The sequence below is a fragment of the Vanessa cardui genome, chromosome 16 (genome assembly GCF_905220365.1).
Source record: "Vanessa cardui chromosome 16, ilVanCard2.1, whole genome shotgun sequence".
Classification (NCBI taxonomy): domain Eukaryota; kingdom Metazoa; phylum Arthropoda; class Insecta; order Lepidoptera; family Nymphalidae; genus Vanessa; species Vanessa cardui.
This window is the reverse complement of record NC_061138.1, coordinates 6,844,469-7,132,826: the sequence shown is the minus strand read 5'-3', so window position 1 is coordinate 7,132,826 and position 288,358 is coordinate 6,844,469. Positions and strand designations below refer to the sequence as shown.

The 288,358-nt window shown below is 32.7% G+C and overlaps 32 protein-coding genes and 2 long non-coding RNA genes across 37 annotated transcripts; 17 read left to right on the top strand and 17 right to left on the bottom strand.

The window, feature by feature from the left end:
- Nucleotides 1-8,847: 8,847 nt before the first annotated feature.
- Nucleotides 8,848-9,776, top strand: LOC124536276. Its single transcript, XR_006966869.1, has 2 exons — nt 8,848-9,002; nt 9,452-9,776. It is a non-coding gene; the product is annotated as an uncharacterized LOC124536276 (long non-coding RNA).
- Nucleotides 9,777-17,559: 7,783 nt separating this feature from the next.
- On the top strand, nt 17,560-19,304 carry LOC124536487. The gene is made up of 2 exons (XR_006966876.1): nt 17,560-17,916; nt 18,958-19,304. It is a non-coding gene; the product is annotated as an uncharacterized LOC124536487 (long non-coding RNA).
- Nucleotides 19,305-19,805: 501 nt separating this feature from the next.
- LOC124536486 lies at nt 19,806-21,189 on the bottom strand. Its single transcript, XM_047113041.1, has 2 exons — nt 20,926-21,189; nt 19,806-20,223 (listed from the first exon to the last, which is right to left on the bottom strand). Exons 1-2 carry the CDS (start codon nt 20,938-20,940, stop codon nt 19,870-19,872), a joined length of 369 nt encoding a protein of 122 aa, XP_046968997.1. The 5' UTR covers nt 20,941-21,189; the 3' UTR covers nt 19,806-19,869.
- Nucleotides 21,190-25,544: 4,355 nt separating this feature from the next.
- Nucleotides 25,545-31,305, bottom strand: LOC124536381 (vitelline membrane protein Vm26Ab-like). The gene is made up of 3 exons (XM_047112912.1): nt 31,144-31,305; nt 30,743-31,039; nt 25,545-25,851 (listed from the first exon to the last, which is right to left on the bottom strand). Exons 1-3 carry the CDS (start codon nt 31,153-31,155, stop codon nt 25,660-25,662), a joined length of 501 nt encoding a protein of 166 aa, XP_046968868.1. The 5' UTR covers nt 31,156-31,305; the 3' UTR covers nt 25,545-25,659.
- A 7,431-nt stretch (nt 31,306-38,736) lies between these two features.
- Nucleotides 38,737-39,315, bottom strand: LOC124536351 (cuticle protein 18.6-like). The gene is made up of 2 exons (XM_047112879.1): nt 39,225-39,315; nt 38,737-39,044 (listed from the first exon to the last, which is right to left on the bottom strand). Exons 1-2 carry the CDS (start codon nt 39,234-39,236, stop codon nt 38,823-38,825), a joined length of 234 nt encoding a protein of 77 aa, XP_046968835.1. The 5' UTR covers nt 39,237-39,315; the 3' UTR covers nt 38,737-38,822.
- Nucleotides 39,316-42,339: 3,024 nt separating this feature from the next.
- LOC124536347 (vitelline membrane protein Vm26Ab-like) lies at nt 42,340-42,902 on the bottom strand. Its single transcript, XM_047112876.1, has 2 exons — nt 42,763-42,902; nt 42,340-42,629 (listed from the first exon to the last, which is right to left on the bottom strand). The coding sequence occupies exons 1-2, from the start codon at nt 42,772-42,774 to the stop codon at nt 42,387-42,389; spliced, it is 255 nt and encodes an 84-aa protein (XP_046968832.1). The 5' UTR covers nt 42,775-42,902; the 3' UTR covers nt 42,340-42,386.
- Nucleotides 42,903-46,298: 3,396 nt separating this feature from the next.
- LOC124536346 (vitelline membrane protein Vm26Ab-like) lies at nt 46,299-47,225 on the bottom strand. The gene is made up of 2 exons (XM_047112875.1): nt 47,164-47,225; nt 46,299-46,750 (listed from the first exon to the last, which is right to left on the bottom strand). The coding sequence occupies exons 1-2, from the start codon at nt 47,173-47,175 to the stop codon at nt 46,484-46,486; spliced, it is 279 nt and encodes a 92-aa protein (XP_046968831.1). The 5' UTR covers nt 47,176-47,225; the 3' UTR covers nt 46,299-46,483.
- Nucleotides 47,226-51,272: 4,047 nt separating this feature from the next.
- Nucleotides 51,273-51,740, bottom strand: LOC124536349 (vitelline membrane protein Vm26Ab-like). Its single transcript, XM_047112878.1, has 2 exons — nt 51,674-51,740; nt 51,273-51,529 (listed from the first exon to the last, which is right to left on the bottom strand). Exons 1-2 carry the CDS (start codon nt 51,683-51,685, stop codon nt 51,287-51,289), a joined length of 255 nt encoding a protein of 84 aa, XP_046968834.1. The 5' UTR covers nt 51,686-51,740; the 3' UTR covers nt 51,273-51,286.
- Nucleotides 51,741-54,466: 2,726 nt separating this feature from the next.
- Nucleotides 54,467-55,018, bottom strand: LOC124536352 (pupal cuticle protein C1B-like). Its single transcript, XM_047112880.1, has 2 exons — nt 54,870-55,018; nt 54,467-54,728 (listed from the first exon to the last, which is right to left on the bottom strand). Exons 1-2 carry the CDS (start codon nt 54,879-54,881, stop codon nt 54,510-54,512), a joined length of 231 nt encoding a protein of 76 aa, XP_046968836.1. The 5' UTR covers nt 54,882-55,018; the 3' UTR covers nt 54,467-54,509.
- A 3,918-nt stretch (nt 55,019-58,936) lies between these two features.
- Nucleotides 58,937-59,565, bottom strand: LOC124536348 (vitelline membrane protein Vm26Ab-like). The gene is made up of 2 exons (XM_047112877.1): nt 59,435-59,565; nt 58,937-59,256 (listed from the first exon to the last, which is right to left on the bottom strand). Exons 1-2 carry the CDS (start codon nt 59,444-59,446, stop codon nt 59,014-59,016), a joined length of 255 nt encoding a protein of 84 aa, XP_046968833.1. The 5' UTR covers nt 59,447-59,565; the 3' UTR covers nt 58,937-59,013.
- Nucleotides 59,566-62,000: 2,435 nt separating this feature from the next.
- On the top strand, nt 62,001-64,748 carry LOC124536380 (zinc finger MYM-type protein 1-like). Its single transcript, XM_047112911.1, has 3 exons — nt 62,001-62,295; nt 63,181-64,607; nt 64,698-64,748. The coding sequence occupies exons 1-3, from the start codon at nt 62,001-62,003 to the stop codon at nt 64,746-64,748; spliced, it is 1,773 nt and encodes a 590-aa protein (XP_046968867.1).
- A 9,084-nt stretch (nt 64,749-73,832) lies between these two features.
- On the top strand, nt 73,833-74,451 carry LOC124536095 (cuticle protein 16.5-like). Its single transcript, XM_047112531.1, has 2 exons — nt 73,833-74,027; nt 74,113-74,451. Exons 1-2 carry the CDS (start codon nt 74,016-74,018, stop codon nt 74,383-74,385), a joined length of 285 nt encoding a protein of 94 aa, XP_046968487.1. The 5' UTR covers nt 73,833-74,015; the 3' UTR covers nt 74,386-74,451.
- A 3,207-nt stretch (nt 74,452-77,658) lies between these two features.
- Nucleotides 77,659-78,974, top strand: LOC124536082 (vegetative cell wall protein gp1-like). Its single transcript, XM_047112517.1, has 2 exons — nt 77,659-77,704; nt 77,819-78,974. The coding sequence occupies exons 1-2, from the start codon at nt 77,693-77,695 to the stop codon at nt 78,869-78,871; spliced, it is 1,065 nt and encodes a 354-aa protein (XP_046968473.1). The 5' UTR covers nt 77,659-77,692; the 3' UTR covers nt 78,872-78,974.
- A 2,448-nt stretch (nt 78,975-81,422) lies between these two features.
- LOC124536092 (cuticle protein 16.5-like) lies at nt 81,423-82,316 on the top strand. Its single transcript, XM_047112527.1, has 2 exons — nt 81,423-81,556; nt 81,944-82,316. Exons 1-2 carry the CDS (start codon nt 81,545-81,547, stop codon nt 82,271-82,273), a joined length of 342 nt encoding a protein of 113 aa, XP_046968483.1. The 5' UTR covers nt 81,423-81,544; the 3' UTR covers nt 82,274-82,316.
- A 3,084-nt stretch (nt 82,317-85,400) lies between these two features.
- Nucleotides 85,401-86,327, top strand: LOC124536088 (vegetative cell wall protein gp1-like). Its single transcript, XM_047112524.1, has 2 exons — nt 85,401-85,532; nt 85,616-86,327. Exons 1-2 carry the CDS (start codon nt 85,515-85,517, stop codon nt 86,249-86,251), a joined length of 654 nt encoding a protein of 217 aa, XP_046968480.1. The 5' UTR covers nt 85,401-85,514; the 3' UTR covers nt 86,252-86,327.
- An 884-nt stretch (nt 86,328-87,211) lies between these two features.
- Nucleotides 87,212-87,893, bottom strand: LOC124536091 (cuticle protein 10.6-like). Its single transcript, XM_047112526.1, has 2 exons — nt 87,796-87,893; nt 87,212-87,705 (listed from the first exon to the last, which is right to left on the bottom strand). The coding sequence occupies exons 1-2, from the start codon at nt 87,811-87,813 to the stop codon at nt 87,274-87,276; spliced, it is 450 nt and encodes a 149-aa protein (XP_046968482.1). The 5' UTR covers nt 87,814-87,893; the 3' UTR covers nt 87,212-87,273.
- Nucleotides 87,894-88,605: 712 nt separating this feature from the next.
- LOC124536093 (cuticle protein 16.5-like) lies at nt 88,606-89,313 on the top strand. Its single transcript, XM_047112528.1, has 2 exons — nt 88,606-88,759; nt 88,872-89,313. The coding sequence occupies exons 1-2, from the start codon at nt 88,742-88,744 to the stop codon at nt 89,178-89,180; spliced, it is 327 nt and encodes a 108-aa protein (XP_046968484.1). The 5' UTR covers nt 88,606-88,741; the 3' UTR covers nt 89,181-89,313.
- Nucleotides 89,314-95,775: 6,462 nt separating this feature from the next.
- Nucleotides 95,776-101,902, top strand: LOC124536094 (cuticle protein 70, isoforms A and B-like). The gene is made up of 3 exons (XM_047112530.1): nt 95,776-95,912; nt 100,581-100,760; nt 101,662-101,902. Exons 1-3 carry the CDS (start codon nt 95,901-95,903, stop codon nt 101,764-101,766), a joined length of 297 nt encoding a protein of 98 aa, XP_046968486.1. The 5' UTR covers nt 95,776-95,900; the 3' UTR covers nt 101,767-101,902.
- Nucleotides 101,903-104,766: 2,864 nt separating this feature from the next.
- Nucleotides 104,767-105,844, top strand: LOC124536083 (cuticle protein 16.5-like). The gene has a single exon (XM_047112519.1). It carries the CDS (start codon nt 104,923-104,925, stop codon nt 105,745-105,747), a length of 825 nt encoding a protein of 274 aa, XP_046968475.1. The 5' UTR covers nt 104,767-104,922; the 3' UTR covers nt 105,748-105,844.
- Nucleotides 105,845-109,879: 4,035 nt separating this feature from the next.
- On the top strand, nt 109,880-110,636 carry LOC124536089 (vitelline membrane protein Vm26Ab-like). Its single transcript, XM_047112525.1, has one exon. It carries the CDS (start codon nt 110,041-110,043, stop codon nt 110,551-110,553), a length of 513 nt encoding a protein of 170 aa, XP_046968481.1. The 5' UTR covers nt 109,880-110,040; the 3' UTR covers nt 110,554-110,636.
- Nucleotides 110,637-113,071: 2,435 nt separating this feature from the next.
- Nucleotides 113,072-113,965, bottom strand: LOC124536084 (pupal cuticle protein G1A-like). Its single transcript, XM_047112520.1, has one exon. The coding sequence runs from the start codon at nt 113,914-113,916 to the stop codon at nt 113,191-113,193; it is 726 nt and encodes a 241-aa protein (XP_046968476.1). The 5' UTR covers nt 113,917-113,965; the 3' UTR covers nt 113,072-113,190.
- Nucleotides 113,966-120,479: 6,514 nt separating this feature from the next.
- On the top strand, nt 120,480-121,250 carry LOC124536087. Its single transcript, XM_047112523.1, has one exon. It carries the CDS (start codon nt 120,533-120,535, stop codon nt 121,187-121,189), a length of 657 nt encoding a protein of 218 aa, XP_046968479.1. The 5' UTR covers nt 120,480-120,532; the 3' UTR covers nt 121,190-121,250.
- A 3,632-nt stretch (nt 121,251-124,882) lies between these two features.
- On the top strand, nt 124,883-125,672 carry LOC124536085. Its single transcript, XM_047112521.1, has one exon. It carries the CDS (start codon nt 124,911-124,913, stop codon nt 125,622-125,624), a length of 714 nt encoding a protein of 237 aa, XP_046968477.1. The 5' UTR covers nt 124,883-124,910; the 3' UTR covers nt 125,625-125,672.
- A 3,990-nt stretch (nt 125,673-129,662) lies between these two features.
- LOC124536086 lies at nt 129,663-130,457 on the top strand. Its single transcript, XM_047112522.1, has one exon. The coding sequence runs from the start codon at nt 129,716-129,718 to the stop codon at nt 130,397-130,399; it is 684 nt and encodes a 227-aa protein (XP_046968478.1). The 5' UTR covers nt 129,663-129,715; the 3' UTR covers nt 130,400-130,457.
- Nucleotides 130,458-133,570: 3,113 nt separating this feature from the next.
- Nucleotides 133,571-134,210, bottom strand: LOC124536535. The gene has a single exon (XM_047113096.1). It carries the CDS (start codon nt 134,163-134,165, stop codon nt 133,632-133,634), a length of 534 nt encoding a protein of 177 aa, XP_046969052.1. The 5' UTR covers nt 134,166-134,210; the 3' UTR covers nt 133,571-133,631.
- A 10,727-nt stretch (nt 134,211-144,937) lies between these two features.
- Nucleotides 144,938-145,525, bottom strand: LOC124536521. Its single transcript, XM_047113076.1, has one exon. The coding sequence runs from the start codon at nt 145,508-145,510 to the stop codon at nt 144,995-144,997; it is 516 nt and encodes a 171-aa protein (XP_046969032.1). The 5' UTR covers nt 145,511-145,525; the 3' UTR covers nt 144,938-144,994.
- A 25,656-nt stretch (nt 145,526-171,181) lies between these two features.
- Nucleotides 171,182-172,177, top strand: LOC124536512 (cuticle protein 19.8-like). The gene has a single exon (XM_047113067.1). It carries the CDS (start codon nt 171,263-171,265, stop codon nt 172,085-172,087), a length of 825 nt encoding a protein of 274 aa, XP_046969023.1. The 5' UTR covers nt 171,182-171,262; the 3' UTR covers nt 172,088-172,177.
- A 2,904-nt stretch (nt 172,178-175,081) lies between these two features.
- On the bottom strand, nt 175,082-176,404 carry LOC124536506 (cuticle protein LPCP-23-like). The gene has a single exon (XM_047113062.1). The coding sequence runs from the start codon at nt 176,318-176,320 to the stop codon at nt 175,163-175,165; it is 1,158 nt and encodes a 385-aa protein (XP_046969018.1). The 5' UTR covers nt 176,321-176,404; the 3' UTR covers nt 175,082-175,162.
- Nucleotides 176,405-178,547: 2,143 nt separating this feature from the next.
- LOC124536274 (signaling mucin HKR1-like) lies at nt 178,548-179,439 on the bottom strand. Its single transcript, XM_047112785.1, has one exon. It carries the CDS (start codon nt 179,389-179,391, stop codon nt 178,642-178,644), a length of 750 nt encoding a protein of 249 aa, XP_046968741.1. The 5' UTR covers nt 179,392-179,439; the 3' UTR covers nt 178,548-178,641.
- Nucleotides 179,440-187,808: 8,369 nt separating this feature from the next.
- LOC124536225 lies at nt 187,809-193,045 on the top strand. 2 transcript variants are annotated; one of them, XM_047112715.1, is made up of 6 exons: nt 187,809-187,948; nt 189,075-189,425; nt 189,503-190,687; nt 190,953-191,753; nt 191,842-192,134; nt 192,261-193,045. In XM_047112715.1, the coding sequence occupies exons 2-6, from the start codon at nt 189,078-189,080 to the stop codon at nt 192,868-192,870; spliced, it is 3,237 nt and encodes a 1,078-aa protein (XP_046968671.1). In that variant the 5' UTR covers nt 187,809-187,948; nt 189,075-189,077; the 3' UTR covers nt 192,871-193,045. The 2 variants fall into 2 exon arrangements, with proteins under 2 accessions (XP_046968671.1, XP_046968672.1); XM_047112716.1 differs by lacking the exon at nt 190,953-191,753.
- Nucleotides 193,046-193,828: 783 nt separating this feature from the next.
- Nucleotides 193,829-198,252, top strand: LOC124536379. The gene is made up of 5 exons (XM_047112910.1): nt 193,829-194,147; nt 195,253-195,392; nt 196,116-196,210; nt 196,567-196,696; nt 198,160-198,252. The coding sequence occupies exons 1-5, from the start codon at nt 193,892-193,894 to the stop codon at nt 198,250-198,252; spliced, it is 714 nt and encodes a 237-aa protein (XP_046968866.1). The 5' UTR covers nt 193,829-193,891.
- Nucleotides 198,253-198,278: 26 nt separating this feature from the next.
- LOC124536226 lies at nt 198,279-202,055 on the bottom strand. Its single transcript, XM_047112718.1, has 3 exons — nt 201,733-202,055; nt 201,112-201,360; nt 198,279-198,522 (listed from the first exon to the last, which is right to left on the bottom strand). Exons 1-3 carry the CDS (start codon nt 201,913-201,915, stop codon nt 198,367-198,369), a joined length of 588 nt encoding a protein of 195 aa, XP_046968674.1. The 5' UTR covers nt 201,916-202,055; the 3' UTR covers nt 198,279-198,366.
- Nucleotides 202,056-207,252: 5,197 nt separating this feature from the next.
- Nucleotides 207,253-276,005, bottom strand: LOC124536484 (3-phosphoinositide-dependent protein kinase 1). 2 transcript variants are annotated; one of them, XM_047113037.1, is made up of 6 exons: nt 275,783-276,005; nt 274,506-274,599; nt 211,036-211,294; nt 209,787-210,707; nt 209,028-209,305; nt 207,253-208,918 (listed from the first exon to the last, which is right to left on the bottom strand). In XM_047113037.1, the coding sequence occupies exons 3-6, from the start codon at nt 211,217-211,219 to the stop codon at nt 208,814-208,816; spliced, it is 1,488 nt and encodes a 495-aa protein (XP_046968993.1). In that variant the 5' UTR covers nt 211,220-211,294; nt 274,506-274,599; nt 275,783-276,005; the 3' UTR covers nt 207,253-208,813. The 2 variants fall into 2 exon arrangements, with proteins under 2 accessions (XP_046968993.1, XP_046968992.1); XM_047113036.1 differs by lacking the exons at nt 274,506-274,599; nt 275,783-276,005 and adding an exon at nt 213,599-214,097.
- Nucleotides 276,006-277,772: 1,767 nt separating this feature from the next.
- LOC124536200 (ATP-dependent RNA helicase dbp2-like) lies at nt 277,773-287,652 on the bottom strand. 2 transcript variants are annotated; one of them, XM_047112681.1, is made up of 8 exons: nt 287,514-287,652; nt 287,324-287,428; nt 282,620-284,060; nt 282,297-282,525; nt 281,916-282,074; nt 281,458-281,823; nt 281,190-281,345; nt 277,773-281,051 (listed from the first exon to the last, which is right to left on the bottom strand). In XM_047112681.1, exons 2-8 carry the CDS (start codon nt 287,356-287,358, stop codon nt 280,921-280,923), a joined length of 2,517 nt encoding a protein of 838 aa, XP_046968637.1. In that variant the 5' UTR covers nt 287,359-287,428; nt 287,514-287,652; the 3' UTR covers nt 277,773-280,920. The 2 variants fall into 2 exon arrangements, with proteins under 2 accessions (XP_046968637.1, XP_046968638.1); XM_047112682.1 differs by having other exon boundaries at nt 281,470-281,823.
- Between the last annotated feature and the right edge of the window lie 706 nt (nt 287,653-288,358).

Sequence of the window (288,358 nt, the reverse complement as noted above, 5' to 3'; positions counted from 1 at the left end):
TTATCCATCATACTTATTTATATAATCAAAATGTACCTACATTTTGATTCCAACAGTGCTTGAATAATATCAATTGGGTTAATATGAGTTTATTTTAATTGAATATTTTAAAACTAATCATAGTACTATATTAATAACTCGAATATTTTATAATATTCATGTAAGCTTGTACACCAACATTCCTTTCAATAAATAAGTGGACTTCTTTTCTTTTCACCTTTCCTTTGTCCTAAACTATTTTAGGCCAGCGCAGCACGTGTTTATCTTTCGTCTCCGTCTTTTCTTCGACGTTTATCTTATAATAGATTAAGAATTAGTCAATAAAAATAACGTAAGCGGCAAAAGATCCCTCTTAAGAATAAGGATTTTAGCTCTGAGAATACACTGAGTAAAAGTAAAGTAAAGAAACAGCCTGTAAATTACCCACTACTGTCCAGTAGTGGGTAATCTACAGCCTTCTCTCCCATTAAGGATAGGGTTTGGAACATATTCCACCACCAATGCGGGTTGGTGGAATGCACATGTGGCAGTATTTCGATGAAATTTGTCACATGCAAGTTTCGTTACCGCCGAGCACAAGAGCCCAGAGGTTAGAAAGTGTGCATCTTAACCGATGATATCGGGTTCAAACCCAGGTAAGCACCACTATATGTGGTACACTGAGTACATGGCAGAATTTTATCAGGTGAATCCTATTTTCTTCTAAATTATTAAGTGAACAAGCAAAAATCACGTAAATATAAATTCGATAGCATTTCGAACCCGCATTCTTCGATTAAGGACCAAGAACTCAATCAACTGAAACGTCTTATTATCATTCAAAAATTGTTTAATAAAGATAAAGATCATTTATTGTACAGCAATACAATCTCATGACGGAATTGTGGTGGTCGCATCATTATTCCGAACAGCGCTACGGGACTGAGTCTGCACGCATTGTTTGCAATACTTGGCCTAAAAACTGGTCAGTTTCGAGCATATAGATTAATGTTGCTAAATTACCTATTATTATATTTATATAAGGTACTTTACATTATACAAAAATTACGCTGTGACTTATCACAAACTTATTTTGATTGATCATTATTTTGATTTAAGTCATTTCTTCATACCCCAGTTTATACACATTTTTCTTAAAAATTGGCTACTAAATACATTTCTATTAAATCGTAACTTGTTGAAACAACTAATGTTGATTCTTTTGTCATTATTATTAACATTACTATGTACGGGCATCACTATACATTTAAAATTATGTCATGGTTCCCAAAAATAAAAAAATATAAAAACAGTTTTCACTAAAACTGTTTTTATATTTCAAAATCTTTTAAAAATAAGTATACATATATATTTACTTCAAAATTATTAGTTTTTATTTCATTCTCCTTTAGAGACTAGTAATTAAAAATTACATTATAAAATAATTTATAAAAAAATAACAAAGAATAAAATTTATTGTTTGTATTAAAAACACTAGTGGTCGGTCACATAACTTCGCGTTTATTAAAGAGGTTTATATAGGAATTCCAAAAGCTATTTAACTTCATTGTAAACTGCAAGTAGAATTGGCAACAAAATAATGGAACCTTTTTTAAATTTTAAATGTCAATTAGTATACATTAGTTCAGATAGAGTTTGTCGATATCAATATACTTTAATTTTGTTAACGTTTTTTTTCACTTATCGAGTTGTATCCCCGCTGTCTAAGCAGCGTGTATTTTTTTCTACCCCTTAAAATTAATTATTTGTTAAATTGTAACAATTTATTGAAGAGCAATCAACGATCCTCTTTAATTTTTTAGACATCTATGGCTGGAAGATGGCTGGCTGGATAGCTCTTAAAAATGAGACCACATTCGATTTTTACGTGTAGCAATTGTCTCATTATATTATTGACATTTTTTATATTGTATCGATTGTGTATGCGTGAGTGATGTGTTTGTCAAATGTCTCAAAGATAACAAATCAAGGAAGCATCTTTTTCCCGTGTAGGCGTATAAAAAACTGTTACAATAGAATACATAACACAAACATAACAATGATAATTAGAGCAGGATGTTGTATAGAGCAACGCCATATTAGGATAGCGACATACAATGATCAATATTTAAACTTAGAACATATTATGAAAGAGCCTACGCATACTGTTTATAAATATTTCAGTAGGTTAAATAATATTATTACATGTATATTATACATGACATTAGGTAATACTACAATTTTACTCATTAATATTTAAGATTTAATGACTATTTTTTTCATTTATTTGGCGTTTTACTTTAGCCGATAGTAACGAAGATGATAGTGATAAATATATGAGGTTCAAAACCATTAAATTTTAGAGTGAGCTAGAGGCAAGGAGGTCTCATACATCCCTTAATTGACAGGTCACTTCCTTGTTAGAAGTGCTTTATATTTTCACAGTCCTAGTGCCTTTAGCAAAGCGCTAGAGATGCGGTCCAGATATACCCTAGCTAAAAATAAACTTATAATGATAGATTCTAATATCGATTGAAATTATAAGTGGTTACTTTTTTAAATTGAACTAGCCTACACAGTATGTTCTAGCCTTTATGAGTCTCAGCTTCCAAACCAAGTTAGGACTTGTATGAATGATATGGCGATTCTTTGCTCATATGTCAGCCTTGCTGCTTTTGAAGTTCAAGGATATATTTTTGGTATATATATTAGTGGCCTAAAGCAATTCGTCAATATTCTCGTACAAGAAACAAACACCAACCATGTTCTACAAACTGGTAAGATTTATTTTAATTATTTGAAACTTCCGAACGACGCTTATGAAACGTTCTCACAAAACGTGAACGTTGTCGTACTTTCTCTTAGTCTAAAATTAAATTCGGATAATTTTTTCTTCGAAAAAGTTTCTTAAAATCAAGTTAAAGTATGTTAATAATAATTTGTGCGTTTCATAAATCTATTTTTAAATATTGTATACAATTTTTTTTTCTTAAATTAGAAAATACGTTTACGTTTTACCGGTCGGTGATAGTGCATTGTATATGCATGTTTACCAAAAAGGGCGTATACGGGCGTTACTCGGTAGTAGGGTTTTATGCAAAACCAATCGGTAGGTACCACCTACTTATTAAATATTCCACTGATAAGCAGCAATTCTATTCAATAATTGTTCTGATCCAGTTTGAAGGGTTAATGAGTGTTTCTACGCACAAGAGAACATCTCATTTCCAATGTTGGTGTCAAATTGGCGCTATAAGGAATATTAAAAAGTTTGCATGTTTAATGATACGCCAGTAACATTTTTCAGGGTAAAATACGAATCAGTTGGAATTATTTAAACACAGTGTAATTTTTACACAAAAATGAAACAAACAAGTAGACGTTTATTTATTTATGTACAATTTCTTTAGGCACGACTAAAATAAATTAACGTCGAATTTAAGTCCAACGTAAGCATGTTATGATTGAATAAATTTTTTCTGACGTAAAAAAAAGTTTTGTGCCACTGTCACGTGTACTGCGTGCACGCGCTTTAATTTAGTTAATTCTGGCTACTAGTGGGCGGTATTTTAACCGAATTCGTTTATTTAATTACTAAGAAATACTCGTGTATTTACAGTTTGCCCTGTTTGCTGTCCTGGCTGTGGCTTTCGCAGCACCGCAGCCAAATCCAGCGCCCCAGTTGCTGGCTTATACGTCGGACTATTTGTACCCAGCGTCCGCCGGCGTGCCGTCCTACGTGTCTCCGTACTCAGCTCCATTCACTCCTCTGACTTACTCAGCTTATCCTTACGCAGCGAACACTGTATTTGTGAAATAATTTCGAAGCTCATTCATCAACTTCAATTCTGTTTAATAATTAATCAAATCAACGCTCGGCTATTCTTTTTGGACAAATAAATAATCCTATTATAAATGAAATGTTTTATTTCTTACGATTTTTTTTAAGTTTCATCAGTACGATATATATGGTATTCATATTGTATAGTATGTTTTTAAATACAGTTTATTTTTATTCCGACACTATCTCAAGACTAGATAATTACACTAATCTCACTAGATTGTTATAATTACTCAAAAGTAATAAGCTATTGTTACTTATAGATAACATTACTTAGAAATAAATATATTTTAGTATGAGGTGATTGGTTACTTAACGCTGTCTCATTCTTTCAAATGTTAACAAAACGAGAGGATATAATATTTAAAAACAAATTCAAAATTCACCGAAGAACACAAGCGTAAAATGGCAATTTAATTAATATTTATATAATTTATAAGATATATGTCTTAATGTGGCCGATCGCCATAAATCAGTTATCAACATTTTACTAGAGAATTCTTATAGAATCGCTCTGCGGTTCATGTTTATAGGCAAAGCAAAAAATATGTTTCTTAAGTAACAGTTACCTTTTTCCTTACCTAATGTTATGAACGCTGTCATCGGAGCAGAAACAAATGGGTTACAAGGCTAATTCTTAATTACTTGACATGTTTGACATGAGTTTGTATCAAAATTACTTGTATAATTTGCTAAAGTTATTAAGAAATATTCTAATTTTCTAAGATACAAATGCTTATCAGACTGGAAATTATGAGAATCCTATTTAAGAGACTAATTTATTACTTTATATGTTTCAGGTGTTTTTTGATATTTGTATTTAAAATCTGTTTCAATATGAAATGTATTACAAATTTCGCTATTGTATTTCAAACGAGATTTAACTTAGAGTAACTTCAAAGATTTTGTAGAAGTAAAAGTTCTAAGTAAGTTTTAGTTCTAGTTCTAAGTAATGTAGTAAACACGTTTTTTCTATTGTTTGTTATCAAAGTAGAGTGGATAATTTCTTTTTTTGTATCAGCTGAAATAGACATTTTAATGAGTTGATCAAAGGATTATGATACCTCAGGTCAAAAATAGCGCAATTCGCTGAAAGGCCGGAATCATCGCCGACACACAAAAACCCGCTCTCCTAAAATAGAGGCAGGACGGATCTAAGCCGGACTCAAACCCAGGCAACTATTTTTCATGTCCCTAATTTGTTTTTATAATTCATCTCGTGCGTGGCGGTAAAAGAAAACATCGTGAGGAAACCTGCTTGTGTCTAATTTCAAATGTCTTGTGTCAAATTCTGCGATGTATATCCATTAACCCGCGTTGGAGTACCGTGTTGGAATAAGCTGCAAACCTTTTTGGAGAAAAGGTCTAAGCCTAGTGGGACAGTTACAGGCTGTTACTAGTACATGTCTGTCAAAACTACAACCAACTGAATGAGGAGTGTATGTGTGCATAGTCACACGTCTCGACGGTTCTCGATGAAATCGGCGAGATGAGCTGAACTCATACTAGTTGTAGATTTACTTTACATTGGTCGTCTATCGAATGTTGCAAATAATAGATAATTGTATTCACTAACATCATTTTAAAATTAGAATCTGCGCAATAACGGTATATTTATTGTGCATAAATAAAATATAAGAAGGCAATTCATCGTCTTTAGAACATATTTAATAATATATATTTTTAAATCTGTGTTACTTATCTAGAACACACGGACAAGCACGTGCAAATATTTTTATGTGACTTATTTGTGTTTATAATTCTTTATCTGTTCATATAAAATTCTCATCTCGTATTCAGATTTGAAGGAATTATCGTAATGAAACTGCATGTGTTGGATGATTCTGGAATCATCACGCATATAATCAGCGTGGTGGTATTAGTTTTCAACCGACTTCCAAAAGGAGGAGGTTATCAATTCGTCTGTATTTTTTTTTTTTTTTTTTTTTTTTTTTTTTTTTTTTATGTTTGTTACCTCATAACTTTTTACTGGGTGGACCGATTTTGATAATTTTTTTTTTTGTTTGAAAGGTAGTGCTTCCCGTGGGGTCCCATTTTTTTTATTTTTTTTTCCGATGATGGTATCCATGTGAAAACGACATAAGTCTTAAATTTGCATTATGTATATGCGCGACAAATAGGTGAATAACTGAAATTCACGTTAACCAATTTTGATAATTCTTTTTTTATTATAAAATATATACTTCAAGGGTAATTTGGTGAAAGTTTGGTAAGATTCTGAGCACAGGATCCATGACAAAGTAACGGAACGGAAGGGAATGGAACAATTCTGAGGAGCACGTTAGCGATACTCGGTCGAATCTTTTATTTATAGGTTATTTGGATATTTGAGTCACCTTCCGTAATGTGGTTATGTTTATGTAATTATCATAGTCGAATATTATAATCAACTAGCTACCCACCCCGGCTTCGCACGGGTGCACTACTGATACTAAATATACTACAGAATTTGTTTATATACGACATCACATCGCAAACTTCTAAAATTATCAGTGTTTCTTTACTATATTGTTCATGTATTATATACACAAACTTTCCCCTTGAATCACACTATCTTTTAAAAAAAACCGCATCAAAATCCGTTGCGTAGATTTAAAGATATAGGGACAGAGAAAGCGACTTTGTTTTATACTATGTAGTGATGGAACTCCTATACGGCTCGCAGTTAGGGTGCGATATGGGGCAGAATTTCTTACTATCTAATCAAATTTTGTGTATGTGATGTGATGTCATATGATGTACGAAATATAGTTGGTCTTTTTCAAAGTTTTTTTGCTGAGTTCGATTACAGCTCTTTCGAGGGATCCTTGTAGTTTACGCCGCGTGACGTATTAAATCCGCATTTTCGAAAGTCTATTTTTGCTTTATTCGCAAGTTTCCTTTGAAATTGTCCTCGAAGTAGTTTCTGACTCATATAAACGGAACGCTTAATCTATCCATATTAAAAAAAATTAGTTAGTCAACATCAGCTTCACTTAAAATCAAAAAATAAATAAAATTTTAACAAAAAGAAAAACCGACTTCAAACAAAACACTATTTTAAAACAAATGAATATGCACGAAAAAGTAATAAAAATAATTGCGTATTCAACATATTTTTTAGAGTCTTCCTAAGTTAAATGAAATGAAAAAAATTAGACTACTTAAAAGTCGATTAACGATTATATCATGTAGTTATAATTATTGTTATATTTGGAGTCGGTGTCAGCCAATAAAACCCTACAGTATATCTATCAAAATACAATACGAGAATACTTTAACAAATATGTTTTTTACAAATTACCTTTTATACAATAATATACTGGATCAATCAAGGGGCTCGTATCGCTTCTTTCTTTTGATTGTTGGGGCAAGGGCACCGTGGCTGACACCGGCTCCAAATATACCAATAACTATAACTACATGATATAATCGTTAATCGACTTTTAAGTAGTCTTTTTTTTTTCATTTCATTTAACTTAGGAAGACTCTAAAAAATATGTTGAATACGCAATTATTTTTATTACTTTTTCGTGCATATTCATTTGTTTTAAAATAGTGTTTTGTTTGAAGTCGGTTTTTCTTTTTGTTAAAATTTTATTTATAAATATTCTCTTGCAAGGGAGAGAAGAGTCTTCAGCTAACATTATCAAACTGTTATTTAATCATGAACATAAATAAATTACTTAAAAAAAAAGCATTTATGACTTTGGATATTTTATGACTCTGATGAACTATTTCGACAATGTATGTGATATTTGATTTAAATTTCTGCAAGTAATCTGATAATACTAGAATAACTAGTAACATTTATTATTTGTAAGAACGTTTAAAAAGATAAACACAGTTAGATAATAACGTACGCGACAAGGAAAAATATATCAAGTAATAGAAATCGCAGACGTCACAACCAAAACACGAGAGTTGAGTACGGCGTGTTGGTCACGTGATAAAGACGAAGCTGGCAGTTAAAAAGAAAAGAAAATCGTAATACAAGTCGGGCCGAATCGGTGCATAGAACGGAGTGGGGGATGATTTTTTACAAGTTAAAGGGTCTTGGCACGTGACTCGCGGAAAACATTGAAGTGGCCCGGCAGACGTAGTTTTTACCAACGTCACATAATTCCTGGCCCTATTCATTATATAATGTTACGTTATTAAATGAGCGATTAGAATGAGAATAATTTAAACGATTATCTGAAACATTTGCAACGGAAGCAATTTATTATTACCTTCAAGATATTATGATCAATGCCTGCATGACAAACATAAATCATATTATGGATATGGACTTTAATAAAAACTCTATGAAGTAATACGTGCTTAGGGATTTAAGTACTACAGAACGGAATGATATTTTAATCAGTCGTGTTATTTGTTTACTGTTGTTGAAAGACGCACCTCACTTACAGTTCAAAGACCTCCTTTGGAAGCAATTTATGCTGTCATCCTCAAACAAAACAGGAAAATGCTTATGTCACCGTAACGTAATGTATTAAAATATGAAGATAAGAAGTCTTCGAATATATCAAAAGAAAAATGTTGAAAGAAATATGATACAGCAAAAATCACACAATATAAAAATATTTACAAACATTCCCAAACATCGATATACGAATTAAAATTCAGACACTATTGTGGTGTGTCACAATCTTTTATTTGTACTATAATATACCATAGTTTTACATTTACTTTTTACACATTTTCAGAGCCAAGAGCTAATTTTAGTAATAGAAGAAGCGGTATCAGGAATAATTGAAACGGTTTTGTTTTAAAAACTTTGTATAGATTGTACAATAAGGCATTGGTTTTTGTCAAACTACCTACCTACGAGCTACGACTGTGTTATTGCAATAAAAATAAATAATACCTTAACCATATGCGGCTCATGTTCTCGACGACGTTTGAGTAACACAAAGAGGACCTAATTGTTGATGTACTGCTCGTCTGCAATATGTTTTTTCTGTATTCTAATTTACATAGTGTCCAAGTTATTCTTTGTGTTGTTTTCCGCCATGTTCCAAGACCTCAAGGACAAACTAAATGTATAAATATTAACGAAATAAAAAAAACTGTATCAGTGCGATTGCTCAATCAAAGGGAGGTAGAAGTATCTCAACCTTCAATACTATTCTACATTACCATAACAGTTTTGGTTAAATATAAAATGTTTGCTAAGTTTGTGAGTATTTTTTAACTTACGAGTAGGGGTAGTATCGTCATCCATTTTAATTACCGGTAATATATACCGGTTTTCAATATATTTTGTATATTATATTCGCTGTAAGTAGTGAATAGTGCTGTATCGTTTTAATTTTTACTGCTCGCTTTTACTGATCCTTCATTATATCAATAAATGTCCCACCTACAGCTGTTTTGTGGCAAGAAAGATGGAAGCAAACCAGTGTTATAACAACTAAGCAAATGTGACATAGCGTTTTAGTTCATTGTTTAATGATTTTGATGAAAATCCGTCATCATCAAAATATGATGCTTATTGCATCATAGGATCTATATTAGTTCAAAACTAAAAAAGCCTATAAGCTTTAATGAATGTATAATATACGAGTATATCATGTTTATTATATACTCTTCATAATTCAATTGATTGAATTGTTATTTTTATTTCAGATTATTATCTTCGCTATTTTTGCCCTGGCTATGGCTCGGCCGCAGCTGTACTCCGGCTACGGCTATAACAATTACCCGGCAAGCTATCCAGGATATGCTGGCTATTCCGGATATGGCAATCCGATAGCTTACTCTGGAGGATACGGAGGATATGGAGGATATTCGGGTTACCCTTACAATTACGGCTATGGGTATTATTGATCGAAAACTTATAATTACTCTTTATGTAATTTCAATTCAACTGTTACCTTTATGTTAAAAAGCGGCATTTTCTTTTTTGTTTTCCTATAATTTTTAAGAATTAAATAAATATGTATTTAATGAATTTGTGCTGTTTTATTAAACATACTTCATGATTACATATACTGTGAAAAACAAAAACACGAATACACGCTTTTCACGACAATAGTCTAAATTGAAAGCGTGTAAAACGGCAAATACAGCTACTTATATAATAAAACCTTCTCTGAAACGCGCCGTGCGAACTTCTAGTTTAAGTTTGTGTATTGGACTGTATATTATATTGAATGTATATTACGATCCAAAAGAATGAAAGTCAAAAGTTGAAATTGATTCTGATCATAGTATATTTTTAAGATAGGCATAATATAACACGTCTTCGCATTTTTCTCGTTTCGGATCTCGTCGTTATTTTATTCTCTAGAAGCTAATAGTAATTCTATGGACTTTGCATGATTAGGGTTTTTTTCTAAACACATATATATATATATATATATATATATATATATGTGAAAAAATTTGCAAACAGCTTCATTATGATATTTATATGTTATTTGTACGTAACATCTCACTTGCTTTTTATAATTAAACGAGTTTTCACCCGCGGATTCGTTCCCGATTTATGAGTTTGGTTGTCAAGTTTTGGTTTATGTGTTTGTTTTTCGCAAAAGCCTTACTATTGTTAAATTTCGTGAACATCGATTCAGTCGTTTATGTGAGAGGGAGAGAGGGATAAACATTCATAAAAATAACCTTTCACTTTTATTGTTTAAGTAAGGATTATCTTTTTATTCAATACATCGGTGTATCTGTTTTATTACTAGTGAAGTTAGAGAATTGATACAGTGTTGTATATTCAATTTTTAATAGGCTGTAGGGCTTTGTGCAGGCTCTTTGTATATGTACCTACCACTTACTCATCCGATATTCTTCCGTCCAATAGCAGTACATAGAAATGTTTTTTTTTATTGTGAATGAGCCAGTGTAACTAAATGCATCGAGGATATAGCACCTTTGTTTCCATTGTAAGGGACGTGCTAGCAACGCCAAGAATGGGCAATATTTCTTAAAGCACCAATGTCTATGGGCGCTGGTGACCACTTTTCGTCAGGTGGACTACCATATCCAATTCACAAAAAAGGACGTTTTTGAGTTTTATATTTATTATAAATAACAAATAGGTATCATACAATCATAAATGCCTATTATGAAAATATGAGTCAATATCTGGGTAAATTATCTACGAAGAAAATTAAAAAACTTTACCTCTTTATCTAGTTTAAGTGAATAAAGTCGAAGTTAAATAAATGTTATATGTAAAAGCAATGAGTTTGTTCCATTATTATAGTTTCTATAGCTTCTTAGCAGTCTAGAGAGCGTTGTCTCTGACTTATTCGGTCGGTCGGTGATCACTGTTGAATATTTAATATTATTCAATATAATTTAATCCTATTTATTAACTATTAACTTATAAAACTAGGATAAGCTTGTTATTTATTCATATTTCATTTATAGTAATAATACTTATACGCTCCTATAGAAGGAAAAGCATAATAAAATTAGAATGTTATAAAAGTTTGAAAATTCATTAATTATTGTTTATTATATGATATTTAACTAAATTATGTTATTAATCTCTCGCTTATTTGGTATATGTTTCGCCGGGCTTTGGTGTTTTGAATTTACTAAACGTATTTTTTTAAATCGTTACAGAAGGTTGTGATGGCCCATTGGTCATCATGTGAAACTCAATAGCGGATTACCAATTTGAACTCAGGGTAAATGCATTGTATTTTCGTATTATTAGTTTATGTTCATCGCGTTTCTGTGGTGATGACGTCTGATTTTTATCGTCTAAACTCCATTGAAGCAACGAGTGCTATACTTTAAATCTTTTTCTACAATAAGAGGAAAATTTTGTCAAGCAGTGGAACATTTAAGTATACACTATTATTTGACATTATTTTAATTATATCAAAATAAAATAGCAACCCCACCATCAAGAGGGAAAAAGTAATATTAAAAGAGTTTCTAGAGCCTAAGGTTTACGACTACTATACATTTCATTTATATAGTCACACTATCGACCCACCCTGGCTTCGCACGGAAACTTAATGTATCGTTATATTATGACCAAATTACATAAAATCATTACTACTTGTTATTGTGATGTATAATCTATATGACTGTAAAATTTCATCTAAAACAGTTCAGTAGTTTTTTCGTGAAAGTGTAACAAATATCAGAAGTCCATCCTCACAAATATTTGCATTTATAATGTGGTGTTTGTGGTATTGTCGTACTTCTGATTTTCCAAAACACAAGTGCTTTAGCTACTTACATTGGTATCAGAGTAATGTATGTGATGTGGTCTCATATTTATAATATTTATTTATTTATAATAGGTATTTGTAGGATTATGTTTAAAGGAAATTATGTGTTTTAAAGTATTTTGCTAAATCTTTATGATTGGTTTAGCATGATCTCTTTGTATGACGTATACCAACAACTAACTTGCAGGTTAATATTATGCAATACTTTATAAGAAGCCTTGCAATACCGCCCGAGCAAGTCAATTAATAAGAAATTTAACTTGCAATATCAGAAGTTACTATTACATGACGTTGATACAACAAATAAGGTATACATCACAGTTAGATCAGAATGAGAAAATCACGTCCTTTAAAAATGATGAAAAATTGTTCTCAAATTTGCGAACAATAATTATATTGACCTACTAGCAAATGTGTCATCGGTATTGTAAGAAACATTATTTCATACATTGCCAATGCGACACCAACTTTGGCGTGTTGGTGGTATGCGCCCTTGTGCCTGTACTCTGGCTCATCCAAACTTCAAACTGACAAACCAATACTAATTAAACGGTTTTATTATTAAACGGTTTTATTTAGCTCGACCCGCACGGTGTTTATTTGTTTGGGTCAAAATTAGAAATCGAAATTTACGTACCTTCCTGTTGTCAGATTGACCTGAAATTTGGTACACATCCTTAATTCCGATGACAATACAATAAAGTAATATCAATAACATTGCAAATCTAAGATGGCTGCCGGTACAAAATGGCGGATTACATATTTTTCCACAACCCCCTCAATATGGGTAACAAATGAAAGGGCTACACAAGTAGAATACTGTGATTATGACAAAATTTAAAATCAAAGATCGACATCGTTACAAAACGGCGTATTAGGTGAGGGCATGAGTAGTCATGTCCAGTACAGTTTTGTCCGAATTGTGTGACGTTAGAAAGACAGATAAAAAAAAATAGGTGATTAGGTGCCTACGTAGTTAGCAGTAGCTTTAACACCCAAGTTAAGGTAATAGGTTAAAACGTGCTGAGGACTGTATGGCATTAGGGTGGATAAAAATGTTATGTCGTAAGCGTTTTCCCTCAAGATTGGGCGCATCTTGTTGCATATTATAGCCTTGCCCCTCTACTGGACCTCTGGGGGGTCGACCGTTAAAATGTCAATTACTCGTGGGAACAACATGGTAACAATAAATAAAAAATCAAACAAAAATACAAACGAAACTGCTACGCAACGAAAAAGAAGGCTCGAAAAGGAGAAAGAAAAGTATAGAACGAAACGTACAAAAGAAAGTAAAAATGAAACCCATAGTCGATTACAGAAACGAAGAGAACGGTTAGCAACTGAAACACCTGAGCAACATGATGCCAGGTTAATAGCACAACGTGGGAGACAAAGGCAGCTGGTAGAGTCAAAACACCTGAGCGTCATGAGTCTAGGCTAGCATCACAACGCGAGAGACAAAGAGAGCTAATAGCGTCAAAACACCTGAGCGTCATGAGTCTAGGCTAGCATCACAACGCGAGAGACAAAGAGAGCTAATAGCGTCAAAACACCTGAGCGTCATGAGTCTAGGCTAGCATCACAACGCGAGAGACAAAGAGAGCTAATAGCGTCAAAACACCTGAGCGTCATGAGTCTAGGCTAGCATCACAACGCGAGAGACAAAGAGAGCTAATAGCGTCAAAACACCTGAGCGTCATGAGTCTAGGCTAGCATCACAACGCGAGAGACAAAGAGAGCTAATAGCGTCAGAAACACCTGAGCAACATGAGGCCAAAACCCAAGTGATGAGTTTGCAACAGACATAGCGTTAAGGGTATACCCCACTAATCAACAAGTAAACAATCACAACGCTGCAGTTTTAAATCTGTTCCGGAATAAGGGATCTCAAATTTATATCATTAAAGCACAGGACCAACTAATTGATGCCACACGAAAGACAGATAATTTAAATTTAGCAAATATACAAACCAACCAACAGATATAAATAAGACTGGAGGCTTACCATCAGTACTTGAAGTATTTGTGGGAGCAAAAGTAATGTTGCGGTCCAACATTGACGTTACAAAGGGATTGGTAAATGGTGCTATAGGCCACATTACAGATATTGGCCTCAGTTCCGTCGAACCCAAATGTACGAAACAGATGTACCATCAGTTCGGATTGACTTTAGTAGAGCCGGCATGCGCGTTATTCAATCTAAACCCATAAAGTTTCCAGCAAAATTCAATGATGGTACGGCTGAAAGAAGGATGTTGCCTTTAATTTTGTCATGGGCATCCACCGTCCATAAAATGCAGGGCAGCACAGTCGACCAAGCAGTAGTGTATTTGGGCTCAAAATTGTTTGAGGAAGGGATGCTTGCCCTTGTGGCTCTAACTCGAGTCAAGTCTCTGGAAGGGCTATGTATTGAGGAATTAGATTGTAATAAATTATCAGGTAAGAAACCATGTAATAATTATGCACTAAATGAATTAAATAGAATGAGGAATATTCGGTAGGCATTTCATTAAATACTAAAAACTAGAAAATTAAAAATCGGTAAAAAAACTTTTAAGTTAAACGGTTTTATCTTATGTGGACTAAAAACTAGAAAATAAATAAATAGTTACTTACCTATCAGCCTACGTAGGTGGTCCCGGTAATTATTCACCGATGATGGTAGTGGTCGTCATAAAATGAACCATGTCATCGGCGGAATGGCGGTTCATGAAAGAACACTAACACCAGGGTTTGCTTGGTAGGTAAACTAAGCAGCTCACACCATAACAATTAGGTATTTTGAACTTCTAGTTCAGAAATATTTTAGTACTAGGCAGAATGGCTTTTAGGCATATTAGACTAAAATAAAAACGTGGGGCTCATTAATTATTGCAGTAATACTTTCTTCTATACTAAGTGTGGATTGCATCGACTTACTATAATCGTAACTGCAGATTTTGGCAATCAATAACTAGCCGTGGCGGCTACACCAGCGGACGCCGAGCTCATGATCTACCAAATTATAAAGATATGCTTTGCCATGGGTAGGATTTCAGAGGGGCCCCACGTTTTTATTTTAGTCTAATATGCTGGTGATAGAATATGTGTCGATTTGGTACCACACCTAACTTATAATGGACTAGCACAAAAGCCTACAATCCGAAAGAAAAATATTTTAAATGAACTAATAATAAACCAAGCTATTAAGCTTGGAAACAACATGGGTACACGGTTGTACTCAAGCTGTATGAATAATTGCTTCTACAATACAATTATTTGTACCACTTTAAATTTACAACTAACATCTAAAATTGAGCTTAAAAAAGTGTTACTATTACAATACACTTCAATACAAATAAAAAAAATGCTACATTGCGCACCAAAAATATAAAATAACAGGAAACTAAAAAATAATTAGTTGAAGTCATTTGTTATATATTAAATAATATATTAAATTCTTGCATATATAGATTAATCGTTATTATGTTAGAACATAAATATTTTTATATTTACCTATATAACCTTCAGAAGTATGCTGTTGTTGTAATTACCTTTTCTAATTATTCTTTGTATATCCATATTCGCTGGATAGGAGTTATTATTTTAATAATGTATGTATGTTAATAGGAGCTAGTTTCCAATACAACAAAGTAATAATTATGGTAAAACATTGGCCATGATAATAACTAATATGACATCGTCACTTTATATAATATATAAAATGAACGATATAAAATTAAAACAATATTAATGGTGCAAGCAATTTGATACTTGATGATGAATGGTAGATTACCAATCGATACGACATGGGAACCTTCAAGAAAAGAGCGTACTCCTTCCTCAATGGTAACGTACCTGTTAGCCCCCTGGTGCTGCAGATATTAATGGGCGGTGGTAGTCACGTTCCATCAGATGAGCCTCCAGCTCGTTTACCACCTATCCCATAAAAAAATCTATTTTTTTTAATTGACATTTATTTCAAAAAGTGTTTAAGGATAAATGCCTTTTAGAATATTTACATCTAATACTGCGGTCATTGAATACATTTGGAAAGGGAGACAGTTATTTTTGGATATAAATATTTGGTAGGTTAAAAATGAATAGGACTCAAATAACAAAAATGCCGCTGCCTCTATATATTTAGGCTGGGCTAAGGTCTTCTCAACCTTCGAGAAGGTTTGAAGTTTATTAGACGATGCTTTTCGAATGCAGGTTGGTTGGAATTTCAGTTAAATTAGACACATGTATCATTCTTCATGATATGTTTTCCTGTTGAGCTCGAGACGAATTATAAACACAAATTAAACTTATAAACATTTCGTGATAACAATCGTAAATAATATCGTAATAATCCAATTCTAAATATCTACTCTTCGTTGATTTGTATTGGAGTAGGGTTATGTTAATAAGGGTTGGTGTTATTTAAATCTCATTAATTATAAATCTATTTGGGTTGAAATCCTTACTAAAACCAGTTTATAGTTAGTTTAGATTCGTCATAATGAGCAAATAATAAAATAAATTGTAAATATACTAATTGTTATATTAAGCCGAAATTCCTGTTTAATTGGAGAGAAATATGTCCTAACAGAATAAATTCATTTATTACCTCTGAGTGAACGTAGACTTGTTTGTTACTATTAAACCAAAAATTTCCGATAGTAACTACGATAGCCTCTATACGTCCATTGTTTATAATGCATAGGAATGTTGTAACAGTCAAAACAATTATCGGCGACAAACTCTAATGTGTTAAAAGTATTTTTAAATTTTATTCTAATTTTTTAACTAATATTTAATTTTTTTAACTAATATTTTATTTAAGTCTTCAGAAATAGTTGGGCCCTATACGTCTTTGTCTAGACTGTCACTGAGAGAGAAAATGGTACTGTTTTCCACGCCAATTTCACGTCGACACGACTGTTCAGTGGGAGTATGTTCCGTGCAAATTTGTGGTCCAGGATCACAGACTTACCTATACCGATACCGATTTAATTTAAGCAGGAGAAAATATTTTCAATAATTTTATAAGTTAATTTCTTGTTAGTAACATTTACAATTAAAATAAAGCTGGAACATGACGATGCAAAAGTGCTTTTATGAGTCTACTGAATAAAGAATATTTTGATTATGGTATTACCGAAAATTGAGAAAAATCATAAACACCATAGACTAATTTCAGTTAAATTATAAAGATAGTTATAGCACAAGGTATTACTCACTACTAAAATTTCGATCTCGCTGTCGTAATTATAGGATAACGATGCTTACAATCATCCGGTGAAAGATATGTATGTACATAACATTTTGGTTCCGTGTTTTTATTAATATTTTATAACAATTATATATAATATTATTCTTCACTACCTAAATAAGGTAGGTAAGAAGACTTTAAAGTAGCATACGAAAGCGGTCCTGAGGCGCCCGAGAAGAGCCGAGGAGGGTACCGCTGGTTTTTTAATGGGTATTCCAGTGTATACTAGTCGTTCAGGTCATCGAAGAATCCTACATACACTCCCTCCACTTCACGTGAGAATAACGTGTAATGCGTTTTTCAGCGAAAACAAAATCCAAAAATAAAATGGTACGTAAGGTTGTTACATTTTTTGTTATCAGTTCAATTGATATTATGGTTTTTAAAGTTTTACAGCGCAATCCTAAGATGCAAACAGATGTTAGTTACGAGTACCTAACACGGATGTCAATAATTCACATACTGATAGGCAAGTTATAGTAAGTACATTGAATACATTATTACTTTGAAGATCAAGGACGGTTTTTATCAAGGCATAGCAAGACAGGTAATCGAGGCGTGGTCGGAGATATTGTATATAAATCAGAGCAAATGCTCAACAGATATCACTTGTGAAAACTCTTCCAAGCAACTCCATAACAATGTTCTTCAAACTGGTGAGTTAAATGTGATTTCTATAATAATCGCAATAATATATATTAACTTTTAAATATAAAAGAAAGCAAAAATAAACTGACATCGACTGTATTTATTTATACAAAAGGAAAAACGTTTTTACCTTTTGTATAAATATTTTTTAGATTAATGTTAATAGTTTAAAGTTTTATTGTTATGATAAATAATAACGCTTCAAATAGATATTAATTATATTCAAGAAAGTATAATCCAAAAAAATAAATAATAATTTTGAAGTTATTTCACCATTACTCTACAAAGCTATTGAAGTTTAACGCAATGGTGAAAAATGTAACTGTTTTGGGTATTGTTTAACAATTCAACTCGATAATTTTGTTTTTATTTACGTAATATATATTTGATGTATTATACGATGTTATGATGTAAGGTTTCGTGATTTTCCAAGAAAATATACATTACAATATAAGAATTTGCGGTCTTTAACCCTTTGTGAAATGGAAACCGCCATTTATAACTTTAGCCTATACAATTGGTGTTTTTGGTCCATTGTCCGCTAAGCTTTTTGTAAAAATACGGTTTTATCTTATATTTATTAATGTTGTGTACAACTTTTTCTTTTCTTTCGAATATCAACTTAATAATGAGAGAAATAGTATTTTATTAACACCAAGTTAATATATTTTTATTTAAAATATAACCGTTTATTTACTACTTATTAGCATGTAAATATCACAGTGTTTTTCTATTCTTTTTACTAAGCTACTCTTCGATACAATTTACACTAAATATTATTTGTGACTTACACGTTTACCTATTGTCATGGTGATCGATCTAGCGACATCGAAGTCTATTATTTCCATAAATAGTGGTACCAACATCAACTTTTACATAAGTGTTTTCAGGAATTTGAGAAAAAATATTTTAATAAATTGACTTATGTACATTCATACACATAGTAATTAAAATTTTAATTTGTATTGATTGTTTTTTTTTTCAAGGAATCTATTTGTGTTCATGGTGTTAATTAAAATGTCACTAATATTTTATTTTATTTGTTTCAGTTCACTTTGTTTGCCCTCGTGGCTGTGGCTTTCGCCAACCCCAAGCCCGAGCCTCAGGTAGTAGCCTACGGCGCCGGACTCTTACCCACTTACCCCTACTATTCATCTGGTATCTACGCCGCTGCCGCTCCTTACAATACTCTACCCTATGCCTACAACGGATACTTTCTTCGCTAAGATTAAACTATGAGGTCACCTGATCGCGAAGCAGTTTAAAATTTCTTAAAATAAATAAAACACCTTTGCTTTAAGACATTTTCTATGCTCAAGTTATGGTGACCTTAGCCGACTTCTCGCTAGATCAATGAATTCGAAATGCCTAACGTTTAAATAAATTTTTATGCATATTTATTTTGTTTTATTCCTAAATAATTACTTATAAATATCTGTTTCTGAATACATATAATATGTATTAATACGTTTTAAAAACACATTTTTTTTAATCAACAGTAAAACTTAGTACAACGCAAAGAAATTGGTTATGTCGTGGAGATTATCGATAAAAGAATATATTATAGCGTAAAGATATGTTATTAAAAATATAAATCCTAAAGATTTGTTTGCACAGCCATAATTGTACTTTTAAAAAACGCGATCAATTATTTATTTTACAAATCGATAATCTTTTTCTATCACATTAGTAAAAGGATATAAACGAGAATTAATGACTACAAAAAGTAAAACATATGAGTATTTTTTAAACAATTTAATAACACTCCAATAAAATATAATATAACAAACTGTAATCGAAAGTAAGAAACATATTATATAAAATTATCAAAAATAATAATAAGTAACTTACTGATACAGTGTTGCAACATTTGCAATTTTCTTGTTTTTTTTTTTGAAAAAAAAAATACAAATCAAATGAGAAAGGGCTTGTTCATCGTATCCACTTCTTTTACACCAAAATTATTTGCGATAGTACCAGTCGGCGGCATAAGCGTAAGGTAGGCTGTAAGGTAGAGAAAAGGCTGAGTTGACAACCGGGTAGTAGTCTTGGTAACTGACACTGGAACCATACGCATATTTATAATCTGAGAAGGCCACTGGGGCAACTTGAGCTGCCGGGGCAACGGGCGCTACTGAGGCCACGGATGAATAAGCCAGTGGAGAAAAGGATGCAACCGGAGTTGCTGGGGCTACTACTGGTGCCGCTGGTTGCGCAACAAGTGCTGCTGATGTGAAGGATGGAGATATTAAACCTCCACTTAGTAATATGGCTGGGTCACCCGATGCAGCGGCAATCAGGGCCAACACAGTTATCTGTAAATAAAAATAAAACACATTTATTTTATAATATTTAAAGAAACGCTTCCTAATATATACCTAGTCATTACCAAATTTCAATTAACAATTCAATTAATCCTATTAAATTTGTATTATATTATACATAAGGAATTATTTTCAACCTAACCTAACCCAACTACGTTTTGAAGATGGTAAAAATAGTTTTGAAAATTTCCCAAAAACAGACAAATAGACAGGTTCATACAAAAGTAAAAAATTAAAGTAAAGTAACAGCCCGTAAATTTCCCACTGCTAGGATGAGGCCTTCTCTTCCATTAAGGTCAGGGTTTGGAACATATTCCACCACGCTGTTCCAATGCGGGTTCCATACATACGTGGTTTTTATAAATTACAAATAAATCAAGTTAATTTACCTAAATCAGAAGAATGTTACACCAAAACAAAGGTGAGTGAGTTAAGATTAGAATAGGAGGCTTCAGTCTTGCAGTGGTACAGCAAATCAACTATTTTTATTAACATAAGAATTAATAACATTAAATGCTTATATATACAAATATGAACTAAAACTTTCGTTACAGCAAAGTGGGAAAACATTTACAGAATGTCATTTTACTTTTCAGAAGATTTTAATATATATTTTATTTATTAATATGAGAATTACCAATAAAAACACGTGATCAATTACAATTAATGCCAAAAGAAAATCCCAAATCTTACCAATAATAAATGCATGTTGCCGAAAGAAGGTGTGCACTTGTTTTCTATTGCCGAATTGATGTATGACTGAATAATACTGAAATGTCCAAGCGTATTTATTTGAAGTTCACAAAATCGTAACAAATGACCAACAGATTTATGTACGTGTGACAGAATCGCTGCTTTGAAACTTGTCAAGGCTCTTTTGAATGGTTTCCCCCAAAACAAAAGAATGTATAATATTAAAAGAATGTAGATGGAAGATGTAACATACGTATATATAATTTTTCTAATACGGCCTTGTCACTGGTTTACATCCTTGAAAAACAATTGAAATGAGCTATATTGCGAGACAATGTCCCGGAACTCTATATATACCGGTATGTATATATATGATACTAGAGTGACGTGCATTAACATCATTACATATTCGTTCAAACGTCAAAAGTAATGCGATCATTCCTTTTTTTTGTTCGAATGTATTTGAATTTCGAATCCATAATTTTTTGTTGTTAAGCTGAGCTTCACAGACATTTTAACTGCCTCGTTAGTGTAATGGACAGCCTATAAGTATGTAGGGCTCGAGGACACATGTTCCACTTCTTTGTCAGGCGAATAAAAGAGATACTGAGTTTTCTGTCAAAGAATTCTCTGTAGTAACTTAGAGTTAAGTTGACATTGAAATGAATAGCCAAAAGATAGACGGTAAATTATTATTATGACATACGATATCTCTGTCTTAAGGCAAAATGTTATTCTTATGTAATATATTATCGGACAGCAGGGCGTACTTTCAGATACACACAATACTGACCACTTTACCTCTGGCTGCTAATAATAATTCTAGGCAGAAAAAACCAGTTCCGTGTAACCCATCCGATTTAAGAAAGTTTATCATGCAATTAAATAGATAGGTGTACTCCCAACTACAAACCAAAAGTTATTGGAATGGTTTTAAAAAACTATAACTTGAAATTCGACAAAACATAAACTGTTATGTTAATATGTTTAATACGTATAACATAGTTACATAGTCTCTTAAGGTATTAATACCTTTTGATCGGTTTATTTCTACTATCAAAATGTCCGCGGTTTAAAAACCAAAATACAGGAATTAAGACTTATATAGCTGCAAATGAAACTTGGCTGGATGACTCAAAAGATGACAATGAAATATTTAATAATAATTATACGATATACAGGAGAGATCGATGCACAACTTCATTAAAGGAAAGAAGGGTGGCGGCGTTTAATTTGTTGTATCCAATAGTCTGCATTCAAAACGAGTAAGACATCTTGAGATTGACAATGAAGATTTATGGCTTTCTGTTCGTTTAAGTGAAAGTGGTATAATCAGAAATATTTTGTTTTGTGTAGTGTAAATGTCTCCAACAGTTGCGTCTAACGTACTGGATAATATCTTCAATAATATAAATGCTGTTATAGATAGCAACTATGTGAAACTATAATTATCGGTGATTTTAATTTGGATTTCATAGACTAGAAACCTGGTCATAGACTAGATTACTTACCAGACAACAATACCATAAATTTAGGTTATATTTTAGAAGATTTATTAAATTAAATTTGTATTAAATAAGTTTTAATTTTTACATTAAATAATTTTTCAGAATACAATAATGTTAAGAATAGCAATAATAGAACTCTAGACTTAGTTTTCGGAAATTTCTCATGTATTACGGTTACGCCCACATATACTAACAAGGGTTGACCCGCACCATCAACCTTTTGAAATTAAATTAATTTTTTTCGAATCTTATATGTAAACTGAAAAACCTTTTGCTGCTCCTAATTTTAAAAAAGCTAATTATGAATTAGTAAATACGAAACCCAAAGCTATTAGTTGGGAATCGGAATTTCAACTGCCGACAATGTGGAGGATATGGTGTCAATTTTCTACAGTCTAATAAAATTAATTATCAACAATAATGTACCTCAAACTAAACTTAGAAATTGAAAATATCCAGCTTGGTACTCCTTTGCTTCATTGAAGATCATAGCCGAAAAAGAGACAACTAGATTAAAATTTAAAAAGTATGGTAATCCTAGAGACGCTTTACAACTCCAAATGTTAAATTCCAGTATCACAATAGTTGCAAGTAGTTGTTATACTGGTTAAAGGGAAGGTTTTGAGGGAACCGTTACGAAAAAACCGAAAAAAATTTGGTCCTTTATTAAGACTACTCGTCTACTACTAATACTCCAAAACTACTTCTAATATTCCAAAAGAAATAGAGGAAGTCTGATTGCAAAAATATAAAACTGGCGAAGAAATATGCAATCTTTTTAAATTAAAATTTGAATCAATTTTTAATCAAGATAAGAGTGTCAAAAATACCAACATATTTTCTTCACATAATCCCCAGTTTTCTCTAAACTCTGTATATTTTAGTAAACGTTCCATTCATAAAATTTTAAAATCAAACGATCTTAGTAGAGGAGCTGGCCCTGATGGAATACCTTCCATATTCATTAAAAAACTTACAACAATCTAACTTTGCCACTAAAATTAATTTTTTGAAAGTTCGTTTACTTTCATACTGACGGAAATACCCCGGATTTTCGTCAGTATGGAAAATAGCCTTATGTCATTCCTATTTATAATACAAGACTTAAACACTTTAAACTTGCCACATTAGAGAAACGTAGGTGTAATCACGACTTAATGTTTCTACATAAATTAATCCATGGTTTGAACCATAGACTCCCAAAAGTTACTTTCTTAAATCTGTATAAAGGTACCAAGAACGATTCTGCGTCACCCAATATAAAACACCTTCGCTATTCCCAGATTCCGTACAAATGTAGGAAAGTTTTCGCCTGTGATCCGATATATGAGTCGTTACAATAATATCTATCATGAAATTGATATATTTAGCCATAACAGCAAGTTTTAAGAAAAAAATAGACTCTTTGTTCAATTAGTGTCAAGATTTTTTATTTTATTATTTTTTGCTTCTATTTCTTTTTAATTTGGAGTAATTCATTATTGTTTTTTTTGTTCCTTCATATTTTTGTTGCTATTTTAAAGATTTATTAAAGTAGGAGTGTAATGTTTTATTGTTTTTTTATTCTTTGTAATGTAAAATGTAAACGCCTGTAGTGGTTTATCACACCGTACATGAATGTATTTTATACTTTTTCATAATATTTTGTGAATATCCAATGGTGTTTCGAAAACTATAAATAAATAAATTTCTAACATACAATGATGTATATTTAATTAGTATTTATAAAAATAAAATTTAGTAAAAAGAATAGAAAACGAGATAGAAATTAAGAAAAAGGTATTTACTTGAGAGAGTTGCAAGTTCTTCTGGATGGATATAAAATTCTACCTTTTTTTATTCTTTGGAAACGTAATAGAGCTAGCTATAGTGTAACGGTGTAAAAAGTTTTCCTTTGCAGACTTATGATAGTCTTATTTGATTTGACATTTTATTGAAATATGTATGTTGTTAATAATGAACATTCCATTACATATTTCCTATAAATATTAATAACGTGCTATAGGTGTGTAATTATTATGAATTCCTTGGGTAAGTAGCGGTTTTATACATTGTTGCATTAATTTATGATAATTGTCATTTAACTCCAAACATAGACCAACTGCAGGTAGTGCGAACACATTGATATAGAGGACGTCTACATTTCAAAACCGGTTAATTAAAGCATTTTCTAAGCTAATTTCCCTTGCATTTGTTACCAATTGCATAATTTTTGTAATGAATTATGTATTTGTAGTAATTTATTGCTTTTAATATTGTGATTTTTCTATATTGTATACACGTGTAAAATAAGGGAATATTGTAAACGCGTAAGCTATGTTTTGCAAGCAACTATGCTTAAGTGAATAAGTTTCTTTATTATTGTTGGGCATATTTTTGTACTTGTAAGCTAATTGTCTCAAAAGCCGGTTAAACAGATAAAAGTTCTCACGTTGCATTAAATATTTTTCTTTCAACGATTTTCACAACTCGTTATGTACCTGTAAGTTATAGGCGGCTAACTAAATTACCCATTTAATTAGCAGTCTGTTATTTTTACTACTGCACCGTTTGGTCAGCAGTATTATTTAATTTAGAAAAAAAAGGTTTGACCAAATAATTATGTCCGTTTCGTAAAATAGCTTGTTATTGAAATGTTAATTAAAGATGTCGGCTGCGACATACACACTGACAGTACAATGACTGCTGGATTTTTGTGACGAAATAACGAAATAATATTAAATACAATATTTGTATAATATGTTACTAAAAGCATCACGCTGAGATTCTTTCGCCGGTTCTTCTCAGGCGTTTTTCATTTATGGCATTTATTTCCGATAGATAGATCCGTTGATATATTTTTGACTATCAATAAGTGTAACACTGCTATATTTAGTAAGAATTTTTGACGCGCGCGATTATTATCAACGCGACCATATTTGTACTGTTAAAATTATATCTCATTTACAGTAACGAAATGATCATTAATTAATTTAAGTAATAATATTCTGTGTATACCAATAAAAATAGGTATGCGAATGTTTGGTAATTAGTCTGTAATGTATTCCTCATTTAGCAGGATATGTATTTATTTCATAAATAAAAAATATTAACTTGGAATAATAAAAACAGTTAAGTTATATAGTTGATTTATTGTACTGAAATTTCAAGTAATAAATAAATCGGTCGCCATTGTGAACACAATTTTTAACAATTGATAACAGTCGTCGTTTATACTCAAGATATCTTAAAGGTAGTATGAGTAAGGTGAGGCATAAGTGTAGGCGGAGTATGCGACCGGCGAATAGGCGCTGTACGCTGAGTACGCTACTGGAGCCGTGTACGCTGCGGCAACTGGTGCAGTGTACGCTGCAGCGAACGGCGCAGTGTACACGAGAGGCTTGGCACAGGCGAAAGCCAGGAGAGCGAAGAAGATCACCTGTTAACATACAGCATTTTAAATATGAAAAAAATAATTGTGATATTAAATATGACTTACGAAATATTTTATTATAATATGACATATAATTTTATTTAAAAAGTGACATGAGTCTTCTTAACAAAACGAAAAAGAACGGAAATATTTTCAAATTAAAATTGCAAGCAATTGGGATTTTAACTGAAACGAAAATAATAGCTACGAAATACTTTAATATAATATGACATATTATCTTATTTAAAAAGTGACATAAGTCTTCTTAACAAAACGAAAAAAAAAACAGAAATATTTTTAAACTAAAATTGCAAGCAATTGGGATTTTAACTGAAACGAAAATAATAAAACATTTCTGTAACATATCTTCAAACGACAATTGCAAACAATTAGTAAATTAACTGAAACGAAAACAATAACACGTGTAGTTATCATTGGTTTTTGTTTTTAAGTTATTCGCAAACGGACGTGTAAATGGGTCACCTGATGGTTAGCGGTCACCACCATACCGGTAATGGATGATACCAATCTTGGGAATAAGATGTTATGTCACTTGTGTCTGTTTTGTTTAGTCAATGTTGCAATTCTGACAATATGACGCATTGGTATCTTTTAAAGATATTTCAATATGAATAATTTATGCGGGCGAGTCTGTAACAATAACTTTGACTACAATAGCATGGAGTTTTATTTATACGTATGACAAAAACAAACATACTAATTGAAATAATTAATTAACAAAATACACATACACAAATTCAATATTTACAAATTTTCTAAGTTTTTTTTACTGTATCGCATAAAGTACATAAATGTATTTATAACTAGCTGAGCCTGCGACTTTATGCATTTGAATTTAACACAGAAGTTATGTAACCTAAGTTACTCTGTATTACATCAGCTTTCTGTTTGTCTCGTCAAAATTAGTCCAGCTAATCCAGAGACTAGCCAGAACAATCAGATGGACGCGGAAACGAAAATTGTAAAACACGTTAGATTGCTTTATATATAAAAACAGTTATTTTAAAATTACCAACATTTACTATTACCATCATATATTTGTTTTCCATTATAAGCATCAACAAATTGAAAATATATGTAATTTAAATCACATTAAATTGATAAAATTCAACAAATATACAGTTCAAACTTATTTTAAGGTCTGTATACTATTTTAACTTACTTTCAGAGTAACTAACTAAAATTTAAAAATATGTGAGTACATATATAAAATGGTGCTGAATAAACGATTCACTTTTGCTATCCTTATTTACTTCACACGTAAGAAAGAGAGAGTGGAACTAGTATACCACTACCTATACCACTGTCCTATTTATCCAACAATTATACATAGCAATAGCATGTATATTTAATATTACAATTATAATTATTAATAATTATTGTTTATAGAGGAAAATAATAATATCATTTTAATGTTAATATTAAATGGAAATCAAAAGGTAATTTGTGGGCTTATAGGCTTATTAAATGTATATAATTAGATATAAATAATATAAAAATAATTAATTAATTCTAATTAATAATAAAAGTACTTACAAACTTGAACATTTTGATTGTTTTGGTTGTCCGTTGAACACTGACTGCTGTGGTTTATCCCGCTAATATATAAGGGACAGTGGTGACCCCATGTTGGCATCGTTTCGGCGCCTGCGCACCTCGCAAGGACATGAGACATCAGGACAAGCACGCGACTTGAATTCACATACATTGCACATTAGATTATACAGCGTGTTACATTAACAAACTACAATAATAGTTACAAATTATATAAATACAGATTATAAGAATTATATTACTTAGGTACATATTTAGAATATTTTGTAAGGATTAAATTAATTCAAATATAATTTAAATTTATTTACTGATTTAATAATTAATATCATTTATTTTTTATATAAATATATTCAAATCAAGCTATTAACTTAGGTCAAAAACAATCCTCTCATTACTTTTATTATTATTTTTGTCCAAAGAATAAGTTTACAATACCCAATATTTTCCTTTTTTTCATTCATATTTTATTACTTAGTGATACGACAAATATTTGAAGTGCCGTGTAACACTATTATCTTACCAACTTTGGGATACTGCTGATGATCTATTGACAATTTACCTTTTTTGCCCCGGGATTTGAACCCACGATGTCGATATACAGCAGGGTATAAGATGTATAAAAATAGACGATATATCTTGAAAGCATAAGATTGTTATAATATTTAACTATGTATTAAACCACAATCACCTTATAATATTCGTTAAAATTCCATAATTATTGTCCAGAAACTACATCAGCCTGTATAATGTAAATTACAATTGAATTGTATAAAGATCTAATGCTTGTAGAACATTCGATGTAAATGTACTTGTCGCATTTGAATCATTTGGACATCCTTAATCAGCGGGGGACGGGGAAGGACACCTGAGCAACCTTGAACTTGAATATCAAGGCTTCGCGAATGTTATTGCTGCAGACAAGAAGGTCTTATGTAATGTAATAAACTATTATATTCTGAAACTAAATCTAGTTTAGACCGGTTATAATTAGATAGAGAATCCGTCTCTTCAAGTGCGTGCTGTAAGAATTGGCTTAGATTTTATAGTATTCATAATTATATTAGCTTAACGCATCGATTAAATTGATCAGTAAAACCAGAGCAAGTAAAACCAGATCCCCATCAAAAACCGATTCAGAAGTCCCGTACAGTGTGTGAGCGTGTCTTAAGCATGTCGAGATGGCCCAGTGGTTGCACGCGTGCATCTTAACCGATGATTGCGGGTTCAAACCCAGGCAAATACCGCTGATTCATGTGCTTAATTTGTCTTTATAATTCATCTCGTGCTCAGCGGTGAAGGAAAACATCGTGAGGAAACCTGCATGTGACAAATTTCATAGAAATTTTGCCACATGTGTATTCTACCAACCCGCATTGGAACAGCGTGGTGGAATATGTTCCAAACCTTCTCCTTAAAGGGACAGGAGGCTTAGTCCAGCAGTGGGAATTTACAGGCTGTTGTTGTTATAATTTAATTAGCTTAACGCATCTATTAAATAGAGCACGAATGTAAAACCACACCACCATCAAAAGCCAATTCAGAAGTGCCGTAAAATGTGTGTGCGTGTCTTAAGCATACACTAAAATAAATCCTTTATTAAGCTACTAGATAGAACAATTTTTAAAATACCTTTTATTTCGTCTTATTTTCTTATAAGTGGGTACGACTACTTTTATGGAGCAATTGACTTCGTGGAAACAAGTTGACGCTTACAATTACTATTTAACGTTTAATTTTAAACTCTCAATCAATATACGGTATCTTAATTTTGAAAATGAAAAGTAAAATTGGTCTGGTACATCTTTGGTCAATAGCCATAAGGAACAAAATCCATGATTCAAAATTATTATCATAAAACTGCACACAAATAATATAAGCAAACTCCTTTGAAACAGGTGTAATGTTTAAGTAAGACTGGCCATTTTATATAAAAAATTTTTATCACTTTAGTCAAAAAAAAAATCTCATGTATAATTTCTTTAAGTACCAATATGAAAGCAAGTAAAGGGCGGATGACATCACAATCATACCTTCGCCCGACAGTTTCCCATACACATAACATCGTGTGATGTCATATAGGTCTCACATATTGTCCTATTGTCAGATGCTTAAAATAGCACCTGCCAAATACTATTAATGTTGTGATTACATTATAACATTATAGATACGATACTGCCTTCATTTAATGTCAAGAACATGTATCTATATTCTATTTCGGAAGTATAACATTGTGTATCCATCAGTTTGATGATTGAATTTATAATTTGTATTTTCAACATAAATTATTACATTGTAATGATATATTGTTGTTGATATAAGCAAATAATAATAGCTCTTATTTAGACTAGATGTACCCAATGGGATTTACTATAGTCAGCAATAAAGTAAGAAAAAGTATTTTTGCTAAAATGCTGTTGTTTTGGGTACCTATACTTTCATTTGTATCTTATGGCAACGAGAAATTAGTTCCGCGTAAACAAATAAACTTAAAAAGATAATCAAAACCGTTGTAAGATTTGTCTTATTTTTAAAAATAGAATACAAAACAACCATTTTTAAATATCAGGACCTACTGGCCTTTTTTATTTTGATGAACAAAATATAGAAACTATCGTTTTAAGATATAATAACGGCCAAAATAATTAATTCGTCAGCATCATTCGACATTATCTCATCTCACAACATTCTTTTATTCGTCTAATATGTATAAGATCTACTTAGTACTACTACTACCTTTCATTTATGAGATATTGTTTTCTTTATACATAAATTAACAGTCGCAACCGACAATATTACCCTATTTGTAAAAGTTAATATTCATTGGTAATTAGAATTATATGTTATTTGTATTTACTTTACACAATATAAACTACATAAAATATATGGAATTTTCTAATGATGTCCTTTACTGACAAGCATAATGTTCTATATAGAATTTAACATATGAAACATTAATATATGCAAATTTATGTGAGTCATCTCATCTCAGTCAGCTTAACAAGGAGTTTTGAAAAGTTTGGTTTTTCTAATATTAGGTACACATTAAATAAATGCATTATATCATTTTACTAATAAAATCAATTTTATAACCGAATTGAAATAATCAATTGTTTTTTCTTTACTGAATTATATTAAATAAATTATTAAAGGCTTGGCATTTTGAATTGTATGTTCATATTTATTCATGTTTATAAATTGTATAAATGTATAATTATTTTGATAAAAAATAATGGGAATCTTAAAAAAAAGATTAAAAGTTATCGTACATATCACAATCGTTTATTTATATACTTTAACAGAATTGCATCAATTATCCATTTCATTTGAAGAAGACGGGAGCTTTGTACGCTGCGGCAACAAGGGGTGAGGAGTACGCTACTGGAGCTGTGTACGCTGCAGCATAGGGTGCGTACGCTGCGGCAACTGGAGCAGTGTATGCTGCAGCCACGGGGGCGGTGTAAGCTGCCGCCACAGGAGCTGTGTAAGCGGCGGCCACAGGAGCGGTGTAAGCTGCAGCCACAGGAGCGGTGTAAGCAGCGGCGACATAGGGCGCTGGGTAGGCTACAGAATGGATGCCGGGCTTAGCGGCCACGACGGCGAGGAGAGCAGCGAAGATCACCTGTAGATAAACCACCAAATAGTATACAAAAGAAATACAATTATAAGTGTTTGACGTACTTTATATACGAAGATAATACTATATGTAATTGTTTTACAAATTACCTGTTTGAACATTTTTAAAGTTTTTGTTTTGGTTTGTTCTCGGCAAGGGAAGAGATGTGAATGATGTTGGAAAAGCAATCTCCCCAGTTTAAATACTTTAAGGGGAAGATATTATTCTCGACATGATTTGGATGGTTTGCTAACGTGGAGCGACTACCCTGCTCCGAATTCATGACAAACATCTTGAAGCTTGTTAAGCGAAACAGACCCAATATTTTTGTCACGTCATTTAATGTTTTATGATTCGTTGTAACATTTATTAACATAAATTATTTATTGTTATTATTATATATATTATAATAGGAGACAATTTTTATTATTAATAATTAATTAAATCTGACAGGTGACTACGATAAATTAAGATTCATAAAAATAATAATATTAAAAATATTTGAAATTCATAAAATCTATATTAATATTATAAACGTAACTCTGTCTGTCTGTCGATCTTTCACTACCAAATCACTGAACCGAATTTGATGAAATTTGATATTAAGCCAAATAATTATATTATTATAAATTAAAAATTTTAACTCCACGGAAGGATATGGAGGTTACTTTTTTGCCTAATAAAACGTGAGGGAAACCGCGGATAACGACAAGTTGAAAAATAAAAAATACTGTATGACATTACATAACTTACAAATTATGTAATTGGCACATTACTTGTTAAAATGCTACTAACGTAATGTATTATTATTTGGTGATATGATTTTTGTGTAAGGCTGTCTCAGTAGGCACCAACACTCATGAGATGATCTATCGCCAATCAGCAATATTACTAAGTTTCGGTTGGAAAGGAACATAACATCTTAGCTCCCAACATTGGCGGCGAAGTTAATATTTCTTACAGCGCCAACGTTTAGGAGTGGTAGTGACCACGGTGACCTATACACCTGTTCGCCTACGTGTTCATTAAAAAAATGTAACGCAGCTACGTAACTTTTTTTTTCTAATCTAAGTAAAATCTAAGTCTTAACACTCTATGCTAACTTTTTTGCCGGTACTTAAGCCCATAACCTCGGCGTATTTGATTTATATCAATCTGACTACCACATATGTTTTAATATTTAAAATATGACACACATATTATAATAATAAAATGTAATAGTATTTTAATTTCATTATGATATAAATATTAACTATTTAAATTTAAAGAAAATAATCTTTTGGCGGCCCTCTCGCATGTATTGTCCGTTTCAGAATGCGATGCTCGTTCGCACGTTGCGTCAGAGGTCAGTGCGCGCGTGTCTGGGCTAAGCTTACTATTGTAGTTGCAACAACTGTTGGAGGTCAATGTGCCTATTTAATGTGGATCTATACGGGTCATTCATGGTTTTTTCCTGATCTTACTATTTGATAGCCATTTTTCGTTCTGATTTGTATGTTGATAAATGATACTTATATTTGGAAATCGTAGTAAAAGTTACACTGTAACTTACAGGTTATTAATATCAATTTAGATAACCTAAAAATAAAAATGTCGTCATAAAAATATTATGATTTTTTTAAAGTTCTAATTTATGTTATATTATGGTCTTATTCAAATTCTTTGATTCTTCTTAGATAAAACTTTATCTACTACTCAACCAGTTTTTACAATTGTAAATTAAAGATCATTTTACAATAGGCTATTTGACAATGCGAAAAATAAATCGTGAATTATTGTAATCAGTGTATATTATGAGTTTAAAAATCGTTATTTACTAACGAAACTTGAAAATAATACTCAATTTATTCAAAAATCAATAAATAAAAATGCATTTTTTCAAACGTTTGTCACGTGACACAAAACGCTCCTGATTGGCCGGGCTTATGACGAAGTCACATTCTTGTAAACTTTGCTTTTACTGGGTCTAGGTTAAAAATCGACTTTTACTGGGTCCCTTACATTTACTAAATAATATAAAATGGATTTTAAAAACCAGTCAAATAGCCTATTGGAAATTGTAACTTAAGTAAGATCAAGCCCTCAACCAATGATATCGCTATCAATTTGTTGTTGAATGTTTTTTATTTTTTCTGTTATTTTTGGAAAAGAGTTTTTATATTTATATTTTGTAAAATTAATAAAACTCATCACTACTGATATAGCATTCTCATTACATGGTGTATATTGTACACTTTCATGGAAAAAGTTTAATGTAAAGTAACAATTTAAGTCTTTACTCTATATTTAGCGATCGCTGTATTAAATTTCACAAATGTCGTCTGCCCTTCGTAAGGACACATATTTAAGGTTATTGTCAGGTCCTTATTCTTATTATCTGTTATTAAAAATGTTCTTTAAATTTAATCATAGAAAATAGTTTTTAAGGCTTTCAAAAGTGGTTTATTTTGAATAATAGAACAGGTTCAGTTATCTAATAATACATACAATAAAGAAAATAAATATACGAAAACACTATTGTGGCTTACTTGACCTCTTCACTTCGCAAATTTAATCCAAACCCAATTGGTATAATAATATACTTCAGAGTTTTCCATATTTAGCCAAAGCAAGATATGGTAAATCAATTGATATGATATCGAAATCGTATATAATTTTATTTTATTTTTTATAAATATTGGACAACATCACATACATTACTCTGATCCCAATGTTAGTAGCTAAAGCATTTGTGCTATTAAATAAAATCAAAATTAACGAGGGTACTAGAAACACCCAGACCCAAGAAAACATAGAAAACTAATGATTAAATTATCATTAGTCTATCATCGACTCGGCCGGGAATCGAACCCGGGATCTCAGAGTGGTCTACCCATGAAAACCGGTGTACGCACTACTCGACCACGGAGGTCGTCAATATATAGCTTGGCGTACCATTAAAAATAAAATGTCGATCAAGCCCATTTTTGAAATCTTTAATGTTTTCAGTAAATGCTTAATTACCAAGTTACCTTTAGAACAAACTATACAGTATGCCTTATTAACATAGTCACTACAATAGGAAGACATATATTAAATTATTACTTTCCAAGCGATATAGACCTTCGCAACATCAGTATAAAACTAGAAACAAACAGCTATACGATATTCTTCAGTTACGAGCTAATTGATAATAAGCAAGATGTTCAAAGTGGTTAGTATATTGTAAACATATTAAATTATAACAAATATTTTGACGAGTCGAGATGGCCCCGTGGTTAGAACGCGTGCATCTTAACCGATGATTGCGGGTTCAAAACCAGGCAAGCACCGCTGATTCATTTGCTTAATTTGTCCTTATAATTCATCTCGTGCTCAGCGGTGAGGGAAAGCATCGTGAGGAAACCTCCATGTGACAAATTTCGTAGAAATTCTGCCACATGTGTATTCCACCAAACCGTATTGGAACAGCGTGGTGGAATATGTTCCAAAACTTCTCCTCAAAGGGAGAGGAGGCCTTTAGGCCAGCAGTGGGAATTTACAGGCTGTTGTTATTTATTCATGTTAAATATTTTGATAAATACTCAATGTACTAAGTAGGAATATATATCTCGTATTACTTAGTAATTTATACAATATTTTATGATCAAAAACCACCACTTGTACTCGTATATATTCTACTGTATTGTTCCAATTGCTCGACGGAAGGATACGCATTGTGACCAGATTTTATTTATGCTGTACTGACTGATTACTGTTTTTTTTTCTGTCTTGCAGTTGATGTTTGTTTGTTTCCTGGCTTTGGTTGCCGCCAAGCCTTTCGTTCCGGTTGCGTACACAGCGCCCGTAGCCGCGGCGTACACATCACCCTTTGCTGCTGCGTACACGGCACCTGTAGCGTACTCTGCCTACACCGCTCCTGTTGCTGCGTACTCCGCATACAGCTATACCTCCCCTTACGCCGCTTACTACTTACGTTGAAACATACATACTGGAAACGATGAATGATAAAAATAATTAAATAAAGTATTTATCTCATAAAGTTATCTCGTTATTGATTTCAATGATCCACTTATAGTTTATTTATTTTGGTATATACTTGAATTTTATACATTTTTCACATTAAATAAGAAACTGTTTCTTAATATTCACTATTATGTATACCAATTAACGAATAATTATATAACACAGATATTTACACAACAATAACCTGTTAATTAGTTACAGTTTCTTTATTGTAATTTCTACATTATATGACCACAAAGTGTCACATTCGATGTAAGCAAATATTAAAATTTTTGGTAAGGACATGACAGATTTGCCATGATTTTGGTATTAATACTCGTAATCTCTGATAAGAATTGTCACATTAAAAACTTATCATAAACTCAAACTCATTGGATTTTAAAATGTTCCAGCCGAAAACGGATTTAACAGAAGGTCTGCTGAACTGTTTTTCTGGTATTGTATTCTTTATACTATATTTATATATATTTCTTATTTATAAACTTCGTTGCTATTCGCTGCCATTCGAATCAAACGTTGATATAAATTTTAAAATCAAGTCTTCTTTTGTTTATACATAATTAAATTTTGCGTAACCTATAGAAGAATAAGAGAACATTTTTAGGACACGTTAACTTTTTAATAAAATATATTTAACAAAGTCGTCTCACGCAAACTTAGACATCCTGTAAGTACTAGTGCAACTCAATCATTACTAATACACGTCGATTATAATAATTTAATGTGTGAAGCGCGACTTTGAGAGTGTATATATCCATACTAACTTTGGCTTGTAACTTTAGTATTAGAAGTAGTAGTAATACACTACAGCGTGAAGTAGTTAAGCATTTCTACAACATTACAATATCGGATACCTGTAGTATCTGTCGTACCAATCCAAATTTTGTAACTGAATATGAAAAAATATACTTATTAATTTAATAGGTATATCTGTAAAAGTTTTTATTTTAATTGTTTGCTTTTTTACGAATTCAATTGACACTCAGGCAATTCATTTCAATTAACTCATTAGTAACGCACATTAAAATAAATATTAAAAATATGTTCGTAAATAAAAATTGGTGTTTGTACGTTGTATTTTGAAGGTTATATAAATAGCATTAAAATTGAAAAAATAATCACGCATGATAATAATCGTGGAGTGCTCAATATAAGCACAGTACAAGTTGACAAATATATCTTGGTCCATTTATGTATATAGAGGTTTGAAAAAAGAACTCGAAACTCACCGAAGAACACGAGCGCGATATGTCATGGTGTGAATTTGTCGTCATACTCGTCCAACTAACAGGAACGTCCAGTTAGTTGGACGAGTATATGGTATAAAAATAATGTAATATGAAAGTAACAAGTTTTTGATATAAGAGCCGAGATGGCCCAGTGGCTAGTATGCAACTTAACCGATGATTGCGGGTTCAAACCCGCTTTTTAATATTATATTTTCGAATTAAGTAATGAATTTGCAGAATTAAATTTTAATAAATTAAATGTTAATTTTACATGGAGGATAAATAAAAGTAATCAATGGTGACTGATGATTTCCAAAAAAATACATGATATTTCTGATGTCGAATGAATGATTAATCGAATTAGCCTACATTTTTCACCTAAAAAGGAAAGTATACCAATCAAATTAAACACAGGCAGTAAATACACAAATTCTGATTTGGAAGTTGCAAATTTATTTGAAATATTTTTTGATAACATACCTAATAAAATAACATCTCATTTAAAATCATCTACATTAGATGCAGCTAGATTATTAAATAAACATGTTTCTAAATGCATTATTGATTTTTCTTTTGAAACAGTTTCTGCAATAGATGTTATAAAAGTATTTAAAACACTCAATATTAAAAAAACTAACGACGTATGGGGCATTTCGGTAAAATTCATAAATAACATCATACACGATATTGCTCCGTATATAGCAGTAATTTTTAACAAGAGTTTGGACACGGGTTCATTTCCTGACTTGTTAAAATGTAGTAAAGTCTTACCACTTTTTAAGAATGGAAATAGGAGCGATCCCAGTAATTACAGGCCTATTTCAATACTCCCATCTTTAAGTAAAATTTTCGAAAAAATTATTTTAAATCAACTTCTTATCCATTTTGGTACAAATAAAATTTTTGATTGTGTAGAACACGAGACGCTTCTTTATAAGCTCAAATATTACGGCGTTAAAAGTAGGGCTCTTGATCTCATTGCTTCATACTTAAGTCAAAGAATCCAGCAAGTTTTCATTAATGGAATAAAGTCTACTGGATCTACGCTAAAAATGGGTGTTCCACAAGGTTCAATTTTGGGTCCCTTTCTATTCCTAGGATATATAAATGACCTTCCTTTCTTTGTTAAAGGTATTTGTGATATAGTATCGTTTGCTGACGATACTTCACTGATTTTTAAGGTTGACAGGAAAAAAACTGACTATGACGATGTGAACGGTGCCTTATCGCAGATACAAGATTGGTTTAATGTAAATAATTTGGTTTTGAATATTCAAAAAACAAAATGTGTAGTTTTTACCCTAGCCAATGTTAGAAAGCAAAATTATAATATATCTTTAAGCGGTGGCCCGCTTGATGTAGCCGATACTACCGAGTTCTTGGGAATAGAATTGGATTCCAGACTTCAGTGGAGTCATTTGTCGTCCCTAACAGGGAGACTCAGCTCCGCAGCATACGCGGTTAGAAAAGTTAGACAACTAACTGATATTGATACCGCACGTTTAGTTTATTTTGGTTATTTTCACAGTATTATGTCATATGGCATATTACTTTGGGGTAACGCTGCAGACATTGAATCTGTCTTTATTTTACAAAAGAGAGCAATTCGGTTTATTTATAACAGAGTAGGAATACTCACTGTTGCGTCGCAATATATTTACAACAATATCATGTATATTCACAGTAACATTGATAACTTTGATAAAATCAGTGATAATCATTGTATATGCACTAGAAGTAAGGATAAGCTTATAACGCCAAGTTTCCGACTCCGCAAAGTCAATAAATCTTTCTTGGGGCAAGGTATCCATTTCTATAATAAAATTCCACAGACATTTTTAACTTTGCCGTCTCGTAAATTCAAATCGTTTATAAAAAATACATTGGTGAAAAAGGCGTATTATTCGATACAAGATTTTGTAGATGATAAAAAAGCGTGGAATTAATACCTGTTGACTTCCAGGCAGGATATATTAATTTAATAATTGTATTAACTTAAAAATTAACTATCATGACTGTATTTTTTTAAATGTTGAAAAAGAGTAACTACTGAGTTTCTTGCCGGTTCTTCTCGGTAGAATCTACTTTCCGAACCGGTGGTAGCTTCACTTAATTGTTAAATGACGATTCAAAAGTGCTTGTAAAAGCCCACTTGAATAAAGTATACTTTGATTTTGATTTTGATTTTGATGATTGCGGGTTCAAACCTAGGCAAGCACCACTATATATCATCTCGTGCTCGGTGGTGAAGGAAAACATCGTGAGGAAACCTGCACGTGTCTAATTTCATCGAAATTCTGCCACATGTGCATTCCACCAACCCGCATTGGAACAGCTTGGTGGAATATGTTTCAAACCCTCTACTTAATGGAAGAGGAGGCCTTATCCCAGCAGTGGGAATTTACAGGCTGTTACTTTACTTTACTTTTACTTTTTTTTAATGCTTTAGAGGAGAAAAAAAATCTAATATAACTTCAACAATATTTATTTGCATGTAATATATATTTTTCTATTTTTCCATTGAAAGCGAAGGTAATCTTTTTCGGACTTCATTTTCAGCGCAAGTAGTAAGCAGAGTACGGGGCAGCATACGGGTAGGCTGAGTAAGCAGCATATGGGGCATATGCCGAGTAAGCCACGGGTGCGGTGTATGCCGCTGCTACCGGAGCGGTATATGCAGCTGCCACTGGAGCGGTGTAGGCAGCTAGCGGTGCCGTGTATGCCACTGAGACCAGAGGTTTGGCAGCAGCCAGAGCCAGGAAGCAGGCGAATATGAACTATAAATAATTAAAAATGGTTAAACACATATGTAATGCGTAAAATTGTATTAATCGTAATAGATATTTATCCAATTTAAAATATTATTAAATACATTTTCTATTAAGTTCTTCCTTATTTTCTTTAAATAATTTCACTGTTACATAAAAAAACTTTTTTTGGGTTGCATTGACACTTACCAGTTTGAACATTTTGGTTGATTGTCAATTGCTTCTGCTGAGCTAATGATGTCAAATTGTTGTCCGTAGTGAATTTTATACTAAAGGTGCGAAGGCCGGAATGCGCAATGATTCTCGTGAGTGTCAACGTCTACTTTGAATTATGATTAGCCTCGGAAATAGGGAAGGAAATACATACAGTCAACATGGAGTACAATACTAGTATAAAAACCAATGTATTATTTTAGAAAAACTATCGAATATTACACAAATAAGATAATGTGATGCTATGAAAGAAATAAGTCTTCAATGTAGGTATATTTTTAATTTTAATATTTACTTAATTTACTCAAAATTTATGACGAAGTATGAAGTAGTTTTATCTATTTCCTTTACGTTGATGTAATCTCATCTCAAAATAGTAGTTGTGATCGAGATCATCGCCGATAACCATAGAGGTCAATGTCATCTAATATACCAAATACCCGAACTTCATTGACTTCATTTCAAAGTTAAGTATAATTTAGACGCCTATTACTGCGGTAATTATAAATTTAGGATTTCATATTATCTGGAATTTACATTAATAAATAATAATTTGTTTCTACTTAAATGTATTCACAATAAAATACATTTGAATAATATTTATTTAAAGGTATAATTCAATAACCTTAGAAGACCAATAATAATTCCAAGCTATTAATGATTTGTTTATTAAAAGTATTTAAATATTTAAATAAACATTTTTCGACACTTAGACTACGTGTTTTTCCTGACATGCGTTGTAATCCTTCTATTATGATTCAAATAAATCAAAACCAAAATTTTCTTTATTCAAGTAGGTTCATAGAAGGCCTTATAATGGTCACGTTACCTTATCACTTTTACTATGCCAAGTTACTTATAACTGTGGAATCTTATTATAGAAATGCATACGTTCCCATAATTTGCATATGCCTATCATTCGAAAACTACATGGTATTAGTTTATCTTTCCTTCTCATGTCTGTTCAATAATTGCCAATGTATATTTCGAAAAGATCTACATTATTGTAAATATACATTATATTCTTCTAAAATTATAGTAAGCAACTGTATGTATACCCATTGAGTGAAAACATCTCCAAGAAGGTCTTGATTTCAATGATTATATTAAGTCTTATTTGTACGATCAAAAGAGTTTCTAAATCTATAGTGTCACCCCAAAAACAAAATTTCTTAAGAAACAGTACTGAAAGTAACCAAAATATTCTAATCGAGCAGTATTATACAGTTATTTAACTTTTCTAACCGTGCATGCTGCGGAACTGAGTCTTCCTGTGAGGGACGATAAATGAAGATTACACTAAAGCTTTAAGTCTAAAGTGATTCATACTATATTGCGCTTTATACTATTACTAATGTCGCCGGGGGCTTTGCTCACATTTCAGGGTATTGGTAGACATGTGTCAGGAAAAAAGTAGCCTATGTCCATTCTTAGAGTTTAAATTTACTTTATAACAAATTTCATCAAATTCAGTTCAGCTGTTTGGTCGTCACAGAGCGGCATGCAGAGTTACTTTTAAATTTATAATATTAATAAATAGGCGCTCTTTCCAAAATCTTTAGTAATTGTTATTTTTTTTTATTTTCGTATACAACAACAACAACAACAACAACAACAACAACAACAACAACAACAACAACAGCAGCTTGTAAATTCCTACTGCTGGGCAAAGGCCTCCTCTCCCTTTGAGGAGAAGGTTTCGTATATTTCATAATATTTTCGTAACAATAAAATCACTAAGAAAGGCTTTAATATAAGTATCATCGGAAAATTTATTTGTAATACGCATTTATATTATACTAAAATATACAATAAGATATTAAAATAGATCTCATTGTGATATGTTTATGTAAATTCATTCACACTTTATTCTTTTGAAACGATTGTTACAAGATATATAATTAAATGATTACTGTGTATAATTTGTGATTTTAAGTGATTTTAAACTGAAATCTGAAAAGATTTATTCCGGTGTATTTTGTATATTTCATAATCAAATATATAAATATATAATAAAGTCCAATAATATCTTAATTAAAATAACCATTCGTAAAAAGTCTTGTTTAATTTATATAATTATCTGAACTGATATATAGTATCTATGTAAATATATATTTTATATTCAATTTATAAGTGTAGGTATAGAAAAAACTGCACGTAAGGATATAATATATTAGTTTGTCATTAAAAATGATAATTTACGTATAACGTTCGAATTTTCTTTTTTTCCAAATATTATAGTTTATTTTATTAAAAGTTATTAAATCCAGTATGAGCCAATATTATATCAGTCAACAATCTAATTCCACTTTGGAAAACAAATTATAATGAAATGAAACCTCATAAAGTATTCATGTCATTCATGAAACCACATATCTAATTTTTGGAAGCGGTAAAATAAATTTGTAATATTGTGATGACATTTAATATATAATTTGGAACGCCCTTGAACTATATATTTGAAGCTGCCTGTTCCCGTCCCGGTTCAGTACGGATGAATATATATTTTTTCAGGATCCAGGGACTCATTCAAACACTAAAATAAACGGCCGTCTAGGATTGAGGTCTCAATAGATTAAGAAACGAATTGACAAAATAACGTTCTATGATAAAATATAATAAGTATTTTCAATATATAATAAAAAATAATAATCGTATCGTTTTATATCCGCCGGTAGGTTTTTGTGCAAAATTTATTTATTAAATTAATATTGGACTAATATGATATATTGTTGGTTGAAATCTTAAATTTAGTCATGATAGACTTTTAGGTAGGGTTGTGTATCTATTTTGGCTAAGGGCAAATGATTTTTTAGATGATTGGTAAAACCATCATTAAAGTAATTGTAAAAGTGGAAGATAATTTTAAAAGAATTAATAAAAGGTATTTTACTAATAACAAAACTAGTCGGATTTAATCTGTAATTCTGAATGGAATAAAATCCTCGTTAACTCGGTCATTCCTTTTGGTGTTATATTGTAATTAATATAACTTAATAGCTATAGTATTCTGCAGACAACTATTTTATTTTTTAAAATATTTCATTAAGCGTAAACCACTTAATTAAATCAAATTAATAAAACTTACAAATTATTTCAAATTATTTATTCGTCAGTTCACTAAATCAAATCACAAAATCAACGGCGCAGGTAGTAGGCGGAGTAAGGAGACGCGTAAGTGTAGGCGGAGTAAGCGGCCACTGGGGCGGTGTAAGCCGAGTACGCCGAGTAGGCGACTGGAGCGGTGTACGCCGCAGCCACGGGGGTTGTGTACGCTGCCGCCACGGGGGCTGTGTACGCTGCCGCGAAGGGAGCGGTGTATGCCAGCGGTAAGACACCGGGCTTGGCGGCGGCGACGGCGAGGAAGCAGGCGAAGATGAACTGTAAATAAATTGAAAATCATAAAATAAACAATACACTATTAAAATAAAATGTAACACATATATTAGCATCGAGAGCTAATAATAACACTATAAATGTATACCGATATGTAATGTGGCGGTAATTTACTTACTAGTTTGAACATTTTGATTGTGGTGATTATTTGACAAGTGGACAAATGAAGTCGAGAACTATGTGTGGTACTGAACGTGTGACAGCGAGCCGTTTTATACTCTCTTGTCTTTAGTTTTCCTATGAAGAAACAACCTTGTGGGACGCGCGTGGAATATCGAAAACTTAATGCACTGATAATTTGATTCTTCTCATCCAATACTTTATATCTATATGTTTGTTGATCGATTGTAAGTGTTTTATATATTAGTTGATTAAAATAGATCTCGATGGAATATCAAATAGTAAACCAGAAAAAGTCTTTATATGTTTTTTAACTACATAATATAAAACAAAGTAGCTTTCCGCTGTCTGTCCGTTCCAAATAATAGGTTAGTTCTTTAAAGCTACGCAGCGGATTTTAATACGTTTTTTTTCTACTAGATAGAGTGATTCAAGTGGAAGTTTTATATATTGTACGCACAATATAGTAGAGAAACACGGATAATTTTAGAGGTTTCTAATGTAATGTAGTAAATAATCACATTTTTGCGCTTCTTTTGAAAACGCTGACTGAATCTGTAAAGATAGATCAAAGTAATGTACTACATAATAATGTAAATGTCACATTATATACTATATACTCTTTATACAATATGCTAAATTTTTTGACATAATTGAAAACTAATATTTTATATGAGTCAACTGCTTATCCTAAGTGGGTTATTATAATAACCTGTGTAAGGAAAACAGCCCACCCCCTAGCGAGAGACCAAAGAGAACAATAATGTTACACAGTATAAAGATTTATAGCACTTGTTATCTATATAAAGACTGTGTGTGTGTGTGTGCTTGTGCGTGTGCGTGTATGTGTGCGTTTGTGTGCGTGTGTGTGTGCGTGTGTGTGTGCGAGTGCGTGTGCATGTGCGTGTGCGTGTGCGCGTGTGTGTGCGTGTGCGTGTGCGTGTGTGTGCGTGAGCGTGTGCGTGTGTGTGTGAGTGTGTGTGTGTGTGTGTGTGTGTGTGTGTGTGTGTGTTATTTACTGATAGTAATGTAATATTCTGTTTCTTCATAATTTTTCTTTAAAAGGAACATTATTATTTGCTCTTTACACTTGTTGTGTGGGAAGATGTAAATATATATATCGGAATTTATTTTATTATATAAAAATGGCCCTAGGAAGTAAAAGTATTTTCAAAGATATTACATAGAGATTTAAAATGTAGGACCTAATATTAATATTTAAGTATTTAGAAAAATGTTGTCGTTCTTTAATTTTGAAATATGTTCGAAATAACACAAAATTCTAACATAATTAGTATGGATTAAAGCAATAAACTTATTATAAATTTACTAAAATTATTTTAATCCGCCCCTTAGGTTAGCAACTCAAGCGAAATTCGTAGTAACATAAGCTTAGTTATAAATCTATTTCTTATAAAAAATAAAGCAAGTACAGGAGTATTATACGATTTCATTTCAAGATATTTTATCAGTAATCTAAAAAAAACTGATTCTAAATAGTAATTCAAGGAACACAAGTGATTCATATTTGATATTAACAAAAATATCCCGAAGTACTTATGAAGATTTATATAAACATATCAATAATACATATTAAAACAAATTTATTCAAAATGTACCTTGGATATATTTCCCTGAACCAATTACGATACTAGAATTTAGTAGATTTCTATACTATAACAATGCTCTTAAGCATAATAATGTTTTTAGGAAGAAGAAATAAATCGTATATTGTGTATAGTTATTTTATTGTTACAAAACTTAAAGAGCTTGAAATAATTACACTTTCTCACATTTTCTATATTATGACACGCATAAATTTTCGTAAGCTTACTTAATTATTAGTTTTTATTTATTATAAAATACAGTTAAAAAAAATTATATATAAATAACTTACTTCTGAGATCCTGTTTGATCATATTATTGTACTCGTTCGATAATTAAAGCTTTATTATGTGTGTTAATACCTCATTATTGCTATTTATAATATATTATTTAAGCTACGGCTTTATTTATAATTGAGTTTAAATTTCTATTATAAAATATAATATTTTGTCCATATTTGAGCGCCAGGTTGGGTTTGTTATGTTATTGGGGCTTTGAGTGGAAAAAAATCTTAGCAGTAAGTTGAGTTGCAGTCTGGTAGTTGAAAGTGTGTACGATTGGAAAGCACGTAAGCTGTTGGTCTTGGGCCCATACTATCTTCAGTCATTTCAGCTTCGCCTTACCATTGATCTCCAATGAACATATTCTTATGATAGTATCCTATCCTGATCGAATTTGGCTTCAAATAGTCCAGATTTTTTTTTAAAAAAAGACGCGACTTCTGAATCGGTATTAAGCACGAATTTACAAAAACTATATAACTCTAGTTTCAGGGACCTGAGGATAATGATAAGGATATAATTCTGCACTATGCACTGTAGAATTTGGTGTGTGTGCTGTGCTTTGTTACAGAGAGTTTTTCGATTTCGCTTATTAATATTTTTACGAGGCTATATTTCAGAATGTCTTTCTTAAAATTTAGCTGCTGAATACTACTACTACTTTCTGGTCATTTTATTTCGGTTGCTTTGAAATAAATTCCTAGTTTTTATATATTTTTGGAAAGCTAAGAAAACGGTTATGTTTCTAAAATAATCTGCGGGACAAGTTTCATAAAGATTTTTTTGTTTTTAAGGAATTTTTGAGGAAAAAAGTTTATAAAATATTGAAATGAAATCGTTTTCCGTCTAGCATTTTTAAATTTTGACCAATAATTATTGTTAAATTTTGTTTTTATAAATAAGTAGAAAAAATATATTTTAATTGATACATTTATTTGATATATTTTTTTGAAGTTGCATTTTTGACAAATTTTAACGTTGTAACTTAAAAATGGTTCGCTTTTGCTCCACGCATATTGGGGTTAAAATTATTGCAAATAGTCACCCTTATCAGCTCCTAACGGGAATACGTCCACTAACCTTGTAACATTGTACGAGTATATGCAATGTAATATGTCATGCTTATTCACTCTGCCTAGAAATGGTTGCAGTGGTCGAACATCATTATCATCATTATATATTTAGAATATTTAGGGTGACGGTTTAATTAAAATTATTATGCACTTTTCCATAGCGAAATATAATAATATAATATAGGCTAATAGTTCAATAACGAATTATTCCAGTAAAGATAACTTTGCTACTAAGTTAAGGGGTTACTAATTCATCTCGTGCTCCGCGGTCAAGTTAATCAAAATTCTGCCACATGTGTATTCCAACAACCCACATTGGAAAAACGGGGTGGAATATGTTCCAAGCCTTCTGCTCAAAAAAGAGGAGGCCTTAGTCCAGCTTGTTTTAACTTGTGTTATAGAAGCAGTGTTATAATATAACTTCTTAAAATGTTTAATTTTTATTTTTATTACATCTTATGTTATGTTCACTATGATTTACAATTATTTTTAACTTTATTGTTTTATAATATTTAATCTGTAAAGATGTATTTTATAATTTTGTTTTAAATACTTATTATTTTATATAGCTTCATAGAAACTGATTCTATAGCCAGGTATCACATGCATTTTTATTAGATTTACAATTATGTTAAAGCGGTCGTAATTTCTTTAAGGCGGCTGTTTTTTTAATTTAATTTTTAGTCCATGTCAGATGCATTAAAGTAGACAACAATTTTTTTTAATATATTTTTATTCATTTATCAATCAGTGTTCAAAATCAACGGCGCAGGTAGTAGGCGGAGTAAGGAGACGCGTAAGTGTAGGCGGAGTAAGCGGCCACTGGGGCGGTGTAAGCCGAGTACGCCGAGTAGGCGACTGGAGCGGTGTACGCCGCAGCCACGGGGGCTGTGTACGCTGCCGCCACGGGGGCTGTGTACGCTGCCGCCACGGGGGCTGTGTACGCTGCCGCGAAGGGAGCGGTGTACGCCAGCGGTAAGACACCGGGCTTGGCCGCGGCGACGGCGAGGAAGCAGGCGAAGATGAACTGTAAATATAAGAGATTTTAGTATTGTCCTGGTAAATTAAGGGAATAAATGTAGATGATGCAAAGATATTATAATTAATTTAGAGTAGAGACATACTATTCTTATGAGTATTCTCTCATTGTGAGAGAATAATATTGATAACTTTTTAACCGCAGATTACTATCGAGAATTTATTGTAAAATAAATTCTATAACATTTACTGATATGCCCAGGATTCTAAACCAGCATTACAAAATCCGCCGTTATTTAAATAGTCTTTTAAACCAGCCAGGCCATTAAAGTACAAAAATATATATTTAATCTTCAAAATATTTTTTTAAATCAAATCTTACATTGAGTGTATTTATCGTAATTTTTTGGAACAATGCATGCAATATGGCTGATGATGATAATATTTTATTTAAATACTTACAAGTTTGAACATTTTGATTGTTGGATTTTTTTTACAAGTGAACGAATGAACTCAAGTTATGTATGTGGTAGTGAATGTTCGATACCAGAGCATTATATACCCTCTCGTCTTTTCCTATGAAGAAACAGTCACGCGGAACGCGTTTGGAATATCAATAACGCTATACGACGAGAATGTAATTCATCTCGTACAATACTTTTTATTTATATATTTAATTTACATTATAGCACACATGTAATTAATACTAAATTACATTTTAGTCGGTGTTTGAAACACGTGAATCTTAATCGAACCTAAATTTAAGTTGCGTTTCGAATAAGCCCCGCCCTGTACTTAATAGAATATTTAAAGTAACTATTTTAGCAATAATTTTGTCTCTAAAGTTTTCATATTCAAATTAAGTGATGTAGATTTGTACTTTTCATTATGTTTATTTTTAATTAGTCCCTAAAATACAATATTTATTGTATAAACCGTTGACTTTGGTAGAGGATGTACTTTTCGAGGTACATGTCAGTATTCACTTTAAAACCTATTTCGTCCTTGGAATGTTCCCCTATTTACTTGGGAATACTTAAAAGTCATACAATATGTGTGACTATTTGAAATTTATCTAAATGAAAAATTATCATCAAAATCGATTAACGTTCGGCTGATAGGGATAATGTATTCGAATAAAAATGAATCGAAGGTTTAAGCCTCAATCATACGATAGAGGATAATACAATATGAACTATTCGTTTGTGGAACTCGACCGAAGGACAATGACGTTTCGGTTAAAAAAAAACAGTACCTTACTGTCTTGTTTTGTATCCTTACTAATATTTAAATACGTCAAAATGAAAATCTGGGGGCACGGTAGTGTCCCAACCAAGTCTCGAGCAAAACGGTATACTTTACTAGCGACCCACCCCGGCTTTGCACGGGTGCAATGATATGATAGCACAGTGTAAACTTCTAAAATTATCAGTGTTTCTTCACTAAATTGTCTATGTTTTATATATAAAAACCTGCCTCTCGAAACACTCTATCTATTAAAAAAATTCATCAAAATCCGTTTTAAAAATTTAAGCATACATAGGGATAAAGGGACAGAAAAACGACTTTGTTTTATACTATATAGTCATTCGAGTATGTTTTTACAGAAATTTTATAGTAAAGTAAAGTAACAGACTGTTGCTTTCCCACTGCTGAGCTAAGGCCCCCTCTCCATTCGAGAAGTTTTGGAACATATTCCACCACGCTGTTTCAATGCGGGTTGTTGGAATACACATGTGGCAGAATTTCTATGAAATTAGACACATGCAGGTTTCCACACGATGTTTTCCTTCACCGCCGAGCACGAGTTGAATTATAAATACAAATTAAGCTTATGAATATTCAGTGGCGCTTGTCTGGGATTGAATCCTCTATCCTCAGTTAAGATGTACGCGTTCTCACCACTGGGCCATCTCAGCTTAACCATATTTCACGTGATCAAAGCCGCGGGCAACAGCTAGTATTACATACATATATACATTACAGTATATATAAATGTGTCTCAACGTCTTCTTTTATCTTAATTAACGTTACCTGAGACAGTTCTCATAGAGATAATGCTGTATTCATATTTCATGTATAAATTTCAGGAGTCAAAAAAACTTTATTAATGTATTAATGGCATTTTAAATAATTCTTAAAGTATTTGATCGTCAAGCAATAACAATAATTATTTATTGGATACGTCCCGTCATTTATTTATATTCAGAGCGAAATTATTACAGAAACTCGTGTGTGTGTAATAGTTATCTTTGGTAATTTTAATTTTCTTCTTGCGACTTACTACTACTACTACAAATTCATATAGAATTCAATAACATAGAAGTTGCATAACTTACGGCGATATTGTCATCGTTCATAATAATAAAACTATATTTGTCAAACATTCCAAAGATCTCACAGTTTAATATCTTTTATCTATGCATATAATAAAATTGAAGTGTCTGTTTGTAATATTAAAATAGCCCTTTTTTACTTAATGCATATGTTTGTATAAACGGCACGTATACCAAAATACAATTTTTTAAAAAAAGATCGGTCGGCCTGTCTGTCTATCTGTCTGTTTGTTCCGGCTAATCTCTGGAACGGCTGGACCGCTTTTAACGAGACTTTCACTGGCAGATAACTGATATAATAAGGAGTACCTAGGCTAAAATATTTTTTGTTTATTAAATTGAAACGCGTACAAGATCGCGGGCGCAGCTAGTATTAATATATTATAAATAACAAAAGTAACATATTTAAGTTTCAATGTCAATAATGTTTTCACCGTTAAAAACGTATAACTTGGAGTGTTTTCTGTATCACTGGTTAATTTTAAGTGTTTAGTTATGTTGATGGTGTAACTAATTAAATTAAAAAAAAAAAGTTGACGTACTTATCAAATCCCTCCTCTCCCTAACCTCCTCACTAAGAAAATGTTACGATAAAAATATATATTCTTTAGAATTCATTCATCAGTTCCTGATATTACAACCTACATTCTAATAAACGAATTATATTTCATTATAGTATTAGTATTTATTGACAATTGTACACTTAAATAAATATCCGATGTAGTTTTTCTTTGGGCACATGTAACGATCACGTGTGTGTTCAATAAGTACGAGAAATATAGAGTTACCAAGAGTGTAAACGAAACACTGTTGTGAAACTTGTTACAGGCTGCAAATGTAAATTAACAGGAATCTCAAAGCTGGGACCTTCTTTTCAACCGACTTCCAAAAGGAGGAGGTTATCAATTCGTCTGTATTTTTTTTCCGATGATGGTATCCATATGAAAACGACATAAGTCTTAAATTTGCATTATGTATATGCGCGACAAATAGGTGAATAACTGAAAATCACGTTAACCAATTTTGATAATTCTTATTTTATTATAAAATATATAGATCAATTTGGTGAAAGTTTGGTAAGGTTCTGAGCACAGGATCCATGACAAAGTAACGGAACGGAAGGGAACGGAACAATTCGGAGGAGCACGTTAGCGATACTCAGTCGAATCTTTTATTTATAGGTTATTTGGATATTTGAGTCACCTTACGTAATGTGGTTATGTTTATGTAATTATCATAGTCGAATATTATAATCAACTAGCTACCCACCCCGGCTTCGCACGGGTGCAATACTGATACTAAATATACTAAAGAATTTGTTTATTTACGACATCACATCGCAAACTTCTAAAATTATCAGTGTTTCTTTACTATATTGTTCATGTATTATATACACAAACCTTCCCCTTGAATCACACTATCTTTTAAAAAAAACCGCATCAAAATCCGTTGCGTAGATTTAAAGATATAGGGACTGAGAAAGCGACTTTGTTTTATACTATGTAGTGATGGAACTCCTATACGGCTCACAGGTAAGGTGCGATATGGAGCAGAAGTCAGCTAATAAAACCCTACAGTATATCTATCAAAAAACAATACGAGAATACTTTAACAAATATGTTTTTTACAAATTACCTTTTACACAATAATATACTGGATCAATCAAGGGGCTCGTATCGCTTCTTTCTTTTGATTGTTGGGGCAAGGGCACCGTGGCTGACACCGGCTCCAAATATACCAATAACTATAACTACATGATATAATCGTTAATCGACTTTTAAGTCGTCTAATATTTTTCATTTCATTTAACTTAGGAGGACTCTAAAAAATATGTTGAATACGCATTTATTTTTATTACTTTTTCGTGCATATTCATTTGTTTTAAAATAGTGTTTTGTTTGAAGTCGGTTTTTCTTTTTGTTAAAATTTTTATTTTTAAATAGTAGTCAAATTATCATTGTAGGTTGGATATAAGATTTGCAGAATTTTAGCCAGCAAAGTTTTATTACTATGTTTTTCTTAAGCGTCGAGCACGATATGCATTTTAAGATTTTAAAATTAAGTAGAGTAGTGGTTTTGTGAATTTGAATCCATATTCGTTCTGACAGATTATCTAAAACCAGCAATAACAAAATATAAAGTTTGAAAAATGTGACAAAATATGATAAATATAATTGTATTAAAATATGATACTCAAATTTTTTTTAAATTATTTATTCATTAGTTCACTTAATATAATTCTATTAAAATCAACGGCGTAGGTAGTAGGCGGAGTAAGGAGACGCGTAAGTGTAGGCGGAGTAAGCGGCCACTGGGGCGGTGTAAGCCGAGTACGCAGAGTAGGCGACTGGAGCGGTGTACGCCGCAGCCACGGGGGTTGTGTACGCTGCCGCCACGGGGGCTGTGTACGCTGCCGCGAAGGGCGCGGTGTATGCCAGCGGTAAGACACCGGGCTTGGCGGCGGCGACGGCGAGGAAGCAGGCGAAGATGAACTGTAAAAACAATTGAAAATCATAAAAATTTTATATAAACAATACACTATTAAAATAAAATATAAACAAATATATTAACATCGAGAGCTAATAATACCACTATAAATGTATACTGCTGTATAATAGTAGCGGTAATTTACTTACAAGTTTGAACATTTTGATTGTGGTGATTATTTGACAAGTGGTCAAATACAGTCAAAAACTGTGTGTGGTACTGAACGTGTGACAGCGAGCCGTTTTATACTCTCTGGTCTTTAGTTTTCCTATGAAGAAACAACCTTGTGGGACGCGCGTGGAATATCGATAATTTGTTTCATCTCACCCAATACTTTAAATCGATATTAAGTTTGTTGAACGATTATTGATAAGTGTTTTATATATTAGCGGATTAAAATCAAATCATAATATTTACTAAAAGTAAACCTAGATTAATAATAAAACAGTAAATTGAAGAAAATATGTGTAAGATTTCATTTTTATATAACTACTATATAATAATAATAATATGATATCTGTAGAATATAATAATTATCACACATCCTCACATGATTTATAATTTTATTCGTATAATCGCATTCTTATTATTAGAGTACAGTTGACAAACCCTTGTTTGTTATATTTATTATCAATAGGCCTCATTTATATTTTTCTTATATTTAGTTCTATTTATAAATTTTATTAGCATACAAAAAGGGCATTAGTATTCTATTGAGTTTGAATAGTACGATAAGTGATAACCGTATCACTTTAGAAAACTTTCAAAAGTTTTGATAAAAAAACCTGTAAGTTGTTTGTTTAAAACATTTTACATTTAAGGAATCTACTTAAATGGTTTTATTGCATATCAATGTAGATCAAAGTTGAAAAGGTCTCAATTCTAGGCAAAGTTTATGCACCGCACTGCTTAAGTGCCTGATTAGTTAAACAAATGTCCTTAATAAAATAATGGCTGTTCTTACCTGATCTTATGACGTGTGGCTTATTGGGAAGGAAACATTTAGTATGGTATATTTGAGCGTTTATATACGTGTGTTTTAGATACCCTTAGATGGCGTATTATATTTTCTATATAATTGAATATATAGCGACGTCCTAATTGGTATGATTGGCCTCAAAAAGTACATACGATTAATGTATTTTATTTTTAACGCAAATATAGCTTTTTTAAGTAATAATCAATTATGTATTTTTTATTTTATCTGTATAAACCAACGTTGTTTAACATAACCTAATTCTATGCAAATAATACACTCATTTGCATAGAATTAGAATTAGAAAGTTTAATTCAGATCTATATTTAAGAAAATACCTATATTAACCTATATATATATTATTAACGTTTATTCTTAGCAAATAAAGATATTCAAATTAATTTAGAACATGTAGCCTCTTTTCCAAATATGTCTAATGCTATAAGTATATATATTTTCATTGCAATATCATTACAGTTTGAGATAAATTATATATATATAATATGTGCTGATAAATAGATGTGCGTATTTTGCGATAAAATAAGTTGTTATTCACTTTTTTATATGTGCGTGCCATACGACTTCAATTATATTAAATTAAAGGAATAGTTAAAATATCTTTAGCAAAAATAAAACTTTATGCTGCAAAAAGGAGGGAGGACGGAATATCAACAACAACAAACAACAACAACAGCTTGTAAATTCCCACTGCTGCGCTAAAGGCCTCCTCTCCCTTTGAAGAGAAGGCTTGGATCATATTCCACCACGCTGTTCCAATGGGGGTTGGTGGAATACACATGTGGCAGAATTTGTCACATGCAGGTTTCCTCACGATGTTTTCCTTTACCGCTAAGCACGAGATGAATTATAAAGACAAAATAAGCACACGAATCAGCGGTATTTGCCTGGGTTTGAACCCGCAATCATCGGTTAAGATGCACGCGTTCTAACCACTGGGCAATCTCGGCTCAAACGACGGACGGAATATCATTAAAGTGATATTGTCTGAAATTATTAATCTTACATTTATATCTTACTAGTAGTTACCCGCGGTTACGCTCGTGTTTTTGGGTGTTGGTTGTCATACTTTAGGCAAAAAACGTAGCCATGACCTTTTTTGAAGTTGAATTTTTCTTCATACCAAATTCATCAAATTTGATACAGCGGTTTGGTCATGAAAGAGACAGACAATAGACAGAAAGACAGACAGAGTTACTCGCACATTAATAGTATTAATATAGATTATTATTATTATCTCGTACACAGGTATTTCTACGGAAAAATAATTGTTAACCAAAATGGTGGTTTGGAGGTCGTTAAATAGTCCTCTTAACCGAAACTGAAATTTTAAGTTATAATTTAAATACTTTTTAAATTTGTTTTCGATATATGACTTTCGAAATATATTATGGTCACTACTTTCATCTTCATTTAAATCCATTACGGCACATGTACGTAGTATAGTGTATATCCAGCCAATTTATAAAACTAGAGATGACTATCAGAAATATCACTATACTAGAAATGTAACAGTGAATGTGACAGTAGTCTCCTTCTCGTTGTCTCTGATTAGTCTCAAGTTTCGAAACATATTTAACTTTTTGTTACTTTATCATTAGTATATTATTAAATGTATGTTATATGTATATATTTATAATATATATTTATGTAAGTGTGTGTATGTTTATATATATATGCGTATATATATGTATGTAAGTGTGTATTTGTATAATGTAATTCGATATAAGGATGGCTTTATGCATCTACTGTACGCTCTTTCTTGCACGTGCTAAGGTTGGCTGGTAGATAAGGCTATGTAGCTTTAAGCCCGCCTTTTGCTCAATTTATTTTGTGTTAAATAGTTGTGCAATAAAGTGAATAAATAAATAAATAAATATTTTTTATATCTGGCTCCGATAGACATATTTTCACAAGAGGCGAGATTGTTATAAATAATAAGCAAAGATAGTTTTAAATTATTTATTCATTAGTTCACTAGATATCACAAATCAACGGCGTAGGTAGTAGGCGGAGTAGGGAGACGCGTAAGTGTAGGCGGAGTAAGCGGCCACTGGGGCGGTGTAAGCCGAGTACGCAGAGTAGGCCACTGGAGCGGTGTACGCCGCAGCCACGGGGGCTGTGTACGCTGCCGCGAAGGGAGCGGTGTACGCCAGCGGTAAGACACCGGGCTTGGCGGCGGCGACGGCGAGGAAGCAGGCGAAGATGAACTGTAAAAACAATGAATTTAATTATAATTGAATAAATATGTATCTTTAATTTATATAAACTAAAAATCTCTATAAGTGCTAAGAACATCATCAGAATTCATCACCATGAAAAAAGTAATTTTTTGTTTTTCGTATACTTACAAGTTTGAACATTTTGATTGTGGAGTTAATTTGACAAGCGAACAAATGCAGTCAAGAAGTGTGTGTGGTACTGAACGTGTGACAGCGGCCGTTTTATACTCTCTTGTCTTTAGTTTTCCTATGAAGAAACAACCTTGTGGGACGCGCATCGAATATCAAAAACATTATGTAGTGTTAATTTGATTCATCTCACCTAATTCTTTAAATCGATATGTTTGTTGCTTGTTTAATCGATAGATAAGAGTTCTGTGTATGAGTATATTCAAGTAAAATTATACTTTTTCTTCAAACTGATCCTAGATTAAAAATAAAACAGTAAATTGGCATAAAAATGTGTGTGAGATTTCATTTTTTTGTTCTTGTTTTGTTGATGTTTTACATTACAACAAAGCTTCATTCTATTTTTCTAATAGTATAAACAAATTGATTATATTACATTATTGTACTAACGATGAAACATAATATGGTCATTAATAAAATAATGGTAACTTTTAATTGTTGACACATAAACACTATGCTGAATATGAAAGTGTCATATTCAGCATAGTGTCATGTATTAACGCGCATAAACACTATGCTGAATATGAAAGTGTCATATTCAGCATAGTGTTTATGCGCGTTAATACATGTGCTTTAGACGTCCTTAGATTATTATAATTATTTATATAACTTAATATAGAGGTATAATATATCGTAAAATATAATAATAAATTACATTACATCATAAAATTTTCGCGTATATATTGCATCCTTACAGTAATAACCAGCCTGTAAATTTTTTACTGCTGAAGGTCTTTTTCTCAATTTTCTTTTGAGGAGAAGGCTTGAAGCCTATTCAACCACCACGCTGCTCTAATGTGGGTTGGTGGATTTACATATGGTAGAATTTCATTATGGTAGAAGTTGAAATTATAGTCGTGCAGGTTTCCTCATCATGTTTTTCTTTCACCGCCGAGCACTAGATTAATTATAAACACAAATTAAGCACATGAACACCCGTAATCATCAGTTAAGATGAACGCGTTTTAACCGGTGGGCCATCTCGCCTCTCAAATATTATTTAATTATGTCAACATATAGAAGCGTCAATAGCTGACCCCTTGGTCTATTTAATTGTCCTCCCCAGATCTATAACACACATGATAACCTTAAAAGGAGGGGGCATAATATGTATATTATTAATTCCTCAATTCATTTGGGGAATTGCTACTATTATTATTTTTTAAATGTATTTTTTGATTTAATTCACCTGTACAGAACGAGTGTTGTTTCACTTTAAAATCAAATAGATAATTCATATTATGGGCATAGATTGTTTAGAATTATGATTAAAACTTTAAATTATGTCTATGTATGTATCAGAAATTATTTCATTTTTCATTTATTTTCAACGATTCTAATAATTTATTCTAAGCAAACAGACAAGCTGTTTTTAAAATTAATTTGGGCTTGTGTTCATATTTGTTTAAATATTAGACATGTAACAAAATAAATATAATAGACCTATTGCTACATTATTAAAATTTTAGAATTTTTAAAATTAGGCATATTAAATTGTCTTATGATTTGATGTAATAATGTATGTAATAAGTACTATATAATACATGTATGTAATATATCAAAATGATACGATACTGATTGCGATACAAGTAGCTGCAGTATTTTTAATATACATGAATATAATTTTTATATACGTGACATAGTAGGCTCATTGGAGATACACCATTAAAAAAGTCTCTGAATCTCCTTCGACAAAGAGTAAAACAATTATGGCATTAAATTAGGTTAATTTTGACTTTGACAACATCAATCTTATGTATAATTTTGAACATAAACATTTTCACTTAACTACATTATATAATCGTAAATCCACTTTTTAGTAGTCTAATATTTTTCATTTTATTTTACTTAGGAGAACTCTAAAAAATATTTTGAATTCGTAATTATTTTTTACTTTTTAGTGCATATTCATTTTTTTATATAGTGTTTTGTTTGGAGTCGGTATTTATTTTTGTTAAAATTTTTATTTATGATTTTAAGTACTCTTTTACCGACACCTGGAAATCGACTTTTGAACATTAGGATTGACATATATATGTATACTAAGATATTTTTATCTTTCATGTGCTTAATTTGGGAGAATAAAATTCGTCTTGTGCTCAGTGCTGAAGGAAAATATATCAAGGAAGGAAGAAGGAAGGAAGTCTACTAGGGTCTAATTTCAATGAAATTGGAGTTATTTCCAAACCTTCTCCGCAAACGGAGAGGAGGCCTTAATCCAGTGGAACATTTATAGGTGGTTGCTTTAGAATAAAGATTTTAGAATAGGTACAGATTATTCTTATATTAATCATATATGTATATGCAAAGATATTTTATTTATAAACACTAAAATATAACTTATATATAATTAGTTATATGTATATTAAAATTAAACTATGTTTATATTATCCCTGATTAGTTTTAGACTGTTAAAGTATTTTTTAAAATATTTAATAAATCATGTCTAATTACTATATTTAGCACAGTTATTTCAAAGTATACTTTATTCAAGTGGGCTTTTACAAGCAAGTGCAAGTGAAGCTACCACCGGTTCGGAAAGTAGATTCTACCGATAAGAACCGGCAAGAAACTCAGTAGTTACTCTTTTTCAACATTTAAAAAAATACAGTCATGTTAGTTAATACAATTATTTAAATTAATATATCCTGCCTGGAAGTCAACAGGTATTAAACTCCACGCTTTTTTATCATCTACAAAATCTTGTATAGAATAATACGCCTTTTTCACCAATGTATTTTTTATAAACGATTTGAATTTACGAGACGGTAAAGTTAAAAATGTCTGCGGAATTTTATTATAAAAATGGATACCTTGCCCCAAGAAAGATTTATTGACTTTGCGGAGTCGGAAACTTGGCGTTATAAGCTTATCCTTACTTCTAGTGCATATACAATGATTATCATTGATTTTATCAAAGTGATCAATGTTACTGTGAAAATACATGATATTGTTGTAAATATATTGCGACGCAACAGTGAGTATTCCTACTCTGTTAAAAACATCCCGAAGAGAGTTTATCTCCAAGATTATAAATAAACCGAATTGTAAAATAAAGACAGATTCAATGTCTGCAGCGTTACCCCAAAGTAATATGCCATATGACATAATACTGTGAAAATAACCAAAATAAACGAAACGAGCGGTATCAATATCAGTTAGTTGTCTAACTTTTCTAACCGCGTATGCTGCGGAGCTGAGTCTACCTGTTAGGGACGACAAATGGGGACTCCACTGAAGTCTGGAATCCAATTCTATTCCCAAGAACACCGTAGTATCGGCTACATCAAGCGGGCCACCGCTTAAAGATATATTATAATTTTGCTTTCTAACATTGGGTAGGGTAAAAACTACACATTTTGTTTTTTGAGTATTCAAAACCAAATTATTTACTTTAAAACAATCTTGTATCTGTGATAAGGCACCGTTCACATCGTCATAGTCAGTTTTTTTCCTGTCAACCTTAAAAATCAGTGAAGTATCGTCAGCAAACAATACTATATCACAAATACCTTTAACAAAGAAAGGAAGGTCATTTATGTATACTAGAAATAGAAAGGGACCCAAAATTGAACCTTGTGGAACACCCATTTTTAGCGTAGATCCAGTAGACTTTATTCCATTAATGAAAACTTGCTGGATTCTTTGACTTAATTATGAAGCAATGAGATCAAGAGCCCTACCTTTAACACCGTAATATTTGAGCTTATAAAGAAGCGTCTCGTGTTCTACACAATCAAATGCTTTAGATAAATTACAGAATACTCCAATAGCATTCTGTGATTTCTCCCAAGCATCGTAAATATGCTTAAGAAGCGCAATTCCCGCATCAGTTGTTGATCGACCTCTTGTAAAACCAAATTGCTCACTATGAAAAATGGTATTTGTACCAGTTATTGATTTTTAAAAGATTATTTGGCTGCTTTTTCTATATTTTCACAAAGATCGGGTTTATTTAAATATTTTTAGGCGTAATAAAATATGAAAATATAAGTAATACATAAAAATAGTTTGAAATTATTTATTCATCTGTTCACTTAACACAGTACATATTGTATCGTTCCAGTCAATCATTCTGGTAATATTAACGGCGCAGGTAGTAGGCGGAGTAAGGAGACGCGTAAGTGTAGGCGGAGTAAGCGGCCACTGGGGCGGTGTAAGCCGAGTACGCAGAGTAGGCCACTGGAGCGGTGTACGCCGCAGCCACTGGAGCGGTGTACGCTGCCGCCACGGGGGCTGTGTACGCTGCCGTGAAGGGAGCGGTGTATGCCAGCGGTAAGACACCGGGCTTGGCGGCGGCGACGGCGAGGAAGCAGGCGAAGATGAACTGCAAATAAATTATGTTATTTTAATAAATTTAGTCAAATAGAAACATTAAATATAGTACACCTTTGGAATTTTATTTGTGTGTAAATAGCTGTTTTATTCACAATTTGTATTGTAAATTAATTTATTACCACTATTTGTGCCATAAATAAATAGGTTGTTTTGTTTCGTATACTTACGAGTTTGAACATGTTGATTGTTGAAATTATTTGTCCGGTGAACAAATGAAAACAAGAAATGTATGTGGTACTACATCTCTGACACCGGGCCGTTTTATACTTGTCTTCATTTTGCCTCCTATGAAGAAACAACCTTGAGCGATGCGCTTTGAATATAAATAAGATTAAACGGTCAAATTTTATATATCTCATCTGTTTCATAGCAAAATAATTAAAAAAAGAACTTTTGTATTTTAAAAATAATATTATTATATATATCCACTTCGAATAAAAAAAATATTTTACTTGATATGAATTCTTACTTATAATTTCGGCTGTTTCTTATAATTTAATTTAATGTAGGTTTTTAAGTAACTTTCAATAGGTACATGACAATGCAATTTAAATTTGAAATTACTATCAGAAGTGCGATTCTGTTAGAATTCACTTTGGATCTCACTCGTGAAATAATACCAAATAATTTACGGGGATAAGCCTTTTTTTATATAAATTTTAAAATTAGTATATCAAAGTTACATATCACCTTCTGCTATATGCAGAAGTTCGGTGGTGAGTTTCGAGACACAAAAAGCTCTATAAGTTGAAAGATGTATTTTAATCGAGACTTAGCTTGCACCAGTTAAGCCAATATGTAAGTACAAATTTTTAAAATTTATCTTCCTATATATTTTAACTGTATGCTGATTTTAACCGACTTCTATAAAAGGAGGTTCGCAGTTCGATTGTTTGTATGTATGTACGTATGTATGTTTGTCCGCAGTGCCGGATTAGCCACGTAGCAAGAGTAGCAAATGCTACGGGCCCCGCGAATTGGAGGGCCCCGCGCTCAAATAGGTATTTCGTAATTACACCACTTCAACTGCAAGACTTATGAAGAAAATGTTTTGTTTACAAAACTACTACCAAACTACAAGTAATTTTGATTTTTTTCTTAATGAAATAAACGAAAAAAGACAAATAGATGGTATTTTGTATGTGTAAGAAAAAAAAAAGCGAGTATTTGTCCGCTCGGTTGGTGCCATTGGCGGGCGAACCGAGCCGACCCGAACTGCGCGCATAGCTATTTCCGCCTCACCTCTAGGTATAATATCTATCACGAAAAACGTTGGTATCAAAATCAACAACAATAATTTGAAATTGTACCACATTTTTTAAATTGAGCGCTAGCCACACACAAGTTATGTGTTGTACTACTTGCACTGCACTAAACGCAATTTGGCAACACTGCAAAACTATTTGGGGAATTCCCTGATATTGTCATCGATCGAGCTAGTCGTAACTCGAACAAATAAAATAGGATTCTATTGACTATCAAACAATAAGAAATTGATATACACTTTCCTTTGGCTCAATATAAAAAACTAATGAAAGCACTTTAAATGTGAGTATTGTGAGAAAAGTTGTCTTGACATTGCATGTGCAAGTGCAAATCAAAAATATCAACGAGAATAACTTCACTTAAGGTAAGATATTTTACTATACCTTGTAAAATGTAGCTTGATTCGCGAGACAGCTGTCGTCGAAATGACGCGCATGAAGTTCGAGATTATTGTTATACGCCCATTCCAAATTCAAAAAAGTTCATATTTTATTGTTTGTCACCCACAGAGAGGGATGTTCAATGCGTCATTACAACCATCGATTAAAATAAATCATCAATGAAAATATGAATAATCAAAAGATTTTTTTTTGGTTCGATTAAAACTTACGTTGAACTTATTATTTGATAAACGGATTTAATCATAATCATAATCATAATATTTATTTGCATTTAAAGTAAATATCAAAATTACTTTTGAACTATAAAGTTGAATATAGATAGACACGCTTCTTTAAAGTACCTAAGTGGCTTTTAAGTCGCGGACTTAGCTCAGACGGAGAGACAGACAAAAAATTAAATATTATTTGATATATTTATTATGTACCTATCTAAGGTTATAACTTTTCATATACAATTAGTATGAAACTTTTATTTTCACATTTTACCAGATACAATTTTATAATAAATGTAGTAGGTACATTTTATCAGATACTTTAATTTTATATTATGTAGATGTTTTTTCTTAGACATATAAGTAACATTGTGTGATCAAATTTTGATTCAATATCGCCCGATAATCGATTTTTTTAAACCACATCTCTACCCTAGTAATATCACACAGACAGCTGTCCCGCGAATCATCCTAGTTTTTACAAACTATAGGTAGGTATGTTTTTTATTAAATCGCATTTGACATGTTGATTTTTTTAATACAAGACGTTTTTTTGTTAGATTGATTTCGGCAACACTAGTTGTCCTACAAAAAGACGGACGTTGGCGATCGCTCTTAGACTTGAATCAATAAATGAAAGTTGGTAAAAGGTCATGACATGACTTATCATTATCAATGAAAGTAGTAAAGTAGTTTATGCTTCCTCGCAGTAATTATAGGATCAATGTTGTAAAATAAAGAAATATCACAATGAAAGTGATAAAAACAAGAAAAAATATTTAAAAATTATTAACAAATTTACGCATTTTAAAAAACAATTAATTTAAAAAAAAAATTCTCTAACCGTAGGTAACATGAGCAGCAGATCTAGAGATACTGGTCGGCACTACGCTTCTGGAAGTGCTAAGCGTAAAGCAAAAGATGAAAAGAAAAAAAAGAACGAAGCTGTTGTATCAAAAACACGTAAGCTGGCCGAGTATTTTAATGTTCAGAGTGATGTTGCTGAATCTATAGAAAGTAAATCAGAAAATACAGAGGTTGCATCTCATTGTACATATTATGATAGTGGTACTACTAACGTTTCTGATGAAGCTACATTTTCTATAAGTGATGCTGTAGTTGAAGAGACAGCAATTCCTCTTAATTTAGGTATATCATTTTCTAGCCAAAGAGAAGTTATAAGCACAGCCAGTCCTCTCGATCTAGAGTCGTCGTGTTCTAATCAAAAAGTTGACTCTAATGTCACTACAGTTTCAGTCCAAAAACAAAACGAAAGTAAAATATACTCCAACGATATTGGGGAATGGCCGAGCAACTTTGATAGAGATTATTGGATTGAAAAAGGAAGCAGCGTACTGCAAAAAATGAATGGAGATTTTTTGTCTTCAAAGAAAATTTATGAAAACGAAAATAAACCACGTTTCTGCCATAAGTCATTTTTCACCTATAAACATAAACTAACGAATAAAACTCACGTCAGAGACTGGTTGTGTTATTCAGAAACCAAAGGACGACTTTTCTGTTTTGTTTGTAAAATTACGAATTGAGATAGTTCACCACGGTTTACGAAAGACGGATTAAATGACTGGAAGAATGCGCACAATTTGTTGACAAGACATAGACAAGCCATAATTTCGCTGTTAAACCTCAAAAACAAGAATACGCGTGTTGATTCTCAACTTGTGAGCCAAATTGAGACTGAGCAAAAGTATTGGAGGCTACTCTTAAAACGAATCATTGCAGTAATAAAGTTTTTAGCAGAACGAGGTCTTGCGTTTCGGGGTAGTGACGAAATTATTGGTTCACCTCACAATGGAAATTATTTAGGCTTGTTAGAATTAATAGCCCAATTTGACGCTTTTATGGCTCAACATATTCAAAGTCATGCTAATAAGGGAAAGGGACATACGTCATATTTATCTAAAACAACTTGTGAGGAATTTATTCATCTAATTGCATCAAGCATACTGGATCAAATTATTTGCGAAATTAAGATATGCAAATACTACTCAGTTTCATTGGATTCTACTCCAGATATATCGCATGCAGACCAACTGACTCTGACAGTACGCTATGTTCTGCCATCTGGACCAGTGGAAAGATTTGTTAAGTTCTTGGACATGGAAGGTCATACTGCTGAACAACTCGCTCAAAGTTTACTAGATTTCTTGAGTGAGAGTGGCATTGATATCAAAGATTGTCGTGGGCAAAGCTACGATAATGCCAGCAACATGAGTGGGAAATACACCGGTTTACAGGCCCGAATTAAGGAAATAAATAAGTACGCAGAATACATTCCCTGCCTTGCACATTCATTAAATTTGGTTGCTAAGTGCGCTGCAGACTGCTGTACAGAAGCATTACTTTTCTTCGATTTCATTGAAAGCCTCTATACATTTTTTTCCGCTTCTACCTACCGATGGGGTCGTCTTACGAATGCACTTAAAGATTCCGCTTCGAAAATTCCGATTTTGAAACGGTTATCAGACACTAGGTGGTCAGCCCGAGCTGATGCTACGAAGGCACTTTTATGTGGTTTTACCACTATTAAGCAAGTATTGGAAGACATTTTCAATAACGTGGATCAGAAAGCGGAGTGCCGTAATAAAGCTTATGGACTAGTTTCAACGATGAATAAGTTAGAAACAGGAATAATGACAATTACTTGGAACGGAATCCTAGAACGCTTGCAAGCGACTAGTGCTTCGCTACAATCGTCTGATCAAGATCTTAATACGGGATACGCCCTTTATGAATCATTATATGGCTACGTCCAAGCAATGCGATCCACATTTTCAGATATTGAGGCAAGAGCCAAAGATTTGACTAACTGTGAAGAATACCAGCAACAGACATCACGACGAATCAAGCGAAATACAAAGTACGACCATTTCAGCGGCTCTACTTCACTCGACGACTTTGTTGAAAATCAAACACCTGGACAACGTTTCGAATTTGAGGTGTTTATTGTCATAATTGATAACGTACTGTCTGCTTTAACTAAACGTATGAAAGCATATCATAAAATTACTAGTGTTTTTGAAGTATTTCGACAGATAAAATCTCTTACAACAGATAAGATTTTGGAAAAATCGTCAAGGATGGTCAGTGCTTACGAAGATGATTTGGAGAACAGCCTAGGCGGCGAATTAGTGCAGTTCGCAGAGCTGCTGAAAACAGATGTGGCTACTGTAATTGACAGCAAGAAACAGGAGCCTCTGGAACTGCAATTTTATAAACTTTTATTAAATAATTCTTTAGAATCGTGTTTCCCAAACTTAGAAATTGCCTTGCGCATTTACTTATCTCTCATGATCACTAACTGCAGTGGCGAACGTTCTTTTTCAACGTTGAAACGAATTAAAAATGAATTAAGGAACACTATGGGCCAAGAACGTCTTAATCATCTCACGTTGTTGAATATAGAGCATGACTTGCTTAAAGAAGTCGATATTGAAAGTGTAATCGCTAAATTTGCCCATAATAAATCCAGAAAAGTTTATTTGTAACAGTTTTGTTTTATTTAATACCCTAAATTTGTGAACCCACAGCAAACCAAGGGCCCCTTGACAGAATTTGCTACAGGCCCCGCGCTGGCTTAATCCGGCACTGTTTGTCCGCGATTATCTCGCGTTTAGCTAAATCTAAACGGATGGATTGGATGCGGTTTTCAAAAAAGTATTTGGTACACTCAGGTGAAGGTTTTTGTGCTTTAATTGACTCGAAAAAAAGGAGGCTCTTAGTTTGACCAATAATTGTACATATTTTTAAATAGAAAATGTGTTGAGTCATTTAATTAAATCCGTATACAAAGTAATTTAAGCGATCTATTCTGTCATATGTATTTTTGATCCGTTATATATATTCACTAGACACAATATTATAAAATATGGTAAGTGTTAGTAGTTTTATATTTGTTTAGTATCAATTATGTCAAACATCATATAAATTAATTAAAGTTATAGGACGTAAAGTTTTTTAATGATTTTATTCTTATTATTGTCTGACTCAAAAGTTAATATAAATTATATAAGGTAAAGCAAAATTGTATCATATCAACTATAAATGTCGTAAAATGTAACTAAAGGATTTTGTGGTCTATTAATAAAACCCTTAACCCTTGCTTTATTAAATGTATTTACTATTAGAAAAGGATCGGTTTCGCAAGTAGGTAGAAGTATAAGTTAACGACAAATCTTTTTAAAGCAATACAATTAACACACTAGGCCGCCCTCGAACAAATAGGGTAAATATAAATTAATTATGAGCGATCACACTCTTTGATAAAAGTACATGTTTGGTCTGTTGTTGATTTATAAAGCTAAGTTGAAGCCACAAGTGTGTATGTGATATTTTGTAATTAATGTAAATCTGTTCAGGCGAGCATTAATGCGCATTTTAATCGAATCTGTATATATATTTTTTCTTTTTAGTCTTGTGTCAGTCATCTCACGTACACTAAGACGTGTTGTAAGCAAGGAGTCACTAATACGAATGCACGCATAAAGTGGAAGGGCGAGCCTTCGTGCGTAAATAGATCTATGCACGCGGTTACATAGTTTCAGAATATGAATTTTTTATACTTTACTTTGTGAAATCGGAAGCTTGGTGATGCCTACTATTAACCACTTCTCATGTTTTATATACTTAAAATATATTTTGCGTTTTAAATGCGTGTTTCAATATAATTAATGACAAAACTGTGTATACTTTACAACAAAAATATTCTATAATAAGAAGTAATACTTCTTCGTAATAAATAATAATACATAATATTTAAAATTTAAACATGATTTTGTTATTGATAGGGCTGTGTGCAAGCCTGTCTAGTTAGGAACCACCTACACACATGATATTAGACAAACCGCAGCACTTAAAATCGTGTGAGTGAGCCAGTGAGAGTATAGAAATAAGGGACGTAACATCTCAGCTCCCAGAATTGGTGGCACATTAGTGTGATTTAAGGAATGGTTATTATCTTTTTACAGCGACATTGGCTATGGTGGTGAACTGTCAACTTAATACATAAAAAAGGTTAATATTTTCATACACATAATGAAAATAAAAAAAAGACTTAAATAATTTTAAATCCGTATATTCTTCTGAATTATTTTCAAAAGTATGTATCTAAGTTTTACATCATAAAATATATTTTTTTGTTATTCAGGCACGACATATATCTCTGCACATATCTTGAAACAGCTCGAAATATGATCATGACTTGGTAATAAAAATATTAACATTCAGTTACAACTACCGTCCGTTGTACTCGACAATCTTTACTAGCCTTGTTAGGAGCGATCAAGAGACAGATAAAGCACAGTGAAGTTGCGACCGTTTTACTTTCATGCAAGAATAAAATAACTCGTTCGTAATCCAAATTTAGGCGGTGTATCCTTGACCTTATGTCACACTTGCCGGATTCCTACGAGGTTCTCCGTGACAATAATTTCAAATTAGATTGATAAGGATGTTCGGTTATTTATCCGCCTCACAGCGCACATAATGCATCAAGTTCCTATATAAATAGAGGAACAAATGATTGATTTCATAGTACGATATTTGCTACCAAATTCAACTATACAATCACTCATCACCACGATGTTCAAATACGTAAGTAATGTTTCTTATTATACGATATCAATAAAACGAAAAAAGTGTAACCCTTTCATTTATAATATTTAGTTCGGTTTTTTTTTGTGTTATGTGAAAGTACTACACTAAATACTGAATAACATTTGAGTTCTTTATATCGATTATATTTTTAAAGAAAATATTAAACTCGGATAATATGGAATGGATGTCCAATACTATGACTGTTATTATTTTTATCGTGTTTTTGTTGATGTGTTCTCATTTTAAACATTGCTTATTTTTCTGATTTAAAGTCATACGTTTTACGTTAGATACATACGTTTTATGATAATAATATCTACAAAAAATAATAATTTCCATAGATACAGAAATAGTCATAGATACGACAAAAATGAAAAAAATAATAATATGTACATATAATGTATTGAAAGTTGAACTTGCTGTTTTTCTTTCTAGATATTTTTCGCTGCTCTTTTAGCTTTCGTCTCAGCAAAGCCATTAGTTGTGGAGTATGAGTACCCGGTAGCGGCTGTAGCCTCGTATTCAACGCCAGTAGCTGTGGATTATACTGCACCGTATTACTACCCAGGCTACGCAAGTGCATATGATTATGCACCATACACCTACCCCTACAGTTATTTTGTACGTTAAAAAACTTTAATTAGTATTTAAGATTCAAATAAAATGTATTTATTCCATTATAAATTACTTTTATTGTTATATACCTTGTAAGTATCCTAAATATAGTTTTAAATCATCTCGTATTACCGACCCATTGGATTATGGTAATGAAATAATAGTAACAGTAAGTGCGTCTATGTATGTTTATGCACACACTTGAATATAATAATGTGTCGACACAGCTATTCACCGTTTTGCAACCAAAATCGAACAGTAGGACACTATCGTCGTCCATAAATACTTACTTCTTCATATATGTGCTGTCTAATACTACCATATACCTAGAAGTTCATTGTTTCATGGCATCATCATTATCCTCTTGTCCATATCCCAATTTTACTTGGGGTCAACGTAGCATATTTTTTTCTATAATCCCTTCTCGGGCGTCATCTCACATGTAACATTCTTTCCAGCCATATCGTTTTTCACACAATCCATTCATTAATTTTTGGTCGTCCCATTCCTTTATATCCTAAGACATGATGCTATACCATGATAGCCGGAATTAAATTCACTTGTTTATGTACCTAATTATTCAAAAAACACAAGATGCCTGTTACATGAAATTTATTGTAATCGAAAAAAACGCAATAACTCGTTCCCGATTCAAACGTGATTGCTGATTTCTCGTTTCTCGTTATTAATTGTAATATTAAATTCATTGTACATATTTTCACGTTTTCGTTTCTAACTCGCCGCGTACTTTTGAGACTTCTTCTGTTACCTATGTTATGTATTCATTAAATAAATTAAAATTATAGACTATGCTTGTTATAGAACATACAAAAGGTTACATGTGACTTATGGAGTAGGTGTTTAGCTTCGAACAAATAATTGGAAACTAGAGCTTGGTTCTAGAAATATATTAAAGTTGTATGTTTTATAACTAAAAATATATATTCGAAATAATATTTACCTGACTAAGGATTTAGATACTTTTAGAAGCGTGGTAGAAGCGCGTAAATCTGCCATATTGGATTACAAACCAGTTCTATTTGCGGTTATGCATTGATTTTAAAATTGTGTGTAATTTAAAACACGTCTCAGATGATCGTTTAAGTTCTAAACGTAATAGAAAGTCTCGTTTTCTGTAGTTTTATATAATTTATATTTACTATCACAATTCCGTGATATAGTGTAGGTATAAGATATAAACTTGTTTGATAAACTGAGTGACTTGCTACTAGTTTACAATGAAATGAATATGAAACAAAACTTGTCATAGTATTCGAAATTCCTAAAAATATTTTGAATAAACGCGAAGTTACGAGGGAGACTCGTTAGTTTTATAATTAATTGAAAATTAAAATAATTACATTGAAATAATTATGAGAGTTATTTTAACTCCAGGTTCATTATAAGAAACTTCAAGAACTTAAACATTACTTTAAAATTATGAATAATCGCCGAATAAGGGTAAATGCGCTAAAATGTCCTATTATATGTATGTACGCATAATACATCGACCTACACGTATCTTTGCACACTTTGGAAAAAAAAACAATGAAGTAAGTACTCGGACGTTAGTAAATACTATTCTTCATTGGCCTAGTTTTTCATCTGACTCATTGAGTCGCCATTATGTTGTGTCAAAAATATTTGTATCATATAATTTTTTTCACTATGTATTATAGCTATTTAAGAAATATTATAGGTAGCCGATATATGTATATAGATCACTTAACTTTTTAATTAAGATCATAACTTAAATTCTCTCGGCAAGTAAGACGTAAGGGAACGAAAACATCGTGGAACCTTCAACATGTTTATGTTTCTTTACGTATTGATGTCTTAACACTATAATAGGTAACAAATCAGAATTCTATTTGCAATTAAGACTACATATCGTTGCGTTATTCTCAAAACCCTAATTTGCTATTCAAGATTTGCAATCCGCTCGACGGCGTGTCGAAAGTTCAACCTTATACGCATGTCCGTGAATACGTACGAGTATTCCTATATTTGAAAATTTGCTTCGTTCGATTTCGTTAGTTTACCCCTGACATAACAAGTCGTCGCAAACAGCACGTGTCATTCGTCACGTGAATCTAGCGACATTTTCTTCAACAGACGCCTTAATTAACGTTTGCAGTGTACTTTATAGCTGTACAATGATAAATGATTAATGGTATTAAGTCCATAATATTTTTTGTTATATATTGGTATAAATATGTATATTAAAAATACAGATGTATGATATTCGCCATTTGAAAAAAAAACGTGAATGTTGCCAGTCTAAAAAAAAAAGTGTTTTAAAAACGATATGGTTATAATAGCATAATATTAGATAGAAATCTTAAAGATAATTATCTATTTCACCAAACAAATGAAAGGGCGTTTTCATCAATCGTGTCAGTGATTTGGGTTGCGAATACAAATGTTTGCCCTATTGGCACAGATAAAAGCCAAAAAAATTCTCGTATTATTATTTAACTACTTTAGATGGTTTTCTCTTTGTTTTTTTTTTTTTGTATAAAAATATTTATATCATATTAATACTAATTAAATGAATCTTAGGTCTGAAGAGTTTATTTTCGAACGTACTGTATTTTTTTCAATCACTTAGTGTATTGTGTGTTCTATAATTAGATAAAGATTTATATCTTTAGTCTTTACTTCGGTTACAAAATAACCTTTGTTCCAAATTTCAGCGTTCTAGGTAGTTTTCTTTGTGAGTTTATAGTGACATTATTAATTCCTATTTTATATCGATCATTTAGGATTTACTCCTTGAGAGAAGCCTTACCCTACTTGTCAAAGAAAATTGGTTCTAAACGTAATAATATTCATAGTTGGTAAAGTCTAGATAATATATGCAAAATTTAAGATTAAATTATTTAAGTTTTTTTATGGAATAGCTTGGCGGACGAGCATATGGGCCACCTGATGGTAAGTGGTCACCATCACCCATAGACAATGACGCTGTAAGAAATATTAACTATTCCTTACATCGTCAATGCGCCACCAACCTTGGGAACTAAGATGCTATGTCCCTTATGCCTGTAGTTACACTGGCTTACTCACCCTTCAAACCGGAACACAACAATACTGCGTACTGTTATTTAGCGGTAGAATATCTGATAAATAAGTGGTATCTAGCCAGGCGGACTTGCACAAAGCCCTACCATAATATAAAACTGTATTGTATTTAAATAAATACGTACAACAATATATATATATATATATATATATATATATATATACACAAATAAAAGAAAACGCTCAAATATCGATTAAACGTTAAACAACGTTTAAAAGGAATACAACTATAACACAATATTTTAATTAAATAATTGCAACAGTAAAATTTTTAATCCCTTTGAATTTGATCGCCGATTGATTGTGAAATATTAAAGAAATCACAGCTTGAATTATTAAGCGAAAAATATTTAATCACAATTATTAAAAAAAAAGTAAATAGCACATAACAGCAAAAGTGAAATATAATTAGAAACTGAAATTTAAATATAACTTTACAATACATAGAAAAAATATTTTACATTTTAACACCATCTGCGAACATATAATCAAATAGATTTATTATAACAATATATTTTTTTAATTAATCGTTCCTAGCTATTTTAATACAATTAACGATATAACTTTAGGGTATAAATTACTGAATAGTTTATTTAGTTATAGTTTTTTATAAAAATTTAATATCGGCTGTAAGAGAGCTGAGATGGCCCAGTGGTAACAACGCGTGAATTTTAAACGATGATTTCGGGTTCAAACTCAGGCAAGCACCACTATATATAAGTGCTTAATTTGTGTTTATAATTCATCTTGTGCTCGGCGGTGAAGGAAATCATCGTGAGGAAACCTGGATGTGTCTAATTTCATCGAAATTCTGCCACATGAGCATTGCACCAACCTGCATTGGAACAGCGTGGTGGAATATGTTCCAGACCCTCTCCTTAATAGAAGAGGATTCCTTAGCCCAGCAGTGGGGAATTCACGGGCTGTTACTTTACTTACTTTTATAAGAGTAATTAATGTAAGAGTTTTCCATATGCTATATTAAAATCTTAATTAAATTATAAGTCGCGTGGAAATTGAAATGTACACACAATAAAGATACGCCTTAATGTGAATCACATCTTAAATTAGCTACAAAATTAATCCAAATCACGTGTTATTTCTTAAAAGGCACGTTTAGACATACTTACATTGATAAATGTTTTTCAAACTCGCTGTGCCCGCGACCTAGTACGTAGTAACAAAAAAAAAATTGTAGCCTAAGTTACTACTTATTATATCAGTTTTCTGCCAGTGAAAGTCTCGTCAAAATCGGTCCAGCCGTTCCTGAGATTAGCCGGAACAAACAGAGAGACAGACAAAAATACTAAAAAATGTTATTTTGATATATATATACATGGAGAAAAAAAGAGCGATTTTAATATTACAAACAGACACTCCAATTTTACTATATGTATGGAAGATATACAATACACCAATACACTTGTTGAGCTATTGTTGTAGATTTTGTGTATCTTTTATAGCTTGGCCTGGATAGATACCACTCGATCATAATTTAAATTATGATCCAACGCCTTTTGAGTTCCTGTTTTAAATTTGAAAGATATATTTCTTTAAGTTGAATAATTAATGAAGTATTAAAAATACAATTTAAATAAAATAAATTTCTCGATATATTAATAAACAAAACTGTAACTACAGGCACAAGGAATCGTTAACATCTTACAGTGCAAACGTCTTTGGGTGATGGTACCTTCAGTGTCCGTCCGCTTAGGGATAATAAAGAAATATACCCATTTAATTTTAAACGACTTTATTGTTTACCTAATACAAAACTAATAATAATTTGTACAATGAATTTGTAATCTCGTCTTAGTACAGGCCAGGTTATTATTAAACATACAATAATATGTATACATGTATAAAATGTAATGTATGTTGTTATTGCATAACAGGATTCGGAGCTAAATAGTCGCGAGTGACAATGTATTGTCCAGCGCAGACGTCGACAACACTCCCCCAGTTATTACATAAACACCTGTTCATGATATTAATTTTATGCGTTTTATGTACAAAACCAAAACAAATCGTATCAAATTACTCATATAGTCTTTTAAAATGAATTTTATATCGTAATAATAAAATCTAAATTTATTTAAAATAGCGTAGTGTAAATCCAAGGAAATTATTTATTTTCATATTTTTTTTATATCAATGAAGATCGAAATATAATTTTTTTTAAATATTTGTTTTTTATTTATTAATTTCGTTAGTCATTATTGAGTTAAAAATGTCTGCGGAATGTTCGTATAGATACGAATGCTTCAGGACAACTGTGTTGACTGTTTGGAGTCAGAATCATGGTGTTTATTCTGCAGTAAAGTTTAAGGTTATGCAAGTTTTTATGATTTAGAAATTACATAGATCTTTTAATTCTTTATTTATAAAATAAATAATACAATTCTGCATTTTATGGCTGGTCATGTTATAATTAGAATGATCAATATTAGTGTCTCTACGTCATAATCCCTTCAACCTTCATTTGAACGTGGCGACACTTTACTTTAGTGAGTTATTCACCGTAAGCCTGCGAAGGTTTTGGCCGTAAGACAAGTTATTCCCCAGGTTTGCCCTTCAGTAGAACCATTTAATGTAGAACCTTATTGTACCTGTGCCAAGGCTTATTATGTAAATAAGTATATATTCGTCCAAAAATCATTTTTAATGAAACACGTTTGTGAGATATTGATCTCATAAACCGGTCGTAAGGGCTGATATTGATCAGCTTTGTATTTCAATTTAAGTTCTTGAGAAGTATTTTATTTGTAAAGTTACTTTAGGACAAATTAGCTTTCACTACAGTTATATTTAAATTTAATGTATTAAGGAATTGGATGTTCGGAATATTTAATGAATAAATGCATCTTAGCATGCAGAATACGAGTACATATATTTGAAAGTAATGTTGGTAAAATACCTTAATATTTTACTTAAAATGAAAACGAATATATTCTTAAGACAATTTTTGTATCAAGGTTAATAATTAACTGGGCTTAGTTTTGTTTGTTTGTTAAACGATCACGGATTTGTATGAATTAAATGATAATAGTAAAAGCGACGTGCTCTTCGCTGAAATGTTGATAAAAACATAACACTAAAGTTTGACCTTGCAATATTATCCTTAAAATCGCATCTAAAAAACTTTCCCATAAAAAATCAAGCAATAAAATATTCTTATATAACATTTAACGATACTTTGAAAATGGTAAATAAAATTAATAACGAAAATATCTCTTAGAATTAATAGCTGTACATTCATGAAATTATTAATATAAGAAATATTTTGAATGGTGAAATGAAATCGATAAATAGTATAATTTGTTTAAAATACGAGCATAAAAGAAAAAGTGCAATTGAATGATTTATCCCTCTCGGTGGCGAAACGGCGCTTGAATTTGATTCAGCTCACGCGTGGTCCAATGCCAGAGACGATACTCTGTTTGGAACGCGTTGCGCCACTTCTCCGCTGCCTACTATAAAACGTCCACTGAAGTCGGCAATGAGCATCACTTACCCTCTTGCAGTAGCATCAAAAACACACAAACCAAATCACAATGATGAAAATTGTAAGTAAATAAAAATCACTGTTCTTTTTTTAAATTTATAGTGACGTCATAATAAGTTATTAATATATTGTATTTATTTCAACAGATCGTCCTCATCTCTGCGCTGGTCGCCATTGCTGCCGCCAAACCAGCTCTAGTCAGCGCCCCCCTCATCGCCGCTCCCGCACCCGTAGTGACTGCGACCAGCTCTCAATACTACCACCGCATCAACAACGGTTTAGCTGCCTACTACGCTGCTCCTGCTGCATACGTCGCTGCCGCTGCACCTTACGTAGCGTCTCCTTATGTAGCTGCAGCCTCCCCATATGTAGCTGCCGCTTCTCCTTACGTCGCTGCCCCAGCGGTCGTTGCCTATTAAATATCTTTTCCTATTTCGGCCCCGATATTGTGATATTATGAAATAAATTGATCTACTGCATTGAAATCACTTTTTTTACTACTACACTTACACTAAAAAAACACAAAATAATAATACATTATATACATATGTATACAAAATATTAACTAAGTTAACTAACTTTTGTTTGGCAATTGTTTACTATTTCTGCTATATGATAAACTTATAAGTAATTAATCTATTAATTTTGATTTCGAAATTCAACTACTTTTATTTTTGCATCTTCGTAAAATTATACTTATGCATAATGTATGTACATCATGCTCTTCCATCGTTTAAATAATCTTGTTAATCAAATATAAAACTTATAAAAAATACAGTTAAATATAATATGCAATGCACAATTTCATTATACAATTTCAAACGCTGCCTAAAGAAAGATATACTAACTGTGAATTCGAAAGTTTTCGTTACTTGTCGTGTTCATAAAATGCAACGTTTCTATTAATATAAAGATCCATAAGATGAACATTCTTATTTCTTTACGAAATGTCACACACACACACACGAACATAACGAAGGGAGACTCCTAAGATCTCAGATGACAAATAATTTAATGTGTGTGTGTCATAACCAAGAAAACTAATATCGTCAGTATCATTATCATAGACTTCTCCAATCGAGTCGTACTAATTTATTTGACAGCTCTTCAACTACCCATAAAACTACTACTTCTACTAATAAACTAAATTACTGTGGTAATAGGAAGAATGTCATTATTTGTAAGGAGTTTAGAAATAATGCTGGTTCACTGAGTAGACTTCTTGACAGAAGTGTTTATGTGCAAAATGATTGTGGAATACTCCTTTAATGAAGGTGTCTCAAAGAATGAGTCATTTTACCAGATACAAAAGTACCATATTATACTGCAGGCATCACACCAGCATATAGGCATTCTTTGAAATCTATACCAAGAGACCAAATAGCCTGATGTGATTCAGACATTCGTCTGAATAGCTAAACGGTATAATGCTATTTGGTGTTATGGCTTTGTTCAAATTCCGTCTGGGCAAGCCATCAGATATTCTACCATCAATCAGTAATTTGATTATGATTAATATTTCACCCAGCGCCATTGTCTATAGACAGTGATGACTACTTACTATAGATGGCCCATTTGCTGGTCCGCCACCTACATGTATAATAGAAAAAAAACAAATTTGTTTAATAACTTGCACTTCTAGTTCTAAGTAGTTCTTTTTACATTCTTATATGTCATGCAAGCATAGGTGTAACTTCCGTGCTTGTCAAGTCGTCTTTGTGCGCTTAGTATGACATTATAATACATATATGATCTACCAAAGACCACAATTTAAACATTAGTATGAATACTTTTGCTATTGAAGTGCAGTTTGATAAAATTTACATAAATTCAATCAAACAAATGATTTAATTGTTATTGAAATAAATATTTGCCAGTTTTTAATATTATCCAAACAACACCATATACATTTTAGCGGAAACATGAACGTTTTTTATGTTTCATTCAAATTTATATCAGGTAAACCTTACTACTAAAATAACGCCTTATGAAACAAACATAGTAATATCGGAAATGTTAGTTATTGCTATTTTTAATGACTTTAAGACGGTGAATTTTAAACTTTTTAAAACTTCTCCTTTAAAAGGTTACAATAAGAAAAAGTTATATTTATATTAAATTAGATTATACATTCATTGTTGTGAATACTTTAATAAATTTAGACAAGCTTAAGCATAATATGACTGAATTATAGCCCACCAGGTCGTTATAAGAAAATGTTATTTACTAGTAATACTAGTATTATAAGAAAAGAAACTTCTGCTAGCTTTACCTTTGACCTACTGATTTATTAATCCACTCAAATTAAATTTTATGTCATAAACTTATAAACTCTTCTTCGACACACACAAAAATATTAGTTCTGAATTTTAGTATTCATGTTTATAAAATATGTAATTGCTTTTATTGTAAAAATAAATTACGTAAACTTTATAATTATTATAACATACTAGTCTCTATAATATTAGTTCACACCTATAATTTTAGTTTGAATCGTTATTTATAAAAAGTTTTTTACCGTTTAATTGGCATAGATTAATTCTTTAATTAGCTTATTGGTAAACTGTTATTTTTTTATGTTCCTAATATTATATAACACAACAATACTTGCATATTGTAAATGTAACTTCCACGTGTTAAAAATATATTCGATAATAGCGCCTACACTATTTTAATTGCAAAAGTGTGGTTAGAAAAAAAATATTAATTAAAAATTTCAAGCTTCACATTGCACGTGCCTCTTGATTGAATTTATATTATCTAATTTTTATGAAAAAAAAATGGTGGTATTTTTTTCGTAACGCCGGTTGATAGACTTTTGATGGGGTCCACCTGATTATATGTGGTCACCACAGTCCACAGTCCTATCCCGTTCTTGTCATCACAAAAATGCCACAAATCTCGGAAACTAGGATACTATATCCTTGTGCCTGTAGTAATGAGTGTAACAACTAAGTATTCCTGCAAAACTATTAGTTTTCATAATTTCCTTTTAATGGTTTCCCTTTTGTCTCTATAGCAAGTAATTGGCAGCTTGCACGCGTCGGACTAATCTTGTTGTAAATCTCAGCCTTTTTGTTATTCAGAACTCGTCCCATCACATTAGACGAGAAGACAATTGGACGAAATCATGAGGATATCATTTGTCCATTAACTTACAATGAAGAAACACTACAGGTGTAGATAAGAATAAATACAGGTATTTATTATTTTTTATTTAAAGCTAAATATATTTATAGAACAATTTACTAAATAAATATTTTTTTTATTTAAAAATGACATAAGTGTAATGATATACTCCTGTGTGATATCATTACTGTTTATTTTATATCTGTCGATTTATTTCTGGATCCTTAAAATAAATTCAGAAGCTTTTTCGATTTTAGTAATATTTTGAAAATTTCACTTGGATCATTCGATATTCAAAAACGTTGAAGTAATAGGAACAAAACAATATTTATTGAATATGCACATGAATAGTGACAATAACTGGTACTTTCGCGTTGACCACATCTAGTTATTATTATTCTTACGTCGTAATTTCAATACGATTTTTGTAGCCATCAAGGCTCATGTCCTTACCCATTGCAACATTAGGTATTCCGCTACACGGGCTACATTGCCACACCACGATGCAAAATTTGTTACACCTATATATAAGCCCACACCCCATTTTCTATGGCTCGCATTTCAATTCAATAATTGTCTCGTTGGAGACGCTCCACCATGCTTGTGACGGTATAATTTCATAACTTATATTTATTTAACATATAACAATTATTGTATTTGTTACACATATAATACAGTTCTAAGATGTAATATGTATAATAATAATATTTCTTTCTGTTTTAGGTTATATTATTATCGATAACATGCGGTATAGTCAAAAGCTCTGGATTTCATCCGGTCGCTCCAGCTGGTACAGCGCCGGTAGTCACAGCTGCAAGTTCGCAGTATTTCGAAAGGACATTTAATCGCCTCGTTGCAGCACCAGTACAGCCATTTATTCCTGTAGCACCAGCGCCACCAATTCCAGTAGCACCCGCACCTCAACCTATTATACCAGTTTTACCTCTGCCACCCGCTCGACCAGTGATTGTAGATGCATCTAGGACCACACCTGCGGGTAATCCAACAAATCAGTTACCACCTCAAAGTGCTCCTTCGGATCCTAATGTGGCTATCGCAGTTGCAACCGCTCATGCTGCCGCTCCTGTCGCCACTATACTTCTGCCACCATATCCATTTGGATTACCACCCTCATTTGGATTTATACCACAATCACCACAGGCTCCACCACAACCGACAGACAATCCCAAAGTCAATAGGGAATCAACGACAAGAAGAACAACTTCAACACAAGTAACAACAACCGAAAGTGTGCAAGAAGCTACAACACCCGTACCATCAAATATAGACAATAGTTTTGCGCAGGCTCTACCTTCGGACCAGAATGTTAATTTCAAACAATATTTAGCACCAGCACCTGCACAAAGACCTGCACCGAGACCTGCACCTGTACCGATTCCGAGACCTCAAAAGGTCAAAACTAATGTAGAAGTGGTGCCTGTTCCATTAGCATATATTGCTCCACCACCGCTTGATCTACATCACCATCATCATCACCAGCATCACCATCATCACCATCAACATCAAGCGCTTAAAGTAGTTCCACATATTCATACGTTCATACCTAAAACAAGAATAATAATTAGGCCTGTCACTTCGCCTTTGCGGATAAGGACAGTTACAACGCCGGCAGGATTTGCTACATATGGACCACCTAGGTTGGTGAAAAGAGTGGTGAAGAGGTATCCTCAAAATATTAAATCCAGATCACGAGACACTGAACCTACTACGTTCCGTCCCGTGAATCTGCCTTTTACCAAGCCACCCAGGGTATAAATTTATAGACATTTAGCGATTTTTTTTATATTAGTGGATAATGTAGTCAATATATACACTTGTTAAAATGGACACTGTAAATACAATATATTTATATTTTTTATCCCTTTGGTTTTATTCCTTCAGTCTGTAATACATTATTTTTTAACGAAAGTAAAATAGAGTATAGTAATATAATAGAACATAATAGTTGGAATTTATTAAAATAGGAGTTGGTATATTTAAAATTCAGCATTTAAAAAACTAAACAACCATTTACCATTCAAATATATATATTTTTTAATTACATAGTTGATAATGAACACTGACATAATCCTATAGGTTCTATTTTGTCTATTTTGTCGTCATAATTATAATATTAAAATTACAGTTTTTTTATATCGCTACTTAATACTATCACAATAATAAAAAATGGTTAATGGAACCTTGTTTTATAATATAGAGATAAATTTTTAATAAGTTAGCTGACCTACAACTGACATTGAATCATGTAAAATCATTTTTTCTTTATTGTTATGATATTTCTTCCTTCCTAGTTCCTTCCCTTTTGGTAGATATATGTAACGAATGTTGTATGTGAAAGTAGTTAACGTCCGCCATGCGTTTCAGTGTGTAATTTCAATATGAAGTATATATTTATACGAATGAAATATATATTTATATTATCAATTTTCATGTATGACATAATCATTACGCATCTTATGTATAAATCTCGTAAGCCGAGTTTTGTCCCAGTGTTTTTGGGGCGATATCTGCACGTCGAAGATCGATTATGGTCTTATTTTAAAGAGTGTCAGCTGTAGATTTGCAGGAAATTAAAAATGATTTGTAATAGCAATTTACTTATTTATTACGAGTTAACAAAGATTAATTTTAGAAAGCAAAAAAAAATAACAGGCTGTGTATTTATATATATGTATATAAAAAAAAAAAAAACTTAAATCGTGCGACCGAAAAATATTGTCAGTATTAGTAATAACAATAATATAAATAAAAACAATGTCTAGGAAATTTGAAAAATATCCCTACCATTTTTTACGTTCAGAATGTAGTAATGAATATTAACAAATATTTATTTTGTTATTCTCAAATCAATTAAAAGGGTAACGAGTACCTTGTAGATCATCGTCCACCATCATCAACGATTTCCTGTTTTTACACTTTTCAGTTTATATATTTCTTCAGTTTGTATTTTCTACACTTTTCAGTTTATAAATTTCTTCTTATTCGTCAAATATAATCTAATAATATATCTTTAATTAGGTTTATTTTAATGACATTTCCCTAACAGCGACTTCAATATATGCAATTAAATCAACAATATAAAATCAGAATTATATTTTTTTATAGCTATATAATATATAATTAGAAGAAATTTATCTTTATTGAGTGGTGTATATATTGAGAACACTCATTTGTATATCTTCCTTCAGTTCTAAAATTATAAAAAACTGTAATTTTTCTGTCAGTATCTTGCAGCTTCGTATAGGTTCATTACTGATATAAATTTTTTTTATGGTATAGATTGGTGGACGAGCATATGGGCCACCTGATGGTAAGTGGTCACCATCGCCCATAGACAATGAAGCTGTAAGAAATATTAAGTATTCCTTATATTGTCCATGTGCCACCAACCTTAGGAACTAAGATGTTATATCCCTTGTGCCTGTAGTTACACTGGCTAAGTCACCCTTCAAACCGGAACAAAACAATACCGAATACTGTTATTTGGCGGTAGAATAACTGATGAGTGGGTGGTACCTAAAGCCCTACCACCAAGAAAATATACTACAGAATTTTATTATATCGGCAATATTTTAGAATTCATTTAAACTACATTTTGTAAAGGGCCATATTGATCTTTATGAAATACACAAAGTATTTAAGGTACTTAATTGGATAATGACGTATTCCTTAAAATCGTTTCGTAATTACCTAAGACATCAAGCATTATAATACTATGTGTTGAAGCTTATTCAAGATGACCTTATACTAGTTATATTTGAATATATGATATTGAGGATTATTTCTTAATAAAGATACAGTAAAATTATTATTTAATCTTAAGCTTTCAAACTTTTCTTGTCATTTCATATTTTACCGATATTTATCTTGTACTTATTGCAGCATATAAAACTTACGATTTCATTAGTCTTGTGCAATAAGTAAATAATGTGCAAGTGATTGCACATTATAAGAGACATTATTTAAATTAGGTTAAGTTGACCTACTTCTAAGGTTTTTTTTTTTAATTTTGATATTAGAATATTTGTTTATACCAGTGACAAATACGTACTATTAAAATAAAAACAAGACAACAGCAAACTTAGTAACGATGCTATCAACATGAATACATTAATTAGTAACATGTGGACAATACTTTATGACTTGTAAACGATACCTTTACAAAAGCGTAGCATCGTATGCACCTGACATTCAAACTGCGCGTAACTCCATTTATTCGTTATCAGTCCAGCCTTGCTTTTGTAATCGTATACGACGAGCACGCGTCCCGAATGCTTGCTGAGCGACGATTTAAACCCGTGCAATACCAATGACGAAACCCGCAAGGTGAATCTTACTCTCTTTGTATAAAAGGTACGTCCTATCACCGAACATTATACATCACATCGAGATCTTTCGATCAACACAACAACACCAAAAACAAACAACATGTTCGGAAAGGTAGTGATTGATTTTTATTTATAAACAAATCTTCTAAATCACGGTTTATAATCTTAGCTATATATTGATACTAAGTTTACAAATAACTATTCAATATGACGACCTCCGTGGTCGAGTGGTATGTACACCGGTTTTCATGGGTACGCCACTCTGAGGTCCCGGGTTCGATTCCCGGCCGAGTCGATGTAGATTACCATTAGTTTTCTATGTTGTCTTGGGTGTGGGTGTTTGTGGTACCGTCGTTACTTCTGATTTCCATAACACAAGTGCTTCAGCTACTTACATTGGTATCAGAGTGATGTATGTGATGTTGTCTCATATTTATTATATATATTATATTATTATATATTTTACAGAAAGGGATTCAAATGTGTTTATTTTTTTCAGATCATCTTCCTTGCCACCATCGCTGTAGCGATTGCCAAACCTAGCCTGGCACCAGCTGCTTTAGTGGCGCCTGCGCCGTTAGTTGCCGCAGCCGCTCCTTTGGTTGCTGCGCCTGCTCCTGTGGTCACCGCGACTAGTTCTCAATACATTTCAAGAAATTACAATGGCTTTGCCGCTCCATTGGTCGCCTCCGCACCTGTGGTTACATCACCATACGCATTCGCTGCTCCTTACTACGCACCCGCAGCCAGATTTGTAGCTCCTGCAGCGCCTTATGTAGCAGCATCACCATACTACGCTGCTTCTGCCCCTTTGGTTGCCCTTAAGTGAAAAAAATGTTGCCATTACTAAAAGATGAATTTATGTTGTATTAAAAAAAATATAAATTATAATTTTGTATTATTTATTTTCACATAATAAGTTCATTGAGATTGATTGACATTTTGATAACCCAAATACCCAATTAAAAGGCTAGTGCTAAGGCTACTTAATAACAATGCTAAACAACACCATGCCAAAAAATGAAACGAAAATGCTTTACAAAATTCTGAAGAAATAATAAAAATTTCAACATACACAAAGATTAAAATAAATGTGTATGATATTTCCTACAAATCTCTAGAAAAACGTTCTCACATTCACGGTAATAAGGAAGCCGAAAGTCCTTGACAAAAGTAAATATCAGTACAGCATTCTATTTCGTTATGTACTGAAGCCAATGAACAAAAGAAACAATTGAACGTTTTTCAGTTTATTTATGCCTTCGATATTAATATAAATAGATATCTATTTTAAATTAGCTTATTTCAAGTATCGTAAATTCAACAAAATATACCTATTATAAAAATGTATGAGTCTATAAAATTAAAATAATATTTTTTAATATTATATTCAATTTTAATATTTTTATATGATGTTCTTTTAGTTTCGATTAGTAAGACGTATCATGTCTACATGTGTAACGGACACCATAAAAATGTAAGGACTGTTGGTTAATTTCGTAGTTGGTTGGCTAATTTAAATTAACAGCACAGGAACATTAAATTTACAGCTTGTAATCTTTTAGGCTGGGTGAATGTGTTTATAACAATGATCCTCTAAATTATGCGGTAAAATATATATAACAACAACAACAGCCTGTAAATTCCCACTGCTGGGCTAAAGGCCTCCTCTCCCTTTGAGGAGAAGTTTGGGAACATATTCCACCACACTGTTCCAATGCGGGTTAGTGGAATACACATGTGGCAGAATTTCTATGAAATTTGTCACATGCAGGTTTCCTCACGATGTTTTCCTTCATCGCTAAAAATGAGATGAATTATAAAGACAAGTTAAGCACATGAAACAGCGGTGCTTGCCTGGGTTTGAACCCGCAATCAGCGGTTAAGATACACGCGTTCTAACCACTGGGCCATCTCGACTTTAAAAAGGGAGAGGTATTTAATTGGTGAATTACTATTATTACTTTGAAAAAGATGAAAGGATCCAGGTGACATTTTTGTTTAAATAAATTAATTTTATTTGAACGTGAATATAAATAAATAAATAATCATAAGGATGAAATAAAAGAAGGATGTCAGGAGCGCTCTTTTATATGGGTTGCGGTGACCACTCCCCATCAGGTGATATACAATAGCATTATTAAATATCATTGAACTATTAACAAAAGCCGAAAGTATTATTTCCCAAGAAACTACCTCTATTACCACATATTCATACAGTTGAAAATCTTTTACGATTTTGAACAGCTACAAAAAGGTTGTACCACATTTACTTAACTTATAAAAAAGTATATATCTTATAAAATAATCGTATGAATAAAAAGTATTACGCATAAACTTCCTTAAAATTCCTTATTTAAATAAGACTATGATTTATTTATAGCAAATCCATCCGATAGCGTTTTTTGACTGACTTATAACAACATCGTCGATGCATACAAAGTTTAACCTACACACGCACGAGTTTCATTAGTTATTCAACTCAAACATGGCAATTGTATGAACATGCATGTACTTTGCTCGATATTTAGTGGCGTACGTCCCTGATCTAAATATTAGAAATGTTAAAAATTTAAAATATAGGCCATTTCGTAATACTTTAAAAATTATACTTTCCTTTAACAGTGCCTACGTAGTATAAATACATGAATGAGGTGATCTATAACGGTTTGACCTTGTAACCTGTATATTTAACGATATATACTAATATATTAAAATGCATAAGAATGTCGCTAAAAGCTAACAAAAGTATAGCAACTCGCCTTATTTACTGCACTGGTTACAGAAGGGCTGGTTAGTTTTTTTGCTCAGAGGATCGGAATTGCGATTCAACGGGGAAATGCTTCTAACATTCTTGAGGTTCCACGCGGTCATGATTTGTAATGTAACTATTTTTTATTCTTCATTTTACACAACGAAGGACCTAATTTCAATAATTCCTATGTAAGTAGAGTGTTGTAATTAATTGTAAATGTTTGTTTCTATAAAGTTCAGTCGATCTTTGATTTAACTATTGAAACTTTAAGGACTATAGTAAAACTGATATTCGATTTAGTCGGTTTGTATTTTATAGGAATAAAGAAATTAAATATCATAAATAAATTGAATAATAATAATCATGAAGTACTTAACACTACGAATATAAATATAATGTTTTTAAATTTAAATAACCATTTTAGAATTATTATGATATTCATAAAATAAACTCATTGAAATATGCGAAGTGAGTTTTAAAGATGCATTAGCACAGCACCGCTGAACAATTATATTTCATTATTTAAAAAATATCACCACATTAATTCCTTATTTTGACCGTATGAATTCAAGACAGACAGCTAGTATAATATATATCAATATACAGTCAAAAAACTAAAGTATTTGTAATTAAATTTGTAAAATTTATCACAAATCGAAGTCACAGTATACTTTATTCAAATAAACTTTCTCAAGCATTTTTGAATTGTCATTTTATATAGCTATAATAAGTGAAACCACTACTAGTTCGAAAGGTGGATCCCACCGGGAAGAACAGGTAAAAACTCAGTCGTTACTCTCTTTCAACAATACAAATACAAAATTAAATTAGTTAAATATATGTATAAATATAATAAATAGTCTGAAGGCAAAAAATACTAGCCTTCGTACTTTTTTATCAATATAAAAAAATATTAATATAGATATATTATTTTGTGATGAATAAGGAATATGCTTTCTTATTAATGTATTTTTATACAAATAATTAATCAGTCAAGTGAAAAATCAAAGTAAAATTGTCCTAAGGACTAACTTGGGCACTTGTATGGTATTACGATTACAAAATAACGTAATATTGTTTGATTACATAAGGCAACCTTTGATGGTCAAGTGAGTGATATATTCGGTTATCGATAATGTCCGCATTGACACCTAATTGAGAATGCGAATGTCCCGACGATGAAAAGTGAAACCGATACCGACGAATATAGACGTAATGCTTGCAACAGTATGAAGTATATAACGACCCGTGACACATACATTAATATACTTCTACATACCCCTTCGACTAATCAAGTCGTCACGCATCCAAAAATATGTCTTTCCTCAGATTAGTAAGTATGAAATTATATTTAATATATTTAAATAAATTTTATTTAAATATTGATGAAAATATCTAATTCGTTGCTTTTTTCAGGTCATTTCCGCTATTGCAATAATAGCAAGCTGTGAAGCTAGCGGGTTTGGACACTACGTACCGGCTGTAAAATCAATATCAGTAGTGCGTTATGCTCCGTTTTATAGTTTTCCACAAGGAGTCCGCTCAATACACGCAGTTGCTCCAGTAGTACGAGCCTTTGCTCCCGCAGTTCCCGTAGCACCAGCGCCAGTTTTACCAGCTCCTGCGCCTGTACTTCCAGCACCAGCACCAATATTTCCAGCAGCTCATGCTTTCCCGGCACCAACGCCTGTATTCCGAGCTCCAGCTCCTGTATTCCCAGCTCCAGCGCCGATTTTTAGAGCGCCACTATATCCTGCTCCTTTACCAGCACCGGTATTAGCACCTGCGCCAGCGATTGCCCCCGCGCCTGTTTATCCCGCATACCCACGTTTTGCACCTGTTCCCGCTTTACCTGCAGCTCCTGTATTCCCCAGAGTCTTACCTGCGCTACCATCAGTACCTTTCTCACCTATTGTTAGACCTGTAGCTCCAGCAGTAGTACAAGCACCAGCTCCAATTTTCGCCCAACCACCTTATGCTTTTGCAAAAGCTTATCCAGTTCCGGCTCATTTACACCCAGCTCCATTAGAAAAACATCTGGCATGGAAATGATTCTAGTCTGATATTTAGTGCTTAGATTGTTATCGCTTTAAATGTAGAAGTATGTTGTTATTGTTTTAGTATTCTAAGTCATTTTGTACTTGTCAAAATAAAATATGTGAAACTGAACTATTTATGTCTTTTAACGCCCACATTCTGACCCCTATAATAATTATTTGTTAATTTCAATTATATTCTGACGTTATTGCGACATTTTTAAAATAAACAAGATAGATGTGGCTATTTTAGGATTTCAATATATGTATTAAAATAATATAATATAGTAAGAGAAACAGATATAAATAGTATAAATTTACCAAATTAATCAGTTTTATTCTGTCGTTTTGGATAAAAATGTTTGTTTTTTTGTTATCTTATTGTAAATTCTTAGCTTCAAAACTTAAAGGCCTGCTTTTTTAAATACCATTTCTTATCTTTCATTTAGGCCATATTCAATGTTCGTATGATTTTTATGGCTTATAATTGTTTTATATTTTGTACGACATATATATTTGTAATCACATTTGTTTACAAAAATTATAAAATGTAGTAATGTATGTAGTGTAGAACATATTTTAGTTTCTTCTAATTTCCTTTTATATATCTAATGGCATAGTTATTAATGAACTTTGTCTTAAAAAAGATTTTAAGCTTATCTTTCTTTATCCTTTATTATTATTAATCAAATACATAATTTATTTTTCATTTTCGAAATGACAACTCGAAAACATTTTTCTGCAGACTAATTAGAATCATTTATCTAGTATGTGAAAAAGTCAAAAATTTATCATTATAGTAATAAAAATATCATATAACTTTGCTGATAAATTACAGTAAATAAGTTTTTTTAAACATACATTAATAAATGGAAGTGAAAATCTTGCCTTTATTATGTAAAATAATTTTAGGGTAATTTTAGAAGTTATAATGAAATAAATTATTTATTTTAAATTTTTTATTTAAAAGTAGTAAAAAACTTAATCTATTTACAAAAGTCTTTTTTAGAAGGAAGGTCTATTAGTTTTACTCTAAATCTATCGAACAAACGCTGGTGCGTATCCGTAAGGAGCGCGCAGTAGGGGCGCTGGAGCTGCACCGTATGGGTAAGCAGCAGGGGCAGCGTATGCGGCAGGAGCAGCATAAGCAGCGGGACCAGCATAAGCAGTAGGATACCCATATGGAGCAGCGGCGTATGCCGATGGATACACAGGCGATGAGGCAAGGTATGGTCCAGCTGCAAGAGGAGCCGCCACTGCTGGCGCCAATCTCGCGGCGAAGGGTGACGCAACTATTGGGCTTACTGCTCTATTGACCACACTGATTTGGGATGCATATGGTGGTATATTTTGAGGTACAGCATGAGCGTATCCCACGTGAGCTGGTGCTGCTACTAAAGGAGCAGCTGGAACTGCTGGAACAACAGCACTGCATTCAGCCCCCACGAATACTGCAGCAATGAGTACGATCTGTAAAATAAATGAATTAAGTATAGATTAGTATAATGTAAAGTCATAATTGATTTAATTAAAATAATAATAAGAAAAAGCAATGCTTACAGATTTCAAGGAAAACATATTGCTTGTTTTTAGAAGTGGACCTTCCTTATTGAAAAGAGGATGAGAAGTGTGTCTAACATCAAAATGTTAAAGGCTTTTATACTTTGTTTATTGTGATTCAGATAACGTTCGACAAAATAAACATTTGACGGATTGCGGTCGGTCGATTTGGATTCGCGATGGATCGCGTGGAGAAATGGATCACATTGGGAAACTTTTTTCATTGTATTTATTTTTTCGTCGATGCAAGTTGCAATAAGACCTGCATACTTATGTGTTTCATACACACAAATATACTATTGACAAATACATTTTGTAATTTCTGTTACAAATAGAAACTAAATGGACCTGAATATTGATATGATAAACTACTTGAATAAAATTAAAGTAAATAAGCAATAATAATACAAAAAAAAAGATTATAATTATTCTGGTACAAGATAAAACATAATAAGTCTACTGTAAAATAGTAGATTAAGAAATGTGTAAGTATTGTCGTCTACCATGGATGGACAAAAGAAGGATGAAATTAAGCAATCATTTAATTGCCGTTTAAACCGACTGTAGGACTTTATTCTTAACGTTTTTAAAGATTATGTTAACAGTTAACCTAATTACAGATAATACTAGTTTTATTCTAGTCAAATAGTGGTGTATTTGCTAGTAACCTAGGAAGTACTTTTCCCTTTCGGCCGTTATATAACCTACAGTGAAATTGATGTACACAAAGTTTAAATTAGAATGCATTGCCCGTCAGCCGAGTCTGGGTCAAAAATCGTGGTGCCAACAGCGATGTCCTGCGCATTAGTTAGCTACGTATTCGTCGTACGTACCATTGCTCAATGAAATGAGCATTTGGTATAAAATGTGATGGTACCTTCGAGACGACACAGTCCATCGAATCCTTTAGTGAACTAACAAGTGAGCAGTCACCAAATCAAGCAAAATGATCGCCAAATTTGTTGTAAGTATTTTTATATTTTGATAATATATCGAATAAAAGAAAAAAATAATTTGTATAATACTCTTTTATTCAACATTTTATGAATATATATTAATGTTGTTATATTTTAAAGGTAATCTTCTCCCTCGCCGTCGCCGCCGCCAATGCCGGAGTGCTGCCGCTCGCTGCTGCACCAGCCGCGCTTGTGGCTCCCGCAGTAGCGCCCGCGGCATACGCTGTGGCTCCCTACGCTAGTTCATACTCCGCACACTCAGTCAACCACGCTGTTGCTGCCCCAGTCGTCGCCTCCGCTCCCTACGTTGCAGCAGCCCCTGCCCCTTACGTCGCTGCCGCTTCCCCTTACGTCGCAGCCGCCTCTCCTTACCTCGCCAACCCATACGTAGCTGCAGCTAGATACGTCTCCGCCCCCTACTACTTATAAGCAAATTTTGGTGTTATCATTGCCCAGTGACTTGCTCAAAAAAGCTGTGTTATATTGTTATATATGTAGGTATATGTATATATTATATTATATGAATAAATAATTATATATTAAATAATTGTTCCATAAAAAACATCCTTTTATTTGTTCTTAAGTATGCGTAATTAATACCATATACAAAATATACAGCTAAGTTTATAGTGTATGTTGTTTTTTAACGTTGCACTTAAATATTTTATTGTGAATAATAACATAAATAAAAAGATTTTAGTCGTATTCATAAAGCTCATTAAGATAATAAAACAGGATCAAATATTTTGATAGAAATGAGTGTTATACTATTACTCATTAAAAATAAAATAATGAATGCCTGTGTCGTGATATGAAATGATAACAAGCTGACCACCGATTAGTGTCATTGAAACGGCCTGCCCTCGTTTAGCTAACGTAACGAGATAGGTATAAACTAGAGCCATAGACTAATTCATAATATCTATTAAACTCTTTGTTTTAAGATATTCGTTCAATTAATATTTAAAACATTCTATATGATAAACAATCAAAAATACTCAACAACTATTTTATAGACAGCCATAACTACATTGTTAATCAAACTGGTGATGATGGACCTATTATTATCTGTTTATTAATAAAATTATGGTATTAAACCTGAATTTAGTAACTTATTAAAATTATCTATTTTACAGTGTAGTATCGGTAACTTCGATATAAACATATAACACCTCGAACCACAGTCTTAATCAAATAAGATAATTAATTAATAACATAAGTAGTAATGTAATTGATCGATACCTGTTAATACCTCTTGACTTCCAAGCATGATAAATTAATTGAAATAATTGTATTTAACTAACATGACTTTGTATTTTTTAAATGTTAAAAAAGAGTAACAACTGAGTTTCTTGCTGGTTCTTCTCGGTAGAATCTACTTTCCGAACCGGTGGTAGCTTCATTTAATTGTAAAATGACGATTCAAAAGTGTTTGTAAAAGCCTTCTTGAATATAGTTTATTTTGATTTTATACACAAACATTCACTAAAGTCACGAACATACAGATAAGGTTGCTAGAAAATTTTCTTATTGGTCAGTATACATGAGACATTCTACCGTCAAAAAATAATACTTAGTATTGTTGTTCAGTACAAGGGAAATGGCGTATAAATTTCTAACGACAATAATGTTAATGGACGGTGACAAAAATTTAACATCTGGTATTCTATTTGTTTGCTAAGTAATGAATTAAAGTAAAATAAAAATTAGTGTTTCGTTTTTATTTTGTACAAAAAAAAATAATCTTTTAAAGTGTTAATATATGATTTACTAGTAGTTGGTTGCGGGTCTGCTCAAGTATTAGGGCGTTGGTTGTCATGTGTTAGGCAAATAAATAGCCTTTCTTGGAGTTCAAGTTTGCTTCATACCAAATTTCATTGAATTGGGTTCAGCGGTTTGTTCGTGAAAGAGCGACAAACAGGTAGACAGACAGAGTGGACATCCACATTTATAATATTCATATAATAATAAAATAGATAATAAAGATTTATAATAATAAACCTTTTTACAGGTTCTGGTTCTAATTGTTAAATACTCTGCAAAATACTCGTATATCTATTGCTCTAAAAGTGTCATGTGTTACAAACAAGCAATTTTCATAAAGGCAAAGATAAATAAATTTTATTTACTTTACTCATAGCCAGGAAAGTATGTCTTAGGTGGATCAAATAGTTTTGATATTCATGTGATTTATATACAAACAATTACTAAATAACGAATACTTTATCTTTAAAATAAAGTTATAAATATCAAAACTTTACTTATATAAAATATTAAATAAAATACTACATCTGATTCTTAAAAAATATCGCCTATGATAATGTTTTAACTATTTTATAATAGTTATTTCTAGTTAATTATTTATTTTATTTTGATTTATTTAATCATTCACTTGATATTCTTTGATGATTTTTCTTAGTGTTCGTATTGTAAATATCAAAGTTCTTTCATCGCCGTATATTGTATGCATGGAATGAGTGGAATTAAAAATAAGTTCAACAGTAGAACCAAGTGGTCGATGTACGGTTAGCAAAAACATTATCAGGTTATTTTAGAGTATTCTAATGATTATTATTTCTTGTTTCAGTATACAATATACATTTTTATTCAACGTAACTTTGAATTTTTAGTCAGTGAATATAAGTCAGTAAAGTTTTGTAGAGTCCTTTAAAATTTCTCTTTCAAGAGACAATTGAAAATATTTTATATAATTCCTTCTTGAATTAAATAAATTTAAATAAAAAATATCGTTATTTGATAAAATCTATATTATAATATTATAAATAAAAGCAAAGCAAGCTCTGTCTGTATGTCGCTCTTTCACGATTAAGCCGCTGAACCGAATTTGATGAAATTTGGTATGGAGCAAACTAAAACTCCAAGAAAGGATATAGGAATATTTTGCATAACAAATTAAAACGGACACCGTAACACGCGAGGAAAGTTTAAAATAAAACTTACAACATCACTAAGGCTATCACTGATTTAAATAACTTCTATCAATTTCAATATGGCCACTTCATTAATTATTCCATGTTTATTATAATTGAATTATAAAGATAAAAACAAAACAACAAGCAAAAAGTTTTACCTTGAATTTATATCATAAAACAAAATAACAGAACATTCGAATGCCAATGATGTAATAATTATGTATTGTTACAATGTTTTGATAAATTCAACACAGTTTTAATTGATATTTAGAAACGTATTTAGTGTTAATGTACTGCAATTAAAGCGTAGACATTTCTTTGTTTTTACGAATGAATGAACGAATGAAATCGTTCACGTTAGAAAACATTATTTTATTTTACGTATGGCTATACACAAATTTATCTCTTACGTAGATGTATACAACAACAACAACAGCCTGTAAATTCCCACTGCTAGGCTAACGGTAGGATGTAAGGGGGCGCAAATTACATCTAAGCGCCCCAAGCCAACCTCACCTGCCCGTGGTGCATCCTGCCAACTAGCAAACGAGGCTTTGGCGACCGAATGATGGCGGTATAACCATCAAAATAAACGTAGCTAAATACCACAGGCCGATGACGGGCAGCAGCGTCACCGGTGCGAGTAGCTACGTTCTGCGATCGCCAACACGCCTGCCCAGCGTGGCGATTATGGGCAATATCCTCTATATGCAGCACTCACACAAGCCACGGCCCCCAGTTCCCGGCAGCCCCGCTATTCCTCGTCATGGTGGTGATGATGGTAACGTCGGGACAGGGGGTGCTAAGAATCACCGGGCTACGGGAGGCCACCACAACCGACTGACCCTTGCGACGTACAACGGACGCATGCTACGGCTTGACTCGCATCTGGCGCAACTTGAGGTAGAACTTGGGAAAATTAGGTGGCACATATTAGGGTTATGTGAAATCCGGAGAGAGGGAGAGGACACCGTAACCCTCGATTCGGGCCACCTAATGTACTTCCGAGAGGGAGACCAACAATCCCAAGGTGGCGTTGGGTTTCTGGTAAATAAGTCCCTAGCTGACAACGTTGTGGAAATCTCCAGTGTGTCGAACAGGGTTGCGTACCTCGTAATAAAGCTCACCGAGAGGTACAGCCTCAAGGTGGTGCAAGCGTACGCACCGACCTCGACACACTCGGACGATGAAGTGGAAGAATTATTCGATGATATATCGAGGGCCCTCCACTTCACCACGAAAACCCACTACAACGTTGTCATGGGGGACTTTAACGCTAAAGTGGGAGTACAGAATTGCAGCGAATCGGTAGTAGGACCCCATGGATTTTGAAGTAGGAATCATAGGGGGCAAATGCTTGTCAACTTCCTCGAACGGGAGGGGCTCTTCTTGATGAACTCCTTCTTCAAGAAACAGCCCCAAAGGAAGTGGACGTGGCAAAGCCCCGACACTATGACCAAAAATGAGATAGACTTCATCATGACAGACAAGAGGCACATATTCAGAGACGTCTCTGTGATCAACAGGTTCAACACCGGTAGTGATCACCGACTTGTCCGAGGCTCTCTGAATATCGATTTTAGGGCAGAGCGCGTCCGTCTGATGAAGTCCACGCTCCGACCAAATCTGCTCCAACCCATTGCGGGATCTGAAACGTTCCAGTCAAACCTGGAGAACCGATTCGCTGCCGTGAAAACCACAACAGACGTAAACCAGACCCTAGAAAATGTAGTTCGAATTCTCAGGGAAGAAGGTACAAGATTTTGTGGCATGCAGCGTAAGGGCAGGAAGTCCAAACTTTCAGAAGAGACCTTAGGGCTAATGAAGAAACGACGTGAAAACCCACCTGTCACTTCGTCAGAGAAGCGGCAACTAAACCGAGAGATCAGCAAGCGCGTACGACACGACCTTCGGTGCTCCAATACTCTTACGATTGAAAGAGCAATCGAGCAGAATCGGGGGTCTAAGGTGTTCGTACAATCTCTTGGAAGGAGCCACCTGACGGAGTTGACCACATCAAGTGGAGAAGTCGTTTCTTCCAAGACGGCAGTTCTTTCGGAAGTAGAGGACTTCTACGGCCAATTATACGCATCGCATGCACCTCGACCTGATCCCGAAAATGAGGATTCTAGAGCTACATTAACACGCCATTTCTCAGAAGACCTGCCTGAAGTCAGTGTTGGCGAAATTGAGATTGCTCTTAAACAGCTTAAAAATGGAAAAGCCCCTGGAGAGGACGGTATTACTATAGAGTTATTAAAAGCAGGAGGTAATCCGGTACTCAAGGAACTCCAAAAGCTTTTTAACTCTGTCCTCTTCGAAGGGAGAACTCCGGAGGCGTGGAGTAGGAGTGTGGTCGTCCTGTTCTTCAAAAAGGGAGACAAAACCCTGCTGAAGAACTATCGTCCCATATCCCTACTGAGTCACGTCTATAAGCTGTTTTCAAGAGTGATCACGAACCGTCTTGCGCGAAGATTCGACGAATTCCAACCCCCAGAACAGGCCGGGTTTCGGACCGGATACGCCACCATAGACCACATCCACACAGTGCGGCAGATTATACAGAAGTCCCAAGAGTATAATCGGCCCCTGTGTCTTGCATTCGTGGACTATGAGAAGGCCTTTGACTCGGTTGAAATCTGGGCTGTTCTGGAGTCCCTGCAGCGTTGCCAAGTTGATTGGCGATATAACCAAGTGATGAGATGTCTCTACGAAGCCGCCACCATGTCCGTCCGAGTACAGAATCAGCAAACAAATCCCATACCATTGCATCGAGGAGTGAGACAAGGGGACGTTATTTCCCCCAAATTGTTCACTAATGCAATGGAGGATATGTTCAAGACACTGAACTGGAAAGGACGTGGCATCAACATCAATGGCGAATACATCTCTCACTTGAGATTTGCGGACGACATCGTCATCGTAGCAGAAACGCTGCAGGACCTACAACAAATGCTGAACGATCTGGCTGAGTCTTCTATGCGTATCGGCCTACGGATGAACTTGGATAAAACAAAGGTCATGTTCAGTGAACATGTTCTACCGGAACCGATTGCGATACACGGTACCGTCCTCGAAGTTGTTCAAAAATATGTCTACCTTGGGCAGACTCTGCGATTTGGTAGAAACAACCTTGAGGACGAGGTGAATAGAAGAATTCAGCTAGGTTGGGCAGCGTTTGGAAAATTACGTCGAATCTTTACATCGTCGATCCCACAGTGCCTTAAGACGAAAGTCTTCAACCAGTGCGTCCTACCCGTCATGACATACGGAGCCGAAACGTGGACACTCACGGCAAGGCTGGTCCACCAGTTTAAAGTCGCTCAGCGTGCTATGGAAAGGGCTATGCTCGGCGTTTCTCTGCGGGATCGCATCAGAAATGAGGCGATCCGCCAGAGAACCAAAGTCATCGACATAGCCCACCGGATTAGTAAGCTGAAGTGGCAGTGGGCTGGCCATATTTGCCGCAGAACCGATAACCGTTAGGGGAAACGTGTTCTAGAGTGGAGACCACGTCTCGGCAAACGTAGTGTAGGACGTCCTCGGGCACGGTGGAGTGACGACTTACGCAAGACGGCTGGCAGGAGCTGGATGCGAGTAGCCCAAGAACGATCTCAGTGGCGTGCAATTGGAGAGGCCTATGTCCAGCAGTGGACGGAAATGGGCTGATGGATTGGATTGGATTGGAGGCTAACGGTCTCCTCTCCCTTTGAGGAGAATGTTTGGTACATATTCCACCACGCTGTTCCAATGCGGGTTGGTGGAATACACATGTGACAGAATTTCTATGAAATTTGTCACATGCAGGTTTCCTCACGATGATTTCCTTCACCGCTGAGCACGAGATGAATTATAAAGGCAAATTAAGCACATAAATGAGCGGTGCTTGCCTGGGTTTGAACCCGCAATCATCGGTTAAGATGCACGCGTTCTAACCACTGGGCCATCTCGACTTTTACGCAGATGTATATGATTGCTTTTTGTTTTTTAAGTAATTAATTTTTATTTTTATATTGATTTATTTTTCTATCTGTACCGAGATATCAGATTAAAATTGATATCGATGACCTAGGCCCAGCTGGTAGGGTTAGACAGATTTGGCCGAGTTATGTCTCTAAGCCCTATAAAAGCTCGGTAGTTCTAGGCCCTTTGCACATTCGTACCTACTCCCTTCTTCTTCGGTTCTAAGTAATCCTTTCACCAAACCCCCATCAAAATGTACAAGCTGGTAAGAAATAACAAAAACATTTTATATAATAATGTGCTTCAACTTATATTACAGAATAATTAACATCATAATAATGAAATATTTATTATAATTTAGACAATAAGTTAAACAAAACTCAATAAAAAAAAACATAAAAAGAGGTTTAACATCATACATCTGTGTTACATACAGAACAGTATTTATATGTTTATATTTTATAATATACTATATAATTATAATATATTTGCCAATATCGATTACTACTATATATTTATTAATACAAAATTAATTATTAATATATAATCCCGCTTCGCTTATCGCGGAATACTTGAAACGTTTTGGGAAGACTACAGTTACCATCATAGAGTATCACGTTTTAGTTCTCAGTCAGCGTGATAACATTTCGAAGAATGTTCGTCATGTTTTCAAAATTTCGAAACAGCGTATGTTAAACCTTTATTATATAATAACAGTTCTATTAATCCCACAATTTAAATTATTCGTCTAATATTTCATCATAATATTATACTATTAACATGTTCCCATTATTTATTACCTCGACCTCCGTGGTCGAGTAGTGTGTACACCGATTTCATGGGTCCCGGGTTCGATTCCCGGCCGAGTCGATGTAGATTTACCATTAGTTTTCTATGTTGTCTTGGGTCTGGGTGTTTGTGGTACCGTCGTTATTTCTGATTTCCATAACACAAGTGCTTTAGCTACTTACATTGGGATCAGAGTAATGTATGTGATGTTGTCTCATATTTATTTATTTATTTTGGTTACTATTATTTTTAATAAAATTCGTTATATATTTTTTTAAATCTAAACATACACGACGCGAGCTTACATAGATGAGTTTGTAAACAATTTAAACTGAAATAGTCATTGTTTTGAATAAATAGACCAGATATTTACGTCCGTGATGTCGGTAGGCCGTGAAAGTGATCAAGTTTTTACAATATCATTTCGTGTTTTTATTGACTTGAACTTGACATTCTCGTTAACGGCAACGACCTGTCGAGGCCAAACTTCTTATAAGGTATAAAAAGTGTAACATTAGTCGTTACGCGTAAATAGATGCCGAAAATTGAAGCTCTCGATATTTACTACCTTCAACACTCAACTTCGTCCTCGTATATAATAAGAGATTATATGGCCACGTTTTTATATGGAGGTCAATTTTTTTTTTAATTTTTTCGTACAATGATATCGATTTAAATTCGACTACTGAAATAATAGCGCCATCTATTATTCATTAATGTTAAGTCAGAAAACAACGCGTACTGTCAGCAACTATATTCTTTAACGTTCCCAGTCAGTCAGGTCAAAGATTAACAAAAGCGCATAAACGAAATAAAACATACGTATTAATTTTAATATATTTAAATGAGAGATAATGTTTTATAGTAAACTTAATTTAAAAACAAAATTTAATGAAAAGTTAGGTAAACTGTATAATTTTTACATTTCGACAATTGTATGCCTGTGTTTTCTTCATTAATTTTATTTAATATACATCACTTAAATTAAATAATAATGTAAAACTCGCTCCGCTGGCACTTATAAGTTTATCATTGTGGTGAATGTTATTAAGCACCACTTCAAAATATAATTTATTTATAAACTTTATTGCATACAATTACACAAATGGTTGGATAAGGTAAACAATGTGATAAAAGCTTGCGAAGGCGACCTTATTGCTTATTGTAACATTTCCAGGTAACCTTTGAGATAGAATTATTGGAATTACACAATATAATTGAAATAATAGGGTAGTGGAAGACCTGACATAAAGACTAATGTCATTTTCCTTAGTTTTAGAAATATATATAACCTATTTGGTTACAGTTTTTTCGAATATGTAAATAATTTGCTTTATTTAAATTTGTCTAATATAAATTGAAGTGTAGAATTGAAATTGATATAATATGTTGAAATTAATATAACTTGGAGATCTCAAGTATCGTAAGGTCATTAAATAAAATAATTATCATAAGTCATAAAATTTGATGTAGCCTGATATTTGTCGATTGATGAGTTTAATTCCATTCCTTATTGGGGTTTTAATGTAACTTTCATTAGAAAATGTTAAACTACCCGTGGAATTATTTTCTAGAAACGAATGACAAAAACCTTGCTGCAAAAAATATATATATTGATTTTGCCAAGAGGCATTTGTTGATAAAAGATTTATCTCTTCGGCGCTTGAAGGGTAATTTAAATAATAATACAGATATTGACAACTCGTTTCTTGGTATATCTGTACATTTGAAACGAGCTTTATTCTGTTCGCCGACTAAATTGGAATGTAATTAGTTAGTTTAATTACTGGCTACTACCATATTATTCACCTTCAATTATTTAAACGTTTTCATCATAATTGGCGCTTATTTGAAAAATGTATTTGTTTTGGAAATGTAAACGTTCCAAATAATAACTTGAATGTTATATATTTCACAAGTCCATAAGACACTAATGGATAAAATGTTTATAAGTATTTCAAAATCATATTAAGTATATATCTGATACTAGAAGGGCTTTGTGTAAAACCGTCTAGATCTGGGTGGGTACTTGCTTTATTTATCACTTAGCCATTCTACTACCAGATCAATAGCTCGTTTTGTTGTGACTCATTTGGAGTATCAGAGCGCTACTGTAATTAGCCACAAATAATAAATAGCACCTCTTATACTATGAAATTAAGAAATCTACCATATTATGTATGTTGCAATAATTTTATAACATTATTTGGACATATATTTATCCCGGTAATATCAAATATTACCAATATATTTTAACCAAATATCAGGCAAACAGGGTTGCGATATCATATTGTATAGATTAAGTATTAATGCGCATGCGTCTATGTCGTGACTCGTGATTGTCCGAGGCAGCCTTGTTAGAAAGGATTTAATACCCACATATTTAGATCAATAAACCTACGCTACCTTTGATTCAAAGTTTGTTAAATAACATTGACATTTACGCAAACGAAAATCTTATCCGTATTTAGTGCTTAAAAAAACATCGACTTTGAAAAATTATCTTTGAAATACTATATCGAATTAAAAAATTAAATTTAAAATATCTTGTGGAAAAAGTTAAATTAAATTTGTCATATTAATATTAAATATACGAAGGCATTTTTTTGTTGCTTTTTATTATAACGATGAAAATATCATTAGCGCATGCAATTTATTTTTTCTCATGCGTACAGAATATATTAATAATAAATTAAACATTTCAATAAACTAGATTTGGTGGTAGGGCTTTGTGCAAGCCTGTCTGGGTAGGTACCACCCACTCATCAGTTATTCTACCGCCAAAAAACAGTACTCAGTATTGTTGTGTTCCGGTTTGAAGGGTGAGTGAGCCAGTGTAACTACAGGCACAAGGGACATAACATCTTAGTTCCCAAGGTTGGTGGCATATTGATTTGAAAAGTAGCCTAGGTGGAATAGTTAATATTTCTTACAGCGTCATTGTCTATGGGCGATGGTGACCACTTACCATCAGGTGGCCCAAATGCTCGTCCGCCAACCTTTACCATAAAAAAAGGATTATTTTTAAATAACATTCTTATCATGTTTATTTTCGCATAACTAACTAAAAATACCTTAGAAATACGGCATAAAAACGACTATCAGGTTCTAGTAACTTGTAATGATTGTTTTGTTGCATTCACTTCAAAGGACACAGTATGATCGATGCCTTACATATTAACATAGCTTTGTAATCACTATATTTAAAGCACACTTTGAAAATAATATTTCTAGCGTTAAAGACTTGTTCTGACATAAATCAATTGCACTTTGGACTAACATTTTGCTTCAATAATACTTTGATTACTCACAACATACATTTTTCACCTCAGTTTTAACTAGATAGATGAGCGAAAGTGTTTTAAAGGCCAATTGATAGAAATCAAGTACGAGTATAACTTGCCTTATTTGACATTGGGAATGTAATAAATAAAAACTTTTTCTGTTACCATTATATAATGCGACACCAACTGTAGGTAGACACCTTCAGTACTTCTGAAATCATATAATTGAAATCAAATTTAAGATCGGATACACAGATAGCTTAACTGATGCCTAGACGCTAGATTATACTGATATGATATAATATAGTTATTATTATATCAGTTATTAGTTTGCATCAATACCAATTTAAAAAAGCCAGCATAATAAAATCTTATTTTTAATATTAATCAGAAACATTTTGAAAAGCATATAATGTGTTTTATTGAATTCGAGTCTATGTATATAAATGATTTTTCGACGTTTATCAAATGTGATAATTGGTGATGGACTATTTTAATTTACATATCCTGTGTCTCGAGGGATAATTTTATGCATACTCTTTACGTTTATTTTACGAGAAACACAATTAACATCAATGCTCAATATTGAGAACAAATTTTCTTTATATGTTTTGAATAGTCATATTGAATGATTTTTACATTTAATAACGTTCAATTTTGCAATTAGATTTTTAAAATTTTTATCATTACCTGCTTTTGCAAAACTCATTTCTTAAAATCGATCATTCGAAATTCTTGGTAATTTTTTGAACATATCATTAACTAGCCCTATGCTTAATTATATTATATAAGATATGAAACATAAACTATTAGACAAATAATAGACTCTGTACACTACTGTAACTTTTTTTTTCTTCCAGGTCGCATTCGCCGCCCTCCTGGCTGTTGTAGTCGCATCCCCCGGTCTAGTTGCTCCCATCGCATCTCCTTGGGGACACGGTCTCGTTGGCGGCCACGCTGTGGTCGGTGCGCCCATTATTAGCGCCCCCATCGTCAAACAAGCCGTCCCAGTAGCCACCTCATACGCTAACACAGTCAGGGTAAATATAATTTACTAGTAAGCGCCCGTGGCTTCACTCGCGTTTAGGCTGTTGGTTAGGCAAAAAAGTAGCCTAGCCTGTACTTTTTTGGAGTTCAAGTTTGCTGATCCAAATTTCATGAAATTTGATTCAGCAATTTGATCGTGGAAGAGCGACAGCCAGACAGAGTTGCTTTCAGTTAAATTTATCATACACAATTTAAATTATTTAAAGTCATCGTCGGAATGATAGAATATTTAGAACATTTTGTCAATTTATATTTTTTGTGACTAGTTTTTGTGTAGACTACGGGACAGATGTGGACCGGATTTTAGAATTAAATTCTTCAATATACACAAAAACTCCTTTGCCTAATCTATTCATACTATAAATAATACTACCATCAATGCATTGCGATTTAAATTGCTTTAAATGTTAGGTATTAGGTAAGAAAGCGTGTGTTTTAATAGTATATACGTTTGTCAGATATTAATATAGATAACATATATTTATAGGTAATGTATAATATAGAGGCTAACTTCCTCAACTGGCTAACTGAATAGTTGGTCTTGTGGCTAGTTTTTAAAACAGATACAGTGGTCCATAAGATCAGAATCTATGCTCAGTAAGAAGTTATTGGGTTTTTAAATAAACATGCGGCCTCGCACGGGTGCAATACTGATACTAAATATACTACAAAATTTGTTTACGACTTCAAATTATAAACTTCTAAAATAATCAATGTTTCTTTACTATAGTGTCCACAATTTATATACAAACACCTTCCTCTCGAATATGTATATCTATTAAAAAAAAATCATCAATATCCGTTGCGTAATTTTAAAGATCTAATCTTACATAGGGACAGACGGTAAGTGATTTTGTTTTATACTATGTAATGATGTAAAATATTTCTCCGCAGATCGCGACTCCTGCTGTTGCTGTAGCTGCGCATGCGCCGATTGTTGCCGCTCATGCTCCCGTTCTAGCTGCTCCTCTCGGTCATGGCTTAGCCCACGGCTGGTAAGCATATAGCCTACTAAGCCTCACATTAACCCGGCTTCGGTCAAGACACGCAACAGTCAAATTTATTTAATTCATAAGTTAAGCTCATTTGGAAAATTTGTTTGGATGTACGAAATAAATTAAATATTTATTTATAACATACTTGTTTTATTCCAATCATTATTTATGTAATTTTAACACAAATATCACCCACATGAGTGCGGTTATTTCGTTATTTTTAGTAACAAAACATAAATTAATTTTCTTTTATGTAGGTCAAAATGTATTTATTTTTAGGATGAAATAAAAACCAGTTTTGATTGTATATACGACTACATCTTGCTGTCTGGCTATAGAGTAATTAATGTTATAGCAAACAATAGTGGATAAACCTATGCCCATTTATGGTGCACTTATTCCGCATACCATTTAATGCGGCCAGTATTTGTCGCTGTTCTATATAAACTAGGAGCTGTCATTTTATAAAGAAACATTTGAGTATCGACATCTATTTTATACTCTGCTAATCGCAAGTAGCTTCGCGTTTTAGGAGTTGATTGTTAGAATTTTAGGCATAAAAAATGAACCGATAGCCTTTCTTTTAATACCATCTTGCTTTCTACCAAAGTTAATTGAAAACGGTTCAGTGACAGAGACAAACAGAAAGAGTTACTTTCGTTTTTATAATTTTAATACAATTTATTGACATAAATTGATTATCAGAAACACAATGCCTAATAGATTTTTTTTAAATATTCTGTTTACATAAAATTATAGTAAAATTTTAGGTGCAATATTTGTGAACGTAATGTTCAATCATAATGTTTCTGACGTATGTAATGTTTCACTTAATTTCCATTGCGATTTTATGTTATCAAAACATAAACTAAAAATATATATTTATTATATTTTTAAAACGACATTAATCAAAACAACAAATTATTTTAAATATTTAAATAATAAGCAACGTAAAATAGCAGCTCTATACAGATAGTAGAGCAAAACTCCGCCCATCAGTCCGGTGGCAAGGAACGAAAGCTCGCTCAAGGCCGCACAGTAAACCTTAACATTTCGCTTTATAGAATAATAACAAAAAGAAATAATCACCATACTTTAAACAAGTCAACGGGCTTAAATTACTGTACTAGCCCGACTTGTTCGACATTTACTATATATTTATAACAGTCTTTAAAACTTGATTTAATAAGAAGTTTTATTTATTGTTCTTCGACGTTAAAAACGGAGGACGATTAATTGAAATATTTTAAGTTCTTAACATCATTGTAAATTTTAAAAGAAACGTACGGCATCTTTGTTTATTATCATTACACGAATGAATGGCTTTTTTTATTTTAGTCGGTAAACAATAGTAACAATAAATCTGAATATATGTATAGATAAGCTAGTGGCTGGAATACGTAACCATAAATAAGGGTTCAAAGCCTAGGTTTATTTTTTTTTATAATTCATGTCGTATTCGAAGGTGAAGGGATGCATAAGTCAGTGTGCAAATATCAATTTATGCGTTTGTTGTAGTCTGAAATAAAATTTTACTCGAAATATTTAGATGTAAACAAATTGGCACATTGCGTATTACAAATAGCTGTATCGGTTTACGCAACGTACGCCAAATTGCCAGGGGCCCAAGGCCCTTTCTTCAGGCACGTTCAAAAATCACCTTAATATTTTACCTAATTACATAAAACCTTGATTAACTATATACTTTTAATACTATTGATGGCAATTGTATGAAAACCCATTCGGTAGTTTTTGAGTTTATCGTGTTAGTCTGACAGCCGAGGTATTTTATAAAAAATAGTGATCACAATAACTGATCATATAACTAAGCCATTTGAAACAATTATAAAATGCAATAATTTTATATTTATATTTTATATTTCATAAACGTGCCTGTTTTATTTAACCAAAAACAATATTTCTTTGTTCAAGTAGGCTTATAACAGTATTTTTGATTCGTGTTAACAGTGTTGAATTAAATGAAAAGCTACCTACTGAAAAGTACCGTCAAGAAACCCAGAAGCACCTTTTTTCCGCCATTTTTATTACAGAGTATGTCAATCAAGTATAATTAACTTTTAAGAATGCTGCCTATTAATCAATATATACTCTATGTCCACGCTTTTAATCATAATTATAATCCCGTATTGAGCAACCGTCGTTCTGTTAAGTAAAACGTAAAGTCAACTAAAAACATATTTTCAATAATTATTAATAAAATTTATGTGTGTCGTATACGTACACGTATTAGAAGTCTACTAACACAAATAAAGTTATCGTGTATTAGACATACGCGTGCAAAGCGATCGAGCTGAAAAAAAAATCTCTGATTACTTTAAAATAAGTTAAATGTAACAAAATCACAACATACTACATGATCGATGTCTATTCTGAAATATAAATGAATTTTAATATGAAAAGTTCATATCATTGATATTATAATTGATATGTGCGTGTACACATGCTTAGCAATGTAATCTAGCTGAAAATTGTGTAATTTCGTAATTTTAATATATGTTCTGATGGTATTCTGTTTGTGTACCTATAAATGAATAAATAAATATAAAATTCGATTTTTATTTTTGCGTGAATCAAATAGTAATTAGCTTAATTATTTACATAATTATTCTAGTATTATTTCTATAGTTTCCGTCCTCTCGTAGTTATGAGTATATACAAAACTATGTTAGACTCCATAAAGCTATTCATTATTATTGTTGCTTTACGTCAAAATAAATATATTATTTATAAGGATAAAAATAAAAATACTTATCAGATCAGAAAAAAATGTCATACAAGTATTTTTCATTTAACTTTAAAACAAGAAAATATTTATATAAACTATTTTAATAAAATGATTATTTGCGAGTTAAAAGAAATCTACATAAAAAAGTATATTAAATAAATTAATATTTTTTCAGACCTGTAGTTATATGTATAAAATTGTAAGTATGTATTTTTGTATAATTTATTGGTAACTTAACGCTACCAATAAGAGCTTTCGGAGCCACATGTTAATGTCATACGATGAGTAAACGTACCTTCTCATGAACTTGATTTTTGATGCATTTGCATCTCGAGTATAAATACGTTCGACGCCCTAAAGAAAGCATCAGTGTATATTCCCTAGTCGATCACTTCTGAACTAACACAGACCACGATGAATACGCTGGTGGTGTTACTTTCCTTGATGGCCCTGGCCTCTGCCAAGCCTGGTGAACTCAAATCTGGTATAGTGAGCTATGCTGCTCCCGCCGTTTTAGTTGCTCCAGCAGCGATTTCACACCAGTCCCGAGTAGATGTCAAATCATCACCAGCCATAGTTGCAACTCAATCAGAACCACTGACACGTGCCGCTATCGCTGAACCTGCAATTATTGCTGCTCCCGCGTTCGCAGCACCCATTGCATACGCTTCACCTGCTGCATTAGCTGTACCAGCCGCTTTTGCAGCACCGGCTGCGTATACAGCTCCATTGGTTGGCGCTCCCGCTGCCGTATCATCTCAGTCTCGTGTCGACATCAAATCGTCTCCAGCTATTATCGACACTTTTGCTGCTGCACCTGTTTTCAACTCAATTAGTGGCATTCCAATAGCATACAGCGCCCCTATTGCTGCTACGTACGCCTCATCGATCTACTCTCCAGCTATCGCTCCCGCCGTGCCAGTTGTTAAAGCTGCTAACATCGAGCCTTTACCATCTGTTGATGCTGCCGCTTTACCCGTAGCTCCTACTGAAACACCTGAAGTTGCTGCAGCTCGCGCAGCTCACCTGGAAGCAAAGGCCCTCGAGGAGCATAAAATCCAGAAACGATCTGCTGCATTCCTAGCCGGGCCGCAAGTGGTGTCCTCATACTCAGCCGCCCCAGTCATATCCAACTACGCCGGCCACTACGTGTACCCAGCAGCTATAACTCGTGCAGGAGCACCTATTGCTGTATCAGGACCAGTCCTCACTAGCGCCTATGGAATCCACCCTTACTAAAGGTCATCATTAAAGTGAGAAGAAGAATCCTCGGTTCAGTTGTGAAGAAGGATTAATTAAACTTTAAAATAAATAAATACACACTAATTATTTTTTTTTAATTTCTTAATTAGACGTTAATAGTGAGAGCATCAATATGACCTTTTTATTGAATAAATAAAATGTTAGGAAGTTTAAATTAATTTTAAAGCTTAATACACAATATAAATCCAAGATTTTGTTCCTTAGCCTACCTGGGCTACTACGTGTTAAATGCATCTTTTTCCGAATTATAGACTGCATAAGCGGTCATTTTATATGTAATTAGTTTTACTTTTAATAAATTTAAATTTGGAAGGAATAAAAACTTTATAAATAATTATTTCTTGATAAAATTACATAAAGATAGCACTGGCTATATACATTTTATTTATACTCATAGAACTAACATTATATTAATTACATATATCTAATGAAATAATAATAGCCTAAAGTATATGTTCAATAATGTGATTAGCTTAAATTGACTTAATATATACATTTTTCTAAAGCAGACAATTATGAAAGGTACATAGAAGTAATCATTATGAAATTGCGAAAACGAGCCAAACATCATCATCAGTCATCAACAGTTTCATCAGTCATAGTGTTACTTAATATTCTAATATAAAAATGTTATGACACAATACAAGTAATTGACATATTTATTTTTCTATTACTCAGTGATCTTTACTTCTTTTGTTGAAATTTAGAAAATACTGTACATTAATGAGAAGAAGAAATGTGTGTGGCAAAGTGGCACTCACAAGAGGTTTCACGTATAATTTGAAAAAAAAAAAATTTTACATTAAATGAATAAAGCACTTACTTTTACTTTACTTCACTCGAACTAGGACCTGCCACCTGTATGTGGCAGTACCAGTGGCAAATCTTTGCAGTGAAAAACGCTGCTTAGCATACAAAAGTAATATTTAAAACGACGTTTGGAAATCACATTTATAGTTATTTAACATGAAATATTTATGATACTAGTTTTTAATTTCTTTATTTATTCTTTATTGCACCTAATCTTAAAACTAAAAATAACATTTTTGTTACACATAAGTCGCTTATGTTATTTTGTTATCGCTAAGCAGCGATCTCTTCCAGGCAACCTTTGGGCAGAGGATCATAATATTGACATAAAAGGGAATGGACATAACTTTAAGTCATTTTATTTATATGTAGTATAAATACATAATACAGTAGTACACAATACACAAATAACAATAAATATATATAATATAAATATACATGTACATACATAAATAAATACATAAAATATATATAATAAAATAGGAGATATTAACTAAACAAGAAATTAAGAACAACAACGACTGCTTAGAATAACTAATGCGATAAGTAGTGCTGTTTATTTTGTTTTGCGTTACAAACACTATTATTTTAAACTGAAATCTTATTTTTAATGTAATTAAAATTTAGCTTATGTTACTTTCGGATAAAAATAATTTTCTAATGGTGAAATATAGTGTCCAATCTCTTTTGTAGTTTCAAACATTACTTATAGATAACGACCAAATATAAATCATAATATAGGCTAATATCATAATATATTAATTATAAGAATTAAGTGTGTGTTTAAATTGAGTTCGTATTATAAATTAAGTTTTATGGTTTATTCCTATCCAAGTAAATAACTAAGCTTGTAGTAATTTTAAGCCTGAAAAATGTTTTTCGATATAAAATCAACAAAATAATAATGTTTTCACAGGGCCGGACTAATCGTGTCGAGGCCTCAGGCAGAGCATGCTCGGGGCATCATTACATTTTTCTAGGTTTTAAAATGTGTTTTTTCTTTTACAATACAATTTTTTCGTAATCACTATATTCTGAGGATACAATGCATCATCCAAATCACAAATAAGGGAGATGAGGCTTCATTCAATGAACAATATTTGTTTGAAAAGCTTATTTCCCAATTTTAAGTCTGCCTAGCACTCCCTTGCCGACATGAGAAAACTGGCCGTGTGTTACCATATTTTTATCATTTTTATTAATCTTTCATTTCTTTTTTATGGAATAGGGTGGCGGACGAGCATATGGGCCACCTGATGGTAAGTAGACAATGACGCTGTAAGAAATATTAACTATTCCTTATATCGTCAATGCTCCACCATCACCAACCTTGGGAACTAAGATGATATGGCTCTTGTGCTTGTAGTTACACTGGCTTACTCACCCTTCAAACTGTATTTCGGTTTGAAGGGTGAGTGCAATACTGCGTACTGTTGTTTAGCGGTAGAATATCTGATGAGTGGGTGGTACCTACCCAGGCGGACTTGCACAAAACCCTACCACCAAGGAAAACGAAATAAAAATAAATATCAACTTACGACAGAAGATTATAAATGCTATATGCTAGGGATTTTAGTTCTCATTAATACTCTCTATGTTTTAAAACAAGTAAAATTGTTCGATGTTGGTTGGTTGGTGATTGGTTTTATAAAAACAAAAGCTTTATATTTTCCATTATCGATAATAAGAAAACTCTCGATGCAATGTTGAAACCTACATTCAGTGATACACGCGTCCGTTTGGGTATTGTTTTCGCGGACCACGTGTGACCCAGACTTCAGCGCTAACACGAGAAAATCCTCCGATAAATAAACATCTTCGCTTACATGAATTCACTTTATATTTAATAATCTTTACAAGTTCACTGAGTAATATCATTTACGCGTGTAATAAACTAGACTAGACCATAACAATATAACAATTGTAGAAAGTAACAGTCTGTAAATTTCTCACTGCTTTGCTAATGGCCTCCTCTTCCATTAAGCACAGGGCTTGGAACATGTTCCACCACGTTGTTCCAATGCGGGTTGGTGGAATGCACATTTGGCAGAATATCAATGAAATTAGTCACATGCATGTTTCCTCACGATGTTTTCCTTCACCGCCGAGCACGAGATGAATTATAAACACAAATTAAGAACATATATATAGTGGTGCTCGCCTAGGTTTGAACCCCAAATCATCGGTTGAGATACAAGCGTTCTAACCACTGGGCCATCTCGGCTCTTTTGTAGTATAAACTATAAAAAAATACATTTCTTTTTCGACACCAAAGTCTAAACATAAACGTAGGTATGCGTTTGATATAAACGTCTCTTAAATTCATATAATTAAATCCTTCCCTAGTATAAACAAGGTATAAAATCTTATTTAGAATTAGGATTTTTTGCAATTGGTAAAAACTGGCATAATAAATTATAATGCATAGGTAATAACACATATTTAGACCAGGTAGATATCAACTATTCGAAAAGGTTGTTTGTTTTTTATTCTAAACACATTCTTCTATACACTGATACAAAACTAAAATTTGCTATATTAAAATTTTAATTATTGTAAGATATTAAGAAGTATAACTATATTGTTATTTAAAAATATTTATATTTATTCAAATAAAAAATATACCTTAGAAACATAATAAAATGTTGATAATTATATTTTTATTTTAAGCAAAGTAATTTAATATTCATTTTATTGTAATAATTCTAACATTACGTAGAATATAATGTTTTTTGCTAATGAACATATAACTCTAAAACGTAAATATAGTCGCATCTTGAAATAACATGATTAATTTCCATTTTCGTTGTGTACATTTTAAGTTTCATTTTAATATTCGGGATGAAATATTAGACTAATAAAAATGATTGACTGTCTGTTACTTCCAATAAACCAATGAATTGATCTTAATTTCCACATAGATAGGCAGGATGGGACTTGATTGACACCATGAGCATATTAATTACGGGAAGTTAAATTTAATGCAGATGAAAACACGAGGAACAGCTCGAATTTTATTTTTAAATATTTAAATAAAAGAAGTACCGTCTATTTATTCAGCGAAAATAAGAGTGTCTGCTACATGCATCAATACAGTGTATTAAAATACTTTAGTTTAAAACGTGTAAAACTAATAGGTATATTGCTGTCAACGCTATTAATTTTCATATTCTAGACCATTGGACAAATTAAAATTACAATAATTATCCATTAATGTTTTATTTTCGACGCCTTGATATTTAGACCGAAGACTTCCGTCTAAAAAAGTCGAGTATATATTTAACACATTATAAAAAAACAATGTTGGTTGACAACGGCTATCTATGACTATCATTTGAAGGTGATTCGGTAGCATTTTTTGTGGCTCATATGTTTCACATCTTACTATATAAGCATTAGAAGCGAGGTGTGGAGCATCAGTCGAGTTCCTTCATCGATCGAACATCTCAACATTCTACAATGTTCAAGTTGGTGGTTTTACTGTCCGCGGTCGCTTTGGCAGCTGCCAAGCCCAGCCCGTACGTACCCGTAGCGTACACCGCGGTGCCAGCTGTCAGCTCAGTGTCGCAGTACAGTAACAGCGTAGTCCACGGATCGCCCGTCGTACCCGCTGTGTACAGCGCTGCATACTCACCATACGTAACTGGCGTTGTACCCGTCACTACCCTTTCGCAAGCACCCAACTCTCCAGCTGTAGTTCTCGATGCTGTCAACGGTGTACCTTTGGACACTCCTGAAGTAGTCGCCAGCCGCATCGCCCACTACCAAGCCAAGGCACTTGCTGGTGTCCATCATCTCGCCAAGCGCTCGGTCGTGCCAGTGACCTACAGTTCCGTGGTAGCTCCTGGTTACCACAGCGTTGTATCTCCGGTCTACTCAACACCTTATGCGACTGCCTACACCGCTCCTTTCGCCCCCGCTTACGGCTACTCCGCTGTAGTGCCTAAGGCTCTCTCTGTGCACTCCTGGTAAATCGATAAAGTAACAACGAACAATGTTTTAAAAAAATGAAACCATTGTATGTCAAATAAGTCAATACTGCCGAAATAAATGAACTATTAAAAACAAAATATTTTATTTTTACGTGATTTATACCTAATTATTACACATAATTGATAATTAATTTGGGTGTCAATTAAAATGTGAGAAACAGTAAAAAATATATTTTTTTTAATATTTCGTTCTTAACATTTCTCGGATTCTTATGTTTTCTAAAGACATGAAAACATGTAAACTGTCTTTTTTCATAATATTTTGCTATAAGAAGTCGATTTCTGCTCTAGACTTTATCTACACTAAAACTAAGTTTCATTTAAAGGAAGAACTATAAAAGAGAAAAAGAAAAGTTCACTAATAATATCATCTTCTATCAATTACAGAATTTAATATTATTCTCTTTAATCATTATCAAATAATTAAAACAAGAATAAGTAAAAAGCGCATTTTATTATTACTTTAATCAATTATTTTTAATATTATATCTATCTTTATTAACATAAGAATTAATAACATTAAATGCTTAAATATATACAAATATGAACTAAAAACTAGTTATTGTATAAATCTTGACCGCGTGGAATGGTGGCAAGAATGCTAGCAGCATTTCCCCGTTGAATCGCAATTCCGATCCTCTGGGCAAAAAACGAACCAGCCCTCCTGTCACCAGTGGAGGCAATGAGAAGAGGTGTTATATTTTTGATGAAAATAAAGGCGAAACCGGGTGGGTTGCTAGGATATTATACATAAGCGAAATAACACTGCGCGCTAGATTTTTAAAACTATTGGTTTATTAAGTTAAATTATGATAATTAAATAATTTGTTCAGATGAAACAGAAAAGAATGTACGTGTAAATAAGACAAAGATTGAAGTATTAAGAAAAAAAACACATTCATAGAGAATGCATAGGATCAGCTACCAACAATAGTACACCATTAGTAATAGTATTCAATTCTAATTAGGTAAAGATTTTATTGTAAAAAAATTGATTGTTATCGTATCGGGTAAGAGAGTTTAATTATTAAAAGTGCAGTCGGACAAGGCAATTTTGCTTGTATGTAAATTTCCACATTATACTCATCAAAAGCAATTAAAATATGATTCTTGTGATTTCAAATAAACAATCATTAACAACTGATCTGTAGAGATAAGATTCTATTGGAATCAATTAACTAAAATTGTATCATAGTAATCGAATATAATTATTTATATAAAAGTAAAATGTCTATATCAGAGAGAATGACAATGTGCATCATATAAAACAACGCGAGTAGTAAAATGACTCACAAATGTAAACACATACATAAATCAAAACGAATCGTGCATCTTAATCCGGCCATCGGCCGCTGTGATGCAACAACCTGTTTGACCATCAACCACGAACTTGAATTCATAAGCACGCGCAATCGATGCATATTTACCGTTATGCATCTATAAAACAGCGATCAACAATTTTATACTACCAATAACCGAATACGGCTTCAAAATGTACCGACAAATTTTAATATTTTCTATACTATCCAAAGTCAGTTGTCAATTGCATCAACTACCCGTTATATATGCCGCGCCGAGTGCAGTTTCATATCAATCTCGGGTAGACGTAAAACATTCTTCAGAAATTATCGCACCTGTGGTGTACAGTCCGGCTGTATATGCAACATATCCAACGATGGAAGAGAGAACAAGCAAGCTAGTGTTAACCCCGGTGACAAACGACGTGGTCCTTACGCCGGTAGCGCTAAGCTTCTTTCAAAATCTACCGTTAGCAAGAGCTCTAGAACATCCGATTTCTATTGGACAAAATCAAGACTATGAAGAAATAACGAAGACTGATTCAGAAAATACTAAGAAATATGAAACAATTGTTGAAGAAACTACAGATAATGTCATCGTAACTACACAAGTATGACAGATAAATTCGCATCCAAATATCAAAGAGACTTTAAGACTTATAAAAATTATTCTACGTAATTTCCTTGACATAAAAAGGACCCATTCGGTTATTTTATGTGGAAGCATTATTTTAGTTCCATGAATTGGTAGGTAACAAATTTTACTTCATATTTTTTGTGAAATTGTCCACAGGCTTGTATGTGTTAATTATTCTGTATAGCTTACGTCTAATCTTTTATATTTATACAAGACAAATTATATTTTAAGGGACTATTATTGAATTATCTCTTTAATTGACCACTTCGAATTTCTGTACTTTTTTATATTATGAAACTGGCGTCAAAAGTTTTATTGACAAATTGGATTCTCAAATGTTATAGACATATATTATTAATAATGACTCTTTGATTTTAATGTGGTAAGCACCTGGAAATGGACAAATAAAAGTGAAAATAGATTGAGTGTTCTTTTTAACTAGTTGTTAGCTTTTTCATACAATTTATATTGACCTTTCAATGTGGAAAGCATAGAACTGAATAAAAATGTATTATTTTAGACACAAATAAAACCTTTTTTATTTTGATATTTCATTTATTTTATTTACAGTGTTCTAACATGTACATTGTAAAATAAAGAAAAATAACAGTGTTGCGATCAATTTTGAATTTCCAGTGATTTTGGTTTCTGTTCATTTATTAATTATCCTCGAAGGTTTAAGTTAAATGTGAGAAATCAAAGCAGGGCTTGAGTATAGAGCGGGGCTTGAGTAAAGAGTAGGGATAGAGTATGCAGCAGGGCCTGAGTACGAATATGAAGCAATAGCAGGGGTACTTTGAATGTCGACTCTAGACTGATGCGAGTAGGATGCAGGTGCTGAGTATGCTAAGTTCAGAGCAGCGGATCGTTTCTTTATCAAATGCGAGTAAGTTATCGGAGTAGCGGACACAAACGGCGTTGAGAACACAGGTGCATGAGCGGTATATGTTGACGCCACCAAAGGAGTTGCTGCAGTGTATCTTGGAGCAAAGTAGGTTGTAGGCAAGTACAATCCAGCAGAACGCTTCTTAATCAAATGAGCGGTACTGTAGATTGGCGCTGAGTAAGTTGCGGTCAAAGGAGCGACCGCGGCGTAAGAGAACGTGGTCGGCAAAGGAGCAGCAGCGTACGAGGCCAACAACGGAGTAGGAGCTATGTAGCTTGTTGCAGGATATGAGCCGATGAATGCAGCAGATCGTTTCTTGATAAGATGGGCTAGAGGAGTGCCGTAAGCCCAGGGTGCGGTATACAATGCTGGTGATGGATGAATAACACTGCTGGCCTGGTTGGTGATAGTTGTTGTAGCCGGTAATATGTAGCTCCTGGAGTACGCCAATGGTGAAAAGAGCACACTAGGTTCACCCACCGCCGCGGCGAGGAAAGCGCACAACACCACCAATTTGAACATCTTGGTCTGTGTTGTTCGGATGAGAAGCAACTGATGCCTGAAACTGTTTTGCATTGTATTTATAGAAAGTATTACTAAGGGCAATCTCGAATTGTAAACCGGTGTAAGAAGGTCATTCAGGAAGCTGATATTTACACAGAGCAAGGACATCCAGAACTTCACACTGCTCGGTTCATCACTGTCACGGTAGTCCAATGACGTGAAATTAAAGCGAACTACATTGAACGAGTTTTACGACTTTTTTGTTTAAGAATAAAATTCCATTCGGTGAAATTAAGTTATTGAATGTATACTGCAAGTATCACAACTTTGTTTCAATTAAGTATTAATATTGTATGAATAAAACCCTTCAAAATTATCCATATCAATATGCTGTTAGAAAAGTGAAACGACTAGCTGATAGTATATGTGTGACGGCGACTTTAAAGTAACGCTACAGATATAAGAAAGATATTATTTAATTTAAATCTGCTTAAAAACGAATAATAATATATATTCGAATTATATTAAGGTGTCAAAGATATATTATATACTTAATATAATATTATATATAATTTAGTCTGTGAAATAGAAAGAAAGTTTCGTGGCGATTCTTATTGAATGAATATTTCAAACCTTGATCTGAAAATAATGTAAAATAACACTAGGTAAAGTACATTTTGTTGTTTATTTGAAGTAGGCTTTAATAGGTCAACGACATATAGGCCGGCAAGCGTAATCCCTTAGAGTGTTATGGTTACATGGTTTTTGCAAAAACAAGCTGTACGCTTAACTAAATGAAACTAAACTAATAATAATTATTTATATAATGTAAAAGTACCATAGAAACCTTTGGACGTAGATTATGCTATTCTGATCATTTTGTTAATTTGGAGAATTCTAACATTTGAAAAAAAACATCGATAGTAGTTTCATGTCCAAATGTTTTTGTAACGTTACATACATAGATCATCTGTTTTTGTCTTAATTTACCATAAACTATATAGTATTAGCATTGTTGGGATAGTGTTGTAAAACCATACCTATACATTGCCTACAAGAGATTTAGTGAACCATGCATTCGAATTATACTAGTAAAAAGTTTTATCAAATCCTTAACTGGTTCAAATATAGTTAATTAATATAGATTTTATTCATGTTGTATATCTAGAACCCATTTCTTATGCAACTAATGCATTTTCAATCGGCCCTTTGTACAACACCTTTTCTCTATAAAATTTCATATTTCTTCCCATTATTTGTGTAACACGAAGCATTGTTTAGCGCGGCACGTGGACTTTAGATATTTCTAAGAGAAGGTACTTTAATAGCTTTGAATTCTAGTAATAACACGTATAACTTGTTAATAGATGATCAAAAAGGGTGGAGTTGAGTGCTTGTTGACTTTCATGCGTTATAAATAGTAATTCAAATTTTTTATTTGGTAACGTATGTAATTGGAATCGGAATACATTCCTTAATATATTGGGATTTTGAATTGGGACAACGTCCTCTAATGATATGTATACAGTTTTGCATTACAAATAAATAAAATCAATAATAAATAAATATGTTTTTGTCGATTCGTTTCGGTATAATCTACATTCCGAGCCAGTGGTAGCTTTACGTGTAATGAATCCTGTAAAATGATCGATCGATTCAAAACTGCTCGCAAAAGCCTATTTGAATAAAGTTTATTTTGATTGGATAAAGCCAGCTCAGTAATATTTTCAATTACCTATTTTAAAATAAATTTTCAAATTTAATTATTACTTTACAAACAATCTCGTATTTCCAACTAACTACAATTTTTACCAAAGTTTCAGATTCACAAGTATTTCTCAAAAAGAGGCCCAATACTGAGACATTTTCAGTTGCCATGTAATTCTGTTTCTGAATTTTAAATCTGACGAATTTATTAAAAAATATGTTAATTATATCGTGTAAGCTGACTTTTTTATAACGTTGCCAATACTCAACAAGACATAAGTCTTTTGTAAATGTTGCTAAAATTTTACCAATTGTAAACAAATTTAATATAATATTGAGCTTTAAATATTGTTACCGTATTAGTAGTATTCAACTATACAATAAAAAAATATTAATAAAAATATTATATACATTAGTTCTTAACATTTATGGCCTTAAAATATTCTACTTTAGATTTATTTAAAAGGAAAAAAAAATTATGACCTTTCTTATCGTCTTGTACAGTCCATAACTACTCGTATGTAAGTTGTAATTTTGAAACATGCAGAGCAAGATTGAGATTATGTACTGTGCATACAATTAACTTATAAAATCATATTATTTTATCATGAACGCATAATTTATGACACGAGGAAACACTTATTTCATATCATACTTGAGTTTTAAAAAAGCTTGAATTAAAATTTAGATTGGATTTACCACTTCGATTTTCAATACAAAAAACACTTACCTTGTATTTTATGCATTCAGTCTGATAAGGAATCAGTGATTGAAAAGTATCTGTCAGTCCCATATTAAAACATTGTATTTTTTAAATTGAATACAACGAAATCGTTAATAACATAAGACTAAAAATAAATAGTACAAAAATTTTCATGGAGTTTTTTAATACATCGATTTTTTTATTGTGTATGCTGACAGTAACCTCTTTATTAAATTAGCTGACAATGTACCTATCTATATAGTATAAGATTTTGTGATTTTTTTTGTGTGTATATTAATATTAACAGACTTTAAATGTCCACTACTGCTGCATGAGAAGGTTTCAGTTTATCACTCCTTCAATGCTAACTCATATATACACACGTAGTAAAATTTCATACTACAGTGTAAATTGCGATTCTTACGATGATTTTCTTCACAAAATTAAATATAACCACAATAGCACAAACCTCTGTGGTTGTTGACTGGGCTTATACCTGTTAACTTCAGTTGAAATTCACATTATATGACCACTAGTCCAGTTTGGCTGATAAGATATTATAATAGACATTTATTTTATATAGAAAGCTGATGAAACCCTTTTCGAACTCGAGACGGCTTGTAGACATAGCTCACTTACTGATCAGTCTAAAGTTTTACTTGGTGGTAGGGCTTTGTGCAAGCCCGTCTGGGTAGGTACCACCCACTCATCAGTTATTCTACCGCCAAATAACAGTACTCAGTATTGTTGTGTTCCGGTTTGAAAGGTGAGTGAGCCAGTGTAACTACAGCACAAGGGACATAACATCTTAGTTCCCAAGGTTAGTGGCCCATTGACGATGTAAGGTAATATATCTTACAGTGTCATTGTCTATGGGTGATGGTGACCACTTTCCATCAGGTGGCCCATATGCTCGTCCGCCAACCTATAACATAAAAAAAGTCATTATTACATAACATGAGGCTCAGCTACGTCGATGACCTTGAGATTTTGTCATCATAACAATTAATAAAGCCTGTAGAAAATGTTATTGTTTTAAAAGTACGACATGTCGTGTTATCTCAACATCGATCGATCACTGTTTATTTTATTTATTATTAAATATTTGTAACACAAAGTTATTACGTATTCTCTTTCTGTACTCCTTCTGCATACAAACTTTAACCATGCCAAGTCTCATACTTCCTCGTGCGGGCATATAAAAAGGGGGACACAGTTTTCTCTTCACTTTTTAATCCATAATTATTTATGCCTATATAGACTCTCAAAACTGAGAATGCGCCTGGCAGAATAGTGGCTAACGGTTAGCTAATAAGGGCAACACTGGTATAGTAAAGCGACACTCTATCTATTTATATATAAAATCTAAGGTATAAATTATTTATGAAAATATTATCATTACACAGAATAAAACAAAGTCACTTTCCACTGTCTGTCCCTATGCACGCTTAGATCTTTAAAATACAACATTTGAGTGAGTTGAGTGATTTCAGATGAAGGTTTTTTTTTATATAATACATGGAATGATTTTAAAAGTTTCTGATGTGATGTCACTGATGTGATGATAAACAAATTCTATAGAATATATCAGTATAGCACCCGTGCGAAGCCGGGGCGGGTCACTAGTGGAATCATAATTAAATCTCGCTTTTAATTTCTCGATCGCGGCTTGTCTCTAAAAATAGCATCAACGTCATCGCTGAACGCTTCAGAGGTGTGAACAAGTAACGTGATCTTACCTTAGATTTAGGTCAGCCAAGATTCATATAACTCTGGATGACGTAGTGTATCGCTATGGTTCCTGAATAATTTATATATTTAAATAAGATCATTCAACGTGTTGTAAAACTCAGTATTAATATATCGTGTTTCTAACGAACAGGGTTTTATTAAGGAAATATACACTATATCTAAGGGGTTTTAATTCAAATATCGGATTAGAAAATTCATATAATAAAGAAATTAATCATTAAAAATCCTACCTAATATTATTTTCCAATAAGAATATATATCTGTTTGTTTGTTAAATATAAAATCATACACCTGATTATTTATCACATGCGGGTAAATCCGCAGGTAGAAACTACTAATTCTATTATTATTATATATATTACTTAGATGTCAAACTGTAGGAATTGATCAAGAATAAAAAAAATGGATTAAGTTGTTTTCTAGCTTTAAATGTTTAGAATTGTGAGAATCTAATTCAAACATTGAGATTATAAAGTAGAGTCAAAATGTTAAGTGTATTTAATATGATTTAATTATACATATATTAAATAGACATATATTAAATATACATATATTTCATAAAAATGAACAATGCTAGGATTATTAAATTGATTAATACGAAAATTATACAAATCGTTTATAAATAATATTTTCTTTATGTATACGAAACGTGTTGGAGACAATGGATATATATAATTGATGAGTAAAAGAAATAAAAATATAATTATTTGACATAAAAAACAATAAAATATATTGCCTACTTTAAAAAATAATAAATAAATCAAATAAGCTCTTGTCTTGCACTAACTGTTTATCAGAAGCCGTGTGAAGCTCAAATGAAGTAAGTCTCATATTCTAGTACCAATATATACGACTTGGCTCATAAATAATGTAATGTTTTTCTAATGTACTATAATTATTACTATAGTGATTTAAGTAAGCTTATGAGTTTTGTTTAATTTCATGTCAATCTTAACCAAAATATAATGTTTTAAGTGTACATAAAGAAAGCTGTGCATAACACATTCAATGGCATTGTAATATTTAATTTCAAATATATAAGGCATATAAAACCACCATTATAATCTTCCTATACCGACAACAGTGTGTGTGTGTGTGTATGTACACGTGTAAAAAGTGAGGTGTAAATTTATTTTAAAATTTTATTTTTAGTATTTATTTGATTTTTAAAGGGACTTATTTTGTTTATCTAATCATAAATAATACTTAACTTACCAGGATGTGGGCGAACGTCTGAGTAAATCAGTCTAGTTTGTTTTTTAATTATTTAAATTATCTGAGATATTAATATTCTATATTTCTTAGGTATCGCTGTTAGTTATTTTTTAAAGTGAACGTCAATGTAAGCTACGTTAATTATATATAAAAAAACACTAAAGCTATTTAATTATTTAATTCTTAAATCTGTATTAATTAACTATGTTTAAATAAATATAATAATTATGTTATCAAATCATTTAACAAAACAGAAGAAAATCAATGAATAGCACGCGTTGAGGACAATCGTATAAATGTTTTATCAGTATAAATATTTTGTCAAAGAAAAATATATAAAACCTCTTTAAATAATTATTTTCGTATGTTGTGAAAATACAGTTTTAAATTATAATAATAGATTATTATTATTATTATAAGCTGCAAAGTAGGATAAATATCTTAAATAAAAATGTGAGGATCTCCATTGGTCTTATTTATAAGCAAGCGTTAAACTTCTAAAACACAATATGGCATACACATTAAATGTACAAATTTAATGATATTTTTTAATTTGATAAATCCGATTTCATTTAATACATTTTGAGAAATCGATAAACGATAGAGTCGTCTACTGTCCCCGGAGAACTCACGTTAAAGTTTCATAAAGTGGATTACTATTTAACCTAAATTCAGAATGTTGACACAAAATAAAAGCTATCTTTATGCCCATGTATTTAAGATATCATTTACGCTTTAATTATTGTATTTAATGAAGTCTATGATAAGATTCAATGTTTATCCGACTTGTTGAAACGTAGCTAGTCCTAACGTAGCCTATCTTTTTGTAATGCGATTGAAATAAAGTAAAAATAAGCTGAGTCGACAGAAATAAAAATGTCTTTATAAATAAATTTAACAAGCAGTATAAATCCAGTTCAGTCTTTGTGCAGTCGTAAATATTGTACGTTTCGCTGTTTATTGAATCAAGAGAGATGTATTATTGAAACATTGGAAAGGCTCGTGTATATCATTTGGCATTCACGTAAAAAAATCAGAACAAGTTCGCAAATTACGTTTCTCTTAAAGGAGAACAAAAATCGTCCTGATATATAAACTAGCTTTCGTTTCTTTGTAGAAGTTGTCCTTTCATGGCCAACGATGTTTTCCGGTGCCGCCCATTAAGTCAATAGTATGATGCAAGTATAAAAGACGCTTACGACTTCATAATGTCATCAGTGTCTCTCTTCACAGAAAGCAACACAGACCACTTACATAATGTTTAAGCTGGTGGTGTTGTCTTGCGTCCTGGCGGCGGCGTCCGCGTCGGGTCTTTTTGCTGGCTACGTGGCGCCAATAGCGCCTGTGGCATACGCTGCACCTTTTTTCCAACCTCATAACTACCGAGGACCACTCTCTCTTGCTCCTGGACAACCTGCTAACATTATTGCAGCCGACGGCAGGCCTCTTGACACCTTGGACGTAAACTTGGACCGCTCAGCTCACTACACCGCTAAGGTTCTTAACAACGGATTCCACGTATTGAAGAAGCGATCTGCAGCTGTTGTTGCACCTATTGCCGCTCCTTTCGTGGCTCCTTATGCATACCCCGCGGCTTTTCTCCAACCTTCCAACTACCGTGGACCGTTGTCCCTTGCTCCAGGTCAGCCTGCTAACATCTTAGCTGCTGACGGCAGGCCTCTTGACACTTTGGACGTTAACTTGGACCGCTCTGCACACTTCACCGCCAAGGCCCTTAGCGGTGGCGTACACCTTCTCAAGAAACGCTCTGTTGTCTTCGCTCCAGTAAGCACGGTCGCCGTTGCCAGAACGCCACTGATCGCCCACACTTACGGATATGCGGCACCCTTAGCCGCGGCACATGTAAGCCACGCCATCGCCTATTCTGCCGCACCTATCGCTCACGTGCTATAAACTTCGCTATATTCTAAGATGTAAATAATAACTACACAAATTATATGCCTGTTAAAACATTTTTTGAAATTTATTTCATTCCTAATAACGGTTGGAACTGCACGCTATTGCAATAAATAATAGCTTTAGAGAATTAAATAAAAAAATATTAAGCAAAAAATTACAAGTAAACCCTACAGTATGTCTATCAAAAATGAATGCTAGAAGTACTAGATACTTTAAGAAGTATGTTTTTTACAAATTACCGAGGAAGAAGTTTTCTTGACTATCTATTTAGGAGAAATAGAATTAAAATATTAAAATATTTACGTATTTAACATATGTCATGTTAAATACGTAAATATTTTTATTACTTTTTAGTGCATATTATTTTGTTTTAAAGTAGTGTTTTGTTTAAAGTCGGTTTTTCTTCTTGTTATTTTTTTTATTTATAGCGAGACTCATACTTTTTGTATTTAAAAAAAAAACAGTTAATACTTGCATACACTGAATACCTCCTCTAATCATTGATAAACAGATCTTAAATTCCTTAATTTGCTTGTAATCGTACAAAAATCCTTCAGACGACTAGATATATAATCTATGATTTACGTAAGCACGCTACCCTTACTAAAGAATATTATATATCATATAATTAGTAATGATATAAATTACTCTTGTACTTACAAAATGTCTTTTTTCAATACATAGTCTAATAGCCTTTTACAATAACTCATATTTTGACTAAAGTATTGAGTTTGTGAAGTTAGGCTTTACGTTTGGGTCTTGTTGAGGTAGAAGTTTGGGTCTACATGAGATCCAATAATTTTTTCGCATCATTTATATGAAAATATTTTTAGTCCGATTAATAGAAATTACAGTGACTAATCGAATGACATTCTTATAGAATGATAGATTCGTATATCCGAGAGTAACTTGTAACTTTTGTTGAAAGGCTGGTGGTCACGATTTTATTAGCGTTCCCATCTCTAGTATCCGTTCTGACTACGTAAGTAACTACGGACGTCCTCAATAGTTTCTATAGGAAATGCTAATCTTCAGTTTACTGAAAAGGGAGTGAGGACGAAATAATAGATTTGGCTATATTTAGTTATTGAAACTAGGGATAGATTGGTTATTGAAAAAGACCGATAGCTGAGATGAGTGATGTAAGAATAAAGACAAAACCTACCTATCCTACTAATCCTACCCGTCATGACATACGGAGCAGAAACTCACAACAAGGCTGGTCCACCAGTTTAAAGTCGCTCAGCGTGCTATGGGAAGGGTTATGCTCGGCGTTTCTCTGAGGGTTCGCTTCAGAAATGAGGTGACCCGTCAAAGAACCAAAGTCATCGACATAACACACCGGATTAGTAAGCTGAAATGGCTGTGGGCTAGCCATATTTGTCGTAGAACCAATAACCGTTGGAGAAAACGTGTTCTAGAGTGGACACCGCGTCTCGGCAAACGTAGTGTAGGACGTCCTCAGGCACGGTGGAGTGACGATATACGCAAGGCGGCAGGCAGGAGCTGGATGCGAGTAGCCGGAGAAAGACCACAGTGGCGTGCACTGGGAGAGGCCTATGTCCAGCAGTGGACAAAAACAGGCTGTTGATGATGATGATGATGATGGGTTATTGAAAACGACCGATAGCTGATATGAGTGATGTAAGAATAAAGACAAAACCTACCTATCCTACTAGTCCTACCCGTCATGACATATGGAACCGAAACTCAAAACAACGCTGGTCCACCAGTTTAAAGTCGCTCAGCGTACTATGGAAAGGGTTATGCTCGGTGTTTCTCTGAGGGATTGTGTGGAGATATGAGAGAGATAGAGTGGAGACCGTGTCTCGGCAAAGGTAGTGTAGGACGACCTCAGGCACGGTGGTGTGACGATTTATGCGATTTAATTTAAGACGGAGACAGGAGTTGGATGCGAGTAGCCGGGGAAAGACCACAGTGGCGTGTACTTGGAGAGCCCGTTTTTGTCCAGCAGTGGACAAAAACGGGCTGATGATGATGATGAAAGACAAAAAATGATCGTATAACACAAAGATTCAAAAGTGCTCTTACGACTACTTGAATACCAAATATTATGATGATTATTTCAAAAAAAATACAAAATAAAATAAATTTTCTAACGCTCATAATAAAGGAAAGACACGACTTCCGCCTTCGTGAGTGAATAGATCATTAAAGGAATAATTATTTCTTTTGGAATATTTTTCAGTCTCAATGGAAAAATAAATAGATATAGGTCGATGTAAATTTAGAAAATTTATATGGCATTGTAATACTACAATGTATGTATGCCATTTTTCTTTTAGATTTGTATTTAGCTAAAGAACAAAGGTACACATTATTATACTATACGTTATTTACCAATTATTTATTTGAAGAATAGTAAATTACGGCGGATTTAGTCATTGCAAGCTTCAATTTATGCACAGGTTAACATATAAGATACAACGTTTAGTAGAGTACTTGTGTTCAAGAATTTACAACCAAAGTGGCCGCAAAGTTACTCGAAGAAACAAATTAAATAATTAACATAATGATTGTTGCTTCTAAATATACAGGGTTATTGGTATTTCGACGTACATCCGCTAGGAGGTGATAGGGGTGACTATTTGCAATAATTTTAACCCTCATGATCCAAAATTGACAGATTTGATTTATCACGTTTTTAAGCTTTTTTCTTTTTTTTTATTGATTTATAAAAACGAATAAACACTAAATATTTGTGAAATTTCAAATAATCATTATCAGCTCAAATTTAAAAATGGAAGACGTAAACGATATTATTTTAATTTTTTGTGTCCCTCAAAAAAGCATTAATAACTGAAAAAAATCCTTATAAAACTTGTTCTGCAGATTATTTTAAAAATATAACGTTTTTTTAGCGTTCCAAAAACGTATAAAAACTAGGAATTTATTTCAAAGCAGCCGAAATAAAATGACCAGAAAGGACGCTGGTGGGAATTCGTATCATATATATATGTACTTACACATATATATATATTGTATATATATAGTATTGTTGTGTATATATATATATATATATATATATATATATATAACAATACTCACTCGTAAGTTCTAAGGTTTCGTTCTATTTTATTGTTTATCTAATTCTTCTTTTAAAATAATGGATAGTTATAACGAAATTATTTGCTAAATTATGTATCAGCGTACTTACAGACATGTTTATTTCGAATACAATTTATAACGGTAAAATTATACAAAGTACGTATGTTCGAATCTGTTATGATAATAAATAAAGTTGTTGAATCTATAAAAACTTACTGATGCGCAATCTTCTTAAAATAATCTCTCATATTAACCAACAGGCCATGGTGCCATTTTTTTTTAAATAAATATGGAAAATACGCAACCTAAAACAAAATAAATAAAATGACTTTTTCTATGTACTAACACTTATTAGCAAATAAAAATATCATAAAATAAAACAATTATTACAATAACAGTTGGAAATAACATTCTATTTATATTATATTAATTTAAATATTTTTCGTTAATGATAGCAAAATGAAACAAAAGCTATTTAAACAATGTGCCCTTTTAAGAAAAACTTTCTTTAACAAACTTGTCTTCTCACGGCCAACGATGTATTCACGCGACGCTTATCAACATATTTTCCCTATATAAGACTTTGGACGGACCAAAAATGCATCAGTGTTTCTGAATTCAGAAAACAACACAGACCACTTACAAAATGTTTAAGCTGGTGGTGTTGTCTTGCGTCCTGGCGGCGGCGTCCGCATCGGCCCTTTTCCAGTCTTACGTGCCGCCCTTAGCTCCTCTGGCCTACTCGCCGTTCTTCCAGCCTTACAACTACCGCGGACCATACTCTCTCGCTCCTGGTCAGCCTGCCAACATCCTGGGTTCTGATGGCAGACCCCTGGACACTTTGGACGTGAACTTGGACCGCTCTGCTCATTATGCCGCTAAGGCTCTGGACAACGGATTCCACATTTTGAAGAAACGCTCCGCTGCCTACATCGCTCCTTACGCCGCTCCTTATGCCTCTCCTTACGCCGTGCCTTACGCCGCCCCTTACGCCACCCCATACGCCGCTGCGTACGCCGCTCCTTTGGCTTACTCCGCGCCTCTTCTCCAGCCTTACAACTACCGTGGACCATTGTCGCTAGCCCCAGGACAGCCCGCCAACATTTTGGGCTCTGACGGTAGGCCCTTAGACACCTTAGAAGTCAACTTGGATCGCTCTGCCCATTTTAATGCGCAGTTCCTCAAAAATGGCGTACATCTATTGAAGAAGCGCTCCGCAGGTCTGATCGCCCCAATCAACACTGTCACCATTACTAGGACGCCACTGATCGCTTCCAGCTTCGCGTATGGTTCACCCCTCGCCCACCAATACCTTAAACGTATCTCGTACGCCGCCAGCCCCATCACCCACATCTTTTAACAAGCTAACGATGATATAAATAAAAATTAATAAATGACTATTTCAGTATATTGGCATTTTTTTATATTAATTACTTCAAACCTTGTTCTTATACAAATAAGTATATTTATTTATATTATTTCTATAAACCTGTAGAATTAAATAGTAACAATAATAAAAACGGATTTATAAATTGTAATGTTCAAAGACAGGAAAAACTAAAAAAAAAATGAATTAAACTGATTGTAAAAACCGCTCGTAGAACAATAATTCATTTCAAAACCAATTTGATTTATGAGCGGTTCTCTTACCATTAAAAATTATTTTTGACGATAAAATTAATACTAGATCACGTAATGTAAACTTACACTGCTACTTAATCTATATGTATGACAAAACAAATCAATTTCAAAATATTCTTCAGCCAACTATTCATATAAACTCATATAATCAATAAAAATATGCCTTAAAATACCTAACGATGACGATGACGTTTTATTTTCAAAATACGAAAACAAGCCAGAATTAAATGGAAAATTCCCAACAAACAGTCAAATTAATTGACTGTATTCAATAGCCCCCAACAGGCATTCTAGCAGCGCGATACAATAAGGTCCAAATCTTCCCAACTAAGGGTAAGCAAACTTCATCAGTGGGACATTTACAGCTATTAATATTTAATTTTGTAATAAGATGGTTCTGTAAATGTTGATTTGTGATAGCGTTCGACGATTTAATCGGCAACATTTGGCTTTTTATAGCACTTCTTGATCGATGTTATGTTACTATGACTTGTGTTTCCAAGTCGACACGATAAAAGATAAAATAAATATTCATAATGTAATATAACATTATGAAATATTTATTTTTAAGAATACAATGATGAACTTACTAACAATTGGTTATATTCGATAACTTATCTGTTCTGTTGAATTTATATAACTTCTAGAAACCTTTAAAGATATAATTCATACATATTTCGAAAATAGTTATTTGTAAAAATAACTTAAAGGTGATTTGTTCAGTTTGGAATAATGTACGTAGATTGATTATTATTTCAGCAACAATTGTAGTTAGTAAAACTTAAAACTACCTACCCTAAAACCCTAACCCTAAACCCTACTGAATGAATATAATTAAATTGAATTATGGTAGCTGTCCTAACGGTAGCAAATGTACTAAGCAGGTCAATTAAAATCATTCATGAGGAAAAATAAATAATATCTTGTGATATTATTGGAGAAATGACATAGAGTTCATCTCTGAAACAAAATAAGCGAGTATGGTATTGATTAGGTTGGCCAGTAACATTTAAAATGTCGTAAAATACATCCTTTCTAAGATCTCGTATCCTCTTACCATTGAGTGGCCATTTGTAATTATTTATTACATATAAAAATAATCCATCGACTTTGTTTTAAATAGAACCTCAGTTATATTACATTTGTCTATTCAACGTTTTTTTGTCGCCAAATGTTTTCCCTTTATATACATTTATTTAAACAAATCATTTAATAGTTGAGTCCTCATTAATTTTTATATTAATTTTATTTAATTTCATATCTCTAATTCAAATTACTTATTCGACGCATTAAATACATTCCATTTATTTATAAATGAGAAACTATTTTTTTCATACATCACAAAATATATTGTACATAAAATATATACATAATATAAAAATAAACCAGTTCCCATGTTATTAATGTAACAAAAAATACTCGAATCACTAGTAGGATAATATATTTAATGCTTCATAGATTGTACAATAACGTTACAGAGGAATGTAAATAAAAATACCTGATAAATATTGAAAGAAAACCATATCAGTGCCTTATAGCCGTATTCGGCTTTGATATTAATTTCCATTTTTTAACTTCCTTAGTAGGTATGTGTACCTCCTTGTTGTACTCGTTTATTTTGTCTTTATCTTTATAATATCCATATTACAAACAGTGTAAACCTTTACGTTATAAGTGTATTCATTTGTTTATTTTAAACGAAAATATCGTTCCATAAATATCATGTTATGAAATACTTTTCGAGAAAACAAAATATTAAAAACAAAGTCTAGTTCTATATTTAAAAAACCAGTTAAAATATTACCGAGGTAATAATTTAGACGACTCAAGTTAAAAGTTAAAAGTTTTCTTGTTTAATGTTTTATGTATTATAAAAATATATTTATATTTTAAAGGTGTCTTAAGTATATGTATTACCGTGTCAATATTTGTATATAAGTTTATAGCTGCACTATCCTTCCAGATTGATTTTTTAAATCTCTCTCAAAATGGGTTGTATGAAAGAGATAGGTAATTAGTAGAGCTTATTAGTAGCATTAGTCCGCCCGTTGTGCAAAAAAAAACAATTATATTTTTAATCTTTGATTTATCTGTATTATTTTAATTTTATTTTACAATGAAGTAGGTATATTGTAATAAATAATAATAAATTTTTCGTTTTATCTGTAAAGTGTATTGTATTGTAATTTAAACATATTTTTGGAATACGGTGATTAAATTGTGGTTCTTATAAAAGCTTCTAAAAGAAAAATAGAAACTACTAGTTTTTAACTGTGACTTCTCTCGCGTTTTATAAATTATCAATGTTATTGTATTTTTCGTTCTCTATGTTGGACTGCACCTAAAAGATCTATGTTGGTGCGGATCTTTTTTGTACGGCAAATTAAGATAAAGTATAACTCTTATGGGTTTCGAAGCGCAAATCAAAATAGCTCGCAGACGGCAGCATGTTTTCATACTTAGGTGACCTTATCGTTATAATTTTGAACACTTCAAACAATACCCGTATAAATCATAGCCTATGCCCTTTTCTGATATATTAGCTATTGTTGTAAAGTTTAATTAAAATCCATCAAGCAGTTTTTACGAAAGTAACAAAAATGTATGCATGCAAACTTTCGCCATATTATTTTTCAGTAAAGATATATATTTCTCATAGTTTAAATTTAATTTATATCGCAAACATAAATCTTAATCATATCAATAACAAATAAATGACATTAAGCGGTTTCTATTAATACTACTACTGTCAATAATAATTGCTAATTTATCAAGTAATGTCGACATGTAGTCGGACATGACTGAGGCTGTTCTGGAATTACTTTATATTTACTCTTAAAATGTTGACAACAGTTATGAGTGTGACACTTTATTTGTATGCTTGTATTCTTTAAATGTTACGATACGATTATTATAAGTAATATTGTTCCACTGTATGGCATTTTAAGATCGTGTTTACGTTTAAGTCTCGATTTTAACCTACAGAATAGCTGTACAGCACTCGACTTGACAGTACGAAAGATGGATTAGTATAGGACAAGTATTTTTATGCATTCTTTTCATTTTTATTACCTGTATTATTTTAATATATTTGTATTGAAATAACAGCAACAAATAAGAAATACCATCACTATTTTCGTGACATTGATTCACGCAATAATACGATGTCAAACTTAAACTTGTTTTAATAATAACTCGAATCAATTATAAATACTTCATAAAGTAATTATTTTATTTTTTATTTACATGTAAACAAGCCATTTGAGGGGTATACTTATAAATAATTCTGACAACGATTCCTCGATAAAAAGTAAACTAATTTTGTAGATTACTACAAAAAAACGACACAATGCTTCATGCACTGATAACATTACATTATACAATATACATAAATGATGAGAGGCGGAATATAATAATAATCAAACAAACACTTTCGCATTTATAATTCATCAGTAGATTGTTAAATAATAAAAGCACTATATACACGCCGAATAAATATTTATTGTATACTATTTGTTTTATACTTACCTTATAATGTATACTGAAATACTATAGGCACTCAAAACTCATTGATCAAAATCACAAATCAAGTACAACGCTTACAATCATCGAATCGTATTCACCAGCTAATGAAAAAATGCCCTTTCAAGTGAACTTTAGTATGTTATCAAAAGTTGTCCTCTCACGGTCGACAATTTATTCCGGCGACGCCCCTAAAGTTGTTCGTATGTATGAGTATAAAAGAGTCTTGAAATTTTTGAACAGCATCAGTGTTTCTGAATTCAGAAAACAACACAGACCACTTACAAAATGTTTAAGCTGGTGGTGTTGTCTTGCGTCCTGGCGGCGGTGTCCGCATCGGCCCTTTTCCAGTCTTACGTGGCGCCCTTAGCTCCTGTGGCCTACTCGCCGTTCTTCCAGCCTTACAACTACCGCGGACCATACTCTCTCGCTCCTGGTCAGCCCGCCAACATCCTGGGTTCTGATGGCAGACCCCTGGACACTTTGGACGTGAACTTGGACCGCTCTGCTCATTATGCCGCTAAGGCCCTGGACAACGGATTCCACATTTTGAAGAAACGCTCCGCTGCTTTCATCGCTCCTTACGCCGTGCCTTACGCCGCCCCTTACGCCGCCCCTTACGCCGCTGCGTACGCCCCTTTGGCTTACTCCGCGCCTCTTCTCCAGCCTTCCAACTACCGTGGACCATTGTCGCTAGCCCCAGGACAGCCCGCTAACATTTTGGGCTCTGACGGCAGGCCTCTTGATACATTGGACGTGAACTTGGACCGTGCTGCTCATTACACAGCGAAGGCTCTCAACGGTGAAGCACATATCTTAAAGAAACGTTCAGCTGCCTTCATTGCTCCCTACAGCACAGTCACCGTCGCTAGGACGCCACTGATCGCTTCCACCTACGCCTACCCGACACCCATCGCCACACACATCAGCCCAGTCACTTTTGCCGCAACTCCTATCACTCACGTCCTGTAAAATGTCTTATGTTTATAAACTGTACATATAAAGCAAATAAAACCGATTTTTAATGATTTACATAAGAATTTTATTTTATTGTTTATTATTGAAATGTAAGTTAATGTTCTTTTGTTCAGAGTTACGCAAAAATATGTGATTAATTATATGTATTTTAATAAATTGTTGTTTTTAATAATTTGTTGATAAAGGTCATTTACATAACGTAAATAAAACTAGTTTTAGACGTTTAATGTTTAAGCATAATATACATATATATATATATATATATATATATATATATTATGCTTTCACTTTTATTAATGAATTAATTGCAACTAGTTATATATGTACATATGACACATACTAATAAGTATTTAATAATATTATATACTAAAATCTTCTCTAGAATGTTTAGCGTATATTGATTTAGTAATTAAGCTTTACAAAAAGACATCTTCACATTTATTACTAAAGACATATCATCCGTTAATTTAGTTATATGTACTGATTAAATCAGTTTATACCGCATATTAAATAGCAGCACTGCAGAAGAAGCGGCGTCGCCACTATCAGTCTTCAAACCAATGACGGAATGTGATAACGAGACGTCTGTTAAGAGTTATATATTTCGTTACTCTGCTCGTTTCAACGTTTCCTAAGAAAATGTACGCATGCACCAAGTCTCCAGCATAAAGTGATGGCGTTTGTGGACAAAACCGTTGCAAGCCTACTAAAATGTGTTCAAAACTCTATGGAACCATATTTCGCAGGTGATTTTTCCATCAACCTTAAAGAAAAGAGCCTAAACATTTCTTAAAGGCTGACAACACACCAGGAAGCCCCCCGGTGCTGCAGATGTCCAAGGGCGGTGGTAGTTACTTTCCATCAGGTGAGACCCCTGCTCGTTTCGTTCGTCTATGATACTAGGTGTTTTTGTAGCTTTTACAGTTTTTCCAGAGAAAATCAAATTGTTTTTAAACTCATGTTACAGTAATGAATTACATAGAAACTACCACCACTATGACAAATATGTACAAAATTTACCCGCACGCATTGGTGGCATGCATTACCAGCAGCCCTTTCCTCACCAGTTGGGGCAATAATGCGAGATATAATAATTATAATGAAGCTTTTTGCACCACTACCCCAAGTATCAGCGAATAGGACAAAACAGTAAATTGCTATAAGAAACGAATATTTGAATGGGTTTTTTTGTTTTTTTTTCCGCAGTGCCACCTGCTCTTAACAGTGTTTCTATTAATGTTAATAATTCTAAAATCTAATTCTAAACACGATTTGTGTTAAGCCATATTTACCTTTTTTTTATCTGACATTTAATATCAATTCATGTCAATGGACGAAGATTAAGTAAACATTAAATCTTACTATAGAAACGAATACGTTGCCCCAGGAAGAATGAGATGTTTTTTTCCATTAAATAATGCCAATTATTGTATAAGGTAAACTTAAATACCTAGTTTCCAATTTCAACAATTATATTCTCATTCTTCCTGGGGCAACGTATTCGTTTCTATAGTAAGATTTAATGTTTACTTAATCTTCGTCCATTGACATGAATTGATATTAAATGTCAGATAAAAAAAAGGTTTGTTTTGAATATGGGCATAATATTGTACGGATGCTGTGATCAACTGTAAGTACACCCATCTTATTAAAATAAGAGAGCTCGAGCGGCAAGAATATAAATAGATTGGACACTTTTTTTGCAGAATAAAAATAATCTGTTGCGTTACCTGGTAGCAAAATACCGTAAGACATAATACTATGAAAGTTTTCGTAGTTTACGATTATTGCTCTCGATATGCCAAGAAGGACTTTTATCTCTCGGACTATGTCAACACATTAAGCTGTATATAAAAATATATATTTAGGTTTTAATTTCATTGACCGTATTGTATATAAGCTTTATCGGAACTAAATCTATAAACCTAAAAATTAAAATTAAAACGATTATACAACAACAACAAGTATAGTAACAAAGGCTATATTTTTTGCTAGAAAAAGTTAGGGATTATTACTAAAACTTAACTAACATAACGCAACGTGTAAAACCTCTGAAACGTCATGAGACAAGTAAAATATGAAAGAACATATCAATATCTACAAGAAACTTCTGTAATCTTTCAAAGATTAACATTTCAAATTTTTTAAACTGTCTATTATTTTGATATGTGTGCGTTTGATGATATTTTATGAGCTTTAAATTGACTCAAATTTTGTATCATAATTTTGCCTGCTGATAAAAAAATACACAAGAAATGTTATTTTTTAATAATATTCCGACTATTTCACTAAAACAGTCATCATTATTTCTACTTGAATAAACGAATAAATACGTGTAAATCTTACATGTATTCTTTTTAAAATTATACTCAGAATCAGATTTTATAGGCTATATACAGGGTGTTTTGTAGAGGTTTTTTAAACCTTACCTCCATAACATTTTTAAAATCTGTTTTAAACTGGATAATTTAACTTTAACTTGGTGTCTGATACATCTTTAAGCATCGAAAAGCCTAGAAAAATTAGATAGAATTAGAGCTAACTAACTGATAAAGAGGTCATCAAGTCAAAAAATAAAATAAAAAATCATATCAAAGTTCAACTTTGACTACGATTTAAAAAAAACTTAAGCAATTCTGGTGGTGAAATTCATTCAAAAACTTCTCTGTTTATCACTTGTTACAACGACATACAAAACTGCTATAATACTTATCAGCTTGTGGAGTAAAGATAAGATTCAAAGTAACAACCATAACAATAAAAAAACGTGTCATCTATGTTAAGGCCTACTACGACGACCAGGTATAAAACTATTGTTATTAGTTCTTCTTTCTCTGTCACCACCAGCACCAGCAACGCCTAAAGACGTATCAGAGACCTTAAAGTTAAATTATCCAGGCTAAAACAGATTTTAAAAATGTTATGGAGGTAAAATTTCGGTGGAAAATCGAAAAATTAACAAAAAATACTTTAAAAAAAATGGATGGGTTTTGACTTTTTTTGGGCAACTTGTATTCTCAAAATGGGCCTCCAAACACGCCCACTTAATTTGTCGGACCCTCTACAAAACACCCTGTATATATATAATGTAAGCAATCAAAGATCATAAAAAACACATATTTTTTTTTCATGACCTTACTCAAAGTGACAACAAAAACACAAAAATGTGAATAACTCTCTTTTATTATCATGTCTTTAAGATTATAGCCTATTTTCTTTGTACTTTTCACCAAAGGTGTCCCAAAGGAGCGCCGTGTCCCAAGCCCCAAGGAGCAACGTGTGCGGCGGCAGCCAAGGCCACGGGAGCAGGCGCGATTACGCGAGCAGCAGGAACATCAATGCGGGCAGAGTGTGACCAGGCAACAGCTGGAGCAGCAACGGCCCATGGAGCCGCAGCCCAGGGAGCGACGACTGATCTCTTTTTCAGCAGATGAGCACCGCCATGGTCGAGTGCCTTAGCGGTGTAATGAATAGCACGGTCAACGTTAACACTAAGAGTATCCAGTGGTCTGCCATCGTGAGCCAAGATGTTGGCGGGTTGTCCAGGGGCAAGAGAAAGTGGGCCCCTGTAGTTGTACGCGCCGATTGGAGCAAGTGGAGCTGCAGCAACTGGAGCTGCGAGTGGAGCAGCAATGGCTGCACCCCAGGGAGTAGCTAAATGAGCGCCCCATGGAGCAGCTAAGTGCCCACCCCATAAAGGTGCAATACCACTGGCGGCCACGGAGGCGAGGACCATAGACAACACCACCAGCTTGAACATTGTGGTCTGTGTTGTTAAGAGTTCAAAAAGTAACTGATGATTATTCCCTTTAAGGTTTAGCTTTTATACTAGTTGAACTTGGAGGCGTTAGTCCAAATACCTTTGTGACGTCACATAATATGCAACAGGGCGTTGGCCGGTGATCATACTCGGAAAGAAAATCACTGCAAGGGTAGCGCAGGCGCATTTTAGTAATTGAATTCCATATAATAAACCTTACAGCGTATTAAATTAGTGTCACAGCTGTTCTAACAATATAATAACACTTCCGAGTTTACCTTGGACTGCATAAAGGTCCATTCACTTTGCTGATAATATTATCAAATATGTTGTTTATCCTAAATTTGTTAAAAATTCCATAACTAGATTCATTGATCAACAGCTTTGAACTAACAACACTCAAAGTGGAGTATAGAAATAATCAATAAGATTCACAAGGATTTCGAATAAAAATTTAAAATAAGTTTATGAATTAATTTTTCTTTTATGGGTATATTTAAACTGTTTATATAGTTGTTGATTAGTATGGATACTTTATGATACACAAATTACAGTTAGTTAAATTTAATTTATATCTTTTTTTATTTGTAAAAATCCTCCTTTAGTGCTTAACGTTATGGTTACACATGTAACTGGTATTTAATATTAGATATACAGGATTCTTTACCATCATACTGTATTATTATAACAAAGATCAATCAAAACGATCGTTAACCTAGTTTGATTGGACGCTACCGATAAACATACCTCGCACAGACTTCTTTACTTTATGTTCGAAGAAGAAAGTGTTTTAGGTCCGTTTAATAAAACTTCTCATCCTGCACTGACTTATTTGGCGACATATGTAAATAATCGATAATTACTAATATTACAAATATAGGCTGAAGATCCCCAACGTGTTGTATTATTCAATCTACTGATTTCAATTAAATAAATCTTATGGTTGATGACTTAGGAGCAAAAAGCCAACACTTACATGAACATAGGTGTACCCTATCTCGTATATTCTATGAATTTTTACACTTATTATGAATGAAACGATGATTAGTACTCGTTAATATAAGGCTCATAAAATCAGCGAAGAAACAAATTGACGAATATAAATAAAAGTGAAACTTCCGAACAAAAAAATTCAGACGGAAATCAAACCTGTAAAAACAGCAACGCTACGCAGCATCGCGACCACTGGAGTCCCGTTTCCTCGACCTTCCTTGACCCTTACTTTAGCTTAATAATTTTGTGAAGCAATAGCTCGGAACGGCAACGTTTGGCTTATTATTATTGTAATAAAGGTAGATTTGTTTCATTGTCTGTTATTTAATAATATATACTATTAAATTCGTTCCGATGTCCAAACACCTTGATAATTAAATCCCAAATAAAAAGTTTGAACGCATCTCAAAAAAGGCGCGCGACGCCAAAAAATGGGTTTGTAGGTCTGCTGCTCTACAAGTCCAGACATTTTTCGATATCATTCACGAAAAAAAGGATATGGTGAAAAACAATTTTTTTCTCCCAAATTTTTGTGGTTTTATCGATATCTCGATAATTTTGATCGATACGTGAAAAATGTATAGAACCTTAATTGGAGATCGCACAAAGAGCAACAAAAAGTATTCAATTAAAAAATCGTATCTCGAGGGGGTACCGAGTTATTCTAAAAAAACTTAATTTAACCCTTTTTTCAAAATGGCGGAAAACAGACAAGGATATTTTGTTCGACACTTTGAACTTAAGATTTTCTAGCCATTCCACACGTAATCCAAAATTTCGCTTTCTCGGTTCATTTGCATTTCTAACCCAATTTTTCCAAATTAATGACTGGACCCTCCATGAATACATTTTTGTTGCCCAGTTTAGTCTATATATATATATATATTAAATAACAAGTCCTGGCTGACTGACTCATCATCGCGGAGCTTAAACTGCTAAAGTTAGGGCTTTGAAAATTGGTGAGTAGGGTGGATTTATCGAGTAGGCACCCATTAAGAAAGGAATTTTAGAAATTCTACCTCTAAGGGGGTGAAATAGGCGTTAAACGTTTTTATGGAAGTCCGTCAGTTTTTAAGTTAGAAACATGAAATTTTATTTTTGGGATACGGATTAAAAATAAGTCGATATCTATTTGAGCATTTTTGGACTTTTGTGGTAAGGGTTTAAATTTTTTATGGTAGTCCGTCATTTTCTTAAGTTAGAGAAATGAAATTTTATTTTTGGGGTACTCATTAAAAATAAGTAAATATGTATTTTGCCTATCCGGATATTCTAGCCCTAAAGCGTGAAATAAAATAATGCAACACATATAAATATAAAGATTTATTCATATAACTTAAATTCCATTATTTGTATCTGCAAATACAACAATCTTATGATCTATCTTACATCATATACGTATATTACTTATCATATCTTACATTGAATGGTCTTATAGCTAATTATCTGTAACTATGAATATACAAGCTCACTTTAAGTAGAATGATATACATTTAAATAATCTAATACAAACTGTAATTATATGTGACTACGCTATTAACTGCTTATATAAAATAATAATTGAAATACTTAACTTTTGAACTAGTCGCTTCGGCGGCCGAACAAAAACTACCCCAGAGACCAGTCACCATACTTTTATATCTCGGTTCACACCGCACTTACTTGAAATAATTTTTATTTTTCACCTACCCTCAATGATTGATCAGTACACAACACTTGTAATAAACGAGTATTATACTTTTTACAAACATGATTCAATTGCTATTAGTATAATAATCTATCACGGCCAGACTGACCAGTACTTCGCTCTCGAAGTACCTGCTCTACATACAGCATATACTTGGATATATAAATAATATACAGACATATACATAGAGACATACACATATAATTATATAACTCATACTTTTTTTTTTTTTTTTTTGCACTAATAGCCACTCCCTTCTTATACAAGTCCTATCACCCGCTGCCAGTGACTCTCAGACAGGTATCAGGGCAGCGACCGACCAGCGGTTTTTTTTTTTTTTTAATTTCCTTTCTTTTTTTACTCTAATAGCCACTCCCTTCTTATACAAGTCCTATCACCCGCTGCCAGTGACTCTCAGACAGGTATCAGGGCAGCGACCGACCAGCGGTTTTAATTTTTTTTTTTTTTTTTTTGTTTTCTTTTTTTTTCATATATATATACACAACACACACACACAAACACTAATAATATGTTTTATTATCAATAATAATATATAAAATAAAATAGTCATTTGAATCATTCAAAAAAAAATATAATATGTTGTACACCATCAATCATGAGAATCAAAATAAATAACAAATGAATTAATTGCCATAGTCTCTTACAACACAAGGTTAACTAAATCTATACCTAAAAAGTAAATTACTATAAATTTCTAAATTATAAACAATAAAACAAACTAATTAATGATGATATTGTTCCGAAATGGAGGAAAAATTTAATATTATTTATAACATTTAAGATTGTTCAAAAGCAGCGTTTTGTTCCACCCATTCACCAGGCCAAATTCTAAGTTTTTCTTTAGCTACAGTAATATTTCTCAGATTATTTCGTCCTTTTAAATAATATCTATCATTTTCCAAGACATTCGTTATTTCGTACGGACCTTTAAATTTGACAGTTAACTTATCGTGTCTTCTATGATCTTGATTAACATATACAATGTCCCCAACTTTAAAAGACATGTTAGTCCGGCGGGTGGAATCAAACCGTTCTTTAAATTTATCAGCTATATTATTCAATCTTTGTCGAGCTAGGTCACGATCAGCATGTACGTTAATAGGTGTTTGTGTAGACTCATCAACAACATCAGTCAGTCGAGCCTGTATGGGAGGTATATTACCTTCTCTACCAATTAATCCGGAAAATCCGGTGGATTTCTGAACAGTAGTGTTTAGTGATTGTTGTACCTTCCATATGACACTCGGCCATTCTGTTACGTCATTGATAGTACTACTCAACATGTTAATTACAGTGGCCACATATCGTTCTACCTGCCCGTTACTACGTGGTGTTCCTGTTGATATCATATGGTGCTCAATATTCATTTCGCGGAATAATGACTGGATTTTTATAGAACTGAAATTGGTGCCTCTATCTGTGACCACAACAGAGGGGGAACCAAATAATGTTATTGTTTCACGTAACAGAAATAAAAGTTCTTGACAATTGAGAGTTTTGAGCGGTTTTAAGATGCAAAATTTTGTGAATCCATCCACAATTAATAAAACATGTTTATATCCCTCAGGTGATTGTTTAAATGGTCCGGTGCAGTCAAGATGCAAAGTATGAAACGGTATTGATTTTATAAGCGGATGTAACAAGCCTTGTTTAGGCCCTGCTTGCTTTGTGCGTACAGCATAAAGGTACCTTTATGCTGTACGCACTTTAAGCAATGTTGAATATATTTTTTTGTAAACGCAGCAATGCCAGGGAACCAAAAGTTTTCACGGATTTTACTCATAGTTTTATCATAGCCCACATGACAGTTGTCATCATGATATAACCGTAATAAACTTAATCTGTATCCTTTTGGTACAAAAAGTTTTGGGACTGAGTCTGGTTTGCTTTTATAGTGTAGTAAGTTGTTAATAATTACATATTGATTGACATCAACTTCGCCTGTATGAACCTTATTAATCAGGGATTGGGTTTCATTATCATTTTGTTGAGCTAATTCTAACCATGACGGCGGTCTATCAGGGTCATTAAGAATACTAATTATTACAGGGGGTGACGGAACAATTTTGACGACAGGGTTTCGACTAAGATAATCTACATGACCTACAAAAACTAAACTTTCCTTTTTTATAAACAATGTCAAACTGAAAATCTTGCATAAAGGTCCACCATCTAGCTACACGGGGTGATAAATCCTTTTTATTCATAGTCGGTTTGATAGCATTACAGTCTGTGACTATGGTAAATTCAATCCCTAATAGATAAACGCGAAAGTGCTTTAAGGCGTTAAAAATCGCCAATGTTTCTAAGTCGTAAGAACAATACCTAGATTCCGCGGGTGTAGTGCGTTTGCTATAGTAAGCAACAACTTTGTTTTGGTTTTTAACTCTCTGCATCAGGACAGCACCGTAACCAATGGAACTAGCATCGGTGTGCAGTTCTGTTTTAAGGACAGGGTCGAATATAATTAATAGTGGTTTAGATACCAGATGTTGAATAACATAGTTACGAGCATTATTCTGTTCCTGACCCCATATCCATTGTTGGTTACTTTTTGTGAGTTTACTAATGGGAGCAGTGCGTGAGGCAAACTCAGGTATAAACTTTCTAAAATAACTTGCCAACCCCATAAATTGACGTACTTCTTTAACATTAGTTGGTAAAGGAGAGTTAATAAGTGCTGAAACTTTATTGTCACTTGGCCTAACGCCATCTTTCGAAATATTTCTACCAAGATATTCTATATTATCAACAAAAAATTTACATTTCTTTAAGTTTACGGTAAAGCCGGCCGAACTCAGAGCATCAAAAGTTTGTTCGAGATATTTTAGACCCGTAGACATTGTTTGGAAAGGAATTAACAAATCATCTATGTAAACTAACAAAAAATCTAGATGTTTTACAGCCTTTGTAATAGCTTTTTGAAAAACAGATGGGCCATTACATATTCCAAAGGGCATTTTTAGAAATTCATAATGCCCATCGGGTGTAATAAAAGCTGTGTATTTTATGGAACTTTGAGATACCGGTATCTGATGAAAACCGTTTTTCATGTCAATGGAGATGAAATAGCAAGCTTTTCTTAACTTATCAATTTGATCATCGATGAGGGGGAGAGGGTAACGTTCTTTTTCTATAATTTTATTTAAGGCTCTATAATCAATACATAATCGGTCACTACCATCTTTCTTTTTAACGAGCAATACGGGACTAGCATACGAGGAGTCACTTTCTCGGATCACTTTCTGTTTTAAAAGGTCATTAATTATTTCCTTAACTTTTTCTCGCTCGACAGGAGCCAAACGGTATGGGCGATAATTAATTACCTCATCTTTCTTTAATTTAAGGCATAATTCGCCAGTATTTACAGTACCAAGATTTTCTGTAGTGGGCAATATAGAAGAATATTTAACAAAGAGGTTTTTGATCGACAGTTGCAAAGTAGGTGTTAAATGACTTGTCAATTCCCTTAAATGAATTAGCTCTGAATGGATATCAGTCAATCGGGTAACGACATTAATTTTGTCATGTGTGTACGTTCGAATAAGCTTACAGCCATCTGAGTCTATAACTATAGCTATATCCGGGTAGTTAATAGCATTTCTACCAATCAAACAATCATAGGTAAAGTCCTTATCTCTTGCTATGTAAAACTCTATTTCTATACAGACCTCATTAAATTTAACTGGCACTGCCATAATACCAAAGACATGTAACTTCCCGTTACCGAGTCCGTCTAAATTTACTGAACAAGGAGAGACATTACAGCCTAATTGTTTAGCAATTGACTCTTTAATTACGCTACAACTGGCACCGGTATCTATAAGTGCCATAATTTTGCAATCTCTTATACTTATTTCCGTAAGTTTCAGATTTGTACTTAAGCAATTCACGTTACTTGTTTTATCTTGGCTTTCTGATTTATTATGTTCGATACTCTTTTTCTTATAAAAACAAATGGATTCATCATGGCCTAATCTCTTGCAAAAGGAACATTGCACTTTGTTAGGAAAATATCTCATGCTATTGAAGTTGTTATAATTTCTGAATTCCGGCCTAGTAATTCTGTTTCTAAAGCACTGACTTCTAACATGACCTAATTTATCACAACTATAGCAACGACGTTCTCTAGTGTCTTCAAATTTTGTACGCTTACTATTTGTGGGTATATCGTGTATATCAATAATTTCGTCTGCCAATCGTTTCTTGGGTATTTTAACATAAGTTGTAAATAATGAAATTAATTCAGCGGTATTTTCGACACGACTGTTGAAAGATGCCATTCTAATATTATCATCTACAATACCTCCGCATACAAGCTGGACTAACTGTTGCTCAGTAAATGCTACTTTGGTGTTTTTGTATAGCCTAATCTTTTCTCTAGCATATTCACAATATGAATCAGATAAATCTGAGGTAAAAAGTACAGCTTTATGAAGTTTCTCGGATAAATTACGTTTTTCTGGATACAAGTCACTTATAGTCATTTTAAAGTTATCCCAACTTCTACCCTCCTCCGGGTCCCACGATTCGTACCATAGTAATGCAGAGCCCTTGAGGGCCTTACCTGCCTTAACCACTGCAGTAGCACTACTCCATCCAAGATCCTTTGCGACGATGTCAATGCTATGGCACCAACTCTCTGCTCCGTTGTCATTTTTATCAGGATCGAAGGGTGGCAGCACCACGTCATCTTCGCGGTGATTTGTTGCAACTGCATCTCTGATAGCTTTGAGTAAGCTTTCTATAACAGCAGGATCCATGACGGAATAACGAAGCCACGTTGACTTGAAACTGCAAAAAAAAAAAAAAATTATATTAGTGATTGAGTCGTATCCCACTTCTGAAAATAAAATAATGCAACACATATAAATATAAAGATTTATTCATATAACTTAAATTCCATTATTTGTATCTGCAAATACAACAATCTTATGATCTATCTTACATCATAAAATGTCTTCGGGCGTTTAATTACTAATAAATAAACACCTATATCAGCATATATGGAAATTCTACTCCTAAAAGGGAAAAATAAGGGTTAAATAAAGTATGTGCGAAAGCCTCTCATTTATTAAGTTAAAACATAAAACATTATTTTTGGGATATTGGTTAAGAATAAGTTGATACGTACTTTAATTTTCTGGATATTTTAGCCCTACGGGGTGAAATATAAATCTTTGAAGTTAGAGACATGAAACTATATTTTTGGGAAAATGGTTAGAAATTATAAGACGAGAGCCGAGATAGCCCTTTGGATAGAACACGTGCAATATGAACCTATGATTGCGGGTTCGAACCCAGGCAAGCACCACTGAATATTCATAAGCTTAATTTGTGTTTACAATTTAAGTCGAGCTCGGCGGTGGAAGGAAACATCGTGAGGAAACCTGTATGTGTCTAATTTCATAGAAATTCTGCCACATGTGTATTTCTCCAACTCAGATTGGAACAGAACATTGTAATGTCATAGGGAAAACGATAATCACTTGATGATAGATTTATAGATGAGAAACAGTGTAATATTTATTTAAAGTTCAAATGGGAACAGTTCGCGCTTAAGTCAATTAACAAAACACGAAGTCAAATTTTTAAAATTGACTGCATGGACTTGAATGAACCACCAGTGTTCTTTGCAAAGAGGTCTTAAACTAACGTAATTTTAAATTAGTATATTAAGTTATTTATAACCATTTTAAACGAGCAAAGCCGCGAGCAACAGCTAGATTTGTATAAAACTTCTGTTTAAATTATTTGAACTAATATTTTTATGTTGGCTATAGATATAATGATTATTGAGCTACAAAAGGAACAATTACAACATATTCAAAATAAATATAAATATGGTTATGTTACGCATTAATTATTTCACTTATAAAATGTTATATGGTTTGCGTGCACTAAACTATTTCCGTCATATTTATGAACAAAAGAACTAATAATTATTATTATAGAACATATATTATGTTATAAAGTTAGTCTACGCCTCGTATGCCTCTTGACTATATGGTCTAATAGCTGCTCGCAGTTTATTCGACTGCCAAGTCCTGGGTTCACATACAGAGTCAGTAAAACAATACTGGATATTTTTCTCTGTGCATTTCCCAGAAATCGGTCAGGTTTACAACATTTCTGTTGTAATTCTCTTTATCGCACTCAAATATGATACAAGAAGTAAAATTAAGTAAAAAACTCTGGTGATAAATTCACCGGATGTATATGTATTACTAATATCTCATTACTAAGATGAATCCTTTGATCATCATCATGAAATGTAATTAAGTAAGTCTAACAAAAGTAATACAATATATATAAAATTAGAACGTAGGCCAGTGTCACTAAAGGTACAAGGGACATAGCATCTTAGTTCCATAGGTTGGTGGCGCATTGACGATGTTAGGAATAGTTAATATTTCTTACAGCGTCATTGTCTATGGGTGATGATGACCACTTACCATCAGGTGGCCCATATGCTTGTCCGCTAACCTATTACCATAAAATAAAAAAAATTAAGGACTTGCAACCCCGGATACGCAAAGGTGCAACTTTTACGGTACAGAGGAACCTATAGCACTCGGGAATAATGTAACTTTCTACCAGTGAAAAAAATATTAAAATAAGACAGCTAGCTATGAAAATTACTCCTACATACAAATTTTACCCATTTATAAATTTAATACTAACATTTTACTGTTTGCATTTGATTTTGTTACTCACACATTATAAAGGTTTTGTTTGATATGTTAACGCCTTGACAGCTTATCTTTAAAACCATAACTCTATGTCCCAATATTATATTTTATCTTAGTCTCCAGATTATTTCACTAACATTTGAAAGGTTTTGTATAACATCATAAATTACGCAAGTTATTATTAACGTGTTTATTTAATCTTTATTACATAATGTAAAGTATATTAAACAAAAGGTTAGCATAATTCCAAAAACAGTTTACTTATTTATACCAAAATATATTTAATGTACTGAAACCTATATAATATTATAATGGCTCGGGGTAAAAGATTCATGTAGGCAAGATACATGGATAAATTTAAATTTGTAGTTATCAGCACAGAACTATCGCTGGCGGGCGTTGTTTACAATGTATACAGATTTATACTCCTCTTTACGATTTTAGTCATAGTCTATTTCATGAGATACATTTTTTACACTTGGTGGTAGTCTTTGTGCAAGACAGTCTGATTAGGTACCATCCATTGAGCGGATATTTTACCACCAAACAGCAGTCAGTGTTGTTGTGTTCCGATTTGAGTGAGCCCACTGGCTCAGTGTAACTACAGAATCAAGGGACAAAATATTATAGTTCCAATGGTTTGGGGCGCAATGGTGGTGTGGTATATTTTTAAATGATTAATAGGTCATAAATTAATCATTATTTTTATTTTTACAAAATTAAAGTAAATTAATGATTAAAAATAACACAACTGCTACGGATACGATTATTATTACTGTTGAATAAAATAAAGATAAAACTTAATTTTATTTAGGTATATATTGTTCATAAAAGCAGTATTCAAGAGATTAAAATTCAAGTATTCAGAGAAAGAGTAAATATGTCGCGCCACATTTTCGACTTCACAAAGGTAATTCTTCCCAATTCAGTGTAATCCAATGTATAATCGAATTCCTATACCATTTTACATTTACCGATAAATTTTGTTCTCGTTATTCCTCTTCTCGGAATCGATAATTTATTTTGTGACAAATTTTCGTAAAAAATTACATTCACCTACTTTTGATTTTTTTTAATACGCAATAAAAATACTTATAACGTCTTAAATATAACGAAGATGAATGTTTACTTGGAGACTAAATTGATTTTTTTAATTTATTTTTTTGTTTAAAACGTCATTATATTTTTTTTTATTATTGTTAATTTATTTATTTTGTATTTAAACTCTGAAATTCTGTGAGAGATGATCAATTTATTTATTTATTTAATGAAATAATTTAATAGTAGGTACTAAAATATTATTTTTTTAAAATACTCTACACAAAATAATAGCAACAAAATGTAGTCATGTTTACAGGGTCAGGAAAGGAAACAAGTTGTAATAGTAACTCTCTTTAATAGGTCATTTTTCAGATGATTCAAGCGTAATTCAATCCTCACCAAAGGTGTCCCAAACGTACACCGTGTCCCCATCCCCAAGCGGCAATGGGTGCAGCGGCAACGGGTGCAACGACGCGAGCAGCTGCGACACCGTGCCAGCCCAAAGGAGCAGCCACCAGAGGAGCGCCGACGATTGATCTCTTCTTCAACAGATGAGCACCAACGTGGTCAAGAGCTTTCGCGGTCAAGTGAGCGGCACGGTCTACGTTAACACTCAGAGTGTCGAGGGGCCTGCCGTCGGCAGCCAAGATATTGGCAGGCTGTCCGGGAGCGAGTGACAGTGGGCCTCTGTAGTTGTACGCACCGATAGGAGCGCCCACAGCGACAGGAGCGGCGACTGCAGCACCCCAAGGAGCGGCCAGGGCAGCGCCCCAGGGAGCGGCTAAGTGTCCTCCCCATAAAGGAGCGATGGCGCTGGGCTCAGCTACGGCCAAAGCCAGTACAACAGACAACACCACCAGTTTAAACATTTTGGTCTGTGTTGATATCAGTTCAGAAGCTAACTGTGACATATTCTTCAATAAGTTAAGCTTTTATACTAGTTGAACTTGTAGGACTTACTCCAGATACCTTTGTGACGTTAGATATTATGCAATAGTGCATTACTTATTCATCATACTCGGAAAGATAATCGTTCCAAGGGTAGCGCAGGCGCCACTATTTACAATCAATCAAAAAGATAATAAGAAACCTTACAGCGTTTGAAATTAGTCCTTAACACGTCAACAAACAATATTATTTTTCCGCATATTAAGATCCATTCACTTTGCCAACATACACGTAAAGCTTCAAATTCTTTAAACCTCCGTGTAAACACAATAATTTCCATAGAATTTTATTTGATCGCATATTTTATTTACAACTTAAACTTACGAATTAGTTTGCATTTTATCTACATTTAATACAAGGTCATAAAATTTAGGATTTTATATTTACTGTTATCTTTTTTTGTAATTTTACTTAAGCTTCATCAAAGCAAATAAGTTGAACATGATTGTTAAAATAAAATCATTCACAAGAACAATTTAAAACTACTCAACATATAAAGTAATGAAAAAAATATTATCAACAACAACAACAACAACAGCCTGTAAATTCAGACTGCTGGGTTCAAGGCCTCCTCTCCCTTTGAGGAGAAGGTTTGAAACATATTCCACCACGCTGTTCCAATACGGGTTGGTGGAATGCACATGTGCAGAATTTTTATGAAATTTGTCACATGCAGGTTTCCTCACGATGTTTTCCTTCACCGCTGAGCACGAGATGAATTATAAAGACAAATTAAGCACATGAATCATTGGTGCTTGCCTGGATTTGAACCCGCAATCATCGGTTAAGATGCACGTGTTCTAACCACTGGGTCATCCCGACTTTTTGACATTTCTTTTTTAAAATATTATCATCACTACATAATATATTGTATCATCAATACAAAACAAAGTCACTTTCTTTGTTCCTATGTCCCTTTGTAAGCTTAAATCTTTAAAACTACGCAACGATTTTGATGCGGTTTTTTAAAAGATAGAGTGATTCGAGATTTCTTTCTTTTTGTATATAATACATGGACAATATAGTAAAGAAACACTGATATTTTAGAAGTTAGTAATGTGCTGTCATAAGTAAAAAAAATCAGTAGTATATTTAGTATCAGTATTGAAGTGCAAAGCCGTGGCGGCTCGCTAGTATTTTATAAATAAATAAAAAAAAAAACAAGAACATTCCATTTCTTAAACTTTAATAATAAACAGAAACTTATGGTGAATCTTGTGAGTACACTTGCGAAGTTTCCTGGTCCAAACAAACTCCATACAAAGCCGAAACGTATGTTTGATACAAATAAATATAATGAAACAAAGTATTGTACACAAAAAAATACATTCTTAAAAATGTGTTATTATTATATTTTACATTAAAACGCACTAAAAAAACTAACAATATAAATCTATTTTGTTTGGATTGCCGGTTTTTTCATGACATGAAAAAGAGGAAATCTGTTGTTTTTTAAATGTAATATAAAATTTTAATTTACAGTAAAGACGCAAGATAAAACTAAAAGAAACAATATTGCCTTCATTAACTCAATTAATTACATACCAGTTTAACCCACTAAAAAACCCACATTTTTAATTATGAAAATTATTTATTAGTAAAGTGTATTTGTTTTAACCTCACTGGTTGATAAAATTATTGGAATAACGGTATTTATTTCTCATTTTGGTCATAGTTTTTGAATACAATTAAAAAAAAATCAGTTCGAAATATAACATTAACACAAAACTTGACGACTCAGTATTGGAAGACTCAATATCGATTACTCGATATACATTCATAACATCACTAGCTGTTATTAACTTTACGTATTAAATTCTTGTTAAATTAACAAGACAACTCTACAACTCCCACATATGACATGATTCGGATATATATTAGTATATATATAGATTATATATTAAATTATTTCTATAGTCGTAAAACGTTGTATTTCAAAAGAGATTCTCTTTATCATCACATGTGTAATAAATTTCAGTAATTAACGTTGAGTTCAATTTTTTTATATTATGTACAGAGTATTTACATGCGAGGATAAACAACACAATTTTATTAAATAGATACCCATTAATAGATATAATGGGTCACTACATAATGAAAGTTACTGAATGACACGAACCGGGCCTAAATGGTGGAAACTTTTAATCTATGGTGAATTTTTGTATGAAAATTCGACATTTTATTGTCTCTTTTGCATATCGTAACACTGGCTCAAGCTCCCTTTGAACTGGAGCAAAACTATGCTAAGAATTGTTGAAGCAAAACTTATAAAATAGCTGTATAAAAGTCGTTCTTTGGGCTATTATATCAATATATATATATTACGCCTAAGAGTAATATATAGCCTAAACAACGTTTTTAAAAGGTGATCCCTTAAGGGGACGAAATTATATGTATAATTAATAAATATGCAAAACAAGTTGGCTTGATGTTATAAAAATGAATATCGGAATAGATTCGGCTTCTGGTGAAGTAAAGACACTTCTTTATAAATGTTCTGTATAATGTTTTCGATGAGCTATTCAAAATAATATTATAAAATAATTCCAAATAAGTAAGTCTAATTACTCTGACTATCTCTATATGTCTGCTACTAATAAACAAAGTACGGACCCGAATTTGATGAAATAGAATTTGAAGCAAGCTAGCCTAGCAAGCAACCCCAAGGAAGGACATTCCTGACAACTAAATACTACAACACAAAAACGAATATACAATATACAATACAGAATCTATCAGGATATCAGAATCTAGGTTTAAAAAATCCAAATTAATTTTTGTTTTTAACTCAAACCCACATATAAAATATTCCACTAATTCCCATAATATGACTAATTTGTTTGATACCAGATTATTTAGAACACAACGAAGAAAAATATTTTTTATATATTAAAAATACTTTTAAATGTATGCGTGTTGCTTATGTTTAATTTTTTTTAATTCATATTGTGCAATAAGACAGTGCATCTTGGGACTAACTGTAAGTAGTAAAACTTTTGTCTCGTTAATTTTATGTTGTTTTTATTTTTTATTATTGTGTAATATTGTATCTATTGCTGGTTGTGTTTTTAAACAATATAAAATAATTTCAAGAGCTACGGAGGTGGTGCACACATTTTAAACAGTGACTAATTAATTGTAATCAATTAATTAGTCACTGTTTAAAATGTACTTATATGTACTCGTACTGTTACATTCATATTACAGTACATATCATTAATCAATTAATTGATGCATGTTATACATTTTGTTTTCTGTACAAGTTATTATTTAAAAAACTTTTTATATTACTCGTAAAAGATTAAATTACAAATTAATTAAATAAAACATTTTTTATCCTTATATAAATAAGGATAATTTTTTTTTATATGATTAATAAATTTTCCTGTATATTTTTACTTCGGCACGTAATTCCAATATAAATATAAGAGCTATCCCAGCAATTAGGTCGGCCGATGAACTCGATAACCGCAGGCTCCATTTGTATTTCGGTCTGTATTATATTACGAGAAAATAGAAAATTGTCGTATAAATAAGTCTGGTTTAATCATTCTTTCCCTGGAGGACCATACATACATGTACAGCGTCAAAATATCTCACTACTGGGATAAGGCCTCCTTTCCCTTTGAGGAAGGTGTTAAGAGCATATTCCACTACGCTGCTCCAAAGTGGGTTGGTGGTTCAAATGAGGAGATTTTCGTTGAAATTAGACACATATAGGTTCATTCACTATGTTTTCCTTCACCATCAAGGTACACACAACATAAAAAAAAGAAATGGATTTTTTTTATTAATTACAAATATCAGTTTTGAAGCGATTTCGACATAGGCAAAATAACAAGATTTTGTCAATTGGCGTTTAACTATAATAACATTAAAATGTTTTTACATGCACCAGACATAAAAACGTAACGTAAAATCTTATCAAAACTCAAGAAAAATCAACAAAATAATAAAAGGATTTACGTATCAAATTTAAAATTTATTTACGATTTTGTCTGTCAATAGTCCAGGGAATAAAGAAAAAAAAATGACCGAACTTCGGAAAAAAATAGGAGAAAGCTGATTTTTTGGATGAACATTCCTCTTGTGTTCTAAACAAAATCACAAATTTCCCCATTGATCCTTGTGCCGCTAAGAAAATGATCAAGGGTCAAAGGTCGCGAAACAATTTTTCTCGATTATCTCGTAAACGTTTTTAACGGAATTACGGAAAAAATTGTGATTATCAAATTTGTAGCTCATAAAATTTCCAATAAAAAATATTGTATCAATTTTTCTCGGAAACGAACCGTTTTCGTGAAAAATTGATTTTAAATGTTGTACCTAATGTCTTTATTCCCTGAACTATAGCAACCCTTGTATATAAGAAGTGCTTGTTGCACTTTTTTTATTCAAACCAAAACTTCCTCATTATTGACTGTATTTATACAATCAAACCAGTACGAACTTAAAACTCACTCACACAAGCGTAATATTATAATTTCTACATGTGACAATATGTATGTAAACAATTTTCTGATCCTAAAATCCGTTATTGCTTCAATGAGCCTAGTGGGCTAGGAAAGCGTTCTTGCATTCAAGCATTTTAAAGTAGAGCTTAATGTTTGCTAACCGAAAATTTTTAACGTGATATAATGATCCAAACTATATTTTTAATATACTTGATTGTTGTTTATTTTTAATCATTGGGTAATCACGTCTATTACTTAGCAAAAGCAAGCTTATTCATTCAACGCTTTATACTAAAGATTAAAACAATTTCTAAATCATTTATTTTATTAATTCCGAATGCAGATGTTTTATATCTCTAAAATAATTAGACACCAATTATAAATTATTATTTAAATAATTCTCAATTCATTAATCATCAAAATTTACGTTATCAAAGTAAACTTTTACAAGTTATTTTGAATTGATATATTATTAAAATAAAAAAACTCAATTTATATCTAGCAACGCCTATACAAATTTGGGTGCAAATAGTATTATGTGATACGACTTGCGCTAAAATATTTTATATGTTCAAATGATAATAATATAGAAGGCTATCGCCTACCGCCATCTAGAGGCGAGTTGCAACAACGCGATATACATATTATATATGTGTATAACGGCGGCTGCGATAGATCAGTGGCAGGCTCGTCATCATTAGGATATTCTCATTCAGGCGTAGGTCTCAGGCAATTTATTATAAAGGTACAGTATGATAATTATGACAATTCTTGTGTTATATACAGTAACAAATTATAAAGTAGGTATATCATTTTAGCAGTAATTATCACAGTTGCGTGAACCAACGGTCCCGTTTGGAAGGCCCGAACTGTATCTCTCCTAAAAATATTTAGCTTCCGACTCGTCGCTCTCGAAAAGAATTACTATAATGTGACAGTTGTCCCTTCAAACGATTCCGATCACGTGACTCTTTATCAACCGAATTTAAAAAGGAGGAGGTTATCAATGTCTGTATTTTTTTTGTCACGGCATTCACACCTCACAGGTACAACAAAATCATCTGAGTTAATAATAATTATTCGTAATCGGCGACATATATGTATATTATAAGCGAACTTTCATGGTGTACCAAAGCTATTTTATATATAAGGTGTAAGACTACAACTACTTCGAATAAGTATATATAACGAATATAACCGGCATTGAACTAAGTTATTATTAATTACGCCGTTCTACTAATTATTTTAAATTAATATGTTAATTAAATATGAAATTAACTTTATTTTAATATATTCTGTATAAAGATCAACAAATAATTATGCTACGCTTTTTTGTATTATTTACTAAAGTTTTCGTAACTTATGACTTAATTTTTTGGAATACTTATAAATATCTGCAAAATTTTATCGTAGGATATCTTGTTTAGAAAATTTTATTGAACATTCCTTATTAAATATATATAAAAATATTTGTACTGTCATCTATATATATTACTGTGATAATAATAATAGTAAATTTCTTCTGGGTAGGTGAAGAGACAATTTTACTATCTGGTAAGAGATTGTTCCAGCCCGTATGAAAAGCACACACGCTCATATTTTAATATTCCAAATCTAGGATTGAATCAGTTACTACAAGTCAAGGGACATAACGACTACTGAGACGAACAAAGACATTGGCCACCAACTTTGTTAACGATCACAAAGTTGGTGACCAATGTCTGTATACGTTGACGACCACTTATTATCAGGTGGCCTGTTAGAAAAAAATATGTTACCAACGAAATAATTATGCTGCGACATTTGTTTTGATGTATACAAACAATTAATAAGGCTTTGATAAGAATCGTAAATATTTGCATACCTCACCGACTACGTGACGTCACGCAACTATAACCAAAACACATACTTGAACTTGTATAACGGTTCCGGTCTACAAATAGATATACGATACGAGTGTATGTGCTACGTGCGTATGGATATGTGATGTTGCTGGAATTATTTAAATATGTACTTTTACAAAACGACCAATAGTAACGTTTTACCGCGATTCCGGTCGCAAAGTTATCATCATTATTTTCATCGACATTAATTTCTGCTTGCTTTTATTTGTGCAAAATTAACATGCTTTTCTGTAATTAATGTCATAAACTATAAACTTTTTTATGAATATTATAAAGTACATATTACTTTACATTACCAGTAAATTAAAGTAAGGGTTGCTCTTAAATAAAAAAAGCATGTATTAAAACCTTCTTTTATGTTATTTATCAAAACGAAAACAACGGGTACAAATACATATATATATTATAATATTTATTTGTATATCAAAATAAAAAGATTGATTGGTAGTCATATCAACGGAAGAAAAATCAATGTCACAAAGCAAAACTGAATCTTTTAGAAATAATTTTATCAGTATTTATGCATTTTTGGTCGATTAACAGAGACTTTTTTAATATTAATGATAAACGTTATAGATTGTTTTATATCGAAGTCACTATTTTAAGAAAAAAGTTTCATCGTGAAACTTTTTTTTGGTCAAAGATCTTAGATAAGATGATTTAATATAAACATATGTTGAGATATTATGATAACATTCCTATCAGTGTACAAATCAACAAACAGTAACTGAATCGTGCTAGTAGAAATAGAACGTTGTATCATATTAGATTTTGTGGCCATTTTACAAACCTTTTTTTAGTATAACAGTTGCCAACAAACAAAAATAAATCGGTAATAACATTACTGAGAAAATCAACCATTACACGCAGATATACATCAATAGGAATATTTCTACCTAAAAGTATAAATTCCTAATAATCGAAATTGTAATCAACTCAATTGATATTTTAATTCCGCTACCTAAAAATATTAAACAAAATAGGTTAAAAATAGCAATTAATCGTATACGTTTCCTTTGTGTTACAAAACTTCAAGGTAAACTCCACTTAATAGAATACAGCTCAATTATATTTACCACGCCAAACCACCTCCACTACGATTAAAGCAACTGATTACAGCCTTACTCGCTTAAATTCGAACTTCCAATAATGTGGACACTTTACGAAATACCTGATTATATATTCTCGCTGTAACATTACATAAAATACACATTCATCACTTGTACATGTTTATGGAAATAATCTATTAATAATCTGCCTTAATTTTCATACTTTGCCTACTGCGAAACAAAATGCGACCTACGTGTAAGTAATTTAATATTGAGTATGTATTTCCGTTTCAGATTTATCTTATTATATAGATATTTTAATATATGTTCAATGAATCTGTGTTACAAAAATGAAATTACGTTTCAATGTCGATAGTAGTTTGTTTTTATTTTTTTATTCTTTATTATCAATGTTGAAAAATTTGCGCCAATTAAAAACAAAAGAAAGTCGCGAATTACAATTACAATTTGCTAGAAGTAAAAAGATAAAGTTTACATAAAAGGTCTTATATTTTATACTTCACTTATAATTTAACGCAAAACATATAAAATATAATATCGCTCATTAAAAATAATAAATAATATTGGATACTAAATGAGTATAACATTTAAAAAAAAGTAACTTATAAATAGTATATCAGGTCTAAGTACTTTATGGAAATAAAATACTATCTATTTAAATATTAGCTGTATAAGATATTAAATTAACAAGTTTTTTTTATTGTTACAGTTATTTAATCCCGTATATTTACCATGGGTTTTATTTTTAGTTGGTGGTGCTCGATTATTATCTACAAATGTCTTGTTCACGAGTTCTTGTGTAGTTATTTCGCAAGGGTCATGCAAAGTAAAAAGTAAAATAATTCCTTGATTTTTAAATAATAACATCATGTTTTCACAACACTTTTAATTTTAGTTTAATATATATGTTTTAATTGCGTTCGTTGTTTAAATATTATGTACATAAGTGTATATGTATGTATCTAACACAATAACAAATTAAACAAATGCATAATTATTTTATAAAATAAATTAGATTAAATATATAACAGGAATAGAATTCACAAAAGAAAAACAAATTGTTCGCTATACGCAATTTAATATGTAACAATTTCCGCTATCGAACGAGACCGGACGGCGAACGAATCAAGGTTATGTTCTATGTACAAGTATAAACACATTGTAAAAAACTTCGTTCAACCAATGACCAGCCTACTTCCTCCATCTGATTTAATCGAATGAAATTAAAGAAAAAATAAAATTATATTCGTGGTATTATTTCTTTAAAAGTAGTTTTTATATTGGGCTGAATAATATACTACTTTTTTTGCAGCTATTTTGGAACTCGTTTCGTATTTCGCTCGAAGAAATGTCGAACTCGATAAATCGATTTACAAGGCGACGCTTTTTTTGATGGTGTTTGCGATAGTGCTGACATTTGGTTATAATTTTTACAAAGATAATCAATGAGTAAATGTAGAAGCTTTACGCGTACTTATTGATAATCTTTATAAAAATACACTGTCCATTCAATAAATTAATTTTAATTTAATGCATGTATCCTTTCGATATTATAGTTATTAAAGTCAGTGTCGCACATCCGTTACTGACATTTCAAGATAGTGATCTGCGGTGCCAGTTTGTCTTCTCAGAATAATGTGTTTATAAAAGCTTCTGGTTCTTGATTTTTGTTCTGGTTTTTTTATAACAAGCGCAACTCCATGCTAAAAATAAACTGGCTCTGTAACAAACGGTTATAAAGAGGTAAGATTAATTTGCTTATTCCGAATAATAACTGTTATCCAATCGTTACATTTCAAATAATGATAGTTTATGGTTTAATGAAGGCTATTGGGTTTATACTGCATGTATATGTACATAGGTTTTGTTGTAGTTTTTTAAATGAATCTTCTTTTATCTTAAATGTATTCTTAGGGATGAGTAAAACGTTTTTATGAAATACTTTGTTAGGATTTTTTTTAAGATGCAGTCTGGTTAAAAGAAGTTTACATGTGTAATATATGAATAAAAGCGCAAATCAATGGTTTAATCGAATACGGACATATAAAGCCCAATATTAAACCTAGTACTTAACGCTCAAATGTAAAGTAACAAGCTCAGCAGATGTTACTTAAAAAAGGAATTATTATTAACACATTTGTTATCGTACATATAAATTTTAATTACAAATTTATAATTCTATGCTTTGTACACAACGAGGATTTTTTTAATAAAGGAATCTTTATAAAAAATACCTCGCTTTGTATTAATCGAGGATATCCTTATTACATTAAATGTATTTTAATTACTTTAACTAAATAAGGAACAAAGTAAGTTACAATCGACACAAGTGACCAAATACATAGTAACTACGCAAGGGAGCTTAAGGTTATTTCAGACACGTTCACTCTGAAGAACTTAAATTGAGTCTAGTTTGTATTCATTTCTATGCCGAATTCCAATATCTTATTTCCTTGAATCGCCTCAACGAACAATTCATTTGACAGGTTAACTAGTAATACTTTGTGTAAATTTGACGACCTCCGTAGTAGAGTAGTGCGTATACCAGTTTCCATGGGTACGCTACTTTGAGGTCCTGAGTTCGATTCCTGTACGAGTCGATGCAGAAAACATTCATTAACTTCTACGTTGTCTTGAGTCTGGGTGTTTGTGGTACCTTTATTACTTCTGATTTTCCACAACACAAGTGCTTTAGCTACTTACATTGGGATCAGAATAATAAATGTGATGTTGTCCACTATTTTAATTTTTTTTTTAATTTAATTAGCAAAATGAACGAAGAATGAACTGTCTGATTCCACCTTTAAGGCGACTGGTCGACCGCGCGGATTACCTTGATCCAGTAAAGAGAGACAAGAATTATAAGTGACACGTATAAATAAATACGATTGTTGAACAAATAAATCTGTGATCGATCTGTTTGTGGTTTTTTTTATTTCCTTTTTATACCTTCCATTGTTTTCGATTTCCGAGACAGAGGTTTACGATTTATTTACGCAGGGTTAATTATTAAATGCTCCCTAAGATAAATAATGTTTAAAATAAACGATATAACTATATTATTTATATAATAATTATTATTTGTTAAGTATGTATTCTATTTATTAGAATGTCAATTAGAATCTACATGGTCGGAGATAAGTGAGTCATGGATAAGTGTGATAGATACAAAGCTTCAAGTTAATGAATGGTAATCAACGCATGTGATACAAACAAACAAACTATTCGTTAATTATTATAGTATTTATAAAACAAAACCTCACGAATATGTTTTTAATTATAAACTCTACTAACTTAAACATATTGTATAAAAATGAAATGTAAAGTAAACAATTCCCTCGTCCTTCATAAATCTTACTATTAGCTTCATAAGTTTAAGTTCATAATGTGTTTACTATTGTTTAACCCAACACACATATTATGAACTTCAAACAAACAACTTCGGAACAACTCCGACCCAATGATGTTAGTGTATTATATAATAAGTAACTTGAAAGACAGCAATATTAACAAAATTCAAAGACGTTTAAAAAGGTTGAATGTACAAATAATAATAAAAAAAAACCTTACTTTTTTTGTTAACTTCTGTTTACACCGAGTGCCATTCTAAAATTGGAATTAATAAAAAATCTATAATTGCGTTTTAACATAAATATTTTTGAGTCGAGATGGCCCAGTGGGAGTCGAGATGGCCCAGTGGTTAGAACGCGTGCATCTTAACCGATGATTGCAGGTTCAAACCCAGGCAAGCACCGCTGATTCATGTGAGGCGGAGAGGAGGCCTTTAGCCCAGCAGTGGGAATTTACAGGCTGTTGTTGTTGTTGTTTGTTGTTGTATAAATATTTTATAAAGGTCTCAAATTTATCAAAGAGATCATTTTGTTTTGTTGTAAGCTCTTATAAAATTGACAATTTCTAGATTTCGAAAGTTCATTATCGATAAAAATCTAGCAACGATTATTTTATTCGATTAAGAAATAAATTTCAACCGGTGCCCGATTTAGACAAAAGAACAAAAGATAGCTAACATTTTATCATGTCTTTTTAGATAGAGCGATCTCGTAGATCCATGAAAGCAGATCTATATTATGTATGATTGCCAAATCTTACAACACTGCGTGAACTCAATTTGAGAGTAATGGTCAGAAATAACAATGGTGTGAATAATGCTAAAATAATAAAGTTAAATTAATCTTTTTTTTATTTGACACAAAAAAAGAATTAATGTCAAAGAGATATTATCCAAATCACCTAAGCATTGATAACTGCCGTAACTGTTGCTGATGCCTTAATATTATTCGAAATCCTATCCGACGAAGCAATTTTAGTACGAACAAACAGACATTTCCTTTGTTGACTACCATCATCAGAGGAGACGGTAATTCTGAGATTAATCAATGATCGAAGGCACAGAACACCTATATTCCAGGCTGCTGAAGAGAATTTATTAACGCGGTTCAGTGAACCAGAGGTAGAAACCAAAGTAGACTATAAGTGTTAGATAAGGTAAAACAAAATGCCACGGGTAGTATATAGGCCATTCCAATCGAAGTACGAATAAAGATAACAATCCTTAGATTTACGTACTTTGTGATTTGCTAATAACTTCGCTATATTTTGCCCTACTAATAATTTATGATTAATATATATTTATGAATAAAATTTACTACTTATATCTACTTTTTTGCAAATCCATAGTGAATATCATAGATTAATCAAGCTCGACCAATGGTATCGCGACAATTTGTTGTCAAATGTTATTTTTGAATTTTCTTATCGTATATCTAAGCAATATAATGTATAAAAGGTTGGCAAATTGAGCTGAGATGGCCCAGTGGTTAGAACGCGTGCATCTTAACCGATGATTGCGGGTTCAAACCCAGGCAAGCACCACTATATATATGTGCTTAATTTGTGTTTATAATTCATCTCATCCTCGGCGGTGAAGGAAAACATCGTGAGGAAACCGGCATGTCTAATTTCATCGAAATTCTGCCGCATGTGCTTTCCACCAACCCGCATTGGAACAGCGTGGTGGAATATGTTCCAAACCCTCTCCTTAATGAGAGAGGAGGCATTATGTCGGCAGTTTTTACTTTACTCTTTACTTTACTTTGACAAATTATGTTGTAATTATAAAAATAATTGCTTTATTTACTCACAAAACGCGTCCCTCTACATTAAATTATTATAAAAATGCAATAGTATGAGTAAGTAATACGACTAAGAGTAGAGCCAATGGTAAAATACAAATAAAATTGTATTAGAAAAGTTTATTTTATTTAAAAAAAATTAACGCATTGGAAGCGATTTCGTTTTAAAATAGATCTATATTTTTATAAAAAACTTAGCCTTTTAATAACAACATAGAGTCAAATATGGTATTATGTGGCAATTCATTTATTGAAATCATCGAAAACATTTCCAGGGCATGGTAAAATATGTCATAACATCCTTAACCCAAATTTAATGTTACGACTTGTTTCAAAATACTTGGTGTGATTACAGCTTTATGTTTGTGGGTTATTAATTTATTTCTTAGGGCCATTAGGTTGGGTGATGAAATAACCCTCTAACTTACATCATTGACATTCAACTTTTACTTGTGCTAATTCAAGGCAGGATATAAGTATTTATAGAAAACATTTGGTACGCAATACCAGAACGGATCCTATTTCCGCTGCAAATATTCGCATTTATTGCGCAAATATTATATGAAAGCCTTTTTACTCTACTGATATTAAGAAAAAATAAAAAGTTATAAACCTAATCAATCTGATTAACTTTTGTAAAAAGATTTTATTTAGTTTTTTTTTTTTTTTAAGTAAAATAAGCATTTTTTGGTACGCGTTAAATTAAATCCTCGTTCTCGTTTAAAAGGTTTTCTATAAAATCCGTCAAACAATTAAAATTAGCATTGTTTAGTTTTAAGGGTGACTCCTTCACCTTAGTTCCCATCATATTTCCTTCAGTAAGAATGGTTATGGTAATCACTCAGAGGAAGCTGACTTGCTCTACTAATTAAACTAAAAAATATTTTAAGTTTTCAATCAATGGAATTGCAATGGAACACTGACATTTGTTGTCTTATTAATTGTTTTGAAGTTTCGTGATGACATTAACTCCTAAAATGTTGAGTGCTATGCAATTCACAAAGACTATCTTGGCCAAGGTCGATTATTATAACTGTTCGAATACCGTTTTCCGGCGATCTAGCTTTAACTTAGAACATGGTTATCATAAAATAACTTTTAAATGACCACATCTTAAGTACATTTTAACTTAGAACGGAATCATACGCTGTTTAACGTATGACTACGTTCTAAGTTGAAATGTTTTAATATTTACTTAAGAAAAAATACACACGCTCCTTAAATAACAGAATAACAGTACACAGAAAATAAATAAAAATATACAGATAAGCTAATATGTCATTGCTTGATTACTTTATTCGCCACAAGTAAAAGAAAAAATAATGTTAGTAGCAAAAATGAAACTCTCATGCATACAGATACAATCAGTTCACATATAAAGGCATATTAGCGGACTGTAAAGCAATTATTCCTAATAAGGTGTGAATTGTAAGTTACATTATCATTTTTTACAACACGTTAGGTATTTAGACTGCGAAACACTTAGACATAAAAATGTTTAAATTACCATTACTTTTAATAAACACAGGCTTTTATTTTTGTATTTATTTTGAGGTAACTTTCGTCTATGCTTATGCTGTCCTTATGCTGGTCCTGTTTTAAACCACGAAATAAGAAAATAACAAAAACCATATTTATTGTTTTCATTTCATTTTTCATTTATCATCTTTCCTGCAACCTGAGGAAGCAATTACGTGAAAAGAGACGGAAGCGTGTGACAGGAAGCCGGGGAACGCACACGATACTACAGGCCGTCAAATGGTAGCATCCTTTTTTTTAGCATCAATTTTCTGAGATTATAATGTTAATGTTACTATTACCAAAATAGATTTAAACATATCTGATGTTACCCTTCACATTGTAAGGTACGGTAATCTACAATAAGGTCCATTTGTTTCTCCTTTTTACATCCCATAGATGATGGGGACTTACATCGCCATCCCAGTAATAGCTCGAACTTTGCAATGTTTACTATGCCTTGTTAATTTGAAGCATTGGTCTTTTTAAATGCATGGCATTAATTTAAACTTCAAAATCTGGTTTTTATTCTTTCGTTTAGAGCTTGAAAAAATGCACTTTTCATTAACAACGAAACCATTATCTTGAATAGCAATATGAATTGTAATATTGTCACGAAGTAATACACGTGGTATAAAATAACAAACGCTTAAACTAGACTATATTTATTGATAAGATACCAATTGAAAAAATGTAGTGAATAGAAGTCATTTCATAGCAATCACTTATCGTGATCAAACGAAAATAAATACGCCAATAATAAAAAATCGAACAATAAAGAGTTATTTTAATGAACTGACAATGTGTCGATTGTTACATTATTCCTGGATTATATTTATTATTATATTATTTAAGCGTGCTCCAAGTAATCGTATGTTGGTAAGTTGAAATAAGAAAAAAAATCTAAATATGTAATACCCAATATACTTTATGATAAATTGCAGGGCCCATCAGAACAAAAAAGGGGCATTGAAATTATCGTGACCCAAAGAAAATTCAACGGGACCATTTACGTTTTTAATATCAACTTCGAAACAGAATAAGATTTTAGTGACTCATTAAAGATTTTATTCAAATTATTCTATCATTTATATCATTCATACGAGTAGATAAGATATTTTTTATACAATGTGACAACGATACAAAATTTGAAATAATGTTCGGGAGTTTTGAGGTTTAATTTGACTCGAATGTCGTAACAACATAAAGCATAAGGTCATTTATACCAACGCTAACACTGTTCTACACTTCCATACTATTTCCAGCGTATATACTTAATTACTATATCAGCACTTATAATACATATATTACGAAAATGCGTAGCCGGTTGGGGGTTGTATATTAATTTATAGACAGTAAAATATCTGTTTTTATTTATTTCATCTTTCTTTTAATAACTCTCAATTTCGATGCTTAGAATCTTCTCGTGACGATTACAATTTATTTGTTTGTTTATTTTTTACTTTTGCAGAGATAACTGTAAACGTTACGTTGTTGGAAACGTTAATAAACAACATGTAAAATGTAAATATTGAAATCGTTTGCTTTTCAAATACTTAATTATCTTTACCCGTTTTACTGGTTTGTGTTGTTTGGGCTATCGTACGTTTTCGAAGTTTATATTGAGAGGTTGGGCAGTCTAAAATTTCAATAAAAGGGCCAACGCCAAATCAACGATTCCTTGTGACTTTATTTACAGATTTAATTTAAGGGAGCTTTGAAAAAAGAAGGAGGATGCAAACAAGGCTCATTCCTAATGAAAAAACCGCTTTGCGAAGCGTTCCATGTTACTCTGAGAAATGTCATTGATGATTTCCTGAACGCCATATGTTTTGTAGATTGTCCAATAACATCTGTAAGTTTAACTCATAATATACAATGTATAAACAATTATTTATCAGTAATGTGTAAACAAAATATACTTACAAGTAAGTTGTCGAAACTTAATATTACTACGTATCTCTCCGACCACTAGGGGAGTAAAGACAAATATAAATCTTTGTCATTGAATTGTTGCGATCTCATTGGTTAAGTTCTTGTAAATAGTCTATGATATTCTTCGTTTGAATGTCGGCGATGAATGTCTTTAGAAAGTTGTCAGCGGAATTTTAGAGTAAAAATGGGTATAAGTATAGTACGACCCAAATTAAATGTAGCATCGGAAAATGCAAAAAAATTAAAATAAAACCGATTACTGCTGATTTACACGACCAATAGAAATAGCAAAATTGACGAATATATTAGGTCATATGATATTACAAGTTATCACGTTTGTTTAAAGATCATATACACATGAGAAAAAATATAGATAATTTGGGATAGCGTACTCAATTCGGATGTGATCGGTTTTACGAATTTTGGCGATGCTACATTTAAGTTGTGTTGTACTATAGTTAAGTAGAACAGCGTTGCATTATGAACAAAGATAATCAAGAAAGCCAGACTTCAAAACCACTGAATTTTCATGTGCTTTATTTGTGTTTATATTTCATAAAACATCGTGAGGATATCTGTATGTATCTTATTTCAATTTGCAGAAAAGGAGAGGGCATTTTGCTGTCCTCATTTTACTTTTTTATATCTTTATAAACTTCACTATTTAGGAGGAAAATGCAAAAACTTATCACATTTGACCATGAAACAAGCGTATAGTCAAAGCAAACGTATAGTCGATGATACTTATTTAAATTTGATTTTCCCTTGATTAAATCATAGAAGTTTACAGGTTTATGCTAATTATTGTAAGCTTACTGTTATTTTATCTTTTTGACTGATCTATATCATATCAAATAAATCTGTAGGAAGTTATTTCATTTTCAGTATAACTATTCAAAGTTGAAATAAGAGTTCCGCAATTTTTAATTAAATTCGTTTTTATTACGACTTCTTGCTGGTTTCTCAAAAATCAAAGCTTTGAACATATATTACGACTTGATTTTTTTTTCAAATAGATCATTTATCTATATATTTTATTAATATAAATACATACAAAACAAGTGAAAACCGTATGTTATATAATAAAGGGTAACAAGACACAAGGGAGCATTTCTATAAAAATAATATATTTTATTGTATTTATACGCCTTCTGAAACAACTTACAGGATTTTCTTTACAGATAGATTAGGCTTATCTTGGATCAATGTTTAGCCTTTGTTTTAATAAAATTGGCTGATAGTGATAAAAGTTATTGACCTTTAAAGATCAGGGGTGCGTTAAAACCTACTTTCACACAGACGAAGCCACCGGCATGAGCAAAGCCAGAACAATAATGTACAATGTAACAAACGTACATAATATTTATATAATATTTACATAATAATAAATAAAAAAATCTTAGGCAGATCAACATTAACAATTAATTTTAATAAAGATTTTTTTAGCGTAAATGAAAGTCACTTATTGTATCGTAAATAGTTTAATTGTTTTATTATTAAAACTTTTCTTTTTTGTCATTTATTCCATTGGTTATCAATTTTTTTTTTTATTTCCAGGACTCTTACCACGTGGAAGACTTTGATCACGAGAATCAACGTACCTAATTTGTACGGAGAGTATAAACTGGAGTTCAATATTTAGAAGGATGACGAATTAAATGTGGTTACTATGATTTTATACCAAAGGAATCATCTTTATAATTTATTCGTATTAATAATATAACACTTAAACGTGGAATATTATTGGTTTATTTTAATATTTAACGCCTTTAACTGTTGATAACATTTTGTTATATTTTACGTGGATACATATTATTTTTTAAACTTAATTAAATAAATAATACCAGATTTAATAATGTATGTAAAATGTTACCTAATTAGAGTTATTTTACAGGAGTCGATTAACTAATTACACATAAAGAGAAATAATGGACTGTTATATATTCACTTCAAACAGTAAATATTTACGTGAATGAAATAAATAAATGGCTAAGGTTGCTGCTAAAACTGTGTATCATGGTACATCAAAGAAAATCTATATCATCATCATCATCATCATCAGCCCGTTTTCGTCCACTGCTGGACATAGGCCTCTCCAAGTGCACGCCACTGTGGTCTTTCTCCGACTACTCGCATCCAGCTCCTGTCTGCCGCCTTGCGTAAATCGTCACTCCACCGTGCCTAAGGACGTCCTACACTACGTTTGCCGAGACGCGGTCTCCACTCTAGAACGTGTTTTCCCCTATATAAATTTAAAATCTATATACATATAATAAAATCGTAACTAATCGAAATCTGAAGACGGAAGATAATTGGGAAAAAATACATATACAATAAAATACTGGAGGTACTTGCTAACAGTAGCATTGATTTAACCGATTTGGATGCGGTTTTCATTGATGTACTGTAGTAGCATACACACACGCAAATATACAGCGATGTATCAATACTTAACAATTTTTAAAACAAATGACAGCCTCGAAAATATATGTGATAATTAGTCAGCAAATTAATTACAATTGCTACTAAATAAGATATACAAAAATACAGTTTTAAGCGTTTTAAATTATACTCACAGATGGTAATAACGATAGTAATATATATAATAATAAAAAAATAATGCAATATTTTACTAGATCAACATAACTCTAAACGTTTTTTTTTAATGAAACCTAGTTCCAAACATGCTTCGTTATGTAGTATATTCTGATGTATACGCTCTCATAATTTTCTATTCATTATATTATAATTATTTTTACTAATTATTTTAATTGACGAGCAAATTTTTATTTTTGTTATTTTTAAAAATGTAGACCGCGGTGAATCGTATTTCATAAATTCCTATTTTTCTAGATATTTCTTATCGAAATTATACATTGAAATCTTAAGATTTTTTTCTTATTTTGATTACTCGAACACGATTAAAAATACTTTACATTATATTATATTACTAGCGACTGGCCCTGCTTCGCACGGGTGTAATACGTATACTAAATATACTACAGAATTTGTTTATTTACGACATCGCATTGGAAACTTCTCAAATTATCAATATTTCTTTACAATATACATGTTCATGTATATAACACATGAATAATATAGTAAAGAACACCTTAGCGTTGAATCCACTATCGATTAAAAAAAACCGCATCAAAATCCGTTGCGTAATTTTAAAGATCAAAGCATACATAGGGACAGACAGCTGTAAGCGACTTTAGTTTATGCTATGTAATGATTTGCAATTGCTTTATATAGTGTACATAAATCAGTTTATTTTTCACTTTTACAAATATACTACATTATTTACTCTGCGTAACAAGTTTAAAGGTTGTGAAGGGGAAATAACAAGGTTGATATACATGTAATTTATGCACTTAGTCATAAAAATAAATAAGATAATGACAAAAAATTATATATGATCGCATAAATATCATTACAGACCATTGTAAACCTTGTTTATCACAGAAAGCAAGAAGGAAGCACAAGGGCGCGACGATTTTCTCCCTCACTGTCATAATTACCAATATCACATAAAGTACAGATATAAAGAGGCGGCCGCAGCGTACGCAGACAATATTTAAAGAAATAATCTTGACTCATTATAAATAATAACGACTTTTTTATTAACATTCGTTACGGTTTTATTATATGATATAAATTTGGAGATTTACATAAGTAAAAAAATAATTAAACGTTGCAGGAACACACGTCACACACGATATTCTGTTGTGAAACATAGATATATAATTACGATTAAGCAAGCACAACAATAGCGAAATATTTGCAACAATCTGTATGTGAATTAAACTTACCTTGAATGATTTTAAATAAAAAAAATAAACGAACATCATTATAAGGTTACATATGTTACTTGGCCGTACGGCCTAAGGCCGTATAGGCAGCTACCACCCATATTACCCTCAAACTGTAACACTTAGTATTATGTACCGATTTGTTGGGTGAATGAACCTTTGAACCTACAAGCACAAGGAAAATAACTTCTTACTCCCCATAGTTAGTAGCGCATTGGCGATGGTAACCACTTATCATCCGGTGGACTAAATGCCCGTCCCCGCCTATATATGTATGTCTAGTAATTCATTTTAATATTTATACTTTCTTATTTACTCATATACATTCTTTGTAACTTTTTTCTGAATTATATTACATTATACACGATATATGATCGTGTTGTGTTCACAGTAAAACTTAATTTTACTTAAATTCTCCAAAATATAATCTACAAGATTTGTTAAAACAAAACAAACTCGAGAAATATTTAAACAGGTATTGAAGAGATCTTTAACCGCATACCGATTTCATTGTCATTACAACAAAATGTATTGTCAAATGTAAATGTACACTTTAAAGTATCACATTCGATACAGTTAGAAGGTTAAAATCGGCTTCCTGAGCTTGTTTACATTCTGAATTTATTAATTACATACAAGTAAAACTAACATCAAGTACATTATCATTTCAGTAACTTCTTATTTAGAATAATTTGATGTTCATGTAACACAAATCCGCAAATTTCTAATAGACTTTATATAACGATTTAGTTAAGAACAACAAAATCCGTAGTGAATATGGTATCGGCTTTTAATCTTAATGTATATGGCTTACACGTTTAACAGTGATAAGAAACTTCCAGGTTTAGAAATTTAAATGACATTAATGTCCTTATGATGGGTTCACAAAGGTCGGGGTGTAAATAGTTCCTATTTGCGGCTTAACGTTGAATCAAGGTTGACGACCTTTTTCCGTTCATTTCACTTCGCTATCCCATCAATCGTGCCTCGTAAAGAAATATTCTTAACAATTTTTTTTCTAAATCGTTTCTTACAAATATTTTAGGAAGGGTATTTTTTGTATAAAGTAAATAATTACTGTTTACTAATTCGTCAGTCTCCCTAACATTTAGATAAAAGAGTGAAAATATATATCTAGCTATTAAAAAAAAAAAAAAATATAATATTTATTATACACAGTCGGTGATAAGTGCATACACAAGTTATAGAGAAATACAATTCGTTGCTATGATCATCTATACTATTTTTTTGATAAAGATACCAGCCGATAATGCGCTTGTATTACTGTTTTCATTCAATCATTTATCATTGAACATGGTACAATGTTTCAAATACTCACAACTAATTTGCCAAAGTCCTTATATTATAAACCTTAGAAATTTATTAAAATTTGCACGATCGCAATTTATCGTAGTCGGGAACCATTTTGTCGAAGCTATTATTGATTTACCAATAAATAAATAAACGACGGCTAATGAAAACAAAAAAAATATTATACACATAAAATTACAGCATTAGGTATATACATAATATATAAAAAAAGTTAAGTCGACTACTTACTACCTACTTCTAATTATTTTATTACAATTTTCGTCAACTAAATATATTATTATCGCAATCAAATACGTCAAAGAATTTAAACAACATTCTTCCGCAAAGTAACCAGTCGTATTGTGTTTTGGAGCCAATTATTATTATTATTAAAAGACAAGTTGGTGCAATGTCGCTTTAAGATTTATTACAATCAATCTATACATATAAATACAAATTGAGTGTCTGTTTGTGATATTAAAATTAGCCTTTTTTACTCAATGCAAATGTGTATACACGGTACATATACCAAAATAACAAGTTTTACAATTTTTGTCTGTCTGTTTGTTTCGGCTAATCTATGGAACGGCTGGACCGATTATGACGGGACTTTCAGTGGCAGATAACTGATATAATAAGGAATATTATTATATCAGTTATCTGCCACTGACACCCAGGCTACAATTATTATTATTTTTTTGATAAATTTTAAGCTATTAAATTCATCTTTTCTTAAATATATAAGTTAATTTTTAACTGAAAGTCTCATATCCGCCTTGCGTAACATAAAATTCAAAATTATACCTAAATATCTTACAAAATGCCAAGTACAAAATTAAATAAGGTTGACAAGACCTACTGAATACTTAAAAGATGTTGAACTAATATCCAAAACCTCATTTGGATGTCGTTTGTTTTAACTCTCAATGTCGTAATGAGAGCGAGGCCTCCTTTTTCGCGAAGTCGTACGACGCATACAAAAGGGTATTTTATATTACAGAATAAAGCGGCCCAGTTTATATTGCGATCCGTACCTTTATACTTATATTTAGCATATAATAACCTTAGACATGCGTAATAAGTAATCTTATAACCAAAAATTATACATATTATATGCATATATACATATATATAATATGTGACGGTCGAGTGGTGTGTACACCGGTTTTCATGGGTACGCCACTCCAGTCAAAGTCCCAGGTTCGATTCCCGGCCGAGTCGATGAAGATTACCATTAGTTTTCTATGTTGTCACTACTTCCACATATCATCAACATGATCCTTTATCGAGTACCACGCCTTATTAATACAGTTTTTTTTTAATATAGTATATACTTCTTTAAAACTTCTCAATCTCATTTTTATTTGGAATTAAGTACGAAATTTTAATCACTGGGCGATCACTAGTTACAAGTTTATATATAAATATATGTATACACATACATAATACACAATACAAGCAAAATTATTGACGTAATTCGAAACAACCAAAATAGTACAATTGGTTATAATTATTTCATTATTACAAATAATTGTGTTATATCTCAATAATAATGACGACGCCTTGACAGGGCAACGACACGGAACTTTATTATTACAATGTAATTCCAAATTCCACAGTACAATGTCGAGATTCCAACTGCGATTCTTTGAATACAAATTATTCTCGTAGATAATACAAATAATGAAATATTAAATGGTAATATCAATTTTATTAATAATTGCCTTGTAGCACAAATAATAATAATGAAAAACTAAAATTGATTACAGTTTACCTTTTTTAAATTCAGTACAGAATAATATGTCAAATGAATATTAACCAAATGGTTTATGTTAACGTATAATGGTAATGGTTTAATTATAGTTTATACTAATCTTTACCACAAAACACAAAATTTGAAGCTGCGAATGTTATCTGCATATAAGTATAATTCTTATTTATAAGTCTGTTTTTAAGACAGAAGCTTTAATATTAACAATATGATTATTATAGGGTTAGTTTACTTCGCGCTGAAACTGCCCCGGATTGCAAGACCACAACTTTATATACATTACCCTTCCGCAATTCTGTTACACGACTATAATGTATCTGCTTCAAAATGTAATTGTAACATATAACTTAAACAAACATATGAAGTGTATATTATGTAATCATACTTTCAAGTATGCTGAAAGATTGTTTAGTAAATATATATATATATATATATATATATATATATATATATATATATATATATATATATATATATATATATATATATATATATATTATTCGTCTTCTTCTCCACTTGTAATATCGCATTTATTGATAGAGTATTTTGATTAAGTACACTATTTTTAGTTACTGGTAACACTGATATAAGGAATTGACTACAGTTAATTAAAAGACGTAAGCACATGTATGACTAATCACTTTAATTATTTAATTATTGCCTTACTGGATTGTGGTCTCTATTAATGAATAGTTGAGGTTTATGCGCGGTGCCGTTGTCACCGTATAGACAGTAATGCGGTCTAGCCCTGTTGTGGCTCCATCATATGCACCATAAACACTAAGCATATTTAGCAACATAATCATATATTTTTTATTGACTAACGATACTGATAAATGCTCGAAAAAAGAAACACAAAAAAGCAATGCTTCAACAGAGAGAGACTAAATGTACAAATAGACAAAAACGAAACCACTTATAGTATTTTTTTTTCCTCATACTGGGAATTCTTGTAACCAGATACGTTAAGATTTATTTAATACTAGAGACCAGCCCCGGGCTCGCACGGGTGCAATACTGATATTAAATATACTACAGAATTTGTGTATTAAACACATCACATTAGAAACTTCTAAAATTATTAGTTTTCTTTTTTTATATCATCCATATATGTGCAAAAACAGTATAAAAAAAACCTTCTTGGATCACTCTATTTATTAAAAAAATCTGTATCGAAATCTTTCTTTCATACAGACAGCGGTACGTAACTTTGTTTTATACAATGTAATGATTACACAAATTCAAAGTCAAAATATTGTTAAAATTTTGTGTTAAAGAAAGTTTTGTTGAACTTCCAGTACTAAAATTCATAAGGAATAATTAATGTGGAGGTTTAGTAATAAATGTAAATGCACGTACCGACTGCGACAATAAACAAGTTCTGAGAAACAATCGAGTAGATCCTTTATCTCACGACACCCACCCTCCGACATCCGTAATGTTTCATTTTAATAGGCAACAGTTACCTATACTAATATAAGTAACTCAACTACATGATATTATATATGCTTGTATACGTAGTTCATTTCTCTAATGGCTACTAACGTTACTCATAATTGCGGATCACCAAGATCTGAGTACAATGCTCTAACTAAAAAAAATAAGGTTTCTCTATTTAAATAACTCCTCTTATTAATCCTGTATTTGGAAGTAAACAGCAATTAAACTAAAACGGTTTTTTTCTGCACATTTTCATCACATTACGACGCATTAAACGATCTATTTATAACAGAGTATCTACGCACTCAGTTTGAAAGAAAAAAGAATCGTTAACTTAATTGAATCTGAATTATAACAGATAAAATAATCTATTGTAAACTTTCTGCCATTCATAATATTACTTCTGAAATTTCTTAAAGCTGCATTTTCGTAAACATTAAAGTCTATCTAATTAATTCTTATTAATGATATTCAAAAACAGATTGCGATAAAATTAAAACAACTTAAATTGTGTTAATACCAATATATTAACACAATTTATTCAATATGTCTTCAATACATTTAGTAAATTGTACTTTTTTTATTACATTAGAAGTTATTCTAACTTTTAAAACAGTATTTTTTTCATTAAATTCAATGACAATAACACTTTTGTATACGTATCAAAAAACCCGGAACAAAACAGACATGAAATAGTCTATGAGTAAGTAAGTAGGTATAATAAGTTCCTTGTACTTGTGTAGGTATCGACAGCGGCTAAGTTGAGAGGCCGGCCAATACCTACCTTTCTTTGTGTATACCCGACGCTGCTTGCACAAACAAGGCTGCCTTTCTATTCTCATTCTATATAAATTTACTAGTGAATGAATTATAGGATATCTATGGGCTAACCTGAATTTTGAACAACTGTGCAACTGCATATTTCGAAATAGCTTAATCGCATATAGACTCGAAGATATTGCAAATTTATACTAAATAAGACGGCCATAACGCACAAAACTAAAATAACTCAAGCAAAGCTTTAAAAATGTACTTTTTAAAATCCTACAACGTCGTCGGTTAGCTAACCGATGTTATCGCTGCATAGGTAAGACTCACACACGTTGCGCACTACATGCTGTGACCACGAAATTCTTTTATTATGACCGCCAAGCGCTCCGAGGTCAAACATTTTATTGACACCTGACATTGTTCTAGCATTACTGACCAATTACCCACTGAAATTGCCTTACTTTTTAATTATGTCCGTTCAGTATAAATATGGTTGAACGCGAGTCGAATTTATCAGTCGGCCGAGAACGGTTTGAAGTGATCTAGTTCGTCAGAAAAACACAGACCACGTTTACAATGCAATCGCTGGTGGTGTTCTTTGCTCTCGCCGCTGTGGCTTGCGGCTCAATCATCCCGTTGGCGCAGCCCGCGCATCACCCCGCGCTGGTGCTGGACCCCCACGGTCGTCCCCTCGACACCGCTGAAGTCATCAACGCTCGCGCCGTCCACCTGCAGGCTAAGGCTCTGGAGCCCGTTGGACACGCCGCTTACGCTCCTTTGGCCCACGCTGCCGTCGTAGCCGCCCCCATCGCTCACTCCGCCATCGTCGCCCCCGCAGTGGTCGCCGCTCCTGCTGCCGCTGTGTCCCACCAGTCTCGTGTGGACGTGCGCACCAGCCCCGCCATCGTAGCTCACGCCGCTCCCGTCGTAGCTGCCGCTCCCGTCCTCAGTGCTCACTCCCTCGCCGCTCCTTGGTTGGGACACTCCGCTCACGGACTCGTCGCCCACGGACTCGCTGGACACGGACTCGCTGGACACGGTCACTACCTCAAGAAACGTTCCCTGGGACACATTGCCTACAGCGCTCCAATCCTCGCCCCCTCTGCCGTGTCTCACCAGTCCCGCGTTGATGTCATCTCCAGCCCCGCTGTCGTGTCTCACGCCGTGGCCGCCCCAGTGCTGTCTCACGCTGTCGCTGCGCCCGTCGTAGCTCACGCCATCGCCCCTGCCGCGGTATCCCACCAGTCCCGTGTTGATGTGCGCACCAGCCCCGCCATCACCGTCGCTGCTGTCGCCCCTGTTGCCCACAGTGTCGTCGCTGCCCCCCTCTACCATTCCGCTCCCCTCGTCCACGCCGCTCCTTTGGCTCATGGTGCTGGTCACTTAGTTCATGGTTGGTGAAGAGCAAATCTGGCGAACTCCTATTAATGCAATATTTAAAATAATAAAAAAAATATTTATAAATAATAAAATATTAAACAAGAAAACTTCTTTACTTTTACTATTCCAATTTTGTCTTAACAAAAAATTAAAATAATTCCAGACAATACTAAATAAATCATTACTGTAGAAAAATACAGAAATAATAATATAAAAATTACATTTCAAACTTTTCACATAATAATTAAAACGATGTATTTTAAGTATTTTACTGTTACATAATACTTTATAACTTATTTTTAAATTACATTTCAAATGCTCAAAATTCGTCATGAACAAAAAGTACCTTACTCATTTAAAAAAATCTTTGTTTATTATTTATTTATTATATTATATTTTACATGGTATGAGTCATCAAATCAAGTTCAATTCAATCAACTTAACAGACAGCTTCAACTTGCTTATACGAAAATATATGAATACGTATAACAAATATGAGTTAGTAGTTTTTAGTTCAAAGATAGACTATTAAATATTCGTGCACCCACAAGCGTCAAATATTTTGTGCATGAAACTGACCTGTATAGTCCACCCAAATCTTTATAATTTACCTACAAGTATATGCAGTAAGGCTTCTATTTTCAATATATTTTTAAATTATTTATAAAAACAATAATTTTAAACATTTTAGTTCCCAAGGTTGGTAGCACATTGACAATGTAAGGAAAAATATTTCTTAGTGTCATTGTCTATGGGCGATGGTGACCACTTACCATCAGGTGGCCCATATGCTCGTCCGCCAACCTATACCATAAAACAAACATATAATATAAAACTGATATATATAACTGATATTTTAAATGTACAACATTCAATATATATAATTACTGACTTTTGATCTTAAAAGCATTTATAGAAATGATATTCGTGTAAAAGCATGTGCCCAACACAGGTGTACTGACTACTTCATTTTTCTCATAGACCAATCATATCACCAATAAGACGATTCCAACCGTAGAGAGGTTAATGCGCAAGTGACTATCAATTACTTTACTCCAGGCTGTTATTGAAAAGTTCTTAAATTAAATGATTTTTTATATTGATCGATTTGAATCATGGCTCGAGCCAATAAAAAAGTATTATTTAATTTAGGAACTTATTCGTATCCGTAATAAGCTAAGTACTGAGGAAATCAAAACGTTAAACAATAAAAAGGTCATGACGTTATGAAAAAAAATTATATTAATAGTTTCTTATTTATATTATCGCGAACATATAGTTGTATATATTTTAGTTTTTAGGGTCCATTCCTAAAGGGCTTAGCGGAAATTATTGCCGAATCCGACTGTTATTTAGCCAGTTTTTTGTTCTTGTTATACATACGACTATAATTATAATAAAATAATATGGTTAACAATTTTTTACATATAAAGAATTGAATTGAAAAGAATAATATTAATAGATTTCTATCTTATACTAAATTTTAATATTGGACATCAGTTGGGCCATGATTGACTTGTTGAAGCTTTAGGGCAGACCTAAAGTAAGGTAAGGTAATAAAATAAGGTCTTATATCTTTTTTATCCATGTAGAACCTTCTATTCTTTTGAAATCTTCCCGTCTATGACGTTGTCTTTCTCTTTTCTTGGATAGCATTTAGTCTTAGGATTACACTAACATATAAGAAAATTCATTATTCATTTACTTTTTGATAACTATGGTTATTAACGCACAACGAATTATAGAGAGACTTCGATTGTATTATTCCATGTAAACTAGGTACTGGACAGTACAGTACTTCCTCGAAAATTTTTCCTTCACTTCGTTGTACGGAATGTATAACATAATGAATAATTAAGTCAAAAAACGAAATTATGCTCATAAAACGGTGTTAAAAAATAAAGGTTATAAAAATCGCCGAGGCTATATAATAATACTTTAGAAAGGTATGTATTATCGAAAGTATATTACCAGTTAAGCTGTTATTATAAAAAAAACGTAGGTACTTGTTGCTAACTCTTAGTCGTAAAAAAGTAGAATAAATGCTAGTTTGAATTTTACTAACGTACATAGTCGATTATAATCAAGGCACAAAATTATGAAATTCTCTTATATTTTACATATATGTACATAATAATAGTCGCGTAAGATTGACGTTTTCTTATATATATATACATTTCCATGTGTTATATATATGTATAGATGTAAGCATGTATATCTCTCTCTGTCTGCTATACCTATCGTGGTTTGTAAAATTGCTTAACATTCCAATAAACATGTGTTTAAGAAACTTTGTTTCATTCTTACGCCTCCGGCCTTATATATTGCATCAAAAAATTAGCTGTCCAGACACATCCTTATGGCATTTTGAAAAATAGTTTTACTAAATACCTATTTTTTTATCACACATGTTTTGAACATATATTACGTGTAATTGTATATTATTTGTTTTGAATGCAAAAAGGCGGAAGTATAATTGCAACGACGGTAATTATATCACCGTATTTTTAACCAAATACATAACATATTACGACTACTAACTGTTCTGTAATTTTGTCTGGGAATAATACTTAGGCTATACACGTAATAAAATATGCAGTCATTTTGAAAGAAACGATTATATATATTGTATAATAATTGCAACTCTTAGACAAGACTTAAATAAGTCCTAGATTTATGTTCTCATCCCAATTTTCTTATTAAACCAAACTTTTTGGTAAAACATTGTTGTTATAAAAATGTGTTTGGGATATATTTATATTTCTCTAAAATACTTTATATTAGTCTATATCTTACCTCTATTATTATTCTGTCATCAGAACAGCAGTAGTAGTAGAATAAACAATTAGAGTTTTGTTGATGTAAAGATCAAACAAATTAAAATTTTGTTCTTATAATCAATGACAATACATTAAATATATTATTATTACGCAATTCAAATGCATTGAAAAATCGAAAATGTTAACTGTATTTAGAATATTAATTCGGGTCAAAAAATAATAAATAAAATAACAGTTTGTTGTAAAATACTTTATTGTATATAAATATTTTTATATTATTGTTATATTTTTATTGATAGTTCGCCAGATTAGCTCTCTACCAGCTATGAACTAAGTGACTAGCACCATGTGCCAAGGGAGCGGCGTGGATGAGGGGAGCAGCAGCGACGACGCTGTGGGCTACAGGGGCGACAGCCGCGACGGTGATAGCGGGGCTTGTGCGCACATCAACACGGGACTGGTGAGACACCGCGGCAGGGGCGATAGCGTGAGCTACGACAGGTGCAGCGACAGCGTGAGACAGCACTGGAGTGGCCACAGCGTGAGAAACAATAGCGGGGCTGGAGATTACGTCAACACGAGATTGGTGAGAGACCGCAGCAGGGGCGACGACGGGAGCGCTGTAAAACAGGTGACCAAGAGAGCGTTTCTTAAGAAGATGACCAAGACCGTGAGCGGAGTAGCTCAACAAAGGAGAAGCGTAAGAGTGAGAAGAAATAAGAGGAGTGGCAGCGACGACACTGTGGGCGACAGGGGCGACAGCAGCGACGGTGATGGCGGGGCTGGTGCGCACATCAACGCGGGACTGGTGGGATACCGCGGCAGGGGCGATGGCGTGAGCTACGACGGGCGCAGCGACAGCGTGAGACAGCACTGGGGCGGCCACGGCGTGAGACACGACAGCGGGGCTGGAGATGACATCAACGCGGGACTGGTGAGACACGGCAGAGGGGGCGAGGATTGGAGCGCTGTAGGCAATGTGTCCCAGGGAACGTTTCTTGAGGTAGTGACCGTGTCCAGCGAGTCCGTGTCCAGCGAGTCCGTGGGCAACGAGTCCGTGAGCGGAGTGTCCCAACCAAGGAGCGGCGAGGGAGTGAGCACTGAGGACGGGAGCGGCAGCTACGACGGGAGCGGCGTGAGCTACGATGGCGGGGCTGGTGCGCACATCCACACGAGACTGGTGGGACACAGCGGCAGCAGGAGCGGCGACCACTGCGGGGGCGACGATGGCGGAGTGAGCGATGGGGGCGGCTACGACGGCAGCGTGGGCCAAAGGAGCGTAAGCGGCGTGTCCAACGGGCTCCAGAGCCTTAGCCTGCAGGTGGACGGCGCGAGCGTTGATGACTTCAGCGGTGTCGAGGGGACGACCGTGGGGGTCCAGCACCAGCGCGGGGTGATGCGCGGGCTGCGCCAACGGGATGATTGAGCCGCAAGCCACAGCGGCGAGAGCAAAGAACACCACCAGCGATTGCATTGTAAACGTGGTCTGTGTTTTTCTGACGAACTAGATCACTTCAAACCGTTCTCGGCCGACTGATAGTTTTAATCTGCACTCGGCGGTTTTTATACTGACAGCATTATCAGATTTCAATTTTACACATGGTCTTAAAATTAATAATGAGTGAAAGGCCAATGTCAAGTGTCATATTTAAGTTATGCCTTGTTTGTTCCTTGTGCCTCCGGTGTGTGAAATAATTGATTTATAATTAAAGGTATTTAGATGTTACATAACAATCATTTGTTTTTGTGTTTTGTTTCCTGGTTTTGATTAACTTACAGATACAATAAGATTTTAAGCAAATTGCATTAAATTCATGAAGATTGAAGACCTTGTAATAAATGTGTTTCACTTTTTACTAAAAATAAAGTTACAATTGCCTCATTGATATGTTATTTAGACCAAATAGTTATAAAACAAAATATATATTTTATTAATAATTAATTAGTAAATTCTGTTTAGAACGTACAGATCTTACAAATGATAAAGTATTGTTTAATTGTATAAGCAACAGACTTATCTAGATATATATTATAGTTAAGTCTATAAAAATATATTCTACTCTAATACAATATACGTATACATACATATGACATCGAAATAAAAAAAAAATCGACAATACTTTTAGAATAGTGTATTAATAAACCTTTCTTTACTTTTAAGTCGACCTCTAAAAAATGAAAGATACGTTCGCTATAAATGACTTAAGTCTTATATGTAGGAGTTCAACAGAATTTTGAGTATAATAATAATAATTTCATTAAATAGATAAGGAGTATTTACATTACATATTACATTTTATTATTGCCATACATTTTGATTTATATAGGTAAATATTTTTTTGTTATCCTCCTGGCTGGACTTGAACATTTACACATATTTTAAACGCATTATCAGTCGGAAAAGTAACTGAATATCTATTTAATACATTGGATTAAAGACATTATACTTATTACTTAAAGTAATAATCTTATACCCTGGGTGCCTTCATACGAGGCCTAAAGAGGCATTGACTGTGTGAGTGACTATTGCAGCTTATTCTTGCTGTGCGTACTAGTCGTCTTAGCGTTTGGACTCCATTTCCACTCACCATCAGTGGAGTGGAGTCATGTGCCTACCCGGATAATATAAATAAAAGTCAGAATGTTTATAATTCAAAATGCATTACCCTTACTTTATCAATAATAATCTACCATCGGTTCGGAAAAAGGCCGAGAAGAAAACGGCGAAAGAAATAAGAAACGAACATTTTTTTAGGTCGTTGTTTACACTGTAAAGATTTATATTTCTGTTTGAAAAGATCTAAAGATGATCGTATTTCCAAACAACACTTACTTGTAAACTTAAGTCTTGTATTGAGTTAATACTTTTTCTTACTGAAGATGGATATTATAAGAACTTTGGTAATAAATAGCAATAGGTACGCTAGGGCGTATACTGACGGACTTTAAACTATGTTTTCTGAAACCACTGCTGATAAAAATTTTACATAGTAAATAAAATAGTACTAGTCAACTATTTTTGGATCTATTTGTTTATTTATAAAATTACAGTGGAACATCGATAATTCGAATTATTTGGGACCGAGGTCGATTTATATAATCGTACAATAGACTGATAATAAAGAAAAAATAATTGTCACAGATAGAATTTAATAGTCTTGCCTGTAGCTTTCAACCATAACAGTTGAAATAAATCTGGATTTTCAGTTATATTTCCATTTTATGGTTGAAAGCTTGCTAGCTTCGAGTTCCTACTTGTTAAAACACAACAAAAATACTTGGTTTTTCTGTTAATCGGAATTCTTAATTACGGCGTTAAAACAATAACAAAGAATTAAGCATAGCTTATAGGTACATTATATAATTATACAGGTAAAACATTTGACAATTTCACTAAAGGACAATTCCTAACCATATGAAACGCTTAATATAACAATTATTTTATACGGGTCAGCAAAATTAAATTACAAATATATCGCATAGGTCCAAGATCCGTAGATCCTGGGCCCATCGCTTTTTTTGGATATTGGACATTGTTATTTTCTTTTTATATCTTTAAAGCGATTTTGAAAGTCAATTTTGAAGTCGATTTTAATTTTTTATGAATAATAATGCATATAATTACATATTTCCGCAAAAACATAAAAACTAAAAATATATTAAAATTATAAATATACGATAATAAAATACAAACATGTTTTAAATAATATTCAATTTATTTCCTTCAAGAAAATTACGACCATTTTTAACATGACAAGTATTTCTTAAAGGATCGATATTGATTGATTTTTTTCGTTACCAAGTCGTAGCGTATACTGACGGACCATAAACTATTTTCTCTGAAACCACTGCTGGTGAAGATTTAACATCTACTCGGGATTGATGCGAAACAGCTGAGCCGGTAGAGTAAACTGCGTTAGGAGACACGTACACAGATCGGGCATCAACAACAGCTGGAGCAACTTCGACAACGGGTGAAGCAACATATGCAGGCTCAACTACTTGTTCTGTAACCACAGCAGGTGATGTCTTAACATCTACTCGGGATTGATGGGACACAGCAGAACCTCCCGCGTAGACGGTTGCAGATGGAACCACATTAACCAAAGTTGGGGCAGCAATAACTGTTTGTGCAGGTTCGTAAGTCTTTGCAGCAACAACGGCTGGTGCGGCTGCTACAACTGTTGGTGCTGATGATCGTACATCTACACGGGATTGGTGAGATACAGCCGCGGGAGCAGCAACCACGGTCTGTACAGGTGTCACAACAGCCGGTTCTACAACAGTCCGTGCAGCAATAACGGCAGGTGCGGCGGCAACCACCGTGGGTGAAGAAGTACGCACATCTACTCGAGACTGATGAGAAACAGCTGCCGGAGCTGCATATACAGTAGAAGGTGCTGCGTATAATGCGTGAGTTTCAACTACAGGCTCGTAAACCTTTGCTTGATAATGCAATGCACTTGCAGTAAGCACATCAGATGTATACGATGGAGCAGCAATGGATACCGCAAATAACGCACTTAACACCACCAGCGATCTCATTTTGAACGTGGTCTGTGTAAGGAGTCTTAGGAAGATCACTTCAAACCGTCACGGTCGACTGATGATCATCTCATAGATGTTCAGCTATTTATACAAGTGTGTATAATCTATGCAAAATTTTATTTAGATCATTTAATACTGGGCGTACAGGAACATAAATGTTGGTGTCCTTGAAACCTATCGCCGAAAAAGGCGTCTAAAAAGGTCGATGTTGATACGTCGCTTTGTTTAAGTAGCAACTTGCGGCAATTGACATTTTGTAAATGAATAATATCAAATGCTAAAGTCGAAACAGGATGTAATAGGATATACATTTATTAAAACTAATGTCCGGTATTCAATGCAAACTAATATTAAGAGCTATTAACGTTTTTTTTTACATTACATGTTTATTAAATTAGTATGTAAAACAAGATGTTTATAGAAATACTAGCTGTGTCCGCGACCTTGTACGCCTTTGAATATAACAAAAAAAAATATTATTGTACCCTAAGTTATTCCCTATTATATCAGTTATTTGCCAGTAAAAGTCCTGCCATAATCTGTCCAGCCGTTCTAGAGATTAGCCGGAACAAACAGAACGACAAAATTTGTAGTAAATGTTATTTTGGCGTTCTGCCTTTAGCTATTTCTAGATAGAGATAGTCCAAGCACGCATCTCAATGTATTTTAATATCTTACTACCAATGTATAAACTAATGTTTGTGATTTATAAGAAATCTTAAAGTCTAAAATTAAAAAGAAAACTGTTTACTTCGAACCCAACGTCAGCCTAGGGCTATATTACCTATTACCTATAAAAATCATTCAGGTTAAGTATTAAACATTAATTACGGTGATTTATCAATATTGAGAATCAGTAACTATTCTTATATTTTACATTCAACGCTAACTTGATGACTATCTTTTTCACATTAATCTGAAAGAAATGAATAAGAGATCCACTTTGAAAGTTTTTTGTAGTATCAATGATTTTATTTGTAACCATCAGCGTTAGAAATATTTTTCTTTACATATCTGTTTAGCTTAACTTATAAGGCCACATAGGATTACAGTAATTAAAATAAAATGAAAAAAAAATCTTAATAGAAGTATAATGGAAATGGAAAATTATTATTAACAAAAAATATTTAAACATAACTTTAAAGTGTGCACATACATATGGGTAGTGTGCATGTGTGTATAGAACTGTATTGTTTGTTTTAATTATTATTTAAATAAAAAATCTTCCATTGAATATATTTATTTATTTTAAGCTTTTTTACGTATCGAGAACTGTTAAATTTTCATAAAGTTCATCATTAAAAAAATAATTAATGTATAATAATTATTATAAAATAAAATATTAATATTAAATAAATTATATTTCCTTTATTTACCAAGTACAAGTAAGTACGTATTTTTACGAGATTAATTTTAATTTAATTCGAAATATAGACTCTACCAAGAAAAAGCAATAAAAATCTCTGTAGTCACTCCTTTCATCAAGTTTGTTCGTGTACTTGTAATAATTAATGGAAAATCGTTTATAAAATTTAACGAACAGTAACTCTAACCCCTTATGTGTACATCAGTCTATTACACTATAATATTGCATAGAGAGATCCTTTAAATCTAAACTTATAATGATTTAAATATACACAATAATAATCTCTAAATTATTAATAGTACCTGCCACTTTTATTATTAATGTTATTCATTTCGGGATATTTACCATGTTTTTTTATTTTTTTTTTGGGTGGAGCTCCACCATGTTAATTTAAAAACCTGCCACTTTTGCTCTAAAAATAATTAGGTATAATTTTATTTTCATGATATATATTTTTTTTTTTGACAGCTTATTTATATGTAAATTTATAAAGGAAAACTTATCTAATACCATTTGAGACATTTCTGTGATATACTAAATAAATATATACATAAATAAACATTATAAGAATTACTCATTAGATATGAGATATATTTGTAAGAGAAGTAATATTGAAATAAATATAATAAGAATCATCACGTTAGTCGTAAATTAATTCAAATATAGCACTGCCATCTAGTAGCCACTGCAAGAACTAAATACTGCGCGGCCAGTTTATTGTAAAATTGCACGGTTATGTATTAAACCAACTCCTATTCACGTTCCAACTATTAAGTGCTATTATGATACAACAGATGTCAGTAAACGAATTCATATTTTTTTCTTATAAAAGGAAATTTTCATACAACAAGAAAACTTAGAAACAATTATAAAACGTAATGATAATAACCAAATTATGTAACATAATTTGTTAATATGTTGAGTTTTAACACTGGCCTATGTTAGATATATTTATAATTATATTTCTGCGGTTTTTGCTACTTCTAAGTAGTTTCTCAAACGTTCAAATTATTAAATGTCTATGGGAAAATATATATTAGTCCGTTAATAATTACTAATGAATAGTTAATAATTAGTTAGTTATAAATAATTCATTCGGAAAAGACTCGATTCGTTTTCAGGTTAAATTTAGTTGTTCTTAAACGATATATCGAATTGCTTTAATTATTTTACAGCGATTTTTTAAATTATATAATTTTTTAATAGTTGTCTGAAAGCATCTGAAATATTCAAAAAAGCACGGCCTACTATCGATATTATTTTTACTACTTTGGACGGCAATTTCATACGGTAATCATCAATCCAAAAAACACAATAACACATATGCTTTTGAAAATAGTTTTAATAGTAAAATATGCGGGAAAATATTTATTGGTAAATCTTTTTCAATTATGTTTTTTTAAGCGACATAGGTATATACATATGTAAATTTTAAACAGGCTTCCAAAATTAATACAACTTCTTCTTGAACACATATACATAGATATTTCATAATACACAGAATATGACCAATTTAAAAAGAAACCTTTTTTGCCTTACTACTTCTATACAAACTTAAAGAAAAAGAATCCACTCTCGCCATTTAGGCCAACTACAAATATCGCCTTGTGCATGCAACCCGATACCGATAAAACCCCAAATTTTTTTATAAAACAGGTATTGAATATCATATTTTTTTTTGTAATACGAATACTTTATATTATAATTATATAAACCTTATTATACAACTTGTAGTTAATTAAGTAAAACACGTGAGTCTAGTATTCTGGCGTCACTTTTGTATATCATTCATACTCGTCGCTTGATGACTACATCGTGAGAAAACTTGTTCGTGTTGCATGATCATCGGTACTGTTTAAATTTAAATGAAGACCTGAGGCCTTCTTTCCTTAGGTAGAGTGAAAGATTTTCTCTAAACGCCAAGATACATATGTATGATAATATCTAGAAAAACAAAATGATTTACATATCATTTGATAGGTACTCCGGGTATCGCATAGAGTATGCAATGTTTATGCCCCATTACTGTACTTATTAATGAGGTGATAAAAAGCTATAATTTAGATATTTATGACGATATTGATTTGTGATATGGAAAGTCTCAAATTAGTGCTGGGTTAAAAAAGGCTCAATTGGGTGTAGTCGCAGTGTTGAAACTTTGAGCGGACCGTTGTCCACAAATAAGATGTTTATTCTTAAATTTACATTTACACTATGAGTCATCAAGTAATGTATCTTAGAGAGAGCAGTATCGTAAAGCAGGAAGTATCGTAAATCGGATCTAGTAATGGCATGTAATGGTATGATTATTAACTTCCGTACTAGTATAACACTGATCATAAAACACATTATATGTGATGTATGAAATAGAGATTTAGTTTCAGATATTTTCTTCCCGTATCACTTGAACAAACTTGAACTCTGCACAAACGAGCCAATCAACAACACATATATGTATTGCTTACAATGGAAGAAACAAGGAGTCGAGATGGCCCAGTGGTTAGAACACGTGCATCTTAACCGATGATTGCGGGTTCAAACCCAGGCCAGAAAACATCGTGAGGAAACATGCATGTGACAAATATCATAGAAATTCTGCCACATGTGTATTCCACCAACCCGCATTGGAACAGCGTGGTGGAATATATTCCAAACCTTCTCCTCAAAGGGAGAGGAGGTCTTTAGCCCAGTGGGAATTTACAGGCTGTTGTTGTTGAAGAAACAATTATTATAGGAACAAATCTAAATAAAAATATGTAGCTATATATCAATCAAACTTCGTTTTATATGTTCGGTACTCATTCTACCTACGGCTTTATCTGCGTGCCCGATTAAACACGTGCATGATAGGAAAGGGGCAAGTTACCTATAAGTACCCTATGTCCGATTATTTATAGCAGAGTACCAGTATGCTCAATTAAAAAACAAATACACAAACTAACTTTCACATTTATAATCTAAGTTTGATATAACGATATAAGTTAAGTTATAATAATGAAAATTACATTTTATGTAGTTGTGCTTACACTTGATGTAATTGCACTTAGCATGCAATCGAAATATTAAATGAATAAGCGTAAAAACCTAATAGTGTCCCTGTACGAAATAGACCTTGACAGGAACGCAGGGAAGCCCACTGTTACGTGGCGGGCCGTTCAATCAACGAAATGTAGGTCATCGAACAAATCGGCGCAGCGAAAACCACGAGACTCCGTGCTACTAAAAGTTTTATTCAATATTTGTTATTGATAAACAAAAAATACTCGTCAAACACCGGTGTAGGAATACGCCTTGATGGAAGTATATTCATGACGCAATAACGATTTAGTTATACCATTTTATTGTTACGTAATATTCGCTGTTATGCAATGAAGACATTATTAAAACCAAAAATAAATTCAATACCATCTAACTATGAACATCTTCGAATAAATACAATTATAGCATAATATTAAGAAACGATATTTATTAAACGAGTTATTTATTCACCACTTCACACAATTTGTTATTTTTATATTTGATCATTCATAATTTATGATTATATGATATATAAAATATATACATTGGACAATTCTACAGGTTTTTAGTCTTTGTATAAGGCTTGTACGGCCTCCACTGCGAGTTGCAATAGACGGCATTCGGGAAACCCGTGTTCAACTTGCAACATTAAATTTCCAGTAATTCGGTAAAAATATTAGTAGTTAATATTATTTCCTAAAGAGTCTTTAAGAATTTATTACAGAAATGAATATTTGAATATGGCTATTGACAGAAATTCTAAAATAGAATAAAATTGACATACTTGATTTGTTTACATCTATGTTAATATGTTTGTTATAATGAATTGATATGATTGATGTTAGTTCCAAACAAATGGAGATTTTTTATGAGAAAACACTTCAAAAGTACTTATTAGTCTACTATGTACAATTCAAAACAAACATAAAAAACTACTTTTTATATTTTTTTAAATCAAAAAAAAAAACAAACAGTACCACATTCCACGAAATAGGTTGTATAGGTTTAACAACCTACATCGTGATTGATTCATTTCACGAGAAGACAGAAGATAGCATAAAAAATGTAAATAACGTTCCGAAGTGAGTAGCCGCAAGCGGTTATTACATAACCGCGGTGCCGATGATCTCAGCTCCGCGAGAGTGTAGCAAGAGGGTCACTGTTTATATGAACCTATGAAACTTGGATTGCTCTTTTACTTATATTAGCTTTTCACATCTTAACTAAAACAAAATTTAAAGTGAGTAAGCTTTTTACCTATTGTGCATTAAATATGTATTTTATAAAATGCAATGTTTCCATATGTAATTTCTTATAATAAAATGCTGCTCAAATCGATATGACGATAGCCTGTAGAATATTTAAGAAAAAAAATTTTTTATTTTATATGTTTGCGGTCTCAGCCTTAAATGAGCATATACACCATAACAAAACAGCCTCAGGAATAAGCTCTTAACCTCTTTAAAGAACAGCCTTTCATTTTATTGTCAATTCAAGTTTAATCGATATCGATCCATATTAATCGATATTTTATTTTTTTTAAAGAACTGCTAATGTAACTTTACTACTCAAGACTGTGTTACATTCGTTAAAAATTAAAATTTACATCAAAGGTAGATTTAATGGCGAGGGGCGCGTCTAGAGTTTCCTACACTAAGAAAGTATTAATAAAATACAAGCGTTGTTCATCATATAATATATGAATCCTATTTGATTGTCACAGATAATACGTTTCAACTAACGCAGAAAGCGTATCATCTAAGAACGCTATGGCATTATGTTCGCTAGTATATTATGCTGCTATTTTGTTTCCGTTTGAAATCCGCTAGATATCCAATTAACTTCAAATTTTGTCGCGATATTTTCAGTCTTTTTTGGTACAATTATTATTATTTCTTATTTATTGAACCCTATGATAAATATCATGTTACAAAACATTTTACCCTAAGTAAGCCGGCGAGTATACACAATGCGGCAAGACATAGAAATGGTTCAGCGAACTCTTGCGCAAGCTCAAGCGTTAACGTCAGATTGTTGCGCCCGCACAGGTCCGGTTCACGCTGCCCTGGAAAGCCCGTCTTGTGCAAACACACAATGTCCAAAATAAATCCTGCAGAAAACCTTGAAAATATGTGTCAGACCTCAGAGTAATGTTACTCAACTTGTATATTCAATTGCCTGACTATAGCTGTTGACAATACCTATAATTATTAACAAAGAATGTTAACATATGTTCTTCTAATCACAATATGAATATTATTTAAAAGTAAAAAAAGTTTACCTTACCTACCTATACCTAGTTTATAGGAATTTTAGTTATTCATCTTTATAAATAATAAAAATTTACAAACTAAATATATTGCTATTCAATAACATTACTTTATTTATGTAATAATTAATATACATTTAAAATAGAATATGTTTTTAATGAATATATATTTAGTGTATTAATTATACTACTTATTAATAAGTCATTCTTATGAAATCTCTACATGGGCGCGTTGAAGTCTTTTATGCGTACTAACTTAATCTAACCTAAATTAAAATACTCTCTCTGAGCAAAATTATTTCATACTATTAATATTCTTATTTTGAATACTATTTTTCAAAGAAATGTATCTGGTTAACCTTTTTGGGTTTACGAGGTAACAGTGAAAGCGTTTTAAAGTCATTATATCCTTTTAAGAGCGAATAACCTACATTATACGACGCTAGGAATCGCAGACGTACTTTATTAGATAACCTTATGTCACAATGGAGACATTGTATTCAAATTATTCTTATTACATAAATACTTCAATATTAAAAACAGTTAAGGTTTTGCAGTATATATTTTTATTGCAGTTGGGACATCATAATAATTTAATTATACTTGATAGGGTTTTGGGCAAGTCCGTCTGGGTAGGTACCACCCGCTCATCACATATTCTACTACAACACAGCGATACTTAGTATTATTGTGTTCCGGTTTGAAAGGTGAGTGCGACAGGCACAATGGACATAACATCCTAGTATCCTACATTGGTTATCCACTTATCAACAGAAAGACCAAATGCTTATAAAAATAGTCTTTCAGTTACTTTAGTCATCGAAAAGTACAACATTACATAATGTTGAAGAGTTTGTTTATGTATGTATGTATAAACATCTCATCACAGGATCTGCAAATCTCATATAACAAAACTCTTTTTGCGAAAGATAACCCAATTATTGCGAAGCAAGGAGAGTTCACGTTGGCACCCACTAGTTCAGAGCGGTGACTGTTGCTGTGAAAGAAACCAAGCACAGCAGCTAGTACATAATACACATACTTCAAATAATCAAATAATGACAATGTGCCAGTAATTTCACCAGTTAACTAACTCGTTATACTATGAGAACAATATAAAGCACTATTGTATTGTGAGAAAAAAAATAAACGCTTTCCTGAGTGATAGATACTTATCCGCAGGCAGACTTGTACGAGTCTCTTTATTCTATATTTCTAAAACACAGCGTTCTATCTTATTAATATGGCCTAATGTTTTCTGAGAATTATTTTGTAGAATTAATATAAAATAGGCTTCATGTATTCCCTACAAAGTAACATAATTGGACTGAATGGATACCAGTAGAAGCAATACCTGGCCCTATATTCATTATTTATGTTATGATATTGTTAATACCACCATAATCAGAAATATTAAAAACCTGAATATCATGTGCGGAAAATCATAGTTCTTCTAGCTAACTAGTCAAAAACATTTTGCTACTCATTGGAAAAAAATAACAACATTGAAAAGACATGAGATCCGTCAAGACGACCTCAATTTTATCCCCATTTGGCAATACATACTCAGAACCCAAGCATGAATGGATCATAGGGTTAATCAATGACAAAAAAGACGTCATACCCTGTACCACTAAATCGAAATAAAATACATCGTATCGATAACTGCCTCACTAGAACTACAAAAATGTTAGTGAATGTTGCTTCAACGGATATCTTGGTAGGAGTCTGAGTCGATTATCTTACAAAATCCAACTGCGTGAATCTTTACGTTGGTCGAAGTATAAAGCGTCGTGGTGGTAAATGTGGCAGTCATTCGGACGCATTCAGAGCGCCGGTGAAGTAGTGAAAACAAGCATAATAGACTTTTAAGTGATTAACAAGAAAGTGTAACAAAACAAGTAAGTTTGTTGTGTTTAATTAAAACAAAGATGATTTTAAACTAATAATTACATTTAATACGGATTATGATTAAGTGATCGAAGTGAACAGGATTTCAAAGTGTAAACAGTCAGATAACTTTCATCGAGATATCTCTGAAACAATAACAAAATATAATCTACTAATTCACATTTGATTATAACGAGAAGCGACTTGACATGTTTATTTTCTTTCGAAAAAACGCATATTAACGAGAAGAAGATGAAATAGTTAACAACTACTGCATTTATTCATGTAGTCTTAATTTCAACGTATATTATTTGCTATAAGTGAATCTTATACTTTCACTTTAAACGAACTTTGAAGAAAGTCTTATACAAACTGCGTATAACGGATCCTGCATAAGGTTGATAAGATGCAAATTGTAAATTCCACCCATCCAGTCACTTGTCTGTTAAAGATTTTTAATCACACAGACTCTACATTTCACACAAGCGTATTTTCTCTCATGTATTCCATAGTTTTTTGTTTGTTGAATAAAATTGTTTTACTAGCAGTTTAAAAATAATAAATAACAATTTATTTATTATTTTTGTTAGACGTAATTAAAATTTATTGAAGTGTTAAAGTAACAAGCAAGTTCTGTGCCGTAATATATTGCATAAAGAAAGAGAATTACATTTTGAAAGTTACATCATTCCGATTACGAGAAATTATGACGCACCGGTCGGTACGTGAGGAGCTTGTCGATGGACAACTGTGCTAGTTTTTGGCGACACTGACATCATTAACACTTTCAAAATAAAAACAATGAGTGACACATCATATGAACATCAATATACAAATCTAATCTTTTGAACGATATCTAACAACGATCTATCTGACCAAACAAAAATATTTTCTTCTTTAATTGTTTCTATTAAAATATTATTGTCATACATAATAATGCCTTTACGAAACACGTGAGAGCGCTTTCGCAGACGCACTCTTGCTTGAACCGTCACAACGAAGCCCCGGCGTTATGGAAGCTTACATAACCGCTGTCCGCGAAAGTAAAAGTGTTTCTCCGCCTACGTACTCATGTTTCAACATTTACACTACTTTGCATGATTCGACGCATATTTATTTTATATTTTTATTTTGCAGATCATGCGGTGGTTTATATTTTGTTGTGTTCTGCTATTAACAATAGCGAATATATCAGCCGATTGGTCTTGGGGTGGAGACGACAATACAAAAAATGATAACATCAACAAGTCGACGGAGTTACTACAAGGCGAAGAAATAATTGATGCACAAGACAAACATTTTAACACAAATGGTACAGTTCTTGACGATATCGTTGATGAATTAGTAAGCAGCAAACAAGGCCGAAGCTTAAGTGGTTTTGATGATGTATATAGTGATCCAACTATTAAAGAAGCATTAGATGCCGGAGACGACAGAGAAGCAAGAAATTTAATAAAAGGTCGTCTATGCACATTAGGACTTATACAGGTAGACTAATTTCTTTTTAATGAAATCAGAGCAAATTTTTTTTTCTATATATATTAATATTTATGAATTCCTTTTAGTGTGAAGATGATGAGTCTCAAGAAAAAAGGACATACGTTTCACCGGATGAACTGATTTATGCGCAGCCTGTAGACATTAAGCCTATTGGAAAACCCGTAGCCTCCATAGCGATACGAGGACCACCTAGAGCTTATGGACCACCCAAACCCATGCATTATCCTCCGCGTCCTCAAAAGTATCCGCCAAAGAGACCAAACTACAATGGAAATGGACGACCCGGTTTCGCTGACAAATATGGTGTCGCTGGAAATAATTACCAATTTTCTCAAAGCAGTGGTTCATACAATGGATATGAGGGAAATTATGTAACTAAGCCACCAAGCTACGCAAATAATGAACCATATAATTTTGAACATTCAAAGCCTTCTTACAACAAAGTACCTTCAAATACAAACACAAACACCAAAACTGAAATTGTCCAGCAACACGTTCATCATCACTATGTCCACGGTGATACCGATAAGGAACCTAAAGTTATTATAAAACCAGTGGCTATACCAGTTGGATCTGTAGGACATTTAGCATCTCAAGTACACGCACAAGAATCTTCTGACATAATTACATCATCGGGAGGAGACTTTAATTCCGTAACATCAGGCGGATTTAGACCTATGACTGGTAGTTTTACTTCCAATAGCAAACCAATTTATGAAACAGATACCATATACGGATCACAATTCAGCCACAATAACTACAATAAAGGAGGTCTCAATATTCAAAATCAAGGGTTACCGAACCAATTTAGTAACAATGCTTTTGATGATCAGCGATATGGTAATTCTTTAGGTTCGTATGCTTCTCAAAGTGGAGAATTTTACAAAAAAGAATTAAATGTCGGGTCTAGTAATAATCTGTACAATCAAGGCCCTGCTACATTTGGACAAAATAATCTTTATCAACAAAACTATCATGAAGCTAAGGCACAAGGCTTTGAATGTGTTTGTGTAAATTACGACCAATGTCCAAGCCAGGAAATAATTGGCCGCAGAGATGACTTATATTTGCCTATTGACCCACGTAACAAGGGCAGTGAAATTACAGCACTGACGGAAGAACAATTGGACAATTTAAACAAAACCACATCTGAGACAGATACTAAACAAAACGTAACTGAAATTAAAAAGATCAGTAAAAGAGACGTTAGTGAGCTGAAAGACAAGGAAGAAGCAAAAGAAATTGAACCGGTAAGTGAAAACTTTAACAAAGAGTTACACAACTAACATATTTAGTTTCGTTGAATACCTATCATTCCATATCAATCGTCATTTTCATTTTCCATACAACTTAGGTCTGGGGTAATATATTTCAGTCAGATGGAATTGTATAACAAAAACCTTTATCACATCTGACTGAAATTACTCACAAAAGAAAAACTAAACAATGGGCATTGACACTAATCTAACACAAAATCAAAATATATACTTAAATATAAAATATATATTACTGCAGCGCCTCCTCGGGTTTGCTGGTGGAAATGGCGGTAATAGCAACAAACAAGTTCAGCCCACGTTTGGTGTCTCTTTTGGGTTGCCCCAGCCTTCTAATGGATATCCAATTAATCCCTACAATTCTAATCCTTTACACAATCCATATGGTCCTGCCTTGAACGGAGGTGGTCTAAATCTAGGACTACTATCTGTTAATCCACTATTAGCCATTCAAGTAACGAAAAATGATTATGGAGAAAAATTAATAAAACCATTTGTAAATTTACATGTTACACCAAACGAACATGTAATTAATAAATTAGGGCATTTGTTTCACGAGAAAAAACAATATCTTTTAAACAAACATGAACATTATCACCATTACAATCCATATTTCAACCAACATGTACATAGACCGTACACACATACTCCTCCTTTTAATTCTGAACATTATGGTATTAATAGGCCCCCAATTTACTCCCCACATCATTCCTATTATCAAAATAACCATTACCGTATAAACCCACAACATTTGCCTGAAGCACCGCATGATAACGATGATTACTATGACGACGATAATGATAATCATTACTTCGATCAAAATCCGAACTATAATTATGAAAACTATGGCTTTGGAAGATCGGCTAACTTTAGTGAAAATAATAGAGACAATACTTATGCCAATCGGTATGCATATTCACGTTCCCTTACCATTCCCTCCAATCCTGGGGCTAACCGGGGAGGCCAAACCATTCGTTTTCCTCAGTCGAGAAAGAAAAGGGATGTCATCACAGATGTACCTAAAACCAAAAACATAGAAGAGGTAACGCAACGAAATTCAACAACAATCCTACTAACATTAAATTTTTATTATCCTGAGTCGAAGAGATACTTATTGTTTTATTTTTCAGCGTCAAGGTTACTTTGGTCGCCCGCAAATTCCTCAATGTCAACAAAACCAAGTATGCTGCCGCCGCCCTCTTCGTCCCCAAGCCTCAAATCGCGGTCAGTGTGGAATAAGACATTCTCAAGGTGTTAATGGAAGAATCAAAACTCCTTCTTACGTAGACGGTGACAGTGAATTTGGCGAATACCCTTGGCAAGCCGCTATTTTAAAGAAAGATCCTAAGGAATCGGTTTATGTTTGTGGTGGAACACTTATTGACGGACTCCATATTATGACCGCAGCTCATTGCATAAAATCGTAAGTATCAATTCATAACACATATAAACTCTAAACTATTCTATGTCTTCCAAACTATTGATATTCCGGCATTGTTCTCCAAACAATTCTTACATAATAATTACATAATATATTTTTATTTTACAGATACAAAGGATTCGAGTTGCGAGTGCGGTTAGGAGAATGGGATGTAAATCATGATGTTGAATTCTACCCTTACATCGAAAGAGACGTAATTTCTGTACATGTACATCCGCAGTACTACGCTGGAACGTTAGATAACGATCTTGCTATTTTAAAATTGGAGCACCCTGTTGACTGGACCAAATATCCTCACATCAGTCCCGCTTGCCTTCCGGATAAATACACCGAGTATGGTGGACAAAGATGTTGGACTACCGGATGGGGAAAGGATGCCTTTGGTTCAAATGGAAAGTACCAAAATATACTGAAAGAAGTTGATGTGCCAATACTGCCTCATGGACAATGTCAACAACAATTACGACAGACACGATTAGGGTACAACTATGAGCTTAACCCTGGATTCATTTGTGCCGGCGGTGAAGAGGGCAAAGATGCCTGCAAAGGCGACGGTGGTGGTCCCCTTGTGTGCGAACGCAGTGGCACCTGGCAATTGGTCGGCGTTGTGTCGTGGGGTATTGGTTGTGGGCAACCAGGCGTACCAGGTGTATACGTGAAAGTTGCTCACTATCTAGACTGGATCTCACAAATTACTGGAAAGTTTTCACATTATTAGGAGAAGATAAATATCCAGTACATCAAATGTCAATTTTATTATATTCCATTGAATTTTAGAATGTAGACATTTATTTAAATTCTTAATTTATTATCAACCTTTGGACGGTAAGGTCCAGAGATATTAAGTAAATGCTTGTGCAATTATTTGTAAAATAAACTAATTTAAAAATAAACTTGTTCTAATTTTCGTTTTCCTTCTATTTCTAATAATGTAACCCCGTAATATTTAAGCATACCTATATACAAACAATACTCTAAAACAAAGTATATATCTACAGCTCTATTTAATAAACTTAGTTTCGAGCAATGCCAATAAAAAAAATTAATTCATATGTACCCCTCCATCTAAGCTTAAAGCTTAGCCCAAGTGGTCTTAATTGATCCTGTAACTTTTTACATTATATATTAAATTACATGAAACAAACTTACTCAAAGATAAAGAGAAGGCTTTTTTAATATGTTAAAATTTCTTCCAGTTCATTCAATTGAAACTGCGAATAAGAATTGCGGTCCAAAATATACTTTAGGATTTACTAATCAATAATAATTTCAAGATACAAAAACCCCAATACGTAGTGGACAGAAAAATATATTATTCCTTTAGATGTTTCCTTTTTTAAATCATATCAATTTCTATCACAACTTCTGTGAGTTGATAAAGCTACTTCTCTACGTCACATTCTGATTATTATTCAAAAGACTTAAGTACTTTTATTTTAGTATTTCTATTTACTTACAAAATTTCTGTAATAATCTACGATATTTACCTTTTTGAAGGAATAAGATTCACGATTTACAAATGTTATTCAGTATTAATACCTACTTAGCAAAAAGAATATGTAATTTTGTTAAATGTCATAAAAATAAAAAAAAATTGACAGGCATACGATATATGTACTTTGATTTTAAATTTATCTATGCGACAAAGAATAAACAAACATAACTTGTTAGCTATTATTACTATAACAATAAAAAAAATCTATATTTTACTCTTACTGTAGAAAAAATTCCTAAATTCAATGGCAGGAAAAGCCACAGATCGTAAAGGCAAAGCAAAGGAGATAAAATCCGCCGTAAATGATTTGGGAGAAAACTTGGCCGCATTCACGTTACCGGATAGTCTGCCCTGTTCAGAAATTGAGTTCCCAATATTGATTAAAAAAACCAATAAAGCAAATTGGACAGAAATTCTGGAAGAAAGTGACAGAAAACTAAAAGAAATAGAAAATTATGTAGAAAGCATCAAAGAACCACTCGATAAACCTCCCTTTCTAAGTTAGTTCCATTATTATTGGTTGCTTATGTAGTTATATTTTATTTGGTATAAATGTTGTTTATGAATAACCCTAATTTGGTTGTGTAAAAAAAAATTTAACCCAACGAATTATATAAAATATCTGTGTAAAAGCAAATATTGGTAACCAAGTATTAACGGCCTTTTGTAAGCATATTTATTTTATGGGAAAAAATAGCTTTAGTTACATTGAACTACAAGACATACAAAAATATTCAAATTGGAATTCATTATCGAATCCATCTTGATCCTTTAACTAAAAAAATATATTTGTGTTACACTACGATTTTAATATTATTCACTGAAAATTACTGTTCAAAATATTTTAGTGATACTATTAAGTTTATAAATCTGTTAATTTACTATATTATAATACTTATTATAAAATAATTCTCCGACATACACCCTATAATCTGGTTCACACGTACCTACCTTTTTTCTAAAATTTTTCAACTCTCAGAAAATGACGACCAAGGTATCATTCGATTCATATTTTCACTTAGAGTTTAAGAATAAGTCCGAAAAGGCACTGAAAAAAATTGCAAAAGGTACTAAACTCCCATTTCCTTTTCACTTGAAAAATGGGAGTTTAGTTTTGTTAACATCTCGGAAAATTTGCAAAGTACTTGAAATTTGTAAAAATATCTGAAAAGTTCATGAAATTTGCTAAGAAAAAGTCCCCACTCCCGGAACTGTAGCTCTTTTATTTATAGTTTTTACCGAGCCCTGAAAAAAGAGCTAAAATCGGCTAGCTCGGCTGTCACGCGCGTTGCGTTACTCTGAGATAATAACTATTAAACATGTTAAATATGAATACTAAGGATTATAAAAATTCATATAGTATAGGGATACTAGACGACTATTCATACATAGCCTTCTAGCATGCATTAAGCAAGGTTAGAACAAAATGCACTTTAATATATGGGAATCTTGTTGCAAACAATACAAGAGCGGGCGCAATATTTATGTTCACGCACTTCCCCAGTCTTGATTCCTTAAGTAATTAATAATATCCATAATAATAAGAAAGTCAATCCCTTAGTGCTTCGAGAGAGACTTATCACTCTTAACGTATTTTTTTTTCAGAAACTGAAAATGATTACATAAAAGACAAAATTTTCGTTTATCTTATACCAGCTTTGGAGGAAACTCTTTATAAAGCTGAGCTCTGGGACGCTCTAAAGAGCCAAAAGTGTTTCTTTAATGGCATCGATCACATCGTACAGGTATATCTTGAGTCAGCAAATATATTATATTAAATTGATATGGATCAATTTTGAGAAGTGAATGAACGAATGATCACAATTTTATTTAAAGTATTTATTCCCTCTATTTGAGAAATTAAGCCACGTTTACACTGATACCAATTTCATAACATTTAGCAAGAAATGAACAAGGAAGTGTACAGCGCGAATGAATAAACGGTTTCTGCCTTTGACGATGTAACAAAACATTTACATATTCTCAGGTATATATTAGCAGCAGCCCGAGAAAATTGAGCCTTAGACAACTAACAATACTGGCTTTTTAGAACGAATTTTGCAACTAAATTTAATTTGTGTCATGTACAGAAAGAGAATTTAATTTTCAGTCCGACTATCGTCGATTTTCTTAATTTACAAAATACTTTAGTAGTTATAGTTACTAATGATTTTCCTCGTATACGTTTATTAGGAAAGTTTATAAATCAAAATAAAAATAGTAGCTTTTTATATTGCAAATTTTAAATAACGATTTCTTGACCCTATTTCTTGATTGTACGTTTGAGAAACGTGTACTAGTGTTAGGTGCCCTATATCTTCCCTACCTGAAACATGCACGCAAAAAATTCACTGTGATCAGTTAAGTAAAGACGATAAAGTGGAACAAACAATGAAACTCACTTTGGCATTTTTATTAATTAGATTTCAAATATGTAGACAGCATTTAATTAACAAATAACTTAACAGATACTTTGGAATAATAACCCTCGTCATCCGGAGCGTAAACTGCATAATTTACATTTGTTCAACATGCCATGGGTTCGTGAGCATCTGAAGAAAAAGTAAGTCATATCCATTATAGAAAAACTATTATAACCTAAATATGTTGCGAAAAGATTAGCTAAACTAGAAATGTTACTATAGTAATTATTAGCTACCCGACCCGACTCGCAAGGGTGCAATACCGATATTAAAAATGTGTTTATTTACGACGTCACTTCAAAAGCTCTTAATATTGTGCATGTATTGTACGTATAAACCTTCCTCTTAAATCGATCTATCTATTAAAAAAACCGCTTCAAAATCCGTTATGTAATATTAAAGATCTAAGGATACGTAGAAAGCAATTTTATTTTATAATATGTAATTATTATAAATTTTATAAAAACGTTTAATTTAATTTATATTTCCAAATTAGACCGCGACCGTACTATCCCAAGTCTTGGCTATGGACTGAAGAATATGCAGCAACATTAATACAAAAAACTGTTCGACAATATTTCGTACAACGTGAAGAGGAAGTGCAAGAGATGCGTGAATTCTGGAAGGTGATAAAGTTATTCGCTACATTAATAATTTATGTTACAACCTATATGTAGTTAGAAGCTACATCATTAAAAGTAAGAATGTAGAAAACAGTATTAATTTAGTAAGTCAATCTCAACATTCGTTAATTACAAATTCATTGATCTGAATATGCAATTGACAAATCTTTAGATATACACTTTTTTTTTCTGTTAACACCAATGTTTTGACAATTTTCTATATTTCTATAAACGAACGTAACATTTCATGCAAATGAATAATTAATATTTTTAATATTGCACCATGTGATCAATTTACTTAATAGCTCTGGTTATAAATAAATAAATAAATATATAAATATGAGACAACATCACATACATTACTCTGATCCCAATGTAAGTAGCTGAAGCACTTGTGTTATGGAAATCAGAAGTAACGACGGTACCACAGACACCCAGACCCAAGACAATATAGAAAACTAATGGTAATCTACATCGACTTGGCCGGGAATCGAACCCGGGATCTCAGAGTAGCGTACCCATGAAAACCGGTGTACACACCACTCGACCATGGAGGTCGTCAATTTAAAATTAATTAAATATGTTTTATAAAATAAAATTAATTAAATACGTTTTATAAAATAAAATTAATTAAATAAGGTTTTATATGTCCATTGTCAATATCACTTCGAAGAAGAGACGAAAACTTGTTATCACTATTTAGTTGATAAGTCTTGCACAAATGTTTATTCACAATATACCTACTAATTATTATAGTATTTTTTCAACATAGGGCCCGCCCGAACGTAATCAAGACAAAGAGATTTAAATATAGACAATTTTACGATTTCTTAATAATTTGATTTGTTCTCAACAAATAGACTTCTTTTGGTATTCCAACATTTTGATTATAAATAAAATAAAATTATAGTGACGTTTATAAATATAAACATCTGAGCCTTATTGATCAGTTATTAATTTGCATAAAATTAAATTCACAGATTATTGAATTGGCATACTTAATCTTATTCTAATATTATATATACCTGAAAATAAAAATAAATATTAACTGTGCATACATTTTTACACTTTATATTTTACGAAAGCTACTGGTAATTTTCGTAAAATATAAAGTAGGAAGTAGCAAGCACTAGTTGGTAGCAATCTAGTGGTATTATCTTATATTGTAGCAATGGATAATAAATGTAGTAATAATAAATGCAATATATGTAATGTACAATCATATAGTGTGTATTTTTACTTTACAATTTAAACTTTACGTTAGTACTTTACAATTTAAACCACTCAAAATTAGACTAATAAATTACAGCTCAAATAATAGTTGCCCATTTTAACTATATTCAATAAATTAGTCAATGTATTATGCTATTAAATGTTATGCTAATTCATTGTACCAAAGAGAATAGGAATTAAATAATAACCAAATTAATGTAATATGGTAACTAAATATTACATGTACTTTATAGAAACTGGACATTGAACAAGGCCGATCAGATTTAGAAACAAACCCATATTTGGCCAAAAAGTTTGCCTCACAACAAGGAGTTCATAAAATATAATTTATGTAATGTAATAAAACGAATTCTGAACTAACATGTTTTATTAAACTAATAATTATTAAACCTACTTAATAGTTTTATGTTAAAAAAACCTTGAACATTATTATAAATACATTATTGTAACTGTATTCCCTCGTACAGAGAGGGACTCACGGGTTTTCCAAGAGACATAGTAAACTGCACTGTGGGTTTTTCATTTTCTTTAGCAATTCTGTGTACTCGGTTCGGACTATGATTGTATGCAATAGGCATAACAAATTCCTTGATTGTCTGTAATAAAAGAAAACATAATATTAAAATTTATAAATACTCAATAATCCTTCCTTCTTCCAAAGTTCTAAGTCAAGAAAATAAATCTATGCTGTAGTTAAAACATAACAAGCTGTTTTTAAAAATATTTAAAAATAATTACTATAAGATTATTTTATGAAATCAAAATTGAGTCAAAGTTTTTAAGGTGACTAAATAATATATGAATTTTCAATATCACAAGTGTTTTGTTGATAATTCTGCTATATGATTAACTACAAATAGTTCTTGATTAATATATCTTCATTTGTAATACAACAATATTTCACTAAACTACATAAATCCACTTTAATTTCACTTCCAAAGTAACGAAAACAGTTTTGTCTACATTCAAGACGCCATTTTTCGATGACGAACATTTAAAATAGAGGCCTCAACTAAGGATGTTCATTAAACGAATGTAGACTGAATGAATTTTTACAGATAAAAAATATATTATTTTAGTTTTAAGATTAATTATAGATATATAATGTATATTTATTTAATTGGTTGTAATGTATAATATGAATTATTTATTACAAACGTAAAAAGTTACCTAATGATAGATAAAAAAGTTATTTTTATACAGTAAGGTTTTTACATAAAAATAATATTTTTACCAAAAATGTTAAAAGAATTATTTTACTTAAAAATAATCTATTATCTCGAAATGTAGATCAGTTTTGTGCATAGCAATTTTATAGTTTTGAAAATAATACAATGGTAAGAAAGACATTTGTCTCTCATCTTTCGTATCATGTGCATGGATGCTTATTCGGAATTATCTGAAGTTTTTTATTACGACCTGGCTTTGTTTAAACGGAAAAAAACTTTTAAAATCAAAAAAATATATATTGTTCTTTAGCATTCATTACCCATTCATTCAATTATTTTCACCTCACTAGTCAAACGCAAATGACATATGAATCCAAGGTCAAAGTTGTTTATTTACCTTTTCTCCTCTTCCCATTGGAATAGACTTTTTTATATGAAAACATCACACAATACAATCAATTATCAAATAGATATGCTATTGCTATCCAGATGAAATAAATAAAAATAAACAAATCTTAAATTTACATTTTCATATGATTTAGGAAATCCCAGTTAATTTGTGCACTAGTATAAGTTTATGTTTAACATATCTTTATAATTAAAGTAACACTATTATGCTTAACTATTTATATCCACTTTAATTTTACTTGAAAACTTTGGTTAATAGTTTTGTCAACATTAAATGCTATTTATCACAAAACCATAGCACCAATCATACAATGAACTTTTGCTTTTAAACATTGTTTATTTGACTTTTCTCCTGTTATGGTTGTAATAGAGTATATTGTAGAATATTGGAAATAAATATTAATACTATAAAAAACAAAGACCATTATAGTCACTGATTTCTATTTTTAGTCAGGGTCGGTTCCACTCACTCATCAGCTATTCTACCGCTAAAGAGCAGTAACTGGTGTAACTACAGATACAATGGACATAACATCTTAGTTACCAAGGTCGGTGGCACATGTGCAATGTAAGGAATGGTTAATATTTCATACAACCCTATTGATTCTGGGTTGTAGGGGACCACTTACCATCAGGCAGGCCATTTGATGGTTCCTTTACCTATATCGATTAAAAATGTATATATATTTAAATAAAACTAATTATAACGGATGAATCGCGTATATTAATTATTTTTAAACATCCCGACGTTTCGAGCACTTTGCAGTGTTCGTGGTCACGGGTAGACTAAGATGACATTTGTCTATTTGAAGAACAAAGGAAATATTATTAACAACTACCGCCAACGATTTCTCAATTGATGTCTTGAGTAACGTTCCGGTTGCACGCAGAAGGCACTAACTGTATCTTTAGGTCTTGCAGTCTGTTGGATTTGGGATTTTAAATTTTTAATAAGTGGATCCCAGGTGTTAGAAAGTCTCCAACCATCTTCTCTAATGAAGTTCGGATGTTTTTGAATTTCAATAGCCTCGCGTATCATTCTAGGAATGAATCTGTGTTCTCTAGCGAGGATCTGTGGTTTATCAAATCGGATAAAATGGTTAGGTTTATCCAGAGCATGTTCACAGACTGCAGACTTTGAAGAACGCCTATTTTTGACATCTCATTTCTCCTATTTTGTTGGAGACTTTCTAACACCTGGGATCCACTTATTAAAAATTTAAAATCCCAAATCCAACAGACTGCAAGACCTAAAGATACAGTTAGTGCCTTCTGCGTGCAACCGGAACGTTACTCAAGACATCAATTGAGAAATCGTTGGCGGTAGTTGTTAATAATATTTCCTTTGTTCTTCAAATAGACAAATGTCATCTTAGTCTACCCGTGACCACGAACACTGCAAAGTGCTCGAAACGTCGGGATGTTTAAAAATAATTAATATACGCGATTCATCCGTTATAATTAGTTTTATTTAAATGTGTAATAATCGCGAAAATTTAAGACAACATTATGTATATATATTTTATCAGATACTAACATTTGATTGACTCATGGGCTGCAACCTAAAAACACATTCATAAAGACAATAAAAAATTAAATTAAAATTACCTCTAATCCCTTCTTTTCATGATCTTTTACAATAAATTTCTTCATGAGTGGTGGCATTTCAATTGAATTAGGTAAAATAACTTCAGGTGATTTTTCATAAACTTTAGCTGATTCAAATAATTTAGCTTCTTCATCTTTTGGGATGAGATTATAATCAGGCTTGTAGGATGTTTTATAGATTTCGGTTAAGTTAGGAAGTTTTCTGCCTCTAAAAGTTTTTTCAACCCAAACTCGAACTCTTCGTCTTTCCTGAAAATTATTGTAAATTATGATTAATAGAAAATCTTAAAAGCAAGCTTCATCAAACATCTCTTCATGTATAGAATTTTGAGAACTTTTGTACAGATTACTTTTCATACATAAATTTCACTATTAAAATGTTTTCTATGTATCTATAAACTTTATTCAATTTGATTATGATGTCAGTTTATTTGTAATGGTTGGTAAAGCTGTTAGTGATATGGTGAATCAAATTTATAACATATAAATAAGGTTTGTAGTAACACTGCCATGAATATGCTATTCTCGTTATGCTAATACTTTTTTCTCCTGAATAAGCGAATAAGTATTCAACACAATCATGATAACCCAACAACATGAGAACATAAATTATAGTCATACTTCGTCTGGACAAGTTTCTACTTTTACAATCTTCATGAAACTTGGCTCGGAGTAACGTTGAAACACGGAACGAACGATTATTCTTCCAACACCATAATTTTTGAGACTTCCAACGATTTCCCAGAGAGTTTTTCCTTTAAAATTTGTAGTCCTTCCTACATATTTAATTACCGGTGATGACATTTCTATTTGTCAATAATAATATAGGTAACTGAAAAAATTCAGAAAACAGGTGGTTATGTTTTAAAATATAAATTACAAAAATCGTGTGCTGAATGCTGATTGCCGAAATGGATAGGTATCTGATGAATATTGAAAACTGACAAATGACACTGGCAGATGTCAAATGTCAACAATTTACCACGACAACCACATTTATTTTGATAATTTATTTTTACTTGGCAGAGGTGTTACTTTATACAACCATTTGCAATGGATATTGTGTTAAAATATTGTAGAAAAAATGTATTTCATTTTGTTATTTTTTTGCTCATTCTCCGATCGCGATTGATTAAAGTTTGACCTCAATTTATCATATGAATTATATTCTAGTTCTATTCTAAAATAATTACTGTTTGTTAAACTAATAAATAAAATTTTAACAAAAAGAAAAACTGACTTCAAACAAAACACTACGTTAAAACGAATAAAAATGTACTAAAATGTAATTATTTTTAGTGCATTTTTATTATATATTTAACATATTTTTAGAGTCCTCCTAGGTAAAATGAAATGAAAAATATTAGACTACTTAGAAGTCGATTAACGATTATATAAGGTTATGTTTGGAACGGGTGTCAGTCACGGGCACACGCCTCAACAATCAAAAGAAAGAAGCGATACGAGCCCCTTGATTCGTCCAGTATGTTATCGTATAAAAGGTAATTTGTAAAAAACTAATATTTCTTAAAGTATTCTCGTATTGTTTTTTGATAGATATACTACATAGTTTTCTTGGCTGAAAATACAGACGAATTGATAACCTCCTCCTTTTTGAAGTCGGTTGAAAAAAAATCCTCCAAAGAAAAGTTGATCTTCCTCCACCAATTGGAGACAAGACAAAATTTGGAAAAAAACTTTGTGGTATATTGATAAACATTTCATAGCTATTTTAAAAATACAAAATTGTTTTTAATGATTACGTTAAATAAATATAAGCCAATGATATTCTAATAAACAGATATGTTATACCCATGCTAAACAACAGAAAAAGGTGTGCCGCGCCGGGGACCGTTTATTTTACATTTCGTTACAATTAAAAAGGATAGCTTGATAAAAACAATAAGAAAAAAAAGAGACAACTAGATGTTTTAATTGCGCGTGAATGTAAACAAATATTATTCGGGCCACCAATCACCGCACGTTAGCATCATAGACTAACAAATTCATTAAGCAGACAGTACAAACCACGTGTACAGAATTTGTGGCCGGGATTTATGCCTATATAACAAATAAAGATTTTAAATATTAGATGAAAATATTTTAACATATTATGGTAATGATAAACTACGAATATTTTATTTTCTTATATTCGACAAGTTTAATTTAATTAAATGTATTACGCAAAATTATAAAGAAAGGTTATTAAAACAAAAAGAGAACTCTGGTGTAAAGATGACTTTACTGCCTAATATTCGCATCAGTACTTTTATTCTATGTCTGACTCAGACTTAAGGCAAACGTCACAATTGGGACGTTTTCTAGTCTTCACTTTTTGCTCGTTAATAACATATCTGTTTACTAGAACATCATTGCTATAAGCTATATGCCAAGTTACACCTTTTTTCTGTCCTGTATTTATAACAGGATGGTTAGAATATCTTTTTATTGCACCATAATTTTAACGTTATGGAAAATTCATTCGAAAAGAGTTTTTTTTTTATAAATTGATCAGTCATGCCAGAGAACTTATTGAGGTTGCTGTTTCATCTAGTTTAGCAGCATTTCATTATCATGAACACCAAAATATCGAGGGGTTTAGGTATAATAAACATTATACCGATCGATTTCATGAAAAAAAAAATGTAGACTATTTAAATTCTAAGGACTCGGTGAATTCAATGGTTTCCAGTAAAACTATGGATGGATGAATGAATGGATTAGGGTTGCTGAGGATTCCTCTTCCTCTTCCTCATAATGCGAAAGTTCCTCAATATTTTGGGTTCCTCAACCGATACCGCATCCTCATAGATAAAAATTAAAAATCCTCTTCCGCTATCGCTTCCTCAAAATTTAAGAGCAATTTATGAGGAATCTGGAGCTGTAGTAGACACATCCTGCCCTACATCCACCGCTTCCCCGTTTACCAATAGAAGATAGGTCTGTGGTACTAAAGCTACTATTAAATAACGACATTAAAGAAAAACTAATTAATATGCATGAACACAGTCTTTTATGGTGAAAAATTGATCCGAAATATTTGGGAGCTTTAAGGAGCTGTACGGCAATACTTATCTTCTCCCCTATCAAGTATGCCCAGGGAACGACGTTTTAGCAATACTGGATATGATGAGCTAAGAAGCCGGTTGCCAGGGGAAACAGCGTCCAAATAATTTTTTATAAAAAATAACCTCGCTATAATTAATTTTCATTATTTATTAGTATTCAATTCCTTTATTTTAATTAATAAAATATTTGACTTATGTAATTAATAAAGATATAAAGACTGCATTCTTATTATGTACTATATCATTTAAATTCCTAAAATAAATTGTACTATTCACTCATCTTTTTTGTGTGCTTGTGTTGTGTATGTTATTGAACTCATTCATAACTGCTGGACCGATTTTGATGATTCTTTATTGTGTGTTTTGAGAATAGTTCAATTTTTTTAGTGTATGTATGTTATGTACAGTCAGAATAACGGCTTTTCGGTTTGGTCCGCTAGTATTTATAATTTCCTATCTTCCTAATCCGCTTTCTCTACCGCTTCCTCATCCGCTTCCTCATCCGCATCCTCTTTCACGAAAAATATCCTCATCCTCATCCGCATCCTCTAAATTTGCGTTCGACAAATCCTCTTCCTCCTCCTCTTCCTCATAATCACATCCTCAACAACCCTAGAATGGATGTCCAGTTAAAACCAATAATTGAAGTTGTTTTTGAAATATATATATTTTTTTATCAATCTTTCATCAGATAATTAGAGACATCTGTCAATATATATATATATCAAAAACAAAATCAAAATCAAAATAAACTTTATTCAAGTAGGCTTTTATAAGCACTTTTGAATCGTCATTTTACAATTAAGTGAAGCTACCACCGGTTCGGAAAGTAGATTCTACCGCGAAGAACCGGCAAGAAACTCAGTAGTTACTCTTTTTTAACATTTAAAAAATACAACGTCATGTTAATTAAATACCATTATTTCAATTAATGTATCCTGCTTGGAAATCAACAGGTATTAACTCCACGCTTTTTTATCATCTACAAAATCTTGTATCGAATAATATGCTTTTTCTACCAATGTATTTTTTACAAACGATTTGAATTTACTAAACGGCAAAGTTAAAAATTTCTGCGGAATTTTAGTATAGAAACGGATACCTTGCCCCAAGAAGGATTTATTGTCTTTGCGGAGTCGGAAACTTGGCGTTATAATAATAAAATAATCAGAATTTGAAGCTAAAATATTAAATGTAAATCAGTGCATACAGATCTCTTATCGATACCTAAATAGGGAATAAAATTTTGGTTTCAAATAAGGTAAATGCGAGAAAGAGAAAATTTAAGAAGTTTTGTTTGAAGTGCGTTGTATATTTTATTTTGAATTGAAAGAAGATTTTAAGGCGAGTGAGATAAAAAAATAGAGAATGAAACGATGACTTTTTTAAATTATCACGATAAAATAATTTCTTACTAAATGGACGGATGGAATATTCCTACAATAGATATTTTGGAGATCCTTTCATAATTTGTTTTAAATTTTTCTTATGTTTTTACCATGCAGAGAAAAAAAAATTGTCGATTAACTTTTGTTACTACTATTATTTTGTTTAATTCGGGAAAAAAACCTAATAAAGCAATTATTTTTTATGACAGGAGGCAAACTAGCAGGAGGCTCAACTGATGGATAGTGTCTACCACCGCCCATGGACATCTGCAACACCAGGGGCTTGCAGGTGCGTAGCCGGTCTTTAAGAAAGGTGTGCACTCTTTTCTTAAAGGTTCCCATGTCGTATCGGTTCGGAAAAACCGCGAAAGCTGGTTCCACAAAGTGGTTGTGCGAGGCAGAAAATGTCTAAGAAATCGCGCTGTTGTGGTTTTTCGGACATCAAGGTGGTGCAGGTGAAACTTAGAATTTTGACGAGATGTCCGAAGGTGAAATTCAGCAGCCGGGATTAATCCGAACAATTCCTCGGAACATTCCCTGTGAAAAAATCGGTAGAAGATCCAACATTTCTACGCAAAGCCAAAGGATCAAGGAGATCGGAATCGGGCTTGATCGTCGATAACTCGAGCCGCTCTACGTTGAATACGGTCAAATGGAAGGAGCTGGTACTGGGGAGCACCCGCCCAGAGGTGAGAGCAGTATTCCATGTGAGGCCGAATTTGCGCCTTGTAAAGTTTTAGGCGATGGGCCGACGTGAAATACTGTCTCAACTTGCTGAGCACACCGAGCTTTTTTGAAGCCAATTTGGCCTTGCCTTCCAATTGAACGCGGAACTGAACGAGGCTCTAAATATCAACGCCAAGTATTCCGATACTACCGGTAGCGGCTATCGGAATTTTAGTGAATTTTTATTTATTTCAAATTTCAATTTTTGTCGTTATATTAAATGTTTTAACCGACTTCAAAAACGGAGGTTATCAATTCGTCTGTTTTTTTTTAATTCTCAGTATTAAAAATAATATAGTAATGCTTGAAATACTGCATTGTATTATATAAGTAAATTATATTTTAACCAAATTTATCGTTCACCAGTTAGTTCTGTGATCACATTTCCTAATTGGAAAATAAGTAAGGCTAAATATTGATGAAATTCCAGATACTTCGTCAACCTCCTATATAATTTTTTTTCAATTGTTTCATTATTATTTTGTTAAATTCTTAATTTAAGTAAATAGCATAAGGGTCCCTTATTCATATGTGCCCAAGGGTCGAAGCATAGCTTGAGATGGCTTTGATTGCATGGTATTCATGAACACTACCAATTTGTTTACTTTCTACTGGTCTACGTATTATGTATCAAAGGATGTAGTTCTTATACCTTAAGAGAGAAAATATAATAGCAATAATTATTTCAATTTATAAATTGTAGTCAGGAAAAATATTCTCTATTTCCACCACAACAACCCTTAAATTATAGACATGTAGAGGTTATTGAACAAACCAACTCATTGTAGAACCAGTAAAGTAATGAGATTTTCTTTATGATTACCTTTTTTTAAACAAAAAAAATTAAATATTCAGCAATTTAGTTCAATATGATTAATGGTGGTAATCTGAAAAGTAGAATTTTTGTATTCATTTGCTTGTGTAATAAATGATGTTGTAACAAAAAAAAACAAGTCGTCTTAAAAAATCAACTTCAATTTATTTTCAATTTCTTATTTAATTTATGGAATTTATGCAATACAAATGTTTTAAAATATAACTAGTATAGTTAGCAGGTTTTTAATTTAAATGCAGACAGTTTATTAGTAACAATGTCATGGAGTAGTACCATCAATGTTAAATGAATTCAATGCATTTTATTGAAACATTACATATTTTGTTTCACACAATAATTTTCCTAAAATGTTGTTCGGATTTAATCCCAATTACATTAAAATCTTCTGAAATAAATATTTTCAGGCAAGTTTAGGCATTTAAAACAATTAATCTACAACAAAATTACACTGCTTTACTAACTTAAAATAGATATCGACTAAAAGCCATGACATTGAAATTTTAGGTGTTTCCTTTTTATTCTTTATAATTAACACAAACAACAAAACAAACTGGTATTAAGAAAATTATTAAGTGTCTCTAAAATTGAATGAATTAACATAACAATTAACCAATTAATCCAAAATCAAATTGTTATTAATCACCTTTGGTGAAATTATCCGTATACTTTGACTAAGTTAGGATTATAGTGCATTGTATGCATGAAATGCATACAAATTAGAAGCACTAAATTAAAGGACTCTGCAATTTGAGAGACAATTCCTGGACAAGTGCAGAAAAATATGTTTAAATCATTATTATGTTCTGCATCAATTTGCCCAGACCTAATTTAAGAAGCTAGTCTTCTTATAATAGTGTTCCCATACTTCAGTTACACTGCCATCGTAACAATATTTAATTAATAGTTCTGAACATCAATTTCATCACATTATATTGTTACTGGCAAGTGTTAGACACGTGTAATATGGAAACATAGTTATATTTTTCTACTGTTAAATATCTGTACAAGTCACATTCCGTTGGCATACAATTAAAATAAAATAAATAATTATTAATTTAGCTATAAATTGCCTAGTTACCAACTGGAATGGGCTTCGTGAACACGCGGGTGGCGAATAACAAGTCCATTCTTACATGAGGCCATTATAAATTTAAGTTAAAAAGGCCCACAATTACGCGTTATATTACACCTAACAATTTCAATAATAAATTACGACAAATATTTACATATTACCGCCGATATCCACAATTAAATAAGTAACTTAAATTAGAACAATAATTTAAGATAGTCGGGACATACTAGTAGGAATCAGTCATTCAGCGTCAAAACACTGATTAATTGGGAACTGACGTCGTCTTCTCGTGTCCTCCTTCTCCAATGCGGGGAGCGTCGACGCGAGCGTGTCATCGTGCGCATTTGAAACATATATGGCGCCTGCCGCTCCTGTCGCGGACAAAGCCAATGCTGCCTATCTGCGCTGGCTTTTGCAAACTTAAAGGACCGTTTACCAATTTTTCTCAGGACACGAAGTTTTCATCGTCGTGTTAAGTTTCTCTTGATGATTTTCGTGCTCGAAATGAAGCCTAGTTTATCCTAGAAGTGTGCACTCGCCGTGCAGAGAACGGGAGGAATGCGGGCGCGAAACCCGACGTGGGCGCGACTCGGCTCGGCGGCCGCGCAACCGTCTAAGTCGTGACCCGTCCGTATGTCCCGATGCGTACTTCATCGATTACCCTCCTCCATTCCAATGCAAACGACAGAGGATCTTCTAGGTAGTATGTACGATTTGGCTGTAACAAAAAACATATATCATGAGACGATGCGCTATATTAACACTGACACAAATAACAGAAAAATATTTGGGTATTGTAATGTTTATATAACTAAATAATAGCTTACCGTGTACACTAAAAATATTCTAAAGTTTTTGGCCTCGACGCGCAGCTCTGGAGACCAAGGTATCTCTCCTTTGAGAACCATATTAACGGGGTCAACGTAAAATAATCGTGGGCCTGTTGTCAAGAGTAGCATACGACGTCTAGCGAATAAGCCCTTCCTTTTTTCTACTAATCCTTGTTTTAGAATAAGTTCGCCATCAACAAATTGGTGCCATTTATTTTCTCTAGCTTGAACTTCCAGACGATGACGTTTTTCTTCGGGACTAATATTTAAGATTCCTGTAACAAAAACAATAAATTACAATAATTATTAATAATAAATAGTGTAGGATGATCAAAACTGTATTGTTATGCGTACTAATTGATATAAGCTACATTTCTTACAAGCACAATGCACATTGTGTTTCAATGCACATAAAAGAGTCATTAATAAAAGTCAGTTATGAAGTAATTTATATAATGTCATCAGCTGGTGAGAATACAGTGCTATTGCAGCGCTCCGGGAAGTGACGTCATGTCTGTTGCGGAACCGTAAATCAAGAACAAAGTAAGTACGTCGGAATGTGAACACATTTCAAACGATCAAAGTCAATTCACATATTTTATTTTACAGTTTTATTACTAAAATCAAAAAGAGTATGAATGTTATTTAACGTGACTTTTATATGCACTAATGAAAAATATTTTACGCTAACAGTGAATATGATTTGTGAAATAGATACTAATAGATGGGGTAATGATGATCACTTTAAATTCTTACCTCTAGATGTGGACAAGTCGAATTCCCACAAGCGTAAAATTTGTCTTCCGCCTAATCCAGGTTCCAAATGGTCAGGCACGGTATATTTTTCTTCGAAGGGCTCACCGGGTAAGTATGGACTTATCTTTGGTGGAGTTTGTTCCCAAATATTTTCCCAATCTATGCCTTCAAAGAATGGGTGTCGTCTGATACTTTCATAGGTATCACCTGTGTCGCTAGCCCCAAGCCTCTTAGTGTGATCTAAAACTAGCAATTTTTCAACTAGATCCTTAGCTTCCGCTGGAAAACCTTCAGGAAACTCGTAATCCATTTTTTGAATTTTTTGAAATGTTAGAAAGTCATTAGAAGCTCGGAAAGGGGGTAAACCAGATATCATTTGGTAAATAATACATCCCAATGCCCATAGATCAGATGCACGTGTGTCTACACGATTTTGTAGGAGATCAGGGCTTACATATTGAGCTGTACCAACAAAACTTATTTTTCTTGATCTAACAGCTGGATCTTGGTCTTCTTGAACGGCTGGAGTAGACGATTTAATTTTTTCAGGTTCTAATATTTTAACAGTTCCAAAATCGGCGATTTGTAAATGCATGTTTTCGTCTAATAAAATGTTTTCTGGCTTAAGATCACGGTGAATAATTCCTTTAGCATGCATTTTTTCTAAAGCCAATAATAGTTCAGCAACGTAGAATTTAGCGACGTTTAGCTCAAAAGAGCCTACTTTATTAATATAATGTAAAAGTTCGCCATTCTTTGCATAAGATAGTACAAAGTATAATCTTTCCTCATCTTGAAATGTGCAGTAAAGCTTAACAAATCCGTGTGGAACATTAAATAGCATATTTAGGGCATCTTTTTCGCGTTTTATGTACTGTACTTTTTGATTGCGAACGATGTGGCTTTTTTCACAAACTTTAACTGAAAGAAAAAAACATATACATTAAAATTGAACTTTACGTACTTTCTCTATTGATCCTATTGATAGCATAACTCTGTGTTTAATGCATGCAAGTCAAGTGTTATTTTATTGAGTTTTGGACATTTTTCACTAAATAAAAAACAAAATTGTCAATTTGAATATTTACATCCATTTTAAGTGGTCAATTAATCATTAGATATATAAACTAGCATTACTACTCAATATTTATGTACTGCTTCAGCAAAAAAAGAATACTGTTAAGGGTAAAACGAATATTAATCCTCATAATAAATCTAAAAATATATGTTGGCGCCATTAAATACTTACTTGCGTACTCCTTGCCAGTGTGAATATCTTTCGCCAAAAATACTGTACTATAACAACCATCGCCAATCAGCTTTCCAAAAATATAATCTTTTGCTGTCCGTTTAGTGTGTCTGTATGTTTCTTTGGACGAATGCGTTGAGGTCGGAGTCTGAACAGGAGCGGCGGCTGCTTGAGAAGCTTGCATCTTGATCGGTGACTCAGTTGTAGACTCTGATGTAGCAATTGGAGCCCGTACTTCGGACGTGGTTTTGCCGGTAGGCTGCAACAAAATAAATATATATTATTGATTTGTTGATTATGTGCAGTTTATTAATATTATTTTTGTATCGTACATTCATTAGAAAGACATACAAATTACAAAGACTTCATTGTCAATTTTAAGATATAAATATCACACAAAAAAAAAATATAAATTTGACAAGAAAAAGTTTCTATAGACACACTTATTACACGCGTCACACAAACACAACACACCTGTGAAATGTCTTTCGCAAATGAATTTGAGAACTTAATTTGCACCTACATTTCTCCTCGTAAGAATCTATTGAAAGACATAAACAGGCAATTTTTCCGTTTGAGATTAAAAAAATTGCAAGTACGAAATTGTTGCAAATTGACGCACCAGCACATTAAGAGTTGAGTTTACAACTAAACGTCTGATGTATTCGAAACGCCGCCGCCACGTTCATTGGCCTCACCAACAGTTCGATGATCCAATTTCTAAAGTTTGCGGCCCAAGTTTTTTGTTCATCTGCTTACGGAGGCGCCAGACAAAACACTGTTTCAATTGAATTCGGCCAGAATAGATAAAAAGCTTTGTTTATAATTAAGGTATTTTCGTAAAGGTCAACCAGAATAACCTCCATATGTTATTAAACATCGTTATTGCGAAGTCGTAATGGGATCATTAGAGGCTCCATTGAGTTATTAACATATAAATATACCTAAATCGCAACCGGATTTTCATAGTTGTGACAATGGACTACACAATCATTCCCTTTCTGGATTAATTCCTTTATTATAAATTTGGCAGTGACGAACGACTGCACAGCAAATTGTCAATTTATGTGGCGCGTGAGTCACTGAAATAAGTTGGTCCATGTAGACCGCAAGTGTGTCTCGCATTCCGCGGCAACGTTCATACACCGCCGCAACGGTACTCCGAGCGCATTCCCACCGCAACGCATTCCGCGGCCCGCGCGCACCTACTCCATACTCGACCTCGATCCCCACTACTAAGACCCTCTACGTCGATGACCGCACCTACAAACACATTCATCAGCCAATTCTCTCTTTCACATGCCACACGCGGTGTGAAGATTTCAGCAACGTCCTTACCTTTGCTCAAAAAGACGTAAATTTTTGGATGTAAAAAGTTGTGTTGTCTAATAAATAACATGGATAAGTTGTTACTCTCATTAAGAAGAAGATAAAACATAGTAATAAAACGTCACACATTACCGACATATTGCCCACGCTTTCAATGAATGACTGTCCTCATGACAAGAAATGTTATCTTTCTTTACAGCTATAAACATTACATTTCAATTTACATACATATAGCTGTTAACATTCAACAAACTGTTTATAAACATTATTTTAGGTTTTGTGTGATCACTATTGAAGTACATTATTTTTACACAATTATGTTATTGTTTTTATTTTTGTGATTTTTTTTATGAATACGACACTTTTTTTATGAAAACCTACATAATTTTAATTTATTTTATCTACTTTTGCCAGTTTACAATTAGGTAAAGCACAAAATATATACAAATGTATTTATTTTTTTAAAACCACATACTTTCATTCGTTTAAATTATAAATAATTAAGTATATTATGTAAAATTAGGTTTATAAAAATTGGGTTTCACCATCGGCGACACATGTTATTTATTTTCTAAGAAGGTCGTACTACTTAAGAGCAAATATCCTTTCAATATGTTTTCAAAACGACGACAAACTGAAACAATAAACAGTAACGTATCTTCACTATGAATATACGTACTACAGAACCAGCAATGCCACAGTTTAAAGAATTTGTATACCAAGAAAAGAATACAATTTGTAATGTAGAATCTTGCAAACAAGGTGATGAATGCGGATCGTGAAGTGTTTGTAGTAGTAAACAAGATGATCACGCAGACTACGCGTGAACAAACAAGTGCCGTGTCAGTGCCGCGCCCGCCATCAGTGTTTGCATCATACCGATCATACGCGGCGCGCTTGTCGCAACTAACAGTGCTCTGTGTGCTTGCACATAAAAATACATCGAGCGAAAGTATAAACAGACGGACGACACAGCGAAAGTTTTTACCGTTTATTTAAATTTTGCCACGTCGAAGTATCAAAATATTTTGAAATGCATCATTATTTAATATACCTATTGGGAATATTTACTTATAATACAATACTAACAAAAAAACATTCCTTTAAACAAGTGTGGTGTTTCATTTTTTACGAAATAGCATTCTATAACCATAACATTACTTACTACAACATGTAGAGAATGCTTTATTAAGTAATAATTTTTCAATACAATCATAGAAGCCGTTGACCTTACCTTTGATTTTGGTGATGGCTGTTTCCCGCGCTTCGTGGAGCTTACGCCGAGAAGTTTAAGAATTCTGTTTGCTGCCTCGAGAAGTGTCGCACTACCCCTCGATCCCCTTTTTACTCTTATGGTCAATCCGCTCATTTCTATACTTCGCATACGTTACCACACCACTGTTTGACTAATGTTCAAAACTATCCAAAACACGATCACAGTTCATGAAGCTTATTGTTTATTGTTTCAAAAACTTCTACACACCTTTAACTAATGTGGAATATTAAAAACAAAAAATACTAAGGAATGTATTAAATTTAAATAACTATAAATTTTAGATTATTATTTAATTCACTATTCTGTGTTAGCGCGCGTGAAAACGACCGAACGATTCGACAGCGCGTTGCAGACTAAAGTAGTAACAAATACAGCGCTTGATGCAGGCGAGACATTGACTACGTCCTCCGCTCAGTAGACGGAATAATCGCACAGCCGCGGTACGTACGGCGCGCTGTTTGTTACCGTAATGTGGAGCTCCCCTTCCCTCCTCTTCTCTTCCGCCACCGCCGACGCCGCCGCCACCCCACTTCTTAGGGCCTGCGCTGCGCTTCATTTTGTAAAAAACTAAAAACGCTGTATGCTACGATTAAACGCATGGTTCCTTATATGCTTTCTTTGGTCAGCATACATAAGTAATTGAAAATAAAAAATAAGTACTTAAAAAAATTAAGAAAATGAATATAAGCAATATAAAAATATATTCGTGATTACGATCAAGAATGTTAAAAATCTTACATAAATATAAGAATCAACACTAACTAATGCTTGCTGTATTTATATTCTATGTTTTGATTTGTATATTTCGGAGATTTGAGGGCGAATATTCGATGGCTTTGACGCAACATGGTGTGGTACGACAGGGGGTGAGACAAGGGGAAAAGGGCGGAGGGTCGAATTTGAACGCGGGAAATGGGAACAAAATCAATAATGTTAAGATGTGCAGCAAGAGCGGAAAAGCAAAGCGATTGAATGCAAAACCAAGATATCTTATACAACCTTAATAAGTTTCTTTTTATGACATAAAAATACTTTAACCAAAAGATAATGTTTCCTAAATTAAATAATGTTTCTATTCTATCTCTCCTTATGTTTAATTTTATTCGTTACATTAGTATTTTATTGAGTTACTCATAAGAGAAATAAAAATGACACATTATCCTATAAAATTATATAAAAACCTGTCCAGCTGTTACTGGCACGTGCTGGCCGATGAGCGCATGTTGGTCACATCTGCAACTGCAAGGCCCTCCTTCATATTAAATTATGAATCAACACGGAGGGCATAAAATAACTCGTCATTGCACTAATTCATTTTTTAATCACTTTTCTGTATACATTGTCCGTATATATATTAAAATAGCAAAGGTGCTAATTCTTCTTTATGTACATTGCTGTTCAACTATAGACATATAGAAAATATATCGAGTATGTAGATATGTGTAATAAAGCATTATAATATTTTATTATGTGTTTACAGTCAACTTTTCGGTTTTTGTAGTGTGTGATGTTATTTATGAGAATAGCACAATAAACATTGTTGAACTTGGTACCACGTGTAAAGAAACATTTTACGTGTCATAAATCATATGTATATTTTACACGGAAAATTGGATACGTGATTTAAACGGATAATGACATCACTAATAAAAGTTACCATACTAATAATCTTAAATATAAATTTTCGTATATCAATATAACTCAATAGACCGCATCATGTTGAATCAAGGTGGCTGTTAAAGTAACTATATTAAGATCATAGAAAAAATCAGTAATTTTACATCTGTCGTTGTAGGTTGATAGATATTGTTGGAGGAATATAAAAAAAGCCAGGTGTGCCGACGGTTTTTTGTCCTTCGGAGAGAGCTCACCAACCCCTGAGCCCCGAAGGCTTCGTTTTAAAATAAAAGGTGAATCGTGCAATGAACTCGCCATCTGGTGCCATCTTATACGATTAAAATAATCAAAATAAATATACACGGTGCAAGCTGCATGTTTTTTTAGCAAATAATATATCAAGCGGATGTTCGGTGCATTTCATTATCAGTGATATCAACAATATATTTGTTATTACGATTTTAAATATGGGCGTGCTTGGGTAGGTCAGTTCTATTTGTTAAAATTGTTGGGCAAACCGTTCCAAAAAAATATTTGTAAAAATTAAAAATTTAGGTCTAACTTTAAACTAACTAACATATAATATGTGACACTTGTCACACATTTTTGCGACAAGATACTATTTGAGATTAAGTAATATAATACGAAATCCGTATCAAAAAATTGTATATATTCGACTAAAAATTGCCCCATATACCTATAAGATTATGGAAAATTAAAGTCACAAGTTCTAAAACTGTATTAAAATTTTCTTTAAACTCAAGCTACGTATACCTATAAATATGTTGATAGAAATACAGGTGAATCAGTTCTGATTACATATCAATTTTGTGTATACCAGAATTGATAAGACTAGTATATCTTCAATGACTGATTATCGTCGGTATCGGAAACTGGCGCCAACAGAGACGAAACCTGACACGCGAAGTGCGAAAAATAACAATTTCTAAAATTCGATTCGACCCTTTATAACCCTTTACCATAGTTATTTAAACAATTATTGTGTCCACATTACATAAAAAAGATGTTACGTAAGATATGACTTAACTGACATTGAGTTTAACAAACCATTTTGCACTATACGAAATGATATTACAATTTCTTTTTCATCGTACAATATTACATTCTAATTTCTAAGTATTCAAAATTGAATACACGAATTAATTCAAGTAATTGAGATTTAATTAATTATTTGTTTTTGATGCCGCATATGGTCATAAGAGATTGTATCGCTGATTAAAAAAAATACCAGCAATTTATCTGAATGCATGGACACAGATGTTCAACCTTTCCGATGCAGAACTAAGCAGGTGCGTTTTTACAGGTGCTATGTTGTTACAGTGAATATATTTATGTATACCTACATACAAATCAATCGCATCGTAAACATTTTACGATAGTGGTATGAACGATGATAGGTAATTAAAATATGTATAAAACACAAACTACTTACGACCACTTAGTGACAGAAATCATTGCACTTGCAATAATGTATTATTTTACATACACGTTTACACGTAGCGTAGTATAATATAACAAATTAGACACGTGTAAAAGTGTAGGTAAACTGAAGCACGAACTTACTTTGTTTTCATTTTCTTAAACCATATATAATTTTAGACGGTTGTTACAATGTTTAGAACACAACCATCATATAATTTAAAAAAAAAAGAATCACTTAACAGTGAGATTAAATCACAAATATTTAATTAAAAATCGTACGTTGTACTTTGGTCAATGAAGTACAAACAAAAACAGTACCATAGTAAGTTTAACCTCAGATAAATGATGCTTGAATACATATAATGTATGCAAAACTAGCATTAATTTATAATTGGAATTATAATAAACGAAATAATATATATATCTGATAATATAATCGATATGTCGGTTAAAAAGCTTAGATACAATAACAGATACTAATTTAGTCATAATATACCTACTATGGCAGCATTGTATTGACAACATTGAGGCGCCTACCAAGGTTATCGACGCGAATGTCTTGAACACCGGCCTTGAGTCGGTCCTTTGACCCTATTTAATGTAGTTTGTAAGTATATACGTTCGTTCTTCGTAAAACACCTGCCTGGGTGCCCCACAAGCGACGCGTCGCACATGGCGTAAATTCAAATATCGATATAACGGTCGGAGTGCATCACCGGATGTTTACCACTTAAGAATATATTGAACCTTAAAATAGAGCACGGTAACGAAACGCATTGCACGCACATACATATACAATAAAAATATTATGTTATCTTTCAATTATATAATACATTTTAAAGTCTTTAAAGTATCATATAAATGTAAATAAATAGAATAGTTTATAATAAATATTAAATATTAAGTCAACGTTAATTAAAATATTGACAATGTAATATTATAAAGTCTTTTTAAATAACCATATAAACACATGTGTAGGTAAAACAAATGAGTTAGAACGAGTTCAAAATAAATTAAAAGACTATTATCAAGTTCCACTACATGTTATAAAGTGTAACATATAACTATATTTAATTTCCTTTAAATGCTAATTGACTTGAGATAATTAAAATACTGTTTTGTACATATGTATCGCTCTCGTGAAACCCATCAGAGCAGTACGGTCGTTGTCCTCAAGGTAGATGAAAAACTTTAAAACAACGCCATATATATAAAGTACTACTTACGAGCTCTTTATGCAGAATGTTATTTATTTATACGCACGATCAGATACAATATCGTGTGGTACAATATACTACGAAAATGTTACACCTGTCCGTTTATAATTTGTTTTGTTCAAAAATTATTTACCCATAATATTATATGCACTTGTTCATTTTATTTTTTTAAAGGCCTTTTTGAACTTGTTACCTTGTTGTTTCACAATAAGACAATATCTTATTTATCGTTATTATAGTACAATAGTTTAATATCGTTACGCCAATCTCGCGTATTGTATGTCGATGCAAGGCTTCCTTGAGTTGGCTCACTGATAACATATTTTCAGTTATGCTCTTAATTTACGTAACATTCATCGGCAAAAAAATTACATATTAATAGAATATAAATTCCGTTGATATAGGTAAACAAAAGTAATTATAATAATTGATAAAATCGCATTATCATTCATTGAGCAATTAATGATACTCTATATAATTTTAAAATTAATCATCCATTCAATTCGATTAAAAGCAGCATGTATGTTATTTTTAAAAATAATGAAATTTCGAAAATAAGATATAAATAAAAGGGATCGTTTACCATTCAGTATTTAGTAACACAATGAAAGGTAATTAAAACTTCCTCACAACTTTTAAGGCTTCCTTCTACTTTATATCGGTGTAATATGTATGTAGTATATTTTCGTAAACACTATCACACTTTACTGGTCTAGTAATTAGCTTATAATGCTACAACTCCAGAGGTATAAGGTTCGAAGTTAGGTCACACTTATAAAAAGTTTTTTAAGCCCAATGTCAGTGTTTTTTCTCTTAATTAACTCGCTCAGTAAAGGTCCGGATTGTGGAAGTTTACACTCTCGTGCCTCTAAAATATCATAGAACCGTTGGTCCTGCGTCTGATCTCTCAACGGTCGTGTTAGATTTGCCGAGAGGGAAAGTGCACCTGTTTGAGAAGCATTTATACATTGTTTTTATTTTTATAATAAAGGTATGCGAAAGGGCGCAAGGGGCTCTTAATGGCGTCATAAACGTCCATTAACACTTGCGCTCTAAGAAATATGTAGAATTCCTGACGTCGCCAATGAACCACTAACTTAACTAAGATGTCATGTCCCTTGCTCCTAAAGTTATTTCTTATGGCTCACTTATTCCTTAAACCAGAATATTACAATTCTAAATATTGCTTTTTGGCGGTAGAATATCTGATGATTGAGTGGTACCTACTCAGCGTGGCTCGCACAAAGCCTTTACCACAAGGTAATATGGCCTGTGCAATCGACTTGTCTTTATTGAGAATGTCGCCCTGGTCGAAGTTCAAATGAGGTTAACAAAAAATTACAATAATTATTTATTTATTTTTTAATCAAATAATAAACATTATGTGACATTATGTGCCTTATTTTCAAATCATCGGTTATCAAGTCTTCTATTAGTATACCTGTGAAGGTTTCTTTAAAATCGATACAATTCTCAGTTATTTCATTCAAATGATTATAAGATTTTATCGCAATATTCTATTTGGTAACCGTATAAATAGATAAAAAATGTCCTCTGACGACCTGGTGTAAACTGGTTGGTCCTCTCGCCAATCTGTCAGTCAAACGTTGATATGTAACTGGTTACAGGTCGGATATTTACTCATGACATTTCTACATATTAATTAATAAAATCATAAAGTTTCCTATATTAAAAATATACTGACCTAATATTCTAAGCAGGTCATAATTTTATTTGTTTCTAAAGCATTGTTTCATAACTTATCTGCATAATTTTCTCCTACGTTCATAAGACAATCTTACAATGTCTTACATTTTTTCTTCTGAAACATCATCTTATCTGCAATTCAAAATGAAACTAACAAAACAAATAATAAATTCAAACTAACACGCGGACGCGGTAATAAATCTTCCATTCAACAACGGACTAATGTAGCGTAGGAAAAAGTAAGTTATATTTAGATATGTAAATATTCCATATTAACATAAATCTATTATGGGAGACATGGTTAAAAATACGAGGTGGGATTTAAAAGAGAGCGGCAGTTGGTGACGACGACCATGTTATAGCCGCCGTACGCATAATATGCCTGGTATTCCACCCAGTGGAATTCCTTCTACTTACATACTTTTATTCACTTCCCGCGCGTCTAGACATCGATATTAGGGATTCGTAGCTAAAATAAGTCTTAGTCCACTCACATAAGATTTCAATTACAATCAAAACTAAAAGCTTTAACCCGTATAAAAACGGCCTCGCTGTCCTCGGAAAGTGCATTGATCTCATGGCGCGTCCTTCTATGGTACAAAAATCGCTGCACGTGATATGCGCATCCCTTTCTTATGACAAGCCATTGTACGCGTGCGAGAAGGATATGAAAACGTAGTAAGCAGGATGCGCGTAGCGAACTGCGGGCAATACACCCAGGCGGGCGCAATGAACGGCGGCCATTAACGTGGAAGTACCATACCACGTTTTGGCGCCAACCGTATAGGGAATAGGGAACAGTTCCGTAAGTATACGTCCTATACGTTTTATCTTTACACATCTAAATTAGAATACAAAAATAGAGGGCCGGGATTTATGGAGACGTTGTTATAAAGACAGAGAAAACTATAGTCCAATTTGTTATTGATAGCTAGCGGTAGCGTAGACTATATCGTTGGTGATTTAAATAATCACGTGCTACACTATACTTAGCTTCTATTTTCTAGACTAATGCCAAATTTATATAATACCGATACGGATTAATTTATTTTTATGAACCATTAGAAATAGTCACAAAGAAGATTTTATGTCAACTGAGTAATACAAAAAATAAGGCACATAAAATAGTAAACAACCGCCATGAAAACCATAGACCACGTGCTACATTCATATAAAAAAAGTACACATAAGCTCGAATTAATTATAAAAATAAACAAAATACTTTGTACACATAACTCTATGCATTTCATTATATGTATCTCATATAATTACACTATATCGCTGTATAAAACACCTTTTGTAAAGTTGGCGCTAAAATCTGTGAAACATCAAAATGGCGGCTACCACGTGCTTCTCACGTTGCTGCAAACTTTGAGTATTTCAGTTGCTGACAAATTTAAGGGTGGAATTTGATTACTAATGTAATAGAGCTTGTTATTAAATTGAAAAATATTTACTTTAACGAACAAAAATTATTAAATCGTTTATATTTAAATGATTTCACATAAGAAGTAAGAAAAATAACTAGTTCTTATTATTGAACGTTTCTTAAAATTAGGTCAATAAATCTTATTTTTTCAAAGATCAGAACAACCAAATAAAATGTAGAAAAACTAAAAGGGCGCAGTCGGCATTGCTTCTAATCCCCACTTTGATGTGTGAGTGCAAATTCTCCGAAGGACGAGATCCCTTCGCCAATACGTTCAACTCAGTTCGATGAAGTCGCCCGAGACGCCATTGACCGTTTCATTTTTAAAATAACGTACTTAAATGTTAATAATAATTATGTATGTATCACAATTTTAAAATATAACATTATTATTAGAAGACTAGAAGCAGTTTTTAAATATGGGCAGTATATTAATAAATCTGCTCTGGAATTGTTTAGTCATGCTTATCAGGACACTTTCGGGCTCTTTGTATAAGTCCACTACTATATTTTATTAAATTTCGGTTATCATTGTATAATTCTATTTTTTTATTTCAAAATTATGTGATTCGACTAAAAATGAAAATGATGTAACAAGAAAACATTAAGTCTGAAGTTATATGGCGTGAATCAAACGAAGGGAATGCGCGCTTGGCGGCGCGCGCCGACGCGGTCGTTCGCCGTTGCACGCTTGCATCCTCCGTGAGGACTACATTCCATACATTCATAGAGTCCGCAAAATATCCTTTCTAAGAGACACAGTTCTCCGTTAGCTACCAAATAAATTATATTATTCACTACAGGAAAAGACCAGATGTTGGTCTATGTTTGTACATTAATTAATTTCAACATAACGATATATTCGAGAAATTTATTTTTGAAACAAATATCTCTGAAACAGCGACAAGAAATTACATTAAACTCTTTTTTATTCGTAATAATAGTAAAAGTTTAGTAGCACGCGTTGCATAGGGCTTTGAAATTGTGCATGTATGGTATACAACGATATTTTCGAAATAAAAAGAAAATAATTATTTATTACAAAAAATACATTGTGTATGGATGGCGCTATTTTTTTTTTTCTTAAACGTGTTATATATGACTGCGATGCTTTTACAGAAAACAAAAATGATATATGTACGTGCCGAATAACAAACGATCTTCCATCACGCGCATGTGCTGCGGTTTGCAATGTTGTCATTGAAAATTAAGCAAGATTTTTCATTTTCAATATATTGTGTAATACATATTAAACGGGAAACCTTCATTCGCGATTCAAATACATTGAATTATTTTATTTACAATTGAAAGAAAAAATATTTTTACGAAATATTCAAATAAATTATTCAGTCTTTGTTACATTATTTACAATTAATTAATTATGTATAAAATATGTAACATCACTTATGTAATGAATTTAGTGTTATCATCATTCATTACAAAAGCTATATTAGTTCTGTTTTATTTTCGTTTTAAATAATGTTATAATTAATTAATATATTTAATAAATAGTCATTGTGTTCAATTAATCATAATATTTATCGTTTGTTTAATAGATAAGAATAATGTTGTTTGTTTATTTTCTTGTTTAAGACATAAATATGCTTTTAAAAAAATGTTTTATAATTTGCACGTATCTCTCCTGTTTAATACAATGTGATATTATTGATTATCGAGACGAGTTATCCATACGAATACTTAAGTATGAAACGACTATGTATAGGAATATATGTATCATGTACCAAGTGTTTAGAGATTGCAAATATATGAGCTCTAGCGTACATTCCGAGATATCTTCCTTTCACAGTAACTTTCGAATTTAATATAATTATTTATTACTGCACTTATATACTGTGTCCTCCGAATATTTTTCGGCGAGGATGTCTGGAAGAGATCACTACTATTTCTTGCGATGATTTTGCTTTTATTTTCATAATTTTAAGTTGTTTTTGTTTGAATGTGCTATAAAGACTATTCATAATATAATTTAAAAAGTATTGCCATTAAATTAAAATATATATACAATTAAATATAAGAAAGAAAAAAAGATGTTGGTAAGATATTCAAATCGTCATTATACAAGATATAAAAAAAATATACTTGTACTATCAAGACAAACTAACAAGAAACTCAATAACAGAGAAAACAACGTGTTTTACACTTATTATATTCATGTAATTAAGCAAAATTTTGTATCAGTCAGACGTAAATAAAAGGACAGGACGCAGGTAGTAACGAAGCTTATAGAAGTAACACAAAAGTACCGACCATTGCAGGTATTTTAAGGCCGTATTTCATTTCAAAGTTTATTTAAATTCAACTTTACTATATATTATCAAAATAAGCTAGTATTAGTTTAAATATACCTCTTATTTGGAGGTATGTATGTACGTAAATATGTATATAAATAGGTATGTACGTATGTATGTATGTGACAGTACGTGGGAGAATTTATTAATTGACATAAATTTTAAACGATAAAAAATCGTAAATGGAGGTATTCATTTACGATTTAACTAAATAAGAAAATGTATTGTTACATATTTTTTATTTACCTTCCATTCACATTCACCTTGTTATTAGAAAGTATTATTCACACTTCGCAAAGAAAACAAACTCACAATGTATACAGCAAAGCACAGCGGATTATCATCGTATGTTTATTTCAGATTTTTCCGCATACATAGCCAACTGTTCTCTTTTCCTTAACTTTGTTTCTATACGTTTTTCTACATTCAATGCTGTTAAAGATATAAAGCAAGTTATTTATAAACGATTAATTTATTTGTATAATGATTACATAAAGCGTACACATACTATGTGTAATAGACGTTTTTTATTGAAATCCGCATAACATCTTCATATTACGTAAATATTGTGCAATATAATATGATATAAATAATTGAAAAAGATTACGATATGCTATAAAGTTTAAAGCAAACAGGACCTCTTGGGTATAAACACGTGCGGTGACAAATATTCCTGGCAGCTTACTTTCATTTGCCGTAACGAAAAGGATATTGTAAGGGCGAGTGTTCATTGCCAAATTATTTATCTTTAAAATTTGCGTCTACCGTTTGAGGTAGGAATTAATCTCGCACTTGACCGGTTTTATTTCTATTCTATAAACGGCGACTGCCAAGGACACAGGACGCTGGGCAAGCTGCGTCATTGCGCTCAGCCGCTAAGGTTGTAGACCCAGTCATTCACACGACTTTAGCACGCTCAACGTACCTCTATCCAAATTTATGAAATATTATTCATTTAAATTTTATTGCCCATTATAATGTTATCATAAAATGTAATCTTTATTTATTTCAAACGAACCCGATGCCACCATATTTACATCGTGATAAAATTGTTTGTTTTTTTTTTTAAATAATAATTCATGTATTGTGCCGTTGTTTAAGCGAATTTAAAAAACAGAAACATAATAAATCAAGGATGCAGTTAATAAATGCGCTATAAATTATGTATGCTTACAAGAAAAACTGACAAAAAGCTATTACGCATGTAATACGAATATAAACAAAGCTAAAAAACACGTAAGAATTGAGTAGATAAATAGTAGGTAGAATCGTGTTCTACACAATAGGACTTTATTATAGAAAATGTTTATAATTGACTACATATTAGTTTGAAAATAAATCTTTAAATGCTTTAGAATTACAATGAGTATATTTTAAATATTATATGTATATAACTATATACTTGCGAATGGGTAAGTGGGCCAACTGAAAGAAAGTGGCCACATCTCTAAAAAAAAATATCGCTCTAAGAAATGTCAAACTTTCCTTACAAAACATGTCTGCGCCAACAGCCTCGCAAACTAAGACATTATGGCCCCTGTGACTGTAGTTACTGGCACACCCTTCAAACCGGCACAATAATGCGTATGAAACAGCAATTTTGATGTAATATATATTGAGTAGGTAGTATTAATCCGGATGAGCTTATACAGAAACCTACGACCAAATATGCAAGTCTTGGGCAGATAATACAAACTACATAATCGCTAACCATATGAAGTATCAATGTGCGGGTGGTCTCCTCTGTTGGTGTGGACTTTGCTTCTCAATCGTCGCATTGTCCATACTCAGACAGGCCAGTGCGTGGTTCGAATGCGTGCCAACTTTAGTTTATTTCCAGGGAAGTTGTTTAAATATTAAAGATATAAATATCCGTCACGATAATAATATTTTTTATTGTTTTATTTTATATTTTTATTGTATTTTAATTTAATTTGAATAGTTTCAATTTTAACAATAAATCAGGAAACAGGGATTAATATATAATTATTAATTTTAAAAATTGTCTTTATATGTGATATATGTTAAAAATATATACATATAATTTCATAGAATTCAAAGCGTTACTGTAAAAGGTATTTTTATAAATTTTTATTTTTTAATTTTTAATATTATCGTTTAATTACATGTGTTTTCCAGAAGGTAAGTGAGTAAATATAAAGGGTTTGTTTACCTAATGTTGTTAAGGGAATTATACCCTTAATAGGAAATGTACTTACACAATACTGTATTTCTTTATTACGAAAAAGAAAAAAGGATCATTGTTTTAAGAAAAGTTTGTTTTGCTGTATGATATACCGAAATTTCATATTTTTATATCTACCTGTGTATAAGGGTCTACTTTGATATAAAAGAATACCAAATGACGACATCATTCGTTTGAAAGTTCGTTATAAAAGTTTCTTGACAAGGAAAACAAAGATATATCTTTCTAATATTAGTATCAAGCAAGCGATGAACAACGCACGTGTCCTTGATAAAACCTTTGCATCTTCAGAAATTGGATTCAATTGGCACGCCGTAGTGTAATTTTCCTGCTCGTGTTCGCACCACGCGACAGTAAACCCTTACATTCTTACATTGTACGTGATATAGACCAAATTGTTGCGATGTTCATACAGATTATTCGAAAATGTGTGCCATACTATTTTAGGATATATGTATATTACTACTAGTAGACGCCCGCGGCTCTGTCGTGTTTTAGGGTGTTGGTTGCCATGTGTTAGGCAAAAAAGTAGCCTATGTCCTTTTTTGGAGGTCAAGTTTGCTACATACCGAATTTCATTAAATTCGGTTCCGTGGTGTAGTCGTGAAAGGGCGACAGACAGACAGACAGACAGACAGAGCTACTCACACGTGTATAATATTTATATCGATTAATATAGGTTTGCATATTAGTAATAAAGAAGACTATCGCATTTTTAATGAGACTCGACTCGTTAACAAATACAGATGAATCAAATCAAATACATACGTATGTTTATTAAAGCTATCAATAACAACATGGATCGCTAAATAAGCACACGACAATAGCGATATGAGTGTTTGCTCCAATATTGTATTACGAAGGTATAAAAGCGAGCACGTTGCGCAAACATTTCCGTATTTTCACTTAGTCACGGATCAAACGCTTCTGAGGCCACGAGTAACCTACAAACAGATCTGTGACTCTGTGAGGAAATTGACTACAGTCTATAATTTCATTATTAATTATGTTACACGCTTCACGTTAGCCTCACTTGTATACGTTGTATTATGCTGACAAGGTATGTAAACAAATAGGAAGGCGATTTTAAGTTATGTAAATATACTTATTATGTAATTTAAATGAAAATGCAATCTGTTTTGAATTGATCTGATGACGGAAATGAAAGGTAATAAGTACTCTTTTATAACCAGTGGGCCCTCAAGTTTGCGATCATTTAGTTTATTGTGACGAGTTCAACACAACACATTGAATTTTTAGAGACGGTTTTTTTTGTTTTTATTTGAATAATACATATGTTGTTGTATATTTGAATTTTTATATCGCAAACTGTACGATAAACTAATTTACAACGTTACTGTTTCAATTTCACCTTATTATGTAACATGAAACGAAAACAACGTATCAGACAAATTCAATTATCTGATTTAACGTCATACAATAATTTTCAAATTTTTATAAAACACTTACCTTCCATTTTATTATTTTCATTATATTAACCATGTTATTTAAAGTTGTTCCAAGTAAAAGGTTTATGAATATTTTTTCATTTTTTGATATTACTCAGCCTTCAAATGAATATTTCTAAGAAGCAGTCGGTCACGAATGGCAATAACACGGAGCCCCGCCTAAATCGCGTCTGTGTCTGGCCTCTTATATTTAAATTTGCCCTTGTCTGCGTGCGCCAGGCTGACACAAAGCCAGCAGACCACGTGAGACAGTTCACCTGCCCCTACTACGTATCGTTCTAAGAATATTCATCATGTCAAGAAGGATATGTCTGATATTAATGCTATTTTACTTAAGATTTTTACGGTTTTTTCTTAATTTAGACTAAGAATTAAAAAATTTAAACTCAAGGAATGTTTATATTTAATTATCAAAGCCGTATCCTTCTATGAATTTCCATTCTTTATTGAATTGAATGATTTTATAGCTCTATTATATTAGTAGAAAATTAACTCATTGTCTAATCACAAACATTAGTAAATTACTATTTATAAATTACATTATTTACTAATCACAATTGCGACTTTGTGATAGTAAAAGTCGACTGTTATTAACAATAATAAGGTTACAATCGCTTTAGAACGGAATTACTATTTATTACTATTAATACATACATAATAATCTTAAGTCATCTTTAAAGGGTAACTAAATAATAAATGGTTATTTATACAAATGCCTCTCTACTCTTAATAATATCTCAATTTAAATCTAGGCCGCATGGAATGCTAACAGGATACTTCAACTAAGTTCCGGGTCATGAAAGAACAAGAATTTCAATTATTTGACAACCATTCGCAGTTCAATTATACATACACGTAAGTCGTGTATTCAAAATCATGGCTAATATTTTATTTACAACATTATATATTTTATACATATATGATATTCGGGCTACAATATCCAAGAAATATCTATTTAAAACTAATTTATATTTAATATGTCAATTAAAAAAATCATATTATACAAATCACTATGCAATCAATCTCGTTCGTCTGAAAATCTGTCATATGTGGAACAATCAACCGGTATTGGATATCCGTGATGGAATAAAGTCCAAACTAGGGTTCTTCTCCTCAAAAAGAGAAGAATTAGTTTTATTTATTTACTTCATATAATATATCAATTACATTCACGAAGCACCATAAAAACTTAATAATAATTTAACAAATATGTTTTCTATAGCATATTTTAAAATCTTACATCTTCAACAATCACAGCGCCTCTTATCTTAAACATGTTTTCCAAACAACATATTTAATGTTTATGTTTTAATAATAGTACTTTGAAAAAAAATTCCATAATGACGTACTATTTTTAGACGTTTGCAAACATTACGACGAAGATAATTTTGCTTTAGAATGAGTGAATGATCATATAATATTCATGAAATAAAAGCAGCTCGTGTAATCACTTATGATGGAACGATGGTACGGACCGCAGTACATTCGATATTAATCATTATACTATATTTACATTTATCACAATAAGTCTGTGTCATCAACGCATACAAAAAAGAAATAAACCGTTACTTATTCATGTAACAGTATCACCGTGATTAAACTCAACTTAAAGCATTACTTTGAACAGTAACTCGACGAGGTATGATAGCATAAGTTTAAGTATACTAATATTTGCATTGCATTAGTATCATGAATAAAACAGTTTACAAAAAGATCTCATCTTGCGCGTTCTGCCGGAACCGGGCAGACGGTATTGAATTTCTGTAGCGACTATAAAAGCAATGATTTATTTAGAGGAAAAAAAACCTGTATGTCGAGCAAAGTGGTCGCCGCGCACCTCGTCGCCTCGCCGTCTGCTCACTTTGGGTCACCACTAGAGAGAACATCCGAGCGTATCGTTATTTATTAAAATATACTATGCATTTGTTTATCAACACAAGTATCGAATGAAGTGGGCCAACGTAGACGGCGTTCGTACTTTGTTACTTTCACTCGGTATTCACATAAACATACCGTGGAAACGGGTTTCTACTCGCTAGCGTGAGAATATAAATACCTACATTCTAGGGACAGAGACGTTCAATCATTTTAATAACTAACGTGTACTTCTCACCGTTACGACATACGGGTATAGGGGTCAATATTAGGGACAATGCTAGCCCCTAAACGTCCATTAATCCACCCACATGTATGTAAACTTATACATTTCAAAAATAAAATTAATAAACGCATACTAAATTGACTGTTAAAAAGTTTCACGAGGAAAATAATTACTTCGATATTTTTACAATAAAGTGTGTACAACTGTAACATAGTATACTAGAAGCACGTGTAAGGCGATAAGAGTAAAAGGCAAGGCAGCTAGTACAAGTATACTAACGCATGTTGATTATGCACGGTTTCTAAAAGCTACGGTACAAATCTTTAACTGTTGCATAACTGCACCTAGCGTAGTTTAGTTTCTATACGAAAGGTAGGTAGTTTGTTCTATTAAAGCGAGCTCGTGCAACGCTCTTACACGTGGTATACGCTACATTGCACTCGACGACATTAACTTCTTATCGCCGACAAGGAACAATATTGGAGAGCACGAAAAACCAATAAAATTTTCCATTATCGCCGTGAACTCGAATGAAAACAAACACAAGGAATACTTTACGCGACACGTGGAATATATGTGGGGTCATTTAATTAACGCAAAATGCATTTATGTTACACGTTTCTGGTATATAAAGCTGTAAACTTACACAATAGATAATCTGTTATACAGAGATACAGTTTATATCAGATTACCTACACCCGAAGGGGTAAACCAACGTTGACAAACTAGATTCGATAACTCATGGTACCGTGTGACGTCAGTAATCTCATATGACGTAGGTACAATGTGGCGCCGACATTGTTAAAGTGTTTTGATTGATTAGAATACATTCATATCTTCCTCGTTACGATTTTATATTGTGTGTAATACTTTTATCGGGGCAACGCATCCACGACGTCCGGAGACGGGAAGTGTGTCGATGATCTTCCCAGAAACAATCGATCCCATTGTCTCGACATAACGACACTCGTACATAAACGTAGACCGACGTCGGACTTCGACCCCTTGATTGCGACGCAATAACCAAACTAAGCATACAATATACGTACGAGATACTATGTACCTATACGCACTGTATCAAAACACTGCAGTGATGATCCCAATAAATCCTCCGAATTTAACCGTCACGTTTAATTTGCAAATAACATATCGCAGTATTAAAACATTGATAAATGAAATTAAAAAAGATATTGAATCATTATTAAAATAACATTATACTAAATAAAAGTAAGAGAGCTGGATCTTAATAAGCTGTTTATCATGAATATTTCTTAATAAATAACTAGCGCCGACCGCGTCTTTACTCGTCTATGAGGGCGAGGGATAGATGTTAACTAGCTTATGTATTAAGTATTTGTATGAGCCGTCTCAAATTTCACCAAATCTGTCGTGCGTTTTTGCTTGATTGAGTAACAAACATCTAATCATACAAACTTTCACATATGTATACAATACTAGCAGGATAAATATTTCGTTTGCAGATGCATGTTTAGCTAATGTCATATTTCCTAACGTATTTGTAGACGGTGGTGACACTGGTCGTAGTTCGTGGAAAGGAAAACGGATCAGCAGGGCGCGGCGTCTGCGAACTTTATTTATATTTTCATTGAGTCGCCTTAGCCCCCGTCTGCCGCACCTCTGCTATTCGACGCGCCTTTTCAAACTACTTGCTTTTATAATTTTTACTTTAAATTTATTTCATAAGAAAATGAATATAATGTAAACACAAACCTTATTTATTTTTTTTATTAAATTAATTCAGCACGATTTTAGCTCACTTCACAATATGAACATATAAAATCGTTATTAGATTAATATCACTAAAATATTTGTAAAAAACGATGTTTATTTCGTAAAAAACACCGTTACATAAAATATAGTAAGTATAAATCTTTAAAAAATACTCAGAACCAAAAAGAATTATGGGAAAGGAAATATTGATTATCTCCATATAAGATCATAATATAGGCTAGATTTTATTGTTAACATGTAACAATTGTGTATTCCATTTTTTTAATTAATAAAATATAAAAAACATAATAATATGATTATTAATTCTGATATGTACAATTACAATTAATTGTTCAACAACAAAAAAAATAAAAAATATATAATTTTTGTTTCCAACTTCAATAAAAAAAGATGATTTCTGTCGATAGTGAAAATAGTACCTACATATATTCAATAATTTATACGTAGTAAACTGTTATGAGCTATATTATGTTTATATAGCTATTGTATGTTTATATTCGGAGAGAAAATTATCGGCGCTGATGCTGTTAAAGCGGATGCAGACAAGAATAACGGATATACCGAAACTTTAAATGGGGAATTTTCATCTCAAGCATGTCCATAAAAAACGTTTTAAAAGATACCACTTCTATGATACTTGACCACCGTTGATTTTAGATCGTCATGTAAACAAAATGGTAAAACCATGCATGTTATCGTGCTTTATTTATTATATATTATAAAATTATCTTTAATAGATAACTCAATGTAATCATATTTATATATAAAAATACGCAAAAATATACGATAACGATACTTCAACTTAGTTGTTAAACTCAAACCTTATCAAATTAGTGACATTATGAATTTTCCATAAATAACACTACTTTCAAGCTTCGACTAATTATTTGGGTCAGCAGTTTTGTAGATATGAAAAATATGTTAAAAATATTTAAATAGAGCTTAAGTTGTAGAAGTTTGTAATCTGTCTTGAATGAGTGTATGTTTCGTAATATTTGGTAAAATAATTCAGTTATTATATATAAACGAAGTCGTTATGCTAGTGTTTGTTTTATATAAAGTATATGTTATATTAGTAGCATCCATATACTTGTAGCTTATCAAATACGTAGAAAAATTGCGACTGTCGATAAGATAAAATACCACAAGATACGTACTCACTATTGTTTACGCTCGTAAAGGGTGAAAACTCGTCACTCGATCGAAAAACAAATGAATAACATTTTATATATAAATTAGACTTAATATCAGTAATTATAAATACTGACTAGAAGTTAACGTGAACTGAGTTTTAGATCGATATAAACTGTTAGAATTGTAATTTGATTTGCACCAAAGAACTTAATGTTCGTTTAAATTTTTATTTCTTATGTATTTAGGATAAGAGCTTATATACAAACAAGTATACAATAATACAATATAATTCAGCGGAGTAGGTACACCAGTAATAATCTCAGTTGGTAATCAATATGATTTATTCCCACGTCTTAAACATAACCTTTACATTAACTTTAATATTCTAAGTCCAAATGAGTTTATGAATACTAAATAAATAATTCAGAATTTAAAAAGGTAATATATCCTTTTTACTCGTCACTTTGAATAATTAAAACATGCATGCATATATTGAATGGAAAACAAAATAAATGGTTAGTAAAGTTAATAAATATCTACATATATACACTTTAGATTGATAGATCCACTTCTCTTTCAATTAATTAATACTAGCGTTGACTGTGGCCGTAAATTTGCCCCCTTTTTTTATATTTTTGTATACCAATGCATAGGTATACTCACACAAAAAACCAGTCGACCTACTAACTAGAAATTCTTGCATTTTATGTATGATAAATAAAGTTTTTGTTAAATCGATTATCACATGCGGGCGATGCTGCCTGCAATTGTGTTTACTATACAAATACCACGACGAGGGAGAACGCACCCGCAATGAATGGCATCTATTCATAATTAATTATACTTATATATAAAATAATTTTAACATAATATTTCAATAATGTTGATAATGATAACGATGGTAATTAACTTCAATTTTTACGTCAGCATGAATACATTCCTATGTTGTGCGTAATCACCGTAGAAGAGCAGAGTTAGTGGGTAACTAATGATAATCAACATCAAAAGAAAACGCAGTAAGTAACATGAATATTATCTAACTGTAATGTATACCTTATTTCAATAAGAAACTAACAAGAGTCCTAAGTGCAGCGGAATGTAAAACAAGAACATTATCATGGCGTCCGGCGACCTATTGTTGGCGCGATGCGCCTACGTGTGAATGTGGTACATCGTCGCTGCAAGCACACTAGTATCATGTTGCGGCTAAATGCGGACTCGACGGCGCTGCGCCTGCGGAAATAAACACAAACAACGCACGCACAAATAAATCTGTCTCGTAGTAAACCCACGGCCCGCCCGCCGCTCGTTACTACTTACATGCACAGAGCACTCGGACACTGTTTTACTTCGGCTTAACATTGATTCTATCTAAATAAATTAATAATTTGCAATAACAAGCCGATGGAACGCCAACATACAACATATATCATACATACAAGTATATTATTTTTTGACATTTCAACGTTCGACGGACCTTGTTTCATATTCTAAGTTATACAATTATACAAATAATATTTATTTAAATAATTTTATGTATTGTTTCTTTTTTTTTTGTTATTACTCTTTCTATTCTATCTATTTAAACAATATTATTTTCCAACAATAAGTAATTCACAAAAAGACAAAGCTTTATTTATCGAGACAACTACAGTTAGGTTTTTGTCCGTACTTTTACTTAAATAGACAATCGACTATTTTCAATGGTAAAATTCTATACTTTGAAAACAGTGTTATCATTATCTATTTTGTTTAAAATATTTCACTCGGTATTTATTTTACTTTACAAATTACACAAAAAGGGTAAGTTTACCTGTTAAATGGTAACAATGACGTTTTATTTTATACTAACTGTGTCCGCGACCTATTATGCCTTTGAATATATTAAAAAAGGCATTATTGTAGCATAAGTTACTCCCTATTATATCAGTTATCTGCCAGTGAAAGTCCCGTCAAAATCAGTCCAGCCGTTCCAGAGATTAACCGGAACAAACAGACAGACAGATTGACAAAAATTGTAAAAAAATGTTATTTTGGTATATGTACATATGCAATCATTAAAATAGCGCTATTTTAATTTTACAAACAGACACTCCAATTTTATTATATGTAATTGATAGTTTACAAAAATGAATTCATTTTGAAGAAGATAAATTATTAAAGTAAAGTTAGTACTATGTGACTAACTGGTATTTCACTGTAGAGGAACACTACCGTCTACTGTCTAGACACCGAAATGTACTGCGAGAATCGTCTGTCTAGACATTTAAATATACCGTATTTACACATCATTTGTCACGATCACCCCTTCTTATTACTCAGACGTTAGTATAAAAGGCAAATATATGAGTAAGTAACATGTAAGTACAATTATTTTCATTTTACAACCATTAATCTGTCAAAAGTTCTTATCTGTTGTTATAAAATTACTTACGACGGTACGGTACTTGTTTTATTCATTCAATATCGAGTAAGATAGCTTGTCAATTTTTCCTTACGTTAACTTACGTTTTAGAACAAAATTTATACGACTTTTTCTTTCTATATCGAAAATATCGACCCTCCGATGATTTTAAAAAAAAAATATATTTTCCGGTCTAGGCCAGGGCCACGTTTGTTTTGCGATGTTTACAATTATTTTATTTCCTTATAAATTTATATGTTTGAACTATACTCTATATTTGCATATTTTTTCTACATTAATCAACAATTGGACAAAGGTAAATCCTAGAAATTACGTCAGGTCACGCGCAACAGCGATTCCCTTCTGTATTTTCGTCTGTTACAACTTACAACGTAATCTTTATAAATAATGGTAAAATGATCTTAACAAGCTTGGTTTTCGCTGAGGTCGATTGCAATCGTGTAGTGTAATTAGGGTAATGTTTACCGTTGCGCGGCCAAACGAATGAATCACGTGCGACGTGGGTGCCGGCACCAGTGACCAAATCGGTCCCGTCCTGTCGTACTTACTCGTTCCCATTTCAAATCATCCTATAAATACTATCATTGACATCGATGCGTCTGACGTCAATTAACACGAAAAATCGTCAAATTTACGAACGACGTCATTCAACTAATTGTTTACATGTTAAAAGATCGTAGGTGATGTTGTTTCAATAAACATCCAGATTTGTTTAAACAAATGTTACAAAACACATATACACAGCGTTTGAGTAAACAAAAACACTGACATTAAAGAAATATTAATTTTTTAATCAGAAATCTATCAGTGAAGCGTTATAATGTTTTATTATAGCCGTTTAAATGACATATAATACGATGAACTCATAGTCAGGTTGAGTATTAAGTCCATTGAGCACAAAACTATAAACATAAAATTACATCATCCGTGAGCGACGATCCGCAAGACGCGTCATCGTATGAGGTAGCCGGTTCTGGTATGTAGTATTATAATGGAGTTTTGTTAAATATAGACTGCATGTATAGATGTATAGCCAGTTTACCCTCGTGATCAGCGGCGCTCGCCGGCGCCGAGCCAAACCGGGGCGTTGCAGCGGCGGCGTCGGCGAGGCCGCGTCATCCATCCATCACATCGCTCATCATCTGCTATGAATAGCACACAAGCCTAGTGTTTCATTCCTCGAATTCCGCTTTCCGTAAACAATTCTGTCATGCGCTACAAATCGAATAAGACGTGTGATCATTTTTGTAGATATGTTTCCACAATTACAACACAGTTGCAATGTAGATATCTCTCGATAACCTTTTATCGCAAGGTCATGTTTGTAAACATAAGCGGTATATTTATTTATATTCCAATGATTTATATGTAAAGGTTAGTCGTAATTAAACATTCGAATTGATTAGGATTATATAATATTAAATTCATCAATAAATTTCTATGGCATTCATCTAACGATTGCCAAGAAACAAGGCAAGGAATGTAGTTACCTAATATGATTCAAATTAAATATATCAACCGAACGGCGAAATCGATAGCGATACTGAAGACTGAAATAGAGCATAATATATTCTTTAATAAAATAAATCAATGTATATATTTTAAAAAAAAAATAACAAAACTCCTTACTTAATTGTAAACAATAGCAAATGAAGTATATTAATGGAAAATTACATCGAACAATAAGAATTTAGATAACTTTTATCGTACTGCGTTGCAAGACATCAAACAAGGGATGTTGTGAGTGAGTGTTGTTTGTGCAGCGTGTGCTTGATTCGTAGTAGTTGTAAACAAAGGGCATCGCACGAACCCAAGAATATTCCGTTGGACTCTACCGCCTTGTAGCATATCTATGCATTACACATAACGCTGCACCGGAAATGCCACGATGCGTCTGTGTATCCTCTATTAAAACGTGTTTACGGAAATTTAATCACAAGGCTACGCAAAATGCTTTTATTTATAGCGGGATCGGGGCTTTTGGAATCACAACCTTATCAATATATTTTAGATTTTACGACTGCGATTTATAATATTTACCATGACTCAATTACTTCCTTTTGTTTTACAAAGCAAGTGTTTAATGCTTTCAACGAGGTTTTATACATATTTTGGAAAAATGCTCTAAAAACTACAATTATAAAAATATGAGTAAAATTAGGGTTTGTTAAACCTGTTACTTCTTATATCAAATCCCAAAGTAGAAAATTTATAACAACAAGTAAAAAAATACCTTTTAGTACGCACCTAAAAATTACAAAAAAAAGTTAATTTCAATATTAGACCAAACAATATTCCTTGCATTTTCTTCCGATGTTTTTCTGTCTTTATGAACGAATATATTACGAAGACTAATCAGAAAGCAATTGTTTTATTTATATTCTACGTTCCGTTATAAGTAACGGTGCACCGGGCAATATTTGCAACTAACTTACTAAAATTAGATACATTGTAGATATAGATCTACTTATAAAGTTTATAAGTATAGTAAAGTGAGCAATATCAAAGTATACATAAGCGGCAGAATGATAGTGGGTCAAATTATACAATACATTCCTAAAAGATATGATACTTCGTCTCATTCCTTCCAATCGTGACAGGCAGGTGACCGGGGCATGTTAATTTTCATCAAAATAAGTACTTACAAAATAATAATTTTAATTACAATTTATACATTTGAGCAGCCTAAAAGTATGTACACGAAACCTTTAATGCTATTTATTGTTCAGACGATCGTTAAGAATTAGAAAGTCAACGATGCTTTAAAAATAGACCAAACTTCGTTAGGTTTTCAGACTATCTACAACACTTGCTCAATGGTCCGATTGAAAAGCTTATCAACAAACATGCAAGGTTAACTCTTGCATCCGTTCCTTAGTGTAACGATCAAGTTAATAAGGCAAAGTTCATCATTTTAAAGTCTCCAATGCGTCAAATATTCGGATTATTATTTAAAAATAGGAACTTAAATAGCTCTCATTCTTGTAAAAATGCATTTGCTACTGCATATTTTTATAAACCATTACATACTATATACACATGAATACGTAACTTGGGAGAAACGCCAAGTCATGTGTCTCTTAAATATTTACAGTCAGCGTAAGCTACATCTTATTTTTCTTTTTTTCCTAGTAGATAGAGCGGATTAAAGCAAATTTTCTATACATCATCCATAATGTTATGCTGATGAAGACATTATACATTTATTGTTCCTATCAAGTACATTATAAACCCTTTTATCTCTTTCAGTATATTATATTCTGACATATAATAGATCTTACACTTAAAATATATGCAACATATGTCAGTCAATGAAATGTGCCTTGCTTTAATTGTTTACAGCTACACGTTTATTTGTTGCTGACATTGTTTTGCTGATTTTTTAAATTTATACAATATCGCTCTTAAGAAAGTGATTCCTTTCTTATTCTATATCGATCTTATTATATTCGACACCAGCGGGTACTATTCGCGCTAATTTAGGTCATGTAGCCGCTTCAGGCCGTATTTCAGGGCAACTTTTTTTTTTTCATTATTTTAATAATATTTTTAAACCCTTCGAATAAATATATCCCATCAGTTATAGCATAAAACAAATCCTATTTTAAGCCCGTACAAAGTCGGAAAAGGAAGCTAGTATAACATAATTAGGGCATATGTCCGTCCTGAAAGGATATACTTGTTATTTTATTGCCTATGTGTATTAGTGAATCTGGAAAAAGTAAATCAAACGAAACGTATCCAAGAGTACATATTCTCTCTTATACTTATTATTAAAAGATCCAAATAATCGACACAATAACAATTTAATCGGGGAACGCTTTGCGAAGTTAAAATACAACTTATCAGTAGTTTGTAAACACAAAACATCATTATAAATTATAAGTGACAGTTGACATGCTTTTATTGCATGATCATGAGTGAGTAAACATGACTCGGTAATTTGTCTCGTATGAAATATCCAGATCACAAATCACGGTCGAAATCGCCGAATAATAAAAATGTTATAACACAAAATACTTATCTGCACAATCAAGCCTATACAACTAAGTTTCAGGATGATAATTCTAAATGATCTTGCGTATATTACCGTATTGTTTGTCATTGTTACGTACCTATCACGTAGGTTAACTCGAGATAAATCGTTATCAACGAACACGATGGTATAATACTTTAGTCGCGGTCCGAGGTACAGTGCGTGTAAGACGTCATCGCCACATCAAATATTGACGACGACCGACCCAACCATTGTTTGTTTGAATTTATTACATTGTATACGACAGAACGTGTAATTTGACAAATTTTTAGGCATATCATAACAAAATTTAAGACAACATCATATTATAACATTTACCGAGCAATTTGTTTATAAATCTTAATAAACATATGATTTGAGAAATAGTAATACTTTACTAATTCTAATAGAGTATATAATTTTAATATAAATAGTAGTAGGTAGGTATTACAAAATAAAAACATACTTACATATTGAGCTTGTTATTCTTGTAATATTTCCGATGACTTTAATTAAAGAACAACTTAATGACATTTGTTATATATAAATTTAATCGTGTGATAAATATGTATTTACATTTAATTTCATGGCGCGGGACAACCGGCGCCCGACTAAAGACGTAGGTACATAAGTTCAATGACATCGACCTTGGAGGCGTCGACGCAAACCGTATTGTCTTCGCATTATTAATCAAAATCATTATATAACCAACGCCATTTGTTAATATCTTATTATTTTGAATTTTTAAACATTTACAATACCTGATTATTAACAAATTATTTACGCAAAGAGGAGATACACAAAAGAAGGTTATCAAGTGCTATTTCAATATCTCAAAGTTGTTTACATAATATAATACACATAGTCATTGTACACACTAACCCACAAAAGTCTACTCCAAAATAATTTGAAGTACTAAAACGTTTTAAATTGTGACGTCACAGTATGTAGAAACAAAAAAAAATGAGTTACCCGGATTGTAGGTCAATCCTTCTAAAGGCTAGGCCGTAGGTTGATCAGACAATGACCGTGGGAACACATTGATGCCTACGTGATTCCCACGCAAGATAGTCACCGTTGGAGGCAGTGTTCAATCAACAATATCAATTCGAGATATTAAGGAGAAACGGAGTAATTTGAGACAATTTGTTTTATATCCTCGAAGACGACGTGGGAGTTTTAACACGTGACAGATATCTGTCATATTTTCTATTTTCTATCCTGGATTCGTAAAAACAATAGATATTTTATTAAATTAAGTACTTTACCGACATTAACGTTTTTTTATTTGTTTATTTTTAATGATTTCTAGGTATTTGTATCAAGGTATAAGTCGGTTGTAAATCTATTTTATATACTAATTGTTTCAACACAATCATACCCACATTAAATAAATATAAAATAAACTAATATAAGACCATAAAGTCTTATTGTGCCATATAGCACTGATATATTTTCGATCACCAAAATAATTCAAAATAAAGTATGTTATAGTACACAGACTATATATAAAAAATAACTTTTCAAGAATAATGTATACCTAACACAATAAATGATCTTTAAACAAATGATTTAATGTAGAGTCAGTGCCTCGTTACAGTTTTATTATTTGTAAAGAGTATGTTATATAGTCTAGTAACATCGGAGCGCATCCGGTATAAAGAAGGTGCACCTCAATAGTGCGGAACTAACGAAGCAACGGCGACTTCTCGACGGGCTACAAGCGCGGTCACCACCACGAGAACCCGTAAGAAACGCCTCGTTGAACAAGAGTAATGAGCTCTCCATATTTTATACAGCGAGTGATACCGAAATTAGTGAATCTATTAACTATTTTCACATATAGCACAGTGCAGTTAAAAATATATTTGTACTTAATTACGTCATTAATTTTAATTAATTGAATACAAATCAACAAGTCGATCAATATATTTATACTACTAGTAGTAGCATCTTCATAGTTGAGGTATATAGGAGTAGAATTGGGATAAAAGCAGTGGGATGATGATGATCAAAATCTAGAATACGTAAATAATGCAAAATTTTTAAAACAATATGCATTTATGCTAAGTCCTTATACTCGTACATAAAGAAAAAAATCTCGAATTCTGATAATAGAATTAAAGCCACGTGGGATGTTATTAGTAGTGTTTGTGGAAAACCAAAAATTGGTATCATTTATACCAATCGAATTGAACACAGGTAGTAGATACACAAGTTCTGAATTAGAGGTTTCAAATTTATTTGAAACAGTGTCTGCAGTAGATGTCATAAAAGTATTTAAAACCCGCAATATTGAAAAAGTGTTGTTTGCTGACGATATTTCACTGATTTTTAAGGTTGACAGGAAAAAACTGACTGTGACAATGTGAACGGTGCATCATCACAGATACACGATTGGTTTCCAGTAAATAGTTTAGTTTTGAATGCTCAAAAAACAAAATGTGTAGTCTTTACCCTATCCAATGTTAGAAAGCAAAGTTATAATATATCTTTAAACGGTGGCCGTCTTGATGAAGCCGATACGACGGTGATCTTAGGAATATAATTGGATTCCAAACTTCCTCATTTATCATCCCTAACAGGAAGACTCAGCTCCGCAGCATACGCGGTTAGAAAAGTTCGACAAATAACTGATGTTGATACCGCTCGTCTAGTATATTTTGGTTATTTTCACAGTATTATTACATTTGGCATATTACTTTGGGGAAACGCTGCAGATATTGAATCTGTCTTTATTTTACAAAAGAAAGCAATCCGGTCTATTTATAATCTTGGAGCTCTTTTCGGGATGTTTTTAACAATGTAGGAATACTCATTGTTGCGTCACCGTATATTTACAACAGTATTATGTATACTCACAGTAACATTGATCACTTTGATAAAATCAGTGATAATCATTGTATGAGCACTAGGAGTAGGGATAAGCTTATAACGCCAAATTTCCGACTCCGCAAAGTCAATAAATCCTCCTTGGGGCAAGGTATCCGTTTCTATAATAAACTTCCGCAGACATTTTTAACTTTGCCGTTTCGTAAATTCAAATTGTTTATAAAAAAGACATTGGAAAAAAGGCATATTATTCGATACAAGATTTTATAGATGATAAAAAAGCGTTAATACCTGTTGACTTCCAAGCAGGATATATTAATTTAAATAATTGTATTTAACTATCTTGACTTTGTATTTTTTAAATGTTGAAAAAGAGTAACTATTGAGTTTCTTGGCGGTTCTTCTTGGTAGACCGAGTACCGGTGGTAGCTTCACTTAATTGTAAAATGACGATTCAAAAGTGTTTGTAAAAGCCTACTTGAATAAAGTTCATTTTGATTTTGATATAGTTGTAGCAGATTCGCTCACGTCCTAAGGGTTGATAACCCTTCGGATTTCAAACTTACTTTAAAGAAAATTTGGTTTAATGGTTTGATCGTGAAAGAACAACAGGGATAAAGATTTACTTTCTCATTTATAATGTTAGTATATATTAAATAAGGAAGATTGTTAGAAGTACCTACTCTAAATAACAACAACGATCATAATTACATTTCCCCGTCCTCGGTTACAGAATACACAAGTGACTATTAAACGTCTGTGTTTTCGAACATTCGTACGTACGATATCAGATTACAACAACATGTTTGCGAATGTCACTATCTATTTGCCGATATGGCAAACCGCGCCAAGTAAACAGGACGAAAGTAAAGCACCAGTAAATATTAGTATTTGTAACTGGCTGAAGTAAGTACCAGATTCAAGTAGCGTGATAAAAGGGTCGTGGCCTGTCTAGACTAAACTGAAATCTAGCTTTGTCTAGACGTCTGAATTTTTTAGAAGTGAATACACTTTATTGCTTCACCGTGACGACTGTACCAGATTTGTATAAAATAAATTAAGCAAAGAATATTTTTAAATAAATATAATATACTAGCGACCCGCCCCGGCTTCGCGCTCGTGCAATACTCACACTAAATATACTACAGAATTTGTTTATTTACGATATCACATTAGAAACGCGTTATATACAAAAATCTTCCTCTCAAATCTCTCTATATATAAATAAAAATCGCTTCAAAATCCGGTGCGTAATTTCAAAGACCCAAACATACATAGGGACAGACAGCGGCAAACGACTTTGTTTTATATGTAATGATGATATTCAAATAATGTGGAAAATGATTTAATTTACGAGATTTTATATTGTACGTAATAATTACATACAATTGGAACAAGTTTAGTAGAACAATTAATAAAACGATAATATTGTATTGCATGTTATCATGTAATAGGGATAAATAATGTTAATAAAGCAACGTAACACAATCCATTCATATTACCGATTAGCTAATATGAAATTATTGATTCTTGACTTAATTATGATAACGTAATATGAGCGAATAATACGCCGCGAACCATTATTCTCCAGTAGGTTTTCCTAGTACGGTCCTAGCCATTTAGATCACAGGCTATGTATTGGAATTTCCGCTATCGACCGGATTTGTTTGTTTACTTTTCGAGATTTATCTGGAATAACGGATATACGGCTTATGTATTTTATCAGTTTATCGTATTATCGCCATTCAATTGATAACGATACGAACTATGATTGTTACTTATAATTAAAACATCAGATAATAGGGTTTCTTATATTATTTATAAAGATACAATGTTAAAAATAAAACAATAATTAATCAGATATAAAATGTTTAAAAAAACATATTTTAAATAATATATTTATATAATTGATACGCGTACCTAACTAATCAAACTTATTTATAGTTTAATTATCCTCGTTAAACTCCTTTTATATTAAGCATCCCCAAAAAACTTTTCCATATGTGCATACAAAAGATCTACGTTGTATTGACAACAACCAGGATATTATCCTGTGTCTAATTATGTATTCAAATATCGTTGCATGAAATATAAATAACATAAAAATTAAAGATAGTTTATTACAAAAATATATGCAAATAATTTCCATTAAAATAACCATAGACCTTAATCATAAGGAAACTTTATATTACTTATTATGTTATGGGTTCTTAATTGGATTACTAATTTTTGACTAAAACTTGTAATAACTACAAATGCAACAAGCGTTGTTTACATATTATTTATAGCAAAATACGTGTGTTGTAGGTTCTCTCTGCAGTTTAGCTCGCTTTAAAGTTTATTGGTCCGCCTTAAAGAATTGTTGCCCAATAGGCTTCCTCAATCAAAGAGTTTTCTAAAGCAGATATAGTTTTTTTTTAAATCATACTAGTATATACTGAGATATTGGTACTCATATTATTTTAAAATAATTACTAATATTCATAAGTTTTCAAAGAGCCGATTATGGTCATGGCTCGATTTATTACTGAATACTTAATATCCTATAAACTCGATAATTTTCTTCTTACTAACTCAAATGTCATGTCAATTCAAGGTCCAAGTTGTTTATTTACCTTTTTTCCTACTTCCATTGGAATATAATAGGTATAGATATATTTTTTCAAAGGAAATCTTCAAGTTTTATAGGGATTTATATAATAGTGTTTAATATTTAATTACTTACAAACTATTATTTATTCCAGAGAAAGTTTTAGATTAATTTAAATGTCACACGTTTTATTACCCTTTATTAAAATTACTTTTATTTTTACTCATATGATTATTTATCAAGGGAGTTTTGAATAAAATTTTTCATACATTAGCGACCCGCCTCGACTTCGCACTTCGAATTTGTTTATTTATGACATTAGAAACTACTATACTGTTCATGTATTATAAAGATAAACCTTCCTCTCGAAACACTTTTATTTATTAAAAAAAAAAAACACATCAAAATCTGTATCGTAATTTGAGCATAAGTACGTATGCTTAGAACATTCAAATTACAGACAGCGCTGAGCGACTTCGTTTTATACTATGTAAATATAAAGCTATTTGTATTGTCTTTATAATAATAGAGAAGAGCTTTATTCAAATAAACTTTTTCAAAAAGTTTTGAAACGACATATTTCAGTAATTAAATGTAAAGAAGAAGAACCAACAAGAAATTATTTCTGTAGTAAAAATACAACGTTATAAAAAAGATTGTAACTAAAATCAAATTAAGCGAGTTTTGCATTAAAAGTGTTTAAGCCCTTTAAGTTAGTTAGTATATAGTAAAAATTAAAAATAAAGATTTATTTTGATGATTTTCCACTACCGTATCCAATAACAAACATTGTTTATGCCGCCGCTATAAGGAAACTACGGTGATATTGGATATGCACTGAATACGTTGGTTTTAAATTATAGCATTGTAATTAGTAATTAGAGTCTGATATCAATGGAATTTCCATTAAGACCAGATAAGTGTTGTTTTTGTTACAACAAAAAACCCGTTACCTAATTATGATACTTTTTCAACTAATTTTTTACCTCGTTGGGTTTAAGGGTATACACGATACGTTTAAATAATATGAAGAGCATGCTGATGGTTCTTTGTTGATCCAACTGGGTCTGTACCACCCACTCATCAATTACTTTACCGCTAAAAAGCATTACTAAGTATAGACTTGTTCCGGTTTGAGAGGTGAGTAAGCCAGTGTAAAATGACACTGACATTACCTATTAGGAATCGTTAATATTTCTTACACCGCTCATGTTTATATGGTAGGCTACTTAAACTTAGCATCAGTCCGCCAAACTATTTTTTAAGAATATAAAAATATTATGCAACAATGATTACCTAAGCGATCCGTATACACGTTTTTAGTGCTTACTAATTAATTTTGTCATACGCCTCTACTGAATCTAGTAACTGGAGCCGTTTTTCCTCATATAAACATTGACATAGTACTTACGCACTTTTTTGACGGATAACGAATCATTTTCTAACGTCAGATAGACACTGCTTGGTCAATAACGCCCCTGACTGTGGAATAAACCTCCCTGCGTCTATGACGGCCAGATCTCTATTCGATGGATATAACTAGATGCATTACCATTTTGGTGGAGGTTATGTGTTCTTTTTACAAGGTATTGCTTGAAATTATGAACCGTTTTGATAATAGGTATTGACGACCAGGCCAGTTACTGCCGTTACACAGAGAACTTTTTTTGGTATATTTATTACCTTAAAACTTCAACAGTAATATCTACATCTGATTAAAAAAACATCCGTCATATTTGGTATTTCACATGCATTGTCATCCAATCTGAGTGTATACAAATATTTTAGTTCAATCGGTTGAAGATCTTCTCATTTGCTTTGTAAGATTTCACACGTACATACTTAAGTTAAATAATAGCTTGTAAAAAAAATAATATATACACCACATAAAATATAATATAGGTCTCATAAACGTCAAATAAAGGAAAGTCAAAGTATATGTATAAGCCTTTTCTATCACACATTTACTATATGCGTGTATTTCGCTCATACAAGATTTCATTGAATTTGGCAACTAAATCCACAGATAATGAAATTAGCTTGTTATCTGACTATTTGTGCTTAAGTTAATTCGCATATTAGGTGTTAGTTTGGTTATTCGATGATTGAATAGCCCGTAATAATATATTTAATGTTCCTAGTTCAAATGTGTTTTGCATAATGTTAAAAATATATTTTATCTCATTTTAAGAAACATACTAATTAAAAAAAACAGTAGTGATATTTTGATTTCTACATATAATGCTCATTTCTTAGCATAAAAATAATAATGCGTGTATTTTTTTCAGGCGACTTGGCAATTACTTCGATTAAAATGTGAAGAAAAAACGTAAATTGTTGAGTTTACTTTGTGCTTAATAATAAAAAATGAATAATAAACATACATCCACACATACCTAGAGGTGGTTTCCTAGAATACAAATATGTACATCGTCCATGTAAAATGTGTACTATTACAAAAACAACAAATACTATAAATATTATAAATAGTTGATTATGCCAACAAAACTCTGACCTGACAAGTATTTACCTTTAGATACAGGGTCGAAGAATCGCTCAATGTATTCGTTTTATTATTACATTTACCTTGCAGTTGTTTACAAACAGCGCTCTTACACCATCTATAAATAGCACTCAATATAAACAGGCAATCATTCAGAAATGCGATTACTCAGCAATCTATGCGGGGAACTCCGCATGTAACATTTTATTACGGAACTCAATACAGAGTTAAACAGTACAATGAATATCCTTATTCAATCTATTTTTGTCACACCATTACAATGTTATGTAGTTTTAATTAAATTTGGAATAAAATTAGACCGCAAAAATGATTCCTAGTAACGTTTTTTTTTCCCTAAATACCTACTGATAACTGTCCTTTAAAATAAAAATATACGTCATAAATGATTCCCAATAACTTTTTTCCTAAATAGTGATAATAATGTTTAGTTCTTTTTACAAAAGAAGGCCTTACCTAATTAAAAAATGTTATGCTGTTCATAATACTACATTATTGCAAATTATATCGTCTAAAATTTAATTTTAAATTAAAATGGTTTAATTGTTATAAATTATTGCAATAAGCATCCCGATATTTCATATACTTATTCTATGCATATGAATTAAATATCAGATCAACATATTAATATCTAGAATAATAAATTCTAGATTTCTAAGTACTGAGTTGAACGTTTAAATTATTTTGAAAACACAACATATAACAACATTTCTTATTAAATGACAACAATTATTTTTTGAAAATTGTTTTTAAATATTTACTAATGTAATTTATTGTTGGAGTTGTTACAATAGCTTTCTGAATATTATAACTATAACAGAAAGTAACCGTGTAAATTTGGTAATTATTTCTCCAATAAAACTACGTAAATGGATACTGAAAATCTGCCAATATAAAAAATCTATTTATACAAATAGTTCCGGTAAAACCAATGGCTTTGATCCTACAAAGTTCAGTGGCTTATAAAATTATAAAAACGGTATACACAACCTCAACGCTACATTCATGAAAAATGTAGCTACACATATACGAGCTGTAATACAGGGAAATATGAATAATATTTACAAAGTATTACCTTATAATTATTTTTCTATTACGTGTTGATTATGATTCTTATGTATCTATGATTACAAAATATGTTTATTTACATAAGGTATTATTCTGAGTAAATTTACTTTTAAGGTCGCCCTTAAGTATAAATAAATTACGTCTATAGTTATTTGTAGAATAGTTAATATTTTGTTCAAATATACTTAATAGAAGGGATACAACATCTGGATTCAACGTTCGGACGTCGTCGACTGAGGTTGTGTTGAATTGTGCGATAAGATTTTACGATTGAAGATTTAAAACGACACCTGCTTGCCGGTTTTCGTTATCTCTGACGCGTAACATCTGGACTATTGGCTTTGTTTATCGGACACTTGTTTTGTTTAAGGATTGGTCCTATTGTTGTTGTGGAATAGATCTTTTTAGATCTTAATTGTTTTAGTTTAATATTTATTATTGTATATAAATATTTTCGTTTGTTTTATTGTTTTGTTTATAGATGTTTTTCGTTTTCGGCGATGGACGTCGACACTGAGTTGTCGTCCGACGCCCTGGTTCGTAGAAAACGGCCTTATGGGGGCCTTGCTATTTATAACTCCGACTCTGAAACGGAGACGGAGATGAGGTTGGCTGCGAAGAGCAAGCCTGCGATTCGCGGCAAAACCGCGAAAGGACGGGGTAGTGGCCTCGCTCGGGCAAAGGCTGAGCTGAAAGCCAAGGCCAGCGAGGCCAGAGAGGAGGCTTTCGAGCGGTCCCTGCGTAGTCGGGCGTTTCGAAAGGACGCTCCACAGGTTGTCGTGGACTCCGAGGAATCCTCATCCTCGGATGTACACACCGAAGATCCCACGAAGATGGGAGCAGAGGAACTCCGGGCACAAGCTGGCCGAAGCGCAGCCCTAATTTTGGAGGTGGCCCAAAAGTCCACGAATTTAAAAGGTGGCTTTGCAAAGAGGCTGAAGGAGTCGGCGGCTGCACTACAGGGCATTGTAGACGCCTTAGCAGCTCGGACAGAAGCCGAGGAGACGCAAAAGCTCCGTGCCGATAATAGCCGCCTGCGCAAAGAGGTGGACAGCCTCAAGGCTGAGGTAAAGGCTCATCGCCGCGAGTTTGCAGAAATGCGGACCAAGGTGGCAGGGGCAAGTGATGCTTCCGGCTCGGCACAGGATGCTCAAATGGAGAGATTTAAAGCCTCCATAATTTCTTCGGTCGGCGACATGATCAACGCACGGTTTGCCGCACTAGAGGAACGGTTGCCTCCCGCAAAAATACATCGCCCTCCGTTAGCTGCGGATAAGAGGCGGGAGGCGGCGCAGCAGATTGCTACGCCCTCCACGCAGGCTGTCCAGCCTGCTCCACCGCCGAAAGCTGCACCCGCGCCAAAACGGGCGCCACCTGCTGTTCCGAGGGCATCTATTGCTGGTCCCTCAGGCGTCCAGCCTACGTCGGAGATAATTCCGCCACAGATGGTCCAGGAGGTGTCCTGGTCCACTGTGGTTAAAAAGGGAAAGAAGGGAAAGCCGGCTTCCCTTCCGACTGTTGCAACCACCACAGTTGCACCTATGGGGCCTAAGGCAGGACAAGCAACTAAGCCTAAGCTGTCCGCGCCTCGTACAGCTGCAGTGGTATTAACTCTGCAGCCGGAAGCGGAGAAGAAAGGCATCACGTATGCTCAGGTCTTGGAGCGCGCTGAGCAGAGCGTGAAACTCCAAGACCTTGGGATCAATGGTGGGCTCAAAGTTCGACGCTCAGCGACGGGGGCCAGAGTGTTGGAGCTGCCGAAAGCACAGACGGAACAGGCAGAGAAACTAGCCGACAAGCTCCGTACGGTGCTGGATGGAGTGGCCAACGTTGCTCGCCCCATAAGAAAGGTGGACATCAAGGTGACAGGGTTAGATGACTCCGTCACTAAAGATAAAATTATTGCCGCAGTCGTTCGCGAGGGGAGTTGCCCCGCTGAAACGGTAAGGTGCGGGGATATTTCACGAGGACCTGGTTCCATGGGTATGGTCTTCGTGTCTTGTCCAATAACTGCGGCAAAAAAGCTGGCTGACACCGGTCGTCTTTTGGTTGGGTGGAGCTCGGCCAGAGTGTACGTGATGGAGCAGCGCCCTCTGCGCTGCTACAAGTGCATGGGTCTAGGCCATACAAGGTTGCTCTGCCCATTCAGTGCGGAACGAGGAAGCCTTTGCTACCGGTGCGGCGTTGATGGACACAAATCATCTACATGTACCGGGAAGCTGCGCTGCGTAGTATGCGCAGACGCCGGCAAGCCCTCCGGGCACGTGATGGGGTCTAAAGAATGTAGCCCCCCCATCACGAAAGGTAAGGTGGCCCTCGCTACTCAGACTACCAATAACGTCGGACGACGCCAGGCTGAGGAGGAGGCTGCAATGTCAACATGAGCGCAGACTTCAGCTTCCTTCAGACGAATATCAACCACTGCGCCGGGGCTCAGGATCTTCTACTGCAGTCCATGGCGGAGTGGCAGGTAGACCTGGCGGTGGCCTGTGAACCCTACTACGTCCCTCCCCTACCTCACTGGCTGGGAGACTTGGACGACACCGTAGCGGTCCTCACGAGGAGCGGAACGGGGCCCCCCCTCTCACTCATCGAAAGGGGTTCGGGCTACGTAGTCGTGGGGTGGGGGGAGTACGTCGTCGTCGGGACGTACTTCTCCCCTAACCGCAGCCTGGCTGAGTTCGAGACCTATCTCGGCTTGGTCAGAGTTGCGGTGGCCAGGCAGTCGCCGAAACCGATAATGGTTCTCGGCGACTTAAACGCGAAGTCGCGTGCCTGGGGTAACCCTGTCACGAATCCGCGCGGGAGGGCCGTCCAGGTGTGGGCCCTGCTCTCCAACCTGTCCCTTCTCAACAGGGGACAGGTTCACACCTGCGTTCGCCATCACGGGGGTTCCGTGGTGGACGTTTCGTTCGCCACTGCTGTCGTAGCACGCAGAGTGGTTGATTGGAGAGTGGAGGAGGAGGTGGAGACTCTATCGGATCACCGGTACATCCGATTTGAGATCTCCACTTCTCGCAGGCCGGCGGAACCCCAGAGGGTGCCGACCACGTTGCCGAGGTGGTCTCTCGGCCAGGTCGATCGAGAGTTGGTCAAGGAGGCCGCAATCGTGCAGCGGTGGGGTTCCGCAGCGAGGAGGGAGGGCGCCAGCGCAGAGGAGCTGGCAGGCCGGATGCGCAGTTCACTCAAGGAAGTCTGCGATGCGGCCATGCCTCGGACCCGGCGCAGAGTTCCGCGCCGACACGTATACTGGTGGTCGCCCGAAATCGCCGACCTTCGGGCGACGTGCTGTCGGGCACGGAGGGCCTACGTCCGCTGTCGAAGACGCAACGGCCTCGACACGGATTTGGAGGGACAGTTGCTGGACGCCTATCGCCAGCTGAAAAAAGAGCTGCAGCTGGCGATACGCAAGGCCAAGGAGAAGGCCAGGGAGGAACTTCTGGCGGGTCTCAATCGAGACCCGTGGGGGCGTCCGTACCGCGGTGTACGCGGGAAGTTCCGCACCCAAGGCGCCCCCGTCATCGAGACGATGCCACCGGAACTCCTCCTTCGCCTGGTTGGGGAACTCTTCCCCCATCCAGGCGAGCACGTCCCTCCGCAGATGGCGCCCCGCTCCGTGACCGAAGACCCAGTGGTTTCACCACTGATTACGGAGCGGGAGATGGAGATGGCCCTCGGTCGCTTAAGGGCCAGGAAGACGGCGCCGGGTCCGGACGGGGTTCCAGGGCGTATTCTGTGCGACGCCCTGGAATACCTAGGTGCAAGGCTTCGGGAGCTATTCGACGAGTGTCTGTGCAGCGGGCAGTTTCCGAAGCCTTGGAAAGAAGGGAAGTTGGTCCTGTTGCCGAAGGAAGGTCGGCCGTTGGATTCCCCTTCGGCATACAGGCCAATTGTGCTGCTGAACGAGACGGGAAAACTCTTCGAGAAGGTCCTCGCAGCCCGTCTCGTTCAGCACCTCGAGGAGGTCGGTCCGGGTCTCTCGGAGGCGCAGTACGGATTCAGGGCGGGCCGATCGACAGTCGACGCCCTGAATGCCCTGAAGACTCGGACGACGGAAGCGATGGCCCGGGGGCAGGTCGTCCTGGCTGTGTCGCTTGACGTGGCGAACGCCTTCAACAGTCTCCCTTTCGAGACGATACGGGAGGCACTCCGATACCATGGGGTGCCGACCTATCTGAGGAGACTGCTGGAGGCGTACCTCCAGGACAGGGAGATCCTCTGGGCGGGGGTCGATGGGAGGATCGTCCGGCATCGAGTGGGCTGCGGCGTTCCACAGGGGTCGGTCCTCGGCCCAATTCTATGGAACGTCGGTTTCGACTGGCTCCTGCGGGCTCCCGTCCTTCCCGGGATGGGGGTGTTGTGTTATGCTGACGACACTCTCGTCACGGCGATTGGACGGGACTTCCGGGAGGCGGCTCGCCTTGCCGAAGTCGGAACGGCTCTCACCGTGGACCGCATGGGAATGCTGGGCTTGAGGGTCTCCATATCCAAAACGGAGGCCCTCCTCTTTCACGGTCCACGAAAAGGACCCCCACGAGGGGCGAGTATCACCGTCCAGGGGACGGTTATCAAGGTGCAGCCCCAGATGAAGTATCTGGGCCTGATCCTGGACGGACGATGGAGCTTCGGGCAGCATTTTGTTCATCTCGGCCCAAGGCTCATCAACGCCGCTGCCGCTCTTGGTCGCCTCCTTCCGAATGTGGGAGGGCCGGGTTCGCTATGCCGGCGTCTTTATTCCGGCGTAGTGAGGTCGATGGCGCTGTACGGTGCCCCGATCTGGATAGACGCCCTCACCGCTAAAAATCGGGCTCTGCTGCGAAAGCCGCAGAGGGTCATAGCGGTGAGAGGCATCAGAGGGTACCGTACGGTGTCGTGGACTGCGGCGACACTTCTCGCGGGCGATCCGCCCTGGGAGCTCCAGGCGGAGGTGCTCGCGGAAGTGTACCGGTTCCGGGTCGAGGCGAGGGACCGCGGCGACCGTCCAGGGTCGGCGGAGATCGGGCGGATCAGGGCTCTAGCCCAGCAAGCCCTGATCGCCCGATGGCAGGAGGATCTGGGGACTCCCACGGCGGGCCTAGCGACAGTGGAGGCGATCCGTCCCCACTTGAGTCGCTGGGTCGAGAGGAAGCACGGCACACTGTCGTATAGAATGACGCAGGTACTTACCGGACACGGATGCTTCGGTAAGTACCTGCACGGGATAGCGCGGCGGGAGGAGTCACCCTCCTGTCACGAGTGTGGTGCGCCAGTGGACACGGCGTACCACACCCTGTACGAGTGTGCTGCGTGGGGGCCCCAGAGGCACATCCTTGTGGCGACTATGGGCGGAGACCTCTCGCTACCGAGCGTTATCAACACCATGCTCGGTAGCGAGGTGTGCTGGTCAGAGATGCGCTCCTTCTGCGAAAGTGTCATGTCGCAGAAGGAAGCAGCGGAGCGGGAGCGGGAAAAAAATGCCGCCGCTGACTCGCTCCGCAGAAGACGACCGGGGAGAAGGAAAAGGCGCTACGCGCATCTTCTCCCTCCGCCTCAATAGGCGCCGTAGGGACCAGGGGGGGGTCCCAGTACCCTGGGAATACCCCCTAGCTGTTGAAGGCCCGTATAAGCGGGCCGACCGTCAGGGCGTCACGGTAGCATGCGTAAGCGATCCCGTGGCGTCCGCCGAAAGACGGAGAGGGTACCGCTGGTTTTTTAGTGGGTAAACCCGGTGTGCTTGGGCGCACTCGGCGTTCAGGGCTCCGGGGAGTCCCACACACCCCCCCACTTTCCATCACGTGGGGGAAGCGCGCAAAGCGTTTTTCCAGCGTAATAAAAAAAAAAAAAAAAAAAAGGGATACAACATCTTAGATTCCATCTTTTCTGTTGTCTACAGTCAATGGCAGCGCATTGACGATGTAAGAAGTACATAGACAGTTTATTTCTTCTAGTAAAGGACCCATCAGGTGGTTTATTTGCATCTTTAAAAAACGACAAATAGGAAATAAAATACTATTGAAAATATAAGAAAATCTCACTTTATAAATAAAATAAATATATAAAAACATGTAGCTAATTAGGCTATCACCGAGTTGCAGCTTTAAAAATACAATGCCACTAATTGAAGGCGCAGGTGACAGTTTTAAGAACAGCTGCCCTCCGGTCGCATGCAACAGATACTTGTTTACCAAAGAAGCCTTGTATCATTTAAAGATTGCTCAAACATTTGTTCGACAATCGTGCAGACACTCCCGAGGTATCGGTATTTGTTTACGTCGGAAACGAGGGTGACTTCTTTCTTTCCAAAACACTCGGTGACTAAGTGAAATGAACAAAACAAATTGCGTCATGCATTCGGGTACGCTCGATGCGCTCACAGAGTGACTTCGATATTCATTTAAAAAATATCAAGATCAAATAAGGCTCGTGTAGTAATAAGGCTCGCGCGGATACAGCTGTACTTTATTTTTTGAAGTTAATTAATCCTCAAACAAAATAAAAAAATCTACTTAAGGCCATATATGGAAACAATTACACAGGGAACTATGCACTTTCACTTTTTTCTTTCATTTTGATGTCTCGTCCCTATCGTTTAAACGATATAATTACTATATTATCAAATAAAACATAATATTTTACTAATTTTACAAGGAATTACATTAAAGTAATCAGAAAAATCTATTTGATTAAACTTCTTGCTTTACACGGTTCGCGGAATCCTTAACATCAAGTCAGTATACATTACTAAGAATTGACACTTCAAGTAGGTATTTATAAAAACATTTAATGATTGAAACACACAAGGAAAAATCCTAACATATCGTTGAAGTTAGTGTTAGATATCGTACTTACCCATTAACCCAGTGAATAAATTGCATAGCAAGCACAGCGTCCTTGTTATACTCCTCATACATAAAATATGCTAGAGACACTTCATTTCATATCTATATTATTATTTTAATTGTTTGTTCCGTGATTAGTCAAAAATGTCAGAGCGGATTTAATATAATATTAAACTATGATAACCTCACCTAACTGATGGTAAGCTACCTCGCATTCTAGGAGTAGTAGGCGGAAGTTAGTACTTTATAATTCTACAATTCCAGAAAATATATGTATTTAAATACATATTTAACGAATATAGGTTATTAGGTATGAAGTTCTCACTCAGTCAGTAAGAACATAACATAGTCGTCCGCGTCACTGCCGAATGAACGTTACAACAAGTACAGTTATATATAAAAAATTTACCGTAATTTTTTTAAGTCAAGAAAAGGTATATTAGAAAGTGTGATTATCCCGTCTTCAATAGATGAGTCACAGTAACAAGGAAATATTGAGCGTACTGATCAAAATAAATGATTTAAAACATTATATATTTACTATTTGCTATAGTAAATTAAAAGATTTATTTACCCCGTGTCACATGTTTTGATATTCGCACAGGACAAAAGAAATCTTTGCTTGGATACTATGTTTGATTAAAGAAATCTTATTTAAAACAATTCTGGTTTAAAAATCCTTGAAAATAATCATAATTTTTTATATATAAAAAACATACTATTATGATATAAACATTTTTAAACGTTAAGTTTTTTATCTTTGGAGAACTATTAACCAATTACTGTGGTTTATTTTCTCATCGAGGTTATTGATTTAAAAACAATAACAGCTATTATTATAATTATTACCTACCTATAGTAATATTTTTAGTCGTTAAAATTTCTTAAGACAATAACATAAATACAATTCGTTGATATCTAAATTAACCGTTAAAGAGATAATAAAACTATTTCACTATCACGATATCTTACGACACAAATTATATTTTCAATAGACAAACTACTATAATAACTATTACATACGTCAAAAGTTCTACGAATACAGATAAATAAACCAATAACGTGGGCAGTTGACGTAAATAAGTTTTTATCGAGAAGGTAATGGTTTATTGTTGGCAGCTATGGCTACATAGTCGACGCATCTAGATTTGCATTTCAACAAATCATGCATTGTAAGTGGATACGTTAGTGACGGTTTCTACGTCCGGTTTTGTTATTCGGATAAAACCTACCGTACGAACTATATTTATCGAATACGATAACAAGATTTCAAGGAACTCAATTCATTATAAATATACATTGTCACAAACACACTTCAATTTTTACTTTGTAATCGATTTCCATAAATAAAAATTATTAAATCACTGCAAAAAGAAATCATGATATGAAATAATTGAAATTAAAGTTATTAAATTTATCGTGGGATTACAAAGAAACTTTATAACTTAATACAAGTTAAACTACAAATCTCTAATAATATTTTTACAAGGAAAAATTTACTCGTTAAATTTATAAACAATTATTATCGAATGTGAATCCGAATAACACATATCCTCAATTACAAAATGATTGCAACGTAAGTTGCATATAAAAGCTTTACACGATTATTCTATTTCTACAAAGTAGGGCGACCACAGATGCTGGTTTGACATTATATATTTATATCTACATTTATACTACACGTTACATGCATTGTAATAAACCCTTCAAAGCTTCTTAGCGTTCAAATATATAATGAGGAAATATTTATTCTTGCTTGTAAGTTGTCCCAAAGCTCTACACTACCAAGTACCTGTTAAGATTTGCCAAAGTCATAACTCACAAGCAACGGACACGTGCGTATGTGAAATCTATTCATGTAAATATAAAACCATCGTTAACAATGTTATTTCCAAGAATAGTTATCTATTTGAAAAAGCCTGACTTGCTGGAATAAATTATCTATTAATGTCGTGGTACGTGTCGGTACTCGGTACAGCAAACGTCTGTTTTACCTGATAAAGGGTAACTCTAGTCGTGGCGCCATCGCAGTGACCACCTACTCATGCACGTGCCTCGATCGTGCGTCACGGTTTTACTACAATTCGCCCTATGAATAATAACATTTCGCTTTTATCTGGTATATTAGTTTTCGATAAAGTTTGTTTTTAACAACATTATCTGATTTAACAGAAAACGATAACGATTCGTCGATTCCAAACATCACACGTATACTTGATATAGCGGCAAAAAGTAAAAGGTATTGCAACCAGGTGCTAATATACAATAGCTCGCGTTAGAAAAAAAAGGAAAAAGAAGCAAGCTATGTCAAACAAAGGTTTCTGCTACATCCGTTTCTTATTTTAGAGGTACTTGACGCAATATGTGCATGAAACAAGTAACAAAGCCGTGTCACAAACAATTGTTTAAATAAATAATAGTGGTGCGCGTTATCATCAATCTATGACTGAAAACTAAATTTTTGCACAAGATTGTCAATGACTGTGCACATATTACGCGTATTTTTATATAACTACACGTCGCTACATATGAAGATACATTTTAAACGCTTTGGCAGATACAATATGTATATACTGTTATTTTTTACCTAGGAAGACAAATGTATTTTTAAGAGAAGGTCACCTTTTAAACACACGAATGGTTAAGTTATATTTTAATTAATACTCTTAATGATTAATTGTAAACTAAATGTTTTTTTTAAATATGTTATTAAAAAAAATCATATAAAGCTACATATGAATCAGACATTCTGTTTTAATCTGGTTTAATGTGTACGTGTACGTAATGTAGGTATTACTCAAAAATCTATGTCATTTCTGATTAAATTAGCCTTGAAATAATGTCAAGTAGAGATGCGCCTTTTAGATTTTAAACATAGCAGACATCGTTAAAGCGCAGTTACAATCTGGTGAAGGTTAATAGTGAAGGTAATCATTACTCAGAAATGTGTTCCGTCTAATCTTAATCATGAAATGTCGAATGACAATTGTATAGCCAAGGCTGTGTAATTAAGCTTAAAACGACGAGCTGCGAAGAGTAATTCCTCTTAATTACAATAATTTAACTAAATTACTTTGTGAAAAAAAAATACTTAACAATGTGTAAGTGTTGTATTGTGACCCAGACAGTCGACCTTATGCTCAACAACCTTCAACATTAGCGGAACTAGGTATGTAAATACGACGACTTATGTAACTGGCACGCCCGCCTCCAAGACGCCTACCTGCCCACCCCCTACGACTCGATGCAGCTGCACTGCACCACGACCTTTGGCATTTCCACCTCCGCGACCCATAAAACACGAGGAGCATTGCGCTATCGTGCGCGTTTCAAATCAGCGTGGGCGTTACGATTGTCTAGTTATCTAGTAGAACACTATAGGTTGGTAGGCGTGTAATAATGGGGTTTCAGCTTGATCGCTTATGTAATTCACCCTTCTCTTACAAACACCGCATAATGCTATAATAATACATTAGCTGTGAAAAATATATCGTCGATGTAACCCAGAAAAAAGGTTACTTTTATGTACATATAATAGTTATCTTTATATATCATAGATAAAAGTAATCTTTTTTATATACTAATTTCCATCGTTATTTAGACTTTCAGGGTGTCATTATGATACATGTATGTGGTTTAAATTTATTTTGATCAATTATTAGTGAACATCACTAATAGATATAGCAGATAAAATATAAAACAGTAGGATGTACCAAAAAGTTCTCCACATTATTTAAGATCACGCATAATTGCTACAAATTTTGTGGCTGATTTGTTTTGTAGCTCTTATTTGTGCCAAAAAGGCACAGATTATTACGCCAATGTCATACGATGGAGAAGACACGATAGAGATTGATCGGTACATTCAAGATTATAGGCTCGATTTAATTTTGAAGGCATAACAGTAGACTGATTGTAAACACTACATTCGACGCGGGTTGGTATAAACGAATCAGAGTCATCTGACACATCATAACAATTTTGTAATATATTGTCGAGGACTAGATCACTTACAAACATAAATGTTTCGTCAGTGGCGCTCTCCACAACGCTTGTCCCGTAATCATCGGTTAATATTTAAATTTTCTAAACAATTTACTGTCACTCATACCTTACATTATTTTAAAGAAATATTTAAGTGGCCAGGGCGTCCATACTCAAATACACTCGTAATTTTCCTACTCTCATAGTAGGATCAACGATATGGACAGAGGGCAACCCGACAAGTACAGAAAAAATCAGTCGCAGCATGAAAAGGCTGCTGAATGCTATGTTTTTAGGGATTATGCTGTCCAAAAATTCAGGACAGATAAAACCCTAAAACTTTTATCAGGCCAACCCGGGCTTCCTACCAGGCCCCTCGTACTCTGCAGCCGTACAAGGTAACTAGATCAATAAAGCCTCTAAATACAATACAAACATACGAGTATATAACAGCGGTCGCTAACATTCTACATTCTTAAATACAAGTCATTATTGTCCTATTAATTGGTCAATTTTACATTTAAATACTTCCTGCTTATAGGTTATTATATATTTATTACATTGTAATTGCAAACACCGCAACATACCAACAATGAACATTAGTATCAAAATGTTGGTTAAAATCACTGAATACTACATAGGTATCAGATATATTATTATTTTTGTATTTTCGAATTTCAAGATTACTTAAGTACTCATCAAGTAAAATGTTATGCAATTTTGTAATTAAGTTATTTGGTATGTTGATTTCTTCTACATTACTGCAAAGCAAATTACAAAGCATTTAGTGATGACAATAATTAACTGTTAACAAGTTATTGACTAATAGATACTAATCATCATAATTAAATATAATATGTCATTTAATGTAGACTTATAGGATGATTTGTTGCTATTAATAAAATCCGTTGATGTCAAAGGCTGCAAATAATAATTGATCTATTACGCCACGAAGTCGTTATCAAATGTAACGCTAGAATAAATGTGGCGAAAGAGGAGAACTGCGCAATACTTCAAGGGGACGCGACGACGACGCGACGACGACGTCACGAGCGAGGCGCGAGCGTGACATGTCCGGCGCTTGGCGTATGTACGGATTCAATTTCAGGATTAATATTATATTCTGTTAAGTTAACACTTTACGTCGACCTCCATTTATTTTTTCTTCAAACATCATCGAAACTTGTAACGTAAACAATTGCCCAGAGACACGGAGCTAGTGTATCAAATCTTTATAATTACATAGAACATTGAATTTGTAATAAAAATTGTTTAAATACTGTTACGTAAAATGAGGGCCATAAAAAATCGAAATAGGTACATATCTTCATCGTTATTTACCATTATATTTTTGCTGATTGTCCAGCCGTTGATAATAAAATTTCCTAGAAACATACGTAACCGCTAAAACAACTTTTATAAATACTTTACGCAATCAAAGAAACATTAAAATTTTCTTCAATGTTTGTATTACTTAAACGGCACATTTTATTACTACTTACGAAACTTTTCTTTAACACAGTTTAAAAGAACAATCTTCAATAATAACGCTTTGTTCAAGTTATAAAATACTATGTAGTAACAAGGCCAAGTGAAAATTGTGTGACACAAAGGAAAATCAACGTCACACACACGTGTCAACTAGCAATGAAATAGATGTAACCATATTTTTGTATTTTTATACTTGAAAGTGAGTTTCGTTCTATTTCCGTGTAATCCTCAACTGTTGAGCTATTTCGGTCACAATGACCACCATCTACATACATTTATTTACGTAGAAGCAGTAGGCAGAATGAAGATGACATGGACGTAGACATTTTGCGTCAATCGAAGCTCTATCTATAATTTCTATGCAAAGTTTGCTCCGATATAATATAGCGACTATAAAATAATACATAACATATCTATACTTAATATTATAAATGTGAAAGTAACTCTGTCTGTCTGTCTGTCTGTCTGTCTGTCTGTCTGGTGTCGCTCTTTTACGACCAAACCAATGAACTAAATTTTATGTAATGTGAAGCAAACATTAACTCCAAGGAAGAATATAGGCTTCTTTTTCAACATTCAACTCCAATAAATTTACATTTATAAATGAATATATATTTGCAACAAATATTATTTATTATTTTTAAAATCACGCTACTAAAAACTTAACTATATGAATTTTCCATGATATTGATTTATTTCATAAAAGCAATCGAGGAAGGGCTTTCTGATGATAAGTTCGCCTTCGTCAATACATACAAATATATTCTTATCGATCATAACTTAACACAGTATGATGAAGTAGTGTGCTCTTTTCTCAAGCACGGAACCATGTTCTCTTAATATACATGCTAATTATACTTAGGCTACTGAATAGCATATCTACATTACTCATATCTTAAGTTAGAGTTATTATAAAAAACTTGCTTATTTGAAGAGGTTATTTCATAAATCTTCTTATTGTTCAGTAAATTTGTATTTGATATTTTTAATAATTAGGATTTTTTTCTACAAATATCAAAGATATAGTATATTTACATTTATATTAAAAACAAAAACTCTATACTGTACTGTAATGTACTAAGCACAGAATAACCGTATTCTAAAACATTATTTAGTCTTAACACTATCTATTTAACGGTTAATATTGTATATTCAGTGGAACAAAACTATAGTAGTTCATTAATGTCGTCATCGGAAACTAGGCTCACGGTTGGATACGTAGCTGGGGTATATAATGCTATTAAATGCAGAATGCAAGCGTCAGAGGGACGGCGTGGGGTGAACGCGGTGGCAGGGGTGTACGGAAAGGGTGTACTATCGACGCGACAGCGCTACGTCATTTACGGCGCCACGTGGGCGATCGATAGTGACGTCGGCGTATTGGGCGGGAGGTGGTGAGGCTGCGCGCGCATTACCGACCGACCTACTTACGATTACGTTTCAAATTTTCACGTAGCGTCTACGTAACGCAATCGAACGCTTGGCTGGCAGGACTCAAGACGGACGTACAGCGCATGCGCGCCTCTCGAACTTGCCAGACGACGCTCTGCATCGTGCCCCACATAGAATTTTCATTCATTGCACAATATTGCTCAAAAAGATAGAAATCCAAAATTAATAAATTATTCAGTACCTAAAACATTTTGTTTGTTTTTATAATCAGCTCCAATGTTCTCACGCATACTAATTTCGAATGAGCAAGAGTATGTTTTATTAAAAGTGCAAAAAGCAATATAAACATAGTTTTATGTATTTAAACTACTCCTTTTGTTAAATTAATTTATTTTAGAACGATATTACGCTAACAATTTTAGTATGTAAAAAGCAAAATCTATTTTGGTTAATGTGATCATTCCGAAGCTCATATGATAATTACACTTTCTCAATAAGTAATAGACAACAAAGAGCACATTTATAACATTACGACGTTACATACACCGATAAATATTACGTTGGCCGCCTCTAACCGACGAGGAAGCCTACGCTTTCATAATAAGTCATTAAATAAAACTGCAGTAAAATTACTACGCTTATCAAAGGCAGCAGCTACTAGCTAGTAGCCGTGGCCTACTTGTTTGTATGTCGCACGCCGCAACTCGACGGCATCGCACTCGTACCTTCAACCTACTGACATATACAACCTACTCTTAGATTTATTGTAGCTAACGAACTATGCTACTTTTTGCCATATCATATTCCTTAATTCATGTAGGTATTATTCGACAAAACAAAATATTTTCTTAAATTTAAATTCATAAATCATTACATCAATTATATCGGACACAAAGATCTTGATTAATCTTGACCTGATTTATTTATTATGTAATGTTTTACATCTAATGTTTTTGTAAATAAATAAATCTTATATAAGAAATAAATCGAGAAATGACGGGATAAGTATAAAAGAAATAAAATAAATTGTAATGAACTTAAATTTTGAACAGATATACAGATTTGTTATGTAATACCTTAGATATTTTGCTTTTATATCCTTTAAAACAGAGAGGACTCTCATATCTTATTACAATTGTTATAGGAGGCTTCTATTTATAGAAAAATCGGTTACAGATTTATGAAAAAAAATATGATCTCGATATTTGAACTGCAGCATATACGTCACATTTGACACCATTCGTGATAATAAACACAACTTATAATGCTATTTTTTTTTTTTCATAAAAGACTTTCTTCTTTTTTATATTCATATGTTATTTAATGAAACATTTTTAAAGAAGTAGAACAGAGTGAATGATAACTAATGTAATCATAATTTTAAGGAGAATTTTTTGAAAATTCTATACACATACCGGAAAAAACACGCTTCTTAAAAAAATATAAACGTATTTACATTTATGTCATTATCATAGAAATAAATATTCGATTAATTATAATAATAAACGCAAATACTAAATATATAACAAGTTCAATCAATACGATAAGTTTACTTATTCTTGCTTATTAATGAGAATATTATCATAAATTATTAAAACAAAATTAGATGATAACTTAATTTGCAATTTTCTATTTAGCTTGTGATTAGTGGAATATTTATTTAATTAGCGGCACAATAAACAAACTAAAACATGAACTCATAATACGATTAATGAGATGTTTAGATAAGTAACAGTATCATTGTAGGTCATTTGACCGATTAAAAAGTTAGAGAAGTAACTTTAGTAAGAAAATTTGAAATTACAGACAATTTTAATAATATGCGCTCCAGAAACTGCAGTAAATCTGACGCAGGGGAGAGATACATGCTGCGCCAAAAGGTCAATTTTAAAACTATATAAGTGTAGTGGCTATAGCAATTGGCAGCAGTATATTACGAAATAAATGCATCCACTGCATTGGCACAGTGTGGATTAGCTGCGTGCGCACGTTGGCATCTGTCGACGCGGAATCAATACTGAGGACCCAAACAAACTGGGTGCTAAGGCACCGTGGGCAAGTGACCTATTTAACAGACCAGGTCGCCGGTCTGCACTACATCGCGTCATTTATTCAAATCGATCCTTGTTTTTCCTGTAAATATTAACAAATATGCTTTAAAAAATCACAAGACCATTTAATATTCCAATGGTACAAAATTATCGATATCTCACAATCACTACACTACGTTTGCTTAGCGAATAAAATATGTAACATTGTCAAGAAGGTGTTATATAAGTATGATAATCATAATTTATATATCACTATCGGCGAAAACATCAAACTCAATAAAAACATAATAATATTTAATGACACTTATATCTTATATAAAACTAATTAATTTACATACCTTGACATTTTGCATTAACATAAAATTAGAATAGTCGTAAAAGTATACTTGATCTATTATTATCATTAAGTTACAATATATGTTAAGTATTAATCACTGGAAAAGTTATTATAATTAGCACCGAGAAGACTCTATCTTATGCTTTATCATGATAAATCTAAGGCTTCGGAATATTTTAACATCGGTTATCATATTTCATGTTATATTTTGTAGGGGCAGTTATCGTTTTCAATTTACCTATTGACCTGAATATAGTATTAAGGAAAATAGATTCTATGGTGGTAAATAGCCACCATCACCTCACTATCGTTCATAAACATAGGCAAATGAAAATAATTTTCTATACTAGCAATATAACGCAAACCATGTACTAAGATGTTACGTCTCCAACTCTGGTTTCTCCCACTCAAACAGCATTGTGATAAAATAAATGACAAGTATAGATACGACTAAGATATTACATTAAGTTTTTAAATCTATTTTTAGGATGACTGTTTTCATTAACTTACATTATATATCCATACTAGTAGATTGCTTTTCAAAGTAAATCACCGAAGGTCAATGTTCTACAAACATTTCCGACTGCAATATTGGTTAAAGGGTTTTCCCGTTTCGATTCTGTTGAGTTATGAGGAAAATATATATTTGTTCAAAAACAACTCAATAACAAGTGAGTATCTGACAGATACGATTTTATTAATCATGATAACGTATTTGTTTCAAATATATGTAAAATAGTTTTCTGTTTCAATTACGTAACTTTTATATTTTATAAATAAATACGTGCCAAGACAGACTTATGTATATAACGATGACGCTCTTATAATAATACCTACACAAGAAGACTTATGCAATCAGTAATGGGTGTTATAATTTTAGCCTACTTCTAATTCAGGAGGACCCAAACAAACCATCAAAAGTAGTGGCCTACATTCCGTTGTCTGAGGGCGAGCACAAGATATCGGTATGAATCATGCAGGCGCGCCGACAAGCCGCCCGCTGCGCTATTCTAGGTGGCAGTGATGACAAAACCTCAAACGCTTTATGTATTGTATCGTCGATTTTAAGAAGATTGTGCCTTAAGGGGACTACAGGAGCTAATTGCCCTTGAGAATCACGCGCACACATACATACACTAACGAGTCTAACGACAAAAACGGCATGTCCCCGCGCGCACTACGCTTAGCGAGGCGGCGAGGTTACGCCTGAATATTCCAATAGATGGCGCCGAACCGCCGCGCGCCGCGCCGAGCGAAAGCGAAGCGAAGTCAATTCTATCAATTCTATCAATCATAGATTTCATAAAAATAGACAGGACAACAGAATTATTTTAATTTCTTTGTGTCATTTAAAAAATTATGATAAAATTAAACAGAATTAATTAAACTTAAATTATTATTATTTTATGTACAAAAAATAGTTAATTTAAACATTTTTTTCTTTAATTTTTACTGTATCAATTCAATTAGTTGTAATACTAAATATTAAATCGTACCTATTTTTAAATTTTGTAAGTTTGTTAAGCGATTTATTAAATAAAATTGGAACTGTTCGTAATTTGTACACTGACAAAAAGTGTAGAGTTTGTTCGTTTTACTAATATCGGTACACAAAGAAAAAAATTAAGTTAAAAAAGTCAGCATCAAAAAGTTACTATAAAAATAATATCGTCAAGTCGGTTTAGTAGAATTATTGGTTAACTCGGTCAATCACAGTGGGTTTAGTCATAAATCTCATAAAAATAGTTTGGATATTAGAATTATTTGTATTGTTTTTGACTGATATTTGAAATAAAACTGATTCAATTAAATTCAAATATTTTTATTTATTTTTGGTTTAACAAAAAAACAAATAAATTTCGTTTCAATTTTTTTATTAAAATATTTTTTTTAATTATTCGTTCGTCGTCGTTCGTTATTAAAATATCTTGGATACTTGCAATCAATATTTCACCCACTTTCACTGAAGCTACGAGCTAAAATTTTTCAATTGATACTATTTCCAATCTTTAAAAAATATTGAATTACGTATATGACACTTCTAAATATTTTAGTTCTTTGGTTCACAAAAATTACATATTTCAAGATGGCCCAGTGGGTAGAACGCGCGCATCTTATTGCGGGTTCAAACCCAGGCAAGCACCACTAAATATTCATGTGATGTGCTAATTTGTATTTATTTATTTTTTTTATTATTAAATTTCATCCATACATAACTATATTTCCTATTATACACAAAATTGATAAAATTAAACTCTAACGTAATAGAAATAGCTTCCGTGTTATTTTTTTTCGATTTTCTTAATTCTGAAAAAATAAATGCATAGTTGTTAGGAATTAAATTTTAATAATTATAAAATATATATATATATATATATATATATATATATATATTTAAATATAGTCCTTTAAAAATAATAAAATTTTAGTTCAGAGTGCGGGGATCGAACCCGCACATTCTTCTTGGACTTGCTTGCATTGACCAAATACTCCATGGTGACTGTAAGAAATCTGTCGAAAAATCTGATTCTATGCGAACTAATTGCATTGCTTTTAATAAATGTTTCCAATAATCATTATTTATAATATATATATGTTTACTAATTAAATACTCTTACCTTTTCATATTATCTTTCATATGTTCGGCTTTTTAATTTATATGAACGTTTTTTAGTTTTCTTCACAGATTGTACTTTATTTCCCATGTTTACAAAATTAAACTTTATAAAAAATAACTTAACAAAAAAATGAATGGCTAACTACAACTAGACTATTTTAACTTAATATATTTATTTACATAAAAGAATAATATTCGACAATTAATTTACAATTAAAATGACACAAAAATAAAATCTACGAGATTTTATTCGCAACGATGCGGTGAAAAGAGCGACACGTCTGTATAGCAACAGGCCTCGGCCGGCAGTGTCTGTACGAGGCGCTCACGCACACATGCTTACGCATTTTGGTCGAAAATAAGAAAATCTGATTTAAAAAAAATCTATTGATTTTACTAAATAATTAACATAATAAATTTTTAGTATATTGTTTGTAGAATAATCTGACAAAAGACCAAAATTATTGAAGGTATATAAGTGTAGTTAAAAAACAAAAAAAGACTTTTTTAGAGGTAACTTTGCGATTTTTTTCTATCGTACCAAATTAATTACATCATGTTTTCAACACAATTAATAACTAGCATCTATCCTGAAGATTAACATATATTTTTTTCATTTGGTTTATTGCATTGGATTATATACTTTTGGCATTTTAAAACTTGCATTTAGCTCATGTAGTCCCCTTAAATCAAACCGCATAAATATCACAATCCACAGAACACGTCTAAGAATACTATGGAGCAAATCATTAATGAAACATTCAGAAATATTGAATACGTTTGAATTATGAGAATCAAACTTTTTAAAATATTAATTTTTATAGATATTATGAACCCCATAATAATTTTATAGTTCTATAATCATAGTATACATACAAAAGATATATTTTTGTATAATTATTTTAAAATTGTAATAATTGATTGTGAAACAAATAGCGGTGATACGTGTTGTGAATTTATGTTTGTATGTTTTCAACGATTTCTTGGTTTATATTTTTTCCTAGTTTATAAAGTGGAAAGTTGTACTAGCTTGTTGTTACAAATACTAAATAAGTTCATTAGCATATAACTTTCATATTTAAAATGGCTTGCCTTCCATTTTATATCATAACATATTTATATTTTAGGAATGATTTCTGTGTTGTGACTAGACACCGTAACGGTATACCGAGGCAAACGTTGAAGATCAAAGGTATTAAAAATAAGGCTAGATTAAATTGTTAGTGTTGTTTCACAAAAAAAAAACTAGGCGCAATGAAAAATGCAGGTTCGCGACCTTAGCCCACTTACCTACACCGACACGATCGACTGATCGAATCGAAAGACGATAACGATTCTAACTCCAAGAGAATTATTTTAACATCCATTGATTGCTAAAGGTGTGCTGTTTGTTAATTCTTATTTAATCTGACATTAATGTACGTTGAACAAGAGTTATTTCTCAATAATTCTTGGACTTATTAGCTTTCTATGTACGCATGAACACTCGATGGCTGCGTGAAACCCCGCGCCAACAAATGAGAACTGTCGTTCTTGACTCTTGTGACACGATTTCAAAATGCTGGGTGTTGATTGACAGACGCTGCTGTACTCAATGATACTTTTTGAATTATGTATAAATTGAACTTAGATATCAAATATTTCTCATTATATCGCTTATGAACTGCATCACAACTAAAATATCTGGTCCTATTCATTCTGATCCCTTTCTTATGTAATGCATTATACAAAAGCTTTGTTTATATTACATATTTATTTTGAATTGCCTTTAATTCAACTAGTAAAAGTAAGTAATACCACAAATACAATGCAATATCGCATTAGCCAATAAATATATTAAAATAATGAGGTACTTTAAGCTCACGTGAAATTTATTTCATTGATAAAAAATTTTACACATTCTTCATTTGAAAACCATATTTTATACAAAAATGTTGGTAAAGAAAATTAATGAATTTACAACGTTATATTTATATAACGCCATACTTTGCATACAACTTTTACAAAATAAAACAACTAAAGCCATACAAAACAGAGCTATGTCGTGTATATGTAATACTAAAGCACTTAGTAGGCTATACAACAGTTATAACACTAAAAGTATTGCACGCCACGTGAGTGACAACGCCAAGTCGTGGAGGCGCGGAACGACCTTGTCATGGCCTTTTGAATTGAGCAACAAACAAACGGACGTCAGTTTTAACAAAGCGCGCATAAACACAAACAAGAATCACAACGTGAAAAAACCAGAACAAACAGGAAACTGCGTCAAATTATATAAAATGAGTTTATAAATGCTAACATGCAAATTCTTGTCACTTTTGAGGCCATAAATCATAACATTTCAAACTATATGCACTATTTATAGCATAATTATTCGTGTAAACTAGATGCAAAGATAAAAAAGACACATTATGAAATTTCCTTGGAGCATAAACAAACAAAAAGTATCCGATGTTTAATAAGGGCAGCGGAAAAACACTGATTAAAAAAACAACTGTATTTCGGTAAATGTAGCTCAAATCAAAACAAATGCAAACTATAATGAAATATACTGAATGGTGTTGACCTGGCCAGGCTTATTAAAACACGAGCTGTTTTTCTTTGTACAAATTACAATGTCATTACGAATAATTCGCCTCGGGACATGCGTCGTTCTAACGTTTAATGAGACTCATTGAATCTCTCGTAATATTGTGGGAAATAGAGAGCGCAGTTAGATGTGGCAATGATGTTGTTTTCGCAAAAACAGTACCGCCGGCAAGGCTGTCGACCACCCGACATGACACCGATGTTGTGTTCATATCCTGTTTGCTATACAATATGAATTAACAAAATTAAAGGGAATTACATTTGACTGTCCTTTGTCTACCTTATGTTTACAATAATATCAAACACGTTTTTAAAATTTACCATACAAATGAGTAAGTATTGCTCTAATTTTTGTATTCTTTGAACTGTAATAAAGTTCGAGGAAGACATAAATTTATATACTTCGTGCAGTTTCTTTGAAATAACATAACAAGAGAAGTGGGACGTGTAATGAAGCATCAGTTTGTTTTTCATATTCAAAACGTCCGTGACTAATAAACCTTGATAAGAATGTCATATTATTGAAAGTTTACAAATAAACTTATATTTACTCGATGTCAGCCCGTGGTAGCTTCAAATTTTCAAAACCACTTTCTTATCAGTTGCTAACGTCATAAAATAAACATATATGAGAAATTTTGAATCAGTAGTAATTTCAGCTATGAATTGACATTTGATAGTCAGTCCGGACAAACGATTTTATAAGTCTAGATTAGTTAGCGAAGCATAACATAATACTCTCGAAACCTTACAACATTGTTCTAAAATGATAACTCAGTTAAAGAAGTCGGACACGGTTTCAGTTAACATACATAATATAGCAAGCCTACAAGTTACGTATTTAAAGGCCGTACAGCAATGAAGCAACGTTTCTCCGCCGTCAAAACACATTGCGTAACGCACCCACATTCTCCGATCTATATCGTTTTAATATTGCTGCATTCCTTTATTTTTCACATAACATCCATACTATATATACCAGAAGTACTACCAAAATATTTAATGAAATGTATTATTTTAAACAGCAACACCTAAATATAACATTTCAAGCAGTCAAAACATGTTGCGCAATGTACTTACGTGCATTCTAACGTGACCGACACCGACGACGGCGGTGCCACTTACAACATTTAACTTTCAATCTCTATTAAAATGTTTAGTAAACACTCAATACTTGACTTTGCTTTAAAAGATTTATTTACAATACAAGCCTCGCTGTGTTCGTGTATAGTGTAAAATCTAACATATCACCTTAGTTATAAGCGACATTAATATTGTTATCTCGGAAAATTAGTTAATGCCATCTGACAGTCAACTGAACGTAGCTCCGCTCGCGCTCATTGGTCAAGTTAAATGGTACGCGCTTCCTCAGCTTCCTGTTCCACATTTCCGTCCCTGTTCACGAAATCACTCCCACATATCACGCAGTAAACCCAAAGGGAAAATTTTACACGTTTACCTTTACATTGACGAGAATAATATATAATCAATTTTAAACTTATTGAATATTTCTAATGTCTTGAATAAAATGATTTCATATCACCACCACAATTAACCCTGACTAAATATTATATAAACGACAAATTATTTCAACAAAACGACAACATTCAATTGAGATGCGATAAAACAAAAAACAGCGCGATATTTTACGCTTCAAATAATTTAGGGGTACAAATACACGAATAAACTATTATTTTTATATGAACTGGTTACAATATTTACCCTTACATTGATACCGTGTACGTAACCAATTCTGGAAAACTATTTTGGTTTACGAACAGATATCACATGATCTATTTATAATATTGAAGACAGTATCCTGTCTGAATAAATGAAGATGAGAGGTTTCCTATTGCAGAGAGAATATAAAAATTTACAAAATATATTTATTTTAATGACTTCATTTTCAATTTGAAGAGTAACTAAAAGCAACGCTGAAAATTGCATAAATTTATATTTTTTTAACGGTCCATAGACGATTCCTTTTCGAATTGATATTCAAATGTATATTGACAAAAGACAATTTACATGCAAATTTCTTGAAATTCACTTCTTAATGAAACTTTAGGACACAGATTAATAGAAAAAAAAGTAGAATACCAGCAGAATAAAAGCGCTCAACTAAGTAAGGCATTATTTATAAGCTTGTGTGCATTGCGACGCAACTGTTACATTAAAAATGCTGCTGCCGAATATTTTTTATCAAATAAACCTTAATTAAATAAATGCCTATTTGTAAATTAGCCCTCACTAGATACTATTAAATTGGCTTATTATTTCTTGAAGATCTAGAAGAATTTCAACAAAGGATGGATTTAATAAAGCAATTATTATAGTGTTGTCTAGCGCGTCCGGTTTCTCATACCGCACTCAGCACTGGAACGCGAATAGCTATTTTCCTTTTCCAAATTCAGCCTCATTTACACCGCTTGAACGTGATAGCGCGCCATTCTGGCTACCTTTTACTTTTAGCTTGAGGGCACAAGCTATAAATAGCACAAATAGGCCATTTCTAAAGGGGCACTGATTCTAATGATATATCATATAACGAAATCTACTTCAATAAAGTCTTATTTTATGTAATTAAATATAGATAATGAATGATTCTTCATTTGACAAAAATCTTACATGTATATGGACTCAAGAAAATGGTAATTGTTAAAATGAAAATTAGTCGAACTTCGTGCGCAAAAACATATTGAAACTCGATCATACGACACAGAAAGTAAAGAGCTCATGTTGCACCTCGTGAAATCCTCGTTGCCATATCGTTCGACTAATATGACCTTCATTATAATTATAAACATTTATTTTATCTAAATATAAAAGACATAATCAACAATCAATTATTGTGAATATTTATACAGTGCGAGGTACGTCATACAATTATATGCAGTTATTAATAGGATTTAAGTATTTACTTTGTAACAATAAGTAATTGAAATATTAATTCCGTATAAAATTAATATTGATGACGTCTAAAATTTATGTTTATAGATAAAAAATAAAATTATGAAATATATTTGTTTTTGTATTGTACTAAAATTTGGGCAGTAGGTATAAAAGAAAGGAAATAAATTGTTGATTATTGAAAATACATATTTTACCAAACGAATGTAGTTAACTAAAATTAGCACAATAATAATTGTAAATAATGATAATAGTTTTTTTTTTTTAATAATTGTCAGCTTCCTTTTGTTCACTTAGCAGAGATTATGACACAGCTCGTTCAAAAACAAACGTCCAACCGTGACGTGATGTACCAAGACAGTTTAATTGCAGCAAATATCTAGATTGAAGGACATTTTTTAAATATTTGTACCTAATAATTTGGTATATTTTTCTTTATGGTGGTATGTGCAAGCCCGTCTGAGAGAATACCATCCACCCACAATATTTCCTAAAACTAATTAATCGGTAAAAAGGGTAAGTAAGCCAATGTTACGACAGGCACTAGGGATATAACATCGGCTAATATTTCTTACGAATTACTTTTCGTGTCAATTAGTCCATCTACCTATTTTACATAGAATAAATAATTTGCTTCTTCATTAACTGTTTACTATGAAGCCTGTAATTAAGAAAGGATATTATGACTAAGAGGGCTGAATATGAGATACATACATAGGTGTTAACTGAAGTTTGCGGGTTCCGAACAAGTACCACTTAACGTGAACATCTCTGTGTGAACGCGTATCGAAGTAAAACAAACGTAGAGGAAAATAACATGAGAAATATAATTTTCCCACAATATGTTCAAGTGTATTATATCCAAACCGCGCTCCAACACCTCGGTAAAATAACTTATAACCTTGTCCCTACTCAGGTACTTCGGGTTATTTATTTAAAGCGATATGTCAACAAGTGAAGAAAAGTGCTAATTAACGAAAACCACAGTGGATTAATGAGATTATTATAAAAGATTTGATCGTTTTAACAAATTACACTCTTGAGTGATAAGTGAAATGTTTCAGATATTTAAGTCAGTAAATGTTTATTATAAGAAATGTTTTATTGATTTTTTTTATTATCAATCATTAAATATTAGCCTGATTTATAAGTGCAAAATAAGTATAATAATATCAGAGCGTATATATATGTATGTATATATTTTATTGTATTTTCGCTACTACTTTTGAAAGCCTGACAATTTTCAATGTTAAAGATATTGATATAATCAACAAATTAAATCATTATTTCATTAAGAGCGGTCCTTTTTTTTTGTCATATTGATTTATGGAAGTAGATGTCTTGGTCTTGTGCTATGACTATATAAGTATATAGTCATAGCACTATGACTATATATTGTAAGTCACACTTAATCGATTTATCGATTTGAATGACAACACAAAACAAGCCAAGCTGTACTGCGTGCTTATAAAAATAATATTCTTTTAAACTGTAACAGATGCCCATGTGGGAAGGAGGTAAACTCCTTAAGCTTTCACGTTCTTTGTCCACGGGTAACACTTTCCGTTATATAATCAAAGTACTCGTGCTCTAATACAGTACTACGGAATTGTTCCCGCCTAATCGACGCAATAAATTTTTATTTTGTTTTAGGTACATAAATATATATACATACTTTACTTTAAACTTTTCTATATACTTATATTGGTAGACAAAATCAAGCAAAAAGTATATTTGTCAATATTTTTACACATAAATATACTTATTTAAGTCCTTAACGTAAATAATTCCTATATAAAATCAATAAACCTGTAAATCTCTCGAAACCATATTGTAAATATATATATATATTTTTTAATTATTTTCTTTTTTATAAAAAAAATATACTTTTTGCTTCATTTTCTCAGTAGCAAATAGATCATGACATATTTATGAAACTCCTTTCACTTAATTGTTTTTAAAATATAATATCAAAATTCAAACCGTCCTATAAAAATAAACCTTTTAAATAAATAAATTTTATGTTAGCTAATTTTGGGTGCAGCAATTATGTAATTTAGTACTAATCGAGGAAAATATAACGGTGAAAGTAATCAGGAACGTGTAGTAGGCACAATAGTTTATTTATAACATTACCGACGAAAGAATTAGTCGTGTAAACAATAAAGAAGCATTATAAAAGAGGCAGTGAATGCAATTATAGCGACGTGGCATTCACGCTAGAGCGTTCACGTCGTATTTGTTTGTAAACATACAACAGTCGTACTTGTGAAGGTTATATGTATTTAAAAGTTTCACTTTACCTATAAAACCGGTCAAGTGCGAATTAACTTGTTGTCGAAATGTTTTAGCGAGTATAATACCATATTATTAATGATAGTATCTATGTATCTGATATTCTTGTATTTCGGATCGACAAACGAACCGGCTGATGATGGTTGGTCGGTCACCGCCGCTCATGGACATTTTTTATGTAAGGAATATTAACAAGTTATGGAATATGATGTCCCTTTCGACTCGCTCATCCTTCAAACCGAAATAAAAAATCATTAAGGTTTAATATTTCGCAATAGATTGTGTGATGAACGGACAAAGTATTTAAAGGGCCAATGTTTTTTTTATGGCTTTTATTTGAGCCAAAAGGGCACAGATTATTTCGCCAATGTCACGTTCGATGGAGAAGACAATAACAATGTCACATCAGTGTTTGTTAGCATAAATATTTTGTAGTATCTAGGGTACATAAGGAATGCTTCATAAAAAAGTCAATACGGGACATAAATAATAAATCAGATATCGTAGTTCAGAAAAAATATTGAAGTGCAAAGTGCAACTTACCTTGTTTGCTGTCACGAAATGGTAACGTGCGGTATGACGTCTTCGCCTAGTTACCTTCGCCCTTGGCGGACATCTGCCTGTTTTCTTAAGATTCCTTAAAAAAAAATATTTGAATTTTGAGTTAAAGAGAAAAGTTTTCCCATAAAAAAGTAACACTAATGATATTTAATAAATACTTATTAAATAAACAAAAATACTCGTACTTTATACTTATTTCATTATTATAGTCATATCAGGTTTTTATTGTTATTTATATATCTTACTCCAAAGGTTGTTGTCATAACGACAATGTCATTATGTTTCGTTCTTTAAGATTCCATACATTTTTTTTGAATCGGGATCCTATCGACTCCGCTGTCGACTGTCCGTCTGCCCATCTGTTAGCAAGCTGTATCTCATGAACTGTGATACTTAGACAATAGTAATTTATACAGTTGGTGTATTTCTGATGCCGCTATAACAACAAGTACTTAAAACAGAAAAAATATATATATTTAAGTGGGCCTTACAAACAACAGACAAACGGTGATGTTTTTTCTCATTTTTATAGAACGAAAAAAATGACAAAAATAACAACGTATTGTAGCGAACTCTTCGTAAGCGAGTTCGACTCGCACTTAGCTGGTTTTTAATTTATATTTTTAGTGACACAGATGACTTGTATTCACCCGTTATTTCGTACTTGAGGTGATTACCAATTATCGGATAGTAAATAGACTACCCTCATCACCGTTTGAAGACATTAAAACTAAGAAATATTATTAATAACATTATCAATCGACCGCTAATCATTTAAACGCCAATATTATTGCTGTCTGCAATTCCACTGACTCACTCACCCTTAAAACCGAACCCAAACGAAATTCATGTTGCTGCTGTTTGGCGATATTGGATAAGTGTGTGGCGTTTCTCTCTTATTCGACTATAACGAATTCAAGCCAAGAGCGTACATATCTAAACCAGGCTACCAATTCTTTGATAAACAAAAGATGAGGCAGTACAATTTACATTTAATTGATTTAAAGGTTAAAATAAAAATTACCAATAAATTAGAAATATTCTGAAGTATACGTGTTACAATTAAAATATCTATTTTGATAAATAAGCGACATTGACTTGACAAGATTAGATTCAAGGTCGTCTAGACCAATATATATATTGTGAAAGTAGGGTTATATTATTCAATGTTGACGATGATGATTTTTTAAAATTTTTCATTTTAGCATTTACAGTAAAAAGAACGGAAGGGCATATAAAAATAATTACAGATTTCATACCATCATAGCTTTAACACATTGTGACCCCGTTGTTATGGTCGTTGCCAAATTCATAGCAAATATTACGTTTAACTGACAATAAGTCACAAAATCTCTTGACCACTAACACTTTATATTTTTAATGTTACAAAAAACCCACTTTACTATTATAGTATCGTAACTTTTTACAGTTATTCACAAAAAAACATGGTTAATTCATCTACCAGACAGATAGTGGTAGACATTAAACGTCAAATTTTACCTTCAACAACATCATCGCTTCTCGCCATCTATTGGCTGTTACCGAAAGTATAATGAAGGCATCAAGTCAGAATGCTATACGAACTTGCTGTTTGACAGTGGCATAAACTTTTTACTTATATAATTAATCAAGAGATGGTGCTATAAGGCAACACAAAAAAGACTGCCTACTCTACGTTATAAACTACTAATTCCTACCTTTTAATAATGGCACAGTTATCGAAATGTGTACAAATCTAATGATCTTTTTATGATGATTTCTATGATTTTTTTTTATTTCCGTGGTAACATTCCGTGTTACCGTGTTAAGGACAAGAAGAGTTTCAAGAAGTCTTCGGTAGTTTTGTTGAATTTCAGAATTTTATTCTAACTAACTTGAAGTAACTATTTATCTTCCTGCTGCTCAAAAATTTGGCAGGGCATTATGTGACTTTTGTTACGAAGCTTTAAAAAAATAGTATTAAATTTTAATTTTTAACAAGTGATTTTATTTATATTAATATTATAAATGTGAAAGTTGCTTGTCTAACGCTATTTCACGACCAAACCGCTAAACCTAATTTGATGAAATTTGGTATGAAGCAAACTTGAACTCCAAGAAACACACACAACCAACACCCTCAAAACGAAAGCGAAGCCGGGGGCGACTTCTCATAAAGCATATATTTGGTATTATTTGTAAGTATATTTAAGTTTTATTGTGCATCTACTTATACTTAGTTACTGGCTAATGCCTCCATGTTTTGTAGTATGGTATAAGAAACACTATAATAGATTAATTTTTTGTCACATTTGGATGTTGGATAAAATGAACATTGAGAAATCACAAATGAATTGCCTGGCTAAATCACAGATACATACCATTAAATAACATTAACCACTTTTAATCAACTTCCTAGTTTCATTTGAAAAAAATCGAATCGAATTTATAATAAGTATATATATATATATATATATATATATATAATAATAATAATAATAATAATATATAATGTGTAATTTTACGTTACTTCTTATTAAACAATATTAAACTTCCATCCCAAGTCTTGCACTGCCATGGTAATTAGGGCCCTCGCCCACGGCGACTTTTTGTAGCGATGCAGTAGCGATGCTGTCGCATATTCGCATCGATAGTCGCGATGCGATCGCTGGCAGTGAGCCCTCGCCCACATAACCACTGTCGCGCTTCTGTCGCGATGCAAATGCAATTCAGTAATGGCACAAAAATGCCTGTGGCGATCGCTACAGTTGCAAGATGGACTCCGTTGAGGCAACATTAGTCATGTTGTCTTTGGTGCTGCTTTGTGAGCAGCTGAACCGGGGGCAACGAAAGCGGCGTCAATATTGGATGCACCCATTTAACAGAGATTACTTGGTGGTTTCGCTCCTTTCTCCACTCACGCGCCATCCCCCCACCGTTCTCTCCCCGATGTCGTCCGACATGGCCGCGCGTTTGCATCGATACAGTTGCGATGGTGTGGCGCGTTGCAAATGCGACTAACGAGCGTTAGTATCGCTGCTGTCGCGCTTTTATGAAACGCGCGACTGCATCGCTACAAAAAGTCGCCGTGAGCGAGGGCCCTTAGTTTTTAACCCGTTATTTTATTTTCATGTCCATTAAACCGGTATGATGAGTCATCTACTACATTTTTCAAATACAATAATTTTAAAGTGTTATATTTGCAAATTACGCAATCTAAACCACATATTTAAAATATATTTGAATATAAATTTAATAAAAGACAACAAATTCATACATCAATTTATTAATCAGAATTTAATACTGTATTACATAGAAGAAATGCACTTCTTAGAAACATTCAGAAGACTTCCCTTTGGGACATTAAACAGAGTCTCTCTCCATTTATATACCTTATAAATTGAATAAATATGAACTATGTACTTTGTTATAGAATCAATATTTATGAAGATCTGCATTGCCACATACTTAAAAATCTATGTATATTTTTCACAAAACCTACAATTTTAGAAAATAAATCCTTAAATAGTATATAGGTAAAGCGTGAAACTACAATTGTCTATGAGATAATCTTGTTGAATAAATAAAATTTTGCAAATTAACAACAAATAATAACATACATTTTATAACTTTAGTTCTCGTACTGTCGCTGCCACAATTTGTCAACAACATTTACCATCACAATTAAAAAATAGAAATCAACTTATAAATGAGTTAAATATCATTTCCAATAGGTGACCGCATAGAAAGGCTCTTTGACACATATCCAACATAGTGAATAAAAAAAAATTTGGAGAAAACACACAGCACAAGAATTCTACCAATATAAATACAGACATCTTAATTCATTCAGTCAAAGTGAAACTTGTATAAAATATTCAATTTGAAATAATTATAATCAGTCTTGTTTAGAGAAAAAAGTTTATCAATACGTGTTGAAATTGTATACACGCTTTGATATAATCTTTATTATCACAATACAATATGTCAGATATGATGTCATTCCTTCTCTTGGACGTAACTAGTATATAAATCGCCTGCTACGCTACTTAGTGTTATTATCACAGTTGTTTAGTAGAGGTGGGTGCAGTACTTTGTACATAAAACAGGAGCTACCTGCAATCCGCGACCATACTCAATACAATACGATTGCCGACGAAGCGGACAAACATTTAGCCTAAGCCTTACCATACCGTCAATAAGCATTCATTTTGATAACATGATCTCTTGCATAACAAACTTATTCAATCAACGATATGGAAGGAAGGCAAGCATATAGGATAAACATCTTTAAGATGAATATATATGCACATTTACACATCCTTTATTGCAGTCTTTCTCTTATAATGTACACAAACAGTATTTGAATCTCGCATTGTAAATGCATTTTAAACACGAGACCCAATCGAGTTGTTCACCCCTTGAATAAATCTGACCCGTGTTATTACTTCGTATCTTTAAGATGCAGTTTATTAACGGGATTTCTAGATAATAACTATTACGTCCCTTTTGAACTGGTACATTTCGTCACCTTGCGGTAAACTGAAAACTAAATTGAATAACAATAAAATATTCTTATACCTATCATATAATATTTTTGTGAGCGACTTGCAAGCTTGTTGTCACAAACATTCATGAAATTCCCTCAAATAGTCAAAAAATATATTTTTGTCTAGTGTTTACACTTTCCAAATAAAAGGAAGTGTTCTTATGTATTAACAATTGACCAACGCAACGACAGGTTATAGTAATGAAATATCACAGATTTTCCCTCTTTGGACAGTAATGGGCTTCTAAAACAACACAATACATAATACCTGTTTTATAATTATTAATATTTTGTACCAATTGACTTTCTTATCGTTAGCCCTTAGAACCCCTTTACGTACAAAGAAACTCCAGTAATAAAACTAGAATTATGTGAAATTTACATTATATAAAATAATCGAAAAACAATTAATAAGAAATGACTTATTTCGCTAAAAAGAAAGTAACCATTGCTCGGCTATTTATATAGATCAAAATTCTAATGCTCCTATGTTAAATGCACGTATTTACATACCTTCGTAATTTTTTTTGTGAAAGATACAAATAATTAAATTTAACTGCATTTGAAACCTAAGCTATTTTAGTCTAACTGTTTTAGAGTAAGACCCCTAGGCATAATACTCAAGGTTTAATAATCATTAATAAAATATATACCTTTGAAATATTGACCTGAAATGTCACTGACATAATTATAAGAAAAATATTCACAATTTTATCTGGCAATACAGATTGTTTTAAAGTATATCAAAAGCTTTTTAAATTTCTTATTCTAAGTTGTCCCGCTCATTTTCACTGGGTAAGATCATCATTTATTAACAATGAAAATAATTTATATAGAATATTACACTTTATATCTGCCCTTTGAATCCCACCCCCTTAAATTTTACTCATCTTCTATATGTTTCGTGCATTTCGTACATCATACAGACATCTTTAAAACGAAAGGCACCCGGGATTACACAAGAGGGTACCACACCAACTACTCTAAATACATACATATATTGATTAAAATCTAATGGTGGAAACAACAGTTACTCAAAATGTCCACCAATTTGGATCATTCGCTGTTGACCGTATTTACTATTTTTTTCTTTAATATTAAGGACATATAACATTAAACTGATTTATTTCTCATTTTACTGTTTAGTATTCTGTTAGAACATTTTCTTTAAACATTCAAAACACTTAGAAATGATTAATCATTATTAAATAGTATATTAATCTTTTAACTGCTATACATTTTGACATTTAAGAAATTTTAAACACTACAAATATTGTTTGCTTTACAGAACCGTGATTTTAAATCACAACAGTAAATGCTTCCAATAAATGCTAATTACACTGACTTACTGTAAGAATAGTAGTTATAGGAAAAATTAATACATTGTTGTATTATTTGTAAATACTGATATGGTCAACAGTTAATAAACCAGGTTTAACCTAACACACCTACTTAATTCGTAAATATTGATCTGAAAGAGAAATCACAAGCATTTAAGAATTATCAAAAATGTTGCACAGTTGCTCTACTCAAAAAACTGTTTCATTTACTGTCAAAATAAAGAGAAGCGAAACTGTTCATATACCTTATTAGTAATGTTTGCAAGCCATCAATCAGATCTACAAAATATATTCTAATCATATATTATTAAAAAGTGATTATTACAAAAAAAAACAAAACACATCGCCCATTTGGTTGGAGCACAAATACAATACAAATTGAAGCTAAGTACAATATTATTTTTAAACTATGATGAATATTAGGAGCAAAGACAGTGGGGAAAAGGGATACCATTATAAAGAAAAAAAGACCCTTACAAAAACCTTAGTTTTTTCACATATAAGGGACTATGTAATTGCTAAAATAATATTACTGTTGAACTGGTGCTGCATATAATAGCGGGCCAGGTGGTAGATGTGGGTATGGAACACCAGCTCCTACAGCTGCTTGGTAGCCGCAAGGGCCGCCGCCTCCAACGCCACCACCGTAAAATTTGCCTCCTAAGTTTAGAGATAAAAAGTCATTACAAAATATATAAAACAAAAATATTTTTTTAATTAATTTCCACACAAAATTGGAATTGTAAAACGAATTATTGACTCATTCTAACCTCTAAATGATTAGACAAAAATACTAACCAAGCATTTCCTGGTGATGAGGATGCATTTGGGTGTAATGGGGTGGTGTAGCAAAATGAGGTGGTGGAGATCCGTAAGAAGACCCTGATCCAGCTGATTTATTTCCAACGGAGTTAGTATTACGATGGTATTGTTGACCGCCATTTCCACGTGCATCTATAAAGACAAAAGAATTATTATTATATGCCAGATTTTTGGTGATAATTATAAAACATAATAACATAATGTAGAAATCATCATACATGATTTACTACATTATGTTACTTACTGTTGAACGTACGTTGTCCATAACCATTTTGATTGTTGTATGCATTTTGATAGCCATTGTTGTATCCTCCTTGGTAGCTTCCCATTGATTCGAATACATTTGGGCTAGGAAAAGGTACAGTTTTTTGGTAACTGTTTTGTCTATAGCCCTGATTAGTGTTTTGGTTCTGGTTAGAAAATCGTGGAGCTTGTTGTTGTTGTTGTTGCTGCTGTTGTTGTTGATGTTGTTGTAAATTACGATTTTGATAATTATTTTGATTTTCTTCATTACTCATATTAGCCATCTTATTATTCCATTGATTGCTCTTTTGGCGAGGTGAACTGGCACCACTGTTGTTTTCTTTGCGTTGCTGCCAGCGATTCCGACCTTAACATTTAATTTTGTTAATATCTCCAAAGACAGGTTTTTTTTTTTTTAAATTAAATAAAATAAATAATTAAACAAGTCAATAATCTTACTTGAACTGTTGTTGTTGTTTCTTGCCATATCGCTAAGCTTAGCAGGAGGATTTTGACCCGTTTCACGAAGCACTGCCACTAAGGCGCGGGCCTGGCGAGCATCACCACTCGTAAAATAAGTGTATGCTGTACCAGACTGTTGGCAACGGCCTGTACGACCTACACAATGAAAAAGTCAAATGTTTATTTGTACATCATACATAACACATAGATATATATTATATGAATTTTATTTTTATTTAACAAATTTCGACAATTATACATAAATTTACCATAAGATCCAAGACAATTGTTTTAATATTTCAATATTAGGAGTGTAAAGAGTATACAATTTTATTGAAATCACAAGGCAAAGTTTTTAACATAAACTGATATACGAACCAATTCTGTGAATGTAATCTTCAGATGAATTTGGATAATCAAAATTAACAACGAACTTTACATCTTCAACATCTAAACCACGAGCAGCAACATCAGTAGCTATCAAAATGGTTGTGGCTCCATTGCGAAACTCGGTTAAAACGGCGTCGCGCTCAGGTTGCGACTTATCGCCGTGAATAGCTAAAGCTTTGTGTCCATTGCGTCGCACTGCACGTGCTATGTCATCAACCTAAAATAATAATATTGTAATGCAACTTTTGTATAAAGAAATGAAAATTTTCAACAGATAACATATTTAGTCTAGTTTTAACAATTTTGCTTACTTTTTTCTTTGTCTCAACAAATACAATAACTTTGTTGTCCTTTTCCGAAGCAATTTCTTTCAACAAATTTGATAGTTTTGCTTCTTTTTCATGTTCTTCACAGACTTCTATGATTTGCTTTATATTATTATTTGCAGAGAGATTTAATGAACCAATATTAACTTTAATGTAATCAGTTAAGAAATCTTCAGCAAGAGCTTGTATTTCTTTTGGCCAAGTAGCGGACCACATCAAAACTTGACGGTCCGGACGGATCTGTTCAATTATTTTGCGGATTTGAGGTTCGAATCCCATATCCAACATTCTGTCTGCTTCATCCAAAACCAAATAAGTGCAACGACGTAAGTTTGTAGTTCCTCGCTCTAAGAAATCAATTAATCGCCCTGGTGTGGCAATAACAATTTCGACGCCTCTTTCTAAGTCTCTAGCTTGTGGTCCTTTTGGTGAACCACCAAATAGGCAAGTATTCCTTATACAACCACGGGCACTGTAAGCTTGTGCTACTGATTGAATTTGCTGTGCCAATTCTCTTGTTGGAGCCAGAATGAGAGCAATAGGGCCATCGCCCCGTTGGATTCTTGGTTGATGAACTATATGAACGGCTGCAGGTAGCATGTAAGCTAAGGTTTTCCCTGATCCAGTAGATGCAATTCCTACCATGTCTCGACCAGACAATGCAATGGGCCATCCCTGTGCTTGGATACCTGTAGGTTCTTCCCAACCTTGCTCTTTAATAGTACTCATTACATGATCAGGAAAATTACCTTCATCAAACACATGGTTAGGACGAGGGACATTATTTCCACTTACAGTGATTTCTTTAGCTGCACGGAACATTTGTACTTCTTCCTCCGAACGCCCTTCAACGTTAGCATGTGGTTTGTAGAAATTTTTTTGAATTGTATCAAGGCTTGCCATATCCCATTCTGGTTTTATCAGGCTATCACCAGGATGTTTAGCTTTCCTGCTTTGCATCTTACGATCATTGAAATCTGATGACGGTGACGAGGAATTATTATAAATTTTTTTGGGAACATATTGTTGACAATTATTGAGACCATTTTGATTATTAAAGTTTTTGGGGCCCAAGTTCTTAGGGAAATTTTGTTGTTTAGGGCCGCCAAAATCATTTTTTCCATTGTAAAATTGCATGTTGCCTCCAGCATTTTTTTCTCCATCATAATCATTCTTTTTTTGGGTTTGGTTGTAGTTATTTCTTGGCCTGTATTCTTTTGGTCCGCCAAAATCGGCAGGATTTCCATTTTCATTTTTGAAATTGTTGTAATCGTTTCTTACGCCATTAAAATCATTTCTAGGCCTGAAGTTTTTGTTGCCCATTCCATTTCTTGGTGTAAAATTTTTTGGCCCACCAAAATCATGCAGGCCATTGAAGAAGGGAATTTTACCGAATTGTTCATTCCGGTCTAGTCGAGGTCTAAAGCTGTCAAATAAAATAAAAGGTTTATTAGAGAATTAATTTAAGATACACTGAAGTCACCTAGATATTTTATGATTTACAAAGCAAAGCAAAGCTTTACATATTTTGATATAATCTATATTTAGATGGTACATACCCAAAGTGCACATTGCAGATTTTCATTTACAAATACTAATTTTATAGAGCAATCCAATTATAACTAATTGTTGCTGAATTATTTTTCCCCATGAAAGCAATAATATACTTTTTCATTTATTTTTGCAACTTATACAGTAAACAGGTTAAAAGAATGCCTCAATAAACAAATGTTAAAAATCTGGTTAAGTGAACCACAAAGTGTTAAAGCTTAAATTGTCAAAACTTATTTGTCTCAAATATGTGATGTTATTGCCAATTGCTTTTTACAATGATGAACAATATTTTTTTACTAGTCTTCCATATAATTTAATATAAAAGTAATAACTTTCCTAATTTACTAGTGATTCTGTAGAATCTTTTTTGTCTATATAAAAAAATGTAACCTATGTAACACAAATATTTTAATCATTTGCAGAAGATACAACATAAGCAATACATATTAATAGATATTACAATCTATGTAACATGTTCTCGTTGATTGATATACATATTAGTTATTGATATGATATACATTATTAGTTTGTATTCCTAATAAATTCACACATTTTTTATTTAGTAGGGTGTCATAAGACATTATTATTAATATGTATCTTTTTTACATAGAATAATATTATTTATAGTTAGAAAATAATTTATTTTCTTGTAAACAAATTATATCACACAAATGATACATGACAACTGACATATTGATATGAAATTTAGCTTACCCTTCACTATCTACGTAATACAATCGATGGCGGAAAAAATATCAATGTATTTTAACAAATGCTGAATCTCTTTCTTAAATACTTTAGTAAAAAATATTTAGGAAGTAGTAAACTTCCTTTATAAAAAATATTTATAAAGGAAGTTTACTTAGTATTAAGATTAATTTGAAATTAGTTTAAAGTTCTAACCAAAATCTGTTTTGTTGTTATAATTATTGTCTAATTTACTCAATGCTAATAAAATTATTAACATTAATGTATCAAATTCATCAGTCATTATTTACTATTTCTTTGATATGTTTACACTAACTTTGTATGTCATAACTGCTTGACTTGTGTCGAGTTATGCTCACGTCGCTTAATGGCTTTTTTAGTTTAGTCCCTATAACTCAGTTTCATTTAAAAAAAAAGTTGATTTTTAATTTTACATGTCATATTTATTAATTAATATACATACCTGGCAATAGACGTCAGCAGTTTATTTTTAAATGTAAACAATTTAGTCTTAAATATATACATGCATTCATTATTGATATCCATTTATTTATTTATTACATATTGGCTGATATTTGTTGATGTAATCATATTTTGTACAAGCAATGATTAACACCATCACCTTTTTTACACTTTACATGCAAAAAATGCAATAATACCATTTTTTTAAGTAATTAAAATAATAAGCTTGTTTTATAGCATGAGATATTTATTACTTACCAAGGAGTATCAACATACAAGTTATGTAAAAAAAAAATACTTTGACAAAGCAAATAGTGTTTGCAAATGATTTTTGAAATTTTCTGATTATAATTTTAAAATAAATAAACAAAAAAGATAGAAGTAACTTCAATAATTAAATGAATATACATAAATCAACAAGTATAAACATACTTACCAGTTTTTAAACCAGACTGCGATTAATATACCAATAGCAAAATAATATCAGGAACTGTTTAGGAAATTTAAGCTTATATCATGTTTTTCATTGGTGTTTGAATCTAATTTACAGAAATTTTAAAGAGCAACCAACAATTTAAAAGTATTGGAAGATGTATTTGTTACTTGCATATAGTTATAATCGATTATGAATTTGTATCATCAGCTTGCTGAACTAATTTGATAAATTTCCATTGACAAGAAAACAAGCAAGACTGGAGTTAGCAAAATGGCTTAATATAAGAAGGCTATGTGGATTGATGTACCTGCATAAAACAACCTTCAAACTAAAAGAACTATAGTACTAAAAGATAATGTATTTTATAGTATTCAGCTTAATGTGCACAGGGATGTACCAGTTTTAAATATCCAAAAGAGAAAAATGTATTTACTACTATGCAGTAGAATATGACTAACAGTTATACACTGCTTGATAGGGCTTCAACAATTTATTGTATACATTTATTTCAAAAAATATAGATGTATCTCATTTTATTAAAAATAACTTTCATTAATAAAGAAAACAATAAATTTCACTAACCATGTTAAGTTAAATAAATATCCATTACCATTTATTTTTGTCACATTGTCAAATGTTATTTTATTAAACAATTAATTTAGAGCTCCTACAATCAAATCAATAAAAATAAAATGAATCAGATATTATTTAGCTTAGATATATATTTTTTTAAATAACAAATGCTTAAATTATTTGTGACATATACTCATATAAAAAAATATTACATCCTTTACTTCATGGGCTCAAGCTATTTAAGTATAGGATTGATTGGGATAACATGCCTAAAGTACATATTATATTCAATTAAAAAATGTTAATAGATTTTGTAATAAAACCTTATTCAGACACTTCCATATGGGGATTGGGGAAAGTCAACCCATATATACATACTTATTATTTTTGTATTGGTATACAAATTATTCAAGTTTCGAGTATTTATGAACGCCCTTCATTGCAAGGACAGCAAAAAATGGCATAGTATATAATAATCTTGCTATTAGTTCAATTGATATATTAGTCTTAAGTTTTACAGGTCATTATTACCATCTTGTATTCGTTTAAAACTACATGAAGACTTATTTAAATAATATTTGAAAATAAAATGAACTCTCATTCCTGAAGAGTATAACAGTAAAAATCATCCTAGCAACCAGCAAATATTACGAAATATCGAAGTTGGACTATGAAATTCTAAAATCAGTTCAGCAAAAATAATAGACATACAAATTTTAGGATAATTATCCACCATGACACAACATTTCTTTGTTCGTGTTATGTTCAAACCCTGTTATTGATTTTTCTCGAAAGGATTCGCAGTATAGGTGCGTCCATTATCAGCTGTGCAAAATGCATTGCACAAAATGGCCGCCGAGTATGTGATTGGGAGCTCATGCGGTAAATAGTAATGGATATCTATATTATAACTATTCTCTGGGATCGGAGGACGAATTAATTTAAAATAAACTTACATAGGATGTTGATTGTGAAAGCTGTTGTACTGCATATTGCCGTATTATTGTCGTTCTTTGTAGGTGGTACGATACCTACGTGGTCGTAAACGCTTGAGTTGATATCTGGAATACATTATTTCACAAATTTGAATCTAGTTACAATAAGTATAAATTAAAAACTTCGTAACTATAAACTAAATAAACTCACCTCTCTAATGAGAGTATTAAAAAAAATTGTTAATTTTCATTCACCAGTAGCGACCTAACAGACCCGGCGAACGAACAACTCGATAATGAAAATATAATGGCCGACGGAAGAGGAAATTCTAATAATGTTGTGCAGTGTAACCTGTAGAAAAAAAGACTTTCGAACAAAATAGAAAACGTACCAAAATACATAAAATATGTAGTATGCGTATTAAAATTAATTTTATATTCGTTATATGTTACTTGCACAGAACTAAAATAAAATAATTTATTAATGTTTAATTGTTTGTAATTCTTTGATGACTAAATAAGAAAAATAGAAATATATTTAAAATAATATCTAATTTGTAGATTTGTGTGAGGTCAAATCACGTAGTACATCATTTAAATTTGAAATTCATGAATACTTTCACGTGTAGCATTATTATTTTTTCACACATTTCGTAAGATATATTTGTGATTTATGACTATAAACCAAATTAACAGATATTTTTTAAATCTATTTCAAACATTTATTATACTAATGTACATATAATACATATATGCAGAATAGGTGGTAATTGGTCTTAATTACCGACACGCAGGCATACGACTTTGCCATATAGTTGAAATGCAAATCTAGACTCGACAGCTTGATTATTTGTGAGTGCAGTACGATTCATCAATCTCATATATTACCCTTCATCCATTTTTTTTTGCCTTGAAATATCGTAAATCACACATTCTTATGGAAAATTAGTTTTCCAACACTGAAACTATGAAAGAAAGTAATGTATGTTGTAATATTTATTGACAATTAAAAACTAAAAATTTAAGAAAAGTATAGTGAAGTAAAAGTAATAATTC

What these genes read in the sequence shown, in the direction of transcription:
- LOC124536225 (XM_047112715.1), top strand. Translation starts at nt 189,078, where the DNA reads ATGCGGTGGTTTATATTTTGTTGTGTTCTGCTATTAACAATAGCGAAT. An exon ending in GCACATTAGGACTTATACAG is followed by an intron (nt 189,426 to 189,502) that starts GTAGACTAATTT and finishes AATTCCTTTTAG; the next exon opens with TGTGAAGATGATGAGTCTCA. An exon ending in AAGCAAAAGAAATTGAACCG is followed by an intron (nt 190,688 to 190,952) that starts GTAAGTGAAAAC and finishes ATATTACTGCAG; the next exon opens with CGCCTCCTCGGGTTTGCTGG.
- LOC124536084 (XM_047112520.1), bottom strand. Translation starts at nt 113,916, where the DNA reads ATGTTCAAATTGGTGGTGTTGTGCGCTTTCCTCGCCGCGGCGGTGGGT.
- LOC124536512 (XM_047113067.1), top strand. Translation starts at nt 171,263, where the DNA reads ATGCAATCGCTGGTGGTGTTCTTTGCTCTCGCCGCTGTGGCTTGCGGC.
- LOC124536083 (XM_047112519.1), top strand. Translation starts at nt 104,923, where the DNA reads ATGAATACGCTGGTGGTGTTACTTTCCTTGATGGCCCTGGCCTCTGCC.
- LOC124536506 (XM_047113062.1), bottom strand. Translation starts at nt 176,320, where the DNA reads ATGCAATCGCTGGTGGTGTTCTTTGCTCTCGCCGCTGTGGCTTGCGGC.
- LOC124536521 (XM_047113076.1), bottom strand. Translation starts at nt 145,510, where the DNA reads ATGTCACAGTTAGCTTCTGAACTGATATCAACACAGACCAAAATGTTT.
- LOC124536380 (XM_047112911.1), top strand. Translation starts at nt 62,001, where the DNA reads ATGAGCAGCAGATCTAGAGATACTGGTCGGCACTACGCTTCTGGAAGT. An exon ending in AGCAATTCCTCTTAATTTAG is followed by an intron (nt 62,296 to 63,180) that starts GTATATCATTTT and finishes ATTCTACTCCAG; the next exon opens with ATATATCGCATGCAGACCAA. An exon ending in AAGAAGTCGATATTGAAAGT is followed by an intron (nt 64,608 to 64,697) that starts GTAATCGCTAAA and finishes GTGAACCCACAG; the next exon opens with CAAACCAAGGGCCCCTTGAC.
- LOC124536381 (XM_047112912.1), bottom strand. An exon ending in AAGCTCCCGTCTTCTTCAAA is followed by an intron (nt 25,852 to 30,742) that starts TGAAATGGATAA and finishes GTATGTTAACAG; the next exon opens with GTGATCTTCTTCGCTCTCCT.
- LOC124536379 (XM_047112910.1), top strand. Translation starts at nt 193,892, where the DNA reads ATGGCAGGAAAAGCCACAGATCGTAAAGGCAAAGCAAAGGAGATAAAA. An exon ending in CGATAAACCTCCCTTTCTAA is followed by an intron (nt 194,148 to 195,252) that starts GTTAGTTCCATT and finishes TTTTTTTTTCAG; the next exon opens with AAACTGAAAATGATTACATA. An exon ending in GCATCGATCACATCGTACAG is followed by an intron (nt 195,393 to 196,115) that starts GTATATCTTGAG and finishes ATAACTTAACAG; the next exon opens with ATACTTTGGAATAATAACCC.
- LOC124536484 (XM_047113036.1), bottom strand. Translation starts at nt 213,748, where the DNA reads ATGCGAAGTATAGAAATGAGCGGATTGACCATAAGAGTAAAAAGGGGA. An exon ending in CGACTTGTCCACATCTAGAG is followed by an intron (nt 209,306 to 209,786) that starts GTAAGAATTTAA and finishes TTTTTGTTACAG; the next exon opens with GAATCTTAAATATTAGTCCC. An exon ending in GAATATTTTTAGTGTACACG is followed by an intron (nt 208,919 to 209,027) that starts GTAAGCTATTAT and finishes TTTTTGTTACAG; the next exon opens with CCAAATCGTACATACTACCT.
- LOC124536274 (XM_047112785.1), bottom strand. Translation starts at nt 179,391, where the DNA reads ATGAGATCGCTGGTGGTGTTAAGTGCGTTATTTGCGGTATCCATTGCT.
- LOC124536535 (XM_047113096.1), bottom strand. Translation starts at nt 134,165, where the DNA reads ATGTTCAAGCTGGTGGTGTTGTCTATGGTCCTCGCCTCCGTGGCCGCC.
- LOC124536094 (XM_047112530.1), top strand. An exon ending in CATACGCTAACACAGTCAGG is followed by an intron (nt 100,761 to 101,661) that starts GTAAATATAATT and finishes ATTTCTCCGCAG; the next exon opens with ATCGCGACTCCTGCTGTTGC.
- LOC124536226 (XM_047112718.1), bottom strand. Translation starts at nt 201,915, where the DNA reads ATGTCATCACCGGTAATTAAATATGTAGGAAGGACTACAAATTTTAAA. An exon ending in TAGAAACTTGTCCAGACGAA is followed by an intron (nt 201,361 to 201,732) that starts GTATGACTATAA and finishes AATAATTTTCAG; the next exon opens with GAAAGACGAAGAGTTCGAGT. An exon ending in ATGAAAAGAAGGGATTAGAG is followed by an intron (nt 198,523 to 201,111) that starts GTAATTTTAATT and finishes CTTTTATTACAG; the next exon opens with ACAATCAAGGAATTTGTTAT.
- LOC124536089 (XM_047112525.1), top strand. Translation starts at nt 110,041, where the DNA reads ATGTTCAAGTTGGTGGTTTTACTGTCCGCGGTCGCTTTGGCAGCTGCC.
- LOC124536086 (XM_047112522.1), top strand. Translation starts at nt 129,716, where the DNA reads ATGTTTAAGCTGGTGGTGTTGTCTTGCGTCCTGGCGGCGGTGTCCGCA.
- LOC124536087 (XM_047112523.1), top strand. Translation starts at nt 120,533, where the DNA reads ATGTTTAAGCTGGTGGTGTTGTCTTGCGTCCTGGCGGCGGCGTCCGCG.
- LOC124536085 (XM_047112521.1), top strand. Translation starts at nt 124,911, where the DNA reads ATGTTTAAGCTGGTGGTGTTGTCTTGCGTCCTGGCGGCGGCGTCCGCA.
- LOC124536200 (XM_047112681.1), bottom strand. Translation starts at nt 287,358, where the DNA reads ATGCAGTACAACAGCTTTCACAATCAACATCCTAT. An exon ending in TTGTTGAGACAAAGAAAAAA is followed by an intron (nt 282,526 to 282,619) that starts GTAAGCAAAATT and finishes TTATTATTTTAG; the next exon opens with GTTGATGACATAGCACGTGC. An exon ending in AGATTACATTCACAGAATTG is followed by an intron (nt 282,075 to 282,296) that starts GTTCGTATATCA and finishes TTCATTGTGTAG; the next exon opens with GTCGTACAGGCCGTTGCCAA.